The 288,358-nt window shown below is 40.5% G+C and overlaps 2 protein-coding genes and 1 long non-coding RNA gene across 16 annotated transcripts; 2 read left to right on the top strand and 1 right to left on the bottom strand.

Moving 5' to 3' along the window:
- Positions 1-110,836: 110,836 nt before the first annotated feature.
- LOC103277882 (uncharacterized) lies at positions 110,837-144,722 on the bottom strand. 13 transcript variants are annotated; one of them, XR_010002796.1, is made up of 8 exons: positions 144,358-144,722; positions 141,920-141,980; positions 131,518-132,020; positions 129,879-129,969; positions 124,958-125,044; positions 119,086-119,287; positions 118,659-118,754; positions 110,837-116,824 (listed from the first exon to the last, which is right to left on the bottom strand). It is a non-coding gene; the product is annotated as an uncharacterized LOC103277882 (long non-coding RNA). The 13 variants fall into 13 exon arrangements; XR_010002790.1 differs by adding an exon at positions 122,721-122,899 and having other exon boundaries at positions 129,879-132,020; positions 144,358-144,715; XR_010002792.1 differs by having other exon boundaries at positions 110,837-113,934; positions 116,365-116,824; positions 129,879-132,020; positions 144,358-144,715.
- An 855-nt stretch (positions 144,723-145,577) lies between these two features.
- cpeb4 (cytoplasmic polyadenylation element binding protein 4) lies at positions 145,578-232,196 on the top strand. Of its 2 annotated transcripts, XM_008104788.3 has the most exons (10): positions 145,578-146,009; positions 146,289-148,353; positions 163,512-163,593; positions 201,347-201,370; positions 204,823-204,996; positions 209,633-209,722; positions 210,524-210,642; positions 213,126-213,240; positions 213,493-213,674; positions 227,566-232,196. In XM_008104788.3, the coding sequence occupies exons 2-10, from the start codon at positions 147,229-147,231 to the stop codon at positions 227,791-227,793; spliced, it is 2,139 nt and encodes a 712-aa protein (XP_008102995.1). In that variant the 5' UTR covers positions 145,578-146,009; positions 146,289-147,228; the 3' UTR covers positions 227,794-232,196. The 2 variants fall into 2 exon arrangements, with proteins under 2 accessions (XP_008102995.1, XP_003217482.1); XM_003217434.4 differs by lacking the exon at positions 201,347-201,370.
- Positions 232,197-264,236: 32,040 nt separating this feature from the next.
- Positions 264,237-286,765, top strand: c2h5orf47 (chromosome 2 C5orf47 homolog). The gene is made up of 5 exons (XM_062970425.1): positions 264,237-264,794; positions 270,786-270,874; positions 277,472-277,578; positions 280,602-280,647; positions 283,469-286,765. Exons 1-5 carry the CDS (start codon positions 264,389-264,391, stop codon positions 283,493-283,495), a joined length of 675 nt encoding a protein of 224 aa, XP_062826495.1. The 5' UTR covers positions 264,237-264,388; the 3' UTR covers positions 283,496-286,765.
- Positions 286,766-288,358: the final 1,593 nt, after the last annotated feature.

Genomic DNA, 288,358 nt, shown 5'->3' with positions numbered 1-288,358 from the left:
ATCCTTTCTTGGGAGGTGTTAGCTGGCCCTGATTGTTTCCTTTGTGGAATTCCCAATTTCCCTGCTTTCAGAGTGTTGCTCTTTATTTACTGTCCTGGTTTTAGAGATTATATCGTTCTGTATTATTCTACCACAGTAATTATTTCATATTACAGTAGAATCTCACTTATCCAACATTCGCTTATTCAATGTTAAGGGCCCGGGCTGTGGCGCAGGCTGTTGAGCAACCAGCTGCAGCCAGTGCAACAAATCACTCTGACCAAGAGGTCATGAGTTCGAGGCCAGCTTGGAGCCCCGTGTTTGTCTTTGTCTTTGTTCTATGTTAAGGCATTGAATGTTTGCCTTATATGTGTAATGTGATCCGCCCTGAGTCCCCTTCGGGGTGAGAAGGGCGGAATATAAATATTGTAAATAAATAAATAGATGCTCTGGATTATGCAACGCAGTCTGCCTTTTAGTAGACAATGTTTTTGTAGGGAGTTTTTAAATTCATTGTGATATTTTGGTGGTAAATTTGTAAATACAGTAATTACTACATAGCATTACTGCGCATGGAACTACTTTTTCTGTCAAATTTGTTGTATAACATAATGTTTTGGTGCTTAATTTGTATAATCATTACCTAATTTAATGTTTAATCAGCTTTTCCTGAATCCCTTCTTATTATCCAACATATTCACTTATCCTGCCGGTCTGTTTATGCTGGATAAGTGAGACTCTGCTGTATATTGATAATCTTATATTATCTGTTTAGAACTGGATTTTATGAGGCCCCTTCTTCACAGCTGTATAAAATGCACACTGAAGTGTATTATATGGCAGTGTGGACTCAAGATAATCCAGTTCAAAGTAGATAATATAAGATTATAAATGGGTTATATAGCTGTGTGGAAGGGCCTTGAGTGTACACTGCCATATAATCCAGTTCAAATCAGATAATCTGTGGAAGAGGCCTAAGTGAGGCCTAACTGTGCCTGTCCACTGGGCTGAGTGGGTTGCTAGGAGAACAAGTGGGCGGAGCTTAGCCTTCTAACTGTCAGCAATTGGACAAAAACAATTATTCCTTTTCTTCTAATTAGGACTTTATTTTTCTTTTGTTTTTGTTGTCAGCACCTAGGGGCAAGGATTTTGGGTTGTGTTGCCAAGTTTCGTGTGTTTGGGTCATGTAGTTGCGTTGTTGTGCATGTTTGCCAGTTTTTTCGGTTTTGTGGCTCCGGATTGTGTTTTTGTGGTGTGGTTCTGTTGTAAGAACCGTGAGGCAAGGCTTTTGCGTTGTGTTGCCAAGTTTCGTTTTTCTGGGGCGTTTAGATGTGTTGTTATAGTCACGGAACAAACAACTTTACCCTTTTATATATATAGAAGATGTAGATAGATAATAATAGTAATAGTAATAAAAATATCAGCACCAGAAGCACCTTAGCCAAAGGATTGTGGCATGGACAAGAAATCTGCGGGTTTGCTTGTAGATTCAATAGCTTGATCATAACACTGGCCATATCTAACAGTCTCTAACCTATTCTTTTCTGAAGGAGTGTTTTCCAGACATTTTGGTGTTAGGTTACTTTCGGCCTTGGCCAAAACAACAAATGGTCAACAACAATAGGAGTCACATTCGAAAACATCTGAAGGTGGGGAGGCTGCTCTAATTTTTCAGTGATATCACATGATTTTCATAAGAAGGAATTGATTCTTTCATAATCTACCCATAACATATGGCCTTTTGAGATCCATAAACCTTATTTAAATTTACAAAACTGGTATATATAACTAGACAAAGCACATATAACCCATTGCAACATGCATATTTCTTGCAAATATAATTGGGGGTTTGGGTCCAAGAGATGCAGATAGCTCACTACTTAAAAGATATCACCAAATTTCAGTCCACTGCAGCTGCTCTGAAAATGCCAAAGGGAATGCTGTAGAGATACAGAATCCTCACATGTAGCCTGGCCTGCTAAAGATGCACACATCAAAGAACACAAAGGCAGAATACAGTGCATTCCATCTCCCCTTCCATTTGTCTACCTAAGTTTATTTTTCTGGGAAGCCAGCTATAGCTGCTACATCATGATAACGGCATCTGCTGTTTTCAGGCTCATCATAATCAGAGGCCCCCTTGGGTTGCCAGGCAGCAAACTGATGGCTGGAACGCCCATTGGGAACCCATTACTCAAGTCATCCTGCAGACAGGATTACTCACATTCTGCTGCCGATATTTACAGTCACAGCTGCTAGGATGGTATTCACAAATTTCATTAGCTAGTTTGATCATCATCGCTCCTATGAGCAGGATTGGGCCATAAAATTACATTCTGCTACATGTGTGACTCCATTCAAGGGTGTATTGAAGGGATATTATGTTAATATCTTGCAGATGAACAAAGAGAATAGTAATATTGCAAGGGCTAGCAAGAGGCCATATGGTTCAATCAAGAGCCTTCATTCCCTGTAGTCCACGGCAATTTTATACTCTATGAAACTCCAAGGAAGCCAAAGGGCTATTGGTTATTTCTAAACTGTGCAACTTCTCATTGAACCTCGGCATTTTAAATTGCTGGGTCATCTGTTTTGTCTGTGTTGCTAGTGGAGTCCCTATTTTCAGAGTTTGTAATGTTCACTCCCATTTTAATGTAGACATTTTGGATATCGAATTCATTTGCAAAGACAAAACAAGTTTATTCACGCAAAATAATCAACAACAGAAAGAGATTGATGGAGAAAAGGGAAAGAGTGTGAGGGAGGTGTCATTTAATAGTTTTGCCCTGTTGAGATAACTTCAGAACATTTACCTTATTCCATCTTACAATCTTTCTTCACCAAGGATGGGCAGCTACAGCAGAGAGCAAATGTAGTTTTTTTATTTAGCTGCATCACCTGACATTTCAGCGGAAAAATCAACCACAAATCAACCCACAAAGTGACCAGAAATGTATTTCTTCATTTCCATCCATGCTCCCCAAACCCCAAACCCAGCATGGAACATGTGGTGTTTGGAGTTATAGAAGTTAAACACCACTCCAGGCTGCATTTTTACAAAACATATTTAGCAATTTGAACAGCTTCTGTCTGATTGACAGGTAGCTGGGGGCTTTGGAATAATATTGGGGGCACACAATCCATTACTAATAGTTATTATTACGTTTATACTACATCCTGTTTTTTCTGTTCACAAAGGAGACTCAAAGCAGAATACTTTCTCCACCCTTCTTCTACACAACTGATAGGAATAGATACACTTTCATCATCTAAAATGATGTCTTACTGATTTCACTTAAATGAATGAAACCTACTTCTAGTGCATGTTGCGCAGTGGTTCTCAACCTTTCTAATGCCATGACCTCTTTCCTCATGTTGTGGTGACCCCCAACCATACAATTACTACTTCATAACTGTAATTTTGCTACTTCATAACTGTAATTTTGCTACTGTTATGAATCATAATGCAAATATCTGTCATGCAGGATGTATTTTTATTCACTGGACCAAATTTGGCACAAATACCCAATATGCACAAATGTGAATACTGGTGGGGTTGGAAGAATTATTTTGGGAGTCGTAATTGCTGGGATTTATAGTTCACTTACAATTAAAGAGCATTCTGAACTCCACCAACGATGGAACTGAACCAGACTTGGCACACAGAACTCCCATAACCAACAGAAAATACTGGAAGGCTTTGATAGGCATTGACCTTGAGTTTTGGAGTTGTAGTTCACTTACATCCACAGAGCACTGAGGACTCAAACAATAATGCATCTGGACGAAACTTGGCACAATATGCCCAAATTTAAACACTGGTGAGATTTGGGGGAAATAGATCTTGACATTTGGGAGTTATAGTTGCTGGGATTTATAGTTCACCTAAATTCAAAGAGCCCCTTCAACCCCCCCAACGATAGAATTGGACCAAACAGAACCCCCTAACTGGTCTTTGGCGACCCCTCTGACACCCTTCTCGCGACCCCCCCCCCCAGGGGTCCCGACCCACAGATTAAGAAACGTTGATGTTGAGAATTGTAGCTTTAATTTTACATCTCTCCACAGATTTAACTCTAAACCTAACTTGTCCTAACTCCAAATGACAAATACAGTTGACATTTTGCCAGTTTTGAACCATTCTTACTATTCTCCCTTCCTTTTCTTCCTTTCCTGTGCTTAAGATCTAAGCAATATTTTTAAAAACTGGAATGCTTTTAGTGACACCACAGATTTAGATGAGCAACCACCATTACATTCCCCTTCTCGAAAAGATCTAGCAGGCAAATTGACAGCTCAGTTTGTTTTCTGTTCTTAAACTAAACTGCAGGTTTTTTTTCTTAATAATCAAGCCTGAAACCTTTAGGTAAGGCATTCATTAATCCATCAGTTTAATTCACAAAGGCCCTATTCTCTTAAAACAAAGCAGAAGATAATGTGTAATGCATATGGAATAACTGTTTTATGTATATACCTAGTGTGTGTGAGAGGGCGATCTTCCTACATCTATTGAACAATACACAAAACCTAAGGACTGATTCAAACATTGACATTACAACTCTCTTGTTCCCAGGGCCGGCCCTAGGTATTTTTCAAGTGTAAGCTATAACAGAATTTTGGCGCCCCCCCCCCCCCCCAAAGCGCTGGATAAGCAAAAATGTTGGATAATGAGGGATTAAGGAAAAGCCTATTGAACATCAAATTACATTATGATTTTACAAAGTAAGCACCAAAACATCATGATTTGCAACAAATCAACAGAAAAAGCAGTTCAATACATGGTAATGTTATGTAGGAATTACTATATTTGCGAATTGAGCACCAAACATTGAACTGGGATATAGGGCAGTGTGGACTCAGATAACCCAGTTCAAAGCAGATATTGTGGGTTGTTCCGCTTTGATATTCTGGGTTATATGGCTGTGTGGGAGAGCCCTGAGGGTTCTTCCACACAGCCATATAACCAGAATATCAAGGCAGATAATCCACATTATCTGCCTTGAACTGGATTATATATAAATTGGAAGAGACCTAGTTTTTACATACCTGGAAGAGGCCAGGCGAGGCCGGCAGGGAAGGCAAGCAGGAGAGCAACTGACAGAGGAGAAGGGAAGGGGGGAGGAGGGAGCAAACGCCATTGCCGCTGCTACCCCTCCTCCTCTTCCTCTCTGGCTGAGAAAATGGTTGGGCTAGATGGTCCATGCGGTCTCTTTCAACTGTTTTAATATTGATATTAAAAGTTGGAAGAGACCTCATGGGCCATCTAGCCCAACCCCTTTCTGCCTCCATGCAGTCAAAGCACCCCAACAGATGGCCATCCAGCCTTGATATCCATATTTAAAGAGTTTGAAGAGACCTAATTTTTACATACCTGGAAGAGGCCAGGCGAGGTAGGCAGGGAAGGCAAGCAGGAGAGCGGCTGACGGAGGAGAAGGGAAGGGGGGAGGAGGGAGCAAACACCACCACCACTGCTTCCCCTCCTTCTCTTCCTCTCTGGCCGAGGAGGAGTCAGAGTCATTAGGAATTGTGGGGCTGAAGTTTGTCCATGGCATGGCTGGGCCACAAAGTGAATGCCTCTGAGGGGGAAAGCGAGGGTGGGGCCAGGGCGTGCGGTGCGGCCTGGCCCAGCCATCAGCCGGCCTGGCCCAACCAGCAGCCGCGGCGGGAAAGTCCTTCCAGACCGCAGCGAAGGCCCAGCCAGGCTGGCTGGACATTCCCGCCCTGGCCCCTGGCCCAGGCCAGCTGGGCCAGCTGGTGGCTGGGCCAGGCCACGCCGCGCGCCCTGGCCCCGCCTCCCACGACGTGCACCCTGGCCCCGCCTCTCGGGGGCTCGACAGCATCCCCGGGACCATGGTGCCCAACGTGGAGGCGTAAACGGCTTCCGCGTTGGACCTGGCCTGCTTGTTCCAATAGCTATTTGACTCTATCCAAGGTTCAATCCATGGCTCATCTTTCTGTAGGGAATGGGCAGAGCATTCCTTGGTGGAGGCTGAAGTGGGACATGGTGGCAGATCCTTTGCTATATCCAAAGCCCTTCATCGTAGGTGTGCAGACCAGGTGCTAGGGCTTTTGGATCCCTCTTTGTTTGCTTTCAGGGTAAAAAATGAAAGAATTTACTTGAGCAAAGTATGAATATAAACAAAGGCACAGTAGCATACTGTCCGGGGCTTCATAGATGAAAACAGACACATATGTGGCCAAACAACATTAGAAGGCAAAATGAGATAAAAACACACAGGCTAAGAGTAACTAAAGCCGTTTATTTCTTCCATAGCAATGAAAAGTTTTTATTCATCCTCTTCTCTTTCCTCACTGAGAGTACATCTACACCAGTAGTTCCCAACTTGTGGTCTGTGGACCACCATGGGTTCCCGAGAACTAAAATATGGTCTGTGACTGCACCATTACTACACCGTTGCAACAAGAGTGACTGGTCTCGTGAGTCCCTCTTATAGTGCCAAGGTTTATAAAATATGGTTTTATGTGGGCAAGCAAATGGCAACTACTGGATGGCATATGTTCTGTTTCAGAAGCTAGAGCTAATGTGGTCTATCCAATGCAATTTTCTCAATCAGCATCCCAAATAACCAAACCAAATCTAAAGTTGTCCAAAAACTTTAGAGTCGTAGCCCTTTTGATACTAATGTTGGAGAGTAGTCCCTGGTCAAGCAAAGGTTGGGAACCACTGGCCTACACTGTAGAATTAGTGTAATTTGATGCCACGTTGACTGCCATGGCTCAATGCTATGGAATGATGGGAGTTGTAGTTTGGTGAGGCACCAGCATGCTCTGACAGAGAGGGCTAAATATCTTGTAAAACTACAGTTCCCAGAGATAATTGAGGGCAAATCACTTTTGGCTGTGAAATTCACCTGGCTGTCAGAACCCTGGCTGCTGGGCACCAATAACCTTACACGGAGGCCAGTCTCTATCTAATATCTTTATTAAAGAAATATATAAAAGCAATAAAAACAAGTGAAGAATATAGTTCAGAAGCAGACCTTTCAAATGAGGTCAAATATAGTCCAAAAATGTATTGTCCAATAAATGATATTAGAGTTCAAAGTTTTAATCCACTTGACCGAAACACACACTATTGCCAAGCAATAGTGTGGGGAAATGACAGAGTCTTAGAGTCCAATGAAGCTTGACAACAAGGCTGGAAATAAACTTGGTACTTGGCTAGGTCCGTGACTGGAGACAAGGCAAAACATGAAGCGTGGAGCAGGGTCCGTGGTTAAACGGCAAGGCAAGGCAAGGGCTTGAAGCTTGATCCGGGAAGCAAGGAACTGGGGTTACGAAGTCCACACACGATCTCTCTCCTGAAGCTGATCAATTGACTCCGCAAAGAATCTCTCGCGCCAAACCCCTATATTGGGTCTCGTTTTCCCGCCAACAATCTCTTTCCCTAGAGAACAAGAAGCGAAACCCAACTCTGTCCAGATGCAAGACTCCTTAGATTTTCCCAAGGGAAGCAGGCCTAATCAGCCTGTTTGTTTGGCAGCGATTCTTAGACTTCTCCGATTAGCTTCTCTGACTCCTCTGTCTTTAGAATAAGATTCCTTCCTGGGAAACGGAGGGGAGTACTGCCCAAGGCCTGGTTTACTGAATTCTTGAGGGCAAACGTCAACATCCGGCAGGTGAAGAGACTCCAGCTCTTGTTGAACCGGCGAAAACCCCATGTTTTCATCTTCATCTGCCACAATAGTACTAGGAACAGGACTACAAGGCCCATGAGGCATCACACTGGCAGATCGCGGGAAAAGGAGAGGGAAACTGGGGCATTTTAAAAGCAGCTCAAAAAGTGGGATGGCAGAAAATTAATCAGGATTGTCCCTGCAAAATGGTTGCAATATTTCCTCCTATGTCTGTTCTTCCTCTTTAATACATTTTGCCATCTTGGCCATACTCTGATGTTTCCATGTGTCCCAATTTTCACCCAAGAAATTTTTGGAGGATCTGAAAAAGTGGCATGTGAATGCAGTCATCAAATATAACAAAAGAACAGCTGCATGTTAGAAATTTCTTCCCCATATTATGGTGAAAGTCTTTGGAAATGTTTGGCAAATATCAAAAGGTCAAGGATAATATTTTCAGAGCAACATTGAAAATAAAAGTGGGGCATGTTTGTGGGAGAGTGTGTTTACGAACAGCTCTCTCAGTTTCCAATTGATATACAAGATTTGTTTAAAGGATTCAGAAAAATATGATCTCCATGCAGAGGGAACACAGTTCGGAGGAACAACAAAAAATTAAATATGTGCACTCGATTGTACAATATCAATAGCACAAAAGACTCTAATGAACAAAAACATCACATGCCTATCAAGTTTTAAGAAGATGGAGCAGGTATCTTCTGCCATTAATAGTACCTGGCCTACTTCTAGGTTTTTGGCCATTCAGGCAAGTTGCTATGGCAACCTCAAAGGAACATGGCTCCTCCCAGCAGTCGCTTCATAGAGCTCTTGGCTTGCTTTCTTTGGTGCCAAGCGGCAGCAATGGCATAGTAGGAAATTTCCTGATTGCAAGAGCTTGTCGCTACAGTGTGCAAACACCCAACCTCCCCAAAGCAGCAAGGCACAACATAAGACCTAGTTTATGAGCCCCAGCTTGGCTGCAATCCTGTGCATAGTTACCTGAGAGCAAGGCTCATTCAGTAGTGCATTTTGTGGCCTGTTTAAGGTTCACCTTGCAAAATAAATGTGTTAATGAAAGATCTCCAGCCAAATCAAGATGCCATCGTTTTGCTTCACTTAGCAATACAAACAACAAGTTGAAACATGGAATCCGCTGCTATATATTTAGTGGTTGTGTAGAGGAGGGGATTCCAGCCGGAGTTGCTTGTCATAGAACCATGTAAAAAGCAACACCTGCTGAAATTTCCTCTTCTACACAACCATTAAGGATGCGTTTCTAGTTGGCGACACTAGGAAGCCCATTAGTTAAAAAGCGGAAAAAGACTCCAGACATGATTACTTGATTTTTTTTTGCTTGTTTGTTGATTTCCTCTGTGCTGATATGTCTCCAAAAGCAGCAAAATTGATGCCTCATTGGCACCTCATTCACGTCTCAAAGCAAGGAAGGTCCGTCAATTACCCTCTTGAGCCAGCGGATGATGTCTCTCAAAAGAAATCCTTCAGCTGCCCACTTAAGTACACTATGCAGGGAAGACACATATACCTTGCAGAAGTGTGAGGAAGAAACAAATATAACCTGAAGCATCTCTGCTTTGGACTGGTCAGGCCAGCACACCCCTTTACTTAGATGAATGGCTGCTAATCAGAATGGTTGCTAATGTCCAAATGTTATGCTTCCTGGGCATAATATGGCCCCACTTACCAAGGAACCTCCCATTCTCATCTAAGGAGAAAAATGCTACAGAAAACTCAGACATTTAAATGATGCATCTGGATCGCCTTGTTCCATGGGGAATATTAAAAAAAGGTCTGTAGATGCCCATCCACTGTGTTTTCACATCCAAAGGCTCCTCCGGATTGGTCTGAAGAAGTATGAGTTCCTGCACTATAGCTCCTTGGAATTTAATGGCTGCTATCACCACTACGTCTATTTGTTCCATTCATTTGAAGGAGCATTTGTAGCAATTTCTGAGATTTGCCTAATAATAATAATAATAATAATAATAATAATAATAATAATAATAATAATAATAATAGACGGCCTACAAGCAGAGGCATAATACTGTTGCTCAGACGATCCATTGGAACTTGTGCCACAAATACCATCTGCTTGTGACAAAGAACTGTTGGGATCACAAGCCTGAAAAGGTTACAGAAAATGAATGCGTAAAACTACTCGGGGACTTCCAAATTAAGACTGACAGAGTTTTGTAACACAATACTCCTGACCTCATGATCGTGAGAAAAATCAAAGTATAGATAATCGATGTTGCAATCCCAGGCGACAGCAAAGACTCTGGCACGAGCAAAGGTGGTCCCAGTGGTGATTGGCACACTGGGTGCAGTGCCTAAAGACCTTGGCCAGCACTTATAAACAACCGGCACTGAAAAAATTACCATCTATCAGCTGCAAAAGGCCACCCTGCTTAGACCTGCATGCATTATTCACTTACATCACATAGTCCTAGACACTTGGGAAGTGTCTGATGTGTGATCCAATACTACAGCCAGCATAGTGATCTTATTTGCTGTGTAGACATTTTGCTGTGTATTAAATGATGATGATGATGATGATGATGATGATGATGATGAGTTCCCTACATCTTCTCATGGCCCCAGGGATCTTACAAAGAGTTTTGGGGATTTTTATTTTTTTTAAAAAAACTGGGGCATGGTTTGCTAAGGTTGATCTATGGTTTGAAGGACACATTTTCTCCTCTCTTTTTCTTTTTTCATAGCTATTAGGCTTGATCGATCCATGAAAAATTTGATTCTAAACTTGTTTCAAAACTAGAGGGGGCAGTTTTTCGTTTTTGTTGCTAATAACAAATTTGGCCCCCAAAATTTTTCGAAATTAACGAAAATTCGTTATTTTCTAAATTAATTCGTTAATGGCGGACGCGCATGCGCGGTGGCCCAAAAACAGCCCGAAGGGGGGGGGACTTAGGGGGCTCTCCCGCCCTCATTTTTTGAGTGATCTTCTTCAAACTTGGTACAGTGGTAGAACACATTTAACACTGATAGCTCACCAAAATGTGGAACGTTTCCCTTATCCTCTGATTTTTGGCAAATTTTCATAGCTTTTATAATAAACCATTTTTTAATAATTGCAGAAATCTGTTCCTGGTTTGAAAGTCTTATTTCCTGTTAAATTGGGTTGTCTTTACTGTGAAAGTCATTGTTCTACTTCAGAAACTTTGTTTTTGTGGCTGAAACTTTGTTAAATTGGTGTGTGTGTGATATATATTGTGTGTATATATATATATATATATATATATAGTCCCTGCTTGTGTGTGTGTGTGTGTGTGTGTGTGTGTGTGTGTAGGTAAAGGTAAAGGTATCCCTTGACGTTAAGTTCAGTCATGTCTGACTCTGGGGGTTGGTGCTCATCTCCATTTCTAAGCCCAAGAGCCAGTGTTGTCCATAGACACCTCCAAGGTCATGTGGCCGGCATGACTACATGGAGTGCCATTACCTTCCCAGAAACACCCAGAAAATGGGAATTCCAGACAGGAAACAATCAGGGCCAGCTAATACCTCCCAACAAAGGATTCCCCCAGGTAGGAAGCAGCCAGGCTTTGAAGCTGCAAGGCTATTCAATGCTAATCAAGGTGACCAATTGCAACATTCACACTTGCCTCCCACAGACAAGAGTTCTTTCTCCCACCCTGGACCTTCCACAGATATATAAACCCCACTTGCCTAGCTTCGCACAGACGTCAAAACCTCTATGTCTGCCACAGATGTGGGTGAAACGTCAGGAGAGAATGCTTCTGGCACATGGCCATAGAGCCCGGAATACATACCACAACAGTGTGATCCCGGCCATGAAAGCTTTCGACAACACAACCACAGTATCCATTCAAGTTCATGTAGCGTGGTATGGACTGGAGACCTGTATTGGGGGGAGGGAGGGTGCGAATCTGGGCCCCTGGGAGCAGCCGAGGACGGGCCTGGCCCACACCCCCTCGCATCCCGGGCCTCTTCCTCCTCACCGCCGGGCCCCTCTCGGTCTCTCCAGGCCTGAGCTGAGGCGAGGCGGCGGCGGCGGCCATTTCCCCCCTCCGTCTTCCTCCTCCTCCTCGGCCTCCTTCCCCCTCGCCCCCTCCCATTGGCTGAGCCTCCCATTGGCTGAGGGGCAAAAGGAAAGGAGTTTGGGTGATTTGCAAAAGCTTTTTTTTCTTAACGAAAAAAACGAAGAAATAAGAAAAAACGGCCTCTCGCGATTCGAAACCGCGATATCCAGACGTGTGGACAACCAAGGTTCTATATTGCTTCAAAACAAACGAAAATAACGAATTAATAACGGGTAACGGGAAAATCGAATTATTTGAGCAAGCCTAATAGCTATAGTGCAACATAGTTATTTCACTGGTGCAAGTGTAACATTATAACTTTTTTAAAAGAAAGGAGGAGAGGTGAAGGGAACACCATTGTTTGAAATTTAAGGGCTCATCCAGACTAAATCAAAACTCCTAGGTTTTTAGGAGGTTCCTTCTTTTGGGGGCTTTTAAGCAGCAACTAGATGGCCATCTGTCAGGAGTGCTTTGAATGCGATTTTCCTGCTTCTTGGCAGGGGGTTGGACTGGATGGCCCATAAGGTCTCTTCCAACTATGATTCTATGATTCTATATTCCTGTTCTTTCCAGTTTTATACTGGATTAAAATAAACCTGATCAGACAAGAAATGGCAGAATATATTCTGGTGTATGCTTCTCCAAAGTAAGAGAAGGAACAAAGTCTCTGGCTTTCCAATCCTTTTTAATCAGCTAGGATGCATCCAAAAAAGCCTACTCAAGAATGAGAATACAATACTACAGCTTGGGATGGGAATTTCATGAAAACAATGTGGGATGACAGAAATATTGTGTGTGTGTATCTGTGCATGTGCATATGTGTGTATATGTATGTGTTTATTTACACATACATATGCCTTGAGAACTATAGTAACAGATTACTTAAAGCTTACAACAAAGCTGTTCCACCTAGAGCAGGCCTAAGTCAATTCTGCCTATATATAGTGGCTGGCCATATATTACTTCTCCATGCCAAGGGGCAAGGCTTAGGCAATGCAGGAGAAGAAGTTTTGAAATTCCTTGATGCTGGGTTGGATAAGTCAGTACTTGGAAGTAGCTTTTAGTTCTTTATCAGTTAAAATACTTTCCAATCACATAGCAGGAGCATAATGGCTTGGATACTGTTGGGGAATTTTGAATGTGTAACCACCTTAGTTATGTAGTTAAACAATGAATCCTGACTTGACCCCCCTGCTGAGGAGCTGACTGATGATCTCACAGCAGCTCATGAGCGATCTCAGTTGTGACAGGTCCAAGCATGGCCTGTCACAATTCCTCCTTGCACTATTGATCACCCAAAAGGCATTAGGTGGAAATATCAGTCAGCTGCTTCCCAACTGGAAGGGGAATTGATTCCTATTGATCCCAGTGGCTGCTGCCCAGTAAGTAGGGATAGGGGGACTTTCACCTATCCCCTAAGTGCCCCTGGTGGTGCAATGGGTTAAATCCTTGTGCCAGCAGGACTGCTGACTGCCAGGTTGGCAGTTCAAATCCAGGGAGAGTGGATGAGCTCCCTCTGTCAGCTCCAGCTCCCCATGCGGGAACATGAGAGAAGCCTCCCACAAGGATTGTAATATATCAAACATCTAGGCATCCCCTAGGCAACGTCCTTGCAGACAGTCAATTCTCTCACACCAGAAGCAACTTGCAGTTTCTCAAGCTGCTTCTGATACAACCCCCCCCCTCTATCCCCTACATATCCCCTAAACTCGGCAATGCATAGGGATTGTGAATACCACACAGTTAAAATGCATAACTCTAGGTTTCAATTCATAACTCTTGGGCTGCCAATAATTTGTTAGGAAGCATACATACTTAGGAGGGATTTCTGAAAGGAGGGGGCAGGTGCCCTGGGAAAAGAGCCACGTGGCTGCTGTTCTGGAGAAAGGAATAGATAAAAGAGAAGCCAGTGTTTGTAGTGGAAATTAGTTCATTAGAAGATTATGTTTAGGTTTTAAAGAGGCTATTACGGAGGGAGATGAGTTGGTATAATGAGTGCATATTTATTTAAATGCTTAATTATTTATTTTTAACAGGACTAATATTGGGGGATGTTAGTCTGGAAAGAAGAACGTCCCTACCTCTCTGATGTTCTCTCACAGCAGTGCATGGCAAACAGTTTAGTTCATGCTGGTGTCGCTCTGTTTTCTTCTGTCAACATTTTGCTAGATTTTGGCTTTACTGGTAGAACCAAATACCATTTATAGAGACAGGTTTTCTTACAGTGATCATTGCAGAAACAGATTTTTTTAAAGCTGAGCCTCCACGGGTGGAAAAACACACAGTGTATAGGATCCAGCACAAGTTAAACAAATGAATAGTCCCCACAATTGTTAATATGGAGGAATGACGCTTATTTATTTTCTCATTTAAACCAGTAGTATATAAGACCCTTAACTCTCTGCGGGTTGTGAACAGTTTTACAGATTGTAATCATCAATAAATCTGCAATTTTCACCTGATAAATCAATTGCAATCCCTCTCCCTCATTCCAGTTGTCAGCACTGCTAACAGAGTGTGTGTTGCCATATTAGTTACTGTCTGTGACGTTATTCGTCCTTCCTGTACTGTTCAGCAGTGGGGAATAACTTTGATGAGTAGGGAAATAAATTTTCACCTCCACCATCAGATAAGCTTTACTTGACCCAGAAATACAAGAGAGGGTGGATGGGGGACCTAAACAAGAAGTAAATAGAAATCCACTTCTGGATTTTCTTGCGGGTGGGTTAGTGGAAAAGCTTGTATTGGTCTTTGGGGACCATGCAACCTCCTCGCTGAAAATCTTCCAGAGTAGAAAAATATTTTTTAAAACCATTTCCTTTCTTATACTGGGGAGATGAAGGTGGGGCTCCATAGGGTCCCATGATCTGTAAAAACCATAGGGCGTGGGTGCTGCCATTTCCTCCAAACCCCTATGTGCATGTACATAATTTTTATTTGCTTCTCAAGAAGTTATTTATTTAGGCCTACATGCAGTTACTAATCTTCACTAGAGTAGAGGCTCATTAAATCAGTGCAATTTACATCTATGTTGATTTAGCATCCTGCATAGATTCAGTCGGTATTACTCTAGTTGGGAGTAGTAAACGGATTTTTAGACTTCTATTTCATTTTATATTTTCATATTTAGAATTCATTTTAATGGATTAGTGATCATTATGTAGTGAAAAAATAGGGAAGAGGAAAAGGGTGAAGGGAGATTCAACACTCAGTATGCTTCTTATCAAAGATCCACAACATTTTTTAAAAGCCAGCAGATGAAACAGAAACTTTGAGACAAGGATAAGCTGCAAAATGTTTGATAATTGGTATAAAGTAGGAAGGTAATGGAATGTTACTCAGAGTTGGCATGTAAAAGGGATGCCAGTGGGCAGAATGGACCTTTTCCAGACTTATGTTTCATTATATTTTCAGGCGTGGACTGGTCCATGAGGTCACAAAGAGTCAGAAGCAACTGAACGAATAAACAACAACAACAATATCTTCAGGTAAAAATTATAAAAAATCCAGAGAAGGAGGAGGAGGAGGGGTAAGAATTAAAGGGAGCTCACAGATCACTTGTCAGCTACAAAGGGTTCATCCAGACAGAACAAAAGCCTTGGGATCTAGTAGGAATTGTGCCAGTAGGTATTCAGATTTTTTTTTTTAAAAAAACAAAACAAAATCCATATGGCACATATCCTTCTGTGACTAGCCATGACTTTTTGGAACCAAAACATTGTGTGTGTTTCACAATTCAGATAGTTTCCAATACAGGCCTTTATTGTCTTGATTCCTAAACAGTTCTAATGATGGCAATATTGAATAAGGGTGTAATATTTGCCACAGAGGTTTTCCTCTTATCTTACTTCCCTCATTTAATATTTAGTTATCAGGCTGAAAATTTTCACTATATGGTGCTGCATCCAGGAGTACAGTCGGCCTTCTGTATCCATAGACTCTGCACCCACAGATTCTGCCATCTATGTCTTGAAAATATCCACTGATTTTGCCATGTTATGGAAGGGACACCATTTTACTACGCCACTGTTTAGAAGGGGACTTCAGCAGCCACAGGGGATCCTAGAGCCAAACCCCAGTGGATATCAAGAGCCTACTGCATGATCTTTTTTCTTTGTTATGATAATTGCTTTACTACTATTGCACTCTGATTCCAAGCATTTCAAATAAAGGACCCCCAACCTGTATCTGTACCCCCCTTCTTTCTTGAAGAGGACAACATATCTCATGCTCACCTTAACTTTAAGGCCATCAGAATGTGGAAACATTTGTGAAATATCTCCTTAATCATGATTTTAAAGAGTCAAAATGTGCATTTAATGCTTACTCTAAACAGAAAAGTCCACTTAAAGGAAATCTTTGGCATTCTGTTTAGCTCAGCAGACTGATAAACTGTAGAAAAAGCTGCCTTCAGAAGACTAAATATCCAGCGAAGATGTGAAACCACAAGGGCATGGTGAGAGAGGACAAAATTATGAGGAATGTTTGAGTGGGGATAAGAGCAAGGAAAAGAGAGGCATATTTATAGCTTGGTGCCCTAATTTATTTCCTCTTATCCCAGCTGGAAGTATGCTCAAACTTGAGAAATACAGACACAGATCGATGTAAATACTAATGCATGTTGCTATCTCCTTGGAGCAGAAACTTGTCTTTTAATAATGTAACTCTTTAAAGAACTATGTATATTGAATATGTATTTATTATGTATTATTTATTTATTTATTTAAACAAAACAAAAGGAAATAACATATATAGAAATGCTGTGATCAAGAAACTGCTGTGAGAATCATGGTGCATCTACACTGTAGAATGAATGCAGTTTGATTCCACTAGTGTTGTAAAACACTAACTCCCATGATTCCATAACACTGAGTTAAGGCGTTTACCCTTGACTCAGTGCTATGGAATCATGGGAGTTAGTGTTTTACAAGGCTTCGGCTTTCTCTTCCAAATAGTGCTGGTATTTCACCAAACTACAGCTCCCAGGATTCCATAACACTGAGCCACACAATTTAAAGTGGTGCCAAACAGCATTAATTCTTCAGCGTACACTTTCAGTGGACACAGAGAGCTTATGACTGATCACTGGGCTAAAAATTAGATGATAGCAAAAGAGGAAAAGGGAAGAACACTGTCATTATGAACAACTGTGATTTGGTCAAGATGAGAAATCTACAAAGAAGAATTACATATGGATTACACATTGAATTGCACACAAAGTTGTCTATTGCTATCCCTCAAAGTAAGATGTTGCACAGGTAATATCCTATTTGTATTCCATGGCTGGTGTTACTCTGGGAAATTAATCTTTAAGAGAAAGAACAGTACTTCTGTGAAACTTAATAACATAGAAGCAATAAATCAGAGAAGAAAGACTCAGTTTACATTACTGTCTACAGTTATGCTGACCAAAATCTGTATTTTCAGTATTTTTTGCAAAAAGCCCACAGCCCATGCTTTGATAAAATAATATAAATTTCCATAATTCCTATTTCTGAAAACAAACAAGCAGGGGAGATATAATAAAGGCATTTGTAAATGTTTGAGCCTCGGGGAAAATCTGATCATAATTTTTTCTCAGCAACCTTGAAAGGGTCATTCTGTGAAGACAGGTAGGGATTTAACAGACTTCTTTGTCCCCTCATTAGCCTATGGCTGCTTTCAGACCAGGCGTGCATATTGCTAATACATTACAGTTCTGCTTCAACCAGAATTGTAATTGCGTTTTCACACGGTTGGGAGATACTATCCTTTTTCCATTTGCAGATCTTATGCATTTTATTCCTGTTAGTACCTGGATGCTAATCTTCTGCCTTTTAAAAGGAGTATTGTTTTGACATGAGTAGTGACTCTTGAGCAGTCAAATCTATCACAAATCAGAACACATTTACTGTATGTAAAGCTGTGGTTTCCATTTTGCTTGTAGTCAGAAGAAGTAAAATCCAGTAAAAGTTATTTTGCTGACTCTCGATGGATCTACACCACCATATAACGCAGTTTGAATTGCATGATATGGTTAGTGATATGGTTATACTTATAATGCAGTTAGCCTACACTGAACTGCATTTTATGGGTCCACACTGACCATATAGTTCAGTTCAAAATGCATTATATGGCAGTATAGGTCCAGCTTGATGGACAGTTTTTCTTCCACTCACCTGTATTTGCCACTGCCGCTGCCGCCCCTCCCTCCTCTTCTTCCTCTTCCTCTTCCTCTTCCTCTTCCTCTTCCTCTTCCTCTTCCTCCTCCTCCTCCTCCTCCTCCTCCTCCTCTTCCTCCTCCTCCTCCTCCTCCTCCTCCTCCTCCTCCTCCTCCCCTGCTTTTTCTCCAAGTGGCTTACAGTAAAACCAATAAAAAGCAATGTAAAACTTAAAAATATTCAAATATTAAAATAGAATTAAATATTAACGGTATAAAAAATAAACAGTTAAAACCCTTAAACCTGACTAATAACCTATTTATACCTAAAACCACAGCAGCCCCTAACTTGATCTTAAAAGCCTCCTTATTTTAAAAACTGCCTGAATAAAAAGGTTTTAGCCTGCTGATGGAAGGACAGCAGGTAGGGGGCCATTCTGGCTTCCCTGGAAAGAAGGGAGTTCCAGAGTCGAGGAGCAGCCACCGAGAAGGAAGGGCCACTCTCTTTTTCCCACCAACTGAGCTTGAGATGGAGGTGGGACCAAGAGAAGGGCCTCTCCTGAGGATCTCAGGGCTTGGGCAGGGTTTTATGAGGAGATGCCTTCAGCCAAATAGCCTGGATCTGGGCCGTATAGGGCTTTAAAGGTCATAACCAGCACCTTGAATTGTACCTAGAGACAAACTGGCAGCCAGTGGAGCCGCTGCAACTGGGAGTGGTTGTTCGCTCCTGTAACCAGCCCCAGTGAGTGACCTGGCTGCAACTCCTTTGACCAGCTGAAGTTTTCAAATACTCTTTGAAGGCAGCCCCATGTAGTGCATTAAAATAATCCAAATAGGATGTAGTAATAATAATACTTTATTTATATCCTGTCCCCCGTCCCAAAAAGGACTCGGGGCAGCTTACAACAAAAATGCAATATACATAGTAATAATCAAAGGCATATACCACTGTGGCCATCCAGCAATGTTGGATTCCTATTCCTTAATATGCCCTTCAACTGACTAGAAGTACCTGTCTTGCCTGGATTAAATTTCAATTTGTTTGCTCTCATCCAGTCCATACTGATGACAGACACTGTTTGAGGGTTAAAACAGTTTCCTTAGCTTTAGATGAGAAGGAGTAATAGAGTTGGGTTCATCTGCTTATAGATGGTACCACACTCAAAAACCTCGGATGACCTCTCCCAGTGGTTTCATGTGTATGTTGAACAACATGAGGGGCAAAACAAAACCTTGAGGAACCCCACAAGTCAATGGCCAGGTATTCGAACAGGAGTTCTCTAGCACTACCTTCTGGCCCCAGAAACCCCCATGATAGGTTCATCTTATGGTTACCAGAAGTCTGAAATAACTTGAATGCACACATCAACAACAAATGTAGGTAGCAGCAATGTGCAGAAGTGTATTTTATCAGCCCCACATTATTTGAAAGCAGGCCCTAAAGAGCTATCATTTAACACTTGTGTGTTCATAACCTCCAGGTTCATCTATAGTAATATACTTCACAGGGGACTGCCTCTGAAAAATATTTGAAATCTTTTCTCTAAGCTTTATATCTGCAGAATAATTCAAAACATGAATTTTGAAACATTCTCCTTTAGAACTGTGAATAAAAAGCTTAAGACAAAGTGTTTATGTATTTACAACCCCTACATTATTGCTAGATGTGATGGAGCAGCTAAACTTTAATGTAGGGATGTGTACACTGTCTGACATCACTGTTATTCCAGGTCTTTATTTCTTCTCAGTTTTGCTAGGAATAAGTACTTTATGTTTTAAAATCCACATGCCAGGCAGCAATTCTAAGGGGCTGTGACACAAAAACATCATTTCTCCAAGCTCTGCGTAGTAAAAAAAATAGTTGAGCTATCTAGACAGACGATTCTTCCTTAAGAATACTGAGAAAAATATTATCAATTTGTACAAGCCATGCCAAACATTTAGAGCCAGTATGGGAATAGTGAAGCCTGTCAGATACTGCAACTCCCATCAGCCCCAGTTTGGAAACTATTGATAGGATATGCAGTCCAACAACATCAGGAAAGTCACATGTTTCCCACTCCTAAACGAGAGTATTTCCATCAAAGACTGCTCAATGAGCATTTCTGATTTCTGTGTCCTGGACAGAGTTCCTACAAGCAATACAGAGGTGAGATTTGAATAGTCATCCTAGGGCCCTTCTACACTGCCATATAATCCAGAATATCAAGGCAGATAATACACATTATCTGCTTTGAACTAGATTATTTGTGTCTGTCTACACTGCCATATAATCCATTTCAAAGCAGATAATCTGGATTTTATTCAGTTGTGTAGAAGGGTCCCTAGAAGCACTAAATCTAAGAATTAGAGCATAAGGCTCTATTTAGAGCATTGTCTACATTTAAGAAAATCCATCCACTATCCCACTCCTAACTCTGTATATTGTATACATGCACCAGTAACAATCAGGCTCCTCCACATCACTCTGGCTTGCCTCCTGCTTCTTCATCTTGCCTTTTTCATTCTAAGGCGAGGCACAAAAATAAGCTCACAGAAAGAAGGCTGCATTCCGCTATTGCTCCACTGGAGGGTGTGTGACTATATGTTAGAGTGGGAGGCAAAGGAAGACAGCTCCCAGAAAAGCTGGCACTCTCAGCCATCAGCTGACATTAAAACAAACACCATCACCACCCTGCTTTGCAAAGGGCAGGCGGAGCATTTGGTATTTGTAATGAAAGCTTCTGGCTTGTTCACATGAGTCACTCTCAGGGTTGCTTTACCAAACCAGAGCGCATAACAGCATTGCATCTAAGGTGGCAGCAAAACCCAGTTTTGTGTAAGAATCGTTTGCACTACTTGTCATTCAATCTAGTTGTTCAGATGGCCGTCAGTCGATGTCCTTTCTGTCCTGGTTTTTAGTCTCATGTTTTTTCTATGTGTTTTGCAACATCTTTTAAAAATATATTTTAACAAGGTCAAAACAGAGTAGATTTCCAGACAGGTTCAATGCAAAGTTCAAGGTAGTCCAACTGCACTGTAACACTTAGTTCTTTAGTGCCATTTCAAACCCAGGGCACATTTCAAACATGTGATCACTGTTTGAGGCAAGGGAGATGGTAAACTTTTTGTGTGAAAGGGATAGCTTTGAACATTTGGTACGTTCAATTGGAAGGAAGCTCAGGAACATCTGCTAAATCTCTGATAGTTTGGTGTGATGCAAGACTTCCAGATACCAAATTGTTTAATGATAGTGACATATTTCTTTTTTAAAAAATAAAAATTATTTTAAAAGTCTTTTCCCCTTCTAAATTGGGGTTCTGAAATCAAGATCGGTGGAGGGAAAGCAGGGGAAATTTGACTGTGAACGGATGTGTGTTTGCTGATGCTGATGCTGAATACATGCTGAGAGGTACTTTGTTCTGCAGTTTTACTATATTTGCCCTCCTGTTCTGCAACATGGGTTCATTAGCAAAAGGTAAACTGGGCAGTCCTAAAGTCAGCCCACACTTGTACTTAACTATTGCAATTTCTGTGGTTGAAGCAACCTCCACACAGTATACTCTTATACTGTCCTAATCTGGCAGGAAGAGTCCTGATAAATCATCTGACATCCTACTTTCACAACTACTTTTTAAAATATCCCAGTTTCTCTCTCTCCTTCCACTTTCTCCCTTTGTCTTCTGCTTATTTTAGTTTCTACAAATTGAATCTAAATGCTTTTTATTTTAAATTTTATTAAGGCTTTTCAAATGTGTTACATGATTAAAAAGTAAAAAGGGGGAATTAGGGAAAGAAGTGAGGGAACATATCTGGGTAAAGAGGGCAGGAGTAGGGGGGTAGGGGGTAGGGAGAGGGGGGAAGGAGATGGGTTTGAGGGGATAAGAGACGGGAAGGGTCGGGAGGGAAGAAGAGGTAAGGGGTAGTTAGGTCTTCCATTCTTCTTCCTTGCGGTAAGCTAAGTTAGACAATCTTCTTGTGTGATTCCTGATCCTAGTTTATTCTACCATATTTGGGTCTCAGTCTTTTGATTGCCTTCTTCAGCAGTTTTTGCTATACTCCTCAAATTGCTTCCAATTTGTAACTCTAATTGGTTTTCCTTGGATTTCTTTCAGAAAAAAGATTAATTTGTCCATGTCATGAATTTCTTCCATTTTTTCCAGCCAGAGATCTTTTGTTGGAATTTCTTCTAATTTCCATTGTTTTGCAAAGGTTATTCTCGCTGCAGTTGTTATATATGTGAATAAAATATCATTATTAAGATTAAAATCCATCTCTGAATCTGTTATTCCTAGAAGTTAATACTCGGGTTTAATCGGAAATCTTTTGTTTAAATTTTTTTGTGTTTTATCATGAATTGTTTTCCAATATTCTCTAGTTTTGTCACGAGTCTACCACGAGTTCAAATGTTAAAGTAGTCAGCACTCAATTAACCCGTGAGAGTAATGAGGAGATGACAGGATTCTGTCCTAGATTGTGTTTTCTTTCTCATTAACCGTTTTTACCATCTTGACCACACTGCGATGTTACTCAATTGTACGTGTCCAATTTTCATTTGTTAAATGTCGAAAGCTATGATACATTTATGTTGGAAGTAGTCGTGGTTTGTTAATGTGGATTGGGTCTAAATAGCTTTCATATGGGGATGGATTATGTGCCAGTGATCATGGTAAATGACTGTGGTTACTATATTAATTCCCATTAACCATGATAGTAAAATGAAACCTGCATGTACAAATGTAGTATAACACTTAATACCAGATACAATCAGAGCATGACAACCTGTACTGCCACACTTGCACTTCTAGAAGGATTTGGCTGATACTGAATCAAGAACTACCACTGTCTAAGGATGTTAAATAGTCTCAACTAGAGTAGACCGATCAAATAAATGGTATTTACTTACATGTTGATTTCATTGAACTCTTCTTGTTAGGACTAATCATCAGGATTTCAGTCTAATTCTATAATGTAAGATTTAATTTGAAATTACCAAGGCCTAATTCCCCCAGTGGCACAGTGTGTTAAAGCGCTGAGCTGCTGAACTTGCAGACCGAAAGGTCACAGATTCGAATCCGGGGAGCTCCGACTTCTGCCAGCCTAGCAGTTCAAAAACATGCAAATGTGAGTAGATCAATAGGCTGGCTGGAAGGTAACGGCGCTCCATGCAATCATGCCAGCCACATGAGCTTGGAGGTGTCTACGGACAACGTCGTCTCTTCAGCATAGAAATGGAGTTGAGCATCAACCCCCAGAGTCGAACACGACTAATTCCACAATATAAGATAAGACACTTTAAAATAAAAAACAGGCAAACTTTTGTTATGAGGACCTAAAATGTCAAAATAATATTTCCTATTTGTGGTGTGTTCACCCTTCAAACATTTAATAAGCACTATAGTGGGGTGGAGCAAGGAGGAACAACAGCATGGAAAGTTAGTGAGGAGTTGGAACAGGAAAAAAAAAAGCTAGAGAGAGGTTTTATGAAAGGAACAGCACTATTGCACTGTTGGGGGTTGGGAGTCATGGTACTGAGGGGTTGGAGTTTCCAGATATGGGAATGTGTATCAGAAGTCACAAATGCTTGCTCAACAAGAGAATGTTGGGAATGAGAGCCAGTGGGACACTTGAAGCATGAAGCGAGAAGACATGGGTTCCTCATTTTCATACATTCAGTGAGGAAATGGCCTGACTTAATCAGGACTTGGGAGTCTGCTGTAATGATTATAACTAAAAGCTTTGGAGTGGTGGCAGTGGAAATGAGGTCTTCCCATTTGTTACATCTGGTCTACAGGTTGCTCAGCATAGACCCCTTACTCTATCTGTTTTGTATTGCTAGATTCCCTAATTCCTCTCCTGCATTTACCATGTCACTACAGTATGGGATTGCCTCAAGCTATCATTTCCAAATAACTGGCATCAGCAGTAGAAGTTGAATGGGAATAGTGAACCCAAGATGAAATGGTTTCAAGGCATGACAGCCAATATTACAGCTAGGCATGGAGGTGAAGCAGAAGTTGTCCAATGGTCAGAAAAGTCAGTGAGGAGGCAGGACAGTGTTTGGGTATATAGACATATACCTCAGGATATTTGAATGGGCTTGGCCTGCTATCATTTATCATTGAGTAGGAAGTATGAAGCACCCAGATGTTGTTGGACTGTACCCCCCAGCATTTTCCCCATTGCGGATGCCAGCAAGGATTGATGGAAGTGGTGGAGGCTCCTTCTTTGGAGGTTTTTAAGCAGAGGCTGGATGGCCATCTATCGGGGGTGCTTTGAATGAGATTTTCCTGCTTCTTGCAGGGGGTTGGACTGGATCAGGGCCGGCCCCACCATAGAGGCCACGTGACGCCGCCGCCTCGGGCGCAGGTCCCGGGGGGCGCCGTCAGGCTGGGAGGGAGGCGGGGCACCGCTCTGACGGTGCCCCGCTGCCCGACCAGTGCGCCCTGGCCTTGTGGCTCCCTCTTTCGCCGCCCGGGAAGGGGAGGAGGGATCCCCTCCTCCCCTCCCCGGGCGGCGAAGCCTGCTTCTTTCGCCGCCCGGGAAGGGGAGGAGGCATCCCCTCCTTCCCTCCCCGGACGGCGAAGCCTGCTTCTTTCGCCGCCCGGGGAGGGGAGGAGGAGGCATCCCCTCCTTCCCTCCCCGGGCGGCGAAGCCTGCTTCTTTCGCCGCCCGGGGAGGGGAGGAGGCATCCCCTCCTTCCCTCCCCGGGCAGCGAAGCCTGCTTCTTTCGCCGCCCGGGGAGGGGAGGAGGAGGCATCCCCTGCTTCCCTCCCCGGGCGGGGAAGCCTGCTTCTTTCACCGCCCGGGAAGGGGAGGAGGCATCCCCTCCTTCCCTCCCCGGGCAGTGAAGCCTGCTTCTTTCGCCGCCCGGGGAGGGGAGGAGGAGGCATCCCCTCCTTCCCTCCCCGGGCAGGGAAGCCTGCTTCTTTCGCCGCCCGGGGAGGGGAGGAGGAGGCATCCCCTCCTTCCCTCCCCGGGCGGTGAAGCCTGCTTCTTTCGCCGCCCGGGAAGGGGAGGAGGCATCCCCTCCTTCCCTCCCTGGGCAGTGAAGCCTGCTTCTTTCGCCGCCCGGGGAGGGGAGGAGGAGGCATCCCCTCCTTCCCTCCCCGGGCAGGGAAGCCTGCTTCTTTCGCCGCCCGGGGAGGGGAGGAGGCATCCCCTCCTTCCCTCCCCGGGCGGCGAAGCCTCCCTCTTTCCAACCCTGGCCGCGCCTCCCACGCTGCGTGGGAGGCGGGGCCAGGGCGAATAGCATGGGAGGTGGGGCCAACCCTGGCCCCGCCTTCCACCCAGCGTGCCCTGGCCCCGCCTCCCACGCAGCGCGGGAGGCGGGGCCAGGGCACGCTGGTTGGGAGGCGGGGCCAGGGCGCAGGAGGCGGGGCCGGCGGGGGGCGCTTTTCAGTGCCCCCGCTTAATATTTAAATTTATCTCCGACCGGCCCTGGACTGGATGACCCATGAGGTCTCTTTCAACTCTACAATTCTATGATTCTATGTATGCAAATAACATCTGAAGGATCATGTGCTTCCCACCTCTGCTTAGTCACCTGCTCAACAAATCTTAGAAGTCTGATGACACAGCATAATTTTTCATCATTTAGTCCTCCAGATGTTTTAGGGAATTAGCCATGCTAGCAGGGCTTCTGGGAGCTGAAATTAAAAACACTTCAAGGGCCCAATGTTGTGAACCAATGCCTTAGCAGATGGAGAGGAACTGAGAATACAAAATCTGTCAGGAATACCACCTAACTGCTCCCATTTTAGGCTCTCTCAGCAGCTAATCATTCTATGGTATTGTTGCACCTCAGCATTGGTTCACCTTGCTCCAACACACAAACTCCATCACAGCAGGTTTGAGTCTTTTCAATTTATTGAAGAAAGATAGCAAAACTTTCTAAAAAGCAGAAAAATAATTAAAAACCAACTGCAAGTGCAATCCTTAAACACAGTTCAACAATTTTGTAGATATTAGTCCAAAATCCAAAAATAGCACAGTAAATCCAAGGTAACATGAATACATGAGCTTCAAAAGTAATCCAAACACAGATTCGAGGCTTGAACAAGGCAAGAGTTGATTCTCCAAAAGCGAGGTTGCTCTGATTAAAATCTCTCCCCAGAAACACCTACTTTAAAACCTCTCTGCAACTGAAAAACATATTCCTTTGAGCTCTAGCCCCCCCCCCCCCAATGCTTGCCTCCGATTATCACGAAACGTCTGAGTCCTGATTTTAATTTCAACCTAGAATCCCTATCTACAAACTCATCCTCTTCATTCCCATCTGCATTCTGTTGACAATTCTCAGATTCAAGTGAAAGGTCATCCTTATCACAAACTTTGGCAGCATCTCTGCTAGACTCAGAGGCATCCCCAGACCTCTGTTTTACTAAGCTATCAACACTTTCCGAATTCACCTGCACTTCAGAAACATCGACATTCCCAGGGACAGACTGCTGTTCAAACTGTATTTTAGATACATCCACATTCTCAGGGACAAACTGCTGTTCCCCAAATCCCCTTTCTTCATCATCAGGCTGAACCACAACAAGTGTAGCAGATAGACATGGAAGTACAGTTAAAGGCTTGATCTACACTGCCCTATAATCCATTTTCAGAATGTGGATTAACTACATTAATCTGGATTACAGGGCAGTGTAGATCCAGCCTAAAGTCCCAGCTACACAGCCATATAAAATCCAGATTATTCTCTTTGAACTGGATTATATGAGTCTACACTCATATAAACTAAGCCTAAAACCCTAGATTTTAGAAAGGGCCAAAGTCTACACTGCTGTATAAAATCCAGATTATTTTCTTTGAACTGGATTATATGAGTCTACACTGCCATATAATCCAGTTCAAAGAAGAGAATCTGGATTTTATACGGCAGTGTAGACTTTGGCCCTTTCTAAAATCTAGGGTTTTAGGCTAATTATTTCTCAGCATCCAGATTTCATCAGCCACTAGTCATATACAAGGTAGGTAAGGCACAGCAAATCTTGTTTTCTTGGAATGATTCTGAATTTCTTCTTTATGTTGCCTGTCTACTGGGGGAAAAAAAGATGGGACATAAAAACAATACATACATTATTGTGACTGAACCCTTATTTATCATCCACAACAAAAAAAATATTCCTAATAAACCATGATTCCTTGTAAGTCAGGAGTTTGTTTGTGTTTTCACATTCACACTGGCCTCCAATTAACAAGAATTCCTTTCTCTCACCCTGGACAGATATATAAACCTTCCTTGCTTAGTTTCTCCATACCTCACAACCTCTGAGGATGCCTGCCATAGATGTGGGCAAAATATCAGGAGAGAATACTTCTGGAACATGGCCACACAGCCCGGAAAACATACAACAACCCTGTTTGTGTGTGTGTTTAGCAGTATTCCAGAAATTAGTTTTCTTTGGTTACATTATCCCTTTACTTCTTCCTTCTCCTCCATTTTCCTTCCATCAATGAAGCAGACATTTCCCATTGTTTACCCATAAACCCATTCTTCCCTTCCCCAACTGGAAGACCCTCCAGAGTTTTTGGATTGTAACTCCCGGTATTTTGGACCACTGCCTGAATTGCCAGGGGAGTGAAAGTCCAAAAAAAAAAAAATCTAGAGAATGCCAGGTCAGAGTAGATGGCATTCATTTCACATGCCTCTTCTCAGTTTGGGTTAGTAATAGTAAGCCACTTGGGTCTGCTCATCACAGAGGAGAGCTTTGTGCTTGAAAACCATATTAATGAGCATGAGGCTATGTATACACCTAAAGCAGCAGCCAGGCAAGTGCAGCCAGGATACAAACAGACCTCATTAAGCTTCTGCCTCTTGTGATAGAGGCACATAAAGAGACACTGGCGTCACACCGCAGCCGCATACAAAGCCTTCTCTGGACTGCATAAATCATGTATGGCCACATAATCTATTATAGATTCACGAAGCCGTAATCGCTAATTATAGTGAGGCATATTTAGTTTCCTATGGGATCTCTCTGGCTTGCAGAGCTTCAGGTCTCTTGGCATTAGCTTATTGCACATATGCAGTCTGCTAGTAATTTGATGACAATTTGATTTTATGACTCTTATTCTTGTCTTCTGCACCTCTGCCAGTATCATAGAGGGTGTAACTAGGCTTCCTGTGCTAAAGCAAGCAGCAAAGGCCATTACTGTTTCAAGTGGTGACCTATTGAGGAAGGAGGGTAGCCCATCTGAACAGTTAGCAAGAGAAACTAACAAAGAAGAAAATGGAGGGTCCTCCCATTTCCTTCCTATATCTTTCAAGGATTTTGTTCTCAATGTGACACTCTGTTGTCTGGTAAAAGAAATACAACAGGAGATCCGTGTTCCAAGAAAAGTGTTTAGTTGTCATTACATTGTGGTTATCACAAGAATATATGTGTTTTTGTGTGTGGGAAACTGCTATACTCTGTTGAGTCATCAGAACTCCCTCCCTCTTGTCACTACAACTTTACCAGCTAAGAGCTGTTACAGCCTGTCATCTGAGGTTGTAATTAAACATGTGAATTCATGCCCTTTAAAGCTACAATCTACCTTCAAACCCAGTACCTCTGCTCACATATATTTACAAGAACATCTGTACCAGGGTGGGAATTGTGTGGCCTTCCAGATATTGTTCAACCACAAATCTCTTCAACCATACTCAACTGTTAGGAATTGTAGGTCAGCAGCATCTGGGGAGGTGCACAGTTTCTACTGCCAATTCTATGTTATACTAAATATGAAATTTTTAAGGGGAGTGTGTGGTCAGAAGACCAGACATATTATCTGGAAAGTTTTTAACATAAATCATATACTATGGTGATTAATGCCAATCACATCTTTATACAGCGAGTTATACAATGCTCATGACATGACTTGACCAAGGTCACCAGTGGGTTTCCATAGCTAGATTCAGGGGGTGCTGTGATTTTGAATTTTGAATTTGTTTTAATGGTTTTTAACTGGGAATACAGTCTTTAAACTGTCTATACTTAATCTTGTTTTAATGTTTGTATATTTGTATATTTTAAATGTTTTTGATGATGCTTTTATGTTAAGCCACTTTGAGTTCCCTTCAGAGGAGATAAAGCAGAGTATAAATAAATCGTGAATCGTGAAGCTGGAAAAAAATGTTAAATGCCTCTGTGTCTGTCCATATATGTTGTTTGTCTGTTGGCATTGAATGTTTGCCATATATGTGTTCATTGTAATCCGCCCTGAGTCCCCGTCGGGGTGAGAAGGGCGGAATATAAATACTGTCAATAAATAAATAAATAATAATAACTCAGCCGCTATCAGGACCTCAAGATTGAACTTCAAAGACTCTGGCAGAAACCAGTGCAGGTGGTCCCGGTGGTGATCGGCACACTGGGTGCCGTGCCAAAAGATCTCAGCCAGCATTTGGAAACAATAGACATTGACAAAATCACGATCTGCCAACTACAAAAGGCCACCCTACTGGGATCTGCACGCATCATCTGAAAATACATCACACAGTCCTAGACACTTGGGAAATGTTTGACTTGTGATTTTGTGATACGAAATCCAGCATATCTATCTTGTTTGCTGTGTCATAAAATAATAATAATAATAATAATAATAATAATAATAATAATAGTTTACACAATATGAAGATTTAAAGATAGAACTGCAAAGACTCTGGCACAAGCCAGTAAAGGTGTTCCCAGTGGTGATCGGCACTCTGGGTGCTGTGCCTAAAGACCTTGGCCTGCACTTAAAAACAATCAGCACTACCGAAAATATTAGCTGCAAAAGGCCACCCTACTCGGATGTGCATGCATTATTCGCCAATACAGCACACAGTCCTAGACACTTGGGAAGCGTTTGACATATGATTAAATACAAAAGCCAGCACAGTGATCTTGTTTGCTGGGTACTAATCTTGTTGTGTATCTAATAATAATAATAATAATAATAATAATAATAATAATAATAATAATAATAATAATGAGTAGGTCTAGACCAGAACAGATGGATGGATAGACAGATAGACTGACCCATTTTATTGGTACCAAAAGACTATTCAATTCAGTGAGTTCATGGTTGAGTATGCCAGTTGCATCTTGATTTCCTTTCCACTGCATTACAACCAAGAAGAAATCTGATGTGAAAGAATTGTCACCTCCCTGTTTCTCCAAAACATATCCTGGGTTGCATGCATTGTTTAGAAGAAACTGAACCAGAGCACCTGTCTTTTTTCTGCCATAAGGCATCTAGTTTACTATTTTAATTCACAAAATTTGTGGCCAGATATGGCCCTTGACAAGCTTCTATTAAGGGTCTACTTTTAGTGGTCTGAGACAAAGACAAAATAGAAACCCAGGGCTTGAAAGGAGCATGTGTCTGTTGTAAGACCACATTTCTGTGGCACGTTATTATTTTTGAAGTTTGCTCCCCCTTAGATGGAATTTATATTCACCCCTTTTGCCTGTGGTGACATGACATTGTGGCTCATGTGTGAAATGACCATCTGAGATCAAACGAGCATCACAAATTCTGATTTTGCATCACCTCACATCACTTCAGGCATGACTGAGGCACTTCACAGTGCCAGTTGAGAGAGGCTAGCTGATGAGATGCTTCATGACAGGGATGTGGAAATCAGTGTTCCCTCGTTATAGCAAGAAACTTCTTAGTCATTCTTTGTAGAAGTAGCACAAACAGATTTATAAACTGTTCTTCTTTTGGGGCTATGACTAATTTCTGGGTTCTGAACCCTTCCCTTCTTTGCTATATCTTGGCCCCAAACCTTGTCCCGATTTGTGTCCTAGTGATCTGAAGCATGGTGACATCATGGAGCTTAGCCTTGAGTTTCAAATCCATCAAATCAGAATCTGTATTTTGGCACTGGCTGTTCAGCTATTTCATTCATCTAATTTGTCTGATACGCTTGGACATTTTGATGAGTAAACACACATGAGACCATTGTTGACAAAGCGGGGGATGCGGGGAGATCAGGAAAGAACATATCTGGAATGAAGCCACTTAAATTAGCTAAACTAAACAGACGTGAACTTTTCTGAAAACGTTTAATGAATCCATGATATTCAGGCAGTATATTACTAACAGATGTACTTGAACAGGCGGAAGATAAGCATACTTCAAAGTAAAAATACCTGCAAAATATGACAGGCTGAAATATATGTTGCAAGAGTAGGAACATATGCTGAAGCACTCTTTGGACTGTAGTAACAAGATTCAAAATGTTATGACAGGCCCTATCACAGGTTCAGTTGTCTGCATTGCTGTTTTTAAAAATAAATAAATAGAAAAGGAATTACAGGGGATAAGTTAAACATGGAAATGAGCACAGCTATCTATATTTGGAGTCCTTCCCCCCATAGACAGTAGCTGTTCTCTGATTTTAACAGTAACAGTTGCTGTAGTAGAAGAAATGCAGTGAAATCCTGATGGACTAATTTTGATTCACAGGCAGTGGAGTGATTAGGATACTATCTGGCACCACTGTGGTAGATGAGCCTATTACAGAGATCCCTTGAATACCTTGAACTAAAGGGCTTCTGTCTAAAAGGGTCCAGGAATCAGTACAGTAAAGTATCAGTCATTACACAAAGCCTCAAGGAGAGAATGCACTCCATTATGTGCTTTCCACAGCCTGCTGTGCCAAAGGCTCCTTTAAGGAACACTGGGCATCAGATAGTGTCTCAATTGCTCCTTCCTCTTCTACCAGCTGGCACCAGAATCCTTTAAACACACACACACTATCACAATACACGAAGTAACTGACTCTTCCTCTCACCTCACCTGTTGCTCGGTAATGGCCAGTCATCTGCGTGAGGAGTTTTAGAGAAGACATGCCAAGCCCGGAGGCTTCCAAGTGGTGAAATGCATCCTGTTTCTCAGCACTTTCACCGTGTCCAGAGCAGGACACAAGTAATGGCAGTGCACAGGCGATGACGATAGGAACAGGACTACAGTCACCAGAGTGAAAATTGGCAAAGGGACTGGTGCCTTTCATGGCAGTGAAGAAGAAAGCACAAACAACACTTGCAGAAATTCCCTCTTATATACAACTATTAAAGCTGTAGCATTCATTGCCAGTTTTGAGTCTGGCAACAGTAAGCACAGTCTAAGGATGTATAAAGTTTCTTATTACTTATAAGGAAGGGGAAAGAGCCAGCATAGTGTAGTGTTTCGAGCATTTGACTATGACTTTTTAGATCAGGATTTGAGTGGCCACTATGCCATGAAAATGTACTGTGTGACCTTGGAAGATGGCAATGACTGCCTGTGAGCAAAGTTTTCCAAGAAAATCCCATGATCAAGTGGCCATGAGTCCCTATATTGAGGAAAAAGCAGGGTACAAATAAAATAAAATAAATAATCCATTGATTAGTTCACCTTAGCATCACCATATGACAGAAACAAATGGAAAGTACATGACAGCAAATATTAGGAGTGGCCCTGATACTCTTCTGGAGACATCATGACCCCTTCATCTAGCCTAGTTTTTTATGACATATGATTTAGCAATTCCTCTTTTTAAAGATTCATCTTACCATTTTTTTTCAGTGCACCAAATAGCTATGCCAGATTAATGAGAAATACATACGTGGCAGCCTCCTCACTCGGTAACAATGATGGTGAGAAGGACAGGGCTGGACCAGGGTATGAAATCACTGGATCCAGAAGTTTTAAGCATAAATATCTTCAAGTCATCATATCTTGCTTAATTCTGGAAGCTAAAGCATAAACTCAGATTTTCACATGAAGGAGGGACCTTCCAGCAATACTAGATGCTATAAGCTAGATTTCAGAGGATGGTAATGGCAAACCACCTGAGTATTATCAGCCAAAGAAAACCCAGTGACATTTATAGAGTCAACATAACTTGACAGACATATAGCACACAGAGCTTCTAGTGTACTTTGCCTTCTTTCTTGCCTCTGGGAATGGCTTCACGTGTTCCATCTGAGGGACTAGTCTGGTGTAAGAGTACTAGACTCACTAGTCACTAGTGACTACAAGTTGATGTGGATTGCTGCAAAAAACAAAGTACCCAGGATGGTCTTTCATTCATTCAGTTGTCGTGGCAAAAGAGGAGGTGTTTGCCTTCTTTGCTAACAGCTTATTTGGGTAGCAGTATAAAGAGCATCACATTTAACTCTGAGTGTTTACAAGGCGTATGGTTTTACTCTACCCCTCTTCTTTCTTTCAGGCGATTCTATGTGCTTCTTATCCTCTGGCTGTTAGCCAAAACATACAGCATTGTGCCTGAAAGCACTGAGCATTCCCAGCTCTGTTTGAACTGCCAGGGGCCTACTTTGTCCTGCTGATCTTTGTTGCACATGCTGCATTGAAAGTCTCCATTGGAAATAAGTCTGTCCCTCTGTGGAACAATAGCAAGATCTATCTCCGATGAGGTCATCTCCTTGGGACAGAGAAAACAGTTAATCTGCTGGCTGCTTAACCACTGTGTCAACAGAAAGGGCTGACTTGCAACATGAAATGAATGTGACTTTGGCAACATGACCTTTGCTCACCTCCCCCCTTTTTATCCAAACCAATGTAAAGTTATTAGAATTGTGGCTGTTCTAGTCTCTTGTGGCATTGACTGCTGAGGGACAGTCAAAGGCATCAAGAGAGGCCAGCATAACTCTGATGTGTTACAGCAAAGTAATTGAGAGGAGATATTTGAACTGAGGGTTGCTGTAACTGTCCGGCACATAAAGGAAACATAATACTTCATGTCTCAGCAGTGCTACTGTTATAAGACTGTTGGTTGTCATTCAAAAGAGAAAAGGGGAAATTCAGTAGATGGATACAGGATGCACATTTCCACAAACACAATGCAAAGCTAATGCACAATGCTATCAACATAAAATGATGTTATAACTCATTTCTGATCTGCTTCAATTTGAACACCAGTATGAAATACTAGGCAGGTTTTCACTAATGCTATATTTTATTCAAATACAAAATGACACATTATAGATTTTATATGGAGGACCAAGGTCACAGGCAGCTCACTTGACAAGTCTGTTTTGAATGGGGAAAGTCTTAGCTCCGGTTCAAAGTATCCAGAATGACAGGGTTTCCTCTCACGGCCTTGGAGATAGCAGCTGTCCATAGTCTGTACATTTTTACATGATTATTTACAAAAATAACAACTCTAAGCGCTCTTCAGGATTTACATGTTTGCAAGTCTGTGTGATATGCAACTTTGGAGTATTCACTGAAAGTTGTACAACACTCCATTGTGTGGAAACCACAGCACATTGTACTATTCTTACAATGGAACATTGTATTGAAGAGGAGTAGAATGTAACCAGAGATTTTATGGCATGCCATTTGTTGCCCTGAATTTCTTAATAAACATTTGAAGTCCTTCTATAATTTCTTATGTGCTCTCCTTTTTATTAGTTAGCATTGTTGTCTCTTTTCCTCTTTTATCAAAATAAATTGTCCTTGTGTTTTTGCATGTCACACAGCTGTTTGTTACTATTATTAGTTTTATTTATACCCTTCTTCTCTCCCTCCCCCCCCCCCCCCCCCCAGATTTCCCAAACTGGGAGTTAAGGTAGCTCTGTTAAAAAAATCAAGCTCTAGTTGAAATGTGGGGACAGGTCCCCTGTTATTATTATGATTTCTACACAACTTCTCTGAGGCCCCTTCTACACTGCCATATAAAATCCAGATTATCTGCTTTGAACTGGATTATATGGCAGTGTAGACTCATGTAATCCTGTTCAAAGCAGATAATGTGGATTATCAATTTTGATAATCTGGATTATATTGCAGTGTAGAAGGGACCTTATATTTGCTCATGTTCTTTTGATCCATTTCATCAGCAAACTTAAACTTGGAAGGTGGAGAGACTAGAAGTTTGCTAATAATGATGTATTTTGACCCCAGCTGGATGAGTTTATATCTTTATATCCTAAATTCATTAGATGAACCGGTACTGTTCCATTATCCGGGTTGAAGCCGAAAGGGGGCCTAGACAGAGAAGGATAGTCCATTTTACAGGGGGAGGGGGAGGGTTGAAGGAGTAAAACCATTCCCCCTGTTTTAGTTGTGATTAGAGCAGATGCCTCTCTAGCACGAAGAAGCTCTATTGGTGTGTCACCTATTCCTGGTGATTCATTTCTCTGAGTGCAGCTTCCACATCACTTTTTAAATTCAGAGGTTCATTTTCAAGTGGTTCTTCCTTAAATTAATCTGTCATCTTTTCATCTCTTTTAAATAGTTCTTCAATATGTTGGTTCCATCATCTTTTTATTTGTATTGATCATATAGCATCCCAATTCTTAGTTTAAAATTCCTTTTGATTTCTTGGATCTTATTATAGTTTGTCCATGTGCACAAGTTGCTGAAAAGTTGCATTTTACTTTTGCTTCTCATCTGTCCTTAACTGCTTGAAGTGTTTCATCTGTGATCCATTGAGGCGTCTCTTTCTTTTGGCTGCAAGTAGTGTCTTTTTGCAATTCCTCCCGGATAATGTCCAGATTTCTTCTGGCTCCCGGTCAATTATGTTTTGTAGTGCAAATATTAAACTTTAAATTCTACAGGAATGTTCTTCTAGCTGTATTTTTTTAAACAGAATTTTGTGTTAAATTTTGCTTTACTCTTTAAAAATATATTAGCAATTCATGGTCTGTGCCACAGTCTGTTTTTGGTCTTGTTTTTGCAAGAGAATGGAGCTTCTCCATCTGCATGCTCTGGTGTTCTGTTCGGCAAGCATGCCTCCAAACAAAAACTTTGCTAGGTCTTACTTTCGGGGGATGACTTATATTTAGCAATTCAGCGAAACATCTACTAGGTCTTATTTTCAAGGGATGCTTATTTTCGGGGAAACATGGTATGTCTCAGATCTTTGCAAGTTCCTTTCAAAAGCTGTGGAGGTCAAAAGCTACAAAGGGAAAGAGGAGCTTAAGCCTACTGTGCTTTCTTCAAGCATGACCATATGAAGCATCATAAGGGTTTTGCTTTTAACACTAATTTCAGAATACAATGTGAAGGAATGCAAATATTTACATGAGCATTTTGGGGTACTTTTGGCTTTGCCTTCTGAATGAGCCATGCAGTGGCAATGGAGTATAGCATTCACAATCAGCATGGGCTACTACCAACCCGAATCTATATTCTAGTTTTCATTTTTCAGTTTCTAATGGCAGTCATGTTCCTCAGATGTTAGAAGTGGTATGCGCAACTGTCCCCCCACCCTGGCTGAGAATTGCATTTTGCTTTTAAAAAATGCCATCTGATCCACTAGGACAATGGTAGTGATTAAGACTGTGAATAAACAAATCATGACTCAAGAATCATTTGCCTCTTTATTGGAATTTCAGTGTATTTTTTATATGTTGTTTGAGAGTGAGAGAGGGAAAGTGAGAGACAGAGAGATAAAGCAGGCCCAGACAGACAGATCGATGGGAGAGTTTACCTTTCTTAGATTTCTCTCCAATTCTGTCTGACAAGTCATTGCTGGCATTTGCCCTGTTTAACCTTTAACAGGGTTTAGAGATTGTGTGTTTGTGGATGTGTGCATGCACCCATGTAGCCTATCTTCAAAGTCTGCCTAAATTGAAATAATGCAGCTATGTTACTCAAAAGCAAGAAATCCTAGTAGCCTTGAAAATATTCTAAGACAAGAAGCAAAGCAACCTAGCTGCTGCTACTTCTTCTTCAAATAATAATAATAATTTTGTTACCTGCCTCTCCTAATGGCTCAAGTCAAAATATATGAACATAAAATGCATACAATAAAATACATACCGGTAGATAAAAACACCATTATAAAAAAAACATACACCAAACACAAGGTACAAAAAGCAATGTATAGCAGCAATAGAATGCAAATTCAAACTCATGATTCAAAGTTGACTGGATTGGCCTGCTGGAAGAGATTAGTCTTCAATTCTAACAGCTTGTTTAGCTTTTGGAGCTCTTCTGGCAGGTCATTCCACTGTCTTGGGGCAGCTGATGAAAAGGTTGACTGTTGCCAGTTGGGTTCTGGCTTGTTGGAGTAAGTGACCCTCAGAGGACCTCAATGTCATAAGGGGCTGATTGTTTGGGAGCAGGTGATTCTGTAGGTAACCTGGACTCAAACCATGTAGAGCTTTAAAGGTCAAAACCAACATTTTGTACATTTCCTGGAATCTAATCATCAACCAGAGGAGCGACTTTAGGGTAGGTGTAATATGGTACAGAGGTAGCTCAATGTAAAGCGCATTACAGACATCGAACCTTGAGATTAACAGCATGTGAACTACTATCTTCAAGTCCTCCAATTTTAGGAAGGGACACAATTGCATATCAGCCAGAGCTGGTCGTAAGCACTCCTGACCATCACATCTACCTGGGCTGATATTTGGAGAGAGGGATCCAGGACTACTCCCAGTCTGTGAACACCGTCTTTCTGGGAGAGTGTAACCCCATCCGGAACTGGTTGAAACACTTCCATCCCCAGGTTAGGATCCTTGATGGCAAGCACCTCTGTCTTGTTTGGATTCAATTTCCATTTGTTTTTCCTTATCCACCCCATTACCTTAATCAGGCATTCATTCACAGGAGACACCCTATCCTTAGCTGAGGCTGTTTTTGAAGGCATGAAGAAATACCGTATTTACTCTAATGCTCTCCTTTTTTGGATAAATTACCTTGTGTAAATTAAGGTACACATTCGATTTGCATAAAACAATAATCTTAGTGCTGAACCAAAACAAAAAGGGGAAGCTGCTTCAGGCATTTCTATTTGAGGGACTTCATCTCTTGTTTAATTGCCATGGCTCAATGCTATGCAATCCTGGGATTTGGTGAGATATCAGCCTTCTTTGGCAGAGAGGGCTCAAAACCCTGTCAAACTACAGGCCCAGGATTCCATAACATTGAACCAAAACAGTTAAAGTGGATTCCTTCTATAGCATAGATGCACCCAAATCCTAATTACTTTGACTTTCTCTTCAGCCAACAGCAGGCCCTCACCTCCCATTGAAATACTGGTAAGTTTATGTTGGTTTAAATTGTTCTTCATTTTAAATCTTGTATTCTTTCATATTTTTTGCACTAAAAATAAGAAATGTGCAATGTGCATAGGAATTTGTTCAATGTTTTTTTAAACTGTAGTCCAGCCCTCTAAGTCTGAGGGACCGTGAGTTGGCCCTCTACTTAAAAGGTTTGAGGACTTCTGCACTAAGGTGACCATAGCAGTGTCAACTATATACTGCTTTAAAGTTGGTTTGAAATAGGTTAAGGCAGTATGTGTCATCCAAGACTGCCTGGAGTTGAAGGGCAAGTGACTTCTCAATCACTTATTATACTTATTAAACATTCTTGCTTCCAATGTATCAATAATAGTTCTTAAAATTATAGTTTTACTAGCTGTGCCCGGCCACTCGTTGCTGTGGCATTGTCTGGTGGTGTTGGTGAGAAATTGTTGAAATAGTGGTGGTATTGAATGTCTGTTGTATGGTTGTCTTTATGTTTAGTATGCATTTGGTTGTTTGTGTACTGTGAAATTGGTGAGGATAGATGGGGTCTATGTCCCTGTGTAGTATTGTATAGTATTTATACGTTGTCCATGTGTTGTGAATGCTTGGATTGTGTCCTGCTGCATAGTAGAAAGGGTTGGGCTGGATGGCCCTTACAGGTCTCTCCAAACTCTTGGATTCTATGCTTCTATTATCATCATCATCATCATCATCATCATCATCATCATCTTCATGATCATCATTATTATGGCTGGATGGCCATCTGTCAGAAGTGCTTGGATTGTGTCTTCCTGCATGGTAGAAGGAAGTTGATCTGGATGATCCTTAGGGGTCGCTCCAAACCTTAGGTTTGTATGATGTTGTTGTTGTTGTTGTTGTTGTTATTATTATTATTAGTATTAGTATTGAGAGGCTGGGTGGCCATCTGTTGGGTGTGCTTGGATTGTGTCCTCCATGGCAGAATTGGGTTGGACTGGATGGCCTTTAGGGGTGTCTCCTAAATGTGTAATGCTATGATTCGATGTGAATTATTATTGTGCAGATATTGGATGGCCATCTGTCAGGAGTGGTTGGATTGTGTCCTCCTGCATGATATAAGGAAGTTGAACTGGATGATCCTTAGGAGTATCTGCTAACCTCAGGATTGTATGATCTTCTTCTTCTTCTTCTTCTTCTTCTTCTTCTTATTATTATTATTATTATTATTATTATTATTATTATTATTAAGAGGCTAGCTGGCCATGTGTTGGGAGTGCTTGGGTTGTATCGTCCAATGGCAGGGTTGGGTTGCACTGGATGGCCCTTAGGGGTCTCTCCTAACTGTCTGATTCTATGATTCGATTTGTATTATTATTGTGCAGATCTTGGTTGGCCATCTGTTAGGAGTGCTTGATTTGTGTTGTCCTGCATGGTAGAAGGAAGTTGAACTGGATGATCCTTAGAGGTGTCTCCTAACCTTATGATTATATGATATTCTTCTTCTTCTTCTTCTTCTTCTTCTTCTTCTTATTATTATTATTATTATTATTATTATTATTGAGAGGCTGGGTGGCCATCTGTTGGGCGTGCTTGGATTGTGTCCTCCATGGCAGAATTGGGTTGGACTGGATTACCACAGCAATTATTTCATATTACAGTAGAATCTCACTTATCCACCATTCGCTTATCCAGTGTTCTGGATTATCCAACGCAGTCTGCCTTTTAGTAGTCAATGTTTTTGTAGTCAATGTTTTAAATTCATTGTGATATTTTGGTGCTAAATTTTTAAATACAGTAATTACAACATAGCATTACTGAGTATTGAACTACTTTTTCTGTCAAATTTGTTGTATAACATGATGTTTGGTGCTTAATTTGTATAATCATTACATAATTTGATGTTTAATAGGCTTTTTCTGAATCCTTTCTTATTATCCAACATATTCACTTATCCAACGTTCTGTTTATGTTGGATAAGTGAAACTCTACTGTATGATAATCTTATATTATCTGTTTAGAACTGGATTATATGAGACCCCTTCTACACAGCTGTATAAAATGCACACTGAAGTGAATTATCTGGCAGTGTGGACTCAAGATAATCCAGTTCAAACAGATAATATAAGATTATAAATGGGTAATATAGCTGTGTGGAAGGGCCTTGAGTCTACACTGCCATATAATCCAGTTAAAATCAGATAATCTGTGGAAAAGGCCTAAGTGAGGCATAATTGTGCCTGTCCCCTGGGCTGAGTAGGTTGCTAGGAGACCAAGTGGGCGGAGCTTAGCCCTCTAACTGGCAGCAATTGGATAAAAACAATTATTCCTGTCCCTCTAATTAGAAGTTTATTTTTCTTTTGTTTTTGTTGTATCAACCTAGAGCCGCAAATGATGGGTTGTGTTGTCAAATTTTGAGGTTGGGGGAGCCTGTAGTTTTGTTGTTTTGTCCGGTGCCCTGATTCCATCACTCTTTTATATATATAGATTTATTTTCTGTAAACACACAAGAATGATGTAGTTAATTTGTGGGATTTCATATATATGTGGAGCTGCTTAATCTCACTAGCTCATATTTTACTAAGCAGTGTGTCCCTGAGAGTAATTGCACTTTATTGTCTGGTGTAAGAGTGTGAAAATTGAGTATGGGGCCAGATTTGGACTTCCTGAGATCCACAGTTGCATCTTTTAAAAGTGGCTGTTCTCAGTTAGAAGTTCATAGAAATATGTTGAAAATATTCAAATTTAATAATTTTGCTAACATGTGTTCAGACTGGAGCAAAAAAAATCTCTAGGGAATGATCTGTTTATTCTAGCAGAAACAAATGATGTTCCAACCCTGGAACATGAATGATATTTGAATCCTCACAAAGATCAGAGGTGGTCAAGTGTGAAATTCAGATACTGAATTAAAACTCCCATCAACTGTGTCATCTTTGATTATGCTGGCTAAAACTAATGGAAGATGCAGTAAATAAAATTTTGGTTAAAAAACATACTGAAGAGAGGGTGTCAATAGGAGCCGGAAACCTGGTAAACTTGCTGGGCATCGTTTGGAAAACCTACATTATTGGAGCCAGCCTGGCATGTATCTTATCTGGGTAGTTACCCAACAAGCACTTTGGCACTATCAGGAAAGCTTATCCATGACTACCAAACTTGAAATTTTGCTTTGCAGTCTTGCCTGTTTGAACAGTGTCCGGCGAAAAAAATGTATCTCAGCTGTAAGCCTTTGCTTTTCTGTTACAACTGTGGGGGGCGAGGAAAGAGAAATGTACTGGGTGTTGTCCACTCACTTGAGTCTGTTCAGTACATTCCCTTCTCTTCTGCAGAGGGAGATGACATTACCAGCCAAAAATGGGATATTCCATTTGAGCTGTTATTCTTTCCCGGGCTATGCTTCACCCTGTCCTGTCCCCATTTGTAACATGGATGCAGCTTTGTATTACTTTCTAGCCTTTGTGTGGACATATCCTCTCCTGATCTCAGCAGTTCTTTGTTTTTAAAACAAATTTGGCAGGGGCTGAGAACTGCTGTTTGGATAGCCATGGAGACAGAATTCCATTTTATTTTTCTATTATTTTTCTACACAGAATCCCCTCCCCTCTCAATGCCTTATTATTTTTAGAAATGAGTGCAACAGACAGTGTTTGGATTGAGATGGAAATCTAGATCAGGCTAGAAAGCTGAGGCTCGTTGTTTAAGGCTGTTATAAGATGAAGAGTCAACTGAGCAATGACAACCAACAATCTGTCCTCAGAAGTTTCCCTTGCTAATTAAAAGATCATTGGGTAGAAGGTAGGGCGCATGAAATTTCCATACATAATTCCTAAAGGAAGGCCTCTCCTCCTACAGCAAAGCCCATCGCTGAGATAATGCAACACTTTCCTGCAGCCATCTTTTTCCTCAGGGAAAACCTTCTCTGAGGACCAAAGTCTACGAACACTTTCACACTACACAGTTATGGCACTACAATTCCATTTAAACTGGCATGGCAACATCCTATGAAATCCTTGGAGTTCTCTAATGAGAATTCTAAATACCATATTGCATTCTCCTTCTTCTTCTTCTTCTTCTTCTTCTTCTTCTTCTTCTTCTTCTTCTTCTTCTTTATTCGTTCAGTCATTTCCGACTCTTTGTGACCTCATGGACCAGTCCACGCCAGAGCTCCCTGTCGGCCGTCACTGCCCCCAGTTCCTTCAAGGTCAAGCCAGTCACTTCAAGGATAGTCACATTACCTTTTTTGGTGTCCCAGTTTAGATATTTTTTCATTTCCTTACATAATAATTGCATCCCTACCCATGTGCCTGCCTCTTGGAGCTGCTGAGAGGCAAGCGCATGGACAGATGAAGGTGATAGAGATAGGAGGCTTTCTCAGCTGCCTCCAGCTGAGAGGTCTCCTAGCCCTGTCCTGCAGACATATGGGCAGGTGAATCTTCACTTGCCCACCCTCCTGCCAGGGAGAACTATGAGGCCTCCCTCAGTTGGTGGCAGCCAAAGGAGGCCCCATAACTCTCACCCATGGGTGCACAGGGGTGAATAAGGCTTACATGGGTCTCTTTTGGCAGCTGACTCCAGCTGCTGGCAGCCAAAGGAAACCCCATAGACCTCACTCACCCGCACACACCTGTGGGCAAGGCTTATGTAGCCTCCTTCACTATCTGTAGCCGAAAGAGGCCACGTAGGCCTTGTTCACTGGCACACACCAGTATTTCCCCATGTAATAGCCACACCCCCTTGCTCCAAAAGAGTGGGGGAAGTGTGACCATTACGCAATGAACTACAGTAGCCTTCTCTAACTTCTTTATCCCAGGGTTCTATAAGATGTTACCATGGTAGTTAAGATGGAATCAGAGTGCCATATTTGTGTAGTGTGAAAGGGCCCTAGATACAGCAGTGACAAATGTGTTTCTTTACCGTAGGCCAATCATGTGGAAAACTGTCCCCACTCCTCTTTTTACCAGCTGCCCTCCTCATTTCACCTCAAGTACATTTCTTTAAGCAAATATTTGCATACCAATGTCAGGAAGAGATAGAAAAATTTCCTGGGGAAATTGGTCCCGAGAGAGGTTAAGGTGCAGGAAAAGGGAAGTGATCTATGCACAATCTTTATGCTTAAAATATCACCCCATACAAACCCCATTTCATACAGATGTGTAAGTTATGGCTGTCATCACATTTAATATTGCCCTTACTTTTTCAGTTCTTCCTGGCTTTGTTCCACTCTGATATCCACAGAATAAGGATTTTTCCCCATAGAATCATAGAATCATAGAATAGTAGAGTTGGAAGAGACCTCATGGGCCATCCAGTCCAACCCCCTGCCAACAAGCAGGAAATCACATTCAAAGCACCCCCGACAGATGGCCATCCAGCCCCTGTTTAAAAGCCTCCAAAGAAGGATTTTTTTAAAAATCTTATTTCTCTGTGCATCTTTATTCAGTGTGTGCAGATAAATTGCCCATCAATTTACAACAATCCTCAAAATTGCCTGGGTTTTCCAAGGCAAGGAATACTCAGATGTATTTTGCTAGTTCCTTCCTCTGAAATATTACCTACAAAACCCAGTATTTGTTAGTGGTCTCCCATTTGAGTTCTAACCAGGGCTGACCCTGGTTAGCTTCCCAGATAGGTGTCTATGTCTTAGCTGTTTTCTCAAATGGCCATGTATTTTTTCTTGTTGCTCATTCTTTTGTTCTTTTCCAGGACTTTGCGACCAGAAACTGTGAGCTGTCACCTCCCTTGACCTTCAAATCTTCTTGAACCTCATTCTCATCCCCAAAAATTGAAAATTGAGGCTACGTACAGTATCTGTATTTTGTCACATTTTATTATTAATTTAGCTATGTTCAAATGCTCTTTCTCCCTATAACTTTAATAAACTTTTTTGTCCCCCACTCTAAGATGTTTTCCTAGAAGAATTGTTTTGATTTTGGACCCTAGGTATGCAAATATTCATATGGTAAATAAATATAGAAAAGTATTGGAAGCAAAGAGACACCAAAAGTGATTTGTAAGATAGGAGAATCTAAATAATGCCTGCCCTTTATTTTCTCTTTTCTGTATCTTTCTTTTGTCTATCTACTCCAGCCTTTTACTTCCTTCTTACCTGTAGACATAGTGACATGTAGCAGGGTGTGTGTGGGGGTACGAACCGCACTGGGTGACAGACACCATCATCAAAGATGACATCAAAATGATTATCTGTAAAATTCTGGGGTAGCATTAAGCTGAAATATATTATTTTTATATTTAGAAATCTCTGTGATTAGATATACCTACAAAACCTTTTCCATAAGCCCAGTTTATATTTACTGTATTAGTATAACTACAAGGCTAAAACTCTATTCTAATTTATTTTTGAGCCTTCTAATGCATATGCACTCTGATTAGAACTGTCATTATGTTGCAATTACAAAGATGCTTCGAATTACATGCTGTTGTCTTCACGTGCTACATGTTGCTGTTCGTTTTCATTGCTGTTGTCTTTTTTATAGTTACTGATTTTGTCAAATTTTCTGGTATTTTAACTATAATATTGTGGTATAGTCCAATAAAGGAGGACATCCATGTGGGTGTCACCATGAATTACTGCATTACATGACACCAACTCTAGTGTGCAGACGTCACTTTCACCTTTTTTTTGTTTGAAGAAATTAGTGTTTTTCTTTTCCTTTGTCTGAAAGGAGTGTTCCTGAGGCTCCAATCCCAATAATGGATGATACATTACATTCACACATGAGAAGACGCTTTTAGATACTCTTTTAACCAAGTTTAGGTCAACTTCTTTCACCTATCTCCATTACTATGCTAAAATGGATTTCCTGAGAGCTGTGGAATCAACCTGGAGATGGGCTTTTAAATCTAACATCTGGAGGGCTGTAAATTCTCCACTCTTTTTTTTTTTTTTTTACAAATGCTGAATGTGGCTCCAAAGAAGCCTCACATTTACCAAGGTGTTTTTTCAGCATCAGTCAAGCAAAACTTTCAGATTTTTTTTTTTTGAAAAAACAAACAACAGCGCTATAACTTGCAAAATGTCCTTACCAAAGAGAAATGTGGGCTGAGTGTACACAATGTACCATGAAAAGTGATCCTGTTTTGAAACTTTCATCACTGGAAAAAAAGCAAACCACAACTATCGGTGCAACATAGGTAAAAGGAGAGAGGGCACAACAATATGGACCTTTCCATTTAGCTTGGAAATTTCAAACAAAGGAATGATTTATGCAACATTATTCCCTGCACAGGGTACCGTGGCTGACCGGCATATGGTGAGTTCTGAATAATTCAATCTATGTTGAAGCTGTCATTTGATTGTTTCACCACGTGCCCAAAGCACTGATCAACCCTTGAAGCTGATGCTTAATGAAGGTAGAAATGTGCCAAAAGCCACAAACCTCTCAGCATGTACTTAGGCGTTAGTCTTGTTGAACTAGGGCTGTAACCTTCTAAAAACAAATGGGAGAGGGAGGCTGGGCTTCATTGCTCAGAAAATAAGGGCCAAGTCTATTTTCCTCCCATAAACTGTTTTTAAGTACTGTAGTTAGGTTTTTCAGCCCCCAAACACCTTTAATCCAAAAAAGCGGAACCTAGTTTTATTATTATAGTTGGGCCCATATATCCATGGATTCTGCATCCACAGATTCAACAATATGTGCCTTGTAAAATTCCAAAAAGCAAACCTTGATTTTGCAATTTTACATAAAGGGACAGAATTTTACTACATTATTGTATATGGGGCTTGAACATTCATGGATCATTGTATCCAAAGGGAATCTTGGAACCAAACCCCAGTGAATGCCAAGGGTACACTGTATTTTTTTTTAAGTGTGTAGTCTTGCTCTTTCTTGCATAGCTACATTGTAGACACATTTAAGCATTTCTCTCTCATTCCTGTGCCCCAATGCTTAAAAGGAACTTGTTACAACAAATTATTTATAAGTAATTTCTTTTTATATTACAAATATCCTACAATGTAGCATTATAACATTACATTGTGATTGCAGCTTAACAAAGGATAAAATCACACTTTCTGCAAAGGCACTAGAAGTTTTCCATAGTGAGTGTGTGTGTGTTTTTAAAAGCATATGGTTACTGACGGAGGAGGAAGAGTCTCATTTGGTTCAAGTGCTGGCTTGTGCTTTACGTGTATTGAGATAATGATGAAGTGAATGAAAGACAGTGTGTTTTGTACTATAGGCATTCAGAGTAACAGTAATTGTCCTCTTTTCTAGCTAACTGGTTATCATTTTTGACATGGAACTGTAATTGTAACCAGATACCTTACAGAAGCATTGGGTCAAGCCTAAAGCAGCCAGAAACTGAGAGCACTAGAGAGGCTGGGCTGGGCCTTGAAACATTTCTTGTGAAGAGAGAGTTCAGAAGGAAAGGTTTGGAGAAAATTCTAGAGCCTTCCACCTATCAATTTCATGCTGTTGTCTCTCCTGAAAGGTGGATAAGGCAGAGGGGTAGAAATGTACAGTTTTCTGCTAAGGTAGCATTGCCTTGTACCAGGAGTGAGGAACATATGCCCTTCTACATGGTGTTGGACTACAACTCTCAACATCCCTAGCCAGTGTAGCATAGGAAGTAATAAAGCATATTGGGAGTTGTAGCCCAAGTACACTTGAAAGGTCACTCATTCCCATCCTTGATCTAAAAAAAGCCTTGAGCCTTATTGTTGATTTTTAAAAAAAAATCAATTGACAACAAGCAACTACTTATTTTCATAACTAGTTATTTCCAAGTTCTGGTTAAACTGACCTGGAGAAAAGAGGGCATTGTTAGGAGCGATAGCATTCCTTGCTCCCACTGATGTGTGTGCAACTGCAGCTAGGCTGGAAGATTATAGTTGGTACAGTGGAGTATTATTGTTCTTGCAGCTTTGTTTTGTATCAGGCTCATCAGCAGGCAGTCATGAGTCACGCATACACACAGCCTACCTCTGCAGCCTGCCAGATTTCCACTGTGTTTCTTCTTTGCCTCCCTTTTGCTTCATGAGAGGGAAGATTATAGCCCTTGTATGTCCTCTGGCTTCATTAATTTTTGTCTGGACAAAGGCAAAATTATTCAAGTGGATCTCTTTATTTAAGGAAGGGATTGAATTTGTGCATTAGATTAAATATGGAATAAAAGGGACAAGCAAGTAGAAAAGGCATTAAGGATTCAAAGCCAGGGACATGTTGTTGAAACAATACAAATATTCAGTCTGCTGAGCAATACAACTGCTGCACCAAAAATTCTGTTGGGTTTTCAGGAACAGGTCCTTTTCATCTTAAGAGAAAAGATAGCCCCCCTCCCCCCCCCCCCCGCCCCACACCCATCACCTTTGTCTGTGATAAGACACAGTGATGTTTGACAGGCTTTCCTGAACAATACATGCTCGGGACTGCAAATATATTAGGACTACCTGGGGAGGAAAAGACAAGAAATATTCATTCTGTATATATTGTTATTTTAATTTTCCAGTGTCCGACCTCAATGTGAGGTGATTTTACCATGTGGTGGCACATGGTAAAATGCTATTTTTCTTGTCCAGTCCCCTTATTTTTTTTTCTAAGACCCGTGTGCGGGCAGGACTGCTGACTGAAAGATCAGCAGTTTGAAACTGGGGGCTGGAGTGAGCTCCCGTCTCTCAGCTCCAGCTTCCCATGCGGGAACATGAGAAGCTTCCCACAGAATGGTAACACATCCAGGTATCCCCTGGGCAACATCTTTGTAGACGGATAATTCTCTCACACCAGAAGCAACTTGCATATTCTCAAGTCACTCCTGACATGAAAAAAAGCCCCATGACACTCAAGTTTGTCAAATGAGAAGAAAGAAAGAAAGAAAGAAAGAAAGAAAGAAAGAAAGAAAGAGAGAGAGAGAGAGAGAGGAAGAAAGAAAGGCAAGAAAGCAGATTTTTCCCCTACAATGTAACCTCACAGAATCTTAGAGTTGGAAGAGACCACAAGGGCCATTCAGCTTAACTCCTTGTGATGCTGGCACACACAATCAAAGCAGATCCAACAGATGGCCATCCAGCCTCTCCTTAAAAACCTCCAGAGAAGGAGACTCCACCAAACTCTTCAGCAGCATGTTCCACTATTGAACAGCGCTTACTGTCAGGAGATGATTCCTAATGTTTCAGTGGAGTCGCTTTTCGGTGTAATCTCTTTTCCTCTGTTGTTTCTTGTTCTAGGGTCCTTCTACACTGACTGCTTAACTGGGTTCAACCTGGTGTCCCAGGCACCAGAACATGCCCAATTTGCAGCCTGATAGAGACTCACTAAGCTTCTCCAAACAGTCCCTCTTCCCCATGAATCTAGCCTCAGCTGTGACATGACCACTTATCTTGAAGTCGGAGGTCTGGCATCCTTCTAGCAGGCCTTGAGCCTTGCCAAGCAGGCTGGGATGGGGATGGGGGTCCAGTCACGTCACAGGGAGGAGGGGATGGGAGGAAATAGTCATCCCATGTTCATGAGCTACCTGAGTCTGGGGAGCCTGTTAAGATAGCTGCTACTAGTTCCATTTAGGAACCAACTCACTTGTCTGTACAGTCCCTAACACGGGGGACAAGCCAAATCCTGTCTTATTTAGTTTTGTGCAAGTTAGTTTAATGAGGACAGTTAGTTTAAAGCAGACAATAATAAGGATAACCCACCAGTTAGTTTAATAAGGAAAATAATATGAGTAACCCACTGATTTCAATGGAACAAAATCCTAAGTATGGTTCTTAAGGTGCAAGATGTGTAATAAAGCATCTGACAGAATCCTGAGACATATCCACAATCTTTATGTGAAATTATCCATGGATTCAACTCTCAAACTCTGGCCATGATTGTCATGTAATACCAAATCACTTTGATTGTATACTTTATTTATTTATTTATTTATTTATTTCGTACATTTATATCCCATCCTTCTCACCCCTAAATGGAGACTCAGGGCAGTTTCAAAACCAGCAGCCAAAGTGCATCTCTAGATCTGCCTTTTTTAAAATCCCTGAAATGAATTTGAGGAAAGATGAAGTTCATATGAAATTTTTATACAGCTTTATATCCAGCCACTTTTGCCAGATGCATAGTAATATTTTCTCTCAATTTGCATATGATATTAATAATTATTAATTCATATGACATGAAGAAGGGGGCAGGGCACCCAGTACTAGTAATAATTAGTTTGGTTAAACTATTTTTTCCAAATGCAGCCACCAAAGTAAAAAAGGAAATATATTGCAATCAAAATTTTATTAGTATATTAAAAAGATTTTACTGTTTTTCAAAGTACTGTAAGTGTCAGCAATCCTTTTGTTACTTATTTCTGTTAAAATTGTATCATAATGTTCTCATGCTGGGAGCAAATGGAATGATATCTCCAAAGTCTCCATAATGGCGTGTACTTTTCCTATATTTAGAAAATATAGGGTGCCTAGTAACTGGGTGATATTGTGAAGCAGAATTGGAGTACCTAGCTACTTCCTAGTGAAAAATGGACATTTTGACTGTATTAAAAGACATTTACATAATGACAGAGAAAACGATTTAAATGCAAATAGCCCAGTAAGATGGGTGGGTAAACAAATGCATCATCTGGTTGAGTGTCCATTTCTTGTAGGCACGCCTTTCTTCCTTTGCAGTTGTTCTTCCCCAGGTAAGAAAAAAGAATTGAGAATAAGTGCAGCATCTTAAGTTATTGCGAAGAAAATATCCATCTATTCTGCATAAAGTTATTTAATCCGCCCACCCAGAGCAACGATAGTATATACATTTATTAAATGCCTTTAGCTGGGATTGTATTTGTGGGTATGGTAAGAGAGAGAGCATGGAGTGCCTTGCTCTATAGCAGTGGTGCATAACCTGTAGCTTGCTAGGTGTTTGGGACTCCAACTCTCAAAAGACTTAGCTAGCTTGTCCAATGGTCAGGAATTCTGGGATTTGTAGGCCAAAACATCTGGAAGGCTACAGGTCGTGGTCTTTGGCTTCCTTTACCACACTTCCTATTGGGAATCAGGGAGGATGACTCCATTCTATTTTGTTCTATTCAGACAAGCAGACCTGGCATTTGATTGGAGTGAAGGTTTTGTGAAGGTTTGCTTGAACACTGAAAGACAATAAAAATACTATTTTTCTTTTCCAGTCCCCTTATTTTATTTTTTTTCTAAAACAAAAACAAGAAGGCAAAGATCTCAAGGATTGCAGATGATAGGGTGAATCTCTGTTCTGTCACTTTGATTCTTTTTTTTTTTTGGTCAAATAATTGTGCAATTGCTGTTCCACTGTATAGCAGGATTGAGGCAGCACTTGCTTAGACATGTGGTGTGACAAGAAAATCTAGGGAAATAAGGATGATTCAACACAGAGACACAAACACACAGGCACAGACACTCATATTAATGTGAGGACAAACAGCATCATGACATAGGATCTCTCTTAGCAATCTTTCACTATTTCAGTGATTCTTCAGGTTGCTTTCATTGATATAAATATGTTTTCATTCAATGGCAAATTACTTCTAATTATATATATGTAGTTGGATTTCACAGTTAGCCTCTATTTCCCACTCTTGCTGCCTATATAGAATGCAAAAAAGTACCGTGCTTTCGTGCCATGTAGTCAGTCAAACTGAATATTCTTAGTGACAGTCTATGGCTGAGTGGCAGAGGAGGTAACCATTTTTATTTTTAAAATTGCACCTACCATTTTGAATTTTTCAAAATTGAAAAAAATGTCTCATCCGAAGGGTTCTGTGAAGATAAAACAGTATCTGCTTCATTTCACTGCCTCAACAAATTCTACTCTATGCTCTAATGCACCCAGAGCCAAATGGCATAGCCTCTTGTAATGTGATCTCTCTGTTATAAACTTGCATTTCAAGCTTAAGCAAAATAGTTTTCTAAACTTCATCAGTTTTTTTCAGATGAAGTTATAGCACCTTTCAAGCCTGGTTGATGGGCACTTATGAGCCATTTCAAGAATAAAATATTGTGGCTTCAGGCAGATTTGCTACAAAAAGTCCCTTTGAATTTTAAGTGAATGTTATACTCTTCTTTAAAATCATTTTAATGTACATTTCACTTTTTGGAAAATTGATGGAGGTAGACCTTGGAAAGAAATAATTACAAATACAATGGCCCTTGGCATCACCTGGAGTTTGGTTCAAGGAATCCCTGTAGGTACCAAATGCTCCATGATACATAATAGTGTAATAAAATGGCATCCTTATATAAAATGTGAATATCAAGGTTTGCTTTGGATTTTTCTTTGGAATACTTTCAAGTCGTGTATTGCTGAATCCAAGGATACACAATCCATGGATGAAAAGGGCTGTCTGTTTTTGCTATTGTTTTCTGCCTTTCAAGTCATTTCTAACTTTGGCAAACCCAAGGCAAATTTATCATGGAGTTTCCTTGGCAAGATTTATTCAGACTGGATTTTGCCTTTGCCTTCTTCTGAGGCCAAGAGAATGTGACCAGACCAAGGTCACCCAGTAGGTTTCCATGGCTCATCAGGGATTGGAGCCCTGTTCTCCAGAGTCATAGTTCAATGCTCAAACCAATGCACCACACTGGCTTTCAATTGTTGCTGACCTTTCCTATTTCAGTCATATTAAGATTTGCTTCTAGTTCGCTCAATTAGCAACAAGTTGGCACACATCCCATCATTATGGACACTATTTAGTAAATCAAATGGCTGATATTTATCAATTCACTCTAAATATAATTTATGGAATCTACTGCAACCACTCTAAATATTTGGGGAAATACACCCCTTACCAAAATAAAAACACAAGCTTTTCTAAACTACCATAGCATACTATTTTCATATTCAGGCCAAAGTCAATTCAATGTCCTTTTTGGGGAGGTGAGCAATTAAACATTTGGAGAAGTATAGATCAAACCAGGGTATTTTAACAATTTCTTCTATGAATAAATCCCAAAATAGAAGTGTTAGTAAAGTGGAGGGCGATGAGTTCACTGGTCTAAGCCAGCACTTGCACTACCAGCATTGTTTCTTGTTGAGGCCAAGGAAATGGAGAGGAGTGGCCAAATTATCTTTAGGGCACAGTTAGAAAATAAATTTGCAACCTTATTTTTTCCTTGAGAATATATAAGAAATTCAGGCAGGGAAACAAGAGAGGCTTAAAAGGGAAGACACAAATCAGGTCATTGATACAAAGCTCTATATAGCCTAAATCCAAGGCAAGTCGACATGCGTAGGCCCAATGAAATCAGTGGGCTTAAGTGTGCTTAACTCTGTGTTAGATTTAGACCTGTATCTTGAAAGCTGATACAGAGAGTTTTGATGCACCTTGTTATCATGGATGTATCATTTTACATATGTTTATAGTATAGAATCTACACATACGTACATTTCCACTCCAAACATATAGAACACATGACAAGGGTTGGGGAAGGAGTGCTACATATCTATACATTTTCAATGCACCTATTCTTTATTACAGGTCTGTCATTTTAGCTTCTGTGTAACAGGAACGTGGGTGAAGTTTGAACTGCCCAGTTTACCAGCTGTTAGGATTTCTGACAGTTGAAGGCCAAAACATCTGGGGACCCACAGGTTGAGAATCACTTCACTATACCTTTATAGTGCTTTGATTCCACTTTAATCTCCATGGCCTGCATCTTATGAAGCCCTGGGATTTGTAGGATGGAGAGGCACTGCAGTTCTCTGGCAGAGAATTATAAATAGCTCACAAAACTGTAAGAATCAGCCATGGCATTTAAAGTGGTACAATGTGCTATAATTATGCTTTGTGAAAAAACATCTCTGTGATAGAGAGGCAGGCAGGCAAGGAAAGAAAAAGATCTCTTCAGATTTCTAACAGTAATATTAGGGTAGCGTATACCTATGCTTGTAATACCTAAACATCTCTGCATCTGAAAAAGCCTAATTTGAATGTCTGCTGTGTCTCACCACAGCCCATCTTCACACAGTAATTAAATGCAGACTCTATGGCTGGAATAATCTCCTTTATCTAAAATGCTTAGTATCAGAAATTTTTGCAGATTTTGCCCCACCCCGCAATCGTTTTTAGAATGCCTATTTTGGCATATTAATGAATGACAGATCGGAGAAAGGGACATTAACCACAGGCCCAGCACCCACTGAGTTTTTCCTCAAGGAGCCCTTGCTCTACTACCATCAGAATGGTGATGGGGGAAAGGGAAAGGGGGCAGGACTCTAGTTTCTCCGCTCACACATTGCCCCTGTAAAAAGCAGTTGCCCTAGTTGGTTTAGCACACTTTCTGTCCTTTTAGCAAAGCAGCTGGGAGGAGAGGGCAAAATTCCTCCTCCTCCTCTTGAGTCTTTTTCATTCTGTCTGGGCTAAATAGAAGCAGTAGTAAATGGCCTCACTTTGCATTCACCCTCATGGCTTATTTCCCTAGCACCTGCCTCATGCACAATAAAATTGGACAGGCTGAAGATGAGCACAGAAGGGTCTGGGACATCTACTTTTTACACGGGCCTTGTGTGAGCAGAGGCACAGGATTTAGGGTCCTCTCCCTTTCCACTCTTCTCTTTTCCCATCAAACTTCCGCCAGATAAGGGAGACTGCACCTTTACTTTAAAAAAACTGAGGAAAAATGAAGTATTGAGGAAGCAGAAGTAATCCACATGAAGATAACAACCCATCTAGAGGGACAGTTAGAAGCAAAATGCCCTCCAGATGAACAGGGGAAAACATGTGGTTGGGCAACATCAGAGAGTATTCAAGATAGAAAAGTTATTAAGGAAGAGCACACAAGTTAGGAGAGGCTGCAGCCAGGCCCGTAGCCAGGATTTTGATTTGGGGGGGGGGGGGTGTGAAGCCCCTCCCCCCCCGGCTACATGCCTGGCTGCAGCAGTTTGCTTTTGCCAGAGCCTGCTGGAAAAAGCAAGGTTTCACACCCTTCTCTCCTTCCCCCGCCATGCTGAATTAACTGAGTGCAAACTACTTTTGTCTTTTGAACTCAATTTACAGCAGCTGGAATAAGCTAAGGACAAAGGTTGGGGGGGAGGAAAAAGAAACTGGGACATTTGTAAAGCAATTGAAGAAGTGGAACAACTGGAGCTAAATTGGGGCTGTCCTTCCCAAATTTGGGCAGCTGGAGGCTATGCAACACCCAGTGTCACTAGCTATGTCACAAACAAAGTGCCACAAATGAGCCAATTGTGTTAACCTTTTAACTGAGTATTTATTTTTGAAAAGAAAAGCCAAGGGAGCATAAGCAAGGCGTCACAAAATGACATTAAATGGTGCCGCACCTTGCAAAATTCACTAGTCTGGAAGCACCCAGAGTCAAGACTCTCTAAGGCAGTCATTCTCAATCTGGGGTCCCCAGATGTTTTTGGCCTACAACTCCCAGTTATCCCAGCCAGTTTACCAGCTGTTAGGATTTCTGGGAGTTGAAGGCCAAAAACATCTGGGGACCCCAGGCTGAGAACCACTGCTCTAAGGTCAGAAGGGCCCAAAAGCGTCCACCAGATGAGGTCTGAAAACAAGGAGCTGCCCATCCCCACAATAGATTTATCCAGAAGTAGCAGCAGATAGCCATCAAGCAGATGGGCCAAAGCAAGCAATGTAATCCTGAGCAGATAAACAGTTAGGGTCAAGTGGTAGAGAGGGGATAGAGGGAGATGGCACTGAGCCCAGCCAGATCTTTTCTAGGTGACAAGTAGCTCAGGGGCTGATTCATGCTATGCACTTAGAGCTGCATCCTATTAGCTCTTTTGGTTTGCATCTCGGGCAGAGACAGTCTGGCTAAGAATCCCCTAAAGCTCAAATCCCTGCAAAGGGAACGAACACAAATATTCTGCAGTTTCTTATAAGAAAATATATAGTACAGATCAGGGGATTAAAGAGATTTGTCATGATAATATAATACGTGTTTGCCTATTGTTCTGTTTAAATTCTATAAAAGCAAAAAAATAAAATTATGCACTGTAAAAGGGATTCTACTATTGCCGTGGAACTGAAGTGGCTGCCTGGATGCTGAATTGTTGCCTCTGCATACCCATTGGGTAGTAAAGTTCATCCTGATAAAACCTTTTCTAGTGGATGCACTTCTTTTGTAGCTGAGGAGGAGGTGTAAAGTGCTGCTGACTCATTGCATGAAGTCCCGGTATGAGGTCCTTATCCATCACACCAGGGACAAGACAGCTGCATGTTAGGGATTAAGAGGAAAAGAAGCCTTGTCACCCTTCCAAACCTGAATGTCACTTCCTCCAATAAAAATGTTTTATTATATTTTGCTGAGTCCCAACATGGATCCACAAACATAATCTTATTACTATTTATTATTATATTGTATTATTATTAGTATTGTTGTATTACATTACATTATTATTAATAATATTATATGTACAACACCAGAGGCACTCAAAGTGGCCAGCTACTGGTCAAAGGACATTTAGTATAATGCCAAGTTTTTTTAACCTTGTTTGTGTTTTCAAATACATTACCACTTGTACCCTCGGTTTGCTTCTGACACGATAAATAAATAGTATTACATATTATTATATTGTACTATACCACTATACTGCAATATAATTAGTAATATTACATGTAATATACAATATATAATTATTGTATTATATATTATTATATTGTACTATATCATTACACCACAATACATATATAATACACTACCAGTCTATTATATTGTTATTTTATTATTATTATTTTCCTCCCTGGAATGGCTCAAAAGAAATGCAGCACCCAGTGTATTGAAAAGGAATGGTACAGTGGTAGATACAGCCCCGTCTTAATTTCACAGATTGCACCAGCTAAGTTATGATAGCAAATATGTGTTGGCTCAATACTGTTCTGTACTTGTAACCATGGTAATGCTGATGGCCCAATAGGGCTGGAATAATGCACATGGCTGCCTTCAATAGTCAGTTGACTAGCCCGACCATAATAAGGTAGGCTGCTAATGAAAGGCTGAGAGCTAGAGTGCATGACGGTGGTGTCTGGTTTTTGCATATCCCCCCCCCCCCCCCTGCCATGAGCAAGCTTTGAAAAAGTTAGCTATTATGAGTGTATTCACATTGCTTCACTGAAACTGGTTGCTCAGATCAACTCATGTACATTTGCCTGAATAACAATGCTACAGAGCATGAGATAAGACAAACTAGATATCTGCATTTTCATGTTGATTGAAACCATAAGCATTAAAGCAGTATGTCACAAGTCTGGGATCAAATTGAATAAAGCAATATTAAGGATCATTAATATATAATCTGTAGATTTACACATTTTACCAGAAGGTAAAACTAGTGCTTGCCTTAATCATCTTACCATTCTTCTTGAATAAGAAAAGCACCAGCTTCTGCCTTTCACATGTTAACAATGCTGGTTTTTGTTAAGGAGAGAATCAACTGAACAGAAGCACATCCTTCTTAGTGTTTACATTGCAGGAGAGAATAACACAAGTTGTTCATCTCTCTTAAGGCTGACTTTCATTCCCATCTGTGAGAATGGTAGCCATGGCAAAAGTTTTGTCATGAATGATCCCGACCTCTTTGGCCCATAGCGAGCCATTTGTTTGCGTCTGCTGTTATGCACACAGGACTTGACGATTGGCAAACACTAGTAGCAACATTTGCGTGTCACATACTGTGGCACCTGGTGATAGCTAGTATCCCTGACTACATTACCATGAGTTGAAACTGCAGGAGAGATATCAGGAAACAAGCACCCTCCCCTTGTACCTTCTCTAAAATGCTTTTAGGAAAATCAATTCTTTGGTCAATAAGACACATTTCCCCAGACAATGTGACCATTAACCACACTGTCGACTGTCTACAGAACACTCAGATTTATTCTCTAAAGAGTTGTTTTCCAAGCTCTGGCAAGGAAAGTCATTCCCAATCCTATTGGTAGTGCCAATTAGAGTAGACCCATTGAATGTATTGGTGAGACAATATAAATGTAAATCTCGTTGATTCAATGAGTCTACTTTCAATGGGATTACCAATAAGATCTAGGCCATAATCTTCCTACTTTTTGTAAAATGTGATACTGTATTTGGGATGATCTCTCTCAGAAAGAGTACTATGCATAGAGATTTAGGGAGCAGCCTTACTGACTTGAAATCAGATCACTCTACACAGCTCTATTGATGTAGGCAAGATCTTTGGGTCCTTTTGTTTAATTATAATGCTATTATTCCATCATGTTAATATTGGACTATTGGATTATGACCTGTTAGGATCATAACCTATTGGGTAGCAGAGTTTCAGGAGTGTCCCTTTAGTTTATTGGGTAATGGAAGATCACTAGGCTCATAAATATCTTGTTTCTATTCAATGCTCTCAGCAGACAAAGATTCAAGTAGACTTCTTTAAAATAACATGTTTGTTTTACTCACAACTTCATGTATTTAAATATACAGGTACATTTCTTGTCAGGTTAAGCTTTCAAACATTTCCATTTGTATCTTTAACTTATAGTCTTTAACAGTTTCTTCAAAACTATAGTGCTGTACATCTCCCTTTAATAACAGCCTACTTCCAAGGAACTCCAGCCTCAACTGACTTCTAACTTCCTACACTGGTTTCTGTACTCAAACAGACTCAAGCCTCAACTGTCATTCCTCAACTGTCATCCTTTTAAACTGCATTCTAAACAGTCGCTGAACCAGTCACATGGTCTCCCACTGCCTCAAGTACATAGAGCTAAGAGAACTGCAAACCAAAGAAGACATACACTTCAGGAAATAAACAACACATTATAAACAGACAAAACATTAGATAGAGGAAGCTGGAGAAGGTTGCTATCTCCAACAGTTAACTACTTTCCTCAATGATACTCTCTGTTTATATTCAATTATTAAAAGTGGATTCTGTTAGAAGGGAAATGTGCTTTGCACAAATTAGGATTTTAAAAAATAAAAGAAGCACTTAACTCAGATTTCCCGGTCACTCTTGTTGGACTTTAATAATAATAATAATAATAATAATAATAATAATAATAATAATAATAATAATTTTATTCTTATACCCCGCCCCATCTCCCCGAAGGGACTCAGGGCGGCTTACATGGAGCCAAGCCCGAATAGAACAATAAAAACAAGACAAGAAACCAATAAAACCATTAATCAAACCATAAAAACAAGTCATAAAAACCACATACAAGATAAAATGTTAAAATCATGAATAAGGTTCAAAGAATCTAGGCCAAAGTGCTAAGAGTGCAAATAAATCATATCATCAAGGGAAGGAGGTTACTCAGCTGTAATGGCTATAAAGTGCCATTATAATACTGGGGAAGGCGTTCACTGAAATGGACAGCCGGTCAATGATACAGAGATCAGTCACCAAAAGCCTCCCAGAAGAGCCAAGTCTTCAGGCTCGTCCGAAAGGAGAGGAGGGTAGGGGCCTGCCTAATCTCCCCGGGCAGTGAGTTCCAGAGCAGAGGGGCCACAATGGAAAAGGCCCTCTCTCTCGTCCCCACCAGCCGAGATTGTGAAGGTCGTGGGAGCGAGAGGAGGGCCTCGCCCGACGAGCGAAGAGGTCGTGCAGGTTCATAGGGGAAAATGCGGTCTCGAAGGTAGGTGGGTCCCAAACTGTTTAGGGCTTTGTAGGTGATAACCTGCACCTTGAATTGGGCCCGGAAAATAAATGGCAGCCAGTGGAGCTCCTTAAACAGTGGCATTGAATGCGCCCTGTAATTTGCTCCAGTTAGAAACCTGACTGCCGAGCGTTGTACTAGTTGTAATTTCCGGGCCGTCTTCAAAGGCAGCCCCACGTAGAGTGCATTGCAGTAATCCAATCTAGAGGTAACTAAGGCATGGACCACCATGGCCAGATCTGACTTCTCGAGGTATGGTCGCAGCTGGCGCACAAGTTTTAATTGTGCAAAGGCCCTCCCAGCCACGGCCGACACCTGAGCTTCAAGTGTCAGCGCCGAGTCCAGGAGGACCCCCAAGCTGCGGACCTGTGCCTTCAGGGGGAGTGCAACCCCGTCAAGCACAGGTTGCCACCCAATACCCCGATCAGACATGTGACTGACCTGGAGGACCTCTGTCTTGTCAGGATTAAGTTTCAGCTTGTTCGCCCACATCCAGGCCAACACAGCGGCCAGACGCTGATCCAGTATCCGAGGGGCTTCCTTGGATTTAGGTGGAAAAGAGTAGTAGAGTTGGGTGTCATCTGCGTAGAGGTGGCACCGAACTCCAAAACTCCGGATGACCTCGCCCAACGGTTTCATGTAGATATTAAAAAGTATGGGAGACAAAATAGAACCTTGCGGGACCCCACAGGTCAATGGCCAGGAGTCCGAGCAGGTGTCCCCCAGCTTCACCAACTGAGAGCGACCCTCCAGGAAGGACTGAAGCCACTGCAGAACAGTGCCCCCAAGACCCATCCCGGAGAGCCGCCCCAGAAGGATACCATGGTCGATGGTTTTGAACGCCGCTGAGATGTCCAAGAGAACCAGCAGGGTCACACTCCCCCTGTCCAGTTCTCTGCAGAGGTCATCCACCAAGGCAACCAAAGCCGTCTCGGTACTGTAACCAGGTCTGAAGCCAGACTGCGATTGGTCCAGAAAATCAGTGTCTTCCAAGAATCCCTGGAGCTGAGAGGCAACCACCCGCTCCAAGACCTTGCCCAAAAAAGGAAGGTTAGAGATTGGTCTGTAATTATTTAGATTGGCCGAATCCAAAGAGGCCTTCTTCAAAACAGGCCTTACTATAGCTTGTTTTAGGCAAGATGGAAATTTGCCCTGCTTCAAAGAAGCGTTAATTATCATCACAAACCAATCTGCTAAACCATCACTGGCCTGTTTTAAAAGCCAGGATGGGCAAGGGTCAAGGGCGCAGGTGGTCGCCCTCACCGCCCCAATAACCTTGTCCATGTCATCAGGCTGAACAAGCTGAAATGAATCCCACAAGCTCAGACAGACAGATGCCTCAGTTACCTCCGTAGGCACTGCAACAAGGCCGGCATCGGAACGAATCTGAGCGACTTTATCTGAAAAATGGTGAGCGAACTTGCTACACCGAGTTGCCGAGTTGTCAGGTGCCCCCCCCAGCCTGAGGAGGATGGAGGAGCTCCCCAACAACCCGAAACAGCTCTGAAGATCTATTAGTTGCAGACGTGATGCGAGCAGTCGAGAAAACCTTCCTGGCTGCCCGCAACGCCACGGAGTAAGCTCTAATAGTGGCTTTAGCCCGTGCTCGGTCAGGTGCATCACGAGTTGTTCGCCAGCGGCACTCTAGTCTCCTTCTCGTGCGCTTCATCTCCGCCAACTCCCCAGTAAACCAGGGGGCTGGGGCAATTCCATGCAGCGAGAGGGGACGTTCGGGAGCGATCGTGTCTATTGCCCTGGACATCTCGCTATTGTAGCGATCAACCAAGGCATCAACAGGATCGTCAGCCTCCGTGACAGACAGAACCCCAAGAGACCTCAGGAATCCATCAGGATCCATAATCCTCCTGGGGTGGACCATCTTAATGGGTCCCCCACCCCTGCGGAGGCTTGAGGACACGGTAAGTCTTAAACTGATCAGATGATGGTCGGACCATGACAATGGAAGAATAATTTGCTCTTCCACCCCGACCAAACCACCGCCCGCAACAAAAACCAGTTCGAGTGTGTGCCCAGCTTGATGAGTGGTACCCGATATTACTTGGGACAGCCCTATGGTCATCATGGTGGCCATGAATTCTTGCGCTGCGCCTGTCAAGGTGGACTCAGCGTGAATGTTAAAGTCACCAACAGGCGCTGGGAACCCAACACCACGCTAGAGACCACCTCTGCTAGCGCAGACAGGGAGACTACTGTGTCGCGGGGTGGACGGTACACCAGCAGAATCCCCAAACTGTCCCGGGTACCCACCTTCAAGTGGAGACATTCAAACCCGGCAGATTGTAGGATGGGGCATCTGACCAGGGCGATGGACTGCCGAAAGACAACCGCCACCCCACCTCCTCACCCTCCAGGCCTGGCCTGCTGATGCACCCCGAAACCCGGAGGACAAAGCTGGGTGAGGCTTACCCCACCCAGCTCGTCCAACCAGGTATCGGTGATGCAAGCCAGATCCGCTTGCTCATCCAGGATAAGATCCTGGATAACTGAAGATTTCCCCTTAACGGATCTGGCGTTAAGCAGCAGGACCTTGGATCTTCCATTAATCAAATATTATAATAATGCATTGTACTTGTAATTTTTGCAAATTCCTCTTTGTGCATATTTATTTATTTATTTATTACATGCATTTATACCCCGCCCTTCTCCCCGAGGGGACTCAGAGCAGCTTACATTCTGCCACGAGGGCCAGCAACAAATATACTATAAAAACAAAACAATTAAAACATGATAAAAACATGATAAAAACATGATAAAAAGTATACAAAAATTAAAACGCTGCAAAGGAGCAATATTGCACCATCCTCAGTCATTCACTACTGCTACAATTACAGATTTGCGACCCGATTACAACAGCCAATGAGCTTATTCGCTGAATGCCTGGGCGCAGAGCCAAGTTTTTAGTTTTCTTCTAAATCCCAGGAGGGATGGGGTTTGCCGGATATCGCTGGGGAGGGAGTTCCACAGCCGAGGAGCCACCACCGAGAAGGCCCTGTCCCTCGTCCCCACCAGCCGCGCCTGCGAGGCAGGTGGGATCGAGAGCAGGGCCTCCCCAGAAGATCTTAAGGTTCTAACGGGCTCATAGGAGGAGATACGTTCGGATAGATAGGCAGGACCAGAACCGTTTAGGGCTTTGTAGGTCAAAACCAGCACTTTGAATTGGGCTCGGTAGCATATCGGCAGCCAGTGGAGCTGGCTTAGCAGGGGGGTTGTACGCTCCCTGTAAGCCGCTCCTGTTATTAACCTGGCTGCCACCCACTGCACCAGCTGGAGCTTCTGGGCCGTCTTCAAAGGCAGCCCCACGTAGAGTGCGTTGCAGTAATCCAGCCGGGATGTGACCAGAGCGTGGACCACCGTGGCCAAGTCAGACCTCCCAAGGAACGGGCGCAGCTGGCACACAAGGCGGAGTTGTGCGAAGGCTCTCCCGGCCACCGCTGAAACCTGAGGCTCCAGGCTCAGCGATGAGTCCAGGATCACCCCCAGACTGCGAACCTGCGTCTTTAGGGGGAGTGCGACCCCATCCAACACAGGCTGTAACCCTATTCCCTATTCAGCCTTGCGACTAACCAGGAGGACCTCCGTCTTGTCTGGATTCAATTTCAATTTATTGGCCCTCACCCAGTCCGACACAGCGGCCAGACACCGGTTCAGGACCTGGACAGCCTCCTTAGTGACAGGTGGGAAGGAGTGACAGAGCTGGACATCATCTGCGTACAGATGACCTCTTACCCCGAAACTCCGGATGATCTCTCCCAGCGGCTTCATGTAGATGTTAAACAACATGGGGGACAATATCGACCCCTGCGGGACTCCACAGGACAATGGCTGTGGAGCCGAGCAGGTGTCCCCCAGTGACACCATCTGGGATCGTCCCTCCAGGAAGGACCGGAGCCACTGCAGAACAGTGCCTCCAATGCCCAACCCGGCGAGTCGTCCCAGAAGGATACCGTGGTCAACGGTATCGAAGGCCGCTGAGAGGTCCAGCAGCACCAGCAAGGACACACTCCCCTTGTCCAGTTCCCGGCGAAGATCATCGACTAAGGCGACCAAGGCTGTCTCGGTGCCATGCCCCGGCCTGAAGCCAGACTGTGCCGGATCTAGAATATCAGCATCTACCAAGAATGCCTGGAGTTGCGCTGCCACCACCCGTTCCACGACCTTGCCCAAAAAGGGGAGATTGGAAATCGGCCGATAGTTATCCAATTGAGTGGGGTCCAGTGATGGCTTTTTCAACAGCGGTTTTATCACAGCATAGGAAAATTGCAGCCAATCTTTACAGGAAAATTGGAATAGGGAGTGGCTCCTTAATGATATATGCAACCCGATGCAGGATTGCTAACTTGATATAGCAATTATCTTTCCTTATGAGGAAAGAGGGCATTGCTCCTGAAGAGAGAGGTCATAATAGCAAAATCAACATTCATATGTTGTTTGTATATGCTGATTACAGTTTTACTGCTAGTTATTTGAGATATGGGAGGAACAGACTTCATGAGCTTGCTGTAATTATAAGTGTAGCTGTGGTCTTATTGTAATTTCTTACAGTAACTTAAGAATATCTATGAACCTATCTACTTTTCACTCATTCAGAGTAAGATGCCAGATTTCATCTAATAAAAAGAAACCATCTTTGATGGAAATGAAAACTGGACATTTGTTATCAGTGCAAGTCCTTGCAAATAACAAGGGAAAGGATGTTGATGGGTCTACAGATATTGCTGCTCTTTCTTCCTCCAACAGGATAAAACTAGTACCAGACTTTTGAAGCTTCTGTCTTGAAAGAAAAATTATAGCATTCTGTAATTTTGGGTACATTTATGTGGCCCTCAAAATAAATAACAGAGATTTTCATTAAAAATCCCCTGGAAAGGTTATACAGAATTAATTTACACTAGACCATAATTAACGATTAATGAAGTGTTAAAATATTCCGGTGAGCAAAAGCAAACATAGAGATGCATCATACCTATTCTAGTTTGCTGAAAGACTAGAAGGTATGATTTCAGATTTACAATATATACTTGGATCTGAAGCTAATTTGTAAGTAGGAACAAAGGATGACTGATTTTTCCACACACCATATAGGTAATTTAGCAATCATAAGTGCCATTAAAGTTTGTTTAGGTTCCATTTCTTATCAGTGATTCACTGCTGCTGGTACAACCGAGTTAATCAATAAAAACAGTTTATTTTTAGAGGCCATGACCCAGCCACAAAGCAGGGAGATGGCACAGTTTCCAGCCAGTAAATTGCTTGTGAATTGAAACACAGAGAGAAAGGGAAGAGAAAGCACAAAGTTATGTTTCCTAGTTCAATCTTCTGTAATATATTTGTGTGGTAATGATGAGAGCAAATTGACAGCTGATTATAGATGAGGATGGGAACATCATCATGGCAACCCAGTGATATGAACAGTTTCATCACAAATAACTGGCATGTTACTGCAAACCACCATTATGTAAACTGAGCTGAGTAGCAAAATGAAAGGACGCAACTTGCACCATAGACAACTAAGGTTGCTAAGTGGGGGGAAGAGCAAAAAGCTCTATCATGTTGATTTGTCATCTTTGAGTCTTGCTGAAGTGAACAGAAATTATTTTAATTGGTATAAGTGCAGTGAATGAGTGATGGCAATTGTGTGCAACAGTGGATGAGGCCACAGTGGACTCAATCCAGCTGTCCACATGGTCACAAAGCCCATGGATACTCCAAAATTTCCTGCAAACTCCAGAATGTCCCTCCCTCCCAACTTTACTTAATGCAGATCAAAGCTGGGCTAAGGGCAAAAAACCAAAACGAAACAAAAAACCTCAAGATACTTATCAGAAGTTGTGAAGACTGCCAGCACTGCCAAGTAGAGAAGACTTTATGTGATACGGCATGTGATGGTGTGGTTAGTGTTTTACTCCCCTTTCTTGCTACACAATGTTTTGGAAAGAAAATATGGCCAATATGTTATTATCTATAGCAACCTATATTTGAAATTGAATTTGAGATAATGCATGACTTGATGATGCTCTATTATACATGTCCTTTACTAATTGTTATGGTGAGTTAAGTCAGACCTGGACATGGAAATGATGGTTTTGATAGCATCGCCATGATTAACACCATATCTTCTGAAGAAGAAATGCAGTTGTGTTGTGCTCCCTTTCTGAATGTATTTTTTTGCTTTGATGTCTTTGTTTTATTATGTATGGTATATATCTATCTCATGTAATATGCCTTATCTTCTCTTTTTTAAAGAACACTTTCAGGAAAATCTATCAATAAATAATTTCTTAGAGCTTTGGCATTTTCTTTGGTGGCTTACCTTGCACTGTGTGCGTATTTGTCTTCAAGTCGTCTATGACTTATGGTGACCCCATGAATTTCATAGGATTTTCTTAAGCAAGGAGTGGTTTTTGTCAGTTCCTTCCTCTGAAATATAGCCTATGTAACTTTGTATTGTTGGTGCTCTCCCATCCATGTAATAACTAGGTCTGACTCTGCTTAGCTTCCAAGATAAGATGGAATCTGGTGCTTTTTAGAGTATTTGTTCCAACCTTGCATTACATGACAGGAATAAAAAAAGATGGGGCTTAGGTTTTTTTCTCTCGGAAATAAAGAACAAGCTGCCGTCTTCTCCATTATATGCACAAAACAATTTTGACAGCTGAATCTTACTGCAACATTTGTGGCAGAACAATGTCTTCAACAGCATATTAAGGCAGCAGACACAGAGAACTCTGTGCTCTGATATTTTAATACTATTCCCTGCTTCCCAGCATCTGCTGCCTAGGTTGGCATCCTCTTACAATTTAAACATAGGGTTACCCTGGTAAGGGTTAAAACTCCAACCGTCCTTGGCACACAAGGATAAAGACCTTGTAAAACTACAATTCTTACAATTCCATACCATTGAGTCACAGCAATTAAAAGCGGTGTCAAAATGCATCAGTTCTATAGTGTAGATGACCCCATGGGGGAACATATGACTTGCTACTTAAAGTCCCATTTTCCTTGTTTGGATAGTAATTATTACATATTTGAGTGACTGCATTTCATCAATGAATCAGATAAATATTTTCAATAAAGTACTTTGCCCTCCATAATGATGAGGTGTGGAAAAACAAGAATTGTTTGGGTTGTTGTGAGTTTTCTGGGCTATATGGCCATGTTCCAGAAGCATTCTCGCCTGACGTTTCACCCACATCTATGGGAGGCATCCTCAGAGGTTGTGAGGTATATTGGAAACTTAGCAAAACCTAACAACTAAACCTCCCTTGCTTAGTTTCCAATATACCTCACAACCTTTGAGGATGCTTGCTGTAGATGTAGGCCATCAGGAGAGAATGCTTCTAGAACATGGCCATACAGCCCAGAAAACTCACAACAACCCAGTGATTCCGGTCATGAAAGCCTTTGACAAGAATAGTTTAGATGATCAAATCTTCAAAATTCAGAGTTAAGAATACCATCTATAAAAGCTAGATACTTAAAATGATACATTTTTTTTCAAAAAATAAGGAAATGAGAATAGCCTTTTTTGGATCATACCCATGGTCCATGTGTCCAGCATATTGTTTCCAAAAGTAGCTGGTCAAATGCCTTTAGGACTCCGTAAGTTGAGTAGAAATATAACATCTCTCTTCCTATAATCCATTCAAACTCATGCACTCAGCCTAAATATTTCTGTGTTATGGTTATCATCCATAAATCTGTATTCAATATTCAAAACAATATGAACCTAAGAGGAGCTGTGGTTGCTCAAGGCCAAGGACTTTGGGAGTCCCACAAATAAAACCTGCACACAAGAGTGCCTTTCCACACACCAACTAGTATTCAGAGACATACTGCCTCTACACTGCAACAACTGAAAATAGTAGCCATTGGTAGCCTTATCTTACATCAATTTGTGCAAACCCAGTTTAAAGCCAACCATGTTGATAGTCACTGACTACATCCCGTGCAGCAACTTCTACTGCTTAATTATGAGGAAATTATCATTATCCATCTAAAGGCAACAAATTCTAGATTAATTATAGTGATGCAATATTAAATATTTCTATTTCTGCTGAAGAAATGACTTTCTTTAATGTGATGGGTCATAGTTCCATACACTGCATAATGACATTGTGACAATATGTTATGGTATGATGAGCATGAATGGGTGACTTGATCCCTTCTTTCTTCCTACACTCTTTGCCAGATTCAAAAATATTTTCTCCCACTGCTCCTATTTGTCTTCTTTGTATTTTCTATGTTGTGAGGTTCTGGCATGTGATTATACCTAGATCACATGTAGACTGTGCCGCCATTGCTTTACTATTACACTCATCATTCCTCAGTCAGCATGAGTCAATGTCTAGGTATGCTGAGAGTCGCATGAGAGCTTACCCCTGCATAAGCTTTATTTTGAGGCAACACCTCAATGATGTGTGGGATAAAACATTCAAAGACCTGATGTCTCCATCCTGACTGTAGCAATACATTCTAACGTGCAGCTACTTTTGCTCTCTCACCTTGGTGCTGTAGTTTTTAATTCAGGGGCTGCTGTGGGTGAGACTGGGGGGAAGATGAGTTTTAAATGCCATTTTAGTATATCTGCTGTATTTTAATTTTGTTTTTTTACCACACTTCAATTATTTAATTGTTTTTAATTGCTTTTTAACTTTTGTATTGCACCTTTTAACTTGCTTAATGTGGAGCATTAGCCATCTTGAAGTCCCCATGGGGAAAAAGGTGGGGTATAAATAAAGATAATAAATAATAAATATTTTCTCCTTGTGGAGTTGGGAGTTGAATGAGCCACAGCCTGCTCTGTGCTAATTAAGAGTTTAATGTTTACTTTGCATCCAAAGCCTGCCTTTCTATTGCCATTTGTTCTTCCCTGCTTGCAAAATAGCTTCACAGCTTTCCCCAGCAACAGTCAGAATAATGCAGAATCACCAAGCATGTTCTGTATTAACTGATATACTGGCTGGTCCCAACCTTTACATTAATTAATACTCATTGCATGTTTTGCATACCTTCATGTTTTTCCTTCTATTACTCAACATTTGTTTCAACAAAAATAAGGGGCTACAAATGGCCAGTTAGAAATCCTCCATGAATGCATACCAACATACAACCCCAGCTCATGAAGTTATGTTTCAGGAAAGCCACTCATTGTCTCAATTACTACAAATGGCGGGCATTTCCTTTCTCCTATATTGTTGCTGTTAATTGCCACCAAGGCCCCTTCTACACTGCCATATAAAATCCGGATTATCTGCTTTGAAGTGGTTTATATGGCAGTGTAGACTCATATAATCCAGTTCAAAGCAGATAATGTGGATTATCTGCTTTGATAATCTCAATTAAATGGGTATTGAGTGTATGAGTGTAGAAGGGGCATAAGTCACCAGCTTGATGGTGGTCCTAGGAATGAGAAAACCTCCAAGTCAACAGCCTTGCTAAAGCCCAGCAGATTCAGGGTTGTGGTTTCTTTGATCAGGTCTATCCATCTCTTTTATTCCTTTTTTTCTCTTGCTTATAACCTTATTTTTTTTTTCTAGTGAGTCATGTCTTCTCATTTTTTTCATGTCAGGAGCGACTTGAGAAACTGCAAGTTGCTTCTGGTGTGAAAGAATTGAACGTTGCCCAGAGGATGCCTGGATGTTTGATGTTTTTACTATCCTTGTGGGAGCCTCCTCTCATGTCCCCTGGAGCTGACAGAGGGAGTTCATCTGCACTCTCCTCGGATTTAACCAGAAACCTTCAGGTCAGCAACCCAGCCTTCAAGTCAGCAGTCCTGCCGGCACAAGGGTTTAACCCACTGCACAACCGGGGGGTCCATGTCTTCTAATGAGATGACCAAAGTATGATAGTCTCGGTTTAGTCATCATGGCTTCTGGGGAGAGTTCAGGCTTGAGTTGCTCTAGGACCCATTCATTTATCTATGCTGTCCACAGAATAGGGTCAGAAAGGGCTGAACTCCAGTGCTGTAGGGTACACTTCATAGTATCTGAGCATCTGTTCTCCTTCCTCTGTCAGTGCTGGGCTTCTCCACTGGCAAGATCTGATCTCAGCTCCTGATTATTGACAACAGGCTACCTAAAATACAGCACATGACTTTGGAGGCTGCCTCCCCATGTCACCTAGGAGTCAGCTAGGTAAAGGTAAAATCAAAGATACGTGATTCCTGGAAGAGTTATAAAAGCAACCATGAGGTTGAAGCCAAAAACACAAGGTTTTGTGATTTTCTCACTCAAGATGAATATACTCTCCTACTGTCCCAGTTTTGCAAGGACAACTCTATTTAATCTTCTGTCAGCCCATTTTTTTCTCAGCTGCTTTTAAAATACTGTACCCTTTTCACTACCTTCTTCCTGCTCCCATCTTGTTCTCAGTTTACTTCAATGGCTGTACTTTGTTAACTCAACAGAGGAACAGGTATAATTTGGCATTTCCCTGGAGACTGCGACCCAGTCTACATTGTCATATAATGCAGTTCAATGCAGTTAAACTGCATTATATGAGTCTACAGTGTAGGGCTACTTCCGGTGGGACTCTGTGGAGCTCTGTTGCAGCAATGGAGCCCAGTGGAGCCGAGCTCGTGACTCCTCATTTAATAAGGCAAGAGGAGCTGAAGAAAAAGTGGGGACAGATGGGGAAACCACATTGAAAAAAAACCCCACAGAGCCTGATGGTTCCCTCTGCTGGCCCACGATTCCCCCTGCTATCCCCCACTTTACCTTTGCCCATCTGATAAGGTCCTTAGTTTTCTTCTGTGAAATGTTGGGAGGGTATGAGTATGAGTGAATATGGTAGCTATGCATTGTCTGGAAAACCTACTCCCACCTGCCATGTGGGTGTTGAAAAGGTCCACCTATTGTGATAGAATTATATGGCTGGAATTTACAAAGTCTGATTGTATGGAAGATAGAGTTCCATGTTTAAAAAGCAGCTCACAATTTCCTCTGTGAATTGTTTGATCTAGCCTTTAAATTCAGCCAAATTGTTTTTCTCGAAACCAACATCTTTCCTCAGTAACAGTAAATGAGATCTCCCTCCTCTCTCTTTTCAGGAAACAAGTGTTATTGTGTGGGATTTGAGCACAATAAAAATGAATGAGTACCTCCTGATAGCTCCTCTAACCTTTGACTCCAGAGTTGTCATCATGTAGCTACAGCCGAATGAGCCAAGATCATTTAATTGGCTTGGTCGAGCGATTTTGCTTTGGTGTCAGGGTGCAATCAGGGTTGAAAATTTGTCCCGTGGCAACCCTTGAGCACATAGACTCAGAAATAAGTGCCCTTGAACTAAATGCAACTTCTTCTGTAGGAAGTACAATTAGGATAACAGCCTTAGCTATTCAGTGCTGAAGCAATAAAAACTTTTGCCTACTAAAACCAAGCAGTTGTTGCTATGGTGTCTGATTGCTCGCTTTGTGTCACTGGGGTACTGGCTGGCAAAGAAAATTTGAACACTATATTGCTTCCTATAAATACTTACACACATGGCAAAAGAGGAAGGCGTATGTTACTATTTCAATCTCTTAAGAGGAAAATATTCAGCAGAATCAGATAGAAAAATGTTGTACCTGGACTGCACCATTTTTGGCTATTGGATATTTCTGTATCATGTGAAACCATTTTATGAATGTTTACATGTAGGATTTTTGTGCTTTCCATTATAGAACACTGTGAATTTTCAAAAGTACACGACGGGTTGCAGATAAAGTATACTGTATTTTCTTTTGTAATGCTCTTCTGTTCAATGTCATAATCCTTGGTTGCTGTTTTCTTGTGAATGATCTTTATTTGCTTTGTTTTATTCAAGTGTTTTTTAACTCAAGTGCAGGCTGCCATGAGGGCCATTGACTGGCATATACAGGCTGTAATAATAACAGTGCTTCCTCTTGTCTGCACAACATGTTCACATTAAAGATATGATGGAGAACCAGAGAACTGGGTGCAAGCTAGATGATGGCTGCAAACACAGCAGTGGAATAAGGGTGGGTTGTTTTGAAAGGTGGGACATAGATAGGGCTTTACTTCTGGATGCCTAGGGTTTCATATTTCAGTATCTCAAATACAAATCACATATTGTGTGAATTTATATTGAATGCAAATGAAACACAGTGTGCAAATTTCCTATTATGCAAATTAAGCATGTTGTTTCATTATTTTTTACCACTGTGTTTCAGCTTTGACACTAAACACCAAACACCAAACAGTAAACATAGATCTGAAAACACCAGTACAGTACACAATAGAATGCTATACTCGGAACAGGAGTACCCAAATTCTAATTTTCGCTTGACCACAAAACTTACAACATCTGTTGAAAATCTGGCTGAGAAATTCATATATCCTTTGTTGGATGACAGAGGTTTGGCCTCTCACCGTTACTCCATATAAAAACTGTAATTTTAGACACAAAATGCCAGCTGTATATTTCCCAACATTTTAGAGATAAAAATCTGGACAAGTAAAGTCAATAAACATCAAAGTGTGATCAAGATGGCACATATTATTGAATATGAACACACAGACTAGGAGAGGCTGCACCAGCTTGCTTTTAACTCCCTCCTTCCCTCTCTCACCTGCTGCCTGAACTGGATTTGCAACCAGTGAAGAAAGCTGAGGACAAAGGAAGCAAGAATAAGGGGCAGAGAGAAACTGGGACATTTTAAAAGCAGCTGCAAAGAAAGGATGACAGAAGATTAATTGGGAATGACCCCTTTGTACTTCAAGAAATCTTATCCTGAGGCAGGTTATTCCACCTGTTATCCCTTTGCCTTCTGACAAATCTTGGTTTGAGAACACATTCAAGAAGCTTCTGGCTCTGTACAGGCCAGCTAGCTAGCTAATAGTTGTGACAACAGCAGAGGGAGGTAGTACATCATTTTCTCTCACCCAACATGGGATAAAGTGTTGAGCTGGGGTCAGAAGGGAGGGTCAAGGACTAATCCTGCTCAAAGATCTGCAGGAACCACCAATTTTCAATTCCTTGTGGAAAGAAGACAGTAAGGTGGCTTGTCTGAACTGTCTGGGAAGGGCGTTCCAGAGCCGGGGAGCCACCACCGAGAAGGCCCTCTCCCTCATCCAGGGAAGTCATGCTACACCTCTATTCTGCCTTGTCAGACCACACCTGGAATACTCTGCCCAATTCTGGGCACCACAATTTAAGGGAGATGTTGACAAGTTGGAATGTGTCCAGAGGAGGGCAACTAAAATGATCAAGGGTCTGGAGAACAAGCCCTATGAGGAGCGGCTTAAAGAACTGGGCATGTTTAGCCTGCAGAAGAGAAGGCTGAGAGGAGACATGATAGCCATGTATAAATATGTGAGGGGAAGTCATAGGGAGGAGGGAGCAAGCTTGTTTTCTGCTGCCCTGGAGACTAGGAAGCGGAACAATGGCTTCAAACTACAGGAAAGGATTGTTGTATGTCTTTCGGGCTGTGTGGCCATGTTCCAGAAGTATTCTCTCCTGACGTTTCGCCCACATCTATGGCAGGAAAGGAGATTCCATCTGAACATCAGGAAGAACTTCCTCACTGTGAGGGCTATTCAGCAGTGGAACTCTCTGCCCCGGACTGTGGTGGAGGCTCCTTCTTTGGAGGCTTTTAAGCAGAGGCTGGATGGCCATCTGTCGGGGGTGCTTTGAATGCGATTTCCTGCTTCTTGGCAGGGGGTTGGACTGAGGGGCCCATGAGGTCTCTTCCAACTCTATGATTCTATGATTCTATGATGGTGGTAGGAGCAAGAGGAGGGCCTCCCCAGCAGATCTTAATGACCGAGCTCGTTCGTAGGGGAAAGAGGGAGGGAATGCCCTTTGGCTTACAGATGAGGAGGGGGCAGGAAGAAGGGAGTGTTGTTGTGCAAGGAGTGAAGTTTACTTTCAAATAAAAACAAGCAAAGGAGCAAGAATGGGGAGTAACAGTTGTGCCTCAAGTTCCTACCAAGTGCCAAAGTGGTCCCCACACACCTCAAGCAGCTGCCTGTTTCCCTGACCTCCTGTCTCAAATTCCAGAAGAGCTAGAGTCCCGGTTCTGAAGAGAAAAGGATAGATAATAAAAGAATATGATGCCACAACACAATTTCCTTTTTTTTAAAACAAAACTTTGAATCTGGACCAGGAAATTGTCCAAACAGGTATTGTATAGCATGTCTAGAATCCAGGTAAAACCTGTGCCTTATAGCAGCCCATAGGGTACAGCAGCTATGCAAGAGAAGCAATAGAGGAGGAACACCATCTTCTCACTCTGTAAATATACACTCCTTGGGGTTCCTGATCTGGAATCCAAATTTGGTGTCACTAAGGAGAAGAGGAAGGGACAAGTCATGATGGCACACTGGTTTTTTTTGGTTTTTTTAAAGAGAAGCACAGTGACCATATCTGTGGGTGACTGGGTGGGCACGGAGAGGCTGAGAGGGAAGACTTTTTCCATTTTGGAATTCTGACCTTTTCTGTTATTTTCCCTCTCACTGTAGTATCAACAAACAGTCCCTGACCTTGCCTGTTGCTTTAAATGCCCAGCTACACTGCAAGCATGGGAATGAGCAAGTCACATGGAAAGTACTTAGGCTCACATGGACTGTTCATGTGCAAAGAAGGAGGGGAAAGGAAAGCTCTCACAAATACAATAATCTCTGCAGGAATCTCCTGCACAAGCCCCCCCCCCCCCCAAAAAAAACCTCTAATAATGATGAGACAGGATTGCTAGGGTTTTTATTTTATTATTATTGTTGTTGTTTTAAGGCAGAATCATAATTTCAAGCTGTTTACAAAATGCCTATACAAATCATCGCTTTTTCAGACTAATAGTTGCCGTATGTCATAGAGAAAGCCCCAGTCTTCAGCAGAGAGCTGGTTCCATGAAAATGCCTGGGAAATTCTAGTATCTGCAAAGAGGGGAAGGGAGCATTGGTGGTGGTGGTGTGTGTAGGGGGGGGGGGGATAATTTCGATATAATGCCATCTTACTTAGGAGTGAACTGTGCATTCATATTGAATGTCTGGGTGCCTGCTTTGTTTTATGGTTCAGTTGAATGCTGATTCAGGATTTTTTTGTAAAAAAAAATCCCCCCCCCCTGACCTGATCACATAAAATTCAGGTCGCATTGCTACATTTTCTTTTGTTTTAGAAGCATGTCCCTACTTGTGTTCAAGGATAGCTATATTTAATTTACATTTTATTGGTAATTTATGCTTCCTTTCCCCAAGGAGAAGCTCAGAGCTGTTAACAGTATAAAAAGCATTTCCAAACACTCAATCACATAAGAATTGTAAACATGAATAAATATGCCACAGATGTATGTAAATGTACACTTAAATACAAATTGCTGAACCTATCTTGCTCTAAAAATGCCATTGTACTGATATTTTATCTAAACATTTGCTATGTATGAATGTATCTGTAGTAAAATATGTATATTTAAACACATTTTGATAATTTTTGGGTCATGTAATCTGTTGCAACAATCAGGGGTGTGAAACATAACAAATGACAATTGTGTCCTGATTGGCAGACTAGTTCACAAGGTGTGAATGAAGTCAATTCATACTGAAATTCACACAAACTCTATTCCTCAAGCCTCCCTATGTTAGAGGAAGATGGGATACAGAACATGGTCTTTGATGCTACAATTAGTCAGCAGCAGCCAGATCTGAATGGAAGGAGATAGTCTTTTGGAAATCATAGTTTGAACTGCATTGTTTGGCCAGTGTAGATCCATATAATGTAGTTCAATGCAGTTAAACTGCATTATATAGGTCTACACTGACCATGTAGTGCAGTTCAAACTCCATTATAAGGCAGTGTAGATCTTGCCAGAGTCAGCAGAATCACATTTACTGGATTCTACCTCTTCTGACCACAAGCAAGAATGAAAACCACAGCAGTTCAATGCAGTTCAGACTGCATTATTTGACAGTGTAGATAATAAGAACACACTTTCAATTTAACCTCAAAATGGACTGGAAACTAGTGCAAATAAAACACAATCAGAGTAGAAATAATTCTGACACTAGCACTTTATACCTACAAAGACTGAACTACAGAGCTACCCAAACACCAGTATATGCTCACATACCAGCATTAAAAATGAACAAAATATCACTAATCTGAATCAGAAGTGTTTCTATTTTTATTTTTGGATTTTGGAATATTTGCATACATGTACATAATGAGATATTTTGGGAAATGGCCCAAATCAAAACACAAAATTCATGTATGTTTCATATAAGCCTTATACACATAGCTTGAAGGGAGTTTTATACTATATTCCTTATATTTTTTGCAGTGTACAAGTTTGTGTGCACTGAACCATCACGAAGCAAAGGTCTCACTATCTCAGCCAGCCATGTGTTTTCAGATCGTGTATTTCAGATCATGAAATTCCAGATGTTCAATCTGTATTTATTCATTCATCTGATTGGCCTGTCACCTTTCTCCCAGTGTGGCACCCAAGATAGCTCATATAGGCTCCACCAACACTGATTATTTAATGCAGTTTCAAACCAGTATTAAAGAAAGTAGTTTTGCTGTTCAGATTATTACATCAGAAATCTTGGAACCAGTTTGAGGACTGGATGGCGATTACACAAACCACAGAGCACTGAATCACGTTAAGGATCTTATCCCAATTGTGGGGGGAAAGCAGGGAGAAGTGAAGAAAAGTGGGAAAAAGAAAAGGGAACCATCTCACTTCATTCCCTACTGTTGAGGTCTCTCTTCGGGGATGGCCAGCCATCCCATGTCCTTTCCCCATTTTCCCCTGTCTTTCGCTGAAAACACATTCTGGGTTTCCTTTCCGTGCAGGGGTTACATCTGAGAAAAGTTAAGTTTGGGAAAGAAGACTTGTATTGTAGCCACACCTCCTGATGCAAGATTGCAGCCCCCAAATTGAAAAAGTCCCTCTTCTATACTATAAGCATATACACTGTGAAAAGCACATGTTTTCTATCTTATTACTTGTCCTATTCTCTAGTCAGCAACTGTTCTAAGAATCAAGTCATTAAAATACAAGAACTGTTGAATTAATTTAGTTCAAATTCATCACAGGGTATCCACTCAGATGAAAGAGCAATGCTTGTCGGTCAATTCAGAAGTCTTTCAGTAAACCAGTAGTCCAAAAGAAAAAAAAAGTCAGCAAGAAGTAAAACAGAATTGTAAATTTTAGTTAGTTCAAGGCCAGGAAAACCTTAATATGGTTGAGGGTATGGTACTGCTAATCATCAAGAAGGAGGGTTGAAAGCAACTAAGCTGCTGACACCAGGTGCCTAATTAAGTCACTTTTGTTTACTCCAGGCACACTTTGAATCTGCTGCTCTTTGTCTCCATGATGTACAGCAATTTCTGGTGTGTATCCTGGGTTTAATTTAACTTGGCCCCACTTTAAACAAATCCGGGGGATACTCTGGAGTTCCCTGCAAAATTGCTCCCCATCCTTCACAGAGCTCCATACAAGTACCTAGTTGTCACCTATTGTGTGTCTGGGTGATGTCAGAATGGGGCACCCAAGCAACCAGTCAGAGTTCTACAATATCCCAGGACATGCAGAACATATGAGTTTACGTAGAATCCTGTATCACCACACTGTTTAGTCCACACACCAGGATTTTAATCCATCAACTTTTTTATTTTTTTACAGATTAAGGCCATTCATTTGATAATACATATGGTGGAGAATAATACATCTCACAGGGAAAAAACAAACATATGATCACAGCAATACCACACAGACTGTGCTATTTCCCCATCTTTGCCTTCCTGTTGAGATGAAATGAGATGATACACTCAGTCTGGGACATTGCTGGGCACCAGCAGTTAGCCATGCTGGCTGGGGATTCTGGGATTTATAGTCGCCCAAAGTGCAATTTCCAAGCTCAGTAGCACATTCTGGGTTTTGGCTTCATTATTGAACCAGCCACTTTTGATTCAGTGGAAATGCCCTGGGGACATAATTCCCTTCCAGCCTAAATCACCCTGTATAAAGCTACAATAGGAAATTCTTTGGAGGAAAGGCACAGTACAAATGTAACTGGCGTTTATTCCTCTCACTGCTTTGTTAATCAGTGCTGAAATTGCTTAGGTGGCAGTCCTTTTATTAGCAATGCAGTTCTTGCTGTGCTACATTTGGAAAATGATTCACATAGAGAATGAATGTACAGTGAATGTCTGGTTGACCCTGTTCAAAAATGAGTGTCAGAAGTCCTATGCAGGTGGATCAGAATGTCTGTGGAGTTGGCCGCTAGCCCTGGTTGTCTGCTGGGTTTTTTTTTCTCTTTCCCATAAAAGCACATCTGATTGTCTGCTGGTGTTTTCATTTTCTCCTCCAAAGCACGTTTGCCTACCCAGCCTTGATCCCTGCAGCACAAAGTGAGCAGCCTTCCCACTCTTCAAAGTGCTAGCTTATTTATTTATTATTTTGCTCCAAACCAGTCAACCTTGCCACACTGATTTTGTAACCGTCCAAACTCCAATCCCTTGCAGGATAAACAAGATTGTGGGGCTAATGATTTGTGAGCTTGGCCTGGATACCATTTTGCTGTTAAAATTCCAGCCTAAGAGACTTTGCAACTTGCTAATGAAGCACTTTTGGGGAGGAAGCTATGCGAACAGGATTTCAGAGTCCTCGAATCTGGCTTTCTAGTACTGGTGCAACTTGCAGTGACAATGTCCCTTTTCAGAGTAGCTTAACCCTCCAATAATAAAATGGTGGCAGTTTTGCCAGGTTGTCTCCTCCACCCAGCCCCCCCCCCCCATCTGCTAATCCCTTTCCTCTATTTTAATTCATATATTAATAATAGGTAGAAAGAAAGCCACTACGTATTTTAAAACAAAGTATCACTCCAGCAAATGTCATTTTGTTTGGGTGGGGAAATGTTGTTTTGGAAAAGCCCTTCATGCAGATCCAACAAATCACAACAGCACCCCAAGTTGGGGTGATAAAAGAGAATTACATTAATGGTGGTTTTTAATATTTATTCAGGGTGGTTCTGGGATATTAAGTTGCTCTCTTGCTGAGTTTTTAGTTTCATAGCTGCTGGGCTGGTTACAACCTTTGCTGCTAATTTTATTTTGATACTGTTTGACTAATGCTGATGGTTGATTTTTTAAATTTCTATTATTATAATGATTTACAATCTGGCTTTTGAAAAAAAAGGTTGTGGTATTTTCTGAAAACTGTTATTGTTTTATTACCTGTGTATTTTAAATGTTGTTTATGTTGCTTCCAGTACTACTCTGTTGAGCATCCAGTGCATCAGATTTTGAAACTAGCAAAAACATTTGTGATACCAATGTGGTGTCCTAATTTGAACATTGGACTTCAACTCTGGAGACTAGGGTTCAAATCCCTGCTCAGCCATAGAAACTTACTGTGTGACTTTGGGCAAGTCACACACTCTCAGCCTCAGAGGAAGGCAGTGGTAAACCTTTCTGAACAAATCTTGCCAAGAAAATCGTATGATAGGGTCACCTTAGGATCGCCATAGGTTAGAAATGATTTGAAGGCATACAACAATGACAACAATTACCAGTTAGTATATTGGACTGGGATATGGGAAAGCGATTTATGGCACTTTGAGCTCCTAGAAGGTGGGATATAAATGTTATGGATAATTGATTCATTGGACAATGCATGCCACATTACAGTTACAGTCCAGTTTAAATGCTGAATTTTAATATGCCTGATTTAGAAGACTCTTTCAAAACAACAACACATTAGCTGTCACAGCCTGGCCATTAAAAGGACAATCACAGGCTGCCCTGAATATAGCATTCCAGTAAGTACCTGCAGTTGATTCAAAACAGCTCCATTGATTAAAACTGGCTCTCATCACAAGCAGAGAGAACAATACTTACAATAGGATACTGGACCATTAAAAATTACAGCAAACAAAGACCCTGCCACATGTTTTCCACTTTGTTGCTCTGTTATTCTATTTGTTTTGTTAGCTGTGAAATTACCCTTCAATCACTCTTAAAGCTCTTGTATGAAAGGGGAAAGTAGCATGGGGCTTAAGGAACTGCAGGCCAGTTCATTTGTATTTATTTCCTTTTGTGAGGAAAGGCCTGTTCAGTTCCTAAAGATTTTAGATGTCAATTTTTCCCATACTTTTGTTTCCATGTAGGGAAGGTTTGCCTTGTAGCTGATTCACATGCCTTTTTTTAAAGGATAGGCAGCCAGCAATTAACTTCATCTTCCTTGTTGAATTATCTTAACTGTTGGAAGATCCCTTTGGAAAACTCATTGCAAATAGCTGACATGCGGGTCAAAGAAGAGGTGAGTTGGCTGTATGTGATGTGTTAGAACAGGGGTTCTCAAACTTTTAAAGCAAAAGTTTCTTGTGGAGGCCCAATAAATGTTTATGTATTGTGATCGAGGTGACCACCCCCCCCCCCCCCAGGACTTTGTAAAAGATAGTTCAAAAATCAAGACTTTATGTTCTATATTCCATATATTTATAGTAGAAGGTGATTGAGACTTTTTACTGGAGTTTACTGTGACTCTCTGCACAAAAGGTGTTTGACCTTTTAGCCTGAGGCAAGAGATAACAACTTCATGAATTGTAATATCATGCTGCTAAAACTCCACTTTTATGAATTTCCATGCTGGGTTCTCCAGATGTTATGAACTTCGTTCTTATCAAATATTTTCAATTGTTTATATCATTCATGATTCCCCTTTATGCAATGTAACTCACTTTTATGGATTCTCCCTTATTTCCATGAAATCTATCTATCTGCCTATATGTATTTGTACTCTTTGGGATCCCCGGAAAATATGTATTTTTCCCAGCATGGTTTATATTCCAACTTTATTTTATTTTTCATTTTATTTCATATAATTGTCAAAGCATGAAATCAAATAGGAAATATTTTGAACTCCACATGAACCCCAGGACTTATCCCATCTCCTATGACCCAGGCTTCCTTTCCCAAAAACAAAGGGACAATCTGCCACCGCTAAAATCCAATCAAATTCAAATTGCATGGACAATATAGGGCTTGAGTCGCCGAATTCGGAGTTTGCTGACCTAAAGGTGATTCGCCCCAAGGCAAACATTGTCATATCTCACCCAAAGGAAAAACCAGGACACCTCAGGCTCATCACCACCCATCTTTGCTTCCATCTCTGACACCCCAAGGCATATCTAAAATCTGTATACATGACAGAAACCCGGACACCCTTGATTGCTGCCATTAATAAATTAAGCACCCTTTAGAAATCGGTCTAGCAGGACTTAATCCGCTAGTTCCTGTCCCGTCACCTCATTGTTTCGATAACTCCCGCCTTCTCTTTCCTGATTGGCCCGAGTAGAGACAAAAGGCAGCTTCCTATTGGGCCAACGGAGCAAGGCGGGAAACGAAAGCCCACCTCGTTCAACCTTCTAGCCTATCAACGATCAGATGGGCGGGGAAGCAGGGCGGGAAATTCAAAGGGTTGTCAGACTGAAATTTTGTATAAGTATGGCTTTATTTTGATTGTATGGTACCCTAGTAGACCGAATGATCGCTACTAGAGTCCTCTTCAGCTGAATTGCTCAATAAAGACTCCTTGGCGGATTTTCCTTCAACTTTGGCGGACCTTCTTCATTTCGGCTTCAGGTTGTATTGCGGCTCGTAATTCTCCTTTTGGCTTCGCCAAGGTCCGTTCTCTCAGGACCGGATCGGGTCTCTCCTTAAGGGCCCGATCCCCTAAAATGCGGTCGACAACAGTATTATATTATATATAATGTATATATATCAGGCATGGGCAAACTTTTGGACACAGGGGCCACATTGCATTTTAAAATCTGAGAGACTGATTACGCCAGTGACAGATGGATAGTCTTTGTGAGAACTAATTGAAAAACATATGCACACTGCACATTTGTTGTGCGAACAGGAAAGAAAGAACAATACAATATTAATCAACATAAACTTAACAATATTTCAGTTGAAGACTCCAGGGGCCATCCAGTCCAACCCCCTTCTGCCATGCAAGAAAAGCACAATAAAAGAGCCCCCAACAGATGGCCATCCAACCTTTGTAATAATAACAATAACAACAACAACAACAGGAGCAACCCCAGGGGGCATGCAGTCAACCCCCTTATGCTTTTCAGAAAAAGCACAAAGTGCCCCTGAAAGATGACAATCCAATCTCTGTAGTAATAGTAGGCATAGGAGGAATAATGATAGTAATAGGAGCAACCCCTGGGACCATTTAATCCAACCGCTTTCTGCCATGCAGGAAAAGCACAATCAAAGCACTCCTGAGCGATAAGAGAGAAATAGAGTTTTGGAAGCAAAGAATGCTGGTGTGTGTGTGTGTGTGTGAGTGTGTGTGTGTCTGGGTAGCAAGAAAAAGAGTGTGCGCACTGAGGGAGGTGGGAGATAATGGGTCTGTGCCCCGGGAAAGCTCTTCTGCTGCTGTTTTGGCAGCTCCAAACTTTAATTTCCCTGTGTTTCTCAGGAGGAGGAAGAAAGAAGAGGAGGCGGGAAGCTGCATGGCACCACGGAGCCCATGTATCACTCATGGAGCCTCAAGGGCTCCAGAGAACACAGTCTGAGAACCCCTGTGTTAGAGAGAGTATGGTTCCTGCCAGTCAGTGACAAAGCGGAATAAGACAGACCAGTGATTAAATTGGGTATAATGTAGCTTCCTGTTCCTCTTTATGCTTGATTGAAATGACTTCTGATAAAAACTAAAGGTCTGATGGCTATCAAGTGCGGTTTTATTCTTAAAATATGTATGTTGAGAGGATGCATTCACAAATCTTTCAAAGTAGGACCGGGCAGCTTCCTTGGATCTCAGGGATGACAATCTTGTTCCATATAACCCACTGGTAATGGCCTAAAATTGTACTCATAAGAGTTTGATACAGTTATAATATTTTCATGGCCCACTTAGCATTCTCTAGAACTGTAGTCTAGGAGAGTGGAGTAGAAAACTCTTAATGGCCACAACAGACTATGAATCCCATAATTCTGCAGGTTAGGGCCGTGGTAGTTAAGGTGGCATCAAATGGTGCCAATATACATAGGGAGTTGTGTTGTCAAAGGCTTTCATGGGCGGGATCACAGGGTTGTTGTATGTCTTTCGGGCTGTGTGACCATGTTCCAGAAGTATTCTCTCCTGATGTTTCGCCAACATCTATGGACCACCTTAACAGCATCCACCCAAACATCAAATTCACCATGGAAAAAGAAAAGGAAGGAAAACTGCAATTTCTAGATGTTTTGGTCATTCACAAACCCAATCAACAATTGGGCCACACAGTTTACAGAAAACCTACACACACAGATAGATACCTTCATAAAAACTCCAACCATCACCCAAGTAAAAAAAGAAGCACAATCAAAGTCCTGACAGACTGTGCACAAAGAATCTGTGAACCTCACCTCCTCCAAGGTGAACTAAACCACCTAAACTGGGCTCTACAGGCCAATGGATACTCCATCACAGACATCAGAAGAGCTGCAAGGCCAAGAACAAGCCATGAGAGTCAAGACAAAGATCCACCCAGAGGAAAGGTGTTCTTACCGTACGTCAAGGGAACCACTGACCGTATAGGCAAACTGATGAAGAAGCACAACCTACAAACTATCTACAGACCCACAAAGAAAATCCAACAAATGCTACGGTCAGCAAAAGACAAGAGGGATCCTCTCTCCTCTGCAGGAGTCTACCGTATACCATGCAGCTGTGGACAAGTATACATAGGGACCACCAAACGCAGCACCCAAACAAGAGTCAAAGAATATGAAAGGTACTGCAGACTAATTCAACCAGAGAAATCAGCCATAGCAGAGCACTTGATGAACCAACCTGGACACAGTATATTATTTGAGAACACAGAAATGCTGGACCACTCCAACAACTATCATGTCAGACTACACAGAGAAGCCATTGAAATCCACAAGCATGTGGACAACTTCAACAGAAAGGAGGAAACCATGAAACTGAACAAAATCTGGCTACCAGTATTAAAAATCTCTAAAATCAAAACAGTAGATGGGAACCAACACTCTGAGGGCAGAGGAGACCCAAGGACGCTAATGACTGAACAAAGGATCCCCCCAGGCAAGAGACAAAACCTTTCCAGTGCTAATTAGGGTGATTACTGAAACATTAATGCTGGCTTCCCAGTGACAAAGGACTCTTGCCACACCCTGGAATCTCCACAGATATATATTTTTTCCTTTCCTTGCCTAGTTTATCCATGCCGCACAGCCTCTGAGGATGCCTGCCATAGATGTGGGCGAAACGTCAGGAGAGAATACTTCTGGAACATGGCCACACAGCCTGAAAGAAATACAGCAATACCTAGGGAGGTTGTTGGGAGCTCAGTTGTGCTTGGAAAAAAGCAGTGTTCACTTGTGTTTTGTGCTACCTCCACTAACTCTTACATTTTAGGGATGTGGCAGTGACTTTAATGGTGGCATCAAGGGGGCTGTAGAATCAAAGGAGCAGATGCTTAGCAACCTAGAAGCTGCTGACCCATTCTAAAGAGAGGCCAGAAATGTAACAAGAGACCTATTGCATCCAAAGCATGTGCTTTAATGTGACTTTGCTCTGGTCACCCAATGCCCCAGGAAAATTCCTGATCCAATTCTATGAAAAAGAAATCTCCATCTTTATTAATAGGCACCTCATTTTCACATCTAACATTGACAGTTTTGTCCTTTCAACACATTATCCAGCAAGTGGCCCTTGAATAAAATGCCCTATTTTTAAGAAGTACAATTTTTCACCAAGGGAATAACTGCCCATTCTGATTCTTCCTCCTGCTCCATGTTCTATAGAAAAATACTGCACCCATGGAATATTTCAGATATACATAGGATTGTAAAAGCAGACAGCCTGTGTGAATAATACTCAGGGGGGAAATGCAACTCTACTCCCTAAACTAATTAAACTGTACTATGTGTCCTCATATAGTTTCTGGTGCTTTTCTGGTTCACTCAGTTTCAATAGCTACATAAAAACTGGAGCCAGGGCTCCTGAATGACTACCTCAAAACAAAAGAAGGTCCCCTGAGTATTCTTGAGCAGCCAGCAAACTGAGAGAAAGTTATTTCGGGTTAATCAATGTACTTCACTTACAATCACATTTACCCCTAACAGCAGGAAGGACTTCAAAAAAGGAATTACTGTGCCTGGCTTCCAAATATCACTGGTTAGACTGCTCTTAGGTGCTTTTGTGTGTGCGCGCACACACACCACAAATTTATGATAATATTTTCAAGACTGCAGATGTTCATGCCCAAGGGCCAAGGAAAACACCTCACAAGTGTTTGGTAAATGTGACCAAGTGGGTAGCACTTCTGGACTTGCAGTCTATGGGTTTACACTGGAAAAGTGACGATTAAGAGAGGAGGTAAGCCTCCCTTGGGCATTTTTTGGGAGATTTTTTATTGAACTTCAGTAGGGTGGGTATCTGTAATGCACTTCACGTTTTGCAGAGTAGATTTTACCCTAGATCTGGGATACATAGCTGCAGCACATTTCTTGGCTGAAGTTGATCTTTACTGGAAGGGCTGTATCATCCTTGTTGAGTGTTGCAGTGTGCATTGGTGGCATGTGTATTGTGGGCACTGCAGTCTCAAGTCAGCTTCAAACTGCATCTTAGTGTTAGTGTAGAAGGGCCCTCCATCATACTCTGAGGAAGCACATTCGAGTGATTACTTCCCCCAGAATGAGACAACTACAGGATGTGTCCAAAACATATGGGGTATTAAGAGAGATAGTGTATGTTTGCATGTTGGACTAGGGTCCTGGAGATCAGAGGTTGAATTCTTACTCAGCCATAAAACCTATTGGGTAACCATGGGTCTTTTAGCCTCAGATAAAGGAAAAGGGCAAGTCTCCTCTGAACAAGTGAAAGCATCACCATAAGTCAGAAATGACTTGATGGCACACGATGATAAAGAAGTAACAGAATTACACTGTCAACAATTAGCTGATTTAGATAGGTGTGTTTTTTAAAGCTATTATGCTGACCAATATACTCAACACAGAAATTTCGTTGTATAAGACATACTCATCAGCTATAGTCATGCTTGTCCTAGATGTTAAAGCTGCTGACTATCAATTGGTCAAAACCGAGCATTCCAAGGTCCTGCTCCATTCCTGCTGAAATCTTGCATCTTACTTTTATGGATAATAAATGATTATATATATAGATTGTTGGCTTGGGTATTGGATCAGCTTCAGTAAGTGTTTCTAAAATTAAAGAAGCCTCAGAAGCACTTCAAGATGCAAGGCCAAATATAGATTATAACAAATGTTGTAATTGTAAATATTACCATAATATAATATAATAATATAATTGATCTTGCAAAATTGAAAAGGACGGAAATTAATCATTAGCAATTCATAATTGGTTTAATGTGGAAATCCTGCTTTCTGCCCATCTTGTGTAATAATTTTTATTAACTTGGTTTCATTCATTTTAATAATCAGAGATAGAGCATGGGAAATAACTATACCCAAGCAGATGGTAGAATATCAACAGTATTGAAACTTCTCTCTATCTTAACTCACCTAACATCATTTCTGATTTAAGATCAGTTAACTGAATAGCTAGATATTTTATCAAAATCCTTAATCAGTTTCATCAAGACTAGGATTAACTGTTGAACTTTGGAATAAATATGGAAAAGCAGGGTTGTTGTGTGTCTTTCGGGCTGTGTGGCCATGTTCCAGAAGCATTCTCTGGAACATGGCCACACAGCCCGAAAGACACACAACAACCCTGTGATCCTGGCCATGAAAGCCTTCGACAACACAAATATGGAAAAGTTATCTGCATAAAGAGCATTTTGAAATTTGAAGCCAACATATACAAAATAACGGAAACTAGAGTTTTGCCTGATAACATATGCAAGGGCTTCTGAGCAAGGATTAAATACGATATTAGTTAGGAAAGTGGGCACCCTTTTCTGACACCTTTCAGTGATGGAAAAGATTAAATGGAAGGGTTTATACTGTGCTCTTACTTTTCATTGGTTTTTTCATGCCCATGCAGACTGTACTGTGTCAAATTCCTGTCCTTTAGAAACATTTGCCCTCTAAATAATTTTATCAACACAGTGCCTCTTACAGACTCATAGATAAAACTCTGGCTATTCCTGGTTAGGGAAGTGTTCCCAACAGAAGGTAAACATCAGGCGTTAAGGGCTAAAACCAGGTTCTAGTTCCAGCTAGGGCAAACTCATTGGACCAGCTGTGACCGGCTCACTTCAAAGACTGTTTCATTTCCAGAGTCAGCTTTGACACAATGAAGCCAATGAGTCTACTTTAGTTAAGATTAAGCATTTTAGTTCTAACTAGATTTAGGCCTACCGTAGGTATCTTTACCATTGTCAAAAACATAATGCCAAAAACAGAGAGAAGAAAATCAGAAGGAAAGAAATACAAAGGAAGGTCACATCTTTCCCACTTCTGCAAAACTGCTGTACAAGAAGGAAGTCAAATGTACTCCTTGGGGGGGGCGGGGATGGGGAAGCTCTCCCTTTCTGGAAGTCTTCAACTAGAGGGTGGGCAGGGCAATTACTGCTAGGGATGCCATACCCTCCAATATTTCATCAATGAAAACTAGGACACACATGGCTATGCGATATCAAAGTGTGAAGAAGATGACAGAAGTTATTAATGAGAAAGACCACACGAGCTAGGAGAGGCTGCAGCAGGTTACTTTTGACCGAGTATAGCCTATACTCCTCTTTACCCACCAAGTTAACTATGTGCAACTACTGGTATTTTTGCATTTTAAACTTGATTCACCAACTGAAGATGAAGGGGGAAAGGGAATCTGGGACATTTAAAAGTAGCTAAAAAACTGGGACAACAGATCATTAATTGAAAATTTTCCTGCCAGATTCTGACATTGCAAGAGTATGAAATGCTCTGGCTCAGGATTTCCTGCACTGAAAAGAAGTTTAACTAGATAGCCATTTTGCCTTCCATCGGCACAGTCCTTCTCTCTCATAGAAAACACTGTCCGCAAATGCCAACAAGATTGTTGTCCCAAATGAGTCATTGAGAAAGAAGTGGAAAACAGCAGGTTGTGTGGGGGAAATCTGAGCTTTGCAAAAGTGCACAGAGCCTGTGTGTGTGTGTGTGTGTGTGTGTGTGTGTGTGTGTGTGTGCATAGGGGAGGGGGGGTGCCAGGGGATACTTTGGGTTTCATCTGATGAGGCAGCTGGGTGTTTTCCTTTTATTTTATATATTATATTTATGTTTGCCTTTTTTAAACACTGCAATTGTACTAAAATAAAACATAAGACACATAAATAGTGCAGGAAGTCAGGGTTTTGATGATTTGCAGAAGAATGATAATCAGACCATTGAATGAACATTCAGCACATTTGCATTAATGAAGAGAGGTGCAATATCAAAGGTGCTCAACATGGTATTTATATTCGCTATGAATGCGAACATGACTGTAGTGAAATTGTGGGTTGGTGTATCGAATTTCTCTATCACGTCCCCAATTCTGCATTACAATAGTCCAGAAAGGAACAAATGACCACAGTGTGCTGAACATCTGTTGGGAAGGGTTGGAAAACTGGAAGGAGATGGAAGAGGAATGGAGTGAAATATCCTGGAAGAGGATGCGGCTGGTGGCTAGCTGGAATGTTGAACATGACAGTCATCAACCATTTATTTTGTAGCTTTACACAAAGTGAAATGGAAGCATAATTAAGTCAGGTGCAGACTGTACGTGACAATGGCAAGCCCAGATCTGTCCCAAGGTGGCAGAAAACGGTATGAGTATAAAGATGGAGAATTCATGTTTAGATCAAAAAAGGGTGAGTGTATGTGTTGACTAAACACTCCCTGCACCAGCTGCTTATCATCCTGCATTTCTGGTCTGCCACCTTCAGCCCTTTTTTTTTTTCAGCACACCTTCGACGTTAGAAGGGTGTGAGCAACATAGTTGCCTGATAGCCTCCTCCACTGCACTCTTGGGGAACCAGGCTAGTTTAACGGATACTGTCAAGCCTTAAGGAAGCTATGTTTTGGGCTGCAATCCTCAGAGGTTCCTTAGCATAACTGATGGTTGAAGTAGGTTGGTGGCCATGCTGGCTAGAACATTTTGGGAACAGCTATATTCAAAGTAATTTTCCCAAGCTCCAAGTGCCTCACAGTTCAATGACAAACTCCTGTTCCTTCCTGTATATAATTGCAGCAAGAACTCATCAAGACAAATAGGTCCTGGTGCTGTTGGGTATTCTTATCTCCATTAATACATGTGTGGATTCTAAAGAGGCCAACATTTTCATATTACTCACGGTACATTATGAATTCATCAGGACTCTCTTTTTCCTAGGGCCCCATGTAACTGAGCTCCATTGTTGTAAGACTAAACCAGGAGTAATGTTTCAGTGGTAGAGTTCACAAACACATCCATGGATTAAATTTCTCTGCCAAGCGACTGTGCATCTCAGGTAGTATCAATGATCAATGAGAGCTGCAATTATTCTTATTCATTCCATGGTCCCAGACAGTAAATATCTATTCTGGAAACCTAAAATAAGTATGCTCATTTGTTCAGTATTCTTCTCTGCAAAGTTGGGGAATCAAAGCCAGTGGATATAGTAGTTTCTTGTGGCAGTGAGCTCCATGTGCTAATTATGTACTGTGTAAAGAAATATTTTCTTTATTTTCTCTTGAATTGAATATTGGTCAGTCTCACTGAGAGTGAGCAGAGGGATAAAGTAAAATATTTGTCTCCATATGTCATGCACAGTTATAGCTGTATGGATGCTTAACTGTGAATTTTGAAGCCTTGATCATCTAAACTATTCTTGTGTTGTTGAAGGATTTCATGGCCGGAATCACTGGGTTGTTGTGAGTTTTCCAAGCTGTATGGCCATATTCCAGAAAGCATTCTTTCCTGATGTTTCTCCCACATCTATGGCAGGCATCCTCAGAGGTTGTGAGGTATATTGGAAACTAAGCAAAGGAGGTTTAGTTGTTAGGCTTTGCTTAGTTTCCAATATACCTTACAGCCTCTGAGGATGCCTGAGGATGTGGGTGAAACGTCAGGAGATAATGCTTCTGCACCTTGGCCATACAACCGGAAAACTCACAACAACCCAGCAAACTATTCTTGTTTTTGCACACCTCTTCATTATGGAAGACCACATAGTTGATTGAAAATATTTATCTGATTCATTGATGAAATGCAGTCACTCAACTATGTAATGATTGCTCTTTGAACAAGGAAAATGGGATGTTAAGTAGCAAGACATATGTTCCCCCATGGGGTCATCTACACTATAGAACTGATGCAGTTTGACACCACTTTAATTGCCATGACTCAACGGTATGGAATTGTAAGAACTGTAGTTTTACAAGGCCTTTAGCCTTGTGTGCCAAGAACTGTTAATGTCACTTAACTACAAATCCCAGGATTTTATATCATAGAGTTAGGGAAGTTAAAGTGGTGTCGAACTGCATCAGATCTATAGTGTAGATGCATCCCATATTAATGTATGGAAAATCCTATGACTTTCAACAGCATGACACTTTTTAGTTATCTGCACATCCTCACCTTACCACAAAAGAAATATCCTCAAATAATGAGATGGATGGATTCCAGACGTTATCCAACTCATTTGGCCATTGGCAGCAGTTTTTGGAGCACTGTACGTTGTGGGAACATACATCAGCAAATGACTTTGCTGTTATTGGTATTCAGCTGATACCAAATTGTAAAGAACCATTGGCAAATGGTTTCATAGGATGTTACACAAAACTCTGTAAGTAGGATGGGCAAACCTGGTCAGAAACTTGCTGAATTAATTGAATGCTGGATAATGTATTTTATGGCATCTGAAATGTACATTTTGAAAACTCTAGAGTGGAAAGTGTTTGAAAAGTTCTGTGTCAAGTGGGGAATGCCAATGTAATCCTAACCCAGGTTGAACCAGTACTGTGGATGTTCTGCATTTCTGATAGATTTCTTATTCAATGCCATTTCTCTATTAAATAATAAAAAATGCATGATTGTTATAAATAATAGCTGAGAGAAAGAGGGAGGGAGAAAATCGAGTTTATTGGCAATATATCCTATTCTTTCATCAAAGTGTTGAGTGGAAAAGAATTGACAATGAGATGCTATGGTATCTTAGGAAAACTCAAGTCCACACTGGCATTTATTAAAGGGTACTTCTGTGATGTTTTGGTATGACAGAATATACAATAATAAAATTATCTCACAGGATTTTATAATTCAGTTCAGGTTTCCTTTTTTCTATTTCTTTGTTCCCCTGATTCTTAAAACAATGAGCACTTTATCCCAATGAGAAGCTCTAATTAGATTAATCTGCTCTGTAACTGGCAGGTCAGATGTCTCAGCTGAAAGAGATGTCTGCGTTCTTATTGTGTCTTTATTATTACAGGATTAAATTTTGATCTCAACTTGGCAGCAGAAGATTGTCGGTACTGACATCTAGAGTATATACCCCTACCAGGCTCAAATGGGAATCCCTGCATAGGAGTATGGAACTGGTTGAAAATTGATTTTGATTTTGAAATTAGTTAAGCCTCATCTGTGAGACCACCCACACGACAGAATTATAGCAGTTTGACACCACTTCAGCTGCCATGAGGAATCTTGGGATTTGTAGTTTGTTGCGGCACCAGAGCTCTCTGACAGAGCAGGGTATCTCACAAAGCTACACATTCCACAATTCCATAGCACTGAGCCACGAAAGTTAATGCAATATCAAACTGCACCACAAAATTATGTAGGGTATTGGATACAGTATCTGCTGCCTTGTGTTCTTTTGGGGAAAGACAAAGGAGTTGGGGCTTGGGAAAATTAGTTTTGTGGATCATAAAAGTAGTGTTCTAAAAGTTACGATTTTACAAAGTGATATTCCGAATTTTGCAGGAAATAGATTGCTTTTGAAGCAATTCTACAAAAGCCTTGTACAGGCAGTCCCCAAGTTACAAATATCTGACTTACAAATGACACATAGTTACAAATGGGGTGAGACAATAGGAAGTAAGAGAAATCAACCCCTCGGAAGGGAAATTCACTCGAGAAAGAGTTATCATGGGGAAAAGGTGTCTCCACTGAAGCTTTCGCACCAATCCTTGTTTCCACAACAAGCCACATTTTTCAAAAATCCAGTTATCACAGGGATAGAAAGTGAGGTGAAATCTTCTGAACAGGGGCACAGGCAGCAAAATAAACACCGCAGGTATATTAACCTTGTGAGGGTTTGTAAAAAGACACCATGATGGAATGAGTTGACTGGAAAGGCATATGGTGACAGCTGATTGGCTGAGCCAGCCAGGAGCCAGAATTCCAATTGGCTGCTGTCTCTAGCTTGCTGTAAAGACAAACGGTTTTAACTGCCATTTTCATCTAGGAGAGGGAGGAGAGCAGCTGACTGGAAATTGGTCAGGGAAGAAATGGCTGCCATAGTCTCAGAAGCCTGATTATTCATATGGAAAATGAGGCATATTTAAAGACTATTTAAAGTGACTGTGAATTCCTATGTTCTCTGTATGAATTCAAAGAGTATGTTGTATATATATTGTTGCCCTGTTTGAACTGAAGTAAAGATACTGTTGCCTGTTGCACAAGCCTGAGTAACATTTTATTATATTGCAGTGTTTATCTTGATTCCAAAACTGTAGTAAAGCTTCTATTTATTTCTACAACCGTCAACAAACCTTTCCCTATGCTATTCAAACCTCTCTCTCTTGCTCTAGTATATATATTAGCTGGCGTTACACTTTCAAAATTTACCTGTTCCAACTTGCAAAAAATTTAACTTAAGAACAGAATCTATCTTGTTTGTAACTTGGGGACTGTCTGTAATTTCACTGAGCTCATTAAGGTGTAGTTCCACAGAATTGGTCAATATAGTTGCAACCCTATACATTGGAGACAGCAATGATGTTAGATGGATCTTATTGTACGACTTGTTATGGGGGTTAGGACTGATAGGAGTTGCTACTGCCTATGAAATACCAGGAGTTGAAAAACTAATTTTCTGAGCTCTGGCAGAGCCAAAAGTTGCCCACACCTTCTGTAAACATTTATCTGACTGTATTGAAATCAATAGGGCTTACCTCTAACAGGTGTGAACAAGACTATGCTACACTATTAACAACACAACATGTTCTGTTAGTTAGCCAAGAGCCATCAATTGCACAAAATAACATTGTTTACAAAATACAATGGCACAGGCAACTTACAAACACAACATAGATACCAATAATAAAAAGTATGTAAACAAAATATTTATCCAACATCAGTTCTATTTACATGCTCATTATTCCCTCTGATATTCATTATGCTGAGTCATTTTGACTGTCTTATTATATGGAGCTCAACTCCTTGCATAATATTCACAACAACAGTTTACTTGTTGTATGTAAGAGCCTGCTTGCCTACTAACAAGAGTTAATCATTGATTTGGAATGCAGATAGTGGCCAACACACACACATGGATACTTAGGCATGTGTCACCATTGGGCTCATGTACATCGCAAACATTAGTAAATGCCATCACATTGCCCACTGTCCTTATATATCCTTCTCCTTCTACACCTCATTTCCTTAGATGTCCCTCAGACAGAAAAGTAGGGATCCTTTCTCAATGCACAAATTTAGCATTATGATGCCATTTTAGCTCTCATGGTTGCCTCCTGTGAAATCCTGGAATTTGTAGTTGAGTAAGGCACAATTTCTCTCTGGTTGAGAATTTTCCATAATCTTCCTTAAACTGCAAATCCTAGTAATGAAATCATAGTGTGATGGCTGTGTAGTGTGAAAGGGCCCTGGGTTATTCTTGCAAGTCATCAGATTGGAGTCACAGGCCCATACGGGACGCAATCCACAAATACCTCAACTGAATGGGTAGGAACCATTCAAGCCCACAGTTCCCATTGCTGTGTGCTATGCCTCTCTGCGGCAGGAAGACTTGTACAGTGTTCCACCTGACTAGTCAATGTCTTTGCTTATATGCTCTGATGTTGCTGGGTCACTTGTGTCTCAGTTTGCTTATATTGTAGATATGTTCCAAATTTTTATGTGAGGATGGTTGTTCTCAACAGCTAAACCCAATATTTTCTGCAAACATGGGAAAGATGTGTTGTCGAAGGCTTTCATGGCCGGGATCACAGGGTTGTTGTATGTCTTTCGGGCTGTGTGGCCATGTTCCAGAAGCATTCTCTCCTGACGTTTCGCCCACATCTATGGCAGGCATCCTCAGAGGTTGTGAGGTACCTCACAACCATACCTCACAACCTCTGAGGATGCCTGCCATAGATGTGGGCGAAACGTCAGGAGAGAATGCTTCTGGAACATGGCCACACAGCCCGAAAGACATACAACAACCCCATGGGAAAGATGCATCATGCAAGATGAGATTATTTCCCATATATCCCAATACTGCCAAACATTGGCTGACAGCAGATCTTTGGCCTCCCAGACAAATATTTTTCACATTATCTGCCACTTTATTCTGGTCAATACAATGATATAAATTCCAAGATTTGCTACATGCAAAGCTAATGCTTTAGGACTGAGCTATGATCCCTACCCTCCCTATCCTCCTATAGAATATGTATTTGAAGATACATTTTATTGTTCTTTTTATGTCTTTGAATATGTTATTTGTGGATGCTCGCTGCCTCTCAGTTCAAGATGGGAATGTTAAGACACAATGTCAGTAGCCACATGTAACCAGACAATTTCCCCACAGAAAAGGGCCTCTAAACAAAAGCTGGGAAATAAATAAAGCAATTGTATGCCACGATGCCGTTATCAACCAGCTTATTAAAGAGAACTATTTGTAGTGGCATTATCATATTGCTACACTGCAGAACAGGCTGAGCATCCCTTATCTGTAATTCTGAAATCAAAAATATCCCCAAATCCAAAATTATCCACATAGGTGATTATACTTTTGCTTTCTGGTGGTTCATGTACACAAATTTTGTTTCATGTACAATTTTATGCAATTTTCAGGCTGTGTGCATATGAAACGCAAATTAATTGTGTGTTTGCACTTGGGTCCCATCTCCAAGATACCTTTTTATGTCTGGATATGTAATAAAAGGTATTCCAAAATCCCCCTCAAATATAATAATTCCAAAATCCAAAACACTTATGGCTTCAAGCATTTTGAGTAAGGAAGTGTCGTAATTGGGGCAGGGGGCAGTAATGGTACTACTGGTGAAACTACTAGCAGGAGGAAAAGGGCTAATGGTGAGCAGGTGTTTGATGAGGAACAGCAAGCAAAGTGGGTCCGGGAAATACTTATGGCTCCCTCTGAGGATGAAATGTTTGAAGGGTTCTCTAGTGATGAGGAGTCAATGCTGGAAGATGATTATTTTACAGAGAGTAGAGGAACTAAAAGGTCAACTCGGGAGCAAGAGTCTGATGAGGAAAGGAAAAGGAATAAGATCCGGGATATACTCACTGCTCCCACAGAAGATGAAACATTTGAGGGTTTTTCTGGGAATGATGGGTCTGGGAGTGAGATGGAAAATGCTGCAGATTGAACTCAAGTAAATGTGTGTGCTGAGCCAGTCCCTGAGGGTGCATCAGGGGATTGGCAAACTACAGATACACCAGGGACTTGGGGAGATCTAAGTCTTGAACAAAGATGGAGGGACTGGAGGGATGATGGGCGAGGTTCACATATGAGATCAAGATCAGCTGTGGATAATGATGACAGGGCGGAAGCCTCATCATCATCGGACTCCGAGGTGTAAGTTAAAAGTGGAGTTGGAAGTAAAGTTCCCTTGCAGAAGGCAAGGTGTCGTTTTGGACATTGGGTTGTCGCTGCCTGTTCTCCTGTTGGGCTTGGGTCCTGGCTATACAGCTTCGTGTTCCTGAATTCGGTTTGGCTCCTGACGACGGCATCACTCGTTCCTGGCTTCCTCTTGGTTCCTGAATTCGGTTTGGCTCCTGACGACGACAACGCTCGTTCCTGGCTTGGCGTTTGCTGCCTCCCTTTTGGTTCCTGTATTCAGCTTGGCTCCTGACGGCGGCGTTGCTCGTTCCCGGTTTGGCGTTTCCTGGCTTCCTCTTGGTTCCTGAATTTGGTCTAGCTCCTGACAACGACAACGCTTGTTCCTGGCTTCCTCTTGGTTCCTGAATTCGGTTTGGCTCCTGACGACGACAACGCTCGTTCCTGGCTTGGCGTTTGCTGGCTCCCTTTTGGTTCCTGTATTCGGCTTGGCTCCTGACGGCGGCGTTGCTTGTTCCCGTTTTGGCATCTTCTGGCTTCCCTTTTGGTTCCTGTATTTGGCTTGGCTCCTGACGGCGGCGTTGCTTGTTTCCGTTTTGGCATCTTCTGGCTTCCCTTTTGGTTCCTGACTTTGGCTTGGCTCCTGATGATGGCATCGCTACTCCCTGTTGGCTTCCCTTTTTGGTTCCTGAATTCGGCATGGCTTTTGACGACGACATTGCTACTCCCGGTTGCCTCTCCTTTGGGTTTCTGAATTCGGCTTGGCCTTTGCACAACGGCATCGCTTGCTCTCGCTACTGGTGGGCGTTTGGCCCTCTTTTGCCTCTCTGTGCCATAGCTGGACGTGGCACAAGTTTCAGTAAAAGTTTGGTTGAAGTTAAGACGGATTATTAGGCTAGATAACCCGGATTATTTTCTATTCCTACACTTTTGTCTTTTCTTGAAGCAAAGACATTTACTTTCACTAGGAACACTTAAGTTAAGTGTTCCTAGGTTCAGATTATCATTTAATAAACGTTTGTTATCTTTACTCATTGTGTGTGGTCCTTTAAGAGGCGTCTGAGTCCTGACAGGAAGACTCAAAATGTATCTATTAGATATAAACCTGCTTTGAATACAAAATTTGCAGAAAGCAGATATATAAATAAACATGCTTAGGATTGGGCTGCACATCTCCCTCCTCCTTTTGCTGGTGCAGTGCAGTGTCCTTAGAATACTGAACATCTGCAAGCATAATTGGGCAGCAAACAACCTTGACATTATTGCTCTGCAAAGAGAACCTCAGCATAGCAATGATTGCTGGCACATCAGATGTGATATCCTTGATTACATCCCCTAAAATCTAGTTTAACCAAGCTGTAACACAACAGGGAAGAATAAATCAGTCACAGAAAATAGGAGGCTCTATGACTGCAATTGCAGGGAGACCATAAATAGAAATTCCCAAAGCAAACATGATGAGGCAGCTGACCAGACAGAAGATGTAAGTTTTTCCTTCTTGTGACTGGCATCACCAACACAACTCAAAAGACTATCCTTTAAAAAACCCCAGACAGTGGGAGAGAGAGGCTGTTTCTGAACCCACTGAGCATTTTAAAAAAATTATACCTCAACTCTGGAGAATCCACTTTTCTGGGGTTCCCTAGGTCATGGCCTCCGTCTTAAGACACCAATGCTTGGCAGGTTCCTAGCTTTTTTCTATATTTTCACCCATTCTATAAAGTTGGAATGCCTCTTGCAAGTCAGTACTAGCAGTGACTGCTTTAAATTAAAACAAAAATGAGGATGCTAGCATTTTGAAAGATGAAGTATTTTGGACACATCATGAGAAGACAGGAAAGCTAGGAAAAGATCATGATGCTGGGGAAAATGGAAGGAAAAAGGAAGAGGGACCGACCAAGGGCAAGATGGATGGATGGTATCCTTGAAGTGAATGGCTTGACCTTGAAGGAATTGGGGGCGGCAACGGCCGACAGGAAGCTCTGGTGTGGACTGGTCCATGAGGTCACAAAGAGTCGGAAATGACTGAATGAATGAACAACAACAAAGCATTTTGAATCCCATGTTTTTGAATTCTACCATTTTGTCTTTAGCAAGACTCACTCATAAAATGCGACCCTCCAAGAACCAAATTAAATTTGATACCTGGAATGAAACAGGTTTATTGCATTTTTCTTAGGGAAAATGCAGTCCGCAGAATCATTGAAGCAACAACCCAATTTTATGTTTCCCACAGCACTTTTTTTGTTTTAGGAAACACAAAAGGAAAAGGACTTAAAATGGAATGATAATCAGATGTATAGTTTAAAAGACCTCCTTGCCCCCTGTACTATTAAAAACTGCTGAAAACTAGGAAGGCACATTTGACCAAGTCTGAGACTAATTTTCACCCAATTTCTGCCTGAAAACCCAGAGGTGTGCTCACTGTGAAGCATGAGATGTCTGTGAAAATGGCTTCTTGTCCTTGCTACGTTTGCCCATTTCTCCAGCCCTGTCATTGGAGTATAGACAGGTTTGTGCCAAAGCCACGTCTGTCGGTTCGGCATCTCCGCTCAGGTTTTCATCCCTGGACTCACTACAGGCCCGACCCAACATGGCACGCTGGCCACGCCCCCGCGTTGGGCGCCACCTTCCCAGGGGCGCTATTGAACCCCTGGGAGGCGGGGCCACACCTGGCGGAGGTGGGGCCATGTGATGTGGAGGCGTGGCCAGCTCTGGCCCCGCCTCCCGCGGGGTGCGCCATGGCGCAGCCAGGCCAGGGCGCACCCCGCGGGAGGTGGGACCGGCCACGCCTCCCATGGCGCGCGCCCGTTGCAGTGGGAGTCCTTTCAGGCTGCGGCCTGGAAGAAATCCTGCTGCAGCTTGGCTGCGCCAGGGCGCACCCCGCGGGAGGCAGGACCAGCCACGCCTCCAACGGCGCGCGCCCGCTGCAGCAGCAGTCCTTTCAGGCTGCGGCCTGGAAGAAATCCTGCTGCAGCTTGGCTGCGCCAGGGCGCACCCCGCGGGAGGCAGGACCAGCCACGCCTCCAACGGCGCGCGCCCGCTGCAGCAGCAGTCCTTTCAGGCTGCGGCCTGGAAGAACTCCTGCCGCAGCTTGGCTGCACCAGGGCGCGCCCTGCAGGAGGCGGGGCCACGTTTGGCCCCGCCTCCCGCACCGTGCACCCTGGCCCCGCCTCCCACGCCACCCGTTAGGGCACGGGGGCGGGGCCAGTCCTGGCCCCGCCTCCTGCGGCGCAGGGGAGGGGGCGCAAAAAAAATTTGCGTACCCCTTCGAATTTCCTCGGGCCGGTCCTGACTCACTACATCCCAGGGCAAAATTTCTCTTTTCCAAACCAGGCAGCCCTACTTATGAGAAAAGGTCAGGAAGAAAATGTTCTAAGTCAATAGACACTGGCTTCCTCCCCTTTTTAGATCATATTACTAAAGAATTGGACCTGAGTTTCAATTTCTTGCTTCAGTGATGAATTGAGTGAGCAGTGAACAAAGGCACGCCAGGTTCCCCAGGTACCATTGTGCTTAGCCAGCAAATGAGGAGCCAGCTTTATAGTCTGGGATGAGATTAAATATTAAGTCTAGAAAAGAGTGTAAAAATAGTTCAAGGGTTAGGTGGCTTTTCTGAATATATGAACATTTCCCCAAGAGTTTCTATTTTTCTACAGACATAAATCTCTGTATATTTGGAAATCAAGGGATTATTCTCCTTGTCCCATTGCCTGATGCAGCTCATTAAACTGTGATGTGTCCACCCTTTTAGAGAACAGGCAAGATGACAGCATCTTTCTTAGTCAAAAATCACCATCTAGTCTTCATTCTCCTGTACTCTCTTCGGTATCCAAAAACATTGGTTACTGTCTTGCTAGGAAAAGCCTCCCAATTGGCATCAGGTTCTGCCTGAAGGCACTGACCTGGTGGCGTTGGTCTCCCAGCAACTGGTAGTGCTGGGGGACTTTAACATTCATGCAGAGTCCACCTTAACAGATGCAGTTCAAGATTTCATGGTTGCCATGACGACCATGGGGCTGTCCCAAGTGATATCTGGCCCCACCCATCAAGCTGGTCACACGCTCGACCTGATTTTTGTTGCGATGGATGGTGAGGTCAGAGTGGAAGAGCAAAATATTCTCCCATTCTCATGGTCTGACCATCACCTGATCAATTTAAGACTTACCGTGTCCCCAAAAAATCTCCGCAGGGGTGGGGGACCCATTAAGATGGTCCGCCCCAGAAGACTGATGGATCCAGATGGATTCCTGAGATCTCCTGGCGATTCACCTGTCTTGGGTGCTGACAATTCTGTCAATGCCTTGGTAGATCGCTATAATCACGAGATGTCTAGGGCAAGTCACATGATCGCTCCCGAACATCCCCTCTAGTTGCGAAGAGTCACCTCGGTTCCCTGGTTTTCGGAGGAGTTGGCGGTGATTAAACGCTTGAGAAGGAGACTAGAGTGCATCTGGTGGATTACTCATGACGTATCTGACTGAGCACAGGCTAGAGCCGCTACCCTGTTTCCCCAAAAATAAGACATCCCCTGAAAATAAGACCTAGTAGAGGTTTTGCTGAATTGCTAAATATAAGACCTTCCCTGAAAGTAAGACCTAGTAAAGTTATTGTTTGGAAGCATGCCCGCTGAACAGAACACCAGAGCAGGCAGGATCGATAAAGGTACGTATTGTTGATTGTTGTACATGGAAATAATGGTAGTAAAAAGAAATTCTTGATAGGATTCTGGTTATGCTGGTTTGTGATGACAACTGTTGTACATATAATAAATGTTCATTTTTTGTTCAACAATAAATGAGAATTCTTCTTCATGGAAAAATAAGACATCTCCTGAAAATAAGACCTAGTGCAGCTTCGGGGGCAAAAATTAATATAAGACACTGTCTTATTTTTGGGGAAACAGGGTATTAAGGCTTACTCCACGGCTTTGCAGGCAGTCAGGAAGGCTTTCTCGACTGCCCGCATAGTGTCTGCAACAAACAGACCATCGGAGTTGTTCCGGGTTGTCGGGGAACTCCTTCACCCTCCTGAGGGGGGAGGGGCACCTGAAGACCCAGCAATTCGATGCAGCGAGTTTGCGCACCATTTTGCAGATAAAGTCACTCAGGTTCGCCTTGAGTTGGACGCTAGCTTAGATGCAATGCCAAATGAGGTAACCGAGGCACCTATCTGTCTGAATTTGTGGGATTCGTTTCAGCTGGATGATGTGGACAAGATCCTTGGAGCTGTGAGGGTGACCACTTGTGCCATGGACCCTTGCCCCTCTTGGCTTATAAAACTGGCCAGAGGAGGATTGGGAGATTGGTTTGTGAGTATAATCAATGCTTCATTGGTTCAAGGCAAATTTCCATCTGCCCTAAAACAGGCTATAGTGAGGCCAATTCTGAAGAAAGCCTCCCTTGATTCGACCTTCCTAAATAGCTACAGACCAATCTTGAATCTTCCTTTTCTGGGCAAGGTCCTGGAGCGTGTGATTGCTTCTCAGCTCCAGGGGTTCTTGGATGACACTGATTTTCTGGATCCGTCACAATCCGGTTTTAGACCTGGGCACAGTACCGAGATGGCTTTGGTCACCTTGGTGGATGACCTCTGCAGGGAGCTGGATAGGGGGAGTGTGACCCTGCTGGTTCTCTTGGACATCTCAGTGGTTTTCGATACCATCGACCATGGTAACCTTCTGGGACGGCTCTCTGGGATGGGCCTTGGGGGCACAGCTTTGCAGTGGCTCCAGTCCTTCCTGGAGGGCCGTTCCCAGTTGGTGAAGCTGGGGGACACCTGCTCGGACCCCTGGCCTTTGACCTGTGGGGTCCCGCAAGGGTCTATTCTATCCCCCATGCTTTTCAACATCTACATGAAACCGCTGGGAGAGGTCATCCGGAGTTTTGGAGTTCGGTGCCATCTCTACGCAGATGACACTCAACTCTACTACTCTTTTCCACCAAAATCCAAGGAAGCCCCTCGGATACTGGACCAATGCTTGGCCGCTGTGATGGGCTCGATGAAGGTGAACAGTCTGAAGCTTAATCCCAATAAGACAGAGGTCCTCCAGGTCAGTCACATGTCTGATCGGGGTATTGGGTGGCAACCTGTGCTTGATGGGGTCGCACTCCCCCTGAAGGTGCTGGTCCACAGCTTGGGGGTCCTCCTGGACTCAGCATTGACACTTGACGCTCAGGTGTCGGCGGTGGCCGGGAGGGCCTTTGTACAACTAAAACTTGTGCGCCAGCTGCGACCGTACCTCGTGAAGTCTGATCTGGCTATGGTGGTCCATGCCTTAGTTACCTCTAGATTGGATTATTGCAACGCACTCTACGTGGGGCTGCCCTTGAAAATGGCCCGGAAATTCCATCTAGTTCAGCGTGCGGCAGCCAGGTTTCTAATTGGAGCGAATTACAGGGAGCAGTCTATCCCTCTGTTTAAGGAGCTCCACTGGCTGCCATTTATTTTCCGGACCCAATTCAAGGTGCAGGTGATGACCTACAAAGCCCTGAATGGTTTGGGACCCACTTACCTTTGTGACTACATCTCGTCCTACGAACCTGCACAATCTCTTCGTTCGTCGGGGGAGGCCCTTCTCTCGCTTCCGCCTCCATCACAAGCGCGGCTGGTGGGGACGAGGGAGAGGGCCTTCTCTGTGGTGGCCCCCCGGCTCTGGAACGCGCTCCCCAGGGAAATTAGGCAAGCTGCCAGCTCGGAAGTGTTCAGAAGAGCCTGAAAACCTGGCTCTTCACCCAGGCTTTTGAATAAGTATCGCCCACTGTACGTTAAATTTTCATACCTCTGATTGGTTGCACCTGTATGGTTAATTTTTTTCATATAGCCATGATTTTAGAGCACTTTAACTTCCTTCATGTTTACGAGTCTCACTCAGTGCACTTTTGCCCAGTTCATTTTATGATTTTATTGCTGCGTTTTAACTTGTGTCTTACAAATGATTGTGATTTTATTTTATGCCTTTTAATTTACACTTGCGTGTTTCTCAGTATTTGATATTATTGTATGTTCGTTTTGTATTTGTAAGCCACCCCAAGTCCCCCTAGGGAGATGGAGGTGGGGTATAAAAATAAAATTATTATTATTATTATTATTATTATTATTCCATAGTATGCATTTAGTGTGACTTGCTCAAGGTCATGCAGTGCATTTTATGGCTGAGTGGGGAGCTGAACCCTGGTCTCCACTGTTGTGATCCAACCCTCAAAGATGCTGCTTAGTTAACCTAAATACATACATGAAATGTATTATATATAGCTTTGTTTTTGTATAAATTATCATGTTTCTATTAAGTATAAAGTGGTTGCTCATGGAATTATCATTTTTAGATATAAAATATAGGCTAGCACTCTCTATTGTGGTTAAAGATACATAACCTAAGGTTATGGATTTATAATTGCTCCGTATTCATTGGCACTCTGTAGTCATGCTCATAACATATTGGCATGATTGCAAATGACCTCCCAAATCATACTTTGCCAAGCAGCGGTTGCAATTGGTGGGAGAGGATACATTGAGGGGCTATAATATAATATAATCTATATATATAAAAGAGTGATGGCATCACGGCGACCCACAAAACAACAAAACTACAGGCCCCCCAACCTCAAAATTTGACAACACAACCCATCATCCACGCCACTAGGTTGATACAACAAAAAGAAAAGAAAAATAAAGTCCTAATTAGAGAGAGAGGAATAATTGCTTTTATCCAATTGCTGCCAGTTAGAAGGCTAAGCTCCTCCAACTTGGTCTCCAAGCAACCCAATAAAAAATAATAAAAAACACTAAAAAATTAATACAATAAAATACTATAATAACAGAAAATAACTACAAATAATACAAGAAAATAATAAAATATAATAAATAAAAAGATAACTTACAATAAAATTAATTTAAAAAATACAAATGTCAAATTACACAACAATTTTAACCAATACCACCACCACTTTGCCACAGCAACGCGTGGCCGGGCACAGCTAATATAATATATATGGTGTCCTTTGTTTTATCACAATGTTATAGGTATACAGGAATATATATAGCAGTTTCAAGCAGAAATAGAAACCATTGATTTTCTGTAAAAGAACCGAGAAAAGAAAAAGAAGGAACTAAAAATTAAAGTTCATCAGTTGAGGCACAGGGCCTCAGGTTAATCTGGATTAATCCAGAGTAAACTGGCATTTTCCAGTTTACTCTGGATTAATAAAACACTAATTGTGTAGTAGTAGAAATATGAATAAATCATCTTCTCCTCCTCCCCTTTCCCCTTTTTATTTTAAGTAATGGCTAGTAATGACCAAAGAAAGACTAACATCACTAAAAGTGAAATTGTTGCATGGCAACAGATGCAAGTGGAATATGAATGGGTGTAGGCCAGGGATACAGTCATTCAGAATGGGGGGGGGGGATGAGGTTGTTGCCTCTCCCCCTAAGAATACTGTTTTTCCCAAATGGATTTTTTCCTTCAGTCCTCACATTTCTAGCACTGCAGTAAGTTAAAATTTCAATTGAGAATTCAGAAATACAATTTAGGCATCCAATGAAAAGAGGCAGCTAAATTTACCAATGGAAAATGAACACAGCAAAAAGGATTCTAGATGTGAATGATTTTCTGCATTTCAGTATCTGTAATAGTAAAAATTTGATTTCTGAAAGAAAATGTCATTAGGTGGCCAAAATTCTTATTTTATGGGGGGTGCCCTTATGTTTCCTTCCCAGTAGCTATTCTGCTGGTGACGGTGTGCAGATGGCTGCAAACACGTATATGTGGCATCAGTCTCTGAAGAGATTCATGAGGGAATGCAGTTTTCAGGCCAAAAAGGTTTCTGCATTTCTGGCATAAGGATTTTCTTTTATAAGAGTTTCCATAGGTTTACAGCTTAGGGAATGTCATTGGAAGAAAACACAGCTTTGTCACTACTGAGTCCTTTTGTGGCCTTCTTTCTCCCACTTATACTCTCTTATTACTTCAGTTCAATAAAAAACAGCCACGGTTTGTATTTCTGACAGTTTCCTTATCCAACAGTTTCAACCCTGCTTTGGTTTAGCGAGCTTGTGAAATATCTCTGAGGTAATGAGAAGAAGGTTTAGGGTGGAATATGGCATGGAAAAATACACAGTACTCTATTGATATAAGTTCTAATAGAACAAATAATACCCTAGTATAATTGTCATAAAGAACTGTAAATATATTCAAAGATACTTTGTGCTGAAAGAACCTGCATTCATTCAGATAGCGATTCTAATCAGTTTGGAGGCTAATCAATGTTTTGCTTAAATTGAGAATACTGTTCTGACTTCACATAATTACATCTGAGCCTGTGCTCTGTAATTTAGTTGTACTAAAGCAGGCAAAATGCCACCTCACCGCATTCTCACTCAGGGTGTTTTCCTGGCGGCTTGCTTACAAGGTTTCTGAAGTAAAACGTGTTAGCTTGCAAGCTAACACTCACCACACACACAGACTCAAATGTTGCATTTAACTGTCATTGCAATGAAGCCACAGAGGGAAACCTGATAGGAGACATTGTCACCCAGATAATTCAGATTCTTCCCAATCCAAACAAGTGGATATAAGCTCCTGCTATTGACAATGTACACAGCTTCTCCCAGATACAGATGCCCTGGGTCTTCCCATCCTGGTTATTGCCCTTTTGCTCAACAGAAGAACTCCTCTACTAGTTCCCCCACATCTAGGCTACATGCACTCATTCCAAACACCATTGTCCTATACACTTTGCCATCTTTAGAGGGACTGTGTAGGAAAAGGAAAATGAAAGAAAGGATTGCAAAGGAAAATGAAGATTTGGGGAGTACAGGCCAAGTATTCTTTATTCGGAATGCTTGGGACCAGAAGTGGAACTCAATGAAGCTCTGTTTTGGATGCGTGGAAAAATTGAGCCCACTGTATCTTTGGCACAAAGCAGAGAAATGGAGGGGAAAGATGGATCTGAAATGGGAAAAGATGTGGGATGGCAGAAGACGGACCTAGACGGAAGGGAAGGGAGTAAGATGGTTCCCTCCGCTGTCCCACACTTCTCCCTGTCCATCTCATGAGGTCCTTTGAAGGATAACAAAGCTTCAGTGGCCACAAAAGTCAGTTACACCAGTTGCTTACAAGCCACATAAAGACTCCTTTTGTATCAGGGTTTAGGAAACCATAATTCTGAATGGGGATAGGGGAAGAAAGAACACTAATTGGGAGAGAGAAACCCACCTCAGTAATACATGTGATATCAGACATGTTCCCCCTTCTTAACTGGCTTAAAATTACATTGACACATTTTATTTTAAATGTTAGGCTTAGCACAGCATGAGAAAAAAACCCTTTATTTATTTATTTATTTATTTATTTATTTATTTATTTATTTATTACAACATTTATATCCTGCTCTTCTCACCCAACAGGGGACTCAGGGCGGCTTACAATAAAACACACATATAAAAATTATACAATACACTATAAATCAGATTTAAAATTATTAGCTCACATCAAACATTCATAAACACATTCTAAAATACAGATGGGCGTGTTCAAGTTCAAAAGCCTGGGTCTGTTGATTGAGTTCCAGCGTACATAATAATAATTAGCGCTGCTAATTGTTATTCGAAAGCCTGGCCCCACAACCAAGTTTTAACCTTCCTACAGAAGGATAGGAGAGAGGAAGCCTGCCTGACTTCACTGGGGAGGGCGTTCCATAGGCGGGGAGCCACTACTGAAGAAGCCCTGTCTCTCGTCCCCGCCAGCCGCACCTGTGAGGCTGACAGGACTGCAAGCAGGGCCTCATCTGATGATCTTAAGCTTCGAGGTGGGTCATAACGGGAGACACGTTCAGACAGATAAGCTGAGCCGGAACCGTTTAGAGCTTTATAGGCTAAAGCCAGCACCTTGAATTATGCTCGGTAGATAATCGGCAGCCAGTGGAGCTGGCGTAACAGAGGAGTGGTACACTCCCTGAACGCCGCTCCAGTTATTACCCTGGCAGCCTCCCACTGGACTAATTGAAGCTTCTGAACAGTCTTCAAAGGCAGCCCATGTAGAGTGTGTTGCAGTAGTCTAAACGGGATGTAACAAGAGCGTGAACCACCATGGCCAAGCCCAGCTTCCCAAGGTACGGTTGCAGTTGGCGCACAAGTTTTAACTGTGCGAAGGCTCCCCTAGCCACCGCTGAGACCTGGGGTTCCAGGCTCAACGATGAGTCTAGGATCACCCCCAGACTGCGCACCTGCGCCTTCAGGGGGAGTGTGACCCCATCCAGCACAGGCTGTAACCCTATAGCCTGTTCGGCCTTCTGACTGACCGAGGAGGACCTCTGTTTTGTCTGGATTCAATTTCAATTTGTTGGCCCTCATCCAATCCGACACAGTGGCCAAGCACCGGTTCAGGACCTGAACAGCCTCATTAGTGACAGGTGGGAAGAAGTGACAGAGCTGGACATCATCTGCGTACAGATGACACCGGACCCCGAAACTCCTGATGATGTCTCCCAGCAGCTTCATGTAGATGTTAAACAACATGGGAGACAACACAGAGCCCTGCGGGACCCCACAAGTCAACAGTTGTGGGGCCGCCCATCTGGGACCGAACCTCCAGGAATGAGTGGAGCCACTGCAAAGCAGTACCTCCAAGCCCCATCCCCATGAGGCGTCCCAGAAGGATACCGTGATCGACGGTATCAAAGGCTGCTTTGCTGCCAGAAAAGAAAACGTAACAAATTAGGACAAGCGGCGTGTTGTTTGGATTGCCAGGAAAAAAAACTGTGGTGTCCTATGTATAAACAGTCCTCTAGTTTGTGACAAAGTCCTGTCTTCATGGAATAACGAATCCCAAAGCTATAAATTTACTGGTCAATGAAAGCCCCCATTTGACAGTAATGTTGCTGCTATTTCCATTGTTAGACCAACTTTCAGGGGGATAACATTATAGAAGATATATTTTAATTCATTTAATTTTTTGAGTGCATTGGACAAATTTTTGAAGTGGAGAGCCAGAGATAATTTGTTAAAAGTTTTCACTAACAGATGCCAAGTTTATTTTATAGATGTTTTTGCTTCCGCTATATTAATCTAAACAGTATTAGAATGGACCTTTTGGCCTCAGGAAAATGGGTGTGTCAGTTGCTTACTGGAGGAGCAACAAGGGATCCATTGAGAGATTTGCTGGATGAGAGGTAGGATACTAGTTGTCTGAAGCCTTCTATTAGTTGACTCAGCATTTCAAAGATACTCCCATTTTAATTAAAGATTATCTACTTTGTGTCAACTGAGATTTTTCTTATGGGACAATGTATGCATTATTGCTGCACTCCTTGTTGAGGAGCTGGGCTGGATTTTGTAGTAGAACTCATGTGAACTAAGAAGAGCCTTCCAAATGGTTTTCCTTAAAGATAATAAAGGTGCTAAAAGCAACAATATAGCAGCATCTGTGTAAATGGCACTATATAGAGAAAAGGAGCAAGGAGATAATTCCAGGGGTCTTCTAACTTAAAATACAGGGTAGAAATGGAGGCGGAAAGGAAAGATAAGGCACATGTAAATGCAGCTTGATTGCATATATGTGGTGGACACATTTCTGGGCTTCCCATGGAAACGTAAAATTGCAGATAATAGCAAACTTTTCTGAAATGAACAACTTCTGATGGAAGCATACCATTGAATTATCCAGGAAGACCTAGAAAATGCCTAGAGAGAACACACAGGCAGTCCCCAAGTTACAAACATCCAACTTACAAATGAGTCATAGTTACAAATGAGGTTGAGACAACAGGAAGTGAGAGAAATCTATCCCTAGGAAGGGGAAATCACTCCTGGAAGAGTTAGCATGGCAAAAAAGTGTCTCTACGGAAGCTTTATCACCAACAAGCCAATTTTTTCATGGCTAGAGTTAAACTTTAAAAAACTGTACCTGTTCCAACTTACAAACAAATTCAATTTAAGAACAAACCTACGGAACCTATCTTGTTCATAATTTAGGGATTGCTTGTATTTGTGAGAGCAGCGGCACTGATAAGTGAAATCACAGGTGCTGGTTCCATGGATACTACATACACTCCAAATGTCCCAGTTAATTTTCTGTCATTCCACTTCTTCTGATATGGTTCTTGTGAAAATTGGCATACCCATTGCCAAGCAACACTGGAATGTGACCAAGTTGGCAAAAGTTATGAATGAGGGAATGTTCTGCCCCCATGCTATTTTAATTATTTGGAAGGTGAACTGGCTGAGCAGCGAACAGATCAGAGACTAAAAGAGAATTTATTATCTGACAAGAATTTTAGCCTTTTTTTCCTCCTGGGTCTCGCTACAAAGTCTTTATGTGGCTATAAAGTCTTTTAGAGATAGACACAGTTCTAGCCGAATTGAGGCTCTTGAATCTTTATTTCTTCTTATTGTCTCTTTCTTGTATAGTGTTCAACTGTCTCTAAGATAGTCTCAATATTTAAATCTGACTGAACTTGAATACAGCTCCAACTGGACATGCTATTTTGTAGACCCACTGGCCTTCCTCTCGCTTCACTTTCCAGTTATAAAAAAGACTGGCTCTTTCAAGAACTAGTAGTTCCTTGCCTGAGGGGATTCTTAAAGGGGCAGGGCGATGGAAACTTCAAATGCAAAGAGGCTGTCTAGACTGACTCCCCAGAAACTGTACATAAAATATTGATCCCTCTAAATCAGTGGTTCTCAACCTATGGGTCCCCAAGTGTTTTGGCCTACAACTCTCAGAAATCCCAGCCAGTTTACCAGCTGTTAGGATTTCTAGGAGTTGAAGGCCAAAACATTTGAGGATCCACAGGTTGAGAACCACTGCTCTAACTAAAAAGGGCTTAACTAGAAGTAAATAGTGAGTGCCTTCATGGGGCACGGCAGGGAGAATATAAGCTAAGAGAAGCTGCAACTGTTTGTTTTTGCCTGTGTCTCTTCTTCTCTCCCATCTGCTCAATTAATTGAGTGCAAACTACTTGGGCAGTTTATACTGTCTGAAGACAAAAGAAAGTGGAGGAGGAGAGAAAAATGGGGATATTTCAAAAATAGCTCAAAAAACAGGATGACAGAAGATTAATCCCTGCCAAACTGGTACAGTTGGACGGTATGTGGTTTCCAAGTTCAGAAGGTATTTTTATGGACCTGTAGAAATGGTACAGGCCAAGAAATATGAATTTAGCGCGCATGAGGTCCTTTTACTAATGTGCTCATATTCTAAAGAAAGTAACAGTTCCCATAAATGTATTAGTGCAGAAAATAATAGAGAAATATATTTGCTCTGGTTTCACTGAATGGCAAGGGGCAACCAAATTTGTGAGGGGGCACAAGACAACTTGTAGTGGTTGCGGGACAGGAGTTTTAATCAGGCAAAGTATCTGAAGGTTTACAGAAAGAACAATGAGAACATTTGTTCCTAACCTCTCTGTACAATCTTTTCCTTGCATATATTCTTAAATTAGAGTCAGTTTCTATATGCATGCAGGCCAAGAAAATGGAGACACTAACACCTTGACAAAGATCATCTGTCCTTTGTTATGAAATTTCACTTCCTATTTAATAATCTGTGCTGACTTGGCTTCTAGGGATACAGACATGATTTTTAAAACTGTCAGAAATTTTCCAGACAGAGTGCAGGTTTAGCTAAAGCAATGTTTAAAAGCAAACTGTAGAAATTAAATTGACTCGTCTTCCTGTATTGGTGTCTTATGCTGGGAAAAGAACAGCTCATGCAAGGACTGGGTTCCAGTTTGCAAAACAGTAGTGTGTTTGATCATGCTCTTCCTCCTCAAATCTGATTTCACCTGAAAAAGCTTCATATGTTGAAGGGAGGGAGGGCTTGGTGGCCCAAATCCACTGTTATTTCCTCTAGTGGTCCCTACTTTAGACACACCTACACTGAAGTAAAGGCAGTTTGACACCATTTTAACTGCCATGGCTCAATCCTGTGGAATAATGGTATTTGTAGTTTGGTGAGGCACCAGCATGCATTGGCAGAGGGGGCTAAAGATCTTGTAAAACTACAATTCCCATGATGCCATAGCACCGAGCCGTGGCAGTCCACCTGCTGCAACCTGAATTTAAAGTGTAAAAGGAAATTTGTACCCAGTTAAAGGGAGAGGACTCTGGCAAAAGCATACTGTTGCACTTTCTCCTAGCTTTTGGCTTCTTACTCATTAATATTTTTTTGCCACTTTGACCAAACTTTGATGTTGCTTGGCCACACACATACTGTAAAATTTTGGAGGGTATGTAAAGAGGCAACTCACATTTTCTCTAGAAAGGGTATATTATTTTGATTGGTTTTGCATCACAAGATCAGAAGATATGTAAAATACATTTTATCTTTTTTCAGTTAGCCTTATAAATATCCAGTTCCACCTTTCTTGCTCCCTTGCTCTCTGTTATGCTGAGTCACTTTCAGGTTTTGTTTTCTTGCTTCAGTCTGTATCTTTCCTCTGTGTTATTGAGCAAGTAGTCCTACCTGCTTTCCCAATTCTATTATTTAGTTCCATGCATAGTGATGATGAGTACATTGACATGTGTGTTGCTCATCGTCTCCTTTTCCTTTTATAAAATCAGTGGCACCAGTGGTCTGTTTTTCATTTTTTTCTTTATGATTATAAGGGATTTACAAACATGCTTTACAACTCTAACAAATCCCCCTGCCCAGAACCCTTGCAATCATTGCTAAATCCTATGTAAAAATGCCAATGGCTTCGCTTCTGTTGCTATAGTTTGAACCAGAGGTGGAGAAGTTAGATCTGTGGTGGTACTCATTGTGGGGAGGGGGAGATAAGAAAATTGATCTCCAAAAATAATTCTGCCTCTCCCAATAAAATTATATTATTTCAGTCCCCAAATTAATAGTATTTTAGTAATTTATAACTTCACTGAGGAATTGGAAATGTAAACAAAGAAACAGGGCAGACAGAGTGACCAAAGGAATACGAACAAAGGAAATACAGTCAGCCCTTGGGGTTTTGACCTTTGTGGATTTGATTATTTAAAAATTTGGTTACAATGTTCTTCTAGGAATCTCTAGTTCCTCAAGTGAGATTCTGTGGTCAATTTGCAGTGGAAGTTGACCATAAAGTCATGCTTGAGAACCTAGAAATTCCTATAGAGTTTTTGCTTATCAAAAAGTATTTAATATATATATTTATTGAGATTAGTAAATTACCAACATTTAAGAAACACAATTTTTAAAATAGAAGCTTTTAAAATCATGGTTTTTCATTTTCACAAGGGTCCCGTACCCCTAACCACAGTCAATGTGGAGGGCTGACTGTAGGAAACTTCTAGTGTGAATGATTTTCTATGTCTCATTCTCTGCAATGCTAGAAATTTGGGAATTCAAGAGAAAATCAGGGCCCGGGCTGTGGCGCAGGCAGGAGACCAAGCCAGTTGCAACCAGCTGCAATGAATCACTCTGACCAGGAGGTCATGAGTTCGAGGCCCGCTCGGAGCCTATGTTTGTCTTGTCTTTGTTCTATGTTAAAAGGCATTGAATGTTTGCCTATATGTGTAATGTGATCCGCCCTGAGTCCCCTTCAGGGTGAGAAGGGTGGAATATAAATGATGTAAATAAAATAAATAAAAATTTAAAAAAATCATTGGTGGCAGAATTCTTACGGAGAGAACATGCTTTTATTTTGTTACCCCTCCTCCCTGGTGATACTGAGTCACATCCATTTCTGTCTTCAGTTTCAGACTGCTAATAACTGTTGTATGAATTCTGGAGTAGTGAATCCATTGTTGCAAAGACGATTCCCTGTTTTCATCATTCCCCACAGGTCGAACTATAAATATCCCCTGAAATACTGCATGCAGCTAAGCAAGAAAACATAGCCTTTACTTTAATAGCCAGACTTGGTTAACATTATTAACATTATTACAGTCTTTCACTGGCATGTTCAGTAGTATGTTGTTAAAGGCCAAACAGATATGATGTGTTCAAATATGGACAATGAGGACATGGATCCATTTTTCACAGTGAAAGGGACTCTGTGGATGAGAAATGCTACATTCTCTCAGTTTCCTTCCTGATGTTTTCCCTTTGCCCTCCTGCAGTTGTCTTGGAACTGACCTGAGCTCTGATACTGGAAGGGTATGTGGCTGGCAGAAGAATGAGTTGGATGAAGAGATGAAGGAACAGATAACAAAGACAACGGTTGTGCTCTCCTCACTTACATCCACGGCTCAGAAAGTAGCCATTTAAAAGTAATTCATTTCCATTACTCACATTTCATTGGTAGAAGAGTACCCTGTTAGCACTGCTTGTGGAAAATTGTTAGTTACACTGCTCACTCCTTGTCTAATACTTTTTGTTACTTTTAAAGTTGGAAATAACCCTCAGGGCTGATAAGAGAATAGCATCAAACTGGAAGTCTGTCAACATTCCTTTGAAAATGGCCTGAGCAAATAACTAGAAACATCATTCATTACATTAAGTAATTAACATCTCTCATCTATTATGTTACTTTTGAGATGTGACTTTGTTATTTCCACATTTCCCCAAGTAACTCATTACTTGTAACAAAACAGGGGGAAACTAGTTACTTATAGCTCATTGCTTTCAAGCTCTACCTCCACCACTGTATCTCTTTGCTTTTGTATGTGTTTGGAGAAGAATCAATTTTTAAAACTAGGGATATTTTGCTGCAATTTCTCATTTGACCTCCGAGCAATTTGTAGTGTGTGTATATGAGGCTTCTTGGCAACCACATGAATTTCATATGGTTTTTTAGGCAAGGAAAACTCAGAGGTGGTTTTGTCATTGCGTCTTTTGAAGTACAGCCTGCAGCACTTGATATTCCTTAGCAGTCTTCTATACAAGTACTACACCTCCATTAATTCCATAGCACTGAGCCATTGTAGTTGAAGTGCTGTCAAACTGCATTCATTCTACAATGTAGATGTACTGCTTGGTCATGGAAACCTCCTGGGTGACCTTGGGCAAGTCAAACTCTCTCGGTGTCAAAGGAAGGCAAGGCCAAACTTTGAATAAATTCTGCCAAGAAAACTCCATGATAACTTTGCCATAGGAATGCAATTAGCCAGAAATGACTTGAAGGTACACAACAGCAGTCTTAGAAAAGCGATACACACAGTGTACAACTTTGTGTCAAATATTCAATAAATCTTCCACTGTCTTGGCCGCATGACTATGCAAGGCTGTGTCTCTTTTAATATTGGCTGCTGGATTTAGACTGCATCAGCGTTCAAGTGTGACAATGCGCAGGCAGTTTGCTCAGTATTAGATGCAGCAGAATCACAGCCTTCTTCTAGTTCAGAACGCCTGCAGCACAATGTAATGGCTCCATAAAGCCTCATGGAAGAACACAGCCTTTCCTGGAACAGGACTATGTCCGTTTGTTGTTGTGGCTTGGACTCTAGCACCTCCTTTACTTTCCTGGAAAAGCAGTTCAATTATTAATCACGAACCTTACTGCTGTCAGCAATGGACAATGGAGGATTTTGATTTCTTTTATTTACTCCTCTTACTCAGCACATTTCTCTCCGCCCTCCCCCATTCTTTTTTTTTTTTTTTACAGCTCAGCAGATTCATCAATGCAGAGGCATCAGCTGATAATACAACAGGCATATGACAGAGAGAGATGCAGGAGGCAAATGTGGCTTTATGCCTGTTTTTGGATTTACTGAGGAAATATACATATTCTAGGGTTTAAATGTGGGTAGGTGAAGTGGTACAACGTATATTTGTTTCAGCAAAGGGGTGTTTCTTGGCTTTTAATCACAGATGACGGATCAGCAACTGAATGCTCCAGGATCAAATCTTGTCCCTTGAGAAGTTGTAAAGCATCCCCGCATGTCCATTTCTCACCCATTTACAAGATGAGAATTAGAGGTTTATATGCAACAGTGGCATTCTTCCTTCCTTCCTTGTCCAGAAGTGTGGAAAGCAATGCAACGGGAAGAGGAAAAGAAATTCTAACTGTGAATTACAATTTCTCGCTCCCAGAAAGACACCAAGCTTAATAGTTGTGACATAATAGCCTCCTTCATCTGTGTCTTCCAGGGTGCCATCCTTGCCTCTGAGCAAAACAGAACCAAAGAAGAGGAGTGAAGCCAGAGTATGGGCAGCACATCTGCAAAGAGATTTCCCCAGGGGTTTATGAAGGAGCGCAAGAGAGCTAAATTTGGAGGCAGCAAGGACGGCAACATGGATGCTTCTGATCCAAACTGCACATTCTAGAGGAAGTGAATTTAATCTCCCATTTTTTTCATGTCAGGAGCGACTTGAGAAACTACAAGTCACTTCTGGTATGAGAGAACTGGCTGTCTGCAAGGACGTTGCCCGGAGGATGTCCGGATGTTTTACCATCCTGTGGGAGGCTTCTCTCATGCCCCTGCATAGGAAGCTGGAACTGACAGATGGGAGCTCACCCCGTTCCTTGGATGCTAACTGCTAACTTTTTGGTCAGCAGTCCTGCCAGCACAAGGGGCCCAAGGGTTTCACTCATTGTGCCACTGGGGGCTCCCATTATCCTCTCTGACTGATGCGAGCCTGTTTTTAAAAAAATAAAAGAAAGGTTTATCTGATACACCAGCAAAGGTCTTCTTTTGGGACTCCAGCTCCCACAATATTCCAGCCAATGACCATGCTGGTTGAAGAGCTTTGGGAGCTGTAGTCCAAAAAAAGGTGCTTTCCCAAGCTCTGGGGCATCTCATAGCCTTCACTGAGGAGCCTTGTGAGAATGCTTTACAAATCAGTTATGGTATATAGCAGATGAGTTACTTAGTAGGTGAGCTTCTTGTCTTGGAAAATTCCTCTGTGTCTGAAAACATCCAGATAAAAGCTGAAGAAGTCTCCTCTCAGCTATTGAGGCGAGCCCCAGCCCAAGTTACAAAGGCCTCACACTGGAGTCATACCAGAGGAAGAATGTGTGTACTGAAAGATCTTGTTTGCTGTTAAAATAGTAAGGAGAAATGGTTTCTCTTCAGTCCACTGCACCACTTATATAACTGGAGATAAATACAAGGGTTGCCATTGCTACATGGGTCACAGAAGCACATGGCATTCAGAAGCTCATGAGCAATCACAAAGTAGCAGCCCCAGAAAGCTTTCACTTGTCTTTTTACTACTAGCAACAAGCAAATACAAACATGGCTAGCACCTATCACATGACAGATGCTTTCAGAGATTTGTAAGTAACAATACTTTAGGTAAAGGTAAACGTTTTCCCCTGACATTAAGTCTAGTCATGTCTGACTCTTGAAAATTAGTGCTCATCTCCATTTATAAGCTGAAAAACACAGTATTCCAGGTGTGGCCTGACCAAGGCGGAATAGAGGGGTAGCACGACTTCTCTGGATCTAGACACTATACTCCTATTGATGCAGGCCAAAATCCCATTGGCTTAGAAATGGAGATGAGTACTAACTCTCAGAGTCAGACTCGACGTGAGGCCAGCATGACTGCATGGAGCATCATTACCTTCCCGCCAGAGTGGTATTGATCAACTCACCTTTACATGTTTTTGAACTGCTAGGTTGGCAGAAGCTGGGACTAACAGTAGGGGCTCATCCCACTCTCTGGATTCGAATTGCTGACCTTTCGGTCAGCAAGTTCAACAGCTCAGCGGTTTAATCCGCTGCGCCATTGAGGGCTCCTTAACAATTTAGCTCAATGCAGTCCAACTCCCTGCCAAGAAGCAGGAAAATCGCATTCAAAGCACCCCTGATAGATGGCTATCCAGTCTCTGCTTAAAAGCCCTCCAAAGAAGGAGCCTTCACCATACTCTGGGGCAGAGAGTTCCACTGCTGAACAGCCCTCACAGTGAGGAAGTTCTTCCTAATGTTCAGGTGAAATCTCCTTTCCTGCAGTTTAAAGCCATTGTTCTGCATCCTAATCTCCAGGGCAGCAGAAAACAAGCTTGCTCCCTCCTCCCTATGACTTCCTCTCACATATTTATACATGGCCCTTATCATGTCTCCTCTTAGCCTTCTCTTCTGCAGGCTAAACATGCCCAGCTCTGTAAGCCGCTCCTCATAGGGCTTGTTCTCCAGATCATTGATCATTTTAGTTGCCCTCCTCCGGACGCTTTCCAGCTTGTCAACATCTCCCTTCAAATGCAATGCCCAGAATTGGACACAGTATTCCAGGTGTGGTCTGACCAAGGCAGAATAGAGGGGTAGCACAACTTCTCTGGATCTAGACACTAGACTCCTATTGATGCAGGCCAAAATCCCATTGCCTTTTTTTTTTTTGCCACCTCATCACAATGTTGGCTCATGTTTAACTTCTTGTCCATGAGGACTCCAAGATCTTTTTCACACATACTGCTGTCGAGCCAGGCATCCCCCATTCTGTATCTTTACATTTCATTTTTCTTTTTCTGCCTAAGTGGAGCATCTTACATTTGTCCCTGTTGAACTTCATTTTGTTAGTTTCAGCCCATCTCTCTCTTAATCTGTTAAGATGGTTTTGAATTCTGCTCCTGTCTTCTGGAGTATTAGATATTCCTCCCAATTTGGTATTGTCTGCAAACTTGATAATACCTTCTAGCACGTCATCTAAGTCATTAATAAAGATGTTGAACAGAACCGGGCCCAGGACATAACCCTGTGGCACTCCACTCATCACTTATTTCCAGGATGAAGAGGAAGCATTGGTGAGCACCCTTTGAGTTCGTTCGCCTAACCAATTACAGATCCACCTAACCGTAGCTTTGCCTAGCCCACATTTGACTAGCTTGTTTGCCAGAAGGTCATGGGAGACCTGGTCGAAAGCTTTACTGAAATCCAGATAGGCTACATCCACGGCGTTCCCTGCATCTACCCAGCTTATAACTCTATCGAAAAAAGAGATCAAATTAGTAATAGAACCCTGGTCTACAGAATTTAGTCCAACACTCAAAACACAACACTGTGCTGGCTCTCTCAGTTAAAAGTACTGGATTCATCATTAATTGATCATTCCTCTCTCTTCAGTATTTTTAGGATTCACAGTACTTTCTCTCTTCTGGGCCAGCCCTACTGTTTTAGCTGCAATCCTATAGTCATTCACTTGGGAGCTAAATGCCACTGAATTCAACAGAACTTGTTTCTGAGTATAAAGCCAGGTGGAGCTGAGCCATGATCAGTGTATGTTGGTATACTCTTTTTTTCACATCAATTTCTGAGCTCCTTTCACCACCTCCTTAGTTCTTTCATTCATTGCAATCTATAACCACATTCATTTTCTCCCTCAACTTATGCTTATCTTGAGCTGCATGCCTTATTGATGTTCCTGGAACCCTGATAACCCCCTCTTTCCTGCCATATCTTTTCAACACAGTTGTTCTGTTTCTGGCCTCTCTGCTCCTCTCTCAGCTATTGGATTTTGGTGTCACTTACTCAGTCATCATTCCAGTTTGTCCTCATGCTGATTCCTGGGTATGGTATCTCATTGGTTCTTTGTTGCAAACATTCACAGCCTCTTGATATTTCCTTGCTGTTTGTTGAAGCTTTCCCCCTTCAGCTCTTGTTTTGTCCATTCTGACCATCAATATGTTTTTGTCAGACACTCCACTGTGTTAAGAAGGTTAGCCTGAGAGGCTGTGTTCAGATGACAGAAGCAAGCATGTCAGGAACGTACTCTTAACTTCTTGCACTCCCTCTTTGCCATCTTTGCCTCACACTTGGTGATGATTTTTTTTTTCTTTGCCTTTCCAGTTTCTAGGAAACACAGTTCACCTCCACACCATAATTAGAAATTGTGGTTCAAACTGAGTGCCTGAGTATGGTTTAAAGGTAATGCATGATAATCATCTTTACTCCAGTAAAGTCGTCATACCAACCTATGGTGTCTGCAAACCTGGAAGAAACAGAGGGATAAAGTGTTTGAAGTGGCCATCCCATGATAATGTGCTTTACGTTTGCAGCTGACAAAGGATTTGATCAAAAATACCCAAAGTTTGAAAACAATACTAATCCAAAACACATAACTTCTCCAAGCTCTTATTTTAGCACACCATGAATCTGCTTGATTCAGATGATTACAAAGTTTTTGTTTTTCTCTTTAAGGGACTCAGGCTCTATCTACATTGGGGACAGTTTGAATCTCAATTATATGGTCAGTGTAGACTTAAGTAATGCGGTTTAACTGCATTGAACTGCATTACATAAGTCTATACTGACTATGTAATGCAGTTTCAAAATGCATTCTATGGCAGTGTAGATGGGGCTCAGGAGCAGCATACAACAGGGGTAAGGATGTTTTGGGCTTCCGATGTGTTGGGACTAAAATGTCCATAGTTCCTTACCATTGGCCTTGCTAGTTTAGGTTTTTGGGAGAAGATCAAAACATTTGGAGGGCCAAATGTTCCCCAATGGGAAATTTCTATGTGGGATCTATAGTAAGACCTATAATTGGATGTGTTGCTGCTCTATGTCAGTGTTCCCCAGTTGTTTTGGACTTTAACTCCCAGAAATCCCAACCAGCTTACCACTATTAGGAATTCTGGGAGCTAAAGTCCAGAACACCTGGGGGACCAAAGGTTGGGAACCACTGCTCTGTGTCATCTTCTTCTATGGTAGACCTTGGCAGATATGAATCCTTGCCAGCTTTGCTTTCTTGAGCTCTCTTCCTTCTACATGAATTGGACAAGATCCTATTGTCCCCCCCCCCTTTTTTTTTTTTTGCTTTGTGCAGTACTGCAGCAGATACATATCCACATTTTAATAATTTACAGATAGACAGTATACATAGTACCAGTAAGATTTTAAAAGGGGGGGGGGAGTTTGATATGCACAGATGTATGCCATAATGAATGCAAAACTGGAAATGTAGAGCTCTGCTAAAAGAGCCACGTCTGGCATTAGAGGAGGTGCTGCTGCAGATAATTGCATATGGCATTCATTACAGATGAGTGTTGTTGTTTGCATACACTGGCAACTGTGTGAATATAAAACTGAAGAAGAGCAAAATGGGTGTTTTTGTGCAAATATGATTATTTGAATACATAATTTGTTTTTCAAAACCAATATGTTTGATATTACAGCCCCACATAAGCAAGAAAAATAAATTATGAACCCCAAGAGGGCCACCAATAGCCTGTTAGTATTTTATTAGGAAAGGGCTGCTTTTGGGGTGGCACCTTCCTCTGCTGAAGTTGTGTTGTGTGAAGTGATCATGTATGCCACTCCTAATTCCGCAAGTCTCCTTGTTCTGAGATGCAAATGAGTTGAACAGACTCTCTCATAATTGTCATTTTCTCACTGAGTTACAAAACCAACATTTTAAATCTGACTGATTATGCTCTATTATTCAACATGTCTCTGAATCTTTAGCACACATGCATCAGTGAGGTGTATTGTGAAACTTCATGATATCCTCCTCTCCCCAACCCCCAAGCTCCCTCCTGGGTATGATGCATCAATTTCTGGTTGACTATTATCACATCTGCCTTGATTATAATAGTAGATCATCATGGAATCAACACAAGCAGAATCAGTAGTAACAAAAGCAGAACTAACAGAAAGAGCAACAACAAGAACAAATTAAGAAGCCAGCTTGTCAGAGTGTGTTTTTGATGCTATTAAGGAGACTGCTCCTGCCAGTCATCTCATATTGAACACTCAGTGGTTAATAAATACATTTTCCTTCAGATACATCATGGCTACAAGGGAAAAGGCAATGGAAAATGTACCAATGTGGTGAAGTAGCTCAACCATCTGGATGCAGCTTCGGGAAACTATTGGTGCCATCTTATCTCTCTCTTCAGTACTGCTACCAGCTTCTAGTTCTGAGTGTTTACAAAGACAAAAAGGGAAACAACACCTACATACCCTCACCCACCCGCCTGCCTATATGTGTATGTGTGTGTGTGTGTGTGTATTCACACACACACATACAATTACCCAACCCGAACTTGTGAGTACCATACTGTACAATTAAACCATTAAAACTTTACCAAAATGGGAACAGCAAAACAGGAACAACACACTACCTTCACCATGCAATGAAATGTAAAAGTGACACTGAGATTAAAATGTGATAGAATAGAACAGTAAAGAACATTAAACAAAGAGAAACAAAGAGTTTGTAAAGAAAAATAATGAAATAAGCATCCCCACCTGACTTGGGAAAAGATTCCCAATTCTGGTTGCTACTACTGAAAAAAACCTTTGTCTTGACGACTGACCAGATTAATGTCTGTGGGTGGTTGGATGTATAACTGGGCTCCAATGCTGACTATAAATCACAGGTTGAAACGAAGAGGTGATTCGTTAACAGATCCAACATCATTCCTCGTCTTTTCTCTGTTTTCTTGGATTCCTATGTGGATATAGAATATAATTTGGCAAAAAGTAAAGCCACCAATGCATGCAGGGCTTCTTATGCAACATAAAATAAAGGGTCAGAGGAATATGTGGACTGCGTTTGTGTAATGGGAGGTGGTTGAGCAACATGTAACCAACAATTAGATCCACTGCATTAACATGAATCCTGCTGAATTATACTTCTTAGGAGGGGGAATGAAGCCTAAATGTGTAGTTCCATTGAACTAATGAAACTGCAGAATTTTGAAAACATCTTGGGAGAGAAGGTTGTTGTGTGTGCTCCGGGCTGTATGTTCCAGATGCATTTTCTCCTGACGTTTCACCCACATCTATGGCAGGCATCCTCAGAGGTTTACCTTCGACAACATCTTGGGGGGGGGGGGGGGGATATGGAGAATAGGGTTTTCCTTTGCTATGCTGTTCGGTCTCTACACTGCTTTCCCTGTTCGTTTTTTACTGCATGTTGGTGGTGAGTGGCCAGGAAGAGGGATCGAGGAATAGGAAGAGGAGGCTCATGGTGCACTCCACTCCCTTATTGTGCAGAGGTGTGTATGGAAAAGACATGCTGTCTGGGCAGAATATTTGACATAGTGGTAAAGGGTGAGTGAGGCAAGAGAAAGGGGAGTGGAGAAAGAGAGACCCAGAGGGAATCCCCCATAAGCTAGACCCCAAGAAGGAAGAGTGGGAAGATGAGAGGAAGAGAGCTGGGTGGGGTGTAATGTCAAGGAGACACAAAGGCAACAGAAGAATCAGTCAAGGTGAAAAAGGTTGTTTTTTTTTTTTTTAAAGAACTATGCTGGCTTGTCTCTAAACTATTTCTAAGTATTGCTCTAGTATTTTTATAGGAGTGGTGATCTGGTTTTGTTAAAGGTGAAAGCTAAGTTTATAGTTTATATTAGTTTAGCTATATAGTTTATAGCTAAATAATTTTGTTTCTGTATCCTTTTTAAATCTCACTCATTTCTTTTCAATTGATGGAAGGGTGAAAAATAGTCCCCCCCCCCCCAAACTGAAGAAGCTCTTTTCTTTCCGCACAAGCACAAAACATGAAAAGGGTGAGGAGAAATGAAATAACTGGTGGTATTTTTACTAATAAGACATAAATTTAATTGCCAGGCTAGAGCCAACGTAATTAAAATAATCTTTACCCTTCCATTATACATTCGTTCTCTCTCTCTCTCTGTATGTATTTCTAAAAGTAAATAAAATCTGGCACCTTTCCCTCAGGTTTTCTCTCTCTACCTTCCTGTTCTTCTATCTTTCTGATTTCCCCGTCAAACTAGATCTGCTGTTCTGTAGAACTCAATCTGAAGAGTTCATACACCCTGGTAACCTGACTAAAGGGCCTCTCTATAAAGTATTCAGTACTGAGCTCAGATATCTGATAAATCTAGAAGGAACATTCAAAAAGGCTCTCTTGTGTGACACTCTCTGATGCCTCATGACAGTCACCAAACAAAACTTGCCTGGTGTTTTCTCTCTTTTTTGTATGTTTTTCTGTAAACCAAATATAAAGAACATTTGCTTATGTATTTGAACCAATGCAGAGACAAGTGGATCATCTGTCTAATGTATTCTGCTCCACTAGAGATTTTGAATATAGACCTTATTGCAATATCTTGTGGAGAAGTCTGAAAGCTGGTAAGTTCTAAAAAGCTAGCAGAGCCAGCAAATATATTCAAGAGATCCTAACAATTAGTTGTTGCTATTTAAGTACATCTTTTGTTAATATTTGTAGAATTAGCACTCAAGTTGAATTCTTATCTAAAATAGCGACCTTTCTGAATTCAGTGCTCAGAATATATCTGAGAACTACTTCATATATAATGTACTTCATGAGTATATGGAAAGATGCCCAGGGTCGTGGCTACTATGCTATGTGGAAAAAGCATTCAAATTATGTGAAAAATTCAAGCATCCAAATTACATGTGCTTAGCATGTCATTTGGCATTCTGTGGCTTTAAAATATGTAGCACAGCAAGCCCTCTATTTGCATCGTATTTACATATGCACATAAGCATTCTTTTTTCCCCTCTACAAGGCAAGAAGTGTATCATTACATTTTGCATCTGGGTAATTGCCAAGATGGAGTGGGAGATGTGGGAAGGACATGATAGGAATTATAAATATCTATTGTTTAGTTCACTAATAAAACAGGGTCTAAACCAGTTTTTAGCCTCTGGCAACTGTGCTGTTTTTGTAACAAATAATGTTGCTTTTCAAGTACAGCTTGTCTGGTGATTTCAGAAGCAGCCTTTCCTCACTCACATCTGACCTGTATACTATTTGGACTTTAAAATGGTTGGTTTCTTGTACTCATTGAACATAAGACAATAGCCTTCTGATGTCTTCCCAAGACACATGGACTCCTTTGAATTCACAATCTCCATCTGCTTAAAGATTTTCTCACGTTAAAAATAGAACCTAGTAGGCAGGATAATCAAGAGATGGGAGTAGCTTTATTTTAATGTAAGCTAGGTTGGTTGCAAGAGTAACATATGGGGTTGGGTGGGGATGACAAGAATAACACACACACACACATACATATGTGTGTATGTCTATATTTGTGTTTCTTGATTTCCCCCCCAGAAGAAAAGCAAGATATACTGGTACAGTAGAGTCTCACTTATCCAACATAAACGGGCTGGCAGAATGTTGGATAAGCGAAAATGTTGGATAATAAGGAGGGATTAAGGAAATGCCTATTAAACATCAAATTACGTTATGATTTTACAAATTAAGCACCAAAACATAATGTTTTACAGCAAATTAACAGAAAAAGCAGTTCAATACATGGTAACGTTATGTAGTAATTACTGTATTTACGAATTTAGCACCAAAACATTGCAATGTATTGAAAATATTGACTACAAAATACTGACTACTAAAAGGCAGATTGCGTTGGATAATACAGAATGTTGGATAAGCAAAGTTGGATAAGTGAGACTCTACTGTATATGGAAGGACCATGGGGGGACCAAAGTTCAGTAGAAAAACACATGTTTTGCAAAGAGAAGGTCTAAGGTTCAGTCCCTGATATCTCTAGATATAACTGAAAGTTATGCTGAAAAGTGGGCCATTCTTTTTTAACTCTTTAATGGTTGTGTTGTATAGTGGGCCTTTGGTATCTGCTGGAAGTAATAGCAATAATAATAATACTAATAATAATAATAATAATAATTTATTTCTAGACCACCCTTTCTCCCCGAGGGACTCAGAGCGGTTAGTTGCAGGACTCCCCCTGCAAATGGATAATGAACTCCATAGATGCTCAAGTCCCATTATATACAATGGCATGGTAAAATGGTGTCCCTTATAAAAATGATAAAATGAAGCACTGCTTTTTAGAATTAAAAAATATTTTCATGTCATTGATGGCAGAATTTATGAATATGAAGAGCCTAATGTAGTTCATTATTTTACTAACATATGGCTTTACTATATGGCTTGGGTCCTCTGTTCCAACACCTGCCATATTGGAATGCACAGTCTGAATCACTCCTGAGACATGGCCATCCAGCTTCTGTTGGAAGACTTCCAGCAAAGGAGTCTACCACCTTGTGAGGTAGTCCATTCCATCTAGAAACAGCCAAAACCTCCAAACACCTGTTGCCAGTCAGTGTAAACAAACAACATTAGATCAGATGGATCAGTGGTATGACCTGATGTAAGTCAGTTTCTATATTTCTCAATGTAAGTTACTAAAAATAAATAAATGAAGAATCGTCAAATTGTAGGGTTTATTGCTGAATTTTAATGTTTGTGCAATGTTGCAAGCAGAACTATATAGAACAGTGATGGGCAACCTTTTGAGTTTGGTGTGCCAAAATTCACCAAAAAACCAAGCATAACTTGTGTGGTGTGTCACTTCGAGAAAACCCTCATAATTTCACGATATTTATAGTTAAAATAACAAAAATGTATAATCGTAATTATATTTAATACAGTGTTCCCTCAATTATCGTGGGGGGTTACGTTTCAGGGCCACCCGCGATAAGTGGAAATCTGCGAAGTAGGGACACTATATTTATTTTAATAAATATAGCATCCCTCCCTCCTTCTCTCTCTCCCTTCCTACCTCTTTTAATGTACTGTATTGCTCGAAGCTGCTCCTTCCTGTCACATCACAGAATATGACGGTCGCTGCTAGTGCAGCAAAAGGGACTCCACCAGGCTGGGCTCTTGCCTCAGTTCGGGGTGAGTGGCCAAAGCCTGAAATGAGGGAGCGGAAAAGGAGGGGGAGCATCGTCCAGGCATAGCGAGGGGAGGGAAGGGGAGATGAGGAAAGGGAGTGAGAGCTGCCACCGGCTTCCGAAGCTGGGCCGGCACAAAGAGAAGCCACTGCTGTGGCTCTGAGGAGGGTTTTTTTCAGTCACATCAAGCAGCGCAGGCAATGCAGGCCATGGAAGGCACCAGGTAAGCTTGGCCTGGGCTTGAGGGGAGCACCCACTTGCCTGATGCCAGCCAAAGGTGGCTTTGGTGAGCCAGTTGAGCTCCCTCATCCAAATACGGCTTGCTCCAAATCCCTGGGGCAGTGGCAGGGATAGCACTGTGCACAGGGATGCCATCCCAACTGGGGCCCTCAAGGATCAAGCCGGGGCGGGGGAGGAAGGAGGCCCGCTGCTCGGCTGGTGCAGGCCCTCGGAGCAAGGCCCTCCCAGGCCCACCACCACAAAGGAGGGCCTGGCTCCAAGGGCCCGCACCGGCCGAGCAGCAGGCCTTTTTCCTCCCCCACCCCGGCTGGGTCCCTGAGGGCCCCAGTTGGGATGGTGTCCCTGCGCATGGCGCTATCCTCTCCACTGCCCTAGGGATTTGGAGCAAGCCGTACTTGGATGAGGGAGCTCAACTGGCGCACCAAAGCCACCTCTCACTGGCATCAGGCAAGTGGGTGCTCCCCTCAAGCCCAGGCTAAGCTTACCTGGTGCCCTCCGTGGGCTGCACTGCATGCGCTGCTTGATGTGACTGAACAAAAACCCTCCTCAGAACCACAGCAGCAGCTTCTCTTTGTGCCCAGGCCAGCCTGGGAGGCTGGTGGCGGCTCTCTCTCCCTTTCCTCAGCTCGCCTTCCCTTCCCTCGCCATGCCTGGACAACGCTCCCTCTCCTTTTCTGCTCCCTCATCCAAGGATTTGGCCACTCCCCCCGAACTGAGGCAGCAGCCTGGCCTGGTGAAGCCCCTTTTGCTGCACTAGCAGCGGCCGCCACACTACAGCAAATATTTCATCCTTGGCTACTGCACCTGGCCAGGCAGGAGCCAAGGATGAAATGTTCTTCTTGGCATGCGGCCGCATGTCAGCAAAAATGGCTAGGCGTGTCAGTGCTGACACAGGTGTCATAGTCGCCATCACTGATCTAGAATCAGAACACTCTGATGGTGGAGAGCTATAAAACCTAATCTTCTGAGATTTGAGCAAGGATTTTCTTACTTGTTCGTTTTAGTTCTTTCACATGCAAGGACAATAGTTTGTACTGGAACAGTGTATATAAAATAATCACCAGAAAAAAATTGTGCATCCACTGAAAACTGACCATGGTGCTAAGAAAATGGCAATTATTATTTGAGACTAAACTACACGCTATGATTTGCTATCCATATTTGCTGGGATTAGGGGCACAGGGCCCCCATGAAAGTGAAAAACCACAAAATGCTAATACTGGTATTTTACCTGAGAAAACCTCTCTCTAGGCAATTTTAGGTCCTCCAGCATGACTTCAAGTGGGTCAACTTCAAGTGGAAATTTACCTTACAGGACCTAGAGAGAACATTTTAATCAAATCCACAAAAGTCAAACCCACAAATGATGAAAGCTAACTGTATGTTAAATATGCAGAGTGCCATTAAAATCTTTCTTACACAGCTTAAATCTATATAAGGACCATGGCCTCTTCCACACAGCTGAATAAAATCCCACATTTTCTGCTTTGAACGGGAATATATGGCAAAGTGGATTCAGATAATCCAGTTCAAAGCAGTTATTGTGGGATTTTCTGCTTTGATATTCTGGGTTATATGGCTGTGAGGAAGGGCTCCATGATGTGAAAATGGGGGAAAGCATTCTGCCTTTGACCCCTCTTTATTTTAATTTAACTAATAAAAAGGGGGAAATGCACAGAATAACAATTTTACATATTTCAAACACAAACAAGATGTAGTACACATTTAAATCCTTGAGATTTGTCAGTTGAATTAAATTAATGTTATCTTATACACATTCATTCTTCAACAGAGGCCTTGAAAAACCTTTCAGTAACAATTAAGCTGTGATCTCCTGTGTTATAGCTTTGAAATATTTCATATATGAATATATCCAAATCAGATTTTTCAGGTACTCGCTAGACTGAGATGATCTCATATAGTGGTAGAAGGTCAAGGAAACACTTTCAGCATAGATAATTTACTCTTTCCTCTTCCAACCAGATAAGAATGTACCTTTTAATTTAGTGTGTTGCTACTAGTGTTGTTATGCAACTGGTAATAAAGGGATTTTTCATTAAATCTGCCATTCTATTCCAGTTCTCTATCTACCCCTCTTACAGTGAAAGATTTGGCATCCTAGCACTTCTCACAATGACTGAAGAGGTACTTCAGGATTGTGAGTTGGGAGAAAGGTTTCTTGCCACAATACATCCTGGAATGATGTAGATTTGAAAGTGTTCTTCAAACAGGGATAATTGTATCAGGGAAAAAGCCACTTGGGTTTTGATTCCTCTTATCCCTAAATGTACTGGCATATCTGCACAAATGACTTGCAATTATTGTGGTTGATCATGTAATACAGAAGTAGGCACACCCTATACTAAATGTGCATAAACTGGCATAGCAAGTCCTAAGATCAGGCCATAAAGGTGGTTCATTATTTGCTAATTAAGGAAGAGACAGTCAAGGAAGAGCGATTGCCAAACAGCAATAGTATCCTATGGGCAAATGCTCTTTGCTAAAAAGATTAATTCACCATTTGCCCTCAATCATATTTTGGTTCCAAGTACATTGCTATTAATGGATTTCCAATGTGTTTCTATTACTGTAGAGGAGAAAGAGGATCTAGCATGGTGTAGGTTTGCTTCATTTGACCAGCTTCTAAAAATAATATTAAATTGAAGCTCAAACAGGAAAGGGACAGGAGGGAGGGGGGAATCCCATGACACTTGTCTCTCTAGATCATTTTCATGTTTGCATGTTCCATTTGAAAGAATAATCTGTAAATGACTTATTATCAAGAAAAATTATTCGTGCTAATCAAGCCTTAAACTTGGAAGCATAATGCAGAACTAATTCCTTTTAACCAACTAATCAACATGTTTCATTCATAAGTTCAGATTTATCAATATAGCATATAAAAGTGGAGAGCATATTATTTCAATTTAGATAATATGCAAAAAAAAGCCTTGTGTTTGTAATGACCTGCTTTCACTGAATATAATCAAGCTGCAAAGCTCTATTACAGGCTGGAAATAGCAGCAGCTTACTTTAATGAGATTGCTGGCTCTGGGTCCCAGCTGTTCTATGCAGGGCTGTCCCCTTGCTCTATGACCTACCAATATGTGCTGTCACCAGTAATGAGACAGACTTAGTTCCCGAATAGGAGGGGAAAAAACTACTAGGCTCTTTCTACCACCCCAGCAGATGCCTAATTCCTTTTTCCTTCCATTGCATTGAAGGAAATAGTGGAATATTAAACATGCCATATTTCTTTTCTCCAACCCAGCCTTTTTTGTCTAAAATAAAACATGCAAAGTTGAAAATTCAATTCTTAAAACCCACACGTTTCATTCTGCTCCTCCAAAATGCCATGAAGAATTGCTGCTTGGCTTTACTGGGCATTGTATGCCATGATGTGCAGTATGACACAGTTTTATGGCTGTCTCAGAGTTTCCTGAATCATGGTCTTTTTGTATTTAGTAAGGCATGGAAAAACAGATGATTTACTAATTTTACATGCAAGTTTGAATCTTCTGGATTTTGTACATTTATGCTAGATCAAAAGCTGGAATGGAAAAGTGCCAGAACAAGTTGAAAACCCTGCACCTGATCTGCATAAAACAGCAGATTGCAGATGCTCTTGTTATGAATACAGAAATACAGCCTAGAGACTACCAGTCCCAACAAGCAATTATCCATCTTCATCAGAGCAGCCGGCTCAGAATGATCAAGAGAAGATCTTGGATATTCATAGGAGTAGTTTTTGAAAGCTTTAGCCTTGAAATCTGACGTTGGAGCCTCTTTAAAGTCTTTGTTGGCAAACACTGAGCACAATCAGGATATAATGTATTTAGAATTCATGGGATCTTACTTCACTTCAAAAGATGAAGCCTTTTGTCCTCTATGCCATGCCAAGCTATACTCTATGAAAAACAAGTCTAATGCAATGTGTCCCCTCTCCATGTACTTGCTATTTCATTTATTGTGTATTCTTCTTCCTTGAATGTATTTAGAAAAAAGGTTGGATGGACATCTTTTGGGGGTAATTTACAGTTTGCTACACAATTGCAGAAAATTATACCTCCTGCTTCGCACACAAATCTTAGCATGCAATCCTATTTAGGAATTAAGGCCCCATCTACACTGACCATTTAATGCAGTTCAAAGCTAGCTCCAAACTGCCAGACAACAAACACACACAAAAGCACATGAAACAAGGTCTTTAATGTACACCAGTGCTCTATGGTTTGTGCAATCACCATCTGGCCTCAAACCGGTTCCAAGATTTTCCATGTAATTTCTGCACAGCAACACCATTTTCTTCAATACTGGTCTGAAACTGCATTAAATGTTCTGTATATATGGCTCCTAAGTTCCAGTGAATGCAATGAAATTTATTTCTTGAATTGACATGTTTGTGATTGTACTGAAATATAATTCAGTTGCAAGCCTGGCTATAGTAGGATTTGGAGCAGTACTTATTTTGGCTCACTCCTAACATTTGCATGTGCTGAGTGAAATAGGAAACCTCCATGGAATTAAATGCCAGAACTTTACATATGATGGTGTAAGTACCAATACCCTTAAATGCTACCTATTTCTGATTCTCAATTATTTATGCATTTATATTACACGAGCCGTTAAACTGAAAGTATTTTTTGCAACGTCAGGACATTTTGAAGGAGCATATGTACAATGAATCTTTTTCACTACATTGAAAGGTTTGCAAATACAACTACATGTGGTACTGTTCATTAATATTACATAATTACTACATCTTTGGGCAGTGATGTCTTAAAAGGAGAGAGAGAGAAGGGGAGGAGTGGGTGAAGGCTTGAAGGCATTATTGAAGGAATTCTTTTAAAAGCTTGTTTAACATATGAGGGTGTATCACTACATAGTACCTTAATGCAATCAAAGAAAAATAGCAAAGACAGATGTATTAAATAACCTTATTTACATATATATAAACTTGCCTTATGTCCAACTTAAACATTGAACTGAAATTATAGAACTAATGCAGTGGCTGATCAGAGAAACAAAACAGTATAACTGCAGCTGCATCTTGCCTCTGACAAAGACTGTGTGTGTACAAAAGACTGATTTGTGTTGCTGGGATCAAATGCTGCAATCCTGTAAATGCTGGACAAGAATTAAGCCCAAATAGCCAGTATGGCTGTCTAAATAAATAAGCATAAGATTGCTCTGCATGATGTCTCACAGGGACAAGGGAAATATTTCAAATATATATTTTTCTATTCTGCATTAGCTGTCACTGAGAACACAAGCTAAATGGATGAGGGCAAAATGTATATATTGGAACTTTTCTTTTGTAACTTGCATTTTCTAGGATTCAATATGAAGATCCCTTGTTAGGGAAGACAAGGTAGAAATGTCAATAATTGAACTTAAAATCCTGATGGTTTCCTAATATAAACTTCATTGTATGACTTGTATTCTGATGATATTCTACTTTTAAGTTCCTTGTTTATTTTGAGTGGCTGTAAATACGTATTACAAGGCAAAAATGGTTTGAAATATTTTTATTTGTGAAATTTGCATCCCACCAAGTGATGGGTAAAGTAGTTAACAATAACAAAACCAAGTAAATAGTAATCAAATACAAAATAATACTTGAAAATGTAAGACCAGGTGATGTTGAACACATCAGTAAACAATCAGTTACAGCAAGTAAGAGTTTCAGCAAAATGCCTCTCAGCCGTGACACTACTAATAAAAAAGCCTATTTGGCTGGCAGTTCTTCCCACCCTCCTCTTACGATCAGCAATCAAAAGGTCATGGAGTTATTTTAAATGCTCTGCGGTAAGAGACAAGGATGAGGGTTTGTTTTCCTTTAACCAGAAGGTGCTTTGGCAGGTCTAATCCATAAAAGGTACTCCGATTGTTTTTCCCCTAGTTTAAAAAGGAAAGGCACTCTCAGGAAGCCCATTTTCTTTCATAGTATCCCCATTTTGAAAGGGGATGCTATTAGAGAATTTACTGCAAGACACATAGCTAATTCTTTGAAATTTTTCAAAAGCTAGCAACTTTACAGGGAAGAATTTCAGTCATAGAGGACTGGCCAATTTGTCTGAAAATTCTTGAATAGTTCTGAACCTGATGGATCTGGGTTTGTTCCAGCAAGGTATTTCTTAAGGATTACATACCCAGGATCACTTCAAGCAAATAATGGATGCTTGAGATCTTCAATATGTCTTCTTGGTTTTTACTGGAATCCTGGTGTATGTGTTTAAACAACTAGGAAAAGAACAGCAACAAAAACACAGTACAAAGAACTGGTTAGTTCACTCATGTTGGGGGTCTATACATCATGCATTGCTTTAAGCTGAATGCCTGTGGGGAGTTGTCATACATGAGAAATGGTGTAGAGCAGTAATGTGGGAATATTGTGTTTCAATATTATTTAGGGCATTCATATGTTATGTGCTTCCAAACTATGGTGACCCTAAGGCAAGTCTATCATGGAGTTTTCTTGGTAAGATTTGTTCAGAGATGTTTGGCCATTGATTTTCTGTAAGGCGGAGAGAATGTAACTTGCCCTAAGTCACCCAGTGGGTTTCTAGGACTGAGAGGGAATTCAAACTCTGGTCTCCTGGAGTCCTAATCCAACACTCAAACAATGGCACCACATTGGCTTTTTAGTGCATTCATTTATCATCTCATGTGTTAAAATATCTAGGCAGTTTGTATTAAAAAATAAAAACAATATAAAAGACAATACAAAACAATTTTTGAAAAGCTTAATAATAATAAATTGTCTGTAAACACTCCTGTTTCTCTTTTGAGTCAGCATTTCACTTCTCTCTAAATGACAAATTTCCTACATGGATATAATTTCTCTGTAGAAAATTAGATGCAATAGACATTACGTATAATTAAAAAGTGTGCACATTTCACATATGCTGTAGTACACATACTGGCTGGCATCTAGTTAGTGGCATACTCAGGCGCAAGCCCAGCTTGAGCCCAAGTATTTCACCAGGGTGGGGTCATTATGGAGGCAGGTGTTTCCTTCTGTCCTTCACAATGAACAAAACTCCCCCACTCTAGAGGTACATTTGAGCTGCAGCAGGCCCAGGGCCATTCCACGGCAGCTGCTGGTGGAATCTGATGGAGTGTCTGGCTATGTCTCCACAGCCAGACATAAAATGATCACATCATATGCTGAGATCTGTGAACGATCCCACCATATGATGTAATCATTCTACATCTGGCTACAGAGATGTAGCTGGACAGAGATAATCCACCCCTGCTCGCCATCAGCCACAGGATGGTTGTGGACATGTGGGGAGAAGTAAGGGCTCAATAATAAGTCCATGTGATGTTGAGCTGTACCATAGCTCCACATGAAGAGCTGTTATGCTAGGCTGTGCTACACAGGAGCTTGGCCACTGTATGTGCACCAAGGCACAAGAAATACTGGGATGTTCTGATGGGCATGAACGTCAGCCTAGGACAGTAACATGAAGAATATATATAATTTTCATATTTAAATTATACATATTATATTGCTATACACCACACACGTCTCCAAATGGTTACCCAAGTTGATAAAGCGTAAGGCAGTGTATAAAGTTTTTGAAGGGAAGAACATGGATCCAGACAACTGTTAAGAGTATTCAATCAATACCAAATTACTCAATATTATTTATCATGGGTTATATAATCTATATTTTTAGCCATTTGATTTGGCAGGCTTACGGGAATGTCCAGTTTGAATAACATTTAGTCACTGGATCTATCATTCCTGACAAAACAAAGAAAAACTGCATACAAATTACAAACCTGTTTTGAGTGATGAGCAGAATATTTGCAGAGTAGTTTGAGTGATTCAGAGGTATACACACATACTGTTTTTGGTGGGAATGGAAAGGAAATGCAGGAACACTGGTGTGTGCTGAGCCAGACAGGAATGGCACAGAGTAATCGTTACATGGTACAAAGGGTGCAAAATGCATCTGGCACAGCATCAAGTTGCAGTGATTTGCTTCAGCTTTGCAAATTCACTTTGCATAATAAAATTCTGGTTTACTAATCTTCCTGGCATATTGCAATATGCATCTACAAGCTCTTGCAAGCTCTTTGGGATGGGCTGAGAAAGGCTTTAGAGATTTTTGTTTATGGTTGAGGATTTTTTTAAAATTGGTTTGCCTGCTTCTGTTTCTCCTGCTTCTCTTTTTCCCTCTTCTCCTTCTCTTTCCTCTCCTTCTCCTCCCTGTCCTTCCTTTCCTTCTCCTTCATCTCCTTCATCTTCTTCATCATCATCAACATCTTTGGGCTCCAAATATCTACAGGAACAATAAATAATAATCCAGATCTGCAATGAGAAAGCTCATATTACCAGAGGTTAAATTAACGTTCATTATTTATTCCAGTCATAAGTCTAGATATTATATTGCTATGCACCTTGCACTTCTTCAAAGGATGTGTTCAAGAGAACACACTTCATGGTTTCAGTTCATCTGGAAGAGTTGACTTAGGGCACAATCCTAAGGTACAATGTCTACTCTGCCAATTCAAGCTACTTTCCGGATCAGAGCATAGCACCAACTGGAAGGCAGCAGAGCAATCTATCACTGTTGGCAGCAGCTCTAGAGCCAGTACAGCAGTTTTTACGCAAGGCAGATTTTGCTGCCATCCTAGCCCTGTATTACTTACAACCATTTTACTCTTGCCACAGCACTGCCTTAGCAACAGGTACCACTGCTGCTGATGCAGCATAGTTATGCCAGCCAACAAAATTATATCCTGATGGGGATTTGCAGCATTTGCTTTATTTTCAGAAGTACATGCATACTTGAAATCTGATGGTGTGCCCATTTTGTGCCCCAGTTATATTGGAGGTGCAATTCAGTCAAAAGAAATGGCCTTCTTAGTAGTTGCATCTAAACTTGAGGAATTCTTTGCTCTCAAAGATAGACTTGGCACCACCACTGAAAGCATTTTGTGTTGTGTCAAACATTTTGTTTAACAAAGCTTTAATGGTTTTGTCAAATAGTTTTATCTGCAATATCAATTTGTGACTCATTAGTTGTTTTGGATTTTACTTTATGATTGGTTTTAATTGTTGTTAGCTGTGTAAGCAGCACAAACATTTGATGCAACATAAATAAAAATAAGATTCAAAACCATTTGATCCCATTTCCCTGCTATCATTTTGTATTGTTATATTATGAAAAAAGTGATGAGAGAGACATTTGACACAAGTCTGAATAATATTTCCTTAAAATCTATTTATGGTATGAAGCTTGGTAACTGCACAAAGGTCCTTGGAAAACCGAACACAAATAATCTGAACACAACAGTTGATGATTGGCAGAAGGAAAGCAGGACAACCTTTTAACCACAAGAACATGGGACTGAATAGTGAAAGACTACTGCTTGCAAAAAAAGATAGGATAATGGGACACCAGGAAATTCCATTATGATTTACACTCACTCACCAGTTATGCTTAACAAAGAGGGTAGCTTCATGCAGGACAGCCCAAACAAATTGCTTGAAAAGTAAATCCACTAAATACACTGAGACTTACTTCTAAATAAGTTTGTAAACAACCACATTGCACGGTTGCTTGCTTAGGAAAAAGAATGCTCTTACATGTGTTTCTAAATTTCAAAAATTGCTCTCTGATCTGGTTTTAAAATAATTTTTAGATACCACAGCATATGAGAATCACTTTCTTATGAAATACTCCTACCCAACATACTGATCAGAATACAGCTATCTGCTGCAACAAGAGGATAATGGCTAGACTCTATACTGACTTATTTTTATTGATCTAGCTATACTGCAACTTTATGGATCCCTAAATTATGGTACAGTGAAAAATAATGCTGTTATAAAATGTGTGGGCTGAGCTGTCACTCAGCAAATGTCCATATAGAACTACTGCTGCCATGATGCCTATCGGCAAGATCCTAAGATGGATGGTGACATTTAGCTCTACCATAAAAATTGACTCTTCAAAAAAACAAAACAAAACAAAAACCCCAATCTATTCAGAATTGCTTGAAAGCTTAAATGATCAGTTTTGGCTTTTCTAACAATTACAATTAGCAGTTTGTATGCGGAAAATGTATACTTATGCTGGCCAGTTTCTTTATCTTAGATGTTCACTTAACCAAATAATGACTATCCAGGTTTTCAGGCGGAGATTTCCTGCCAACTCTTTCCTTTAGAGATATTTAGAACAGAATCCAAAGCTTCTCCATGAACAGGGTGCTAAGATCTATCACTAAACAGCAGTCCCATTTTAGAATGTCAGCATGAAATGCTCTTTATTTTCTTTGGATACATACACTGACTGAAAAGTCTCAGATTTTGTTCCTAATCTTTCTGACTTCCTCATTAACAGTATTTATTGACACTGATTCCAGGCCATTTTCCTGTTTCCCCATTTTTTATGTCCTCCTCTTATTAAAAGAAATTTACTGAGAGAAAAATAGGATAACTCTTTGAATGGCTATCCTAGAAGTTGTCTATCTTGAAGCACTTCTGTTCCTATTTTTATATTACCAAGATGACTTTTTATGCCCTGTCAAACACTCATAAATAAAGATCCTTCTCTCTGAAGAATATGCTCATCCATAGATGCAGATGTAGTCTTTTGGACATTTACAGGTGGTGCTAAAATGACCCAGGGCAGAGAAACCTGATTCAGGTAACACACATAAATGCAAACAAGCACCTGAAAGTTTTGGCTGTGATCCGCCATCAGGAGATGGTTTCATTGTCATGTATCTGCCTACAAGGATATAGCTAAATGCCAAATGCTTTTTGAACATTTCCACTTTCCATCAGTCACTAGAATACCATGTTGCCTCCTCCAACAGTTCTTGGAGGGGGGCATCACAATGAGAAAAGAGAGGATATTACACTGGTGCGTGGCACTAAGAGAATACCAGTTGACCTTTTCATGTGTATAATGATTTGGAAGTTTGAAAATTCTGTGTTTATTACATCTCCCAATATTTGATTATCCTAACACACTGTGAAAGGTGCGTCTAAATTTAAACAAGGAACACTAGCATGCATCATTTCCCAACCATTTATTCAGCAACAGTTCATTATTGAAGGCATCCTCATCACTTTTTGACAGAGGTGCTTGTTAACTTTGAATCTATGATTGTGGTAATAACAGCATGGTGGCCAGAAGAATGTAGGAAAATAGTATTTTAAAAGTCTGATAGGCTTGACTTCATTGCACAATAACATGCAGAACTGGAATAGTTAAGTTTTTAATTGCTAAGCTAACAGTGGAGGTTTTTATTGTCGGCATGTAAACAGAGAGATTTGTATGAGGAAATAGATATGGATGGGTGTGAGCCAAAGAGGGTGGTTCACATTATTATATGTATCAGCAAACACCATAAGAGAGACAGAACACAGCCACAGACAAAAGAGCAACATTAAAGACACAAAGATTTGGCCTTTGTCTGTGTATAAACGAAAGACTCATTTGTTTGGTCAGGCACTTTCCTAATTGATTCCCTGATCATTAACTTTGTTAATTAGCCACCGTTATTTTAATAAAGTATTTTATTGCCATATTAGTGTATTAATCAATCTTGTTTTACTTTGTTGGAGGCTATTTTTTACTGTTGTAAACTGCTTTTAAAATGAAAAGCGCTAAAGAAGTATTCTTAAATGAGTAATATAAAAGTTATTTTCTATAGAAACTATACAATTCTAGGAATCCCTTTCAACCTATGACCTTGTTGTTATATTGACCCTGTCTATGTTTATAAGTCCAGAGCAATGGTTCCCAATCTTTGGTCCTCCAGGTGTTTTGAACTTCAGCGCCCAGAATTTGTAACAGCTGGTAAGCTGGCTGGGATTTCTGGGAGTTGAAGTCCAAAAGAACTCAAGGACCAAAGGTTGGGAACCACTGGTCTAGAGTAAGTGCTATATTGTATCACTAAAAACGATGAAAGTTTTTTTTCAATTTGAAACAGACAAAATTCACCCAAAATTCACAAAAGGGATTCAGGATGGCTTCGAAAAACAAAAATGGCAAACATTCAATGCCATGTGCAATGACAAAATAAAACAGAAACAACAAACAATTAAAATTAACAGTTAAAAATAAGCAAATAAAACAACCTTGACTAAAACATAAAACCAATTAGCCTCATAAATAACACAATAGGCAGTTAAAATCTGTATAAAAATATGAAAATGTGACTCTCCAATAAATTAAGGTAATATAATCACTGTCAGCATCGGCAGGCAAGATAAGAGTCAATAATAAAACTAATCATCTTCCTCTCCATAAGCTAGTGTGCAAAAGTAAGTTTTTAATTATTTCTTAAAGGAGAGAAGTGAAGAGGCTCTTCTAATTTCCATAGGGAGGGAGTTCCAGACGGAAGGAGTGACTACTGAGAAGGCTCCCATTCTCGTTCCCACCAGCTGTGCTTGAGATGGAGGTGGGACTGAGAGGGTTCCCTCCGATTATCATAGTGTCCGAGCAGGTTTGTAAGTGGGGATATGGTTTGTCAAATAGTCTGGGCCTGAATTGTTTAGGACTTTGGAGATAATGACCAGCACTTTGAATTTAGCCTGGAAGCGGACCGGTAGCCAGTGGAGGTGCCTTAACATTTATTTATTTATTTATTTATTTTTCAAACTTATATGCCGCCACTCCCCTAGGGCTCGGAGCAGCTTACAAGAACTGGCTAAAATCAACAATTTAAAAAAAAAAATCTTAAAAACATCTTTAAAAAACATCTTAAAAAACATCCTAAAAGCACCTTTTAAAACATCAACAACAGAACTCAAAAGCCTGTCGAAACAGATGTGTCTTACATGCCCTGCGGAAGGCCGACAAGTCCCGCAAGGCACAAACTTCAGGTGGCAAGGTGTTCCAGAGAGATGGCGCCACTACTGAAAAGGCTCTGCGTCTAGTTGTTGTTAGATGCAAGGTCTTAAAACTGGGGACTTCCAATAGGTCTTGGTTCTCAGAACGGAGGGATCTCTGGGGTTTGTAGGGAGTGAGGCGGTCCCTCAGGTACATCGGCCCTAGACCATGTAAGGCCTTGAAGGTAAGCACCATCACTTTGAAAGTGATCCGGTGCTCAATTGGTAACCAGTGCAGCTGCCGTAAGATTGGTGTAATGTGGCATCTTATCGGGACTCCCGCAAGGAGCCGGGCAGCTTCATTTTGCACCAATTTGAGCTTCCGGATCACCGACACAGGAAGGCCAATGTAAAGGGCATTACAGTAATCCAGTCTCGAGATGACTGTAGCCTGGATCACCGTAGCCAGGTTGTCCCTAGTCAGATAGGGGGCTAGCCGTCTAGCCTGCCGAAGATGAAAAAAGGCAGTTTTGCTAACGGCGGAAACCTGGGCCTCCATCGTCAATGAAGGGTCCAAGAGGACTCCCAGACTCTTTACCAGTAAATACGGGCGTAGCACTTCGCCATCCAGAGTTAGCAACTGGACAACATGGGAGTTGTCCGCTCCTTGGACAGTGCTCCGGTTAGTAATCTGGCTGCCAATCTCTGAATCAATTGAAGCTTCCAAACTATCTTCAAAAGCAGCCCCACATAGACAGCATTGCAGTAGTCCAGAAGGGATGTAACTAAAGCGTGGACAACCATAGCCTGATCTGGTGTCTCAAGGTACAGGCACAGCTGGTGAACATGTTTTAATTGTGCAAAGGCGGTCATTGTGCAAAGGCTCTCTTCGTAGATTATCCACCAAGGTGATCAATGCCGTTTCAGTTCCAAAACCAGGCCTGCAACCAGATTTAAATATATTTTTGCAAAAATCAGAACAGTAGATGGGAAGCAACACTCTGAGGGCAGAGGAGCTCCAGGGATGGCTAATGACTCTGAACAAAGGATGCCCTCCAGGCAAGAGCCAAACCTTTCCAATGCTAATTAAGGTGATTAACTGCAACATTCACGCTGACTTCCAACTGACAAAGAACTCTTCTCACACCCTGGACTCTCCACAGATATATATTAACCTTCCTTGCCTTTCTCCATGCCTCACAACCTCTGAGGATGCCTGCCATAGATGTGGGCGAAATGTCAGGAGATAATACTTCTAGAACATGGCCATACAGCCCGGAATACATACAACAACCCTGTGATCCCGACCATAAAACCATTCGACAACGCGGTCCTGGCCGCCACCGACACCTGGGGTTTCAGGGACAACAATGAGTTCAGGATCACCCCCAGACTGCGAACCTGCAACTTCAGGGTTTGTGTAATCCTGTCCAGCACAGGCTGTAATCCCACACCCCGATCCACCTTTTGGCTGACTAGGAGTACCTTTGTCTTGTCTGGATTTAATTTCAACTTGTTAGCCTTATCCAGTCCATTAATGATGACAGGCACCAGTTCAGGACCAGGACGTGATCCTTGGCTTTAATTGGAAAGGAGTAATAGAGTTGGGTGTCATCTGCATAAATTTGACACTGAACTCCAAAACTCCGGATGATCTCTCCCAACAGTTTCATGTAGATATTAAATAGCATGGGGGACAGAATGGAACCTTGTGGGAATCGAACAGGAGTCCTCCAATGCCACCATCTGGGACTGGCCCTCCAGGAAGGACTGGGGCCACTGTAAAACTGTGCCCCCAAGCCCCATCCTGGAGAGACGGTCCAGAAGGATAACATGGTCAATGGTATCGAACGCTGTTGAGAGGTCCAGAACTAGAAGGACACACTCCCCTTATCTGGCTCTCTTCGTAGATTATCAACCAAGGCGATCAATGCCGTTTCAGTTCCAAAACCAGGCTTGCAACTAGATTTAAATATATTTTTGCAAGCTTATAAGTATTTGGTACAGGAATTCTAAATGTTAGTATGATACTCTGACCTGATTATATTCACAAATACAAAATACAAAATGTTAAGTAAAAACCCATCCACAAACAAACAAACAACAAAGCCAAGGCTCGTAGACTTTATCCCATGCAATAAATTTCAGAAAACTGATTTCCAGATCTAAATTCAGGTCAGGACTACAATTTAATCTCCAATGCTGCAAAAGTCCACTGAAAACTAAGATTTAATTTTTATGGAGTGTTTCCTACATTGCTTCTAAATTGACAGCATACAGAAATAAAAACTTGTAAATGCTATTGAAATTCACTAACAACTCTTTCCAGCTGATCTCATTGTGAAGCTTATCTGCTTTTGTTGGCTCTGACAATGCATGGATCAGGTCTGAGGAGCTTTTGAACTGTTTCCTCCAGACTTAGGAAGATAGTCAGATCAATAGGTCGAGAAGGGAGATGCTTGCCCCTCTCAACAATTTTCTTTTCAATTTTAACATAAGGTTAACAGTGATGTATGCAAGACAAGCCAGGCCTAGTAGCCAATCAACATTAGCAATCTGTGAATAGTGATCATTATTCACTGAAAAGAATTCCTTCATTTTAGGGAGCAAGTCAGTCTTTGTAAACATGTTCCTCTTCTTAGTCATCTTACATCTGTGTGAAGCTCTCCATGCTCCAGCTATTCCATTTGTAACCTGAACATTTCCTTCTAAAAATTTCCAGTTTTTCTCAGATTGCTATTTCCATGGTGACATCTTCTAAATTAGTAATATTTAGTGTTATACAATAATCTCCTTTAAGGAGGCAGGAAAAAGTGAATTTGACCAGCTGTGAAAACTGCTCGGCCTGTGCTGACAATTTTTTTCTAAGTTGCTTTAAAGTATTAGATGTGTGATCATCATATTCAGCCAAGTTCTTTTATTCTGAATTCATTAAAGAGAATTGAGATAAAGATGCATAACTGGTAGGTGCCAATTATGTCTATAGATTTATGAAGCTGGAGGCAAAGGTATAAACACTGCAATGTCATTGTTGTGTGTGTGTTTGTGTATGTGGGTGGGGAGATAGTAATAGCAATCTCCCAGATCTCCCAGCAAGGCACTTGTCCCACTTGACCCCGCTGTCCATCGGCATTCATTGGCATCCACTCTATGTAACAAGTCATTGGTAGGAAGCCAGTCTCCCTTGCATTTTTGACCTCATCCATATCCTACCAGAGGTGAGGGGATTTTAAGAGTCCCAGGCAGATAATGCGTGAGAATCATTCTGCCCAATTCCTCCTTTTACTTTGGTTGCCTTGGTGGATGACTGCAGGGCAGGGTGAGTGTGTCCCTATTGGTTCTGCTGGGCTGCTCAGTGGCTTTCGATACCACTGACCATGGTATCCTTGTGAGGTTTGGGGGACACTATTCTGAAGTGGTTCCAGTCATTCCTGGAGTGATAAACTCAGATGGTGGTGATGGTGGACTACTGCTCAACACTTTGGCTACTGGCCTTTGCAGTCCTTTGAAACCTTTTTGGAAACTTTGGTGGGTCCAACACGCTGTGGCCAGTATGCTGATGGGACCAGTTACAGGGATCACGTATCACCCTTGTTTAATAAAGGTTCGCGGTCACTTCCAACTTCATGATCCCACAAAACTTGGTCCAGACTATATGAAAAGTCTTATCTCCCCATAGGGAACCTACCAGAGTCTTAAGATCTATAGGGAAAACTAGTTTTATTTGCCTTTAAAATTGTATGTTGATTTTTAACTGATTCCTTATGTGAGATGCCAAGTGTTCCACTCTTGAGGAAAAATAGCATATAAATGACATAAATACATAATAATAATAATAAAACAACAAACTCCATTTGTAATCCACATTGCATGTTCTCACTGCTAGCAAGTGTTAAGTAAAGATGGCATACCTGAGCAATGTCTTTTGACTGGTAATGTCAGGAGCATTCCACCCAGAAACACTGCTAGTCCCATATGAGTAGAGCACTAAAGCTTTATTTATTTACACACACGTACAGAAATAAAACTTCTTAAAGGAAATTACAGTTTTGATGTAGCTGTGATTGGGTATAATCAAGCAAATGGTTGAAGATCATTATTTTTAACAGTCCTGAATGTATTAGAAAACCATCCTGCAAATATAGCTCATAATCCCAATGCTATCATGGATTCAAAAAGAGACTTCCAACATTAGGTTAGTGCAATTCATTTGTGTGTTTGAGGATCTAAAAATATGAATTAGCAGGATACACCCAGTACTCTGTTTACCCAAAAATAAGACTTCCCCTGAAAATAAGACATAAATATAAAGCCTCCCCTGAAAGTAAGACCTAGCAAAGTTTTTGTTTGGAAGCATGCCTGCTGAACAGAACACCAGAGGATGCAGGATCGGTAAATTTACGTACCATAGATTGTTGTACATGGAAATAATGGTAGTAACAAGAAATTTTTGACAGGATTCACAGTTTGTCTGGTTATGCTGGTTTGTGATGACAACTACTATACAGTATATAATAAATGTTCATTGTTTTGCTCAACAATAAATATGAATTCTTCTTCATGGAAAAATAAGATATCCCCTGAAAGTAAGGCCTGGAGCATCTTTGGGAGCAAAAATTAATATAAGACACTGCCTTATTTTCAGGGAAACACGGTAGTTTAAAACACTTGTGGTGAAATCAGATTTTATTAATTCAATAGTATTACTCTCTTCTATTTTATGTTAGAAAGATACATGGCACTACATTTCTGTACATCTATTCCCACAGGGCTGGTTCAGAGGACAAGCTGAGAGGGAAGCCCCACAACCCACAAATGTAACTCCCATGAGGGACCATGGCTGATCCAACCTAAGGTTTACAAACTCAGAGAATGACATCTTCAGAAATAATTTTAGTTCTATGTACGTAAGCAACCTTAGTCTCCTTTTTCTGTGAAATGGGTTTCTGTCAGAACAGGAAAAAGTGTGCATCTCAAGGAGTATTTAACACTCCCTACTCCAATGGTTTTCTCAATCGATTTCTTAAATGGACTTTTATTACAAATTTTATTTTATGAAGACTGAAGACTAATGAAATGGTTTGACTCTCATGATTATATCTCTCTCGCTTTGAGGTAGACAAGAGAAAATGCCTCACCTGGAAGCACCTTTGGATTCTCATATTTGCAATTTTTGCAGCCAAATCTTAGACAACCCAAACAACTTGCAACAAAAGAAAAAAAATCATTAGAAATTATTATTACAGTGGCACCCACTCCTATACAAAACAGGCTGGCACTTTATCTTCCCCCTCCATTTTCAATTTTTTTTTTAAAAAAAAGGATTGTGTGGTATATATGCGCTTTAGTTGCTCTAAAATTGAGTAACAGGCCAAATGAGACTCAGCTCACAGTATATTCTGCTCCGCTGCTGGGCACACTTCCTCTTTGCTTATCTTCTGCCTCCTTTATTCTGAAAAATAATGCAAAAATATTTGTTGATCAGATATGGCATGCACTTCAACACAAAAAAACTATTAATTTGATCACAAATGTCCAAATGCAGAAAAAACTAACAGAATGTGCACAGTGCTTCCACGTTCTAACTTCCTCTCAAACATCTCTACTGTTCAAATCTGTAATCAGAACAAACTAGTTCAGGGAAAGATGCATCTTGTATGTCAGCGGCAGAGACAAGTAATGAGCACACTTCAATCTGTTTCATCTACTTCTTAAGAAAAAGCAAGGCTCCTCAGAATTGACTGAACTAAAACACTGGAAGATGGTGTTTGGTGCACCGTCAAGCTGCCCCAAGGGTGAATCAACCAAATGAATCAACCTCCACTCCCATCACTGGGAGCTGGGTGTAGACTTCCCTGCGTGTCACCATCAGGAGTGACATTTTGTGCAGTGTTTGTTCCCCCCCCCCCCAAAAAAACCTGTCCCTAGCACTGTATCCAGCTATTCGAGCCTTCCTTCTTGTTCCTTTCTTGCTTGTAGGTTTTGGGTGAGCCTAAGTCATGTGAACACTGCATAGTGTTGGGAAATGTAGCTTCCAGAGCTTTATCTTGGCCCTTCATAATGTCTTGCTTTTAGAACAAGTTGAGCGAGGTGTCATTTTGGGAACGCCCGTAAGACATGAGGCACATGTAATTGTAAATATGTTTAGGCTGTAGGTATGATACTGTAATTCAAAAGTATAATTTTTTCTGGCAGTTTTCTACTGTTCTACTGTATACAGGGATCATAATTTACAGTTGGCCCACCACATATGTAGATTTGGCGCATGATTATTTGTGGAGAGCAGAGTAGCTTGCAATGGGTGGTGCTTTGTAGACTTTGGGGTGTGTATGGCAGCCAATGCTGCTCTGTTCCCCAGTTTCAGAGGCTGGGATCTCAGCTCCCAACTGCCCTTGAACTCTGCTGCTTTGCAGACTTGAGGGGGAAAGTTTCAAAGTATTTTTGTTTTTTCTACATTCAAAGAATTTCTATGTTCCAAACTCCCATGAATGTGTAGAGCTGACTAAACCCCATGGATGTGTAGGGCCAACTGTAAAAATATCATCAACACAAAAAAATATTATTAAGGTCTGATATGGGAGAAGATCCTTGAGTTACCTCCTGGGTGACCCCAACTCTCATGATGCCACTCGCTCCCAGAAATGACCCCTGGGCCTCCACTTCTTGGCCGAAGTTCCTACTATCACAACCAATGTCTGGTTTGGCCTGTATGAAACGCAAGATGCGAGTGCTTTTACGGCTCCACACATGAGACATGAAATCCAAATATGGGCTGCTGGGCTAAACTCTCGATGGCGCTGATCTGCCAGAAACTGCTCTCTCCTTTAACTCCTTTAAAAACAGCCTCCCAAGGCATCAGTTTGATATGGGCTGGGGGGATGTGAGTGGCCTCTTCCTCTTTTCCGCAGGCCACCTCCAGACCAAAAAAGTTACCGGTGCCACCTCATCCAAAGCTGAACCAACTTCCACCTCCACTCCAGTAACTCAACAGGCAAACAGCTTGGGATCAGAGGTCTTTTGGGACTAAAGCTCTCAGGGTTTCCCAACCAAGAGGGTCCTGGGGAGCTGCAGTTCCCGAAAGTTACACCCTCACATTCTTTATTGTGGAGGCCAGCTTTGGTCGTTGAGATGTTTTGGACTCCGGCTCCCAGAAGTCTTGACAACTGGTCAGCTGGCTGGGGTCTCTGGGAAGTGAAGTCCCAAACACCAGAACTACCAAAATTTGGGAACATGTGAAATACGAATAGTGAAAAGAAAACGAATAAGAAAACGAATAGTGAGGGGCTCTGCCACAAAAGAAAGGGGAAAAACCCCATGCTTAGAAACATTTTTAAGGAATTCATGCACCGAAACGACATGGGATGCCCCTACACCAGGCTTGGGCAAACTTGGGCCCTCCCTCTGGGTGTTTTGGACTTCAACTCCCACCATTCCTAACAGCTTCAGGCCCCTTCCTTTCCCCCCTGAACTGCTTAAGGAAAGGGCCTGAGGCTTTTAGGAATGGTGGGAGTTGAAGTCCAAAACACCTGGAAGACCCAAGTTTGCCCATGCCTGCTCTCCTACACTGCGGAATGAATACAGTTTGACTCCATGTGAACTTCCATGGCAGGGAAGGCTAAAAGTCCTTCTGACATTACAGTTCCCAGGATTCCATAGCATTGAACAGACAGTTCAAGTGGTGTCAAACTGCATTACAGTGCAGGTGCACCCAGGGTCAGGGGAAGCTATGCTGCGCTTCCTCATTGGCTGAGTGGAGGCCCCATGGTTGTGTGGCTGCTCGGAGAGGCCCTTCCACACTCCTGCTCCCCTCCCCCCAGGCCCCGCCCTACCTTTCCTGGGAGCCTTCCTCTTTCGCGCCCCCTCCTCAAGGTCTCAGCAGGAGCATGCTCCCCCTCCTCCTCCTCCTCCCCCAGCCAAAGCCCAGCCTCGCTGCTCTCGCTCTGTCTGGCGCGCGCCGGGGCCGCTCCCGTTCACGTGGCTCTGTGCGAGCAGGTGGGAGTTGCCAGGGGGTCCCTCGCCCAATCAGGAGCCGCGGCGAGGAACGAAAAGGCGGGACTATTAGGGCTGATGGACAGTCCCAAGCGCTGGAAGGGTGAGGAGAGCCTTTTGGGATCATTGGGTTGCTGTGAGTTGTTCGGCCTGTCTGGTTATGTTCCAGAAGCATTCTCTCCTGACGTTTCGCCTACATCTATGACAGGCCTCCTCAGAGGTTGTGAGGTAGATTGGAAACCAGGCAAGGGAGGTTTATATATCTGTGGAATATTGTCCAGGGTGGGAGAAAGAACTCCTGTCTGTTGGAGGCAAGTGTGAATGGTACAATTAATCACCTTGATTAGCACTGAAAAGCCTCGCAGCTTCAAGGCCTGGCTGATTCCTGCTTGTGGGAATCCTTTTTTTTTGGGGGGGGGGGTGTCAGCTGGCCCTGATTGTTTCATGTCTGGAATTCCCCTGTTTTAAGGAATCAGCCAGACCTTGAAGCTGAAAGGTTTTCAATGCTAACGAAAGTGATTAATTGCAACATTAACACTTGCCTCCAACAGGCGAGAGCTCTTTTTCCCACCCTGGACAATATTCCACAGATATACAGTATAAACCTCCTTTGTTATAGTTTCCAACAGACCTCGCAACCTTTGAGGATGCCTTCTATAGATGCGGGCGAAACGTCAGGAGAGAATGATTCTGGAACATGGTCTTATACAGTCCGGAAAACTCACAGCAAGCCAGTGATTCCTTGCCACGAAAGCCTTCAACAACCTTTTGCACCAGAACCACCGAACAAGGAGGGGAAAGGGGCGGGGCAAGCCGAATCCTTGCTGCGTGTGAGTGACAGGGAGGCGGGGCTCCGACAACAGGGTGAGGAGAGAGCCTTTTGCACCAGAATCACCCAACAAGGGGCGGAGGAGAGGGGAAAGGGGCGGGGCTTTCTGCGCATGAGTGACAGGGAGGCGGGGCTTCGGGGAGCCGAGAGAAGAGAGTGCGTGTGTGAGCGAGAGAGGGGCGTGGCCTGCCTGAACCGGAAGTGCCGCGCTGCCCCTCCTCCCTCCTCTTTCCCCAGCTGGTTGTCATTTCGCTCGGAGGCTCCGTCCTGTAGAGACGGTGACAACGGCGGCGGCTGAGGCGGCCGGGCCGGCAGCCTGAAGGAAGTAGCCCAGCGCCTGCCTGGCCACTTAAAGGAGCCCCCTCCCTTTCTGTCCTCCCACGACGCCCACCCGCCAAACGCCTTGTCGTGTTTTACATGAGGGGCGAAGAACAACGCCGGCGGGGGAGAAGCAGCCGCCTCAGAGGAGGGCGAAGAGCAGGAGGAGCCCAGGGAGCCAGGCTCGGCGCCGCCGCAGTCGCTGCCACCGCCCTATCGCCTTCTCCCTGGAGCCGCCTCCTCTTCCTCCTCCTCCTCCTCCTCCTGCTGCCTTGAGAAGCCGGCTCCCATGGGGGAGAGAAGAGCTCGGCCCCGCGCCCCGCTGGAGACTGCGCCCCTCCTGAGGTAAAGCCCGCCCCCTTCGCCTTTCAACGGTCAGATCCTTATTTCCCATCTCCCCCCCCCCCCCCCAACATTATTTAAAGCCTTTCCTCACAAGGAAGCTCCCTTCCCTCTCCTTTGCTGTCGCATTATAAGCCTGTATAGGTGGCACCTTTGAAAAATTGGTATAATTTTGGCTATATCCCTTTAAAAAGGTCTCATTTCTCCTCCTCCTCTTCCTCCTCCTCCCACCCCCGCCTTGACTGCTGATTTTTCTGAGGTGATTTTTTTCCCCCTCTGCAGGCTGCCAGGATTCGCCTGAAGGACACAAACACAAGAACCGGATCGTAATATAGGAGGCAAAGCTTGGAAAAGCAGGAACCCACCCAGCTATTGCCAGCAGCAGCAATCCACCCTTCTTTTCCTCCTCTTCCTCCTGCACAACTGAGCCTGCACACACTCACACACTCAGCCACTCACACTGAATGCTGATATCTAGAAATTTCTGAAAAAAAGGAACCAACCCACACGCCCTGCCCTCTCTCTCTCTTTCTATAGAAAGGCCCTGTCAGAAGGGCATCCGCATTGAGCTCGCTCGTCACATAGTTCTGCAAGGCAAAAGCAGTCACAGCACAGGTTGCGGGTGGTGGGGAAAAAGCCCTTAAGTACTCATACCCTTTCTTAAAATCCTGGCAAGAAAAACCCATTACATGTTGAACAGCAAAGTCTGTTAGAATAGAACACAGATATATATTAGAGTATATAGAATTTATTAAATTATTCCAGATTTAAATATATTTTTGGAGCTGTGAAGGTGTGAGGAGTACCAGATGTCATGGTTATCTTTTTTCCCTTAAAGTGTTCGTAGGCAGGTTGAGGCGCTTGATAAAGCAAAAAAGCTTGATTATTTTTTAAAAAATAATAATTCCCAGGAGCTTTGTTTCATCTCCATTCTTTTAGGAAAAGGAAACCTCTTATTTTGTTAACCAAAGATTTACTTTCTACTCCTTGGTTGTCAGAAGGAATCAAAACACAAATTGAGCCACATCATTATTTTAAGTAGTTCTCATGTAAAAGAATCCAGAAATAATTTCCAAATTAGATATCTCAAGTGGATTGGTGGAAAAGAAAGGGGCGGAAGATCTTTTATGAAATATATTTTCATACCTTGCTTTAGTAAAGGGAAGGAAACATTTGAAGTGTTTTTCTTCTCCCAGTGAAATTAAAATCCTAAATAAAATAAATGGGGGATTACGGGTTTGGCGTTTTAGTGCAAAACAATACTGGGAATAAGTCGGCTTTTCCAGTCAGATTTCATCCACATCTGCAGCCTCCACACCACCATCAAAATGCAACCCCCAGTCCTGCTGCTTTTATAAATAACACAGCTGCCAATGGCAGTAGTGCTGGGTCAGCTTGGCTCTTTCCTGCTCCAGCTGCCCATAACATTCAGGATGAGATTCTGGGGTCAGAAAAATCTAAAGCTCAGCAACAGGAAAAACAAGACTCCCTAGAAAAACAGCAGCTTTCCCCTAGTCAAAGTCAGGAAGCAGGCATGCTGCCTGAATCTGAGAAAGCTAAATCTGAAGAAAACCAGGGGGATAGTTCTTCTGAGAATGGCAATGGGAAGGAGAAAATAAGAATAGACTCTCCAGTTCTAACAGGATTTGATTACCAAGAGGCTACAGGGCTAGGTTCTTCGAGCCAGCCTCTGACATCTACTGCATCTTCTCTGACTGGTTTCAGTAACTGGTCAGCTGCTATAGCTCCTTCTTCTTCAACAATAATAAATGAAGATGCAAGTTTCTTCCACCAGGGAGGTGTTCCTCCTGCTTCAGCTAATAATGGTGCTTTGCTGTTTCAGAATTTTCCACATCATGTCAGCCCTGGTTTTGGGGGTAGCTTTTCTCCTCAAATTGGACCCCTCTCTCAGCACCACCCTCATCACCCCCATTTTCAGCATCATCACAATCAGCATCAACAACAGCGAAGGTCTCCTGCAAGCCCTCATCCACCTCCATTTACACATAGAAATGCTGCTTTTAATCAACTGCCTCATCTTGCTAATAATCTTAACAAACCACCTTCTCCATGGAGCAGCTACCAGAGCCCATCACCTACGCCATCTTCTTCATGGAGTCCTGGTGGTGGTGGTGGATATGGTGGGTGGGGAGGGTCCCAAGGGCGAGACCACCGCAGGGGACTAAATGGAGGGATAACTCCCCTGAACTCCATCTCACCCCTCAAGAAGAATTTCCCAAGTAACCATATCCAGTTGCAGAAGTATGCACGGCCCAGCTCCGCTTTTGCTCCAAAATCTTGGATGGACGACAGTTTGAACAGAGCCGACAATATCTTTCCATTTCAGGTGAGATTATACTAGTACTGTTAGATAGAATAATAGTATACAAATACATGACGTAAAATGTTACATGCATGACAAAGATGTATCTTTTCTTGCATTGTTTTAATGATTAGAGCTGTCTGAGTGGGGACTTAAAAAACCCCACCTCTAATACATAGTTTATTTTGTGACATTTCAAATGGCATGATTGCTCATCTCTGAATCATGGACGCTCTGTATCATGTTTGTCAGAGAAATAGCTATCACCAAATAACTCATCTATTATATAGTTAGTGTGCTGTCATATTAGTACACCTGATCGATAAAACGGTTGCAAGAACAATTATTCTTACAAGTTGAATTAATAAAATAAGTCCTGAAAAAACTATTTTTTTTTTAGATTGTGTAAAAAAATGTTTGGTGTGCAGAAAACAATAACTAGATTCTAAAACTGTTCTGTTAGAAGTCTACAGCCTTGTGCAGATGCTGTTTGATTCATTTCAAATGCTTCTGTACAATTCTTACAGAATGTTCATGCTGATATCCTCCAACAAGGCCTGCAGGTTTCAGTGATAGTCATGCCTAAAAATAGATGTAGAGTCACTTCATATGTTGGCCTGTTGTGTTCATATGTGATTCACTAAAAGCACTGAACATTTTTCTCCTGTTTATGCAAATTAGTTATAATTAAAAACAGCTGGTCAGGTAATGTAATGACAATGCAGCTTTTTTATTCACAAACTGACATTAAGATTGTTTCCAATAAAGGATTCTGAAACCTTAGGAGTCATGAGTAGAAAAGAAAAATTGTCAATTATTGTTTATATTTGTGATATAAATGGGTGGTATGCCCTACTTTTATTCTAATTCCGAATATAATCAGAAGAAACCTAAAACTGTGCTAGATATAAATTTAAACCATTTAAATGTTTTTTAAATATATTCCAGTAATGTATACTGTAGACATTTCTTGTATTATCTTTTATGTCTGGCCTTTGTGAAAACATAGTAAGTTCATGTACATAGTCAGAAGTCCTGAAATAATTTTAAAGTCTAGAAGCACTATAAGGGTTCCTGCAGACCAAATTTAACCTTGGAAACCATTAGCAGTAGGATTTGTCTGGAGGGGCGGTAGAGAGTGGGAGATTGTGTTGAGGCTGACTGCAGCAAAATCTGACTCCCTATCTTATTCATTCTGGATCATGACAACCAAATGAGATACTCTGTGACAAAATAAAATGGCCTTGATCATGTCATTAAGCTCTTAAATCTATGAATATTTGAAATTAATATTTCCTTTGTTAAAATATGTTACTTATGCATTATGTTCCCAATATTGATACATTCTTTTCTGAGAATTATGACCAGGAAAAATAAAAACAAGAATTACACATATGTATGTTACTGTCTGTTTATCAAAGCAGGCACCTGAATTGAAGGACTTATCAGGATCAAATCTGTCACTATTTTGGGCCTCGCAAAGTTATTTTATTTTAATAAAATGCTCAGCCAGTTGCAGTTGCTTGAGCTGTGAGCTGAACCTGGGGGTGGGAGGACCGGCATTTTAGTAGATCTAGTGAATTCACATTTGAAATTTGAAATAATCTGTGCATTTATGCTTTGTGGTATGAACTCTTTCTTTCCTTCTTCCGCAATGGTTGTTTTACAGTTATCTTAAAAAAAACAAAAAACCCCAGAACTTGTAGTTATTGTTCAAGTGTGTGTGCAAGGTATAAATGTAGTTCTAAGCAAATTGTATGCAGAAATGTGTTTACAGATATGTTAGATTTTAAATGCAGCAACTCAGTTATGTCTTGAACTCTTCGTTAGAACCTACTTGGGTCCATGTTTAATGTCACCAAGCATACTATCTTGGCAGCTATTACAAAAAGAAAGCTAGCTAGATAGCAATGTTATTTGTTTCTGATTAACCTCCTTCAATGACTGACCACTTCTCATTTTAACGTATCCGTACACAAGTAGCTTCCTTATGTAAAAATAATTCTTTATCTGCAAAGGAGTTTGGTACTATTTATATAACCTTAATAGTCACAGTATTGCTATTTTGAGAAGCAGGCCTTATCTAAATGCTGTGTGAAATATAGAAGCACGTATTCTTGAGGAATTGCATTTATGATAAAAAGGTTCTCTGCTAAAGGACTGATTTTTTTGTGATGATACTGAATAATATTCATGTAGATAACTAAGAGCTCCTGCAATTATATGTATTCTGCTATGTTTTAGAGATAATTTTATTTTTTAAAAAAGATTGTCATTGCCTGGTTTTGATAAAAATTCAGTTGGACTTGGATATGGAATTCAGCAATTATTAACTGATCCTGTAAAATTCCTCAACCTAAATTTTTTAAACCCAAATATAGAAAGGTAGCAAATAATAAATCAAATTCTACCACTCTGAATTGCCTGGCAGCATATAGAACAAAGCAATGGATGTTGAGGGGATGCCAAAATATATTTTCAGTGACAGAACATAGTTCCGCACCTAGCAGCAGTTACTGGCATGGCTTGCATCACTATTTCTCCCAGATGATATGCTGCAGTGCTGCATAGAAGTTCTTGTAGCGTAATACTGGGAAGGAAACAGAAAATCCCTATACATCTATTAAACAACTTTTTAGAGGCCTTTTTGAAATATGAAAGCTAGCATGGTATTTGCCATTGATTGGTACTTGGGAATATCCATAGTAGAGATCTAATTGTTTGGATAGGATTCCATTATAATTTGTAGACATGGATTGGAGAAAAGGGGCCTAAAAACAGCTGTTAGTCCCATCTCAAATAGACCTACTGAATCAATAGGAATTTAGTAACTTAATACACGTTTTTGAAAGTTATGTTAAGTTTAATGGGTCTGCTTTGCCTGATGCAGAAATTGAATTTAGGCCATCATATAGTCCACAGAAAGTAAATTAAAGTATAGCTTACTGTATATGTATGGTCAATAACAGTTGATTTCCAGTGAACAGATAAACGGTGGGTGACAACTGGACACTGAGGGCTAGTTTCTGTCCTTGCCTATTTGTACGCATAGCAACTGTCTGGATGCATTTAGGACTGTGTGCATTATTTTGCTTTGGTTTCCCAAATGAAATACAATGCAATACAAGTGTGTGACATTAGGCTGTTATTACTAGGGTTGTAAAGGGAGAAGACAGCTGCATGCAGAGCCTCCAATTGAACCTGCAGTCTGATTCCAGTTCATAAACAGTGCTGAGCTATGAAGGTTGTGCATGTGGCTTGCTCTCCCTTTTAATTTTAAAGGGCCTGTGTCCTTGTTAAAGGCAGTGTGTATACATGCACCTGATGTGAAATCCAGTGGCCCAGCAGTGGCCATAAGAAGTTCTTCCTATAGCTTGGCTTGGTTTCCAATGTTGAGACAGAGAGGAGAGGGGCCGAGATGGAAATAAAATCCGGCTCACAATGAAGTGAGGTTTACTTAATATTTACATGTGGCTCATAATAACCTTTTTTATCTGTATGTTACTTAACCTGGCTGAGAGAATTAGATACACAGATAGAAAAACCCACCACCTGATCTTTGATGGTTGGATTTATTTCAATTTCTGTTTTAGAAGGACATCTCAAAAACAATTGTATGTAATTTTGTCAAAATGCATTTCATTAAGTGCAGATTTCCTTTCCTCTTGTTTTCTATTTTGATGCTAGAGACCATTCTTGGAATGACACAATGTGCATACAGCCATTGGAGTGGAAGGTGGGCATTCCATAATTATATGCAAGGCTGCTGCAAGCACAAAGACAAAACAAAAATTATCACTTTTAAAAAAGCAATTCTGTATAAGTTTCAGTTATTTTTCTGCTGACTATATTCTGGTATCATTGTCTTGTAATTCATAGAAGGCTATAAATGTCAGCGCAATGTGATTTTACAGAGAATATCGATGCAAGTGTACTGTGAGAGTGTTGATCATGTGAGAGACAAGGAAGAGGTCTGAATTACTGGACACGGAAGTATTTTTATGAATCTTCCTCGAAGTAGAATTGGCCACACAAACCACTGAATTTTTAATCCATCATTTCCTCATTGTGAAGGAGGAGTCCAGCTAGGCTTTCCGTTTTATCTCTTCTCTATCTTGTTCAATCGCTGGATTGTGATTTGTTTAGGTGTCACAGTCAACAGTGGATGTGAAGTCTGTGATTTGTTTACCTGCTTCCACTTGCCTTCCATTGAAGACCAGCACAATGCTTTGTTCACTTTTAAAGGTGGGATAAATATCACATACTGTTTTTAACGGGGTTTTAAAAAAACATTTCTTTTAAAATAAGTATGTGAGAAATGCATTTCACAGAAAACAAACACTTTGCATTTCAACTACATCAGATGCATGAAATCTTGAGTTTTCAGAAGGGTTTTGGATAATGTACTCCATCTTTTCCACTGAAACCTGGCTGTTGCTTCTGGGAGGTAAAGTCCAAAATGTTGGGACTGGATATTTCCCATGATTGAACTAGAAATGATTATCTCCTGCACATCAGTTTATTAGCTTGTTAGTCTCTTAGGGGCTTCTTAAACTTTTCCATTTGAGACCCCTTTTGTTCTGAGAATTTTTTACGTGATCCCAGATATATAGGTATATAAAATAGGTGTATAAATCAAACATTTACTTATAACAAATCAGAATGTACAAGGCTTGCTAAACAGCCTGATTTTCCTTTTTATGAGGTACAGCTGAAGCATCTTCTGCAAATTCCTCTGTAGACACTGCACAACAGATTCATGTAGATGTCCATTAGGTAATGTTCAGAAAACCATTATTGTTGCCATTTTTTTCGTAAGCCCAATATTGAGGTTAAGGGGACCCCATTTGAGGCGGGGATCCACAGTTTAAGAGGCAGAGTCTTAGATTATAGCAAATGGTGGTCCTCACTTTCTATCTTACACTGTAGTATCCAGCTGAAAATTCAGTGGAGAAAAGGAAACTACTATTGGAAACAATAAAATTACTATGAAAGATAAAGCCCTATCATTTTCCCAGCCTTGCTATGAAACTTAAAAAGTATTTTAAAAAAATACCTCATTGCCTTATTTTTCACTGTATCACTTTTTGAGAATGTAAATTAGGTGGCACATAGCAGTTGGTTTTTGCTGATGCACTGCTTTCGTGTTTTACAGAGACCTTTCTGCTGTGCATGTTTTTGTAGAAGTGGGACACCCTGTCTGTTTTATAACAAAGAAGAAATGAAATCATATCCTTGTTGTTAGGATAAAACCTAACTTCCAAAAGGACAATTGTAATCTTATTACGGTACACTTCAATAATAATAATAATAATAATAATAATAATAATAATAATAATAATAATATAAACTAGAGGAATTATTCTAAAATATGAATTTTTTAAAACATGCCTGCTTTTTCATGCAGATACACTGAAATAATTAGGAGTACTTATACATAACCAATTTCTCAGTAGCAAGCAAAATATTAAATATGTCAATGTTATGAGCTCCAGTTATATGCATGAACAGCTTTTTAAAATTTTGATGTGATAAATTCCTAAATTTTCCCTAGATGCTTTCAAATCTGTTTATCTTAACTTAATCATATTCCTCCTGACCTTGAACATGCTTCTGACATTAACACCTTAAAATGGCCTTTTTGAAAACAATGTTTTGTGTAATTCCTTGTATTTTTTAATTTTTGAAAGAATTCACCCATTCATCTGCATCAGATCATGCTTATGAGGACAGTAGATATATTTGTTTTTTAATTTATACACTATCCAAATAAGATTGATTATATAGAATCATAGAATAGTAGAGATGGAAGAGACCTCATGGGCCATCCAGTCCAACCCCCTGCCAAGAAGCAGGAAATCTCATTTAAAGCACCCCCGACAGATGGCCATCCAGCCTCTGCTTAAAAGCCTCCAAAGAAGGAGCCTCCACCACAGTCCGGGGGAGAGAGTTCCACTGCTGAACAGCCCTCACAGTGAGGAAGTTCTTCCTGATGTTCAGAAGGAATCTCCTTTCCTGTAGCTTGAAGCCATTGTTCCGCATCCTAGTCTCCAGAACAGTAGAAAACAAGCTTGCTCCCTCCTCCCTATGACTTCCCTTTACATATTTGTACATGGCTATTATGTCTCCTCTTAGCCTTCTCTTCTTCAGGCTAAACATGCCTAGTTCTTTAAGCCGCTCCTCATAGGGCTTGTTCTCCAGACCCTTGATCATTTTAGTTGCCCTCCTCTAGACGCTTCCCAGCTTGTCAACATCTCCCTTCAATATTTAAAACTACCATTAGATTTATTGGAATAGTACTACTGAAACTGAAGCAGATGCCTACCAAATTGGATTTAGTTCATGTGTTGTGCAATCTATTAGTGTACTTTCTTGTACTACTTGACACTTTGATAAGCAATATTGAAAGATCAAAATGATTTCTAAGAGGCCTTGAAAAAAATCTGCCACCTTATTTCCCATTTAAATGGAGCTCTTGTAGTAAAGTATATTCCACTCATTGCCTTTTGGTATAAATTAAACAAAAATTGTTACCACAAATTATTATGTTTACAAAAAAGCACTAAAATGTAATATTTATTAGGCAGGCTGTTATTAGCACAATTATGTGCCTGTTCTTTCTAGACTTTGTAATTTAGCATCCTTGGCATCATCTGCTAAAGTAAAACTTTATATATGTTCCAGAAAAATGTAGTAAATAGAATCATTCATGCTTTATTGTGGTGTTGGCCATCAGTTTAATTATTATGCATGTATAGTCATCAGCTTGATTGAATTATTCATGTTGGCATTCTGTGGTCAGGAAAGTGACTGTTCAGCTTTGTGCTGGGAATCTTGGTTGTTACCACTACTTTCAGTAGAGTAGCAAAAAGCAAGAGCTTAGTTCATCTCAGGAGAAACTACTTTTCTCTACTCTCTCAGTGCCTCTTTGAGGGGAAGTACCAAAAATTGTTACTACCCCCCCCCCCCCACCACCACCACCACCATTTTCATTCCCAGGGATCTAAAAAGGCCAGATCTGGCGCAGCGGCAGAGAGAGGAGAGGAGATCAGTGCTTCTTTTACATACTCCCAGAGTGAAATAAACCTTTAACGTTATTTACCCAGATAACGGGATGGTGTTTTTTTTAAAAAAAAAAAATAGAAGAGTTAAGGTATGGTATGTACATTGGCCACTGGATACATTGGCCTAGGTTTTTTGGGGTTGATATTTTAACTAAAATTTCTAGACTTATACATGATTGTATACATGACTTAGCACTGTTTCCTCTTCCGCAAAAAGTCTTCACAGATATGAAGTTATGAGTTTGTGTAATATTATGAAGGAATGGCCTTTGGATGAAGGTAGTCTGGTACATTTTCATGATACATAAAACTTTCAGAAAGCTACGGAAACTATATACCATCTTAGAATGAAAAATATAAGGCTACCTCATAATGGATTGCATTATTAGTCATACAAGGCCAGTGCCATCTATGTTCCCTCGTGGAAGTGTCTCATGGGTTGTTTAAAAAAAACAACAACAGATGTTGAGAATTTAACCAAAATATGGCTACTGCTTTTGAGGAAAGCATTTATTTTGCCTCTCCCACAATAAAACGAACATTTACTTCACAGAGATAAATGACTTCTCTTTTTAAATGTTAGAACATGAAACAAAAACTAGAGTTACAATTGACTTTCACATTTGCTTTTTACTAAATGTTGCAATGTACAAAGAAACCCTGCAGCCACTAGTACTTACAGCAGTCCTTAACAGGCACAAGAGAAACTTTCCCCTAAGTGGAAATTTCTATTTTTGTTTAAGAGGCTGGTTTGATCCCATAGTTCCTTACATTAAATCTACAGTGATCTAGCTGATAGCCAGTTTCCATGGTTACGTATGTATTGGCCAATGGATGACTTAGAGTATGGGATTTATTGACCAGAGCTGTAGCTCCTTTTAAATCTATATTACAGCAAAGCTGTGTTTTAAGTTTTTAACATTCTGTACTTGAAAAGGGCAGAAAACACAGATTGAAGGGAACAGTTGGCCTAATCTCCCAGCTCTGCATTTAAACATATGCATTGTCTTGTAAACTTGTCACTTGAACTATGATGGTTTGCTGACAAAATGCATGAATCCACCATTTGCAATTATGAATAACTTTTTAGTGAACATAGGGAGGGGCACACAATATTGTATTTCTTCTTGGCAAAAAAAAAACAGGCTTTATTTCAGATCAATGCATATATCAGCTTAATGCATTTTTCTAGTAAAATATCCAGGAGTTATTTTCAGAATGTTTAAATGGGTATCCACTTGGAAAGATATATTCTGCTTATTCTTCATTTCAGTATGGCTGCAGAATTTTATTTGCCAAAAAATGGAAATATGTGTTTTCATATGTAGCAATTGAAGAATAAAAGCTTTGAGTATGGGAAAATAAAAAGAAATGTGAACAGATCTCCTTGAGCTCATTTTTCTCTTAATTCGGGGGGAGGGGGGGGATGATCAATATAAAGCAGTTGGTAAAGTGGGCAGGGGATAGGGTGGTCAGATGGTCCCTAGTACCTGTCATTCAGAGACAACAGCTATTAGCTATGTTCGTAGAAACCACATGCATCAGTTTTTGGGGGGAATTGGTTGTATTTGTGCTTCCACACTTAGCGAATCTCGTGGCATTTCAGAATATGTGTACTGGAATAGATGGCAAGAAATAGATCATCAGCTTGATATCCTTTTGACTTTGAACATGTACAAAATAACTGCAGAGCTGTTCTTGATGCATGAATGTTGTCTGTTACTGGCTTTTGTTTACACAAGACATGGCATTGCACTGATTTAGCACCACCTTGTAATTCATTGTGATGATTGTGTGACTATTTGCAAAGACTTTTAGATCTTTTCTTGATGTTTGAATGTGCTCAGAATTTAATAGGCTCTTTGTCACAGGTCAGTTTGGGTTTACTTATTTACAGATATTTATTTTTTTGAAAAAGCTCGAGCAAAAATTTTCAAGTGCTGTCCAGTTGAATAGAATTGTTGGCACACTGCTGTGGCTAATGAGATCACGTTCCAACCATCAGTTACAACACAGAGTAAGTTCTGATGACCCATAGGATTAACCTGAGATCTTCACCAGTACTTAGCAAATGTAAACAGTGTAAGCAGAATTCTTCTGGTATGAAGTTGAAAATTACTAGTATCCTTTGATTGTGCACTGTCTATTCAGCATTATTTACCTTGTATAATGGAAATGTGAGAACTGAGGTTTCATTATCGCTTTCTATCCATGAATTTGCTTTGGAGTGTGAAGATCGCAATTGTGAAATTGCCCTCTCATAACTATATTAAGATAATGTAATGCCAAAACTATTTTTAGCTCTGCACACCTTTGAACTTTCCCAAGCCATCTTATATACTGTCTCATGGGTATTTTTCTTCCATTGTTATAAAAGGATTTGGCACCATTTATAAACTTGCTGTAAATATCCTAGGTGTGTTCAAAAACAATTTAAGTTCTGACTGTAACATATGAGATGGAATATCAATATAACTGACATTACACAAGCTCATTAATTTAACATATTCTCTTATGATAATAAGGGCTTATCCTGCCTGCTTTTATTTTCTACAAGTTGAAATACTACTCCCCCTGTTTAGTTTGGAAATGCTCTCTTTGTGTTCTCTAGTCATGTAAGATGCAGTTTTGAAGAGAAATCATACATGTTTGTGAGATAGGTGCTTCAGAATTTCCAGGGCAGGAATGGCCCAATTTCAATATTATACTGACACAGGAAAGCCAGTGTGACAGAACTTCTCCTCTCCTTCCTTCCCCTCTGTAGCCCTGGGTGCAGCTAGGACTACCCCAGAGGCTTTCCTATCAGATGCTTGTGATGCATGGTGGTTGAAGTGGGCTTTGGGGGTGGGGGACAGAAGCAATTCCATCAGTGGATGTTTCATGGATGGATTTAGGCTAATACTTCCAGAGCACAGGATACAATTTGGGGATATGGGTTTAAAGAGGATGTGAAGCAAATAATATTCATCTAGCTACACGATGTTCCTGTTCCCATCTGTTCTTGCTTTTTAAAATGGGTTTTAATTTTCAAAGAGAAGTTTGGGGATTTGGAGACAGATTCTGAAAGACTGTTAAACACTGGTCAGGCAAATATCCCTATAGATAGGGTCTAAAGTATTGAAAGCAGCTTTATAATGCTGGTCCTTCTTGTTAACCCTTCACTACAGATCTGAAGTGAGAAGATAAACCCCAACTTTGTGACTGAAGTAATTCCACACTTAAGGCTCCTGCTTTTCCTTATTAGGTCAGCATTAAAGCCAGTTGCTAAAATGCAACACTGATCATTTCATTTTGAGGCTAAGAAAACACTTTATTCCCAGCAATACTTCTTTGCATGGTCATACAAATATTCATTTAAAGAATAACTCCATCAACACTGGAAACTATCAAAACATTGTAAAATGTTTAAGCAATTGCCTAGATTCAACCAAGAGAACTTTCCAGTGTTTATGTAAATATTTATTTTTATATGTGATGCAATGTAAGGATTGTGCCTACTTGTTGGAATAATTTTTCTTTAGATTGTTAATCTGTCGATAATGAGACTACTGCAACACAGGAAGTACCGGTATTGCCACAAGCTACTCTTTGTGATACGGTATTTGCGGGGAAAATCTTGTCCTCATACATTCAAGTATCAGCAATTCCCCTCATTCGGTTACAGTCAGCTCTTTTCACCATTGGTAAAGGATATGCCTCTCTCTCCAGTTTCTTCTCAACACAGTAGATCTTTCTGGTTTCAAGTCCAGTTGATCTTGGTTAGATTTGACTTCTTCAACCTTGTCTTCTGATTCTCCACCATGATCCTGAAGATCTCATTGGTCTTGAGTTAAACACCATGAGAGGGAGTGTTGACATAAGCGGGATCGTCTTTGGTACTATCACTGCAGCATACAATCTCCTCTTGTTTTCAGTGTGTATACTCTTCATCTCTGGACTACCTCTTCTGTAGGCTCTACTCTACAGGTATGCACACTGTCATTGGATGTTAGAGGAGGAACTCTACCATTATCAATACCATGATCAAGAATTTTCTCACCATAGGGGATTGGACTATATGACTCTGACTGAAGCAATGGCTATACCACCTAATCATCCAACTTTATCTTCACTTGCGTATCCCTTTATTCTTAGAATTGGGATGTAACAGACCAAGCTCAGGAATAGCAGTCAAATACAGGACTCCCACTTCTGATCTAAACATGGAAGCAGATCCATCAGAGAATTGATCATTTACCCCATCTTGAGCATATTGGATTTCACTTCGTTTTAGGCTTTGTTATCATCCTCCTCTCTGATGATGATGACCCCATGAATTTTATAGGGTTTTCTTAAGCAGGGAATAGAGATGGTTGTGTTAGTTCCTTCCTCTGAAATATAGGTATTCGTTGGTGGTCTCCCATGTAAGTATTAACTATGATTTTACTTATCTTCCAAGATTAAACAGAATCTGAATGAAATTTCAAAGGGTACTGTGTAATCTGGTTATCTGGAACACTAGGAAATTTTGAATTCAAAGATTTGCAGGAAATACAATTCCAAGACTTGCAGTTTTAATTGTGCAGCATCTGAAGCTACTGATAACTATGTGTAGCACAGAGTAAATGACATTACTTCAGTGGTGTATTAAAAGTTTAGGTTCTTTCCCAAATGATTTGATGAATTCTTTGGTGTTTGAATTCTAAAAGAGCTTTGTGCTATCAAATATTTGCTATAATATTTTAAATACTTAAGATTGAAAAAAGTGCTTTAGCTGTGTGTACTGAGGGGGGGAGGAAGCAAATGTGGATCTATCCTAATGGAGCAGCAGTCAATAAGATCTTTCCCACTCCTTGGGGTATTGTATCCTTTAACTTATATATTTTTAAAGGGCCTGGAAACATAAATTTAATTGTGCTTTAGTATATTACTAATTTTGTGTACAGTAAAACTTCCATACATGTGGGAGATGGGTTCCTGAGTTTACTGTGGTAACAGGAAACTGTGATGTTCCTAGAGAGGACATGTTACATCCTGCAGGGTGACTCTATGGGAATCTCAGGTGGAGGCATACCATATAATCACCTAGAGAACCTATAAAATTCCTATAAAGAACATATTTTGGGGGGTGTAGGTAGGTGAAATTGTGGATACCGGTCCTATGGGTACAGTGATCATGTAGTTCTTGAGGTTGGAAACCCATGCTTTTTATCGGAATGTGAATATGGTAGTCAAACTGATTACATTTAACAAACAAGATGTTGGAACAGATATATAATTTCTGTTTCTTATTGAGTGTCTTACATTTGCTCAAATATGTGTGCTTATATATTGTACATATTTTTAAAATTTCCAAACCTTAATGAGGTAATTTTTGTAGCTTATGCCATATATCCTTAAGCATACTCATCCTTGGAAGCTAAGCAGACTCATCTTTGATTAGTACTTGGATGGGTGATCACCAACGAATACCAGGTGCTGTAGGTTAATTTTAGAGGTAGGAACTGGTGAAACCATCAGAGTCGTCCTCCTGAAAATCATGGGATCACTTTAAGTTTTCAGGGGACTTGAAGCATATACACATATACATGCAAGGTAATTTACAATAACATGAGGCTGTTTGCAGTGACATAACATAGTACAGGCAGTCCCTGAGTTACGAACATCTATCTTCTATATATATAAAAATGTTCTGACCGTTTTCCCCTTAACTTAAACAACAAAACTACTGGAGCAAATAACACCAAATTTGGCAACAAAAGACATAGTCATCTGGTCTGTGTTTTTACAACAAAAAAAATAAACATACTACGTGGAAATGACAGAAAAAACCCCAAAACGCAATAATGCATTTTGCGCATGCGTTGAGAAGCCCCCCCCAAGAAAAAAAGGCACTCCAAGGCTGACGCAACACCAGGAAATGACAGCCATCTCACGCCTGTGCAGAGGAGGCGATGGCGCGGGGAGGGGTTTGAATTTCTCTCACCAACCGACTCCTCTTCCTTCCCCATGCCTGTGGGGATCTGTGGCAGGGCCTGGTTGAAAGAGGCATACTCAGCCAGGATGGGCAAGTCCTCCAGTGCCCAGGCCTGAAATGGAAGAGGTGGCACAGCAGGGAGAAGGACAATGACAGAGGAGGCAGCATTGCTGCTTGGCCCGGTTGATGGAGGAATACGAGTCCTCAAGCGCCCAGGCCGGAATGAGAGTACGGAGGAGGAGGGACCAGAGGAGGAAGGAGGACAACAGGGGGAGGTGGCTCTCCTACTCTGCGCTGAGAGCTGGGCTGGCCAATGGAGCACTCACATGGGGGAACCTTTCCACAGCGAGGCCAGGCCAGGGTGCTGACTGCTCTCCTCCACCCTCCTCCTGGCTGCTACTGGAGCCAGGTGGCACATGAGGCCTAGCTATGGAGTCAGGAGCCCCTTGAGAAACTGCGCAAGGGAAGAAAAAAACACCCATGGAAAAAGGCAAGAGCTGGCAGGTGAGCGGGTGCTGGAAGGGAAGGCAGAAGAGCCGAGAGGGAAGAACATGCTGCGGATTTACTTGAGATTCTCCTCACTTTCCAGGCGCTCTCAGAAGTGCAGCGCCACGGACCCACTCCTCCTGTCGGCTGGGAGCTTTTCACCCCTGAGGGAAAGCTGTGCCATTTGGCGACGGCGCTGCTGCTTCCCAATGGAGAGCATGGGCAGAGACTTCCCCGCCCAGCGGTGCTTTCAACATAATTGGGATACTAAATATAATAATAATAATAATAATAATAATAATAATAATAATAATAATATAAAAACTATGGTATAATAATACATGACAATATAAACTCTAATATATCAGCACAGTAAATAAACAGCAACACTCTGAAAACAGGGAAATTCCAGAAAGAAAACAAACACAGCCAGCTAATACCTCCCAATAAAGGAATCACCCAGGAAGGAATCAGCCAGACTTTGAAACTACAAAGCCGCTAAAAGCTAATCAAGGTGACTAATTACAGCATTCATTCTTCCCTTCAACAGACGAGATCATCCTCCCACACTAGATATTATTCCACTGGTATATAAACCACACTTACCTGCCTGTTTCTTACCTAGGTAAATCCATTGACAATGAAAAAACCTGGCTCCCACCAGAAAACATATCTAAAACCAGAACAGTAAATACAGAACTACAATCTGAAAACAGGGGAATTCCAGACAAGAAACAATCAGCCAAGCTAACACCAACCAACAAAGGATTCCCCCAGGGAAGAATCCGCCAGGCTTTTAGGCTACAAGGCCATTAAATCCTACTCAACTTGGCCAATTGATTATGCCACAACACACTGACACATCCAAGGTATGATCTCCAATAAAAAACCCCTAAACAAATACACAGGAATGAATAGCTTTGCAGCTTCAAAGCCTGCCTACTTCTCATTACTTTATTTTCCATGCCACAGCAATGCGTGGCCGGGCAAAGCTAGTTTGACTTATAAATGACACACAGTTAAGAATTTGGGGGGGGGGGGGGGGGGTGAGACAACAATAAGTGAGAGAAATCTACCGCTAGGATGGGAAATTCACTCCTGAAAGATATCATGGGAGAAAAGAGTCTCCATCAATTTTTGTTTCCACAACAAGCTAAAATTATCACAGGAACAGACAGTGAGGTGAAATGTAATGAACAGAGGGACAGACACACTTTGTCCTTTCCAAAGTGTGTGTGTATATAATATATACAGGGACACAAAAACTTTTTCATGTTGCAACTGATCAACTAAAGAAATGAATACTTTATTTTTGACATGTCATTCCTCATAATGTCACTCAGCAAGACTTGCTAGAAAGAATTCAGGGGCCCATCACCACAGAGGAAGCCTCATTTTGTGTGTTATGCTTATATCTAATTCTCTTTGAACGAGTGCCTTTCAAATAATAGTGACATTCAAATATTTCTCCCTGAAATGGGACTACCACTCGCTAGATGTATACTTGTTTAATTTAGCTGATACTATAGCCACTGGTGTTTCTTGAAAAGGATGTGTGCGTGTGTGCATGCATACTATTACTGTTTTTTGGACATCTAATTAAAAATAAATCCTGAAGTTTTTGGTTCATTGCTGGTCATTCTCTTTCTAAAACTGATATTTGTGTTTACCTGCAGGATCGTACAAGAACTTTCGACATGCATTCACTGGAGAATTCACTAATTGACATAATGAGAGCTGAAAGTGATTCACTGAAAGGTAAACTTGCAATACTGTTTTTCCTACAGTAAATAATTAGGCTGACAACTGCACGAGCCTATGAAGTTTGAATATTTATTGAACAGCTGAAACCTTTGCTTTCGTCTGCGATTTGATGGTTTTAGTTTTTTCCTGACTCTTAGATCTCCTTTTTTTATTTAGCTCAAGAGGCAGCTTTTGATAAACCACTTCTATGCATGAAGTTCTCATTGGAAAAATAAAATTTAAAAATTTTGCCTATATTTTCCAATTTTCATGTGGTTTCAATAGATTTTTTACATGAATAGAAATAGCATGGACTCAAACACTGAAGCTGTTCAGTAAATTTTTCCTAGCTAGTTGGCATTTTTTCTTGAAATAATATTAATAAAACCAGTATATCTTGAGTAATTCCTTCCTTCCAACATAGCACAGACATAACTGGCAAGAGTTGTAAGAGTTGTAGAGGCTTTGTTAAACTAGAAAGGGATAGATGAATTGGCCCTTGAGCTATGTTGATGTTAACTGTTGTGTAAACCAGAGAAACAAATAGGGCAGATAATTGACTATCTTTGGCAGATTCTAGTTAATGTTGTTTTACATTTCTCAGTAGTCTGTGATATGGTACAGCATGATGCAAAGTAGGCCGTTGAATGGAAGTTTGCAGTTTAGCTAGCTAGAGTTATGTGACATTTACAGTTTCACTTGATCTTTTCATCTTCTTTACATTATAGGAAATGTAGTTCTTAGGGGTTGACATATTTGCCCTCACCTCCCATCCCCACTCAAGCCAGGGACTTTACCTTTCTTTCAGATGGAAACTACATTTTTCTGTGATACAGAATGGCCCAAGCATTTCTAGCATCATTCAGGCTTCTAGTATAGTCTGAGTATGGTATGGATTTATACCACTCATACTCTTTTGGGGTGTCAAGGTGACAATTTCAGGCCTGGGCCTATTCAAAAATCTTTTAGATTCTGGTACATGGAATAATAGCACTGATAATCTTGAGTAAGCTTCTGTCTGGCCCCACTTCGTATTGTTGCAGACTCTAAGAAGTCTAGGTCTGATCTAAAATAGAAGATGAACTCTTAACCCCTGAACTCAGAACTGAAATCTGATAAACCATATCATTGGCACCATTGCTGCAAAAAATTTTTTTTGGCAGAACCATCTCTGTGGGTGCACATGTTTTGCATTCAAATTAAATTGAATGGAGAAAGAATTCAATGTCTGCCATTTTATAAAATAAACAATTTGACAAAACAAACAGTGCATTTACCCACTGAAAATGCAACCGTTTCGAGCAGTTGAACTTGAAATATAAATCTTCTCTTCTGTTATGAATAGGTTTGAAATAAAACCATGTTTGCTAGATATTCATGCAAAATCCTTTAGAAACTTAATGTTACACAAGTCATTTATCTTGTGTGGGCTCAGTACTTAAGCAATAATCTTAGCTTACATGTCATGGGGTTTCATGTGTTCGACTCTTTATTTATCCAGTTTGTCCTAAGCGTTTGCTGTGCTTTATTATTGACCTTGGGAGACTAGAGCAGATTTATGGTCTTCCTTGAAAGTACATTTCTTCTGTTGTTGAGGCTGCTGGTAGTATAATTATCTTAACATTTTAATAGTGCTTCTTGCCTCAAAGAATCCTAAAATTCTTGATAGACTGACAGGATAGTATTGCTTCCACACTCTTCTTGGATAAAAAGCAGTAGCGTTTACTGTCACTATCCTACATAGTGATTTAGAGTTGAAAATGCATTATCCAGGTTAAAAAAAGTCATATTCTTTCTCTAATCCAATTTCAATAGAATTTTTTGTGCCATGAATTTGAAAAACGTGAAATGAACAAATGATTATTTTTATAGTAATACAGCAATATCATTTTGCTTTTTGTGGCAGTGAATACATTTCGCATCCACTTCAAATGTTCCCATGCATGAATATGCTAAAATTAAAAATATACTTTGTCTTTTCTAGAAGTTTGTTCTACCCATTGTAATGTAAACTATTGAATAATATGTTGCAATTTGAGAACTTTCATGTCTTAAACAACAATGAAGAACATAAGTTACTGTTTGATTTCAGTCGGTTTTTATTAGTGTTTGGTCCCACAATCTTGCAGAAGACACAATAACTTCCTTATTTGTGTACTAGATAAAATTGTATTTCTATTGTTTTCTTTTGGGAGAGGAGGGCATACATCTAATCTCCTGAGTATCCATGGCTAGTTCCCATATGTCTTGAGGCCAGTGAAGAGAAGTTTCAAGCCAAATTATTATATTGTTTTTTTAGAGGCAGAATCTTAAGGTGTCCTGTTCTTAACCTTCTGCAAATTATGCCTTTGTTTTCCACACAACTTTACATGTAAAAGCTGATTTTTATTGATTGCATAATTGTATTTCAGTAAATACAGAGCAATAGAGATAACAACACTGTAAGTATGTTACTAGTAAAGAAGGGTGGCAGTTGATTAATCATGTGGTGAGAACAGCATTCTGTATTATGCTACTAAATCTTCATAGGAAGTGTGAGTGATAAAAGGCAAAGGTAATGTTATTATATGTTTGAAGGCAGTATCCACTGTGTGATGTAGGAACAACTTCACTTGCATTCTTACACATCACTTTAAGATAGTGCCGATTTATGGTCTTAATTAAAACTATGTGTTTATTTTTTAAAATATCTACATGGCAATAAAGGTGGAATTGATTACTCTGACAGCCCATTTGGTTCAGATGTAACTAAAACAATTGTTGGAATTTTGTACATGAACTGCAATAACCCCAGTGTCTGTATTGCTCCCTTAATCTACACAGTTCACTTTACTCTTTTCCCACACTGACAGCAAACTATAGTTTGCCATTATATCTAAACTGGGACTGTGGTTCATGGTTGTCCTGCAGGATCAAACCCTAATTTATCATTCTGGTTTGGATGAGCACATTCAGACCATAGTTGTAAAAAATGGTGTTGCGTTTTCATAACTTAAATGGCATACCCTTACTGTTAAAACTAAATGGTTTTAATAGTTTAGTTCATGTTTGTTAAACAAGTGATGACTATTGTAAAAATAAATGTAAATGATGCAGTTTTATTACCATATTTACTCGAGTCTAATCTGCTATCGAATCTAATGGCCAAAAAGGTGCGCATTACAGTGGCTGCATGCTTAGAATTCCTTCTTTAAAAACAAAAGTGTTTTAAAGGGGGCTTTAGTTTGGTATCATGGGGGCTGCCAAAGAATGCAGATGCTTCATCAAACTACAAATCCTAGGATTGCATAGCATTGAGCCATGCCAATTAAACTAGAGATGACATCCCTCAATAGTTGCTCCAGGTGCTTCTGAAGTAGCTTCACCTTTTGCCTTGGCTCAGCTCTAAGATCACCGTATTACATGAATCTAATGCGCACCCTAATTTTGGGAAGATAATTTAGCCAAAAAAGGTCAGCATTATATTCAAGTAAATACAGTTTTTTTTTGGCTTGGAATATTAATCTAGCAGAGGTTTGTCTTATTCAGATGAGTGCATGTTGTATATTTGTGTTTAGACCAAAATCTGAAAAAAAGTACTTTTTGTCATTCAAGTTACAGAATCTTCCAAGAAGAAATTAGATTAAAAACAATTTTCCTAAGTGCTGGCCTAGAGTACAGTTGCATTCAAGAACAAGTGATTTGCTATCACTTGTAGTTTATTTATTTATTTATTTGCAACTTTTCTACCCCGCCTTTCTCACCCGAAGGGACTCACTAACAATCTCCTTCTTTTGACTGTTAGTGAGTCCCTTCGGGTTTCGGAACATTTTGGGTTCATCAGACTGAGGGTGAATCTCATTTTTCAGTAGCAGTTTAGAGAATTATAAGAAACACAAAGAGATCCTTCTGCCACTTAGGAAGAGACCCATGCTTGCTTTATGTCTTCTTTGATGAACAGGGCAATGGGAGCTGCTGGAAATCCTGCTTCCCAGTGAGACATGCACCCTTTCCCATAGTTAGTTGGTGAATGGATTTGTGTAGGTCTGATCACATCTGTCTGAATTGCTTGGCCTGGGAAATATTCTATATATTTTTAGTCGGATGTTTCATCCTGATAATAGCTGGAGAAATGGACATAACTTCTTTTCATAAATAACCAGTGGAGGTTAATAGCCGCCCCCAGTAGATCTAATCTAAAGTGGAATTGCTGTCAAGGTTCTTAATCATGTAGGCCCTATGTATGCACTTTAGCTGTTTAATGTGAGATGTACACTGCATGTCAGTTGTGCTATTGCTAGTTTGTTACTAAAAGTTTCCCAAAATCTATTGACTAGATTTATTTGACTTCATATTTCCCAAGGAAAATTGGGATATTGAGAAAGTATAAAGGTTTTTTTTTAGTTTAGTGACTATTGGTAGCCAGATTTATAAATGTTGCTTTCATGTTCGACAGTTTATTTTTCAAGATAAAGCTTCCCTTAAGATGCTGTGAGAGAATTGATAGACAGATTTATTGTGTGTGCGTTTTTTAAAATAGATTACACTAACCTTAGAAAACATTCTAAGTCCCATGAAATAGGATTGGCATACTGAATAAAAGTAGCAGAGTTAACATCCAACTGGGTGCCTAGTTACATGCTATATTCCTTGGATTAAAAACAAACACATGCAAACTAAAAAATCTATTAAGTTTATCTTTGACCATAGTAAACTTTTAAGTTTTTACTACTGAACTTGCCAAATTACACTTGGAAATGAGAACCCTGAAGTCCCTACAGAAATACTTACTCTTTTCAGAAAAAGTTTTAGTTATTCTCAACTTTTCATCCTTGAAACGTTTTGCTCTTCCAATTCCCAGCATGATCAAAAGTTGGGGGATTGTAAAAATTGAAATCCAAAACAACTGGAATACAAAATCTATAAATGAATACTTTAAATACACCTTCACAATATTGTAAGGCATATGATTCAGAGAACTAACCCCAAACCAAAGAAAACAGAAAAAAAATCTTATAGAAAATGTAATATTGTTTCACTTCTTGTTCTTATAGGCAGGTAAAGATAGAAAAAAGTGCCACTGTTTTAAACATGCAGAGCAAAACAGAGTGAGAATCCAGTTTGCTTATGGGTGGTAGTTTTGAAGAACAACAGGATTGATTTCTTAAATAATCCCTGACTTGCATTGGCAATGCTTGCAGACCACATTTTGATCTAGTACTCATAGCATGATTCATAGCCCATTTTGGTCATTGTAGATTAGCTTTTGTTTCAGTATCTCATGTCATCTTGGTAGTATAAACAAGTCAGTTCCTTGGCTTTTCTTTTTGATCTGTATGTTCAGTTGTTCAGCAGTGCTTTTTTAAAAAAGGTGGAAGAAGATGTTTGATGACCAAACATTTGTACACTAAATTATTATCAATTGTCATAAAACTTCATTTTTTTTGACGAATACCTGAATGCATTCTTGTCTTTTTGAGCACCTGTCATTTGCAGTGTGATATTTATATCCACCACAGTGTCTATAGAAGCTAGGAACTTAATTGCATTTCCTTTATGAGATATTTGACTTTCATGGACTAAGCTTCTCCTCCCCCTAAGTCATGTTATGTGAGATGACAGTTTAGTCATTGGCAGGCTAATGAAAAAACAAGCTATATACCTTCTTTTTTGTAGAATAAAATATAGCATTTGTGTAAGCCCGTAGCTAAGGGGATGGTTTAGGGCTGGGGTCCCCAAACTTTGTAAACGGGGGGCCAGTTCACTGTCCCTCAGACTGTTGGAGAGCCGGACTATAGTTTTAAAAAAAAACTATGAACAAATTCCTATGCAGAGCACATTGCACATATCTTATTTTGAAGTAAAAAAAAAACAAAGCAGGAATAAATACAGCCTCAATGCTAATCATAATCATAATAAAAAGGGTTGGAAGAGACCCCTTGGGCTATTTAATCCAACCTCCTTCTACCTTTGTGCACCAAAAGCACTAGCAAAGCAACCATTAATAATTAATAATTAATTAAATAATAATTAAAATACCATTATAAACAAGCAAAGCTTTGGAAGGCACGCACCAGGTGAGGGAGGAGACGGGAAAGGTGTGCGCCTTTCCCTCCTACCGTGTGCTGCACACACCTTCCTCGGCGGAGGAGGAGGAAGCTGCCGCTGCAGGGGCCGGATAAGTGGCTTCAATGGGCCGCATGTGGCCCCCGGGCCTTAGTTTGGGGACCCCTGGTTTAGGGGTTCAACCCATCCCTGAAATTTTCAGGTTAAAAAACCCCCTGGTTTACTCATGAATTTTAACTGGTTAAGCAAATCCCCATGCTAAGTCTATGATAATCAAAAATTAGAATCCCTCCAGAACTGCAAGCACTATGTCAACCAAATTTTGATAATTTATTCACACTATCATTACCTATCTTTTTACCAATTTACATTGCAATAGCAGTAATAGCTGACATAGTGGAAGCTATTTCGGGGGGGGGGGGATTTGACCTGGATTGCAGATGAAAACTGAGAAAACTGAGGTGTCTATCACTGGTTCATCTAATCCAAGCCCTGCCGAAGAAACCATGGAACAGAAGCAAAGATAAGAAGCTGTTTTATTATTAGACCTTGGACTTTATATGAATAAGACTGTTTCTGAGGACCAAGTGAAAGTTCAATCAGTGCAAAATCCACAGACTCTATTGCCAGTATGTATGTGGATAAGAAGAGGCATCAAAGTTTTCAAGCCAAATGGTTCAACAGATTTCCCTTGTTAGCCTACTCATTTCATCTACAAGGTGCACTCTGTAAATATTGTGTGGTGTTTGGAGAAGTTGAGGGTAAAAGTGGTAATCAGAAACTTGGTGCATTGGTTGCTAAACTATTTGTACAATTGAAATATGCACCAAAAAAAACAGAGTACCATCAGAACCACTTGTGCTTGGCTGAAAACTTTCTAATTCACAGTGGAAAATGCCTTGATGTAATCTGTCATCATGATAAAGGAAAGAAGAAGAAAGAAGAAGAAATCAGAAAGAAACTTCTGACAGTTGTGGAAATTCTTATCGTTTGTGACCAACAAGAACTGTCTTTAAGAGGGAGCAATGATTCAGGACCTATTACCAGTGAAGAACCTTTGCACAATGATCATAATTTCAGGGTTGTGTTGAGATCTCATGCCAGATTAGGAGACACTGACTTGAAAAGTCATCTCAAAATTGCCCAATAAACTCGTCCTCAAATACAAAATGAACTAATAGACATTTGTGGTGACAAGATAGTCCAGAAATTGTTGAAAGTTGCAGTGCATCACAGTATTTCTCTGTTTTGGCAGATGAAGCAAGCTTTGTTTGTGAGTACCTCAGAACAGTTATTATTCTCTGTAAGCCATGCTGTTGTTGAAGTTACAGGAATAAGCTACAGGACTTTATAAGATTTGTGAAGATAAGTATTAAAGACAGCTGGAGGACTTGCGGGCATTATTTTGAAAACACTAGAAAAATGGGCTGAACGTGCAATACTTGTGTGGACAGGGTTATGATGGAGCTGCTAATACAAGAGGTCATATTAGTGTTGCACAGGCAATTATATCACTGATGTATCAATTTGCTGTCTACATCCACTGCAGTGCTCACTCACTAAGCAAAGACTTGCAGCATTCCACCTGTCAGAAACTGCCAAGGAACAATATCATCTGTGTGCAATTTTTTCAGAGCATCATCCCTCTCACTATAATTGTTGAAGCAAAATATATAAAACTTTTCCCCTGAATCAAGAACAAACAACCTGTTGCCATTTTGTGAAACCCATTGGGTTGAGCAAGATGGTGCAGTTTTAAGTTTTAGTGGTGAGAACACTTGAAGAACTAAAAGAGAGTCCTCTATACAACAGTGAGACTTCTTTCCAAGCTGGAGATCTTCTCTTAGTTGTTCTGAATGCTGAATTTGTATTAACTATACACATCCTAAGAAAACTTGTGTTATCATCCCTTCAGCTTAGCAAAACATTACAAAGAGTAGATATGGACATTTTTGGTAGTCTGCAACATGTTAACAGTCTCTTAGAAAAAGCCAGGGAGATGCGCACAGAATCTGTGAAAGAATTTCAGGATACCTTTGACACAGCAAGATCAATAGTAGAGTCGATGGGTGATGAAATTAGGATTCCTCGCATCTGTTCAAGGCAGACTTGTAAAAGCAACATCTAAACAACTTCACCAACACCAATGGAATATTATAGGCTGAATATGTACATCCCATTTCTGGACTTTTTCTGCAGTCAGCTTCAAGAAAGGTTTACAAGGCACAGGGAAGTATAGTAGTTCAGGAACTGTAAGTGTTCCTCCCTATTAATCGTGGCCATTTAAAATCCAACTTGAAGAAGTTCACAGAACTTTACAATGAATGCCTTCAAGATACTTACACACAGATGGAAGAGTCTAACCTGTGGTGTACAAAATGGAAAAAGATTGCACCTGCAGAAAAACCATCAAATGTACTGGAAGCATATCTTGTCTGTGATAGATATTTTGTTCCGAATTAGAAGAAACTTCTTCAGATTTCTGCACCATTGCCAGTGTCAACACATAAGACGCATAATGGGGCAAAAAAGACTGACAGAACTTGCTCTTTTTGGGTGTTCACCGAAGTTTATCGATGGAGCCTAATTTCTGTCAAAGTGTATTGACACAGTTTTTAAGTGTTTCCAACCACTAAATTACCAATTAAGAGCCATTTTCAGTTTTTCTTAGACTTTAAACTTTGTAGCTAAAATAGAAATTTGATTTAATTAAGTCTATATAAAATATAGAATGAGCCATAGAATTTAAATGATTTTGTGTTATGGACCTACACTTTACGATTCGCTAAAATAAAGTTCTAACCCCTCCTGATTTTTTTTCTGGCCACGAGCCTGCATGTGTGGCTCTGAAATAATAAGTGGCCTGAAAGCAGTAAGAAAACAAGCCCTTATTATTGCTTCCTCAGTTTTGTGCATAAAGAAGCAGGTTATGTGCATAATGAAGTATAAAGAAGCAGGTTATTGGAGGAAGATGATAGCAGAGTCCTGGCTCAGCCCAAAGCCTCATGTAATCTACAGTGGTCTGGGAAGTGTACAACCAGGACATGAAAGCAATAGACCTCCCTTTTAACTGGTGTTCAGTAGCACAGTGCCTCTACTGCAAATGGGCCTTGACCAGATGATTTAAGATAGCTTCTAAAGCTATGTAAGAGAATAGCCTACATCTGAGTCTCCTTGTAGAGAGAAAAAGTGGGGTATCAATAATAACAACAACAACAACAACAACAACAACAACAATAATACATATTGACCTCTATGATTGCTAGTGATAGAAATGTTTTGGGTTTTTTTTTTTTGCCAATCATTAGATGCCTCAAACTCTGTAATTTGAGAGAAATGGAGAGATGAAGGCTTTATTTTTTGCATATCTCCCATAAAGATCCCTTTTAAAAATCCTTCCCAGTGAAAAATTTGGAAGGTTCTATTAAGCCATTCCTTTTAAGAAAGGTGCTCCAACTGCTTGGCTGGTCTTTTTATCTGTCGCTTTTCTCCAGTAAGCTGTATGGAATATTTCAAATACACTTTAAAAATTAAGAACTTTTAAAATTGCAAGATTATTTAGGTTATTGATACTAATTATAATAATAAATGAGCTTCTCAGATTAAATACTGTTTTTAATCATTTGAAATATTCTGTAAGAATATTGGCTTTTTTTCCATTTTTTCCGTAAATTGGTCCAGTTCAGCTGTTTATTTGGTTGAAAAAAGTAGTGACTGATTTAATGACAGCATATTATGATTTTTGGTAGAAAATGTTTTATGCAGCATTCAACATTCATATATTTCTTCATATTAAAAGGGTAGAAAGTAACGATTTCTTTCTCACCTAGGGAAAAATCCTTTAACTTCTTATTTCATGTGCATTCCAAAAGAAAAAAAATCTACATCTAGATGCACAGTGAAAAAATAGCATACCAGAGAAATGTCCCAGTATAATAGATGAAATAACAACTAGTTTTATTGAAGCAGTCACCAAAATGCTTATGTGGGGCAATATTAAAATGCAGTGTTGTGAGTTTTTACTTTATTCATCTCCACTACACAAGGGAATGTGATTTTGCTGACAACAAGATTAGGTATATGGACAATATTTTTAAAACTTTTGAATGCATCAAGGCACCTGTTGAGAAATTGATGACAGAGTGAGATTTCTTGCCTTCTATCTGACAGCAAGAGAACGAGCCCTTTATTATTGCTTCCTCAATTTTATGCAAGGTATCTGCAAAAAACCAAAAATAACCCAAGTAAACATTCAACACTGAATCCTTTCATCTTTTGTAGCAAAATTCCTATACAGAAGGGCAAGCTTATTGATAAAAAAGTTGCAAGTGACTCTAAATTCTTTTGCTTTTAAAAAGCTCATATAGCAAAATTTTCTTATTTTGTTCAAAATGTGTAGGTATGTTTTGTGCAATAAACATTTTTGCACATTGAAATGATCACATAAAAATTTACCAAGAAATTTACTGTCTTACAGGAAGGAATTTTTTCACATGAAAGAAATCTCCACATTTTTCTTCTTGTATAAGGGAATGTGTGAACAGGAAAAGTGAGGATTTACATCCCAAAAAGGATGAATTGATAAAAAAGCATGTGAGAAGTTGAGAGTTCCAGGGTTTCTTATGTTCTTCCACAAAGAGTGTATACAATTGTACAATGCTGACTTCAAAACTAGTTGGTTGATAATCAGTGTCATGTGAGGCAAGCTAGAGCACACAGCTTACTGCATAACTTGTAGAGGCTGTTGGCCTTTTCAAGTATTGAAGCATGTGTGTTTTATAACTGAACTGAAAAGTAATTAGATTTTAAACCTTTATAAGGACCCATTTTGAGAAGGCATCGTAGAGCGAGTATGGGGGCTAAACAAAAGAGTGCTTTATACTCATTTTGTTTACTGCAGAGGTGAACCCATCATTCTTGTTGTAATGCTTTATGTTTTTGCTATTTCTGTAAAGCACCTGTTATACTTGGAGGATTCTTATCCATATGTAGTGATTGTGTGGTCTGATAACTTTTCTGTTGTGGTTGTTGTACCGTGTGTCCATTAACATGTGTTAGAGTGAAACAGCAAGTATTGAGTAATTGAACATCCTTCGACCAGATGCTCAGGAAGCCACAGCTACCAGTGAGTGAGATCAAAGAGAAATGACTGGCTTATTTGTAGCTGGAGCAAATAGCACATAGTTCATTGAAGCTCTGCTAAAGTTTGGCCTTATTCAAGAAGTTTGTTCCAAAGCAGTGTTCCCAAACTTTGATCATCTATTGTCTGAATTTCAGCTCTCAGAGTTTCTGGCTAGCACAGCCAATACATACCGATTTGAGGAGTTGGTGTCTAAACACAAGGTTGGCAACTGTTGTTTTAAAAAGGTTTAAATTGCTGCTTCCTTCACAGCAGACAAAATGCCTCTGAACTGACTAAACTGCAGACCTGTGGTGAACAACTGTGGTAAGCTAAAGTCTCATTAGTCTCCAAGAAAACTTGGAGGTTAGGACCGGTCCATCACACCTGATCATTTTTATGTCTTCAAATGCCTTCTAGGGAGCATGAGAGGCATTTTCACCATATTCCGGGGCCTCCCTGGAACACTTTAGGCTCAGGAAATACCTTTTTTAACAGCAAATGAGCAGGTTTATTTTCTGTTTCAAAAGAGGGTTTTCTTAAGCCTAAACTGCCAAGGAGAGGGACAAAATATAATAGAATCTCAAGAAATGAGGTTAAACTGAGCATTTGTTACACTAATGATATTAAGATAATGTTAATTGTCTCAATCCACAGATCGATTGTATTTGCACAATACCTAGATTGACAGTTACCAGTTTGGTTCATTTTAGGGAGGCAGGGGATAGCTTAGTTCTTTATTGTGGATTTTTTTTTAATATTCTGCCCTCTTTAATGGAAGGTGGCTTTGCTGGGTATGCAAAGAGTAAATTGAATACTTGTGTAGGAGGAGAGGTGTGTTATAGGGATGAGAAAGTTCTGCACTGTGTGAGCAGATAAACCAGAAGATGTCTTTGTCAGTAGAAGAAACATTACAATGCAAAGTTTTTTAAAGAATGAGCTAAGGATACTGTACTGTTTCAAAGAGAACTATTTCAATCTTTTAATGGTCTTTTCTAAGTGTAATTTGGAATCATGTTAATATTCACTTTTTATGTTTTAGCTGTATTGTTTTTTAAAATTGTATGCTATCTTCAGTCCCAATTGTGGGAGAAGGGCAGGGTATGATTTTAACAATATATTTTTAAAAAACAATACATGTGAGAGAAAGATGGTGCATTATGTTTTGCCAATTGGAAAAGAGCGGTGAGCAAAGATTTGAGAAGGAGCTAGCTCATGTTAGAGCTTCAGGACATGAAATATATAGTGACTGATATCTTAAATAAAATTATATTGTTTAATTGTGAAGTTTTAAAGTAAACATCTTTAATTTCACCTTGTCAGTTATAACTAACATTTTCTGTCTTTGAAAAATAACTACAAGCTGTAATTCTTTAAACGTGCTGAAAGAGATCTTCAACTTTGTCAGTTGGGAAATTTTTAAAAGGAAATTGAAATATTCAATACTGCAATATCATAGTAAACAAAGGGAAGATTTTGTGATTTGGGATTAGAAAAGGTGACTTGGATTCAAAGAAAACCGGTTCTCTTCCATATTGAAGGAGGAAAATGGGTTTCGCTTGGTCTACTCAAACACTTAGGAATAACTAAAGTAGTTCTTTGAAACCTGTCCAGTATATAATAAGGCTTGTAAATCTTGTACGTGGCTCCAGGTCTCCCTCACGGGCACCGCTTCTCCCTCAAAAGGGCTGAGTTTGGTTCCCCCAAAGGGCCCTATGGCTCTTTCTCCAAAGGGGGCTGTGAGGGGGGCCCAGACAGGCAAGCAGGAGGGATGCCTGGTTGGATGGCCAGTCAAAGAAGAAGCCCCTCTTGCACCTGGCTGGCCCAGAGAGAGACAGGCAGAGACTATCACATTGAGGCTTTAATTAGGGTAGGCCTGGTATTATGAAGCGAGCAGAATTCTGGAAAATTTAGTTTGAATGCTCTGTCCTTGTCTTCCCAAACTACATTTCCCATAATTCCTTCTGGAAAATTTTGGTGTTCATTCCCTAAAGAGATTTTGAGATAAAAGGAGATTGTTGAGAGTTGAATCAACCCTGTGAGGGTAAGCAAAGTTGAGAGGCAGTAACTCCAAAGTTTACCTAGTAGGTTTCCTATCATTATTATGGTTGTTGTTGTTGTTGTTGTTGTTATTGTTATTTCAAAAGCTGGATGGACATCTGTTGGGGGTGCTTTGACTGTGCATTTCCTGCCTGGCAGAAGGGGGTTGGACTGGATGGCACCTAGAGTCTTCCAGTGAAATAGTACTGTTAAGTTTATTTTGGTTAAAAGTCCCTAAAAATCAGTGTACGTTCAAATCTTTCTGAAACTTGGGGGGATGGTTATGTTGTATCATTAAAAATAGTCAATTAAGGAGATTCTTGTATTTTTTTAAAAAAATGTTGTTCATAAAAACTTTTTAAAATTTCCCCAAATCAGTGGATGTGTGAAACGTTCTGAAACTTGGGAGGGGGAGTGGTAAGTGTGTTTCACAATTGTAGCAAGTTTCACCCCGATAGCTCTAAAAATGAAAGGAAAAAGAAGCCCCGGAAGCTTCTCCACTTGCACAATTACATAACAAGAAAGTTATGACATTTAGATATATTGTTATAGTTACGATATGGACACCTTATGATATTTTAGAAACACTTTAGAAATTATCCCCCCCCCCCCGGTAATTAGGTAATGAGTATTGAAACATTTTTTCATTGATCGCACAGGCTTAATATATAACCTTTGGCATTATCATGCAGAATCAAAGGAATAATTATTTTTAGAGGAAATGCTGAAAAATAAACATTCTTACACTGTAACTAAAGGTGTAGGAAAATGTTAGGACACTCAGTTCAATGTTATATTGAACTTTTCAACTGCATATCCTTGCACACATGCTACAATGTCATAACTTCAGTCTAAGGCCTATTGAATTATTCTGATCCTATGTTGATATATAGCTTTTTCTCTATCTAAATTAGTATACTCTTAAATCGTGCATTATCTCAGTAAATATTATATGATTGAATACAGTGTTCCCTCACTTATTGCTGGAGTTAGGTTCCAGGACCACCCGCAATAAGTGAAAATCTGTGTAGGGACACTATTTATTTTAATATTTATACATTATTTTAGTAGTTATACACTATTTTAAGTCTTTATAAACCAATAGTGTGTTGATAAATTGCCTCCTCCTCCTCTTGTTGCCGCTTGGGCGCCTTTTCTCTCAATTTGGCTTCTCCTTCCTCCCTTCCTTAGGCTGTAAATTGTAATTTTTTATGATTTTTTATAATCTTTTAGAGTTTATTGAAAAACCATGAAACAGCGAATCCGCAAAAAGTGAACCGTGAACTAGTGAGGGAACACTGTATATTTTACCTATATTTTTTGAAAAACCTATCACTACTTATTCTAAGGACGATAAACACTGGTCGATCAGATGAAAGACCTATCTTTTCAAGTATTCTGCTTCTGCAGTGATCAACCAAATGCTTGTGGGAGGCCCAGAAACAAGTCATGAGGGCAGTAACAACCTCCTTGTTGTTTTCTGCAGCGGCTGAAAATGAGAAGCATACTGTCTCTCACATTAGAGGTAGTAATGTGGCCATCATGACTAGTAGCCTTTGATAGTCTTATTCTACATACATTTATCTGATACCCTATTAAAGTCAATCAAATCTCTGGCTCTCACTAAGTTGTATGGTAGCCGACACTCACTACACTTTCTGTGTATGCTGTGTCAAGATGTACTTTTATTTGTCTTGTATCTCCTGTCATTCAGCTTCATTAGATTACTCCAGATTCTAGAGTTATGTGAAAGGAAAAAATATTTATGCATGATCTTGTATAGTTGCCCGCCCATATACACAGATTCAACCAACCATCGTTTAAGGTCCCCCTAAAAAAATCCCAAAAGCAAACTTTGACTTTCTCATTTTATCTAAGGTACACCAATTTATTAGGATATTGTATATAATGGGATTTGAGCATTTGTGGATTTTTATATACACAAAGAATCCTGGAACCAAACCCCAATTGATACTGAAGCCTACTGTATTCATAGCTTTCTGAAACTATTTTACCGTGGTAACCATAATTTGAATCTGTGCATGATGAATTTCTACTAAGAAGATTATTTAATATCTTCAGAAATAATAGAAAAAGTGTTTGGGGCAAAGTGGTTGCTTGAGAAGTTTGTTTTGTTGAGGCATCTGTCAAATGATGATTTATTATTATAAATAGGATTGCTACCTAATGATAATATAGTCAATGTCTCACTTGCTTACTTTAATACTTTTACTTATAAAAGTATAGTATAGTCAGTATCTTAGTTAGCTTCTTAATAAATATTGCTATTAAGGTATTCACTACGTGTAGTTTTGACATTTTCCTTTTTACATGATTATCTAGGCCAGTGCTGTGTAGTGGTGGTCTGTGGAGCACTGCTGACCTATGAACTATTTGCTGCCAGTCAGTGATAAATTTCCAGGAAAAATGAAACTCCCTCACATCAGATAGCTTAAGAAGCACTGATCTAGACTACCTTGGACATATGGCACTTCTGATGAAACCAACAAATGTAACTACAGTAGAGTCTCACTTATCCAATCTAAACGGGCCGGCAGAAGCTTGGATAAGCGAATATCTTGGATAATAAGGAGAGATTAAGGAAAAGCCTATTAAACATCAAATTAGGTTATGATTTTACAAATTAAGCACCAAAACATCATCTTATACAACAAATTTGACAGAAAAAGTAGTTCAATACACAGTAATGTTATGTTGTAATTACTGCATTTACGAATTTAGCACCAAAATATCATGATATATTGAAAACATTGACTACAAAAATGGCTTGGATAATCTAGAAGCTTGGATAAGCGAGGCTTGGATAAGTGAGACTCTACTGTAATTTTGAAAAGTGATGCTTGCCATATAAATGAATAGAAGCAAACAAGTAACAAGAATGCTCTGAGTTGGTTGAGCAATGTCCCACAGGCTGTTGAATATCCCATGAGTTCAGAAACTACTGCTATGATGAAATCTACTTCTCATTTTTGGTTTCTGAAGGATTTTCAGTGTTCCTACCAGAAATATGCCTATGCAGAAAAAGACAATTCAGAATATCAGCCTCTATAATGAAGTTTAGAAATATTGGATACAAAATACAGGGTGTTTGAAAAAGTACTCCCTAGTTTTAATGTGTTTTAACTTAAAACTAGGGAGTGCTTTTTCAAACACCCTCTAATAAAGCTCTCTCTTCATCAGTTAGAACTCTTTTTTAAAATTAATTTAATTTAGCTTCTCAAGGTGCTCTGGCTTATTTTTGTGATAGCCATTAAAACTAAGACATTCTTATAGTTCTCTGAGAGAAAGCTGTAAGGAACTTGTATACCCACAGCCCTGTTGTTCTCTAGCAGAAACATCTACCTTATTGATCAAGCTCCAAATTCTAGGAATTCATAGTGATAAAGCTATGGCAAAAAGAATGATACTAACAAAGTTGTGTGGATGCATGTCAAATCAGCTGAGTGAGAAATACGGCTTAAAAAGCTTTGCAAGACCTGCATGAATTATTTCCTATTCAGTTTCTGCCTCAGTTCTGTGCCTGATAAAGTTCTATGTCAGGGCTGGCTCTTTTCCCCAACACTGATTCTGAATGAGATTAAAGACTGTTGAAATAGCTCTATAGAATGTGTTTTACAAACAATCCTTATTACCTTATGTACTGTAACATTGAGAATAACAGAACAATGCCTGGCTCCACACCAGTGGCATTTTGTGAACTTTTATTTGTATGCATTCTTGAAAACAGCTGACTGCTGTGCACTTTAGCCTTAGAACTGGATTGCTTATCCAGCGGTATTTGAAAGGAATAGACGTAAAATTGCGAATCAGCTATATCTGTTTTTACTGCTTTTGTTTGGAGAACTATCTAACTTAGAAATGTTAGGCTACACAAAGGTGGAGTAATAATTTTAAAAATAAGAAGTAACAAGGGAATGATCCTCTCTTTGAACCAAAGTACATAATTCTTTCCACTGTTTGTCTCAATGTCTGTCTCAAGGTAATTGTGGCTATAAGTACATATTCAGTATATTATACTAAATATGAGAAAAACTTAAAGCAAAATTACTCATTTTGATCTGCTGAAAGACCTTGATTTTTATTTTGCAATGTTTGAAAAAGGAATGGTTATAATAGAAATTTCATTTTGAAGATCTTAGCATGGGGTATCTTTGTGGGTCTTGGAGAAGTGATATGGTGGGCACTATCTTTGGAGATGACAAAGTTGCTGTATTTTATTTCTCAGGAATCTATGCAGTTGCATGGGCTCCAAGGAAGGAGTAGAAATGTCAGCCTTTAAATTCAAATTCACTAGCTGGGCATAGTGAGTAGCCCAAATAAAGATTTAATTCCATTCAGGGCTTGGGATATAAGTAACTGCTCCTGCATTCTTCAGTTGGGTTTATCCTGGGTGATACCTACTTTAGTAGTAAGTCCTCAGTATACTGTCCTTTGCCCAAGGACATGAGAAATAATATGTAGGTGAAATTATCATGTTTTTTAAAATGCCCTCATCACTGAAGAACTGAGCACCTATCAACTATGTACAGATGTATATTAATACAATTTTTCAGTCTGTGTGGTTAAAATAAGACCTAAATGCATCAAATTCCAGAAATTCTTCATAGAATTTTGTTAACTGTTGAGTGTAGCTCTGTTGCTATGGAAGCATGAACAAAAAAGAAGAAAAAACTCCAAGAGGGTTTTCATTGTGTGGGAGATATTTTATAGGATTAGAATTAGTTTTATAAAGTTTTAGACATACAAAAATGCTAAAATCACAGTCGAATGCCCGCTATTCGGAAGAACCATATTTTTCTTCATGTGTCAGTAATAGGGTTTTATAGTGTTATCAAAGGCAATTAATAATTTGATTATTCAACCAGTTTGGTATTGTTTTAGTTATTTTTTAAAAAATAGACAATTATTTTAGCTTTCTGGGGTGTTGTTATTATGTTTGTTTCTAACCTAAGTGGCCCGGGTTGAACATCTCTAATCTAGAAATCAAAAATGATACTGTTCCATTATCCGGGCAGAAGCCAAAAGGGGGGGGGCACCATTCCCTATGCTGATATGGGTGGTGGGAATAACTGGAAAACAAGAGAAAATAGTTTTTCTCCTTCAACCTCTCCGCCCTGGGTAAAATGGACTATCCTTCCCTCCCTAGAGCCCCCTTTTGACCTCCGCCCGGATAATAGAACAGTACCTCCAAAATTTGAAAAACTCCAAAATTCCAAACTTTTTGCCACCATTCACCTGTGTCTGCCTCTGAGGCAGTGGTACCAGCAGTCTTCTTCATTTGTTTCTCAGATCCTCAGTTTCTCTCCTGCCTCGTGTGTCATCTGGTGAGAGATGGCAAGCTGTGAAAGAGAACACTTAGAATAATTACTTTTTGCCCCATCCCCTTGCTCTGTGCTTTGTTTTTACTTCAACACAATGAGAATCATGATGGAGGATTGAAAGGGGGAAATGAGAGGCCTTTATAGTAAATCAGCCTTACACCTGGTTGTAAAATACAACATTTTTATGCATTGAAGGCTTCCATAGATTTTCTCTAACAATCCCTCAATTAGTTGTAAAGATGGAAGGCAGAATGATTGCTAAGTGTGGCTACAGCAGGAAGTCCCTTAAATCCTTTTGGCTTCTTGTTCTTCTTCTCCCTCTTCCTCACTACTCATTCACTACTTGTGTTGTGTATGCAAATACAGGTATTCCATAATCTAAAATATCCAGAATATGAATCATTTTGGTTGAGGAATAATCAGTCTGTATTTTGGATCAATTATTTCTCATCAACATCGTTTTGCATATGTTCAGTCATATGTTTTGTCCATTCTAATTTGTGCAGTTTTTAAAAAATGTTGCAATTAAATGATAGTAATGTCCTATTAAAAATTGTATGCATATTTCATAAATATGTATTTTTAAACTAGGAGTTTCATATCAAAGTTTAGAGAAGTGTACAGTCTGAAGTACAGTATTACAGTCATATTATTCCAGGAGATATATACAGTAGAGTCTTACTTATCCAACATAAACGGGCCGGCAGAATGTTGGATAAGCGAATATGTTGGATAATAAGGAGGGATTAAGGAAAAGCCTATTAAATATCAAATTAGGTTATAATTTTACAAATTAAGCACCAAAATATCATGTTATACAACAAATTTGACAGAAAAAGTAGTTCAATACACAGTAATGCTATGCAGTAATTACTGTATTTACGAATTTAGCACCAAAATATCATGATGTATTGAAAACATTGACTACAAAAATGCGTTGGATAATCCAGAACATTGGATAAGTGAGTGTTGGATAAGTGAGACTCTACTGTACTGAATATGGGCCAGTGAAATTATTGAACATCCCTAATTCATACATCTTGTATATTTGATGAACATGTGAGTGAAAATATCCTGGAAACCCCAAATCCACCTTATGAACTTAGGTTCTGTCCTAATTATGGATGATATCACATTAAAGTTCTAAAGTGCAGGTCTACATTTCCCTATCACACGGTTTGCTCCTGCAAAATTTTGGGACATTTATTATTTATTCTTTATTTATTTATTCTGGGACATGTACTTTAAGGAAACCGAGCACCTCTCTGGCTGAGAATTCCAGAGGCTCTGTCCTAAACTACATTTCCCAGAGCTGTGCAGGAGCAAACCGGGCGATTGGGAAACAGGGACTTGTCCTTTAGAGCTCTAATGTGATATTGCAGGAAGTTAATGTAATTCACCAGTTAGTCTCTCTGAAACTGTTCCCCTTCATATGCTTTGAAATTAAAGTGGTGGAAGGATAATAGGACCTATATTTCAAAATCTAGAGAGCACCACATTTGAATTTTCAATGTTACTTAGGATATTAGATTTTACTGCATATTAGGATCAGGTCTGAAAATTCAAGAACTCCAACCTTCTGATATGAACTCAACATACCTTTTTACTTTAATGTAAACATTAGACCTGTGATCACAGTGTTGGTTTGTTAGCATTTCGAAGTACTGTATAATAGGTTTCTGTAGTTATTATTAAATGGGAATTAAGGAAAATACAGTATATTAAATAAGAATTAGTTCATGAAATAAATCATAATATAAGCTGATTACTATAAAGCTGTATACTGAACATTCAATTTAAAGTTTAGTTTTGCAGAAAGTAAGCAACAGTGAAATCTCTTGTTCAGCTAAGCAAAGTTGAAGCAGTAGAAGTAACTCCTAATAGGATTTATTAGGAATAGTTTGTTCTTATGCTTTCAAATATAGAGAGACACTCAAGGAAGAGACATAAACGTGTAATCTGTGACATTTGCTAAGGAGACAACTTTGCATCTGCGTGAACAAACAATGAGGTGGGGAAAAGAGACAGCAAACAGCAGAAACTGTTATGGAACTTACTGTCCTCCATTAAAACCCATGAGCCTAGCCATCATAGCCAATGATCACATTAGTCCTAAAGTTAGGAGCTGCAAGCTTATACTCCAAGCTTATAGGGTAATGGATTTCTATCACTCAGCCTATCGTATTAATTCCTCTTTTAAGTCCTTCCCAATTCTTCTAGAAGAGGCTTCATTTTGATTCCTACCTGCTATTTCATGTCCTGAAATTAGAGTAGGAGATTGTGGGTTTATTAGGAAATATGGAAACTGAAGATAAAACATGGAGAAATGAACAGCAGAAACTGACCAAGAGCTCACTTATTAGGTGATAGGCATGTCAAGAAGGTCTGCAACAAAGCTCACCAGCTGCTCTGTCCATCTGCCTGTTTTGACAATACTATTGCTGCGCAGTAATGTCAGCCGTTCTAGTAAACACTTGCTCAGCTGCATATCCAGTGCTATTCTGTGTACCATCCTCTGCCAGCATTGCCCTGTAGCAGTTTTTCATACGAGGATAAACAAAAGAAGTAGAAAACATGTACCAGTGAATAAATATTCAGTCTTTCTAGACAATCCATACTTACAGCTTGTTGACATCTCTTTATTTTAGCATTTGAGAGTGATTTGGGAAAGATGTGTCTTTCTGCTCAAAACAGTGGACTGGTGGTCTGTTATCACTCCATCCTTTTTATACACATTACATGCATCACTGACTGGTTCATGTTTTTTCTTCATATTTCATGTTGGATTTTGGCTGCACAGATGTGTTTTAACTCTCCAAAATAACCTTTGTTCATCTTTTCTGGGATACAATAAAATCCGGATGCCAGAAAAATCTCCCCATCCTTCCTAACCTGAGGTTGGTTGATTTGTGTGAACAAAAAACATCCTCAACTCTTGATCCATATTGAGGGCTGGCTTGTTATGATGAAGCGAGAGTGTTTTTTGAAAAGTGGCATATTGTAATGATAAAGAGGATAATGCACCAATGTTCCTATTTAAATTTTGTGCCTGCCTGAATGATCTTGACCAAGTAACTAAATATTTCTTTGCCTCAGAAAATTGGGATAAGTTACTATCCTAGATTATGTAGTAGTTCAAAAGAAGGATTTTAATAAGATTATGTATATATAAAGACAAGTGTTATAATTTTTGGATTTTTCTAGCAATCTGACTTGACAGGTTAGAATTGCGCTAAATGTTTATATGTGTAAGTGTTCAGGTTGAAATGAAATGGTTGTTATTAACAGCTCAGGAAACAATATGAAAAACAAATGGGATTTTAACTTTTTATTCAAATTTCCTCTATTTAGCATCTAATATTTAATACATTGGATGCCAAATGTTCATATAACCATCCATTACACCCATGGAACCCTAACTCTGTCCCAAAACATTTTGAATCCACAATTCTTTCTCCTTTCATCTATTCCTATTCTCTGAGTGTTTATGTAGTAGATTTTGAAATAAAGAAAGAAACATTATGGATGCAAAGTAATGAATGAAATGTTCATTTTTGTACTTAAAATTGTTTTGAAATTGGGCTTTCTGTTTGATAGCTGAATACATAATTCTGGGACAGCATCCAACTTACTCCTAAACTTGTTTTTGGTGTAAGCATAAGCTAAAAAGCCTCTTCACACCAATAGATGGACATAAAGTAGAACATTGGTTGGACAGCCTTTCAGAATGAGGACAATTTTACCCAATAGTCATTGAGTGGCACAGATTCAATGTTTGTTACATTGCAGTGTTACATTGAATTTCAATAAGATCTTCATGCTCCAGGACAGACTTTTAAAAAAGATTTTCAAAAAGATTTTAAATCTTCTTTACAGAACCCTTAATCACATGGGTTTTCCTGTCAGAAAAAGGCTTAATACCGTGGAGGGTAGCGCATGTTGCAGGAAGAACCTTAATAAAACACACCCTAAAATTGAAAACGGGCATTTGAATGGAAATGCAGAAATATCCTTTCAGTGTCTGTGATATTTTTGAAAGACCTAAGAGTATACAATGCATTTTTGAGGGATTTTTTTTAAATCACTTTTAGTGCTGTTAGTGGTTCCAGTGTAAATCAGTAATCATTTTTGAATCCATTGTTATGTTAATTAGATAGTTTAATAGGGTGCTTCAATATTGGGAAGGATTTAAAAGGAGTATGATGTAACTGATAAGACTAAATCTGGCCTATTCAGTATTGCAAACTATATAAATGTAGATATTTGATGAGAACAACAGAATGGGATTAGCTTTTTTCTAATATATAATTAATATATTTCAGAGTGAACTGCATTTTAATTTTGGGAAGACAAGCCGTGTGCTGTTCTGGGATTGGAAAAACTTGGCTTCAGACCAATTTTGTGCTACCTTCTCAATTTTTGAAAAAGAAGAATTTTTTTAGACATTAGAGAGCATTGCTTAAAATCAACCCATTAGTGGTATTTAACTTAGGTACATTCATCATTTAAAAAAAAAAAACTATAAATACTAGAAAAACTAGGGTTCATTTATGGTGGGATTGCTCTGGTTTTTTTTATAACTAGGATAAAATTTTCAGGGGAAACGGTGAGGTTATTGTTAAACATATTTCAATGTTACCTTCTTTCCATGTTGAAAGGAAACTCTTCAGAATTGAAGTATAGATACTGCTACTTTGCCTCAGTGTAGTATTGAAAAAGCTTCGTACTTGTGCTTATTCATCAGGCAGGAGATTTAACTCTGATGCCATTTTTGTTAAGAGGATCCTTGCATTTGAAGCAGGTGAATCAAAAGACCTAATCCCATTCCTGACTGGTGTATGATTGATTATTCTTTCCGCAGGCAAAAAAGACCAAGCATTTTCCTCCTTAATAGATTAGTATTTTCCAAACAAAATTCATACTAATTTAAATCTGGTGGCATGCTTGTACTTGCCAGTTTAAATCTTAGAACAAGCTTGGCATGTGAATCATGCAAAGGAACTGAATTCCAGTTATTATCCAAAGCTCCTTAAGAACAGGCTTCCCATGCTTTTAAATTTCTTGCTAGTGTGGGAGGAGGCCAGCACCAGCTAGAAGAAGAATGCTGTTACAAAGTGTTGAAGATTAAGCTTTTGATAGTTCATTCATATCTGTAAATGAATGGTTTTCTCAAGCTACTGGAAAACGTTTCCAAATTCCTCTTTATAGACTGTCCAAACTTGCCAGGCTGTGTTGATTTCAGGCTACGGTAATTGACTGGAAATTGATGTTTAATAGTAGTGAGTAGTTAATGTTAAAAATTTTAATAGCGTTGTTTTTAAAATCACATGGAAGTTTAGCCAAAACCTGATTTCTGCTTTGTGTTGTCTTGCAATGGTCACTGGCTCGATTTTTGTGGAAATCATTTAATTTTTCTAAAAATTCAAAGATGTGACACTGAAGACAGAAGTATTTGAAAAACCTTTCCCAGACCTAGGCCCCAAATGGCAAATAGCTCTTTAGAAACATCTATATATATAATAAAAGTGAATGTTTGTATGCGAGTATGTATCAGCGTTTTGATTGGCCTGGCGGAATATGTGCTCGCATTTTGATTGGCCTGGCGGAATATGGGTCAGCTTTCTGATTGGCCGGCCGGAATATGGGCCAGCTTTCTGATTGGCCTCCACTTTCACAGGCCACTGGGACTGCTGAGGTAAAAACTACTACCAACTGGCTTCGTTCGGCCTACTTATCTCCTCAGAACAACGCTAGCTTTGGTACAGTTAACAGCTTTCGGCCTACACTTTGGTAATCAAAAACACCACTGCCACCACCAGGAAGGCTGGACCTGGACCAAACTTGACACACATAACCCCTAGAACCCATGAACCCACTGACAACGGATCTGGACCAAATAGACCCAACATGGCCAACTGTGCATAGTGATAATAAAAAACTTTGGGTGCTAGGAATTACAGTTCACTCACACATTCACAGCATTCTGAATCCAACTAATGATGGAAAATAATCATGTTTTAATGCTTCCTTTTAAACAATGTTTGTGGGTATGTTTATGAAAACTTCTACCCCCTCACCTCACCCCCCTTCAGCACTTCTACTGACATGTCTGGGCCTTTGCAGGCTGCTAGGCCCTGCTAGGCCCCAAAGAAGGGGGCCATCTTCCCCCCTCAATAGTGTTCCAAAGAAGACAGGTTTTCCCTGGCTCATTGGGACATAGTATTATTCACAGCACACTAAAGAGAAAATAATGACTATCTTTTAAATCTTTCCTTTTAAGGATGGTTTACTCCCCCCCCCCCCTCAGTTTTTACTGAGGCAAAAAACTACCACCAGAAGGCTTCGGCCTACTAACTCTAACAGGCTTGACACATACAGTCCCCATGGCCTACTATACATCCAGGCACTGTTTGGAGATGGACCATGGATGATAGACTTCCATATGGGAGTTGTAGTTCACCTGCCCCCAGCTATGTCTTATTTATACTACTATTGCTTGACGTTACTTTTATGTTTTATTTATATGGTGGATGTTAGCACGTGGCTTAATCACCTTGCAAGCCATTTTGGGTCCATTGCAGAAAGGCGGGGGAGAAATATCAGAATTAAATAAACAAATAAATAAATAAATGTCTCAATCGTATGTATGGTTGGAATGACCTTCTGTCGGGAGGGCTTGAATGGTCTCTTCCTTTGTGGCAGATGGGGCTGGACTGGATGACCTTCAGAGATCCCTTTCAAATCTCCCAATCGTATTTATGACTGGATGGCCATCTGTCAGGAGGGCTTGGATGGTGTCTTCCTTTGTGGCAGATGGGGCTGGACTGGATAACCTTCAGAGACCCCTTTCAAATCTCCCAATCATATTTATGACTGGATGGCCATCTGTTGGGAGGGCTTGGATGGTGTCTTCCTTTGTGGCAGATGGGGCTGGACTGGATGACCTTCAGAGACCCCTTTCAAATCTCCCAATCGTATTTATGACTGAATGGCCATCTGTCAGGAGGGCTTGGATGGTGTCTTTCTCCATGGCAGAAGGGGGTTCAACTAGATGGCCTTTGGGCACCCCTTCTAACTCTAGGATTGTATGGAAGCCTTTAAACCAGGCACAGGCCAACTTGGGCCCTCCAGGTGTTTTGGACTCCAACTCCCACAATTCCAGAGAGCCTACCGCATGATGCGCTTTATGTCCTGGTGCCGTTTGCAGGATGATGGACCATGGGTGATGGAATATGTAGTACTTTCAATCGCTACGATTCCCACAGACCACTGCGATGCCCACCATTGACGGAACTGGACCAAACTTGCACACAGATGGGACATGCAGTACCTTCACTTGCTTCTTGACACCACAGCAACTGCTACATATGACAGAACTGAACCAAATCTGGTATATATATCTCAAATGACACACTTTATATGTTTCAGCAGTTTGGGGGAGGACGGAGCAAGGACGATGGCATTTGCAGTAACTTCATCCAATTCACCTCCCACAGGCCACTGTGATTCCCATGAATGATGAAACTGTACCAAACTTGATACACAGGTGCAATGTGGCCCCCTTTACGTCCTGATCCGATTTGGTGCAGGATGGACCATGGATGATGGGATTTGCAGTACCCTCACCCGATTCACCTCCCACGGACCACTGTGATACCCATGAAAGACGAAACTGTACCATACTTGACACACAGGTGCAATGTGGCCCAATTTACGTCCTCCTATCATTTGAGGGAACAACAGACCATGGATGATGGTATTGACAGTACCTTCACTCACTTCCCCAGACCACTGCAACCCCTACCCATGTCTGATCAAGACCAAACTTGACACATCGAGTCCCCATGATCTGCTTTACATCCTGGAGCTGTTTGGAGGGGGATCGACCATGGACTTGCATGTGGGAGTTGTAGTTCACCCGTACCAACTAAAGCCAACTGACACTGGATCGAGACTAAACTTGGAACAAAGGCAAACAATTCAGTTCTCAAATAACCCGGGCATCGCCGGGTCCCCAAGCTAGTTATGAATATATGAAGTTTTCTTCGGAAGTCATATTTGTGTTCCACCTAGTCTTAATTTATCTAAGTGGGTCTTTCTGCTAAGATCTTGTAATGGATCTGAGTTACTAAAGTGTAAGATGTTAAGAACGGAACCTGTCTGGAAGTGTATTGTCGTTAACATGCATCCAGAGCTTGGAAAAGTTACTTTCTGTACTACAACTATAATAAGCCTCTGGCTAACCCAGTTGATAGCCTATCTTCCAAGTCTGCTTACTTTCCATGGTCTAAATCCGATTGCTAGTCCCAACTAGATTTAATTTGTGTGAATGTTAGTTAGTGAATGGAAAACAAGCACTGCCACAAATCCCATTGATGCAGTGTGAGTCTACTCATGTTGGGACCAGAAATTGGGTTTAGGCATGGTCAATTTATTCCAGAACCATGTTTTAAAATCAGAGGGATCATTTGAATTACCTACAGTTCTAGTTAAGAAAAAGCTTTGTTTTATGGGGATAGTCAAAAGAGGAAGACATGATCTATTTCTATCTATACATATTTTCTTATCTCTTAGTAATTACTATCACTCCATATTATAAAATGGGAAATAATTAGCCAGTGTTTGTTAATATTTGAGGTATAACTCCAAAGTGGTGTACTGACGAATTTGAAATTAGATGGATAGCATCTTGAGAAGAGCTGGTAGTGGCTTCAACAAGAAAAAGGATTGAAAATTTGGAGATATTTTGTTTAGTAATTTTTATTTATTTTATCGTGTCAGAAGTGAACCGAGGGTACAGTTGTAATGTATTTAAAAACACGAACAAAGTTAAACACTTGGCATTATACTAAATGTCCATTGTCCAGTAGCCAGACACTTGGAGTGCCTCTGGTATTGCTGTAAGAAGGTTTTCCATTGTTAATTCCCCATTTTTTTAAGGTTGGCTCTGCATCTTGTGGTGCCAGAACGCAGTCTGTTCAGCGCCTTCCATGTTGCCCAGTCTTCTGTGTGCCCAGGAGGGAGTCTCTCATTAGGTATCAAGCATGAATTGAGGTTCTAGGTTTTAACCTGCCACTTTTGGATTCTCGCTTGCTGAGGCGTTCCTCCGAGTATCTCTGTAGGTCTTAGAAAACTATTTCTTGATTTAAGGCATTGGCGTGCTGGCTGATATCCGAACGGGATGAGCCAGAGATGTCACTGCCTTGGTCCTTTCATTGCTGGCTGCTACTTCCCGGCGGATGTCAGGTGGTGCTATACCGGCTAAATAGTATAATTCCTCCAGTGGTGTGGGGCGTAGACATCCTGTGATAATGTGGTATGTCTCACTAAGAGCCACATCAACTGTTGTAATTTGGTGAGATGTGTTCCACACTGGGCATGCATATTCAGCAGCAGAGTAGCACAGCGCAAGGGCAGATGTCTTCACTGTGTCTGGTTATGATCCCCAGGTTGTGCCAGTCAACTTTCATATGATATTATTTCAAGTAAAATTATGAAATAAGGGCATTCATGTTTCTAAAATCATTCTTATCTTGCCCAATGAATGTTCGGAATTAATTGCCCAAGTGTTATTTGTGAGACCTTATTTAGTTGCTTCCTACATATATAGCTATTTTATTCCTTGATTATATATACATACATACATACATACATACACATACATACATACATACACACAGTCTGGACAACATATCAAATACAGATGTATATAATGGGATTCGTTGTCAACATTGCCTTCCTACCCTACTAGTGTTAGTTTTGACACTTACTCAACATCCTCATGGCAGTCAAAGTTTTCCTTAATAAAGTGAAACAAGGGCAGTTATTTGGCACAACAGGAAGAAAAGGTAGCATTAGTTTAGATGCAGTAATTCATTAAATTCACTCTGAAGCCCTACTTTCAAGTACTAAATACTGTATATACTCGAGTATAAGCCTAATTTTTCAGCCCTTTTTTTAAGACTGAAAAAGCCCCCCTCGACTTATACTCGGGTGAGAGTTCTGGTTGGCTTATATTTGGGTCAGCTTATACTCGAGAATATATGGTACATTTATTATTTTTCTCTATTATTGGTATTATTACATTTATTATTTTTCTCTATTATTGTTGCTACTATTACATTTATTTTACTCTATTTTATTATTATTATTAATACATTTATTATTCCACTCATATTATTATTATTATTATTATTATTATATTTATTATTTTACTCTATTTGTTACTACATGTATTATTTTCCTGTATTTTTATTATTATTATTATTACATGTATTATTTTACTCTATTGTTATTGAAAGGATACATAAGCACATTTACATTGAAGAAGATGAGAATAATGATTTAATCAGAGTTGGACAGTCTTATCTTAAATTTGAGCTTTATGTAAATATTCAAAAACATTTAACCTACTGATGCCTCAATTAATATAATTTTATTGGTATCTTTTTATTTCTGAAATTTACCACCCTCGGCTTATACTGGAGTCAATGTTTTCCCAGTTTTTTTGTGGTAAAATTAGGTGCCTCAGCTTATATTCAGGTCAGCCTATACTCAAGTATATACAGTATGTGATATTTAAGAGGACAAAATAACAAAAAGAAGTCTTAAAAAAAGAAAATTGTGGGAAATTTTGGATCTGAAAGACAAACATAAGATCTTTGATTCCATGACCTGATCATAGCCTATGATCATTAAAAAATGTGACATATAATAGACTAAGATATGAGGAGTCAAGATGCTTGACTGCAGCAGTATATAAAGCTGGACTAAGTTGAATTCAATTCTGGGTGGGTGCATAGGTAGAAGAAAAGGGTTAGAGACAGGGAGAAATGAAGTGGCAACTTTGATAAGGCAGAAATATATACTGGCCGCTTTTAGCTGATGCAGAAGCTTAAAAAGCCAATGGCATTTTGGGCTGCATCAAAAGAAGTATAGTGTCCAGATCGAGGGAAGTCATGGTGCCTCTCTATTCTGCTTTGATTAGACCTCACCTGGAATATTGCGTCCAATTTTTACACCACAGTTTAAAAGAGATATTGACAAACTGGAAGGTGTCCACAGGAAAGCAACTAAAATGATCAAAGGTCTGGAGACTATGCCCTATGAGGAGCGTCTTAAAAACTTGGGTATATTTTACCTGCAGAAGAGAAGGTTGAGTGGAGAAATGGTAGCCATGTATAAATATGTGAAAGGATGCCATAAGGAAGAGGGAGCAGGCTTATTTCCACTGCCCTGGAAACTAGGAGTCAGAGCAATGGGTTCAAATTACAGGAAAGGAGATTACACCTGAACATTAGGAAGAATTTTCTGACTGTAAGAACTATTCAGCAGTAAACTCTCTGCCTCAGAGTGTGGTGGAAGCTCCTTCCTTGGAAGCTTTTAAACAGAGGCTGGATGGCCATCTATCAGGGGTACTTTGTGTTGTGAATGAGCCTTCGGAGGCTGTGAATGATAGTGGTGGGATCAGGAGAGGAAGGAAAAACCCTCGCGAGGAGGGCTCATTGGAGGATTTGCATAGGAAGAGGGTCAGGGAAATTAATGGGGAGTCTTCTGAGGATTCATGTGGGGATCTTGAAGTGGAAATGGATGCTGGGGAACAGGTGGTAATGGAGGAAGTGGGCACAGACTGGGCATGGGCACTGGAGAGGCTTGGGGAGGAATCGGGACCCATGGATGCTGCTGATGCTGGAGAGGCTTGGGTACCTTCAGAAGCAGATCTCACTTGGTCTGTTTTGAGGAATAAGAATGGGTCCACAGGTGTGGAAAGAGTTGGGCGTGGGCAAGATGATTGGCACTCTGATGAAGAATTTGGGACGCCTGACCCAAGGGCGTTGGCTGTGTAGAGCTCTGATTCGGATTAAGAAGTTGGGACACCTGTTCCTTGGGCGTTAGAGGTTTGGACGCCCAGGGAGACCTGGATAAGTTGGGGATGTTTGGCCACTATACTTTGCGTGTGGCAAGGTGTTGCTGGGCGCCATTGGGTTTCCTGTGCGTGTTACTGAAGACTGGACTGGGACTTTGCAACAGATCTGCTGTTCGCCCTCGTTGCTTTGGCTCTCTGTGCCATTCCGTGTTGTGGATCTCCTTTTGATGACTTCAATCCCTGGACCTTGGACTGGAACTCGACTCAGCTCTCCTCTTTGACCCCAAATGTTGTTTGGCGTCGCTCTCTATTCCGTAGCTGCCTTCAGCTCCTGACTCCTGGCTTGTTTCCTGACCCTGATGCTGTCTCCTATCCTGACCTCGGACTGGCTTGACGACACTTCTACGCTCTGCTCCTTGGGCTCCTGGCTTGGGCTTCGCTCCTGCAGCGGTTTCACGCTGTCTCCCCATCCCGACCTTGGACCGGCTTGACAATGCTTCTCTCTGCTCCTTTAACTCCTGGCTTGGCGTTTGCTCTGCAGCGGTTGCCGATGGCTCACCAGTGTCCTTCAGGTCCGCTTCAGCTGCTCTCAGTTGAGAGCTTTTCTGCCCAGTTTGAGTTCCTGTTTGGGTTCAAAGTTGCTTCTGGGCTTTAGGAAGTTTTTTGGGGCTTCAAAGCTGTTTACTTTACTTTGTATGTTCATTTTAAGCCCGCTCTGAACTTTTGGGCTTTTTTGGAGGACTTTAAGTTTAATCCGGATTATATTCCTGGTTAATCCGGATTATTCGCCAATTCACGTTTTTTTGGCGTTTCTTTATTTAGACTGCTTAACAACACTGAGTATAAAGTGTTTTAAGCCATTTTTAGGTTGTTGAATTGTTTTTGGGCTATAACTTAATTAAACTCTTTTTTTGCTCTCCATTGGCGTCTGACTTTTGACACTTTGATTGTGCTTTTCCTGCATAGCAGGGGGTTGGACTAGATGGCCCATGTGGTCTCTTTCAAGTCTATTATTCTTTGATTCTAAGAGTGATTTGAACACAGGTGTGTTTAGACCTTTTGGGCATCTCCATCTTTTCCAGTATAGGATAGCCCAGATGATGTTATCTTACTAATGAGTGAGCATATCTAATCACAAGAAAATGTTTAAACTGCATGGCTACATTTAATTGCTATAGTATTCAAATAAGGCAGGATCCTCTTCACTCTTTATGGCCATATCAGTTGGGTCCTGAAATTATAAAATGATACATTTTGCAGATAAAATAAGTTGAAGACAAAGAAGTTCAAGAGGAACACTACTTGTGTAACATGAGGTGGTGTTTGTTTGTTTGGCTGACTTCATGTTATCCCCGAATACCAGAGAATCCTCTCAACAATTGGAATGGGACCATGGCTTAGAGAAGTTACTTTTTGGATTACTAATCTTATAATCCACTAGTCTAGCAGCATGGCCTCTGTTTATATTGGTTGGGAATATCCTAGAAGCCATAGCTTAAAGATTTGGGCGATGCAGCAGCAGCATTAAAGGAGAATCAGCAAATTGGGGTAACTAGCGTTTCATTTTATTTTATTTTTTAAAATAAATAAAGCTTGTGCCCTTCTGCCCTGATTTGCTATTTTTGTAGTGACAGAAGAGATGCTTACCTTTTTCAGTGACAGATTTTTTTTCTGTATTTTTGGATACTATTAAATATTGAAATAATAGAAGAGAGTTGTTTAATTGAATATATGCCATAGACGTCATGCATTAAGCATATACATGTATTCAAATAATTAAAATTTCATTTGCTTTTAAACAGAAATGTGGTAGATAATTGTATGTTTTCCCATATGCATAAATCAGAAGTGACAAAATAAGAGAGCTTGATAAAACACACAGTCATGGAAACAATACTTTGTGTTATTGTTTAAATCCAGAATTCTCACTAAATGAGAAACTATTTTGCAAATAAATTTCAAGAGCTCAGAGTTTAATTCAGCTCAGTCATGTTTCTCAGCACTTATTCTGGATTGTTCACCCATTTCCAGACTAGGTGGCTTTAGAGTACAGCATGTACTCTGTGAAGTATCATTCAGTAGAAGCTCACTGAAATGTCAGTTCAGCATGCAGAGCCAGTGCATTATCAGCCACAAGGAGCACAGAATGACAATGTAAAAGATTTATGAGCTACTAGTTCATCTCTGGGCTAAATTAAAGATGATGGCATTGACCTTTAGAGGCTTACATGATCAAGGACTAGAACACCTTAAAGGCATCATTTGTTCATATGGACCATTCTGTACCTCAGGATTTCCTCAGGCCAGTTCCACGCAGGGGAAAAGTCTGACCTGACCCGGATTTAACAAACTTGGGTCAGGCCAGACTTCTGACCCCATACCGGCAAAAAACTCCCCACTTTTGCGGGGAGGGGTGTATGTGGTCCAGATGTCCTGCCAGACATTCTGGCAGGGCATCCATACACCAACACCCACATCCACGAAAAGCCTTAAAAACTAAAAATTACTTATGCGGCCACCATTACCCTGCTCCCTGCCCTCTCTTGGGCAGGCAGGAGATTGTACTTTTTTAAAAAGTACAATTAAGTACTCAATTTCTTCCTAATCTTCAGGAAAATCACTCCTGCCCCCCTTCTCCTGGTGCACCATTTCTACATGCCAGGAGAGGGCTGGCAGTACGGTAATGGTGGCTGGGTAAGTAATTTTTAATTTTTAAGGATTTTAATGGGGTTTTGGGGATGAGGTGGGGGCTGTCTTCGGTTTTCCGGGCTTCAGGAGCCTGGAAATCCTGAGTCAGCTGTGTGGAATGGGCCCGGAAGTCACGTGCCATGATCTCCAAGCCCAATCAACACAGGGCCCACAGCTGGAAAGACCCGGGTCTTCTGAAATAATTAATTTGCTTTTACCTGAAGTGTCATTTGGACGCCCCAGGTAAAAATGCAGGAACGCACACATTTTGCAAGCTGTCTAGATTAGCCCTTGGAGGGCCTGTTCTGTTTCTGTTTGAAGTATTGTGGCACCAAAAGATTATCTGGGACAATGGCAGCACCGCTTTGCGACCCTGAGAATTTTGTGCCACCTCTTTGTGGGTGTTTGCTTCTCCTGAGGACTTTTAAGAGATGGCTTCTTATTCAGAGGAGATGGCTTCATTTGCCTGTTTCTCCCTTTTTAAACACTACGAGTATTAATATTGTGGGTTTACTTAATTTTGTTTCTGTTTTGCTTATTGTGTTTTTCTGGGTTTTCAATTTTATTTTAGCTTTTAAATTTGTGAGTCTTTTGAAGAAATAATGATAATAACAGTAATGACAACAACAACAACAAGTATTTGTTACCCATCTCTCCTCAAGGATGGCATATAATACACTGATTAAAATATGTGGCAGGGGTGTTCCTGATCAACACATCTGGAAGGCCTCAGCTTGAAGAAGGGTGCAATAGATCCAGGCAGCTTGCTTGGGTTTCCATTTAGTAAACAAAAATTTTGTTTAAAAATTGCTCCAGAAGGACTTGTGTTTTAAGAGCTGATAGATTGCTTGCTACTTTGATATTCAGACAGTGCCTAAACCTGAAACCTACCAAGAACAAGAAAGCATTTAACATAGATACATGCAATGGTTGGAGGCTGGAGACTTTATGATAGATTGAATGGTGCCAGTGTTTTTGTGGCTTCATCTATCAATTTCATTGTTGTACCCTGACCTAGGAAACTTCCACAATTAAAACTGCAGTCACCCTTGTCCTGTGGTTACATCAGCATATCTTGCAGGATAAAGGTTCCTGATTGTTTGCGAATGAGTGAGGCTTACTTACTGAGGCAGACCATGTGTTGAGAAGTGCTATTCTGACAGCATTTGCTTCCTGAGCCCTCAGGCTTCCTCAGCTATTCTCCCTTTTTAATGGACTATGCTATAAACTGAACCTGGGAAAACCTGCACATAACATACTTTTTCTTAGGATCATGGGGAGCTATGGTCCAATCAGATCTTACACTTTATATGTTTCGTGCTTTATATTCCTGATAAACAGGGTGGCTGTATTAAGTGTGGTGACACTCAAAACCATAAGTGTGTGCAATAGTAAATAATGTACCAAGTAATGTTAAAACAGAGCTCCCGGCCACCTGGTGCAACCCCTTTGGTTCAATTAGCTCCTGTTCTCCTGTTCCTCTTCAAAACCTGTTTCTCCTGCTGAGCTTACTGCTCTTTGTCCTGTCTGCTGGTACTACCTGTCCATCCACCTTTAGTTGTTGCTCAAGTCCTGTGAATTCCTTTCATCTCCACTCAGATAAATCGCACAAATTGTAAATGCTACAAAAAGAGTCATGCCATCTTTTCCTTCAGAACAGTCCTATATTGGTGGCCCTACCTAAATGAAGACTTGTGGTTGTAGTGGGTGTTTTCACTGATGTTAGAAGCCTCAGTAGAATTTTTTCCCAATTCCATCTATGAATTTAACACTGATTGTCATTCACATCTGAGATTGTCTATGACAAGTAGTTAATCTAAGCATGATTTTTGTGACTTCTCCTTATTTGATGCTTGAGGTCTGATCATAAACAGAATTGCTTAATGTTTGACACCCAGTTGGTATTTTCAGTTTATTCTTGGGCAAAGTTGTATGCAAATTACAATCTTCAGTCTCCTGAGTCTAATAGCAAAGTCTACAAATATGTGTTTATGGTCATGATTGATTTAATGAGAGAAGTAATAGACAGAAAAAGGCTTGAAGAAATAGTCTGTAGGTTCATATTTACATGTTCAGGCACTATTGTAGGATTAAAATTGGGTCCTATCTCAGAAAAAACTGGGGTATAAATTTAATAAATAAATAAATACAAATAATACAACTAAATGCATTAAATTACTAGTATATATGGGTATGTATATAATCACATTGAAAAATCCTAATTTCTCAAGTGTGGCGTTTTGTAATGGACACATTTTTAAAAGAGATTTTTCTTAAAGGATTTTACTGAAACATTTTCAAACCTCTTTAATACAATAGTGCCAACATGTTTCTCTGCTTATACAAAGTACAGATAATGGAGCTTTTCATTAGACCGATTCTGAGTGGCAGCAGATAATTTTTTAGCATTCATCATAACAGTTTGCAGTTTTCTGAAATAATGAATGGTGTTAGGGATGAAGTTACAGATCATTTTGCCAGTTACAAGCCATTCATGTAGTTTCTTTAGTACCGAGAGAAATTTAGGAATGAAAGTGGGGCTCACCAACAAAGAAAGCTGTGTAAAGTTGGACTAAAATGGTCTCACTTTTGTCCTAACATAATTTTTTGGCATATAAGGATTTTAGACTTATTTCTTTTTCTTTGATAAAAGGCATATTTTAATGTAATCTTGAACTAGGACCAAGTTTCTTTCAAGTAAGTATCAAAAATAGTGAAAAACTCTTCTGTAAATATGATGGATGTTTTTGTCCATCAGAATCTTTTGTGAACATCCTAGGAAGAGTACCGGTGGGATGAGAATGCCTTGCAGCATAGCTGGCAATTGAAATTTCACACTGTATATGAATTGGAAGCACTAATAAGTGTTGAGATGTTTCAAACAAGGATAAAACCATCCAGTACTATGTTTATTGCATGGTTTCAGTTATATAAACTGGAATGAAACCAATGATGTTGTATTTTCAGTTACGCAGATAAATAGTTCAGAATACATCTGATAAAAATTTTAAGGCATAAGGTTTGGATGCAGCCTGTCTCAGAAATTTGAACTCAAACAATTTGGAGACCTTCAATAGGAAAACATTATATTCTTGGTTCTGCCTCTGGAAAAAAAAAAACCCTCCCTAACTCTTTGTGTATAACTCTTATAATTATACACAAAGCTGTAGAACAGCAAATTACCAATTTAACGTTACTCTTGTGGGCCTCATTGGGCATGACAGTTATGTTGACCAGCATGACAGTGCACTAAACGAGGAAAGTTGTGTTGCACATTTGGTTTAGTTACCCAATTATAGACACAGACAGGATTTTATAGCTTTTTAGGCAAGGGACACTCTGCAAACACTTGATCCTCTGTCCTACACAAGGCACAGTAGTGTGGTTAAGATTATTTTAGGAATTACAGAAACACCATCAGTACATCTATAAACAATGAAATACTTGATGTTAAATAGGGATTGTTCTCCAGAGCCTCCCTGAGATTTAAACACTCTGATCAGCCAAACTGCTCAAGAACTTCAGACAATTCACTATAATTCTTGCCCCTCTGAGGATGCGTCTTATTTAATCTAGTTTGCCCTGATTGTCTGACTGAGGGACTATGTCTGAAACCTTTTTGGGGAAGGGCCATGGAAAGGTGGAGACAACTTTTGCCAAAGGGTGGGTCATGTGGGAGATGGAGAAATGAATATACTTGGACAAGTTGGAATGAAGGCAACAAGTCTTGTAGAGAGAAAAATACTTGGGAGTTCATACGTTCTTTTTAATGTTTGTAACTGTAACTTGGTATGTGTTTTAATTAACTGATTGTGTGAGCTTTGTCAGGTGGCTCCTGGTAGTTATGGTTGGTGACATTATGATGTGAGGAGCTAGCTATGTGCTTAGTCCTATTGGAAATCATAAAAACAAGTTCTACTAGCAGGTTTCATAGGTAAAAGAGAACCATTCTTGGCTGTTGCTTTGTGCGTGAAGTGTGTGCTTATGCTTGAAAGCTTTTTAACAAGGTGGTAGCCTCACTGTTTTTCTTAATTGTCAATCCAGAGTGTGCACCCATTAGAAAGTGGCATATGTTTGAGCAGTGAAACAGTTTATTCTCTTTGGCTAGTCAGAGCTGAGTAATAGCGAATGAGAGGGAGTCCCAGAGATACAACCAGAAAGCAACCTGTTTTCATGTATCATTCCTAATCTATGGAGATATTTAATAGTTTAGGCTGATGAATAATGTGCTCACCAAATGACGTGCTAGATGCTAGGCTGAACTGGGAAGAGCAGGCTCCTAAACATTAAGCTTCCTTTGTCTTTATTGTAACCACATGGCTGTTTTTTCTTCTGGGAACATTGTTATTTTCAGAGGATTGGTAGATTGAAACAAAATTGCACAATGCTTAGGAAACACAGAGAGTGGTAGGAACAGGGTCGAAGGATGCAACTTGAGAAAAAACAGTCACTAGAAATGAAGTTGCTGATTCACAGGTTGCATTAATAAGCCTCAAACAGCTATAGACAGTTTCCCTTGTACAACCAAGAACAAAAGATGGACAGAAGGTTTCTGATGTGGTCTGCAGTGCACTAAAGCTTAGAACCACTGAACTACCATGAAGAAGATGAAACAATTCATTTTTAACAATGTTTGAAAGGCTGTTTTTCTTCTCATTTGACATGCAGCAAGGACATATGGGAGAAGGCGAGGTAACAACATTCCTGTTTAATTTTCTGATGTTTAAAATGTCTCATGGCACAGCTAATGCACAAGCTTGTGTAAGGAAGACTGAAAGCAGTTTTTGATTTCTTTTATTTTCTTTTTAAAGTTAGGCTTCCTCAATTTGCATGTCATGGTAACCTTTAATAACTGAATGTAGTGTCTCCCAAAATAAGATTGTCAAGGCCAAATTAGTAGAATTATATTAGAAATTGAGGATGAGGGTGGGCAAGGGTGTGTCAAACATTGAGTTGACAGCTGCAGAGCTGAAACCAAAACCAAACAATAAGTTAGACAGTGTATGGGATGGAGTGGAGGTTTGCAACCTAGAGAAGCACCTAAATGACTTGAATTCCCAGGCCTTTCTTCCATAAAGTTGACTTTGGCCATAATCCCACTGCAATTAACATTAAAGTAGTCCCAAAATCTCTTACACTATTGCAAAGATGCAGTGTTTTTTTTCATACCTATTAAGTTGTTGAGCCCTTTAGTATAGATGGCTTTACATTGCTCAAAAAGTGGTCTCCTCTGGAATCGGATCATCTAATCTGGCCCTCTTCTGTGAAGAAACCAAATATCCCTCCACCTGAACAGGACCCAGAGTCTTGAAATTGATTTTCTTTTGAAGAGATCTTCGACATTATAGAACAAGTTGTGGGAGATGATAGGTTTGGGGATGTTTGATATCTTTTGTGAGAATAGAACCTGGCAATTAGAATCACTTAGGTGCTTTTTAAATTTTATGGAATGAGCAAACCACATTGTTAGGGCTGCATCCCCTGAACAAGCATGCTGAGTCAATAGTCTTGGATGTGTGCCACTTCTCCACCTTTCTCCACATTGCCTGGTTTTTGCAGAGGATGGAGAGCAGAAAGAATGACTGTTTCTCCATAATAGAATTTCTTCATAATAAACTTTCTCCATAATAAGAATTGATTTATTAGCTGTGTTAATACTAAAATATTAACACTCTATGGAAAAATGTGGGTTTCAAGGATTGGTGTTATTTTTGACTGATTTCTACCAGTGGGGTTCAGACCATTACTTTAGCAAAACAAATGTTTCAAAGTGCAGATAATAAAAACATGATTATTATTGTTGTGCTCATTTTTGAAACAGTTGTTGGTTTTGCTGGATATTTTTGTAAGCATGTAGCAACTGGCAAATTTCCAAGTATTTAGCTCATAGAATTTTGTGTGTGTGTGTGTGTGATGTTGGTGGGGCCAGCCTTTTATTGAAGTCAGTATCTTTGCCATTTGTTTGTGTGTGTGTGTGTGTGGGGGGGGGGGGGGGGGGTCAGGATAGGGAGGTGGATCTTCTGCTTCTTTGCCCTTAGCTCTTTGCCTTGGTGCTATGGCTTTAGGGGCTGCCTTCTTGGCTTTGCCACTCAATATGTAAAAGAGCATGTGAAGACTTCCTTTGCTAACTTCATCAGTGAATGCTTATGTTGTCTGTTCACACCTGGGATTTGAGAGGTGGAAGTGTCACTGTGCCATATATAGCAATCATGTATCATATTCTTTACACTTAATTTTACTATGGCTGCGTGACATGTAAAAATGTCTATATTAAATAAATAAGGAATTTTAAAAGCTTTTATATGAGTATATTTCCATCAGTCTTGATGTGCTCTGAACAAAGTGATATTATAGTGATTTGGGGGGGGGGGGGGAGTCTAAGGGATTTTAACAGATTTTTTCTTTAGTGTGAACATCAATCTAAAAACAAATGAGAAAAAAATCAAGTTGGAAACACACGCTGGTCTTGAAATGCTAAAGTGATCAGTTTTGTCTATACATATGTTAAGTGGGAGTAAAACAAATTTAAGAGATATACAGAAAGTACCATACATGGAGCACCTTACAAAATGAATAACAAAAGGAAGTTTGTAACAATCTACTAGTAGTCTTACATTATTTATTCATAAAATACAGAGTATTTATTTCCTGCTTTATATTGTATGATCTTAGAGTGGTATATAATAAATTATATAATATCTAAGTAGTAATTGCTATCAAGAAAAAAAAGCTTCTTTGCACATAGCAAAAGCAGCATTATAAGGGATACAACTTGGCTAGAGTCTTCTTCCCTGTCGTGCTAGTCCTCTATGTAGAGAAGATATTCTTAAGATAAAGAAGCATACAATTATACAAGTCCTTTGCAATGAACTCACAGAGGACACCTAGAGATGGGATGATTCAGGTTGGCTTCAGAATAAGGTAAATCCCCCACTCCCACCCCGATTGGGAAAGAGCTTGTATCTCAGTCTTCTCAAACTCATCTTCCTCCCAGCCTCAATCCCCAACCTGAATGTTTTGGCAGTTAATTTAAGTATGTACTAACAGGTTAGTTGGGCATAGTTATTGGCTGGTTCAAGGATAACTTCTAGCCTTCATGGCACAATTGGATCCTTGATCTGTTCAGCTAAGTGCTACATTAGATTGATGGCCTAGTACTATGAGATTTATGAAATACATTTCTACTTAGACATACAAGCGATTTCAGGATTTTGTAATGCCATTTTTTCTGGATGGCTTCTGCTTTGTAGGACTTTTTTCTGCATTTATTAGATTTGTCTTGTCAGGAATTTACATATAAATGTAAACTAGATATAGGATATTTAATTTGAAGTAGGCAGTCAAAGGATGCAAGTAGAATCTCACAATATTTTTTCTTGTGGCAGCGGCGGAAGGCACTGGGAATCATTCATAAATCATTTCTATATTCTTTCTGTGTTATTTTGACATATACAGTAAAGTCTCACTTATCCAAGCCTCGCTTATCCAAGCTTCTGGATTATCCAAGCCATTTTTGTAGTCAATGTTTTCAATATATCGTGATATTTTGGTGCTAAATTCGTAAATACAGTAATTACAACATAACATTACTGCGTATTGAACTACTTTTTCTGTCAAATTTGTTGTATAACATGATGTTTTGTTGCTTAATTTGTAAAATTATAACCTAATTTGGTGTTTAATAGGCTTTTCCTTAATCCCTCCTTATTATCCAAGATATTATCCAAGATATTATCCAAGCTTCTGCCGGCCTGTTTAGCTTGGTTAAGTGAGACTCTACTGTATTTATAAAAGGAGTAGGATCTGTTGTTTTGGAACAGAATTAGGTGATGCTTTAATAGGGAGGGCTTGTAGTCATTAACTTTCTAATAGTAAGAAAATTCAGTTTGCGTATCCATGGTAATTTAGTTTGCATCAGTTAACATGTATCTTTATAGCTGCTAACAGGTCTCCACATACCAATATTTTAGGCTGTAGATAATATAAGTAGTTAAATGTTAGTTTTATTTATTATTATATATTTATAATAGGTGAAGTGCTGCAACGCTGCTAATGTAGCAGTTGATGTAAATGAAAATAGTCAAGGCTGTACAAATTAATATTATTCTGTTAGTATGTTTTGCTTTTTTTCTCTTTCAATGTAGGCCAGTCCTCCCTGTTCCCAATGGAAGATGGGTTTTTGGATGATGGACGTGGGGATCAGACTCTCCATAGCGGCTTGGGATCACCGCATTGCTTCTCTCACCAAAATGGCGAGCGAGTAGAACGATACTCCCGCAAGGTTTTCGTTGGAGGCCTCCCACCTGATATTGATGAAGGTATACTTGGGTATCCATAAACATATCTAGCAGTAGCCATTTTGGCCATACAGCAAAATACAGCAATAGCAAAATCCATAAAGCATGGGCAAAACAAAATGCATAAAATCTATCATGCAAGCTTTTAAAACTCCACTGGTTTCCTCATCAGGCAAAAGTGTTAAAATAATATAGGGGAAGAAGAAAAATGATAACATTAGAGTCAGAGGCCTACATTTTGTCAAAATGGTTTGTAGGGTGCCACTCCTCTCTTTGATGATAACATTTTCAACCACTTTAGCAACGGAAAAAGTAGCTTCCCTTGGTCTCACGGTTTTATGTTTTTTTTAATCATTGTAGCTATGATTGCCCACATTAATTATGTGCTAGGCTTAATTGTGAGATGGGATAAGCAAAGAAGTATCCCAGTTGCAGCACTGTGATGTTCTGAGTGCAGGCAGTTTTCTCTTAGACTGTGAAAATAATTACCTAAACCTACAAGCTGCTGGGTTATGAGGTGTTAGGAATAAGGAGTTATGAGCTGTACAGCTCATGTGATAGGTTTTCTCTCCATATGGTTCAGATCCTTGGATATTATGTTGAATGACATCATAAAGCTCTTTATGGAGGTCTTTTATTTTGAAGACGGTTGTGCTTTAGCCTTCATGTTAAAGGTATTAATATATACTCAAATTTAATAGCATGCAGTGCTTCTGATGTCTAAGGGAGTCTTTTTGCAACCCCGTATAATTCACTGGGGAAATGAATTATCCCTATGTAATTTGTTTGCAAACCTATGCAGGCATAAAGAATACTGCTGGAGAATGACCGATAGGTGAAAGTGATTGCTACATAACGAATTTTTGTAAATTACAAGCTTTATTTGAAATTACTCTAGGCAAATCACTCAATTTTGTGTGTGTATGCCTTCAAATAGTTTCTGACTTATTCCTGTTTCCTTGGTAGGTGATTCTGTTGATGATCTGGTCACTCTCTATAATGGGGAGATGGCCAGGGCAATAGACACAATCGCTCCGGAGTGGCCCTTCGCAATGCGCAGAGCTAAACTAGCTCCCTGGTTCTCCAGGGAGTCGGTAGCGATGAAATGCAAGACGAGGCGCCTATTGCGTGTGTGACAAAAGCGATGGAGCGAATCAAATTTAGAACGGGTTAAAACAAAAAGGAGAGCATACCGCAAAGCAATGGCTGCTGCAAAAAATACCCTATTATAGTTCTAGAATTGAGGCAGCCAAAAATCGTCCTGCCGAGCTTTTTAGAACAGTCAGAGGGCTGCTTAATAACACCCCTCAAACTGCACCCGCAGACGACTCGGCAGAGAAATATGAAGCTTTTCCCCAGTTCTTTTAAAAGAAAATCGCTTTGATTTGTTTCGAGCTTGACGTTGCAGTTGATGCAATCTCCAAAGATGTGGTGAGAACACCTGCTTGTCCAATTTTGATGGATTCATTTCAATCTATGCAACAAGGTCCTTGGAGAAGCGAGAGCGACCACATGCATCCTAGACCCTTGCCCATCCTGGCTGGTTAAAGAAGCCAGATGGGGGTTGGTCAAGTGGGTAAGGGTGGTGGTGAACGGCTCCCTCCGGCAAGGCAGACTTCCAGCCGGCCTTAAACAAGCTGTAATAAAACCGCTGTTGAAGAAGCCATCACTTGACCCAACTAATTGGAATAACTTTCAGCCTGTTTCCAATCTTCCCTTTTTGGGCAAGGTCATGGAACGTGTGGTTGCCTCGCAACTTCAGGGGTTCTTGGCCAAACCTGATTATCTGGATTCAGCACTGTCTGGCTTTAGACTGGGGCATGGAACTGAGACGGCCTTGGTCTCCTTGGTGGATGATCTCCGCGGAGAGCTGGACAGGGGGAGCTGGTTCTCCTGGATCTCTCAACAGCCTTCAATACCATGGACCATGGTATCCTTTTGGGTCACCTCGTGGGAATGGGCCTTGGGGGTACTGCTTTGCAGTGGATCCAGTCCTTCCTTGAGGACCGTACCCAGAAGGTGTTGATAGAGGACAGCTGTTCAGCCCCACAACCATTGTCTTGTGGAGTCCCACAGGGTTCAGTACTGTCCCCTTTGTTATTTAACATCTACATGAAGCCCCTGGGTGAGATCATCCGGAGTTTTGGAGTTCAGTGTCATCTGTACGCGGATGATGTCCAACTCTGTCACTCCTTTTCTTCAGCTTCCAAGGAGGCCGTCCAGATCCTGAACCGGTGCCTGGCTACTGTGTTGGACTGGATGCGGGTAAACAAATTGAAGTTGAATCCAGACAAGACCGAGGTCCTCCTGCTCAGTCGTAAGGCCGAACAGGGTATAGGATTACAGCCTGTGCTGGATGGGGTCACACTCCCCCTGAAGGTCCAGTTCACAGTTTGGGAGTCCTCCTGGACTCATCGCTGAGCCTGGAACCCCAGGTTTCAGCGGTGGCCAGGGGCACCTTTGCACAACTCAAACTTGTGCACCAACTGCACCCGTACCTTGGGAAGCCTGAGCTGGCCACAGTGGTTCACACTCCTGTTACATCTCGTTTGGACTATTGCAATGCGCTCTACGTCGGGTTGCCTTCAAAGACTGTTTGGAAGCTAGAACTAGTCCACGTTCTGCAGCCAGGTTACTAACTGGAGCGCCATTCAGGGAGCATACAACTCCACTGTTGAAGCAGCTCCACTGGCTGCCTGTTAGCTTCCAGGCACAATTTAAAGTGCTGGCTTTGGCCTACATAACCTTAAATGGCTCTGGTCCAACTTTCCTCTCCGAACGTATCTCCCCCTATGAGCTGTCCCACAGATTAAGATCTTTGAGTGAGGCCCTGCTCTCAGTCCCGCCACTATCACAGGTGGGGACAACAGACAGGGCTTTTTCGGTGGTGGCTCCACGGCTTTGGAACTCCTTGCCAAGGGAAATTAGGGAAGCCCCCTCACTCATGTCTTTTAGGAAGCAGCAGAAGACCTGGATGTGGGCCCAAGCTTTTGGCCCATTCTAGAATATGGGTTGATAGGACCTGATGTACTCGTTGGATTAATGTGAAGTTGAATACGGACTGGCTCTGACTTTTGGCTCAAGTCTACTGGCCTTGCTTTATTGGTCACACTGTGTTTTACTGTTTTAATTGGATATGATATTGGTTTTTAAGTGTGTTTTACGATTGTTGGTTTTTACTACATTTTGTATTATATGTGGCTTTTAATTTTGCTATTCTGTAAGACCAATCTAGGTCCCCCTGGGGGAGAAGGGTGGTATATAAAATAAATAAATAAATAATAAAATAAATATCAGCCCTATGCTGAACCCATCACTGGGTTGTCCAGAGGGGTTTGCCTTTGCCTTCCTCTGAGGCCATGACAGTGTGATTTGCCCACGGTCACCTGGTGGGTTTCCATGTTTGAGCGAGATCTGAGCCCTGGTTTCCAGAGCTGTAGTCCAGTACTCAAACAAGCTGGCTTTCTAGATCTATGAAGACAAGTAATTAAAATAATAAGATAGGATTTCCTTTTTTCCACCAAAATACAAATTTTAATTTTGTTTCATGGTTAACATGGCTGCCTTTGCTTCTTTGAGAATGTTATATTTACAGTTTAATAAATTTCCTTTGGGATATCTCAACTTAAAACAATTTTGTTTTTAAAACTCTGGAAAATGGTATGTCAAACTGCATGTCCAGTCTAGCCCACACCATCTTTGTCCCCAGGAGCAGCATCTATTTTGTTTGCATGCGTATGAAAGAATCTAACAGACTTGCGACTAGATCAGAGACCACTTGCTTTGCAGGGGTTTTGTGGAAAGAATTCCTGATAGAAGTGTGTATAAATCTAGAGGCAAGCTTGGCTAAATAACAAACACATGGAGGAGGGCAGATCAATTTTTTTTTACCATGTCCTGCCTAAGCACTTTATTTTTCTATCCTTAAAATAGGCTTAACTGCAAGCTTCTTTTAAAATTAGCATAGAGAGGAAAATTCCATACTGTGCTTAGAACAAACTTGCAGTTCAATGTTTGTAATATTAGCCAGTGTTCCTGTCACCTGAGCTGGATTTTGAAATGGAAGGAAGCTTTGAAATGGCTGCAGCATTTGCTTTCTGCTACTGTGCTGTGCATATACTGTCTGTATCCTCGTCTCTGTAGCTATTACATAACTATTTTCTGCAAGGACTGCTGAAGTTAGTCTGAGGTCAAGCTCAGATAATGTGCACAGATGTGGCTTAAGCATGTGATGGAAGCATTAAACATGACTAGACTGCAATTTTTTTCTCCCTTTCTCCCAGCCTTTTACAAGGCTGATCTCAGAGCCGACTGTTCAGCACTCTGATTCGAGCACTGCACGCTATCTGTGGGAGAATGCCTGCAGCTAGGATGTGGTAGCTCTTTAGATTCAGTGATTTTGTTCCTCAGAGTGATCTGCTGAAAGCCTTTCTTTTAACTTTAAAGACTTAGCTTTAATAATTCTTGTTTTCTTCGTCATTAAGAATACGTTTCGACTTGCCAAGCTGTTTTAGGGTGGCTGAAAATCCTTGCAGTTTCTATATTATTTTTTTATTAAATTACTTAAAATAGATTTACATGGGCAGGCTTTTAAAATGAGGATATGAAGGCTTTTTCTCTTTGTGTTTCCTCCCATCCTTGCTCCACGAACCTGCAGATGAGATTACAGCTAGCTTTCGTCGCTTTGGCCCTTTGATTGTGGATTGGCCTCATAAGGCTGAAAGCAAGTCTTATTTTCCACCTAAAGGTAACAATTTTTAATTTGCTTGTCACTTTTTATATTTTGCTCTTTTTAACATTCCTTAGAAAAATTAATGATATCCTAGTGGGTTGGGTTAGAGCAGTGTTTCTGAAATTGTGCTCCTAAGACTTCATCTCCCAAAAATCCCAGCCAGTTTACCAGCTGTTAGGAGTGGTGGTAGTTGAAGTCCAAAACATCTGGAGGAGAACAGTTCAAGAAACTCTGAGTTGAAGAACTTACAACTGAATTTCATTCTTTCTGGATTGGGTTTAGTACTTTGCTCACTGTACACATAGGATTCTTCTGTAATGCAGCCATTACCTTAGTAATAATATTGCTGATTATGAAGTATAAAAGAATACAATATTTTCGATTTTGTTCTGGTTTGAAACTGCTCTTTATTGTTTCTTTTAATATTGACCCCTTATGGTAAATATTGGCTCATCTTGGGGTTTTTTTAACATAATTTTTATTAAAATTTACAAACATAATAGATACACATAGTACACATAATACACAGTGACACCCACGCTACAACATATAAGACATCCCTCTTGCCCACATCCTACACAAAGTTAACCCTTATCCCACACACCCGTGCACCCTAGTCATTGTGGTACCTATAACATTACTTATGTACCCTTCTATCATACTATCATACATTTTGTTATTAGTGAGGATTTCATAGACTCATAGAAGTGGAAGAGGCCATAAGAGCCAACATCTGCAAATTTCATCATATTTAGAATTTTAAAACCTATGAGGTTTTTTTTTTAAAAAAAAAACTCCATTTGTTTCTTTATCTAGGATATGCATTTTTACTGTTCCAAGATGAAAGCTCTGTACAGGCTTTGATTGATGCATGCATTGAAGAGGATGGAAAACTCTACCTATGTGTTTCCAGTCCCACAATTAAAGACAAACCGGTAAGCTGAATTGCCATATATGGGTAGTTTAATAGAAAATATACATAGGAATTGAGCGCTTAAGTGAAATATTTTCTTACATGAGCAATACATTAATAGCTTTTTGCTCAAGGTGCATTGAGCAACTTTTTCTTAGTGTTAACAGAATATGATATAGAAGTTAATTTGCCAAAGTAGAAAATGCCAAGCACTATACCACAATTTGCTAGCCTTTAATAAGCAGCCACAGCATTTACTGAGCAATTCTAGTTTCAGGGCCTATATTCCTTCTATACATTTCAGCTTTGTCTTTTGAGATGAGATCTCGCTACTATCCCAATGTGAAGTTCAGCTAAGAATCTGTTCAAGTTGTTCTATACAAGCACTTCAGCTGCTCACTTTTATGCATAAGTCAAGACCTAGACAAATAAAAATGAGAAGTATAAAGAAAAGAGATTTGGCACAGTATCCGAGGCAGAGGTTTTTAAAGAACCTACTTGACTTATGGCGGCAGAGGCAGTACAGCTGGCCCTTAAAACTCATATTGAACTCAATGTATAGACCCTATAAGCATCAGATGGTGATCAAAGCTTTACTTAAAGTATTAAAAGTGTGCCTTTGTTAACCCTGTGTACTGGTTAAACGTGAATGCATTTCCCCATATAATACACTCATGTGGAAGTCCATAGAGTTCCAGATTTACCACGAGCTCTGTGGTGCTCATCTAAACCCCAAAGCATCAAAGTGGGCATTTCTGCATTCTGAATAACGCTTCTATTGTTGCCCTTCTAATGTATTGTCTGGGTAGAGAATTGTTCTGGTGGCTGACTAGAAAGGTAACATCTTCAAAACAAGAGCACCTGTTACCTGTTAACAAATAAACAAATAATGTCTGGTGCCTGTGGTACAATAATGGTGACCAGGAAGATATGGCCTTGTTTAAAGGAATAAAAGTTGTGTTTGTATAATATAAATAAATGTTATGTAATGTTATCTAAATAAATGTTATTTATCTTGAAAAGATAATAAATATTATATAATAGTAGCAAAATCATAGGCTGTTGTGTATATTGTGATAATACCCTTCAGGAAAATAGGAGTTTTAAAAATATAGTTCAGAGATTGAGTAGGATAAATCAGGTACCGTATTTTCGAGCCTATAAGATGACTTTTTAACCCAGGAAAATCTTCTTAAAAGTCGGGGGTTGTCGTATACACCGGAGACATGGCCAGGCAGCCTGGAAAACTCACAGTAAGCCAGTGATTCCAGCCATGAAAACCTTCGACAACACTTCCTTGGGCTTTCACTCAAGGCTCCACTGCCTTCCTGGGGACAAGCGCCCACCCCCAATCTCCATGGCAACCTCTCCCCGGCCTTCCCGTGGAGCAAGAATGAATGACACCCATGGAATGAATGACATCCGTGCCTTCCTTTCCTCTTTTCCACACACTTCAAAGACAGTGCATGAGGGGCGAGCAGGGAGGGGGCAAAAGGTGCGCATCGCACATGCGCCCTGCGCCCTCTGGCTTTGGAGTCGGTTGCTACTGGGCAGGGCACGTGACTCTTCTGTGTGGATTTCACTTCATGATGACGCCTACAGAGCTGAGTCGCTTGGTTTAGCATTGGAGGAGACCTGACACAAGAGGTGCGGGGCGTGAAATAGAAAGGCGAGGCGTGGGAGGCAGGCTTGACCTGTCCGGGTGGGAGAAAAAACTCCTGCTTGTTCAAGGCAAGTGTGAATGCTGTAATTAATCATTTTGATTAGCATTAATGGCCTTGCCAGCTTTGAGGCCTGGCTTCTTCCTGCCTGGGGGAATCCTTTTTTCAGAAGTGTTAGGTTGCCCTGATTGATTCATGTCTAAAATTCCTCTGTTTTCAGAGTGTTGTTCTTTATTTATTGTTCTGACTTGGAAGAGGGTTAGTCTTATACGGTGAGTATATCCCAAACTCTATATTTTAACCGGAAAAGTTGAGGGTTGTCTTATACACTCGATCGTCTTATAGGCCGGAAAATACGGTATATCTTAACTATTGTTTAATTGAATTCAAGTTCTAATGGATTTCTGTATTTGGTAATTTAGGAAGAGAATTTTTGGCAAGATTGCTTAGTTATATGTTTGTTTGTTTTTGGAATTTTCATTTATCAAAGTGGAGATATAAATTAAACTATTTTTATATACATTTTCAAAAATTTTAATTGCAAATTTTTAAAATTTAAATTAATCCTGGAACTGGGAAAGCATCTGGTTTGCTTAGTTCGCTTGTGATGTGCACTAACAACGTTAATGAATTGTAAGCTCATGTAGATTAATGTGGTGTGATTTTGTGCACAGGTAATAATAATTCTGAGCTCCTTAGGTGCTTTTGAAGTGTAGGATTCGCCTTAGAGTCCAAGAACCAGTGATGAAGTCTGTTCATGTTATTGCACTTCCCATACTTGCACAGCAAGCTGGACAGGAGAAAAATCCCACCCTGGATCTTGTTTTGCTTTTTTTCATTATAGGTTCAGATCCGGCCTTGGAATCTAAGTGATAGTGACTTTGTGATGGATGGCTCGCAGCCTCTTGATCCGCGGAAAACAATTTTTGTAGGAGGAGTTCCTCGACCCTTAAGAGCAGGTATATATGCAAAGAACAAGGAAAATGGCTTGTTGATTTCCTCCACGCAGCCTCACTGCTGCAAGGGAACATTGTGTCCTTATTTCTGTTATACAAATATGCCAGTGCTTGCTAAATTTAACTTTTGCTGACACTCCAATTATTTCCAGATACTGGAGTACAAATAAACGCGCTTGCCTAGGGCCTAGAAAAAAAGGGTGACTTTTGTGTGTAAAATACCTAAATACATAGTTTGTCACTTCTTTCTTTTAGTGGAGCTTGCAATGATAATGGACCGGCTATATGGAGGAGTTTGCTATGCTGGAATTGATACAGACCCTGAGCTGAAGTACCCAAAAGGAGCTGGGCGTGTGGCATTTTCTAATCAACAGAGTTATATAGCTGCTATCAGTGCCCGCTTTGTTCAGCTGCAACATGGAGAGATAGATAAACGGGTAAGGGTTCGAGAACATTCTATTTTTCACTCAGCATTCTTTTCCTGGCTTATTTGTCTAGAATTGTCCAAAGGGAAGGCTTTCTTTACCAGTTTCTTCACCATTATTTCTGGTCTGCATGTTTTAAAAAACCAACTAACCTGAGATTGGGTATCTAGTTTTAACTCTGTTTTTTTCCTACCTTCTGGCATCTTCTAAAGCAGTTGTTCCCTCCAGAGACATTTCCTGTAGTACAGCATAAGCCTGTGTTCTTAATGTTATCCTGTTACCTCTGCATGACTTGCTTACTGTTGGCCTCTCTTTCACCCTTGCCAACTGGTCTATCAAAGTGGAAGGCATGCTGCTGCACTGTCTTCATTAATTTCTACAGGATTTGTTAGTCTCCTACCTAAATCCTATTTTAATTTATTGTAGACTATATAGCAAAATTACATTGGTACATGTACACCATCAAATATTGATATTAAAGCTGCTGATATTAAAACCCAAGCCAACAAAAGCAAAAGTATTTTAACCACAAATTGCTTTTGGTTGTTTTTTTTCCCTACCCCACACTTCACTGCCATCTTGTTAATGGTGGGTTAAGAAAATAGCATTGTTTTTCCCTTCACAAAAGATTTTAAGGACCATTTCTGTTCCTGATTTGTCTTTTCTTACTGTCACGTTCTGGTTCTTAATACATAATAATGACATGAGGGTTAGATTTCCTATCAGAACGTAATAGGACTTACCTGAAGTCTGAGTGAGAAATTATTTATTATTTATTATTTATTTATTACAGGCATTTATATCCCATTCTTCTCACCCCCGAAGGGGGACTCAGGGCGGCCTTACAATAGCAATCATTAGATGCTGTACACCAATAAAAACGTAGCATGTAAAAACAGTTACAAATTAAAAACAATAACATTAATTAGCATTAATATAAATAAACAGTTCAGAGGTGTGTTCCGAGTCATAATCCAGTCAGTCTGTTAATGTTGCATCTATTGCTCAAAGACCTGGTCCCATAACCATATTTTAAGTTTTTTATGGAAGGACAAGAAATGAAAACATTTCCACATGATCCTTCAGTTAGGGCATATATGTCAAACACTAGGCCCAGGGGCTGAATCCAGCCTGCCATGTCATTTAATGTGGTCCATGAGGCTTTCAGTGCCAATGCAACATAGTTACATTTATACAGTCTTACAATTACAAACCTCCCTTTGCAGACAACCATAAGGCTGATGTGGCCCTTGGTTGAAATAATTTTGACACCCCTCAGTTGGAGCAATCCATGTGCACAATTTTTCTGGACAGAGCCCTCTGTGCATAGATAAGTGCTGTTTTGATCCCTTGCTAGATCTCCAGTTTCTGCGTCCTCATTTTCCCATGGAAGACCAAATAGTGATTCTTTCTGTGGGTTGTATAGCTCTAATGAACTTCGGAGCAGTCTGAGAATTATGGATTAAAAAGAAAGTAATTTTCTTTTTCTACGCTTTACACTCCCTTTTCAAATGGGGTGCCACTGTTAAAAGTGTCTGTGTCAACCACTGGCAGTTGTGCATGCAGTTTTGCTTGTTGTGGCACTTCTCGGAATATAGCTGGGGTGAGGCGGAAGGCAAAATGGTGCAATTACCTTCTTAAGAGGTCATTGTACCAATTATTTTTACTTTTAGGTCCTCAAATATCTCATACTGCAGCAACCCAAAATTTGAACATTGAGAAACAGCATTGAGGCAGTCAAATAAAGGGGGCAGAAAAAGCCACAAAGGGAATTTGAGGATTGAAGCAAAATTGCTCCAGTCTATGGCATAACATGGCCTGTATAGCACTATATTTCTACAGTTCCTAATTAGTCGCCTATTTCCAGTTCCTTCTGAATAAATGTATTGCTTTGAAATTTAACATTTTAAAACTTGCAATGCGGTTGACTCGAAATCCAGATTTTAGTACTTACCTATATTTATAAACATACAACATGGCCAACTGTGTATATAGGCGGGGTTTGGGGGTGATTGACCTACGATTTTGGGAATTGCAATTCACCCACATCCTTATGCATTTTCTAATGGGAGCATTCATAAATAACAACAGGAAAGATTGGCTTTTTTCTAAAAAATAGTGCTACAAATTATCTAACTGATATTACCTAACACCCCAAAACAAACAATTCCTTTTTCAAATAACCCGGGCACCACTGGGTCCTCAAGTTAGTAATAATACAATAAAAGTGAATGTATGTATGTATGTATGTATGTATTAGGCATGTGCGATCCATGAAAAAAATGGTTTAATATTCTCTTCGAAAGTAGAGGGTGCTGGCGCTTCATTTCTAAAGTCATTTCCAAATTTTGAAGCCAAAAATTTGAAACTTTCCAAAAATTCAGAATATTAGTATATACCTCGTTAATGACAGATGCGCATGCGCATGAAGGAAAACATTAGCGTCAATTGGGAAAATTGAGGGGCTTCTCTCTCCCTCATTTTTAAAGCTATGCTAATGAAATTTGCTACAGTGCTAGAATACATTTACCACTGTTAGCTCACCAAATCTAAGAATATTTGACTTATCGTCAGATTTTTGGCGAATTTTCAAAATTTTTATTAAAATATTTTTTGATAATAACAAAAATCTGTTCATGGTTTGAAAGTATTATTTCCTGTTTCATTGGGTTGTCTTTACTTTAAAAGTCATTGTTCTATTTCAGAAACTTTGTTTTGGTAGCTGAAACTTTGTTAAATTGGTGGAGACTCAAACCATAATGTGCTAATTTTTTTAGAATGATGTCCCATGTGCAAAGACAACGTTTTGGCAGTGTAATCGAGTTTCGCCATGTTTTTATGACAACCAATTAGGAAATGACATTCATCAACCAGGAACAGAAATCATAGCACACCATCAAATCACTCCTGACAGACGGCCATCAGCCTCTGAATAAGGAAATCTGTTCCTGGTTTGAAAGTGTTATTTCCTGAAAAAAAATCCCAATAGTAAGAAAATCCAACAAAGATTAGATTGTTTACATAAAGAGAATGTTTCAAATCAGAAGAATTGGCAAAAAATTAAAATTTATCAAACAATATCCCTTTGAAAATGCCAACAGACCGGGAAAATGGTTGGCCTATAAAATAAGAAAAAAGAAACAAAAACAAAACATCACTATAATATGAGTGGAGGATAAGGGATATTCAGCGGATCAAGATATAATGGACCAATTCTATAAATTTTTACAAAACTCTTTACTCAAAAGATCAGATAGAAAGGAAGGAGATAGCTAAGTATTTAAGTAATCAGAAATTAGCCAAAATTTCAGACGAACACAGAGAACATCTAAACAAAGAAATATCCAAAGAAGAATTACACAAAGCAATCAAGAAACTAGACTCTTCAAAGGCGCCTGGACCTGACGAATACATGGCCTGTTACTATGAAATATTTGAACAAGAACTCTCTCCATTACTTACAAGAATAATGAATCAAGCAATGCAAAATCAGACGATACCAGACTTGTGGAAGGGAGCTACAATAACATTAATCCATAAAGAAAAATCAGATCCACAGGATATCAAAAATTACAGACCAATCTCACGCCTTAATACAGACTATAAAATATTCACAAACATACTGGCGGAAAGACTAAAGACATTTTTAATGGAATGGATAAAAGAAGATCAAGCTGGATTTCTTCCCAGAAGACGAATAGAGGACAACGTCAGGATTATTTTAAATGCTATTGAATACTACAAAAAGAATAGTAAAAAAGAATGTGCCTTCCTTGCATTAGACACAGAGAAGCCTTTCGATAATGTCAACTGGGACTTTTTTATTATGCTGTTAAAAAAAAATTAGATATGGGACATCAATTTATTGCAGGAATAAAAACCATATACACTAAACAAGAAGCAAAGATCTTTATAAATGGCCAAGAAACAAAAAATTTCAAAATAGCAAAAGGGTACAAGACAATGCTGCCCACTATCGCCTTTATTATTCATACTCTCTCTGGAAATGCTCTTAAATAACATAAGAGAAGATAAAGAATTAACAGGAATAAAGATAAGAAAAGAGGACTATAAAATAAGGGCATTTGCTGATGATATGATTTGTATAATTGAAAATCCATTGGAAAATATACAAAAATGGTTTAAAAAAATTGAAGAATTTGGTAAAATTTCAGGCCTGAGAATCAATAAGAACAAAACAATGATAATGACCAAAAATATCTCAAAGAAAAGACAAGGAGAACTGGGAAAATTAACAGGAATAAAAGTCACAAACAAAATAAAATATTTAGGAGTAACTATTACACCCAAAAACTCGCAACTATTAAAGAATAATTATGAAGAAAAATGGAGGGAAATAAAAAAAGATATGGAAACGTGGAAACATCTGAATTTGTCTCTCCTCAGAAGAATATCAACGATAAAAATGAATGTGCTGCCAAAAATTTTGTTCCTCTTCCAAACAATCCCCATCATAAGAAATTACCAAATATTTAAAAAATTGAATTCAGATATAACTAAATTCATTTGGGCAGGGAAAAAATCGAGGATAAAACTTCTAAATTTAATCGATGAAAAAAAGAGAGGAGGGCTGGGACTGCCAGATTTGAGATCATACTATATGAGGCATGCGGCCTAACCTGGATCAAAGACTGGTCAAATTTAAACAAAATTAAAAATCTAACTTAAGATATGGCTGGCATGCCTACATGTGGTACAACAAGAAAAAAGTGGGAAAAAATTGGCAATCATTTCATTAGATCGGCCCTCATTAAAATATGGGAAAAATATAAAACAAGATTTTATCAAAAAACACCTCTTTGGATATCCCCAATTGAAGCAACACAAAGGACAGAATTAAGATGGGAAGAATGGCCAACATATAAAGATGTTTTGAAAAAACAAAATGGTGAGTATACATTGAGAACACAAGAAGAAATAAAAAGCCGATTCCAAAAGGTCTCATGGTTCCAATATAGACAGATCCAAGAATACTTTAATAGAGACAAAAAAATGGGTTCTCGGAAAAAGACACTCTTTGGGATAAAATTCACAGAAAGAGAAGCAATAACTAAAAACAATAGAATTTTGTTACAATGGGCCACAGAAACAGAGCAAGTCAAGGACTGCATCGTAAAATGTCTCATATGTGAGACATCCAATAAACATGGAGGAATGGGAGAAGATGTGGAACCACAAGCTGAACTATACCTATTCATACGACCTTAAGGAGAATTGGTACAAAATGATGTACCAGTGGTATATGACTCCTCAAAAACTGGCAAAGTGTTATAAGAATGTAAAAGACCAATGCTGGAAATGTGAAAAACATGTAGGCACATTCTTTCACATGTGGTGGGGATGTAAAACAGCAAAGGAGTATTGGAAAAAAAAATCATGAAATGATACAAAAAATCATCAAAATAAACATTCAACTGAGACCAGAGTACTTTTTATTAGGAATGATTTACATGAATCTTACAAGAATCAAGAGATTCTATTTAACTATTTTGTAACAGCAGCCAGAATAGTATATGCAAAGAAGTGGAAATTAACAGAAATACCAACTAAAGAAGAATGGATATTAAAAATTATGGATATAAAGAACATGGATACATTGACATATTACTTGAAGATCCATCATGGTAAACCAAAAAAAAAAAGAAACAGATTGGACATTACTGACAACTTATATAGAACAAGAAGAACATTTTACAAAAACATGTCGGAGTGGACTTATAATGATAACAAGTACAAAATATTCTATCATCTAGAAGAAAAGACGGGAAGTACAATTTTTTTCTTTTTTCTTTTTTTCTTTTTTTTCTTTTTTGTATGTTTTAGGGGTTTTTTTCTTGTTTTTAATCGTTTTCCAATTTTTCTTTTTCTTTTTACTTATATTTTTCTTCCATTCAACAATTTTTATTTTTATCTCCATTGTTTTTATTTATTTATTTATTTATTTTTATTTTTATTTTCTCTTTCTTCTCATCACCCCCCCCCCTTTCACTTTCTTTTCTATACTCATTATTGTTCTCACTCTTTTTATGTTCAAAAACACTTAATAAAAATATTTTTTAAAAGAAAGTGTTATTTCCTGTTTCATTGGGTTTTCTGGGGCTGAGAGTGTGTGACTTGCCCAAGATCACCCAGTGGGTTTCCATGGCTGAGTGGGGAATCAAGCCACAATCGTAGTCCAACGTTCAAACCAGTACACTACACCATGCTGTCTCAGAATGGCCCAGTGCTAGCCAGGAGAGAAAATGCTCCAGGCTTGGTTTCTATGGGGCTCTTATGCCCAATGCTATATCCAGGAGTGAAATGGGCTCTAATGCTCCAATGCTATATCCAGGAGAGAAATAGGCTCAAATGCCCCATGCTATATCCAGGAGTGAAATGGACTCTAATGTGGAACTCCACTTGGCTGTGGAACTCCACTTGGCTGTGGAACTCCCTCCCTAGTGACATCCGGCAGGCTCCATCCCTTTTGAGTTTTAAAAAGAAAGTGAAGACCTGGCTATGCAAGCAAGCATTCAAAGAATAAGTTTTGTTGCCTTTGACTCGGTCTGGACTAAGGTACAAGGTTTTGTGGATCAATGGCGCAAGTATTTTTGTATTGTTTTAAATCTGTATTTAACTGCTTATGTTTTATTCTTTTGTATTGTTGTGTATTGGCATCGAATTTTGCCAGTTTTTAAAGCTGCCTTGAGTCCCTTCAGGTGAGAAGGGTGGGATAGAAATGATGGAAATAATAATAAAATAAATAATAATAATAATAATGCCCGATGCTATATCCAGGAGTGAAATGGGCTCTAATGCCCCGATGCTATATCGAGGTTTCTATGGGGCTCTTAAGTCTGATGCTAGCCAGATTGGTTGAAAACGCTTTCTCTTATATCCAAAGGTTATCCGAAGGTATTCCGAGGATGGGCTCCAACGCTTCGAATTGGAAGGTTAATTTGGAAGCCCCAAACCACCTTGGAACCCCGTTCTGAACCCAAAATAGATATAATTTTAGTATGATGAACGACGATTCCGATTAATTCGCCCATGCCTAGTATGTATGTATTTTCCAAGATGGCCCCCACTTTCAGAAAACACAGTAACTCCCACAAACAACGGATCTGGATCAAATTCTGCACACAGACCCCCATGACTAACAGAACATACTGGAAGAGTTTGGGACAGATGCACCCTAGGTTCTGGGAGTTATAGTTCACCTATCTCCAGAGAGCACTGTGAACCCAAACGATGACCCAACATAACCAACTTTGAATACTGATGAGGTTTGGAGGAAACTGACCTTGACATTTGGAGGTGGTAGTTGCTGGGGTGTATAGTTCACTTACAATTAGAGAACACTCTGAACCTCACCAATGATGGACCTGGACCAAACATGACTCACATAACCCCCATGACCAACAGAACATACTGCAGGGGTTTGGGGGGAATTGCCTTTGATTTGGGGAGTTGTAGTTCCCTACATCCAGAGAGCACTGTGCACCCAACCAACGATGGATCTAGACCAAACTTATTTATTTACATCATTTTTATCCCGCCCTTCTCACCCAGAGGGGCTCAGGGCGGCTTACAGTCTTAACATGTCCAACTTTGAATACTGGTGGGGTTTGGGTATGATTGATCTTGCATTCTGGGAGTTGTAGTTCATCCGTATCCAGCGCTCTACGTGGGGCTGCCTTTGAAGACAGCCCGGAAGCTCCAATTAGTACAACGGGCAGCAGCCAGACTAATAACTGGGGTGGCTTACAGGGAGCATACCACCCCCCTGTTAAGCCAGCTCCACTAGCTGCCGATATGCTACCGAGCCCAATTTAAAGTGCTGGTTTTGACCTACAAAGCCCTAAATGGTTCCGGTCCAACTTACCTGTCCGAACGCATCTCCTCCTATCAGCCCACGAGAACCTTAAGATCATCCGGGGAGGCCCTGCTCTCGATCCCACCTGCCTCACAAGCGCGGCTGGTGGGGACGAGAGACTGGGCCTTCTCGGTGGTGGCTCCTCAGCTGTGGAACTCCCTCCCTAGTGACATCCGGCAGGCTCCATCCCTTCTGGGGTTTAGAAAGAAGTTGAAGATCTGGCTATGTGCGCAAGCGTTTAATGAATGAACTCAGTTAGCGTTGACATGGATTGGATTAAGGCTCTTGCATAAGGTCTGATGGATGACTGGCATATATATTCGGCGTTGCACTGTGTTAAATCTTTTATATATTGTATTTTAATGTTATTTAACTATTTTAACTGTTTTATTATTTTATTGTATTATGATATACTGGTAGTGATCCTGTCAGTTGTGTAAGCTGCCCTGAGTCCCCTCGGGGAGAAGGGCGGGGTAGAAATATCGAAAATAAATAAATAAATAATAGATCACAGCTGACAATGGATCTGGACTAAACTTGGCACACAGACCAAACATGGCCAACTTTGAAGACTGGCGGGGTTTGGGGGTGATTGACCTTGGAATCCAGGGGTGGTTGTTTGCCCTCATCCAGAGAACATTGAAGCCAGCTGATGAGGATCTGGATCAAACTTGGCACAAAGACCCAATATATCCTACTTTGAATACTGGTGGGGTTTGGGGAGGATTGACTTACAATTTTGGGAATTGTAGTTCACCCACATCCTTAGCATTTTCTCATGGGAGCATTAATAAAAAACAAAGGCAAATACTGACTTTTTCTAATAAATAGGTACAGTAGAGTCTCACTTATCCAACACTCGCTTATCCAACGTTCAGGATTATCCAACACATTTTTGTAGTCAATGTTTTCAATACATCGTGATATTTTGGTGCTAAATTCGTAAATACAGTAATTACTACATAGCATTACTGCGTATTGAACTACTTTTTCTGTCAAATTTGTTGTATAACATGATGTTTTGGTGCTTAAGGGGCCGGGCTGTGGCGCAGCTGTTGAGCAGCTGCCTTAAATCACTCTGACCATGAGGTCATGAGTTCGAGGCCAGCCCGTGGCGGGGTGAGCACCCGTCAATTAAAAATAAAAAATAGCCCCTGCTCGTTGCTGACCTAGCAACCCGAAAGATAGTTGCATCTATCAAGTAGGAGATAAGGTACCACTTATAAAGTGGGAGGCAAGATTAACTAATTTACGACCTGGAATGAGGAAGTGCCGTCAGTGTGGATGATGAAGCAGCTGCTCCCCCCTGTGGCCAGAATCGAACATCCCCTCAGAAGAACGTTAACTTGCCTCTGCGTGTGTCTCTCAGTCTCTGTTTGATGTGTTTATGGGCATTGAATGTTTGCCCTATATGTGTTATAATGTGATCCGCCCTGAGTCACCTTCGGGGTGAGAAGGGCGGAATATAAATACTGTAAATAAAATAAATAATAAAAAATAAATTAATTTGTAAAATCATAACCAAATTTGATGTGTAATAGGCTTTTCCTTAATCCCTCCTTATTATCCAACATATTCGCTTATCCAAAGTTTTGCTGGCCCGTTTATGTTGGATAAGTGAGACTCTACTGTAATATCAGTTTAGTAATTTTTTAGTACTTACATCCAAAAACAAACAATGCCTTTTTCAAATAGCCTGGGCATTGCTGAATACCCAAGCTAGTAAGTATATAAAATAGATACACAAACACATTTACCTACCTTTATAAAACTACATTGTCAGCAAATAACATTGCATCCCCCCACACCCCCATACATCTTTTCACAAGAGTTCTTGCACTTGAGATTTCATTTACTAATATTTTTATTAACTGCTTGATACAGGGCTTTTGTCTTTTTCCACGCGGAGAGTAGTTTGATTTGAGTCAGAGATGGGAGGAATCCCCCTTCTGCATGCATTACTTTGTACCTTCAAATTTACCTGAGATATGGTAAATTTTGTTTTGCGGGGCAAAGAGAAATTGCAGTGGGCAATTTCGATCAAGAAGCTTGAATAGGGAGCTGGATTAGAGCAGGAGTTTTTCACCCACAGAGCCCTTTTTGAAGCAAAAGTTTCTTGTGGAGTCAAAAGAAATGTTTTTATATTGTATTATATTATACTAGCAGTGCCCGGCCACGCGTTGCTGTGGCGTTGTCTGGTGATGTTGGTGAGAACTTGTTGAGTTAGTGGTGGTATTGAATGTCTGTTGTATGGCTGTCTTTATGTTTAGTATGCATTTGGTTGTTTGTGTACTGTGAAAGTGGTGAGGGTAGAGGGGTTTATGTCCCTGTGTAGTATAGTATAGTATTTATACGTTGTCCATGTGTTGTGAATGCTTGGATTGTGTCCTGCTGCATAGTAGAAAGGGTTGGGCTGGATGGCTGGATCCAAACTCTTGGATTCTATGCTTCTATTATTATTATTATTATTATTATTATTATTATTATTATTATTATTATTAATATCATCATCTTCATCATCATTATTATGTAGAGGCTGCATGGCCATCTGTCACGAGTGCTTGGATTGTGTCCTCCTGCATGGTAGAAGGAAGTTGATCTGGATGATCCTTAGGGGTCACTCCAAACCTTAGGATTGTATGATGATAATGTTATTATTATTATTATTAGTATTAGTATTGAGAGGCTGGGTGACCATCTGTTGGGAGTGCTTGGATTGTGTCCTGCATGGCAGAATTGGGTTGGACTGGATGGCCTTTAGGGGTGTCTCCTAACTGTCTGATGGTATGATTCGATGTGAATTATTATTGTGCAGATATTGGATGGCCATCTGTCAGGAGTGGTTGGATTGTGTCCTCCTGCATGATATAAGGAAGTTAAACGGGATGATCATTAGGGGTATCTGCTAACCTTAGGATTGTATGATATTATTATTATTATTATTATTATTATTATTATTATTATTATTATTAAGAGGCTGGCTGGTCATCTGTTGGGAGTGCAGTGGCAGAGTTGGGTCTGACTGGATGGCCTTTAGGGGTCTCTCCTAACTGTCTATGATTCGATTAGTATTATTACTGTGCAGATCTTGGATGGCCATCTGTCAGGAGTGCTTGGTTTTTGTTGTCCTGCATGGTGCAAGGAAGTTGAACTGGGTGATCCTTAGGGGTGTCTCCTAACCTTACGATTGTATGATATTATTATTATTATTATTATTATTATTATTATTATTATTATTATTATTATTATTATTATTGAGAGGCTGGGTGGCCATCTGTTGGGCATGCTTGGATTGTGTCCTCCATGGCAGAATTGAGTTGGACTGGATTACCACAGTAATTATTTCATATTACAGTAGAATCTCACTTATCCAACATTCGCTTATCCAGTGTTCTGGATTATCCAACACAGTCTGCCTTTTAGTAGTCAGTGTTTTTGTAGTCAATGTTTTAAATTCATTGTGATATTTTGGTGCTAAATTTGTAAATATAGTAATTACTACATAGTATTACTGAGCATTGAACTACTTTTTCTGACAAATTTGTTGTATAACATGATGTTTGGTGCTTAATTTGTATAATCATTACCTAATTTGATGTTTAATCGGCTTTTCCTGAATCCCTTCTTATTATCCAACATATTCACTTATCCAACGTTCTGCTGGCCTGTTTATGTTGGATAAGTGAGACTCTACTGTACATTTATAATCTTATATTATCTGCTTAGAACTGGATTATATGAGGCCCCTTCTACACAGCTGTATAAAAGGCACACTGAAGTGAATTTTCTGGCAGTGTGGACTCAAGATAATCCAGTTCTAAGCAGATAATCTAAGATTATAAATGGGTAATATAGCTGTGTGGAAGGGCCTTGAGTCTACACTGCCATATAATCCAGTTAAAATCAGATCATCTGTATCTTATAGGCAATGGGGAAGAGGCCTAAGTGAAGCCTAACTGTGCCTGTCCCCTGGGCTGAGTAGCTTGCTAGGAGACCAAGTGGGCAGAGTTTAGCCTTGTAACTGGCAGCAATTGGATAAAATACAATTATTCCTCTCCCTCTAATTAGGACTTTATTTTTCTTTTCTTTTTGTTGTATGAACGTAGAGGCATGGATGAGGGGTTGTGTTGCCAAGTTTAGTGTTTCTGGGATGTGTAGTTTTGTTGTTTTGTCCTAGGCCAAATTTTTTTATCCTTTATATTTGACCAACATAAACTTAACAGCTTTTCAGTTGAAGACCCCAGGGGCCATCTAGTCTGCCCCCCTTCTGCCATGCAGGAAAAGCACAAAGCACCCCCTGAGCGGTGGGAGGGAAATAAGGTTTTGGAAGCAAGCAAGGTGAGGAGCAAAGGGTCTGGGGAGCAAGGAAGGTGAGGAAAAAGTATTTTGGTGTGAGGAAGATTGGGGAAAAGGGCTTTTGGCAACAAGGGATGAGAAGGAAAGGCTTTTTGTCACAAGGGAGGCAGTTTGAAAAGGCTTTTGGTGGTGAGTGAGGGAGTGGGAGGGGCAAGAAAACAGAGGGAAAGCTTGGAAGAGGGAACTGTGGAGCCCCTCAGTTTGCTTCACGGGACCCCAAGAGCTCAGTGGAGCACACTTTGAGAACCACTGTGTTAAAGCCCTCTCTATGCTACTGTTTGGGACTAGTTCTGGACTTGCCATGCCTATTATTTTTAATCTGAGAAAGTTCAGTTGTAATTTTTTTTTAAAAAAGTTATTCATGCAGACTTTTTCCATTAGTTAAATTTAAGTGACCCATAAATGAGAAAAGTAAAATTTCTTTTATGAGAAAACTCAGTATCTTTGATTAAAAATATTTTAACATGATCATAATTGATTTGATATGCTGCCAGTTCAGGACAAAGGCTGTTTTGTGAATTGTTACCAGCAACATAATATGTCCTTATTGAACTAGAGCTTGGGACAGTTACATTTTTTGGACAGTAGCTTCTAGGAGGAAAGAGCCTGAGGAATCTTGAAATTGTAGTTATATTTGATAGATGGTTCCCTGTTGCTTAGGAAAAGGAATTTGGGGTTTCATTCTTCATTTGGCCATCCTGGTTAGGGGGTTATGGAAGTTATAGTACTTTAAAATGACTTTCTCAAGCTCTAGAGTAAACATGAATATGGTTGGCACCCCATGCCCATGGATTGTGAATACGCAGCTTGAAAATATCTCTTCCCCCAAAAACCCAAAAGACAAGCCATGATTTTGCCATTTCATATAAGGCACCCCATTTTACTATGCCATTGTATTTACTGGGACTTAAGCATCCATGGATTTTGGTATCCATGGAAAGTCTTGGAACAAAATCCCAATGGGTACCAAGGGCCCCACTCCACATACAAAATGTTACTCTGCTAACCTGAGATCTGTTAGCTTTCTCCTTCACCATAGAATCATAGAATCATAGAATAGTAGAGTTGGAAGAGACCACATGGGCCATCTAGTCCAACCCCCAGTTCCTTCTCTGAAGATCTCAATGCAACATGATCTTTTAAAATGCTAATAGTAATAATAGTTAACAGTGGTATCATGGTATTGATGGTGATGATGATTGTTATCCAAGTAAGAATTGCAGTGATTATAAATAATCCTGTATCTCCATGGAGTCTAGAATAGAATATATCACCTACCTGTACATTTTACCTTCTTGGTTATTGATGCACAGTCATCAGTAACCTTCATGTCATCATGAACCTTTAAACACTCCATGATCTTAATATAGCATTTTGACCCTGCCCTAAACCCTCAAGTTCAGGGAGTATACTTCTGAATATTAGCTGCTAAAGAACATTTCATGGGGTGATCGGTTACTTTGATTCTGTGTTTGTGGGTTTTAAAGAGCTAATGGCCACTGTTAGAAATTTGATACCAGCCTCAATGGATGCTCAACCTGATCCAGCTGGGTTGTTCATATAGCATTTAGGATTATAACTAGTGGATTTGTATAAACAATAAGTTTGCTGTGATATCTAAAAAGGTAAAACTTGAGGAGTAAATTTTTTCTTCTCCTTCTTTCAACACAGGTGGAAGTTAAGCCATATGTCTTGGATGATCAGCTGTGTGATGAATGTCAGGGGGCCCGTTGTGGTGGAAAATTTGCTCCATTTTTCTGCGCTAACGTTACCTGTCTGCAGTATTACTGTGAATATTGCTGGGCTGCTATCCATTCACGCGCTGGCAGGGAATTCCACAAGCCCCTGGTGAAAGAGGGAGGCGATCGCCCGAGACATATTTCATTCCGCTGGAACTAAGTGATTACTGAAGCGTCTTCATATGCAGGCCTCAAAATAAGTGCACTCTTCTGTTCTCCTGATTCCCTTGCCCTCCCTTCCTCTTCTCTCTTACTCAAGATAGCATGTCCTACTGTTGTAGTCTGTAATTTAACAATAGTGTAAGAAAAGAATGACCTATAACCATATAGGTATTTTGTAGACTCTCATCATTAAACTGTATTGGGAACTCTTTTTCATAGGAATAACACAATGCATGGAAGCCAGGTTCTCTTACCTTTAGTCACCCAGAGGACAATGCTCTCCTGCTATCTTTTCTTGAAGGAAGAGAGAACAATATTAAGAGAAGAGAAATGAAACAATAGAGTATTTTCTTTTTTAATTAAATTATTGCTAATAACAACAAATTACTAGAATACTTTTATTGAAATAACCATGCGATAGGAACACTATGAGTCTATTCTGACACTTTATCCAACCTGCCTTTCCTTCTACCCTCCTTTCCCTTTCCTTTTCCCTAAACCCAAAACCTCTGGGGAGCCTGTTTTCTTGCCGCCTATGATTTTATAGCAATGGAAGCAGTTAGCCGTTAACCTAGTAACAGGAAAGAGCATGTTTAAAGCAACAAAAATGCATGAGCAAGGTTTAAAGCAGCATTAAGTTAATTTTTTTTATTTAAGGGTTCCAAAGCTAAAATTTTAGCACAGTATGTGTCTCACCGTGCCTCCGACTTCCCACCACATTCAAACGTTTACTAATTGAGTAGGCAGAGCTTCGATCTGTGTTCTTCATCCAAGCAATCACATTTTTAAAGTTCCCGAATGTAAATCCTGGGTCAATTTACTACTGGGGGGTGGGTGGGGAGTGCACTTACTCTTTGTTGTTGTTGTTCTTGTTTATTTTTTAAGAAGAAACGTCATTATCAGAATACAGCCCTAGAAATCCTACCAAAGCTAAAGTAATGACAACTAGTGAACTGGCATGTCCTCTCCTGAAGAACAAATGTATAGATTTTATTTTTTTGATGGTTATATAGAACTCTATATCCTAATTTACTAATGTTAATCAGGGGCCAGCTTTTGCTCTCCATTTTGACATGAAATACAAGAACCTAAATATATACCTCAAGATTATTGTATTGATTCCCACCCACTTCTTAAAAAATACTAGGAATCTACTCTTACAACATAAATGAAAATTGGCTGTTTTATTGGGCTTACTCTGGGATATAAAATGAGCTTAACAATGTAATCCTAGGCATGGCTACTCAGAAGTAAATCCCACTGAGTTCAGTGAGACTTACTCCCAGGTAGGGCTGGATAGGATAGTTGCCTTAACCTCCTAATGAAGCTGTATTGTGGAAAGAATCAAGAAGGCAATGTGAAGTTTGTTTCCAGGAATGTTTTGCACTGTTGGCTGAATGAATCAGCAGGCATGTTTGCTAAGAGGAACATGTTTGTCTTTCAGCTGAGAGCAAGTAATGAAGTAAAGGGACTTTTGAGAAAAAAAAAGAACGCTTTTCATAACTAAGCCCAGAAAATAAAGAATTACATGACTTTAATTTATCAAATTGCAGCTTGACAGAGAGGGGTTTTAAACATGTAACTGGGACAACACCGTACCTGTTAAGGCTAAGGCACATGGTAGAGTTGCTTAGTTTGAAATAGTCATTTGATGATCTATCAGTCTGAGAAAATGGAGAGAAGCGAATGTGTTCAATTCAAAATAAGTGATTTTGTAGTAGTGTGCAAAACAACCCAAGCTATTGGCAATCTGAACTGGCAATGGTTACCACCATAGACTCTTAAACCAAAGACTTGCCTTAGCACAGCTACAGGAAAACATCTCTTTTGTAAGCCCTCTCCTCCCTTTTCTTTCCCTTCCAATTAGCTTTGAGAAGCAGGTTTCTTATTTTCAATACATAAAACATACCTTGTTATTTTCCAAAGGTCAAAATGGAGACATTTGCTGTCTACTTGTCAAGTAGAGAAAGGGAGCTGCTTTTAATGAAATCCCTGCAAATATTGACAACAGTAAACGCAAATGGAGAGTGTTCTTTTGTAGACTGTCAGGGACCTTTTTCTCTGAAGTACATAATTATAGTTGGAATATTCCTTTTAATTTTTTAAAATGCTTGTAGGTTGCTTGGGGTGTCTTATTGTGCCGATCCTATCCAGTGAACAGGTGAGATGGGTTACCATTACAAGAAATAACACTGTTTGAGAAGTAGCTTTGAATAATAATTTTTCCCTTTGTACATGACCTGCTGAATTTCGGTACAGTGTTTTTGTAGCTAACTTATTTTGTCATGCACATAATGTATATTTGTTATGCACTACTTTTGTATATCTTGTTTTTCCAACAGTGAGCATTTTTAGGCACACTTTTCACTGACGGGATATCTCTTTATGCAATACCTCAATTTTTCATATTGCAAAGAGTAGCTTTTTGTACTTTTATTACTGAGAGATCTTCATATACTTCATTTTTTAATATAAATAATTTTAATAAATTTTATTTTCTTATATTCTGCTTTTTATACATTTCAGTGCTCTGCATACATTTTGAATTATGGATGTTGTGCACTGGCAATGCTATTTTAGAATTTGCAGAGAAAAGAAAGCATGTTGCTTAAACATCTTTAGCCCAGCACCAGGTGTTTGGTGTACATATAATTTAAGAAATACTTATATGTAAAGTTGAGACTTAAAAAGACATTTTTAAAAAGCATGAAAGTGACAAATGAGAGAGTTTGTCTTTAGACCCTTGAAATTTAATGCGTAAGCATAGAGTAGAAGTTTAAAAGTAACATCCCAAATTGTCTACCGCTTCTTAATAGGTTTTTAAAAGTAATACACAAATACAGATGTTTTTGGTGAATGTTTAGCCATTTTTAATCTTAACAAATTGATGTTAGGTGTTTGCAGAGATGTGTCTGCTCTTTTAAATCATATTTAAGAAATAAACCCAAGCCTGCCCAGTGGTGGGCATGTAATGTTAGTATGCATGACTAATATTAAAAGAAAATGTTATTCTACTAATATTCACTTGTGGTGATTGTGTGAAAAGCGTGTTTACAGATTATTTGGTTACACTTCAATTTACAGGGCATAAATGATTATCTATATTACTCTGTACTTGGAATAGTGCTAATATAAAATGTCCTTCTGATTACATGGGAGGAGGTGGAGTTGCCATGTCACTCCAAGCATAACTAACATTACATTAGAATGAAAATCTTAGGATATCACTTTATTTTAAAGGGGTGTAAACGAGCATGTCATTTTCTCTCATAAGCATGGCATTGGCCATGTACTTGCAGTGTAGTTACAGAGTAATTACATGGTTATTTTTGCAATGTAAAATAAAGTGTTTCTGATTATTTTATATGTAAAGGAACCCCCACTGCCCCGTGCTTTTTTGGTATATAGTATCTACTTCTCCATACACAGACCTCTGCAGAGAGCAAATCTAAAACTTGCAGTGAATGACTTTAGTGTTTTATAAGGATGCTGTTGGAAAGACTTGATAATTCACCCCTTTTTTGTTTCTTGAAGAGTTAAAGCCTTCTGTTTTAAAAGGTGATTTAAAACTTGAATGTGATGAATTGTGGCAAGTTAACTTCAAGTTATGTGCAATACTTATTTCAGACTTCTGGAAGATCTTTGCAGTGTAATTCTTTGTTTTTAATTGCAGACATTTAAAATGTCATTTTCTACTGTTCTAGTAAATCCTCTTTCTTGCTGGTGTTTCTAAAGAAATGAATCAGAAATCAATCTTTCTACTAATGTAAATTTGAAATTATTTTTTAAAAAAAGGAATAAAAGAGGTTTTGGTCATTTGCTTTATTTTATTATCTTATTTTAAAGCTACTGTGATTGATAGCATTGTAAGAATTGGGACAATATTGTATTCAACTGTTTTATTTTTTATATTTTTAAAATTTAAAGTATAATTAGTTTTTATAATTTTCATCAGATTCTTTTGTTATATTTTTTGGAAGTGAAAATTTTAGCAAGTGGGTGTCTAGTTTTTACTAATCCCTAATATGTTTTCCCCCAATGTAATGCTCATATTATCAGAAGGAAAAGTTATTTAAGTATGTCAGTTACTTGTACTACTTGGCTGAATTTCCATATAGTTTTTACTGTGTATGGGGAGGTTGTAGTATTTATTATAGCATTTTAAATAAGGGTAATTCATTTTTTATTAAAGTCATTTTCACAATTTAAGTTCATATTTTTGTATGTTCTACTCTAAGTTATAACACAAGTTTCTTTTTTAAGAGAGTTCATTTGTTGAAGTGCTAGTGAAAAATTAATGTTATTAAATAGTTTGCAAATGACTATTTATACCAGTATGCATATAATTTTTAAATATTTGTAATGTGAGATGTTGAATGAATAAAACTTTTAACGCAACGACTTCTACGTCTGTTACTTGGAATGTTTAAGGGCCAGGATATAAGTGATCTCACTCCAGTTGGGTCAAGAATCTGTGTCTCTCATAATTCATGAAGGACCAGTGTGTTGCAATGGTAAGAAATATAGGGATGATTACAGCAGTTTCACATTGAAATCTGTACTTTGCCACAAACTGCATTGGTTAGCCTTAAGGCCAGTCATTTCTCATCATTACTTGCATTCCCATTATTGCTGTTAACAGTAGCAATTGTAGAACATTGTATTATGTAATACAGAAGCAACTGTCATCTGTTTTTTTTTAGGCAGTACATCATACACTGCTTAAAAGGAAGCACACAGCAGGACAATACAGTAATAATTTTTTATTTCTTTTCAAAAATTGAGCAAAATATAGAGGATGGGTCAGTGAAATATAGAGGATGGATTTCAGAACATGAACTAGATGTACCCAGTATCAGGCTCTGATTGAGGGAAAGAATGGAGGAAGCATAAATCAAGAGAGGAAACCAGAGAGATGCACTAAGTTTTATTTAGGTCAACACATTCCAAACCTTGCAACATGTTCTCATAAGTATTGGCTAACAAAAGCAATCCTCTGCAATTTCCTGAAAATTATTTACTGCTATCTTTTTAAAATTCTAGTTATTTTTAAACTGAATAATATCAAATCAAAATCAAATCTTTATTTATGGCCAGTGACCAGTATAGAATCCCTCTTTACAATCATACATCCACATCAATACAGTGTTAATAATAATAGTACCAACAACAATTATTCTTATTTATTTATATCCCTCCCTATCTCCCCAGGTGAACTCAGGGCGGTTAACAACAAATATCAGCAAATACTCAATGCCGTAAAAACTAGCAAAAGACAAAATAACCTACCCCACCCTAACCTAAAACAAACCACATCTACATCAAAAGTAACAACAGATTAACAAGAATTAAATAGTAATATAACAAATATACAATTTCACAGATTACACTGGGAAGAAACAGCCAGAATCTAAACAAGGTAAAACAAAGTGAAAAATACTGGAATTTTTGCAACCGGTGGCCAGAGTGACCAGACATTTCCACTCCATGGTGACTATCCATGATATTCTATGCCTCCTCCTCTTGCTACACTTGGGAGCAAAAATAGGTTTTAAATTGTTTTTTAAAAGAGAGTAAAGAGGAGGCTGTTTTGATCTCTTTGGGGAGAAAGTTCCAGAGGCGGGGGCAATCATGGAGAAGGCCCCCTCTCATCCTCACCAGCCGTGCTTGAGATGGTGGGACCGAGAACAGGGCCTCCTCTGCTGATCATAGTGCCTGAGCAGGTTTGTAAGTGGAGAAGTGGAGTGTTTACATTAGGTTAGGATATAAATTAAAATTTATTATATTAAATTTCATAATATAGTTAGCCATTACCCTAGTGTCATTTTGTAAGATGTAATTTATATTATGTCGATTGAGCCACTCTCACCTGTCAAAACCAATATAGTGGTTTGCCAAGCTTTTCTGGGGTATGTGTTGTCGAAGGCTTTCATGGCCGGGATCACAGGGTTGTTGTATGTTTTCTGGGCTATATGGCCATGTTCTAGAAGTATTCTCTCCTGACGTTTTGCCCTCAGAGGATGCCTGCCATAGATGTGGGCGAAACGTCAGGAGAGAATACTTCTAGAACATGGCCATACAGCCCGGAAAACATACAACAACCCTGTTTTCCAGGGTAGGTTGGCATGTCCCAATGCCAATCCTAAACAGGCCCTGAACAACTTTTAAAAGGCAACAAATGGGTAAACCAGCCCCAAACTGTCATCTATTATTGGATAGTGTCTCAGTCCTTGGCAAATTCAGGCCCAGTACTTGGGATAGTCCTAGAGGACACTCTTCCAGACATCGATGCTTATGGAGTGTGCTGTGAGGATAAGCCTTCAGCTGTCAGCTCAAATGACACCCTGGGGGGGGGGGGGGGGGAAGAGCCAAATACTGACTATTTATATTTTGTAGATTTGGTACTTGAGGAAGATTTGCTGTCTCTGGCTGGAGTCTCATGTGACTTTGGCATGATTCTTCAGCACACTCAGCATCCCAGCCTCTATTTTTAAACATAGAGTCTTCCGTATGTCAGCCTGGCCAAAAACAAGCAGCCAAGTGTTCAGTCACCTGCTTCCACTTACTGCTCTTCTGCTTCTTAAATCATCAGAGACAAAGGGAAGCCCAGTGCGTGATGCTCAAATGATGGAATGTTGGATAAGCAGGAAAGCTATTAGGGAGGCAAGGGAAAAATTTAAACCATTGAGCCACTTGGACAGAGTTGAAAACAGTTGTAAAAGAAGCTTGGCTAGATCTCTGTGGGGCAGGTCTTGTGAATTTCTCCCTCATCTCTCCCAGAACTCACATTTCAATTGAAAGATGGGCTTGCCATATTCAGACCCTTTAAAGTACCTGATGCAGCAGAAAACCCACTTTTAAATCCCTTGATGGAGCGTAAAACAACACAAGGCTCCCATCTGTTCTGGTTTCTGCTATCGCTATGCCAAGAAGAGTGCAGGATATGTGGTTCAGCAAATGTAGGTCTGTGCAAATGATATGAATATAGAGGAAAGAAGTGGGAAGAGACCCTGTTCTTCACTTCATTAGGTATTTAAACAGTGTGTCCAATTAGAGAAATGGCAACCCTATCTTATGACTGAGATATGTTGTATGATATACTAGCTCAAAGGGAGGAGTTGGCAAAGTTAAACCCACAGCATGTGTCCTCATGGTTGTTTTAGAGACCCTGAAGACTCCATGGACCATCTTTTTACAGGAATGGTAATTCACTTTTTAAATAAAAAAGGTTGCAGAAATACTGTACTGTTTAACATTTTAAAAACCCAGTGCTGTTTCTAAATCAGAAGTGAACTTCTGATATTTGGGGGCGTGGCGGGGGGGGGGGGGAGAGTTGCTATCAATGCTGTCTAAAACAGCTGCCAGGCCCTTTATAGTTGCCTCCTTGCATCTATAAGGTCAACCTCTGTGAATCCCACTGAATTTTGAGTGATTGGGGGACAAAGAGGGAGGAGCAACCAGGCTCTCTCAAGAGACCTGGTTGTGTTTTCCCCCTCCCATTTCATAGTTGTTGACAGTTAGTCCCCCTATCCTCAGTTGCTGTATAGATTTGTCTTTTAATTTAATCCTCTTTTAGTTTTTCATTTGTAGTTTTGGTATTATTTTTGGTATTGTATTACTTTTGGAAATATTGTATTGTGTCTTGATGTGTATTTTATTTGGACACTTCTATGTCTGAACAGATCAGAGCAGGAAATAAGTTTTCATAAAAATAAATAAAGCCTGGTTAGGAACAAATAATTTAGGCATGGATTCAGAAGATAATGCTGTAACGATTTTTTATTCAACAGAATTCTTAAGATAGCCCAGTCATACATGATGGCTTCTTTGCAGGTTTTTATAGTGATTTTTTTCTGGCATTGTGCTTTAAACAACTACATTAAATATTAATATAGGCATTTTCACACAAATATGATACTGTTCTGTCATCACAAAGTAAGCATACAATTTATACAAAATACTTTTTCCAATAAAAATCCTTACATAAGGTCAAACAAGCATTCACTTCACACATTATGTGCTAACCAGTCATTTTGATTTTAAAAGTTCCAAGGTTCATCTTGGAAGCACAGCTTAGACTGCCCCACAGGAAAAATTGAGCAATGTCCAGCCTGATTTTGAAGGTATTAATGCTTTATATTATATATGGATTTTGTGATTATGGCAATGAGCTGGCAATAGCTAGTGCTACAGCATTCATATCCTATGTAAAAAGTGGCAAAGTAGCAAATCCATCTAAAAAAAATGAAGGAGTTTGGAAATGTATATGGTGACGCTACAAATGCCTTCCTCTGCCCTGTTTGTTTCCTGATTTCAAATATGAAATGTGTCCAACTCCATCCTAATAACAGCAGACAACAGACGTTTTTTTCTTCCAGAGACTTTACTAAATGCCACCCATGTTGTCAAAATGCAATTTGTACAAGACATCATCAAAACAAGTACATTTAGGAAAACTGTTAAGTTATCCAGACAGGCTTCTAGCACTATTAAAGCATTTAAAAAGTACTACAAAGAGTTTTTTTTTGCAGCGCTGGCGTAAGACATTTTGCTCCCTGAGGTGAAAGACAAAATGGTGTGCAGTCCCTTTTAACCTGAAAACCAACAGTTAGCAGCTTAATTCTTCTTTCATGCTAGCTGTGGGCAGTATTCACCACCATACCTAAGGCAGGAGGAGAGCATAGGCACCTCTGAATTACCCATGTGGCACTTTCTTTCAACACCTTGCTTGCTGTCTGGCCTCAAATGATTGCCTGATGTTAGGGCTGGCCTTTGGTTATTATTACCAAGTACTATATTAACTTGGTGACTTTCAATTTTTGACTTCAGTTGTCAGTTAAAGATTGGATATTATTATAGCATGCTCTGCGGGCACAAGATGAGTCTGTTCCGCTGGAGCCAAAGAGGCCTGGATTTGTTTCTTGTTTGGATGGGAGGCTGTCTGGGAATCCTACCTACCCTGCTTTGTTCCGAGTTCCTATTTTTGGAAGTGGGGAGCAAGACAGGAGACAAAAATAATAGTAGTTCCACAATAGTATTCTTGCTCATATATTGCAGCTCCCCGGGCTGGCCAAAAATGAGGCCAAGAGCCAGCAGACACTGGGGGCCGCAGTTGTTCAACTGGCTTCACAACCATGGGCATTCCTCTGGGGCACCACAGCCTTTGCTTTATGCATGCCCCAATGGCTGGCCCTCCACCTGCCATAGGAAGAGTTTGATGCCTTTAAGTGAAGACTGACCTGTTAGCAATGTTCAAATAAAATTCAGCTTCAGGCCTGCCCAGTTTGCTTCTGGATAGGGAAGGAGGCATCTTGCCTTTTGCCTCAACATGCAAAACCTTTTGACATCCTGTATTGGAGAGAACATAAATGCTTTCCAAAGAGGATGCAAGTCCATTGTTGCCCCGTGAATTACCAGGCCTGGATTTAGTTTGCACAAGTGCACTCAAAAGAAGTTGTTGTTTTTTTCCTTCCAGGCTACAGCTTGTATTTTTCATCAGCTTTGGAATGGATGTTGAACTAATTCTGTCTAAAATGTGTTCAAAAAAGAACAGTTTAGGTAGTGAGGCCATACTGCTAATAATAGGTTAGAACACTGTGCCATTCTCTTGAGAACACATCCTGCTTCCATTTTGACAGACTCAGAATGCATGAAAAACCATCCTTCTCCTATATTTGCTTTTTATTATTACTATTTAAGACCTTTACTTATACACCCCTTTTCTCATTTGCTCTCTCACATACACTACACACATAAAACATGAGCAAAAGCAAAGTAGATCCAAATGAAATGGTGTCTCCTCATTACTTTTCAGTCGGATTCCTCTGTGGAAAAAACTGTTCAGCAAAGGCTTACAAAGCAATTCCTCAGCTGCTCTTTATTCAGGATCATGAAAGCTGGCTTAGACAACAGTCCAAAAGGCCCATTGCTAGCCTACAGGAAATCAGAGACAAATAATGCCCTCAGAAAAGGATAGCCAGAGCAGAAAACATTCACATCTCTTCCTCTCAATAAAATAAGCCAATTCAGTCTGTTGGTATGAAACACAGTGGGATGAGGCTGCATGGTGCAGCTGCTTTCTCAGGAGGTTTTTTAAAAAGAATTTTGTGTGTGTTTGTGCTGCTGAGGTAACTATTGGAGATGTTGAAGTGAACAGCTTTCATCTTGTATCACTGTGCAGTGTGATATAATGATCATTTTTATGAACCGGTAATACCTTTTTAAAAAGGGGTATCATGACAGAGATGAGTTTGTTCTCTTTCAGTATTCAAAACGAAATCACCCACCTCCTATGTTCAAAAATAATGTCTACGTTGTTATGTTAAAAAAAATGGCTCCATACTCCCTCTGCTGGATTTACTGCAGAATTCTGTTCATACCAGTTTCCAGAGTTATTCATGGAATTAAGGCTGGGCTGAAATCCCACACGCCAGTTTCTTACAAATAGTCTTCCATCTACCCAAATGGGAGCTGATTTTTCTATTGATTCCTGCAGGTTAGGGAGAAGAATTGTGCTGTAACTTTTTTTGATTGGGGATATTGTTAATTGTTTTACTTAATCTTATATGAGATTGGAGAATTTCTATATTCAGTTTTTTCTGGACATTTTTTTTGACCACTCACAAAAGCAAAAGACTGATGTCACACTGTTCCCCAAATGTTCCACAAAAAGAAATGGCCAGCAAGAAGCTGTGGAGAAAATGCATCCTGCTTCCCATTAAGCACACTACAAGGAATGCTATATCAGCCGCATGAAGTAATCTGGTGTGATGCTGAAACATTTCCAAGGTGTTTCAGGGATCCTCATGCTGCTGCACATGGTGTGTGGCTCATTTTGAAAATTAAAACAACAACAAAGAAAAATAGGCCCTAACTAAGTTAGTATCTCTTCCCAGCATACAAATTTGGGGGAAAATTGCTTCTCTCTACCTTCAGATTTTATTGACTGCCAACCTACATGTTGATTAGTCATGTAGTGACTGAAGATAATAGAAGCCTGTGAACATGTATAAATTAATACATTATTAAAAGCCAGATAACTCTAAAGTTCATATAAGCAAGATCTCTTTAAGGTAAAGGTTTCCCCTGACGTTAAGTCCAGTCGTGACCGACTCTGGGGGTTGGTGCTCATCTCCAATTCTAAGCCGAAGAGCCGGCGTTGTCCGTAGACAGCTCCAAGGTCATGTGGTCGGCATGACTGCATGGAGCGCCGTTACCTTCCCGCCGGAGCGGTACCTATTGATCTACTCACATTTGCATGTTTTGGAATTGCTAGGTTGGCAGGAGCTGGTGCTAACAGCAGGCGCTCATTCAGCTCCCGGGATTTGAACCTGGCACCTTTTGGTCCACAAGTTCAGCAGCTCAGCGCTTTAACGCACTGTGCATCTCTTTATATATGCATAAATCGAATTGGTAGTCCACAATTTAAGTCTACTTCTCAGGTCAATGGAACTCAACATAAATATTGACTTGCTCAGTTCCCCCTGATCCAATGGGTCTACTCTAGTTGAGGCTAACAGTTGAGTGTCTGTTAAGTCTACTTCTGGTTCTGTAAAAACATTTGGGGAGACAAAAGTGTGTTGGTGCACCTGTGTCTACATGTCTGTACCTTACATAGGATAATATCTATTTCCCAAGTCATCCTGAAGCAGCAATTCTCTTTCACCTCCAGCTCTTTTTTTGGGAGGGAGAGGATTAAGGCAGTGGGGTGCTTGCAATGTGACCCATGGGCCACATGAGTCCCTTCCCTGACTTAAAAGGTCAACAGGGACTATTAAGCACTCAATTTGATAGTGAAATCACACTGCTTCAGGATTGGATTCTGAACCACAATTTATTCCTGTCTTCCAATCATAAAGTTCTGGCCTAATAAAATGCTTCAGTGTGCTTAGTTTTTGCATTGCATACACTTGTTATAATATAGGGGAGGGAATCTTATGGCCCTCCAAATGCTACTGAACCACAATTTCTACCATTTGCTATGCTGGCTAGGATTACAGTCCAACAACTTGGGTTGTTTGATTCTCAGCTGTGTTTTAACATCTTCTTTGAGTTACCATGAACCAAAAATAAACATAATCTAATACCAGATCAGTTGTGTTTTTAAAATTTTATCTTAAAGTTTGGTAAGAGTTTTGGGGATTTCAAATATTTTCTAGTAACCATTGTTGTGTGCCTTCACATTGTTTTTGACTTGTGGCAAGCCTATCATGTTATTTTCTTCGTAAAATTTATTCGGACCAGGCTTGGCTTCCTCTGAGGCTGAGACAGTGTGACTCATCCAAGATCACCTGATGGATTTCCATGGCAGTTGTCATTCAATGTTCAAACTACAACACCATGCTGGCTCCTCCTCCTAGGACTGTAATCTATATATATATAAGAGTGATGGAATCAGGGCACCGGACAAAACAACAAAACTACAGGCCCCCCAACCTCGAAATTTGACAACACAACCCATCATCCACGGCTCTAGGTTGATACAACAAAAAGAAAAGAAAAATAAAGTCCTAATTAGAGGGAGAGCAATAATTGTTTTTATCCAATTGCTGCCAGTTAGAGGGCTAAGCTCAGCCCAGGGGACAGGCACAGTTAGGCCTCACTTAGGCCTCTTCCACAGATTATCTGATTTTAACTGGATTATATGGCAGTGTAGACTCAAGGCCCTTCCACGCAGCTATATTACCCATTTATAATCTTATATTATCTGCTTAGAACTGGATTATCTTGAATCCACACTGCCAGATAATTCACTTCAGTGTGCCTTTTATACAGCTGTGTAGAAGGGGCCTCATATAATCCAGTTCTAAGCAGATAATATAAGATTATAAATGTACAGTAGAGTCTCACTTATCCAACATAAACAGGCCAGCAGAACGTTGGATAAGTGAATATGTTGGATAATAAGAAGGGATTCAGGAAAAGCCTATTAAACATCAAATTAGGTAATGATTATACAAATTAAGCACCAAACATCATGTTATACAACAAATTTTTCAGAAAAAGTAGTTCAATACTCAGTAATGCTATGTTGTAATTACTGTATTTACAAATTTAGCACCAAAATATCACAATGAATTTAAAACATTGACTACAAAAACATTGACTACTAAAAGGCAGACTGTGTTGGATAATCCAGAACACTGGATAAGCGAATGTTGGATAAGTGAGATTCTACTGTAATATGAAATAATTACTGTGGTAATCCAGTCCAACCCAATTCTGCCATGGAGGACACAATCCAAGCACGCCCAACAGATGGCTACCCAGCCTCTCAATAATAATAATAATAATAATAATAATAATAATAATAATAATAATAATAATAACCCCCCCCCCCCGCAGGTGCCACCTTGACGTGGTGGAGGGGCTTAGCCATTCCGAGGATGCTGAGGGCTGTGCTGGCGGTAGTGTAACTACCGGCAGGTCCAACCAAGCCAGAGAGGCCTCAGCGGAGGAATGCAACCAAGAGCACCTAACCCATTAGCATTATGGAGAATCAAACCAAAATGAAGTCTATACTGGCTCGGTCGTCGCCCAGGATAAAAAGGACCGCGGTGGGTGCTGCTGATTCTGGACATCCATCGACAAGTGGGCTACGGAATCATCAAAACCCAAATGAACAGTCAAAAAAGCGGCAGAAATATACAATGCCAGAAAACCGCACAGTCATGAAATGCTATTACAACTCTGAACCTGAAAAGCGCGGCTACCAAAAAAGGATGCATCAGCTATGGAAACAAGAGTACCCTGACTCACAGATAACAGAACCCCGACTGGCTGACCAACGAAGATTCATAATCAGAAACAAAGTGTTCAGTGAAGTTGAACTCGAAGAAATCCAGAAAATCTGCAAAGCAAATTTTCAGACCACAGCACAGACAGCAGCAGAGACTCCAGCAACACTTGGAATGGTGGAACAGATTGAACCAGAAGAAAGTGTGGAGCTTTTGCAAGAATTTGATGAACCAGCACTTGAAACACCTGTTGAACCACCAGGAACCTTGACAGCAAGACAACAAGAGCTCAAGAATAAGATCATGGCTCATGCTGCAGCAAATGCAATAAGACAGCGGCTCCCAACTCTAAAAACAGTGCCCAAGAGACACCTGGCGCCTCTCATGAAAGATGTGAATGCAGTACTCTCCACTGTCCAAATAACATCAATTGAACAAACAAACCAGTATGCCTACAGTGCAGCAGTGATAGTAATAGAAGAGCTTGGGCTCCTACAACCAAGGCAGCCCCAAAGAAAATCGACTGGAAAACCAAAGTGGAAGGTCAGGCTAGAGTTGAAAATCAAGAAACTTAGATCAGATGCAAGTAACCTGAAAAATATGAAAGAGAAGAAACTGAAGAATGACAAAATCAAGCAATACCTGATCAGAAAGTACTGGCTGAATACCAGAAAAATTGAAGAAGCCTTGGAAATTGTGAAAGAACAAATTACAGCAACAGCCAGAAAAATTGAAAGATATGAAGCCAGAATCATCCAGTACAGACAAAATCAACTGTTTCAATCAGACCAAAGACAGTTCTACCAGAGCCTAAACCAAACAACAGACACAGTAACCATAAAGCCAGAGAAAACTGCAACAACGAAGTTCTGGAAAGAACTTTGGGAAAATAATAAGAACTACAACAAAAACGCTGGGTGGATAAAGGAGTTTGAAAGAAAATTCTCACAGAACAAAATGGAACAGATGGAAATAACAACTGAAATGATCAGCAAACGAGTGCAAAAAATCAAGAACTGGACATCGCCTGGTAGTGATCAACTTCATGGATTTTGGCTCAAACATCTGATTAGTTTACATGGAAAAATGGCCCAACAATTCAATGAGATGCTGCAGAAAGGAAGTATCAGTGAATGGCTAACAACTGGAAGAACTTACCTGATACAAAAGGATCCAGCAAAAGGAGCAGCACCAGGAAACTACAGGCCAATAACGTGTCTGCCCATTATGTTTAAACTACTGACTGGCATCATAGCTGACAGAATTCAAGACTATCTTGAAGAAAAAAACATCTTGCCAGATGAACAGAAAGGCAAGAAATGGAAAAGCAGGGGCACAAAAGACCAGTTATTGATTGACAAAATGATTCTGGAGAACTGTAAAAGCCGAAAAGCTAATCTTCACATGACGTGGATTGACTACAAAAAGGCCTTTGACTCACTCCCACACAGCTGGATCATCAAGTGCCTGGACGCCATCGGGATTAGTAAAAACGTTGGCACCTTCATTGAAAACATGATGGAGCACTGGAAAACTGAACTGTTTGTTGGAAATGAAAGCTATGGACTTGTCAACATCAGGAGAGGAATTTTCCAGGGAGACTCATTGTCCCCTCTGCTTTTCATTATTGCCATGATCCCTCTGTCAACAATCTTACAAAAAACAAATCTCGGCTATCAAACATCTAAGAATTCTCACAAAATTTCGCATCTGATGTACATGGATGATCTGAAGCTGTATGGAAAAACAGAAACTGAAATCCAGTCTCTGACTAACACTGTCTGAATTTTTAGCACTGATATCAGCATGGAGTTTGGCTTGGACAAATGTTCGACAGTGGCATTGAAGAAAGTGTCACCAGCCAGAGGCCTATAAATATCTGGGCATACTACAACTGGACAACATCAAGCATGAACATGTGAAAACTGTGGTCAGCAAAGAATACACACAAAGGGTCAGAAAAATTCTCAAAAGCAAGCTCAATGGAGGCAACACCATCAAGGCCATAAACTCCTGGGCCATACCTGTCATAAGATATACTGCTGGCATCATAAACTGGACACAGATGGAACTGGACAATTTGGACAGAAAAACAAGAAAACTCATGACTATTCATCATTCACTGCACCCTCGCAGTGATCTTGACTGGCTCTATCTGCCTAGAAGATCAGGGGGCAGAGGACTCTTACAAGTAAAACAAGCAGTCAAAGAAGAAGAACATGCCCTGGCAGAATATGTAAAGCAAAGTGAAGAACCTGCTTTGATTGAAGTCAAAAATCAGAAACTCCTCAAAGCACAGCAGACAAAAAACCAGTACAAGAAAACTGCACTACAAACTAGAGCTGACAGCTGGCACAACAAAACATTGCATGGAAAGTTCCTTGACAAAATTGAAGGAAAAGCTGATAAGGAGACCTGGCTCTGGCTCACGAATGGGACCCTGAAGAAGGAGACAGAAGGCCTGATCCTTGCAGCCCATTAGGAAGCCATCAGAACAAATGCAATTAAGGCCAAGATCGAAAAATCAGCTGATGACCCAAAATGCAGACTGTGCAAGGAAACCAACGAAACCATTGATCATATCCTCAGCTGCTGTAAGAAAATTGCACAGACAGACTACAAACAGAGGCACAACTATGTGGCCCAAATGATTCATTGGAACTTATGCCTCAAGTACCACCTTCCAGCAGCAAAGAACTGGTGGGATCACAAACCTGCAAAAGTATTGGAAAATGAGCACGCAAAAATACTGTGGGACTTCCGAATCCAGACTGACAAAGTTCTGGAACACAACACACCAGACATCACAGTTGTGGAAAGAACAAGGTTTGGATCATTGATGTCGCCATCCCAGGTGACAGTCGCATTGACGAAAAACAACAGGAAAAACTCAGCCGCTATCAGGACCTCAAGATTGAACTTCAAAGACTCTGGCAGAAACCAGTGCAGGTGGTCCCAGTGGTGATGGGCACATTGGGTGCCGTGCCAAAAGATCTCAGCCGGCATTTGGAAACAATAGACATTGACAAAATTACGATCTGCCAGTTGCAAAAGGCCACCCTGCTGGGATCTGCGCGCATCATCCGAAAATACATCACACAGTCCTAGACACTTGGGAAGTGTTCGACTTGTGATTTTGTGATATGAAATCCAGCATATCTATCTTGTTTGCTGTGTCATAATAAAATAATAATAAGAATAATAATAAGAATGAGAATATCATAAGGTTAGGAGACACCCCTAAGGATCATCCAGGTCAACTTCCTTCTACCATGCAGGACAACACAAACCAAGCACTCCTAACAGATGGCCATCCAAGATCTGCACAATAATAATACAAATCGAATCATAGAATCAGACAGTTAGGAGACATCCCTAAAGGCCATCCAGTCCAACCCAACTCTGCCATTGGACGATACAATCCAAGCACTCCCAACAGATGGCCAGCCAGCCTCTTAATAATAATAATAATAATAATAATAATAATAATAATAATAATAATAATAATAATAATAATAATATCATACAATCCTAAGGTTAGCAGATACCCCTAAGGATCATCCAGTTCAACTTCCTTATATCATGCAGGAGGACACAATCCAACCACTCCTGCAGATGACCATCCAATATCTGCACAATAATAATACTAATAATAATAATAATAACAACATCATCATATAATCCTAAGGTTTGGAGTGACCCCTAACGATCGTCCAGATCAACTTCTTTCTACCATGCAGGAGGACACAATCCAAGCACTCCTGACAGATGGCCATCCAGCCTCTACATAATAATGATGAAGATTATGATGATGATGATGATGATGATAATAATAATAATAATAATAATAATAATAATAATAATAATAATAATAATAGAAGCATAGACTCCAAGAGTTTGGAGAGACCCCTAAGGGCTATCCAGCCCAAACCTTTCTACTAACAGCAGGACACAATCCAAGCATTCACAACACATGGACAACGTATAAATACTATGCAATACTACACAGGGACATAGACCCCCCTCTATCCTCACCACTTTCACACTACACAAACAACCAAATGCATACTAAACATAAAGACAACCATACAATACACATTCAATACCACCACTACCTCAACAATTTCTCACCAACACCACCAGACAATGCCACAGCAACGCGTGGCCGGGCACAGCTAGTGAGTTTATATAAGGTACCAAATTCAAAAACATTGAAAATCAAGTTATAGGTGTGAGCACATTGTTGGCTAGGAGTAGAATTTTATGCTCTGGTCAAAACTGTAAAAATGAATAAAACCAGATTGGTACATCGTCTGGAATTGCATTTATAGCACATATTTTCAGCATTTTTTCCAATAAAATTTGTTCAGATGAATTTGGTACCTTTTGGAAACAAATTTTGTATTCACTTTAAAAACCAAGCACTTTTGCCACACTCATGTCAATTTTATATGTCGTTGAGAAGCATACACCCACAAATCCTTTGAATGGGAAAATGGAAACTCAGTAACCATTTATTTTTTTTAAAAAATATATCTTTGCTTGTATGGCTACACTTTGACTAGCATCCTGCCCCAACAATTAGGGTTAGCAACTGTGTTAAAGCCTGGGTTTTACGATCTCAGTTATGGTATAGACCAGGCATTGGCAAACTTGGGCCCTCCCTCCAGGTGTTTTGGACGTCAATTCCCACCATTCCTAACAGCCTCAGGCCCTTCCTTTTCCCCCTCAGCCGTTTAACCACTTAAGGGCCTGAGGCTGTTAGGAATGGTGGGAATTGAAGTCCAAAACACCTGAAGGGCCCAAGCTTGCCCATGCCTGGTATAGACAGACAAGCAGATTATTATAGATGTATTTTCGTGGAGATGAAAGAGAGATTGATTTTTTCCCACCTGCTGGAAATAGCACATGCTATGTTGGCATGAATCAAGCATATACAGATGGGCTTAATTTGGGGAAGTAAAAGAGCTGTTTCAGAAGCTGTTTTCCAAAAGCCTGGTAATGAGATTCCAACAGCACTCTGTTGTGCACCTAAGTTGCTCTGTATGTACTGTCCCAATTTCCTATTTCGGATGGCAGCATTGCACCTTATATATAAATTTATGCCCACAGATGACCTACATTTTGGGACCAATTTATTGTGCAGTATAGGCATTGAGGGGGATGTCATGGGCACACAGCCTCTGAAAGTGTTTTGTGTAGGCAGGAGATCCTATTTAGATAAGCTGCAATCTTCTACAATAAGCACAGAATTTACTTACTGTGGGAAGGATGGTTTGCCATCAAGGAGGAGTTACTTTTTTGGACTACAATTTAGAAAGCATACTTTTTTGAATTACAGTTCCCAGGATTGCTCAACCAGTGCTTGCTCCTGACTAGCTCTGAAGATGGACGATCGGTTCTGTCTTTGTGCCATGTCTTACTGAAGCCCCTCAACTATTACTCCACTCTAGATGTTCTCTCCTATATGCTCATCAGTGTTGAAACTAGAGAAGACAATTTTGTAATTGGTTTTGAACCAAGATTTAATAATCTCCACTAAGGGAATTTAAATCATCTATGTTGGTAGATTTTTTTCTTTCATGTCAGGAGCGACTTGAGAAACTGCAAGTTGCTTCTGGTGTGAGAGAATTGTCCGTCTGCAAGGACATTGCCCAGAGGATGCCCGGATGTTTTGATGTTTTTATCATCCTTGTGGGAGGCTTCTCTCATGTCCCCGCATGGAGCTGGAGCTGATAGAGGGAGCTCATCCATGCTCTCCCCGGGTGGGATTCGAACCTGGCAGCTTGCAGATCAGCAACCCAACCTATGTTGGTAGTTACACAGGCTGAAATCACAACTTGGCTCTGCTTGCTTTGTAAACTGCCAGATGTCTATTAAGTTAGACAAGACCTATGTGCTTGTTCCAGGAGTTTCAAGTTTGCTGTGAAACCTAAAAGGATATGAGGGACAGTAAGTTAGTGAACATATTTGCAAGAAGCAATGTTTTGAAATGGCTAGTATCCTCATTTCTATTACTTTCTCTCCTTATTACTTTAATGAACATACACTACCACATTCCTTTAGGTCCTTGCCACTGTCCCCATCAAGCTTAAGCTGTTTTTTAATATATATATATTTTAAAGACCACTCTGTCTTGCAAGAAGATCCTCCTCTCCTTTCCTGCTGAATTAATTGAGTGTTTTGTCAAACTCTTTGTGAGTTTGACAAAACAGCAGCTGTGGACAAGTCTACATAGGGACCACCAAACGCAGCCCCAAACAAGAGTCAAAGAACATGAAAGGCACTGCAGACTAATTCAACCAGAGAAATCAGCCATAGCAGAGCATTTGATGAACCAGCCTGGACACAGGATATTATTTGAGAACACAGAAATGCTGGACCACTCCAACAACTATCATGTCAGACTACACAGAGAAGCCATTGAAATCCACAAGCATGTGGACAATTTCAACAGAAAGGAAGAAACAAAATCTGGCTACCAGTATTACAAAACTCTAAAATCAAAACAGTAGATGGGAACCAACACTTTGAGGGCTTGACTGAACAAAGGATGCCCCCAGGCAAGAGACAAAACATTTCCAATGCTAATTAGGGTGATTAACTGAAACATTAATGCTGGCTCCCAGTGACAAAGGACTCTTGCCACACCCTGGACTCTACACAGATATATATTCTTTCCTTTCCTTTCCTTACTTAGTTTATCCATACCACACAACCTCTGAGGATGCCTGCCATAGATGTGGGCGAAACGTCAGGAGAGAATACTTCTGGAACATGGCCACACAGCCCGAAAGACATACAACAATCCAGCTTACTTTATGTATCATTAAGGAAGTGGTCTGCAAACACTTAGAAATGAATGCTGTCATTGCTAATAGTCAACATGGATTTATCAAAAACAAGTCATGCCAGACTAATCTGATCTCTTTTTTTGACAGACTTACAAGCTGTGTATTTGCAGGGAATGCAATGGATGTAGCGTACCTGGATTTCAGTAAGGCCTTCGACAATGACTGCTTTTCATGTTTGATTTTACAATGTGTAATTTGTCACTGTTTTTATTATTGTTGTGAGCCGCCCCGAGTCCCCTCGGGGAGATGGGGCGGGATATAAGAATAAATTTATTATTATTATTATTATTATTATTATTATTATTATTATTATTATTAAGGTTCCTCATGACCTTCTGGCAAACAAACTAGTCAAATGTGGGCTAGGCAAAACTATGGTTAGGTGGATCTGTAATTGGCTATCTAATGAACCCAAAGGGTGCTCACCAATGCGTCTTCTTCATCCTGGAAAGAAGTGATGAGTGAAGTGCCGCAGGGTTCCGTCCTGGGCCCAGTTCTGTTCAACATCTTTATTAATGATTTAGATGAAGGGTTAGAAGGTATGATCATCAAGTTTTTAGATGACACCAAATTGGGAGGGATAGCCAATACTCCAAAAGACAAGAGCAGAATTCAAACGATTTTAATAGATTAGAGAGATGGGCCAAAACTAACAAAAAGAAGTTCAACAGGGACAAATGCAAGATACTTCACGTCAAAGGTATAGAATGGGGGGACTCCTGGCTCGATAGCAGTACGTGTGGAAATGATTTTGGAGTCCTCGTGGACAACAAGTTAAACATGAGCCAATAATGTGATAAGACGGTAAAAAAAGTCAATGGGATTCTGGCCTGCATCAATAGGAGTATAGTGTCTAGATCCAGGGAAGTCATGCTCCCCCTCTATTCTGCCTTGATCAGACCACACCTGGAATACTGTATCCAATTCTGGGCACCGCAACTGAAGGGAGATGCTGACAAGCTGGAATGTGTCCAGGGGAGGGCAACTAAAATGATCAGTGGTCTGGAGAACTAGCCCTATGAGGCTTAAAGAGCTGGGCATGTTTAGCCTGCAGAAGAGAAGGCTGAGAGGAGACAGGATAGCCATGTATAAATATGTGAGGGGAAGTCATAGGGAGGAGGAAGCAAGCTTGTTTGCTGCTGCCCTGGAAACTAGGACGCGGAACAATGGCTTCTAACTACGGAAAAGGAGATTCCACCTGAACATTAGGAAGAACTTTCTAACTGTGAGAGCTGTTCAGCAGTGGAACTCTCTGCCCCAGTGGAGGCTCCTTTTTTGGATGTTTTTAAGCAGAGGCTGGATGGCCATCTGTCGGGGGTGCTTTGAATGCAGTTTTCTTGCCTCTTGGCAGGGGGTTGGACTGGATGGCCCATGAGGTTTCTTCCAACTCTATGATTCTATGATTTTATGATTGTATGTGTGAGTCTGTTGCATATTGTTTGAATGCTCCATTGCTAACATGGTATTGATTTTCAATGTGTTCATTTGTAAATATATTTTCAAATATGCTGAAAAGCTCAAGTGCAATTTTCTTTATAGGAAATTGATCTGTGACGCTTCTGAGTTTCCCACTGGGTGAGGGAAGGGGTTTATGTTGTCCCTTCTGTGTAGATGTGTGTGTATCACAGAGGCGGTCCAACCATATGGTGAACTAGGCAGTTGCCTGTGGCGCCATCATCCCAGGGGTGCCATCTTCCCAGGAGGATGGTGCCAACTTGGTCTCCTTCATTGCTGGGTGCGAAGACTTGACGTGGCAGAGAATGGAATCCCTTCAGATCCCACCGCTGCCACCAATTATGTGAAGACTCGATGTGATGACAGGGATGGAACCTTTTTGGATCCCACCGCTGCCACCAAAATGCGAAGGGTTCACCTTCTACCTCTATGTATTTCACTCTTCTATGTTGTCGCTGCCACCACCTTTGAAAGATGCTTTGCTCAAATAATAAGCAACATTTGAAGAAACAGTAACTTGTTTATTTATAGTACAAAGCTTGATGGTTGCAAGAATGTTATAACTTAAGTTGAACGATGTTACTTCTGTACAGTAAGTGTTGCAAGACTTTTCAATCGTTTCACTGAGCTTAGTATGGTATTAGCTTTATAAGACTTGTTTCTTTCAGTTAGGAATACTGTCCTTCTTGAACTAAATTGATCTGTACCCGATCAAACTTGGACTGGGGAGTTTAACTGGTTAACCCTAGTCCTTCTATGACTTAGGGATGTAACCTCAGCTCTTTAGTTATTCCTACTAAAGGCTCAGCAACTTTAATTTTAGCCCTTCTCCGCTAAAACTCTCTAGCTGCTCAACTTCCTCCCACAATCTCTTTATTTCGATCACACTCCTTTCCCACTGAATAGAACCAACTGCTCTGCTCAACCGACAAACTCCAACTGCCCAATTCCAACTGCTAAATTTTGAATTCTAAGGCTTCCACCAGCAAGGTGAAGCCACGCCCCTTTTCCTGGCCATGCCTTAGAGGCTCCCAGCTTCTGTATAAGAATAGCTGAAATATATAACTTTAAACAGTCAACCTAAACATAGCAATCATGAATAAAACACAATGATCATGACATCTTTACATACCTTCCAACCTGGAAAGATTATTTTTGCTTTTTCTAGACCCAGAATAAGCAAAAATAATAGAGAGTAACACAAAATACATATCTATACATAAACACAACATCATACCTTAAACTCTAAATACAAACCTGTAAGTCTTCCGATCAAGGTGCTCTGGATAGAGCATCAGCTACTACATTACATTTGCCCTTTATATGTTTAATATCAAATGTAAAGTCCTGTAGTGATAAACTCCATCTCAATAATTTGTTATTGGTCCCTTTTACATTATCCAACCATCTTAGGGGTGCATGGTCAGTTTGTAACGTAAACTTCCTTCCCCACAAGTATGGTTTCAGTTTCTTTATGGACCAAATTATCGAGTAACATTCCTTCTCGATTGTGGACATGCTAAGCTCATTAGAATGCCACTTCTTACTGAGGAATAGTATGGGCCTATCCTCTCCATCTTCATCAACTTGACTTAGGACTGCTCCTAGTCCTCCCTGAGTTCTAAAGGCCATTTTGGACTGGTCTTCAGGTGCCATAGGCACTTGCCAGAACCCCTTAGTCAAATCAATACTACTTATAAATTTGGCTTTTCCAATTCTTTCTAATAAATCATCCAAACGGGGCATCGGATACATGTCGTTTTGGGTGATTTTATTTAACCGCCAGTAATCTACGCAAAACCTTACGGTTTTGTCTGGCTTCTTTACTAACACTATGGGCGAAGCCCAAGGGCTGTTAGATGGCACGATTATATCCAAATCTAACATCTCCCTGACCTCTTGCTCTATGCATTCGCTTATCTTACCCGGCCGTTACCCTATAGGGAGGGGATGCTATCGGTGCGGCGTCACCGGTGCATATTTTATGTTGCACTCCCTGCACTCTCCCGGGTAAATCCGAAAACATGACTTTATACTTAGCCAAGATTCCTTTAACCTCTCTTTGTTGTGATGGAGATAAGTCTGAATTTATGGTTACTTTATCCAAGTTTCTATGTATCTCCCTATTACCTTCCCAAAATGAAAAAGGACCTGTATCTTCCTCTGATACTATACAGTAAACATTTGCTGACCTATTTACATACGGCTTAATCATATTTACATGCACCCGTTTCTCAATCCCTGATTGTTCATCTAGGATGTCACAGTTCACATGGTTCTGCTTCCTGACGATCCTCCACGGTCCAGTCCAGTCTATCTGTAGTTTGTTGTTCTTGTTGGGTGTTAAAAACAGGACCTCATCTCCGACGTTGAAGTCTCGGGGTCTCGACGTTGCATTGTACCGGATCTTTTGTTGCTCCTGGGCCATCATAAGATGTTCCTGGGCGATGTCCCTGGCCATCTTTAATGTTGACTGAAGATCTTTGATGTAGTTGTCGACAGGAACAGGATCTGGTGTAGGGCTTGCTTCCCAGTGCTGTCTGATCAAATCAAGGGGTCCACGAGCCTTCCTTCCGAATAACAATTCAAAAGGTGAGTAACCAGTGCTGTCCTGTGGGACTGATCGATATGCGAACAACAGCTGCTGCAACTTGGTGTCCCAGTCGTGGGGTCTCTGCTGGCTATAGGCCTTGATATGTTGATACATGCCAGGCCAGAAAAAGTTCTTGCTGATCCTTTGGATGGTTTTTCTAACCCCCAAATGCCCTCCTTGTGGATTGTCATGGGCCACATCTAACAGTTGTTTCCTGTAGTTTACAGGTACCACTATTTGGGTACGTGTTTCTGGCTTATTCAAAGTCTTATGGCTTGTACTTTTCCTGTACAAAACTCCCTCCTTAAGTACGAACTTAGGAGTTTTACTTTCTTCTGTTCCTGTGGCGCTCTGAGCTTGCAAGAACAAAGGTTGTAATGTTTCATCTGCTAGCTGCTCTCGCAGTATCTCTTGTTTTCCCTCTATTCCGCTGACCAACTCAGTGATGTTCGAACTAGACTCAGGAAGTTGCTCTGAGCTAGCTTGGATGGTTAAACATTTGGCTTTTGGAATGTGGACCTCCATGTTGCCTTCATGTTCATCAGCCTCTTTCTGCCAATTCCTAACTTTTCCATTTAAATCATTCCCAATCAAACATTTGTATGGGATATCCGCGCAGACAGCGAAGTCCCATAATCCTTCCCAGCCTTTGTACTTGATGGGTAAGGACACTACAGGGGTTGGTATCGACGGGCCTATTCCCTTTAAATTTATCTCTGAAGAGGGATGTTGGTATCTCTGTGGGACCGCTTCAGGACGTATAATACAGACATCCGACCCAGTGTCTCTCCATCCCTGCGTGTGTATCTCATCTATGACAATAGATTCTAAGTAGTCTTCAGAGATTTCTCTTGAAAGGATAAATAAACATTGTTTTTCTTTTGGCCTCGCATCAGGGCTTCTAGACTTAACTTCAGGTTCTACTTCTTGTTCTATTGGAGCTCTATTTACAAAGAAAGTAGACCTGTCTTTCCTGATTAAGTTACATTGATATCTAAGATGCCCTGGCCTTCCACAATGGTAACATTTTATCTTTTCCTCAGGCCTGGCTTGGCCTGCAACTGCCTCATGCTTCCTATAGGCGGTGTTTTCTCCTGAACCTCCCCTTTGCATCTGTGTGCGTGCGTGAGGGTAAAACGTCGGCTTTAGAGGTTTTTTCTCTTTTGGTTCTTCCTCCTTCCTAAAGCCTTCTTTCAAGGTAATTAGCTGGTCAATCATCACTGCAGCTTCGTTGGCTGTCTTTGGGTTTCGGTCTTGAATTAGCCATCTGTATTCTGAGGGAACTAGGTGAAAGAGCTGCTCCAGCTTTAATAGTTCCTTAAGTTGCAGAAAGGAATCTACTTCAGAAGTCCTCACCCAGCTGTCAAAGTATTGAGCTTGCTTTGAAGCAACTTGCGCAAAACTTTGGTGTCTGTCCCTCTTTAAAGTTCTGAACTTTAATCTGTAAAATTCAGGCGTCAACTGAAACTTTTGTTGTACCTGCAGTTTAAACATCTTATAATCTCTGTGAGTGTCTTCAGCCATATCACTATATATCTCCAGAAGCTTTCCACTAATTTGTGGCCTCAGATATAACATCCATTTGTCTTCACTCACTTCAAAATCTTTACAGCACCTTTCAAAGGATATAAGGAACTTTTCTATATCATCTTCCTTGTTATATCTGGGAAACCTTTTTAAAATTACATCAGGTGCTTCAGCTCTCAAATCCCCTTCTTGGGTATCAGCATGAGGTTGAGAGTGTGTCAATCTTTGCTTCTCCAAATCTATTTCCATTCTCCTCAACTCTAATTCTTTATCCTTCTGCAGTTGCCATCGTTTTTCCTCCCATTCTCTCTCTCTTTGCTTCTCCTCCAATTCAGTCTGCCTGACTCTCTCTCTCTCCTCAATCTCTAGTTTCTTCATCTCTAATTGATACTTGAGAGACATTTCAGACAAGGTTACTTGTTCTGAATCTGAGGAAGAAAGCTCTCCTGCCTCCTCTGCCAACTTTTTCTGTTTCCTGGTGGCCATTTCCAGACAAGTTTTACCTCAGCCCTTTTACCTAAAGCTGATCTCCGGCACCAAACTGACTTTTGCCACACGAATTTCAGGCACTGAATCAGTTTTTGTTACACGTATCTTAGGCACTGAATTAGTCTTTGTTACACGTATCTTAGGCACTGAATTAGTCTTTGTTACACGTATCTTAGGCACTGAATTAGTCTTTGTTACACGTATCCCACCGCTTGGCACCAATAATGCGAAGACTTGACGTGGCAGAGAATGGAATCCCTTCAGATCCCACCGCTGCCACCAATTATGTGAAGACTCGATGTGATGACAGGGATGGAACCTTTTTGGATCCCACCGCTGCCACCAAAATGCGAAGGGTTCACCTTCTACCTCTATGTATTTCACTCTTCTATGTTGTCGCTGCCACCACCTTTGAAAGATGCTTTGCTCAAATAATAAGCAACATTTGAAGAAACAGTAACTTGTTTATTTATAGTACAAAGCTTGATGGTTGCAAGAATGTTATAACTTAAGTTGAACGATGTTACTTCTGTACAGTAAGTGTTGCAAGACTTTTCAATCGTTTCACTGAGCTTAGTATGGTATTAGCTTTATAAGACTTGTTTCTTTCAGTTAGGAATACTGTCCTTCTTGAACTAAATTGATCTGTACCCGATCAAACTTGGACTGGGGAGTTTAACTGGTTAACCCTAGTCCTTCTATGACTTAGGGATGTAACCTCAGCTCTTTAGTTATTCCTACTAAAGGCTCAGCAACTTTAATTTTAGCCCTTCTCCGCTAAAACTCTCTAGCTGCTCAACTTCCTCCCACAATCTCTTTATTTCGATCACACTCCTTTCCCACTGAATAGAACCAACTGCTCTGCTCAACCGACAAACTCCAACTGCCCAATTCCAACTGCTAAATTTTGAATTCTAAGGCTTCCACCAGCAAGGTGAAGCCACGCCCCTTTTCCTGGCCATGCCTTAGAGGCTCCCAGCTTCTGTATAAGAATAGCTGAAATATATAACTTTAAACAGTCAACCTAAACATAGGAATCATGAATAAAACACAATGATCATGACATCTTTACACTGGGCTCCGAAGCGACCAAGGTTTTCCTGTGCCTTCCTTCTCCAGCTCCGACACGGCACAGGTGCACTGGGCTCCTCCACGCCCAACAGCTCTCCCTGGGTCCTAAATGCGTGCAGAGGGAGGGAGGCACAGACAGCCCTTCCTTGGTCACTTCGGAGCCCAGCAATGAAGCACACGCTCTTGGGTTGGTCTACTTCATTGCTGGGCTCCAAAGCGACCAAGGAAGGGTTGCCTGTGCCTTCCTTCTCCAGCTCCAACACCGCGCAGGCACACTGGGCTCCTCCGTGCCCAACAGCTCTCCCTGGATCCTAAATGCGAGCAGAGGGAGGAAGGCACAGGCAGCCCTTCCTTGGTCGCTTCGGAGCCTCCTGCTTACCAGAAACCTTCCAGAAAGTCAAAATGGTCCTATTATTATTATTATTATTATTATTATTATTATTATTATTATTTGAAACACAACAAGATGAGTCCACAGCAGACACTCTGCTGGCTGTTGTACTGGATCATACGTTGGACACTTCCCAAGTGTCTAGGACTGTGTGATGTATCGGCGAATAATGCGTGCAGATCCCAGTAAGGTGGCCTTCTGCAGCTGGCAGGTGGTAATTTTGTCAGCGCCAATTGTGTTTAAGTGCAGGCCAAGGCCTTTAAGCACTGCACCCAGTGTGCCGATCACCACTGGGACCACCTTGACTGGCTTGTGTCAGAGTTTTTGCAGTTCGATCTTTAAATCCTCATATCGTGTCAGCTTTTCCAGTTGTTTCTCCTCAATCCTGCCATCATCTGGAATTGCAACATCGACAATCCATACTTTGTTTTTTAACATGATCGTGAGGTCAGGAGTATTGTGCTCCAAAACCCTGTCTGTCTGAATTTGGAAGTCCCAGAGTAGCTTGACATGTTCATTCTCTGTAACTTTTTCTGGCTTGTGATCCCACCAGTTCTTTGTTGCAGGCAGATGGTATTTGTGGCACAAGTTCCAATGAATCATCTGAACAACAGTGTTATGCCTCTGCTTGTAGTCAGTCTGTGCGATCTTCTTGCAGAAGCTGAGGATGGGATCTATTGTTTCATCTGCTTCCTTGCAGAGTCTACATTTGGGATCTGTCGTCGACTTTTCAATTTTGGCTTTGATGGCATTGGTTCTAATGGCTTGTTCTTGGGCTGCCAGAACCAGGCCCTCCGTCTCCTTCTTCAAAGTTCCATTTGTGAGCCACAGCCATATTTTTTCTTTGTCAATTTGGATCTCAATTTTTCCCAGGAACTGTCCACGGAGAGCCTTCTTTTACCAGTTTTCTCTTCTGCTCTGGATTGTGTTTTTATGGTATTCATTCTTTGTCTTTTGCACTTGAAGCAGTTTACTACTCTTGACTTCCCTCAATGCTGGTTCTTGACTGCCTTTCACATAATCTGCCAGGGCATGTTTCTCTTCTTCTACCATTTGTTTCACTTGCAGAAGCCCTCTTTCTGCCTCCTGATTTTCTGGGCAGGTAAAGTCTGTCGACATCACTATGTGGGTGTCATGAGTAGTGGATTGTCATGTTTTCTTGTTTTTCTGTCCAGATCATCCAGCTCTGCTTGTATCCAGTTCACAATTCCAGCACTGTATCTATTGACGGGGATGGCCCAGGTGTTGATAGCCTTGATCATATTTCCGCCATTTAATTTGCTCTTCAAAACCTTTCTGACTCTTTGGATATATTCTTTGCTGACCACATTTTTCACATACCCATGTGTGACATTTTCTAACTGTAGTATGCCCAGATATTTATAGGCTTCAGGCTGATTGCATTTTATGGTTTGTCCATTAGGCATCTCTATGCCCTTGCTGTGAGTAATTTTCCCTTTCTTTAATGCCATTGTGGCGCATTTGTCTAGGCCAAACTCCATACTGATGTCAGTGCTGTTTTGTTTCTGATTTTCCATAAAGCTTTAGATTATCCATGTACAGCATTATTATTATTATTGACACAACGACGTTGTATGACACAGCAAACAAGATAGATATGCTGGATTTCGTTTCACAAAACCACAAGTCAAACACTTCCCAAGTGTCTAGGACTGTGTGATGTATTTTCGGATGATGCGTGCAGATCCCAGCAGGGTGGCCTTTTGCAGTTGGCAGATCGTAATTTTGTCAATGTCTATTGTTTCCAAATGCCGGCTGAGATCTTTTGGCACGGCACCCAGTGTGCCCATCACCACCGGCACCACCTGCACTGGTTTCTGCCAGAGTCTTTGAAGTTCAATCTTGAGGTCCTGATAGCGGCTGAGTTTTTCCTGTTGTTTTTCATCAATGCGACTGTCACCTGGGATGGCAACATCAATTATCCAAACCTTGTTCTTTTCCACAACTGTGATGTCTGGTGTGTTGTGTTCCAGAACTTTGTTAGTCTGGATTCGGAAGTCTCACAGTATCTTTGCGTGTTCATTTTCCACGACCTTTGCTGGTTTGTAATCCCACCAGTTCTTTGCTGCTGGCAGGTGGTACTTGAGGCATAAGTTCCAATGGATCATTTGGGCCACACAGTTGTGCCTCTGTTTGTAGTCTGTCTGTGCAATTTTCTTACAGCAGCTGAGGATATGATCAATGGTTTCGTCAGCTTCCTTGCACAGTCTGCATTTTGGGTCATCAGCTGATTTTTCGATTATTATTATTATTATTATTATTGACACAAGGACAGAATATGACACAGCAAACGAGATGAATTATTATCATCCTTAGGACACATATTTTCTCTATATATACTCATATACACTCTGTCTGTTTGTCTGTCTGTCTATCTAGGACAGGTGTCCTCAAACTTTTTAAGTGGAGGGCTGTTTCATGGTCCCTCAGATTGCTGAGGGGCCGAATTATCATTTTTAAAAAACCGAACAAATTCCTATGCACACTGCACATATCTTATTTGTAGTGTCACCCCCCCCAAAAAACCCAACAACAATTATTTATTTATTTGTTTGTTACATTTATACCCCACCCTCTCTCACCCCGAAGGGGACTCAGAGCGGCTTACAAGTTGTATGTACATACAATATATTATATTATTAGCATAATACAATATTAGCATTATATATTAATCTATTGTACTATACCACTATACTGTAATATTATTAGTAATATTACAGTGCATTTAATATATAATATACAATTTATATTATTATATTATACAATATTATTATATTGTATTATTATTATTATTATTAGCCACCCTGAGTCCCCTATTGGGTGAGAAGGGCGGGGGTAGAAATACTGTAATAAATAAATAAATAAATTATTATCAATATTATATGTATACACAATATATTACATTATTACCATAGCACAATATTAGTAAATGAAATAACAATACAATATTTAAAAATAAAAACAGTTTTAACCAACATACTGTTAATCTTTCAGGATTTCAATGGGAAGTGTGAGCCTGCTTCTGGCCAATTAGATAGTCAAGTTAAATAGGATTTTTGTTGTTGTGTGCCTTCAAGTCATTTCAGACTTTGGGCGAGCCTAAGTCTAAAACTGAGGGTGGGGGCCAGGTAAATGACCTTGGAGGGCCGCATCCGGCCCCCGGGCCTTAGTTTGGGGACCCCTGATCTAGGATGTTCACATATTGCTGTTGATACACATATAGACATTTTATATCAACACACACACACACACACACATGTAGACCCACATGCACACATGTGTATACTGTGATAATAATAATAATAGTGTATTATTGTGAATAATATATTATTCATAATTGTCTCATGTACTGTTATTAGTATTATGAATATTAATATAATACTACTATTAGTGATAATATATTATGAATGTGTTAATATTAATAGTATATTGTTGTTGTGATAATCTATATATATAAAAGAGTGATGGAATCGCGGCACCGAGCAAAACAACTAAACTACGGGGCCCCCAACCTTGAAATTGGACAACACAACCCATCATCCCCGCCTCTAGGTTGATACAATAAAAAATCCCGTCCAAAACCTCCATGGGACCTTAAAACCCCAGCCGTCAGCCTGGCTGGAAGGCCCCATGGTGGTCGGAGGAGGAGGAGGGGCCTCCACGCGGTTGGGCCATGGAGTAAACATTCTCAGGCCATGGCAGGGCCCCAGCAGACGTGGAACAACCCCCCTGCCCCCCCAAGCGCCCTCTCCTCCATGCGCCACAGGCCGGAGGGAGGCCCCCCCCACCTCAGCCTCCCGAGGCCGCGAGGCCCCAAGGTTTCTTTTCTTTTCTTTTCTTTTTTTTGGGATGTGGAGGCCTGCAGAGCCGAAGGCGGGGGGGGGGCTTCCAGAAAGGCCCCCCTCCCCACGAAGACCATCGCAGGCTCCTCCATGCCCCGCAGGCTTCCGGGCGGCCCCAGCCACAAGAGAGCCGGAGCCCGAACCTTCCCCGCCAAGATCCACCTCCGCCTCCCACCAGGCCGGAGGGAGGCCGCAAGGACCAAGGTTTCGTTCCTTTTAACTCTTTTCTTTTGGAGATAAACGTCTCAAGGCCGGGAAGCGCCCTGGCCCCAAGGAGGGAGGCCCCCAGGCCGCAATGTTTGGGTTTAGTTTTTTTTAGATGGAGGCCTCTAAATTCCAGAAAGGAAACAACTGGGCCAGCTAACATTTCCCAACAAAGGATTCCCCAGGCAGGAAGCAACAATATCATCTCTAAAATCAGGACATTACATAAAGAAAACACTCTGAAAATGGGAATTCCAGACAGGAAACCAACAGGGCCAGCTAACACCTCCCAACAAAGGATTCCCCCAGGCAGGAAATAACCAGGCTTCCAAACAGCAAGGCTATTCAGTGCTGTTCAACCTAACCAACCAACATTTCCCCATCATAGTACACCCTCAGGGTTTCAAGCCATGAGGCTACTCCATCTCATTCAGCCTGCCCAAGAAAGGATGCCCCTATGTAGAAAGCAGTCAGTCTTTGAAACAGCGAGGCCATTCAAATTGGCTAAAAAACCATTTCCCTACAGCGCAACTACCCAGCTTCCAAGCAGCAAACCTATTCCATTGTATTCCAGCTCACCAAACAAGGATTCACGTAAGGAGAAAACACCCAGACTTTAAGACTGCAAGACTATTCACTGCTATTCCAACTGGTCAACAAATGATTCCCATCAGCCACAGCAACGCGTGGCCGGGCACAGCTAGTATATTATTAATATTTGTCTGTGCACATATTATTAGTATTATTTTTTGAGTGATTGGTTTGAGGGAAGCAAAATTTGGGGGGGGGGGCGGAATTCTGTTCGCCTACTCTTGAAAATTACCTAGGGCCGGCTCTGGTGTATCATAACATATATTTCAAATAGTTGAAGATTTGAAATGTATTAAAATTTTGGTCAAGTTACACTCTCTCAGCCTCAGAGGAACGTAAAGGCACCCCCTCCCAACAAATCTTGTCAAGAAAACCCCATGATAGGTCAGAGATAACTTGAAGGCACAGAAAAATAACAAATCCTCCCGTTTGTTCAACATATACAATGGTCCAAGGAAAAGCAGAATACAATTTCTGCTATTTTCTTATAGGGTGAGAAATTTTGTCTTATCTAAATGGACATCTGGTTTCTTCACAGAAGAATAATCAGCTTATGACCCCAACGAGTTACCATCAAAAAAACACCTGTTTCATTCTGTGTTCTTCTGCACATTTCATTCTCTTTTCTTCACTGGGTGTTTTACTGCTTGTTAGTGATCTGCTTTTTATCGAAAGGCTATTGCTGCAGTGTATCCAATTTAGTATGTAGAAAATGCATGGCAAAGCATCCTCCTTTGTCTCTGCAGGCTGTATCCATGTGCCAAGAAGGCACTGTGCCTGCAGTGTGAAAATCCCTTGCTGCCCTGGATTGCAAGGGAGTTCTTGCAATGATTTCTTTCATAGATTTTCTATATTGTAAAGCTTTATTTAAACTGCCTGTATTGTATATGTGCATGTATGTGTGTGCTGTTTGACAGTAAAGACTGCCATCTTATGGTTTGTTTCTGAACCAAAGTTTGTCCAGTTTTTTATTTGGCTATTCTTTGTGACCATTAAAACTATATACTATAATAGATAAAGGAGCTCTTTATACTGGAGAAAGCTTCATACAAACCAGAACATACTGTATATATTAGGCACCACTTTACTATGCTATTGTATATAATGTGACTTCAGTACCAATTGATTTTTGGTATTCACTGGTGGGCTGGCACCCAACCCCAGCAGATACCAACAACTCACTATATAAGCTCAAAAATATTTTGATATGCCAAACACTATTAGTCGTCTTAGGAGACAGCTCCTTACATTTCACAGAACACTGTCATAGGCCAGATCTACACTGCCATATAGAGTAGTTTGAATTGCATTATATGGTCACCATAGCCCAGGCATTGGCAAACTTGGGCCCTCCAGGTGTTTTGGACTTCAACTCCCACAATTCCTAACAGCCTCAGGCCCCTTCCCTTTCCCCCTCAGCCGCTTAAGTCCAAAACACCTGGAGGGCCTAAGTTTGCCAATGCCTGTTGTAGCCTCATAAAATGCAATTTTAACTGCATTATATGGTCCTACACTGACCATACTGCACCATATGCAGAAGTGGCTCTAGGTAATTTCGCCTTGTAGGTGAACCTAGTGGCCACGCCCCCCCGAAATTGCGCCCCCCCCAAGGGTGCTTACATTGGCCACTACGTTGGGCCGGCACTGACCATATGGCACTGTAAATTCACCCAAAGGTTGAAAGAATGCATGCAGAGGAATAAAGAATTTACTTCACTCTTTTCAATGTTTCTGAAGCAGCAGCAAAAGCTAAAATACAAATGCAAAAACAAACAAAGGAAAAACCAATGTCAGCTTTTCAGCACAGCAACACCCAGTGGAAAATCCATGGCAACCACAAAGCTGCCTCAATATGATCAATTGACCAAGGCAATGCTGCCATTGAAAAGAGACTCCCTTCTAACATGTATCTCATTCTTTCAGTCAGTTACAATTGTACTGATATTATAACATGGCATGGATCGATGTGGGTGCTGGGTGGAGAGAAACCAAATAATAACTCCTATTGCTGTCTATCTGCTTCTGCTCTTTTGGGCTTGGTGCATTAATGGCCAGAACATCTTCTGTTGAAAACCCTGTCAAATTTTGATTTAAATATTTCTTTTAAATTTCAGGAGCGACTTGAGATACTGCAAATCACTTCTGGTGTGAGATAATTGGCTGTGTGCAAGGACGTTGCCCAGGGGACGCCTGGATGTTTTACCATCCTGTGGGAGGCTTCTCTCATGTCCCTGCATGGGAAGCTTGAGCTGACAGACGGGAGCTCACCCCATTCCCTGGAATTGAACCGCCAATCTTTCAATCAGCAGTCCTGCTGCCACAAGGGTTTAACCCATTGTGGGTGGTGGGTCCTTGGTGTCTGCTGTGGTTTCGTTTCAGGACCAGCCATGAATGCCGAAATCTGTGGATGCTCACGTCCCATAATATATTTTGAAAATTAACATTTGGAGAAGGGGATTGGGTTTTTTTTTAACCAAAATATATAAATGAGTTCAGATATGGAAAAAATGGTTCTGTATATTAAAGCATAAGGCAATATTCTAAAGAAGTCATTTGCACTTAATGAAAGCTTGAAAGCAATGCCGACTAGCCTTTGATATTTGCCCCCAGGGATTATTAAAACCCATGGTTGCTCAAGTCCCATTATATACAAAGGTGAAGTAATGAGGTGTGTGTGTGTGTGTGTGTGTGTGTTAATATTTTCCAGCTATGGATGGTTGAATCCATGGAGACAGCACCCATAGGCATGGAGTGTCCAATTCTATAAGCCTTTTGTTGTTCTGCTGTCGAAGGCTTTCATAGCCAGAATCACTGGGTTGCTGTGAGTCTTCCGGGCTGTATGGCCATGTTCCAGAAGCATTCTCTCCTGACGTTTCACCCACATCTATGGCATTCATCTTCAGAGATCATGAGGTATATTGGAAACTAGGCAAGGGAGGTTTATATATCTATGGAAGATCCAGGGTGGGAGAAAGAACTCATGTCAAATCTGTTTGAGACAGGTGTGAATGTTGCAATTAATCACCTTGAGTCGCATTGAAAAGCCTTGCAGCTTCAAGGCTTGGCTGATTCTTTCCCACCCACAACTTTCCACAGATATATAAGTCCCACTTGCCTAGTTTCCAACAGACCTCACAACCTCTGAGGATGCCTGCCATAGATGTGGGCGAAACGTCAGGAGAGAATGCTTCTGGCCATCTGTCGGGGGTGCTTTGAATGCGATTTCCTGCTTCTTGGCAGGGGGTTGAACTGGATGGCCCGTGAGGTCTCTTCCAACTCTACTATTCTATGATTCTATGGAACATGGCCATATGCAGCCCAGAACACACACAGCAATCCTGTTGTTGTTGTTGTTGTTGTGGTTGCACATTGACATATATTTATGTCAGATTGCCTGTTTCTTTCCTAGGAAGCAAATTGCTTACTCACTGCTGCTGCTGCATGAGTCATCCAGGCCCAATCTAGATGTTGGAAGTATATTTCTGCACTTCCGATCCTTTCTTCTCTTATATAATTTCTCACACCCATTCCTCTTTGGGCGCATCTACACAGCGGAATTAATGCAGTTTGACACCACTTTAACTGCCCTGGTTCCAAGCTACTGAATCCTGGGAGTTGTTTTGTTTCAGCCGAGCAAAGAACTCCCAGGATTTCATAGCATCGAGCTATACCAGTTAAAGTGCATGGGCTCTGCAGTGTTGGGTTCTCCCTGAACCCCTGGCCACTGTTCATTGGTTCAGCCCTGAGCCCTCCTCCCTCTTGGGCTCATGAGGGGGAGTGGCTGCTTCTCTGAATTCAAGCTAGGCCTCACTCCTCGCCATGAAGCCTGTTCATGGCTCCCGCTTCGGCCGAAACAGGTTCCGGATTGTCTATGTGAACCGTTTTGGTAGCCACCGCTGTGGCTCTGTGATTCATTATGGCAGCGGCCACCTCAGGCCTGAGGGCAAAGTTCCCCTGGCAACACCCATTTCTGAGGGAATTGGGTGCGCAACCCTTTCTCCTTCCCCCCGGGGACAAAAGAGCCCATGTTTTGTGCTTCGAGCTGGTCCCAAGATGCAAGCGGGCAAAGCAGGAGCCTGTGGAAGCCAACAACTAGGCAGAGAAGGGCAGGCCGCATCCACCACAGCCAAAGAGACGCCCGAGTTGCCATGCGCACCCAATGCGGACTGGAGCTGTGAGAGGGAGGCTGTTTGCTCCATGGATTCCAGTAGTCCGAAGCAAACTGGTATGAGCAGAGCACAGAAGATAGCACAGGCATGGGCAAACCTGGACCTTCCAGGTGTTTTGGACTGCAACACCCATATTTTCTAACAGCCTCAGGCCCCTTCCTTTCCCTCCTCAGCTGCTTATGTGGCTGAGGGGGAAAAAGAAAGGTCCTGAGGCTGTTAGAAATTGTGGGAGTTACAGTCCAAAACACTTGGAAGGCCCAAGTTTACCCATGCCAGGGATAGTACATATATTGTGTTTGCAGAATTCATGCAGTTTGATACTGCTTTAACTGCCATGGCTTTTTTTTGTTTGTGTCGGGGCGACTTGAGAAACTGCAAGTCGCTTCTGGTGTGAGAGAATTGATCATTTCCAGGGCCGTTGCCCAGGGGACGCCTGGATGTTTTGATGGTTTTATCATCCTTGTGGGAGGCTTCTCTCTCATGTCCCCGCATGGAGCTGGAGCTGATAGAGGGAGCTCATCCACGCTCTCCCCAAGTGGGAATCGAACCTGGCAGCTTTCAGATCAGCAACCCAACCTTCAAGTCACAAGGCTTTAATCCACAACTCCATCGGGGGCTCCACACTGCCATGGCTCAATGTTATGGACTCATGGGAGATGTAGTTTTACCTCTCTGGCTTCCTCTGCTCAAGACACTATTTGCGGCCCCATGTGCACTGCCATGTAATGCAGTTTAAAAATGCATTATATGGTCAGTGTAGACTCACCATATATGAGTTTACATTGGCCATATAATCAGTTCAAGGCAGTTAAACTGTGTTTATGCAGTTTCAAACTGCATTATATGGCAGTGTAGATGGGGCCTCTGTTTAAATCAGCAACCAGTCTCTAGTTTTAAATTATGGTTTCTAAAGTATTGGTGGATGGCTCTGCGGGTTAAACCACTGTGCTGCTGAACTTGCTGACCGAAAGGTCAGTGGTTTGAATGTGGGGAGCGGGGTGAGCTTATGCTGTTAGCCCCATCTTCTGCTCACCTAACAGTTCGGAAACATGCAAATGTGAGTAGATTAATAGGTACCGCTCCGGCTGGAAGGTAATGGTGCTCCATGCAGTCATGCCGGCCACATGACCATGGAGGTGTCTATGGACAACGCCTGCTCATCAGTTTAGAAATGGAGTTGAGCACCAACCCCCAGAGTCAGATACGACTAACTAGATTTAACGTCAGGGGAAAACCACTACCATCATCATTGGTTTTATATGCTCGTTTAACTGATGTGATAGAATCATAGAATCATAGAATCATAGAATAGTAGAGTTGGAAGAGACCTCAAGGGCCATCTAGTCCAACCCCCCGCTAAGAAGCAGGAAATCGCATTCAAAGCACCCCCGACAGATGGCCATCCAGCCTCTGCTTAAAAGCTTCCAAAGAAGGAGCCTCCACCACATTCCGGGGGAGAGAGTTCCACTGCCGAACAGCCCTCACAGTGAGGAAGTTCTTCCTGATGTTCAGGTGGAATCTCCTTTCCTGTAGTTTGAAGCCATTGTTCCGTGTCCTAGTCTGCAGGGCAGCAGAAAATAAGCTTGCTCCCTCCTCCCTATGACTTCCCCTCACATATTTGTACATGGCTATCATGTCTCCTCTCAGCCTTCTCTTCTGCAGGCTAAACATGCCCAGTTCTTTAAGCCTCTCCTCATAGGGCTTGTTCTCCAGACCCTTAATCATTTTAGTCGCCCTCCTCTGGATGCTTTCCAGCTTGTCAGCATCTCCCTTCATCTGCGGTGCCCAAAACTGGACACAGTATTCCAGGTGTGGTCTGACCAAGGCAGAATAGAGGGGGAGCATGACTTCCCTGGATCTAGACGTTATTCCCCTATTGATGCAGGCCAAAATCCCATTGGCTTTTTTAGCTGCCGCATCACATTGTAGGCTCCTGTTTAACTTGTTGTCCACGAGGACTCCAAGATCTTTTTCGCACACACTGCTGTCAAGCCAGGCGTCCCCCATTCTGTATCTTTGATTTCCATTTTTTCCTGCCGAAGTGAAGTATCTTGCATTTGTCCCTGTTGAACTTCATTTTGTTAGTTTCGGCCCATCTCTCTAGTCTGTCAAGATCGTTTTGAATTCTGCTCCTGTCTTCTGGAGTGTTAGCTATCCCTCCGAGTTTGGTGTCATCTGCAAACTTGATGATCGTGCCTTCTAACCCTTCGTCTAAGTCGTTAATAAAGATGTTGAACAGAACCGGGCCCAGGACGGAGCCCTGCGGCACTCCACTTGTCACTTCTTTCCATGATGAAGACGACGCATTGGTGAGCACCCTTTGGGTTCGTTCGCTTAGCCAATTACAGATCCACCTAACCGTAGTTTTGTCTAGCCCACATTTTACTAGTTTGTTTGCCAGAAGGTCGTGGGGGACTTTGTCGAAGGCCTTACTGAAATCCAGGTACGCTACATCCACAGCATTCCCTGTATCGACCCAACTCGTAACTCTATCGAAAAAAGAGATCAGATTAGTCTGGCATGACTTGTTTTTGGTAAATCCGTGTTGACTATTAGCAATGACCGCATTTGTTTCTAAGTGTTTGCAGACCACTTCCTTAATGATCTTTTCCAGAATCTTGCCTGGTATTGATGTGAGGCTGACCGGACGGTAATTGTTTGGGTCGTTCTTTTTTCCCTTCTTGAAGATAGGGACCACATTCGCCCTCCTCCAATCTGCTGGGACTTCTCCTGTTCTCCAAGAACTCTCGAAGATGATTACCAGTGGTTCTGAAATAACTTCCGCTAGTTCCTTCAATACTCTTGGATGTAGCTGATCTGGCCCTGGCAACTTGAATTCGTTTAGAGTAGCCAGGTGTTCCTGGACAACTTGTTTCCCTATTTGGGGTTGGATTTCCCCCAATCCTTCGTCCATTCATGTGTGTGTTATTTCCTCTTGTTCCCTGCCACAGCCCTCAGGTATAGACAGGTAAGAAAATAATAATAATAATAATAATAATAATAATAATAATAATAATAATAATTTGAATTAATTTTGTATATTTTCTGTTCACTGTGTTCATAATTTTTAAACCCTAAAATGCTGAGACTTGCAGTTTTAAATCAGCAAGGAATTAGATCTTATCTTTCCATTGGTGGACAAAGGATTTTGTCCTTATAAAGTTGGAAAAGCTCCTTGGTTCCTGACAATGCAAGGATCAGAATTTAGGGAGAAATACATTCCTTTTTGCATAATAATAATAATAATAATAATAATAATAATAATAATAACAACAACAACAACAACAACAACAACTTTATATTCCACCCCATCTCCCCGAAGGGACTCAGGGCAGATTCCAATAAATAAAAAATGCAAACATTCAACGCCTTAATACAACAACACATAAAACATAATAGCACAAAATAACCCAACATAGTAAAGGTAAGGTTTATCCCCTGAAATTAAGTCTAGTCATGTCCAACTCTGGCAGTTGATGCTCATCTTCATTTCTAAACTGAAGAGCTAACATTGTCTCCATGGTCAGGTGGCTGGCATGACTGCATGGAGCACTGTTACCAGAGCAGTACCTATTGATCTCCTCACATTTGCCTGATTTCGAACGGCTAAGTTGGCAGAAGCTGGGGCTAACAGCGGGAGCTCACCTCGCCCCCTGGATTTGAACCTCCGACCTTTCAGTCAGCTAGTTCAGCAGCTCAGCGGTTTAACTCGCCACGCCAACAGGGGCTCAACCCATCATATAAAGGCAAATTAGAACATAACAGCTAAAGTTAACTAAAACATAACCTATCAGATAAATTATATCTAACATAAAACATAAGCAGCAAACATCAGCATCAATTGGCTAAATTCATTTAGCAGAAATAGCTAAATTCAGTACAGGTCATTTAAAAAGAGAATTGTGTATTGCTTCTTCTGTCAGCATGGCACTAGCAGATGACACAGCATATTTTGATATTCTTCTCATGGATGCAATTATAAAACATATAGAAACTCCAACATGTGCTGAATTTTGCTGTCTACACACTACAATTAAATTTACCAGTATTTTAACTTTATTTCTAAAGTCTGTTAGAAATAGTCTTTGGACAATGGGTAAGTCAATTCTGAAATAATTTATTATTCAATGTGTGTTGTGTGTGTTCATTCGCTCAGTCGCCTCCGACTATTTGTGACCTCATGGACCAGTCCACGCCAGATCTCCCTGTCGGCCCTCGCTGCCCCCAGTTCCTTCAATGTCAAGCCAGTCACTTCAAGTATACTATCCATCCATCTTGCCCTTGGCCGGCCTCTCTTCCTTTTTCCTTCCATTTTCCCCAGTTTCATGATCTTTTCCGAGCTTTCCTGTCTTTTCATTACGTGGCCAAAGTACTTCATCTTTGCCTCTAATATCCCTCCCTCCAGTGAGCAGCTGGGCATTATTTCCTGGAGTATGGGTTGGTTGGATCTTCTTGCGGTCTAAGGCACTCTCAGAATTTTCATCCAGCACTAAATTCAAAGGCATCTATCTTCCTTTGCTCAGCGTTCCTTATGGTCCAGCTCTCGCATCCATAGGTTACTATGTGGAATACCATTGCTTTAACTATGCAGATCTTTGTTGCCAGTCTGATGCCTCTGCTTTTCACTATTTTATTGAGCTTGGCCATTGCTCTCCACCCAAGAAGTAAACGTCTTCTGATTTCCTGGCTGCAGTTTGCATCTGCAGTGATCTTCGCGCCTAGAAATATAAAGTCTGTCACTGCCTCCACATTTTCTCCCTCTATTTGCCAGTTATCAATCAGTCTGTTGCCATAATCTTGGTTTTCTTGATGTTTAACTGCAGCCCAGCTTTTGCACTTTCTTCTTTCACCATGGTAATAAGGCTTCTCAGCTCTTTCTCACTTTCAGCCATCAGGGTGGTATCGTCTGCATACCTAAGGTTGTTGATGTTTCTTCCAGCAATTTTAACTCAGGCCTTGGATTTGTCAAGCCTCACACGTCGCATGATGTGTTCTGCGTACAAGTTGAATAGGTAGGGTGAAAGTATGTAGCCCTGCCGTACTCCTTTCCCAATCTTGAACCAGTCTGTTTCAGAGTTTATACCATTTATAGAGCCCCGGTGGCGAAGTGTGTTAAAGCACTGAGCTGCTGAACTTGCAGACCGAAAGGTCCCAGGTTCAAATCCCGAGAGCAGCGTGAGCGCCCGCTGTTAGCTCCAGCTTCTACCAACCTAGCAGTTCGAAAACATGCCAATGTGAGTAGATCAATAGGTACCGTTCTGGCGGGAAGGTAACGGCGCTCCATGCAGTCATACCGGCCACGTGACCTTGGAGGTGTCTACGGACAACACCGGCTCTTCAGCTTAGAAATGGAGATGAGCATCAACCCCCAGAGTCAGACATGACTGGACTTAACGTCAAGGGAAACCTTTACCTTTTATAGATTCCTTTGCTCAGCCTTGGGCTAAATCCAGCATTTTCTCACCTAAAATAGACCTATTGAAATACATTATATTATTTAGGCTAGTTTTGATTAACATTTTCATTCATTTCAACGAAGCTGTTGTAGATAGGACGACCACTGGATTAAGCCCAAAAGTACCACAAAAAGTGCAGTTGGCATAGACATAGGGAGAAAAACTTGATTTTAGTGCGTATAAAGGTACAAGTGAATCCTGAAAAATTGATTTTTCCTGTAGAATCAAAAGGCCCTTTCACACTTGCAGCAGGCAACATACTGAGTCCTCAACAATCACCTTACTTCAGTTGCTATCTTTCCTTTAGTTAAAGGTGCTATCTGAAGAAAGAAGATGAGCTATGTAAGACAGCATTATACAGTACCTATGGAAGATTGGAGCTCCTGCTTTCAAGTGATATGAAATATTGATTTTTTAAAAGTAGTTTTCTGGAGATGACCACTTAAATTTGCCACATGATTGCAGTGGAGGGAGGAAAATAAGATTGTAATTAAACTTGTGTGATCTGATTTAACCTTTGAAGTTTCAGAACCAAGTTTTATTGGTTGGATACAAGCAGTTTAAATAAATGTAATCCAATTGTTTTAATAGATGACTGCCAAGAGTCCCAAAGAGATGTATTTGAATTTTCTGCTCCTTTGGAAAATGTTAACAACGTAATCAGGAAACACAAGAAAAAGGTAAAATATTAATATAATACAATAGCACTAGAAATAAAACATGAAGATGTTCTGGATAAAGTTCTGGAACTGGCTAGCTAACCATTCTGGTACGCTGTGCTGTTTAAGCATATGTTAACTTGTTATGGAAATAGTAATGTGCCCGATTGTGGATAAAGGTAAAATATTTGTAGTATGAAGAACAGAGATGAGATTTTTCAGATGAAATATTAGGAATTCAAAATTGCCCAGAATTCATGTCTGGTGATCTGGAAGCATTTCCCTATTATCCTGTGGGATTTCACTTTTGCTGATTGATAATAAAGGAAATGTTCTTTGCATGTTCTCAAAGACACACACATTTTAATTCTCACTCTAGAATTAATTCCAATTAATACATTTTTTATATTACAATAGATATTTTGAACAGGGGAAAAATGCCAGTGCTGATGTTCACATCTGCTTCAACAGAAATACAAAATTGTTTGTGATGAGCCCAAGCTAGCAAGGCTCTGAAGGAATAACTGCACATTATTTGAATGGAGTGTATGGGGTGGGTGCAAAAATAGCCTATCGTGCCAGGTTTTTTCTCTTCTATAATGTGCAGGCAAATCCCATATTATGTATTCATTGTGTGTTTCATCATCCCTGTCTCCATATCCTTGACTGAAGACAATAAAGGTTGAGGAAAACACAGTATGATAGTGGCACAGTGCAGAATAAATGTCCATACAGGGTGGAAGAAGGTCAAAGCTTTAACTTGCATGCTGAATCCCTAACAGGTTTTTTAAAGAGGGGGGAGTAAGGCTGCCTGATATGATGCTTTTTGTACACAAAAATAATTCTTGTATACAGCAACACAAGAAAATCACAGATGGTGTTGCTTATGAAGTGTGGTAAAAAAGCAGCACATGGAGAAATGAGCTGTTCAGTTTTGTCCTTCGTGCCAATGCCTAGAGCAGCCAGGCAAGCCGTGTTGTCAGGAGACATGGCAACATGGTGAGGATGAGAGGAAGAAGGTCATCTTATGACAAAACAATCTGTAACATCTGTTCACACTGATCCACAGATTCTGTTGGCTGTCTGGAATTGGGACCTGGAAGCACAGTTTTACAATGATTCTGGTCTTCCTGGAGGGCAAACTCCGAAACATTGAGGGATTCCTGTTTGACATGATGACATTGGCCTGTGGGATTGTCAATGGCTCAATCTTGTCCCCTATGCTATTTAACATTTGCATAACACGAGTGACAGAGGTAACTTGGAGCCTTGGGCTTCAGTGTCCCTAGTATGCTGTGTCTCCTTTCTATTCAAATCGAAATACATTGCACTAATTTGACTAATTAGCATTAATTCTGAACTAGTGTTGATAGTGGACTGGAGAAGGGTATGGTAACTAAACATAAATACGGACATAGATAGTCACAAGGCAGATTAATGAGCAAGTATTTCACTTGTATTGAATGAGGTTATACTCGTCCCAAAAAGTTACAGTCACAGTGGGTACATCAACATGGGCCACATGTCCTCAACTGGGCAAGAATTAATTCTATGGTATTTGCATGGTATACAGGACATCTCACCCCAGATGCAGGGCAAGACCACAATACAGTTTTAATCTGTGTTAGGGAAAGTTGGGAATGCCCCAGAGTTTCCATGGAGCTCCAGAGCAGCCCCTCACTTCGTAGTGGTGTGAACTACAAAGGTGGTCTGAATAGCAGTGTCCATGAGGCCCCTGGCTGTCACTGGACATCATTGCTGATGTCATCAGAGGCACCTGTGCAACTTGTAGAGGGGACGGGGGACATTTCTCTCCTTTCCAAATCAGTGGCACCTTTGATGACACTTGCAAAGGCACCCAGTGACAGCCAGCAGTTCTTTAGGGCTCTGTGGGCACAACTACCACAACCAAGAAATGACATAGGTGAAGGTGGCCAATCTGAACTCCATTCTGTTTCCATAGTGAAATGGAGATAGGTCCACTCTGGAATACTGCCACTCCAGACCTGCTCAACATGAAGTCCAGTATGTAGATGGGCCTAGTTTGACTGCAAACCTGCAATCCTGAATTAGGGTTGCTCAGTTTTTGGCAGTGGTAAAGTGCATGGTGGTACAGTGTGTTAAAGTGGTGAGCTGCTGAATTTGCGGACCAAAACTTGTGGGGTTCAAATCCCAGGAGTGGAATGAGCGCCCGCTGTTAGCCCCAGCTCCTGCCAACCTAGCAGTTCGAAAACATGCAAATGTGAGTAGATCAATAGGTACTGCTCGGCTGGCCACATGACCTTGGAGGTGTCTGTGGACAACGCCCGCTCTTCGGCTTAGAAATGGAGATGAGTACCAACCCCCAGAGTCGAACACGACTGGACTTAACATCAGGGGAAACCTTTGCCTTTACCTAAAGTGCATTTATATTATTATGGCAAGCAAATCACCTCCTTCTGCAGATGGGACACAATCATTCTGGGTTGCCTCTGAAAAATGTTTATTTAGCTAGATCAAATGCTGTTCATTGGGAATGGTTAGAAAGATTCCATGATTGCCTTGTACCAACAGCTGTATTGGCTCTTTGTTTGCTTCCAGGCACAAAAGCTCAATGGACTTGGAATTTTGAAAGGCTATTCTTCCTTCAAATCCTGCCTTGGTTGTAAGAGAGGCTGCTGTTTGGATGTCACCCTTTGGGGCATATTTGTTGTTGTTATTAATTTAGATTTATGTTGACCCAAAGTGACCCTGTCACAAGGTTTTCTTGACAAATTTTGTCCCAAAGGAGTCTGCATTACTTTTCTCCAAGGCTAAGATAGTGTGACTTGCTCAGGGGCTCTCAATGTGTTTCTATCTGAGCAAGCGTCAAACCATGAGCTTGCAGAGTCCTAATCCAGTACTGGGATCACTACACCACACTGGCTAACTGTTTGTTAAAAGTTGATATTGTTTGGACTAAAATATGGACTTTTTAACCCATCACCTGCATTAGCCTGAAAAATAATGCTAAACAATATGAAAACATGTTCACTTTCATAATTTTTTGGTTGATCGTAAAATGTAGTGTTGGGTTGCTGGCTTTCTGTTATCATGTCAGAAGCAACTTGAGAACATACTGCAAGTCGCTTTTGGTGTGAGAGAATTGGCTGACTATAGAGACATTATCCAGGGACGCCCGGATGTGTTACCATTCTGCTGGGTGACTTCTCTCATGTTTCCACAAGCTAGAGCTGACAGACAGGAGCTCACCCCATCTCGCGGATTTGAGCCAGCAACCTTCAGTTCAACAATCCAGCCGGCACAAGGGTTTGACCCATTGCACCACTACCGCTCCTGGGATGCTGGGTGATGAAATGGTTCCTGATGAACCAATCTGTCTATATTTTCTCTTCTTTTTTGAAAAAGGAAGTTTTGGTTCAGACATTTGGAAAATAGTGAGAAAATTAGATTATCTTTATAGGATTTCTTGACTGGAGGAAGGGCCAGGATATCAAGAAGGCAGATTCCATTCTCCATCATGAATATGCTGTGTATACTCTCTGAGAAGTTCACTTAGTGCCTGAAGAAAACCAGACACATTTATTAAATTGCTAGTTTGTTATTAGTTCTGCTATGTGAAAAGCAAATTTAATACATCCAAATGTCACAGTTGCATGATTTAAAACAGGTTTGGGAATTCAGATGTTGCTGATCTGAAACTCCAGGCATTGCTCATTGACTATGCTAGCTAGGATTGCTTGGATTTGCAACCCAACAATTCCTGAAGGGTTGCAGGATTCCTGTCTTGTTGAAACTGAGAAAAACTACTAACCACTGAGGAATATTTAGTATTAATTATACAGCATCTTCTTTTTGTCAAAAAAGCCATAAGAAATATACCTCATAATTTACCATCAAACAAGACATAGCTGTAGTCTTTCATTATCATTAGGTTTCAGCCACTTTCTGTGATGATAATTCAGTACACATAATTGAATGTAACACAGAGGAGCAATTTTGGTTGTGTTGATGTTCTGTTTTTGAGTGTATGCAAACTGACTTTTCATTTTTGATGTGTTGACCAGTTTTCAGATACAGTGGTTAAAGATAAGATTCTGCTTTTTCCTTTAAGGCCCACCCTGTGAGTTGTATTATTAACATATTGTTAACATGCGTGCACACTCTGCTTATGTCAATGTGAGGAAATTTAGACTTGTTGTCATAAACGTGTACAAGTACTTGGATGTGTCATGACTCTTCCAAAAATACACACACACACACACATTTGCTTGCCATAATGAATGCTCGGAAAGTGCCTAAACTTCCAACAGTTTGTTGGTGCTGGCTGCTTTGTGTAAGAAACTATAGCTCACAACACCTCTTTTGATGTGCCACTTCACTTTACTTAGTTTATGCAAAATGTTGCTTCTCCTTCAAGTAGAAAACAAACAGTTAAAATACACATGTTGTTGCATGACTAGATGCAAGTTTTTTATTGGTTGTTTCCCTAATCCTTGTATTTATGTTATCCATTATTATTCTTTCTTCATCCTGTGCATTTAGACATCAATAGTTTTATCTGACGGTTTGTATTAGCAGAAATCAAACTTACTATGTCATACCTTGCACTCTTTCCTCAGAGGGTTCGGGAAGGTGTGAATGCTATTCTCATTTTATTAGAGCAGGGGTTCTCAAACCTTTTCAGCTGTGGAGTCCTTTTTGAAGTGAAAGTTTCTCGTGGGGCCCCAAGAAATGTTTATATATTATATTATATATACTGCATATATATCAGATATGAGCAAACATTTTGATGCATTGTGTTTTAAAATTTAACAGACAGGCCAAGTCAGTAGCAGATGGATGGGGAGTGTTTGTGTGAACTAATTGAAAAAAAATGAACAAATTCCTATGCACATTGCACACATTTTGTGAATAGTGCAAAAAACAACAACAACAACAACAACAACAACAACAAAAAAAACAAAAAAGAAAGAACGAATAATACAATATTTAAAAATGAAGAACAATTTTAACCAACCGTATTTCAGTGGAAGACCCCAGGGGCCATCCAGTCCAACTCTCTTCTACCATGCAGAAAAAGAACATTCAAAGCATCCCCAACAGATGACCACCCAGCGTTTGTAGTAGTAGTAGTAGTAGGAGCAGTAGTAGTAGTAGTAGTAGTAATAATAATAATAATTGCAGAAATCCTAGGGGCCATATAGTTTAATTCCCTTCTGCCATGCAGGAAAATCAAAGTACTCCCAACAGATGGCTACCCAGCCTTTGTAATAATAAGAATAATAGTAATAATGATAACAGAAACCCCAGGGGTATCCAGTCCAACCCCATTCTGCCAGTTCTGCCATACAGGAAAAACGCAATTAAAGCACCCCCTGAGCGGTGGGAGGGAAATATGGTTTTGGAAGCAAGGAAGGTGAGGGGGAAAGGATATGGGTGGTGAGAAGGTGAGGAAAAAAAGGCTTTTTGGGGCGAGGGAGGGGGAGCAGGAAAGAAGGAGGAAAGCATGGAGGAGGCGGGAGGAGGAGGAGGAAATCGCAGAGCCCCTCAGTCAGTATGCTTTGTGAAGCTCCAAGGGCTTCACGAACACACTTTGAGAACCACTGTATTAGAGCAACCACTTGGTCTAATATACCAAGAGAATGAATTACTCAAACCTCTTTCCTTGACAGAGCTGAGCTAAAGTTCTTCCTAACCTCTAAGAATCAGCTCCCTCACAATCTTTTTTCACAGTTCCATTTTTCCTACTAGCAAACTACATCTAGTTATTCCAGTCTGTACTCAAGGGAAGAAATCATTTAAACTAATCTAACACTGATTAAGAGCAGACATAATTTAGAAAAATAACAAAGAGCAAGATTCTAAGGCAGGCAATTCTTAGAATAAGAAGTATGAATAATATATATATATATATATATATATATATATATATATATATATATATAGACTAATACTGGGACAAAGAGGGAGAAAGGGGAAATGGGACTGAAATACATGTGAACTTTGAAGGTTGCAGGGTACACAGAAACCATCCATGTATCAGTATTGTCCAGACATGGGCAAACATCGACCTTCCAGGTGATTTGGACTTTAACTTCCAGAATTCCTAATAGCGGATAGGGTGTTAGGAATTGTGGGAGTTGAAGTCCAAATCACCTGGAGAGACGAAGTTTGTCCTTGCCTATTGCCTGTGTAATCACTATCCCATGACCTGAAAAATGTGGTTGGTGTAGCTCCAGAAAATATTTTTAGGAAGAAATGCATTTTTCTACATAGAAAAATAAAGAAGATTATTTTGTTCTTATATTAGACCCACAATGCATTCCATAAAATGGTTACCCAGGGATTAGCATCCAGTTATGACCCTACCTACTGAAGGACCAGTTTCAGAAATGCTAGTTCATGAGAAACAATGTGGCATGGGAGAGATGACTACTAGTTAGAGTGAAATAATTCATATAGGATAATTCTGCACTTTTAGAAGTAAAGGGCTACTAATTGTTAAGCTCAACCCATTAGCTGGGGTTACAAAGGAACAAAATATTGTTTGGTGACTTTTGTGAGTTTTAGAAATTTTTCAAAATTGCATTAGGCACCATGTTTTTGTCAATATACACAGATTGCCTTTCTTTCTAGTCTGCAGTGTGGCATAGAGTTTCTAAAGTGATTTCTAAGATGGTCGAAGAAAATGGACATTTTCGAAACCGACTTATACACTGCAGCCAACTTTCAAATGAAGGTAGGTGGTAGCTAGCAAGTAAATTCTTTGGGGTGTTTCTGGTTCTTCTGTTGTGTCTAGAGTATAAGGCTGTGGGCATAATATGTTTACTAAGATCATCTGATTGCTTTCCAGTTTGGTACACAATGTTTTCTAGAATTCTAGAATCCCCCTCTCCCTTACCTTGAGAACCAGAGAAGAAGGTTCAGGCCATGACTGTTCCAGAAACTTAAACTTGCAAATAATTTCTCCCATCTTCCTCCATGTCAGATTCAATGTATCCCTGCTTTGCAACTGCTTTTGCATACCTGATGCATCACAATTAAAAACAAACAAACAAATCCAGAATTGTTTACCAACCTCTTTTATTTTAAGAAAAAACCCCTCTGAGCACATGCAATTAACCATAGTGCTGTAATTACTTCATGAATCCAAGTAGTAGTTTGATTCAACTGCTAGCTAGAAGGGTGTTAGCTCTGATGTTCCTTAGTAGCCCTTGTGTATTCCTGTCATTTGAAGTCTAACACAGGACATGTTTGCTACTTATCTGAGGGCTCCCTTGGTTGTGCCTTCAGGTTTCCTCCCTCTAAGTCTAGTTCTTACTGCAGCAAAACAGATGTTTAAGTTTCAATAAATATGGGGAGGTGATGTGGGGAAAGAATGGCAAGCTGAAGACATATTCAGAATTAGAAAGAAGACAAATTTATTTTGCACATGCATCGTATTGTAAATGTAAGCATAGTATTTATGTGCTGTGAAAATTACAATAATATAATGTTAGAATATTTGTCATGCAGTCATGGCCTGGATGCAGCAATTTTTTTTACATGAAAATGAAGTATGAATTAAAACTGACACTCTACTGATATTGTTTCCATTAGAGCTTTTTAGTTGCTGCGCAATTCAAAGTAGCACAATATTATGCTTACCAATATAATTGGAATTTCCGGCTTCACAGATTAATTAGTTTTAGAAAACAGATTTACCAATCCATTAAGTGTTATTTGCTAAATTTAAAGCGACATACTCTCCCTCCTCAATGTGACTGTTTAAAGAGTTATATTAGAAATTTGAAGCTTACGTGAGTATAGAAAATGTATCAAGGTATGCAGGTAGTTTCTACAGTAATATTTTGAATTTTTCTTCATTATGTTTACATGTCAATCTAACCTCAAAGGGTGAGATTTTTAATTAATGAAAAGTTCTTATTATCAGTCAAGGAAGTCCTCTGTTATAAATTGTCTTTAAGTATACTGGCATAGAAAATAACCCAACCCACAATTGTTATGTTATGTAGTACAAACACTTAAAATGAAATGCTGTATATGTTTGCAGAGAAGTAAATCCCTCTGTAATTCATGTAAATGTACCCAGGATTGCAGCCCGAGGATAGGATTAGGACATTAAGCTCACATTAAACTTCCTCAGAGCAGCCAGAGATGTAGCATGTAATGGTGAAATTCAGCTAATTATAAAAAGTCCTATTGCAAAGGGATGCAGTGTTGTGCTCACAGGCATCACTTTGTTGGGAGATGCCTCTGCCTTTGCCTACCCTGGTAATATCTATGGTTTTTAAATTTGTTTATTTAATTCAGGCAGTGAGAACTGTGTGGCCCACAAGGTGCATATGGTATGGTGGAAGATCCACTGCGGCTCTTGGCCTCTGGAAGCTAAATTTAATTTGATTGGGAGTGGAGGACGGGAGGGCGGGGGGCGGCGGGCACGGGGTATGGAACCTTTCCTTTGGTAAAACAAAAACTTAAAAAAGAAACAGAAAAACACAAAAACTATCTGTAAATTACTTATGGTCACTCAAAATGTCACATCTCATTGGGGATCAGGAGGAGTCAAAAATGCCATTGATCTCTAGGCACATGCCCACCCTTAAATTCTAAAAATGGCACATGCTTAGAGGCACTTCAAAGATAAACAATGGCTTCCAGCCACTTGCTGTCTATGCTTCCTTGAATACGTCTGGTCCTCATGAAAAACATTTTGGGAGAAAAAGATGGCAAGGACCTGGAGGCCAGTTTTCCTTTGCACCTTCCAGAGAAGGAGGAAAAGAAGGACGGAGGTAGAGAACCTGCTTTGCGGCTTTGCGGCTAGCAAAGAACGGGAGAATAGCTGATATTTATCCAGTGCAGGAGGGTGAGGATAATGGGAGAGATTATTTTTTAATCTGAGATGCAAAACAGTGTTGCAGGATATGACCTTCCCATTGAGTCAGAAAGGAAACCTTGGGCTCTGGAAGGGCTGTGAAATGCAATTTGAGAGCTATGAAGGCTCATGCAGTGGACGCTTCCCTACAGGGCTTTCCTGTTTTGCTTTATGGGATCTCTGAAGATATTTCAGTAGAATACAAAGCAACAACAAACCCCAAAATCTTTAGGAATGTGTTGCCTTCATCCTTTAAAAATCACTTCTCTTTTACTAACTTCAATGACAGTAAACACTGACTTGTCTGTACATCAGGGTAACAGACTGACCATGGGCAATTTCCCACCTTCCCATGTTTTTACTGATGCCCATTTTGTTACCATCCACGAGTAATTACATAGTGGCAAATATCTTTGGCTATAATTTGCATCTTTTTGAGAGGTGCCATTATGTTGCCCGCAGTGCTAATTGCCGCTCATTTTTCCAGAGCTGGAATTGCAGCTCACTTATTAAACTCTATTTAGCTGAAAGCCTTTGATTCTACTGCCTTCTTTCTAATTAGCAGATTTTGCACAATATTGCACCAAGAAGACAACTCCTCTATTGAGCTGAATTCTGTAGCTGATTAAGTAGTAAAAAATACACTAGAATAATAGTGTCCAGGACTGCAAATACAGAACAACAAATTTGAATTAAACTCTCTGTTTTGCACCAAGGTTTAAAAATAGAAACAAGATTATTAGTGCAGTGCTATTTTTGTAAAGTGCTATCTTTTAAAGCTGATGAGCCATAGCATTTTGTGGTATAAACTTCTATGCAGAAGTGACAATAAGTTTCAGTACAAATGAAAGGGATCTTTTATTCTCTCTCATGAAATTCTTCCACAGGTAGGGATATAAATGAGAATGTCGTAACTGAAGCTTCGTGCACGGATACAGTAAGTAAAACTGTGCCAACAACAAAAGGGGGATATGAAATATGCATGGCATTGTATTTTGTTTCCTGTAATGGGGCCCTACATTTTGACCACTAGTAGCCTCTGTTAAGCTTGACCTTTGTGGCACTGCTATCATCTGGTCCAGTATGATCAGTCAGAGATTGAGGCCCCTTCCACACTGCCCCGATATCCCAGGAACTGATCCCAGATTATCTTCCTACCCCAGATTATCTGTCAGTGGAGACTCATATAATCCAGTTTAAAGCAGATAACCTGTGATCAGATCCTGGATATAGGGCAGTTTAGAAGGGCCCTTAGAAGCTTTCCAGAGTAGTAGTTGGTAGGGACAACTTCAACTGGGCAAGATGAAACAGAAAGATTAACTTCCATAACCTGTCAGAAATCCCAGTATTTCAGCCTAGATGGAGAATGGAAACAGCTAGTTTCCCAAGTGATATTTTACAGCTGTAAGACCTAAATATGGATCAATATTCTGAATAAAAATTCAAGAAAAAATTGTTGGATGATAATAGGATCCAAAAGGTGTAGTTTTCATATTATTTAATAGTGAGCAAATACTGTATTTCTTCAATTCTAAGACACATTTTCCTATATAAACATCTCTAAAAACAGGGTGCATCTAAGGGCCCTTCCACACAGCTTTATAACCCAAAATATCAAGGCAGAATAACCCACAATATCTACTTTGAACTGAGTTAGCTCAGTCCACACTGCCTAAGACGCCTTCCATACAGCTGAATAAAATCCCACAATATCTGCTTTGAACTGGGATATATGGCTGTGTGAACTCAGCTAACCCAGTTCAAAGCAGATGTTGTGGGTTATTCTGCCTTGATATTCTGGATTATTTGGCTGTGTGAAAGGGCTCTTAGACTAGACTATTTTTGTTGGTGGTGATGGTATTGAAATGAAGGTGCATCTTACAATTGATAACATCTTAAAATAGATGAAATACAGCATATCTAATAGGGCCAATCTTTTCTATGTTGAAACATAGAAAATGATAAGAATACAAATTTTGTTGTACACCCGATTTGTGGATATGTCCCACCTTGTGCTGTTCTTTTAGTTTGTTTTTTTATTACGATTTGGCCAAGAATTATCATAAGAGCAGATGGTAGACCTGGTCCAACAGCCTTCTGTTCTTTTTCTCCTCTTATCCTGTAATGCCATTGAGTATTCATTTAGTGCAAAATACTAGCCTATTGGCATCGGACAATTAATTGGCTGCATTGCAAAGGAGACCTCTTCCAGATTTTCAAGAAAGTTGAATTGTATAATTCTTTATCTTTATCCAAATCTTTCCGTATCAGGAGGTACTTGAGAAAATACGAGTAGTTCCGTTGGAGCTACCCAAACTACACTTTCCTCCCTGTAATGGTGGAGAAAGCACTTTTCTGCTTCCTCTCCACTTTAGGAGGTATGTGGGCAGGGCATGCAGTGTGTCGTGTGCCCCGTGCTTGCCGTGAATAAAAACGGCAAAACGGGGCAAAATGCCCCATGTGAAGAGGTCCTTGAAGTGTCCCAGGCCCCTTCAACACTGCCATATAAAATCCAGATTATCTTCTTTGAAATGGATTATATGGCAGTTTAGACTCATATAATGCAGTTCAAAGCAGTATAGAAGGGGCCCCAAGTTACTCTCTCTTTCTTCCAGGGCCCCTTCACACAGCCGCATAACCCAGAATATCAAAGCAGAAAATCCTACAATATCTGCTTTAAACTGGGTTATCTAAATCCACACTGCCATATATTCCAGTTCAAAGCAGATAATGTGGGATTTGATTCAGGTGTGTGGAAGGGCCCAGGTTCCTTTTGTTCTGAACTTTTGTTCCTTTTGTTCTGAACTGTTCAATTGCTTTAAACTGATTTTTTTTAAACCTCAGGAGTGACTTGAGAAACTGCAAGTCGCTTCTGGTGTAAGAGATTCTGGTGCAAGGACGTTGCCCATGGGACGCCCAGATGTTTGAAGTTTTAACCATCCTTGTGGGAGGCTTCTCTCATGTGCCCACATGGAGCTGAGGCTGACAGAGGGAGCTCATCCGCACTCTCTCTGGGTTGGATTCAAACTGGTAACCTTCAAGTCAGCAACTCAACTTTCAAATCAGCAGTCTGCCGGCATAAAGGTTTAACCCACTGTACCATCAGGGGCTTCATACATACACTTCTACAGTATGTAGTGAAATAAAAGAACATTGATGCATTGTTCCATAATTGCATCTCTTTTTACCATTAAGACAAGTGTAAAAAGTAGCTTGTAGGAATTTGGGCCCCTTATACACTGCCATATAACCCAGATTATCAAAGCAGATAATCCACATTATCTGCTTTGAAGTGGATTATGAGTCTATACTGCCATATAGCCCAGTTAAATCAGATAATCTGGATTTTATATGGTAGTGTAGAAGGGACCTTACAATTCTGTATGTCAGGCTCCTGTTAAAGGAGCTGGAGCAATGCTGTTCTTCAGAAGAGTCTGTGATAAATAGGCTATGGTTTTAGCAGAATTCAATAAATAAAGAATTATGATTGATTTTGTCTGCTAGATAACATTCATCTGTTGAAAAAGCTGATTTAGATAAACCTATCCTTTAACCTACAAATGTATGAATGTTTATATCATATTTTCCCCTCAAATAACTCATTCAAATACATCACTGGAAAATATGCTTGTTTTTTAAAATAATAAATATTTTTCATTAATTGCTTCAGCATATGGGGAGGTTAGATTTAACACTTTCCTCTCTAGTTGTGATCCTGAAGACATTTATAACCATGTTTTTTCATCTTTTTCTGTTAGGAAGAAGCCATTTTTGGATGGGTGTAAGGCATAAAAATGAGAAAATGAAGCTTTATTATGATGAGTATTATTATTGGATTGTTTTATATTTTGTATTTGAAAATAGGTTTGTTGTTCCTATTTGCCATCAAGTCAAATTCAACTTATGGATGACCTTATGAATGAGAGACTTCCAGTCATCAGTTGCCCTACTCAGGTCCAGGGCTCTGCTTTCCAGGACTGAACCAATCTCCTTGCAGTGTGGTCTTCCTCTTGACCTGCTTTCACCCATTATAGTCTTTTCCAGTAAATCAAAGGTCATGACCTGTCCAAAGTACAATAGTCACACTTTAGCAATTCAGGCTTCATTTGACCAAGAACCACTAAGTTGTCTTTTTAGCAGTACATGTATCAATCTCACAGTATCCTTCCAGGTGGGATGCTAAACTAGGATGAGTCATGAAACAGAGCAGGAAGGCAAAGAGACAGCAAATAATAACTTTAGCCAAAGGAACTACCATTCAGAGATAGAGTTTATTCAGGCATCAGTATTTTAAACAATTTCAAGGTACAAAGAAAACACTATCTCAACACATGGTATCCACAGTTCTGCAATGCCATGTTGCAAATGAGTTTATTGTCTTTCTTTCAGTTGTCTTTATTGTTTAGTGGGAAATACAAAATGCTAATCATAAATCAGAATAGTACCACAGCAAGCAAGATATGAAGATGATGGAGTCAAGATGCATTGTTAGTCTTGTTGGTGCAAACCGGAGTTATGAATATAAATGTATCTTAACGACAACGAGAGCAGTTCTTCATCCTCTTCCAGAGTTCACTCACCTGAAATGGGTCTCCTATACTCTCTAAGTAATTGCCTAGACCAGTGGTTCTCAATCTGTGGGTCCCCTAGTATTTTGGACTTCAACTACCAGAAAACCCAGCCAGTTTACCAGCTATTAGGATTTCTGGGAGTTGAAGGCCAAAACATCTGGGGACCAACAGGTTGAGAACTACTGGCTAGAAAGACCAGCACATTGCAAGAGTTGTACGGTTTCTGATGCTTAAAAAAAAAAAAAAGATAGTTGAAAAAACCGTCACATCCTTAACTGTTTGTTGCCAAAAGTAAATACGAAATGAACCCCCACCCTCCCAAAAAAGTAGAAAAAGTAGAAAAAGATATGTGGATATTATCTATATTATCTAGCTCTCCATTATGCTTTCATAACACAGAGTATTATGAATATAATTTTCCAAGAGCTCTCAGTTTTACAGACACAAATTAAGTCCCAAAAGAACGGTTGACCTTACATTTAAAACCATTGGTGATGATATCTGTACTGTTAATACTGTGAACATAGTTTGAGGAGATATGTCTGGTAAACATCCTAAATCTGATGATTTTTCATTACAAAAAGGCAACCTTATGTCCACTTACATGTTAGCAAGCTTTGCTGAATTAATTAGGCCTTATTTAGCTCAATTTAGATCTGTGTGAAAATATCTTGAGTGATTTGTCAGCGCTCATGTAAATATGATACCTGCAATCTACAGCTGATTGCCAAAAGTGAAATACTATATTTTAGAAATGTGTTTTAGAGGATGACAGTCTCTTTCTTCTGGTCCAAATCCAATCTTCCCTCATTGCCTGAAGGAGTAAGTTCACAAACCGACCTCTAATGGCATACACTTCAATAGAAGGAATAGATCCATGATGCCCCATTCCCCCAGTGAATTTTGAAATGTGTGTGCATGAATTATCTGCACATCATAGTTCATGTTGAACTCTGGACTGGGACCACTACTTCTTGCAAAAATGTGTTTTACAACTAGGATCTTTGCAGTCTATAACCTGAAGAACTCAGACCAGTTAACAGCCTGCTGTGAAGGATTTCATGGTAATTTCCAAATAAAATTACTAATATTCATTCTGTCTTGAATTGTATAGTTAATGCAGATCCAATGGACATGGCCCCTTCTTGTCCAGGTATACAGAATATTTTTTTCAAATTGTGCAGTCCAAGGATGTAGACGGGTGAGAGCCATCACATTTTCCAGTGTCATGTCCCACTTGGCTCATTTTTAATAGATCAGAGGAGGACTAGCCAAGAGAGTAAAAGGATCCCAACATGCCTGAAGGAGGCAAATGTTAAGACGTCTGTTGAAAAAAATCTTCCTGGATCTCACTGTGATCAGCAAGTTTTCCATATTCAATTTAAGGAAATCTACTGATAGCATATGTTGGCCTCTCATCTCCAGGGGTTCCTAAATGTAACGGATTACCCCACATTATTTTGATTTATTTTAAGTTCTCTCTATGGGACAGAAACAGCTTTGGTTTCCTTTCTGGATGGCTTAGACCAGGAACTGGATAGGAGGTTTCCCTTTTTCAATTCTGCTGGACCTTTCGGTGGCTTTCAGAGCCATCAGCCATGTTATTGTTCTGGGCTGACTTGCTGTTATGGAGCTAGAAGCACTTTTACAGTTCCTCTCTTCTTTTATAGATGAGAAAGAGATGGGAGTTATAGTTCACCTACAATTCCCATCATGACCAACTTTAAATACTGGTGGGGCTTGGAAGGGGCAATGACAGAGGATAATGGGAGTTGCAGTCCAGTTGCAGATCTGGACCAAACTTGGCACACTTACCAACCATGGCCAACTTTAAGTAATGGTAGGTCTGGGGAACAATGACAGAAGATTATGGGAATTATAGTTTACCATATGCGAAGAGCACTATGAACCCCACTGATGATGGATCTGGACCAAACTTGACATAGAGATGCAACATGACCATCATAAAAAATGGCAGGGTTTGGGGGGATTCTTCCAATGTGATGGGAGTTATAGTTCACCTAGAAAATTATGAATTTTAATTCATAAAATCAATAACTAAAGAATTATTATTTCTAATGTTTTTCCTTATAAAATGCCTAACCCAAGCATCGATGGGTACCTAAGATGGGATGATGGGAGTGGTAGTTTACCTATATACAATTGGCTTTTTAAAATAAATAGTGTTACATATTAACTAATCCAGATAGTGCTGGGTACCAAAGTTAGTACCTAATCTGTTTTAAAAAATAAGATGTAAGATATAAATGAATAAAATAAAGACAATGAGAATGAGAAAAATGATGTGATTGTGCACCTGATACTGATATATTGGCTTATATTTTCATTAGGGGACTAAATAAGAAGAAAGAAGAAAATTAAATTTGTTCCTGAGAGTTTGACATGTACTTTGTAAATGATGCTGGTGCTTTTCTCTCTCTTTGAATGAGAATTTCTCAGAATTAAAACTTTGTATTCATCATCTATTGTATCAGGCTCAGTTGTCCTTATAACCTTGACAAAACCATGTGTTTACTTGGCCACATACCTGATTTGTGTAGTAGGGATGAATCTCAATAGAATGATTTTCTCTTGTTCTGTGCATAGTTCTCAGACTTTGGAACTGATTACAGAGCTAGCACACATAATATGCAAAATTAGTTTTTTTTGAGGGAGGTATATAAGCTTTCTTTTTCCTGTTTCATGTTAGAAAGATATGGTACATTCAAATTTTTGTTTTTGTATTCAGCTCACAATAATTTTGCTTGAACATTTCATCATCTCAGTCATCAACTGAAATATGGTATATTTGCTTTTTTCAACTGATATCTAAACATATTGAGAGTTTGTTTCAAGATTGCTTGATTACTTACTAACATGCATACCTTCATAATTGTTACCTCTTATCCCTTCCCAGGATAGGAGTTTGTGGCAATTTTCTGTAATCATAACACATTCATGTTGGTAAGATATAGCATAGTGACTGAGACAAAAACAATGATAAGGCGGGAAGGGGTGAAGAACGAAGCAGAGCTCCTGAATACTCATTTATGTTTTATGAGTTCCTGGAGATGGAGCACATGCTAGCTTATTGTGCAGATGCTACTGGAAGTGGCCTTCATGATTAGCTCCCTGCTGGAACCAGGATGTGTGAGCAGATTTGTAACATTTGTAATGACTGCATCCTTATTTAATAAGTTAAGCTTTGTATAAGATCTTTGTCCCTGCAAATAGCCTTTTCCATCATTGTGCCATGTTTTAATAAGCCAGTAAGTTTTTTAATATCTTTAGTTTACAAATGACATGTCTTGGCACCTAAACCTGACATAATGCAAAAGCATTGCCTGGAATATACAACATATATCCTCCTAAAGGTGTTAGAAGGCAGAATCTATACACTCACATTTGAGTTTTTGAATCTATTGGTTTTCATCAGAACTGATGAGTTCTCATCAATTCTGATGATGCAGGAGAGGGAGTTAACTTCTGCCTAGTGTTTCTGTCTCAATATACAAATTTTCATCTGTAGCCAAAGAATTAGAATAACAGTCTCATAGGATATCAACAAAACAAACTTTCGCAATCAATTGAGTCAGCACTGAATTCATACCACAGGCTTTGTGATCATGTTATTTTGGCTTTTTTTGTCCTTTTTTACATAGAATCATAGAATAGTAGAGTTGGAAGAGACCTCATGGGCCATCCAGTCCAACCCTCTGCTAAGAAGCAGGAAATCGCATTCAAAGCACCCCCGACAGATGGCCATCCAGCGTCTGCTTAAAAGCCTCCAAAGAAGGAGCCTCCACCACAGCCCGGGGGAGAGAGTTCCACTGTCGAACAGCTCTCACAGTGAGGAGGTTCTTCCTGATGTTCAGGTGGAATCTCCTTTCCTGTAGTTTGAAGCCATTGTTCTGTGTCCTAGTCTGCAGGGCAGCAGAAAACAAGCTTGCTCCCTCCTCCCTATGACTTCCCTTCACGTATTTGTACATGCTCTTCTGAACTACCTTTTTAAAGCATTCCTACAATGTACACATCATTCCAGTGTAAATCTGTTCTCAGAGCAGCCCCAAATTCAAT

The sequence above is a fragment of the Anolis carolinensis genome, chromosome 2, assembly GCF_035594765.1.
Source record: "Anolis carolinensis isolate JA03-04 chromosome 2, rAnoCar3.1.pri, whole genome shotgun sequence".
Classification (NCBI taxonomy): Eukaryota; Metazoa; Chordata; class Lepidosauria; order Squamata; family Dactyloidae; genus Anolis; species Anolis carolinensis.
Note: the sequence above shows the minus strand (reverse complement) of the source record. Positions and strands in the feature narration are given on the sequence as shown.

Excerpts from the sequence above, each read along its gene's own strand:
- c2h5orf47 (XM_062970425.1), top strand. The coding sequence starts at position 264,389 with ATGAAGCCTGTTCATGGCTCCCGCTTCGGCCGAAACAGGTTCCGGATT. Across the intron at positions 264,795-270,785 it reads CAGTAGTCCGAAGCAAACTG|ATGACTGCCAAGAGTCCCAA; the intron begins GTATGAGCAGAG and ends TTGTTTTAATAG. Across the intron at positions 280,648-283,468 it reads AAGCTTCGTGCACGGATACA|GAAGAAGCCATTTTTGGATG; the intron begins GTAAGTAAAACT and ends TTTTTCTGTTAG.
- cpeb4 (XM_008104788.3), top strand. The coding sequence starts at position 147,229 with ATGGGGGATTACGGGTTTGGCGTTTTAGTGCAAAACAATACTGGGAAT. Across the intron at positions 163,594-201,346 it reads TGAAAGTGATTCACTGAAAG|CAAGGACATATGGGAGAAGG; the intron begins GTAAACTTGCAA and ends TTTGACATGCAG. Across the intron at positions 204,997-209,632 it reads CCCACCTGATATTGATGAAG|ATGAGATTACAGCTAGCTTT; the intron begins GTATACTTGGGT and ends ACGAACCTGCAG.